Source organism: Pan troglodytes, chromosome 11, assembly GCF_028858775.2.
Source record: "Pan troglodytes isolate AG18354 chromosome 11, NHGRI_mPanTro3-v2.0_pri, whole genome shotgun sequence".
Taxonomy (NCBI): domain Eukaryota; kingdom Metazoa; phylum Chordata; class Mammalia; order Primates; family Hominidae; genus Pan; species Pan troglodytes.
In genome coordinates this window covers 23,943,304-24,227,032 of record NC_072409.2, presented here as the reverse complement: position 1 = coordinate 24,227,032, position 283,729 = coordinate 23,943,304, and the positions used below count along the sequence as shown (strand labels likewise).

Below are 283,729 nucleotides of genomic sequence, written 5' to 3'. Positions count from 1 at the left end.
CAGGTGTGTGAGCTTGGAAAAATCCATTCACCTCCCTGAATCTCAGTTTCCTTGTCTGCAAATTGGGGGGATCAGAATTCCAGCCTGAGGCCGGGCGCAGTGGCTCACGTCTGTAATCCCAGCACTTTGGGACGCCGAGGCGGCTAGATCACTTGAGGCCAGGAGTTCAAGACCACCCTGGCCAACATGGCAAAACCCCGTCTCTACTAAAAATACAAAAAATTAGCTGGGCGTGGTGGCAGGCATCTGTAATCCCAGGTACTTGGGAGGCTGATGGGGGAGAATTGCTTGAACCCGGGAGGTGGAGGTTGCAGTGAGCCAAGATCACGCCACTACACTCCAGCCTGGGCAAGAGAGTGAGACTCTGTCTCAAAAAAAAAAAAAAAAAGCCATTGTGAGAATGACAGGAGGGCAGCCAAGGTGTTGCCTCATCACACAGGTTCAGTGGGTGAGGCTGTGTAAAATACTGGGTAATCCGGGGTACAGTCCTGCCCTTGAGGAGTTCATGGGCCATTGCCCTCCTCTGTCACACAACAGGCAGTGGGATGGGTGGGATCAGAGAGGTCCCAGGTGCCTCTTTGGAGAAGGGAACAGGGAAGTAACATGTGCATTGGGATGAGGAGATAGGTGGGGAGACATTGCAGGTGGAGGAAGGGGCACCAGCAAAGGCATGGGGTGGGGGGAAACCAGAGCCTCTCCCTCAATACAGCATTTGTTAGATTAACTATTAGCGATATGCAGTATCATTCTGCGAGTTTCCTTGGGGAGCGGCAGGGATGTCTTTATGCTGCTGGCATAGAGGAACAGAAAAGACCTGATGTCCATTTCTTCCTCTCATTTGAAGTGAAGGCTGTTGCTTACTTCTCATTGCTAATTACAATGTCTAGAGCCCTGGAGTTTTATTCTCACTTTTCCATTTTGAACTGGACTCAAACCCTTCCACCTGTCATTTCTCATGTGGGTCATGGAAGATCCATGTTTCAGACGAGAAAACTGAAGTATAGGGGGATAAATCACACACACAGCCTCATCTCCTGACTCCCAGGCTAGAACTCTTTCCAGTCTCTGGGGGCCCCTGGAAGAAGGAAATGTGAGGGTGTGGGGTGCTGGGGAGGATTCTCCAAGGGCCACATCACCTCCCGGTTGAGAAAGGGAAGGAGGCCGGCTTAGAGGCTCTCAGCTTGGAGCCCTCATGGCTTTGTCGTTTCCTTGCACCTGGCCTTGGGTGAATCACTTAACCTCTGGAGCTTCAGTTTTCCTGTCTGTAAAATGAGCGTGAAATGTGAAGCACCATGCACGTCTGTATGACCTTGATCGCGATTCCGCTCATTCCTTTATGCTTCCAATGGGAAGATACTGGATTTGGAAGTCCGACCTCCCCATTTGACAGATGTGGAAAGCTGATGACAGAGAGGGGATGGCTGTGGTCCAAACTCCAGGCCAGGCTCAGGAAAGTCGCTGGAGCCTGTGGTCAGGAATAAGGAGTGTTCAGCTCTGAAAGACCCCACCAGGTGCCTGTGTGGAGGATGACATGGAGGGAGGGGCCCTGGAGGGAGATGGGACAAGTAACCACCTTGGTCTCTCTCTATCTGCAGGGAGAACTGGGCCTGCCAGGCCCCCCTGGAGTCCCCGGCCTCATTGTAAGTACATTGATGCCTGGGGCAGCAGGTGGGTGTTGAGGAGACTCAGGGTGGAGCCAGCGTGTGGGGAGCCAGGAGCAGGCCCTGCAGGGGAGGTTGAAAAGACCCTTCTCTCATCAAACCCCCAGAGGGGCTGGGGGGCCAGGAGAGACCAACCTGGGTGAGGAAGGTGGATAGGGGAAGGTGGGTAGGGGAGGGCAGGCGGCTGAGGGAGGAGAGCCCTGCTGTGTGGCCTCAGGTGGATCACCTTCTCTGAGCCTGTTTCCTTATTGGTTAAATGAGATGAGCACTTGGAACACAAGATTGCCAAAGCACTTTCACACCTGCTGCGTGCATGGCCGTTGCTCTGCAAGGAGGTGTGGGCAAGTGGTGATGGCATACTTATTTCACAAGCGAGGTGTTCCAGGTCCAGAGGGAGAAGGTAGCTGGCAGGGTGGTCTTTTGCACTCTTTTCCTCCAAGCAGACTTTGGAGCCAGACCACCTAGGTTCAAGTCACAGGCCCACCACATCCTGGCTGTGTGACCTGGGCCAAGCCACTTACCTTCTCTGGGCCTAGTTTCCTCATCTGTGAAATAGAGGTGATAGCAGAATCATCCTGGAGTGGCCATGAGGATTAAAGGAGGCATCATATGTGTAGTCCTTGGCACAGGATCTGGCACCCAGTAAGTGCTAGTGGAAAATATTGTTATAATAATTCTTGTTATTACCTCCTGAAATGCCCAGGACTGAGAGAGGCCTATACACGAGGAGGTGGGAGGCGATCTGACCTGACTCCATCCAGGTGGTGTAGGCCTCGAGGAGTGGTTCTAGCCAAAGCCAGGGCCCCTGCTGCGCTTTCAGTGGAATGAGTGTTAACCTTGGGCCCAGCCGCAGGGGCCAGTGAGCGGTCAGAGCCTGGGAAATGACACTCCAAGTGTCCCCATAATCTGATGCCCCCTCTGCCCTGTCCATTGGGTCATTCCTCATGGGGTTTGAGTCTGGGGGCCCGTGGAGGGACACAAGTAAACTATCTGCTAGCTTGACAAATGAGCTTCCAGCTTTACCACTCCAGCAACTGTACTGAGAAATTCTGCTCAGAGGGAGGCTGGAGGAGGTCCCTGAGGGAGGCAGGGGACCCCATCGCTCAGGGAAGGCCAGTCCTGGGAAGAAGGCCCAGATGTCCCCGTGGCCATCTGTGCCTGCTCAGGTGAGTGGGAGCAGAACCTGGGTGGGGTGGGCAGGAGGTGAGAGCTCTCTGTGTCTGAATCCTGACTTTGCTACCTCCTGACTGAACTTCACCTTGGCCTCACTTCCCTGAGCCTCAGGGATCCCCTCTGTGAAATGGGATCATTGTATCCACTCTTATTAGAACCACAGAAACACACAGTCCATTCCAGTCCAGTGGCTAAGAGAACAGTTTCTGGAACCAGACCACCTAGGTTCAAATCCTAGCTCTACCACTCATGTAATCACAATCCTGAGCAAAATTTTTAACCACCCTATGCCTCGGTTTCTTCATCTGTAAAATGGGAACAATAGTGGTACCTAACTTGGAGGATTGTTGTGAGTGAGGATGTAGATAAATTAATATGTGAAGTGCCTAGTATGTAGTAAGCACTCAAGAAGTACTAGTTATGATAATAATAGCTATTGTTGGTGTTATTATATTACACACATGTGATATTTTACACCTGGTAGCAGCTATCCGGGTTACTGAATTGACAAAAATTTCACAGTCACATTGGAACTTGGTGGGAGAGAGTGCTGCAATTGATAAGTGATGTCTGCCTTGGCTGGGGTTGAGGAAGTGTCAACACATGAGTCATAAATTTGTCATCCCTGATGTCCATTCAGTAGGACTTTGCTGAGCACCTTCTTTGGCACAAGGCATTGACCTAAATGCTTTGGAAAAAGAAATATCTGCTATGGGAATTCGAGAACTCTCTAGAAGTCTTCTAATCTGACCCTCTCTAAGCCCAACAGGAATCCCTTCTGGAGCATCTTGGTCATATGGTGATTAAACTCCAAATTGAACACCTCCAGTGCAAAAAGTCCCTCCCTCTGTGGGAGCCTAGTCCGTTCTACAGAGCTGTCTTTGTTTGGAGTTTTCCTGTGGATGGAGCCCGAGTCGTCCTCACTGTCCCTGAGTGAGGCTGTTTGAGGTGTAAAATGGTCTTTTTCTGTGCTTCCCAGGGCTCCTTCTTCAGGCTAAACAATTCCAGTCCCAAAGCCTTTCTGAAGGGATGTTTACATATCCTGTCTGTCACCCTTGGCACATGTTCCTATTTGTCATCATCCCAGCGTTCACTAGGTTGGGTCCTGAGAGGAGCAAGAATATTGCTTAGTGGAATAAACACAGATTGTGGGGTTTTGGACTACAGCATCATAGCCCTCCTGGTTCTTTTTTTTTTTTTTTTTTGAGACAGGGTCTCACTGGGTCTCCCAGGCTGGAGTTCAGTGGTGCAGTCTTGGCTCACTGCAGCCTCTGCCTCTTGGGCTCAAGTGATCCTCCCACCTCAGCCTCCCAAGTAGCTGGGACAACAGGTGTGTACCATGATGCCCAGCTAATTTTAGTATTTTCTTTTTGTAGAGACAGGATTTCGCCACATTGCCCAGGCTGGTCTCCAACTCCTGGGCTCAAGCGATCTGCCTGCCTCGACCTCCCAAAGTGCTGGTACCTCCTGGTTCTTTAAAAGGTCATTCTTACCTGCGCTGTCTGCTGCACTCCACTGTTAGGGTTGCCAGATAAAATATGACACCTAGTTAAATTTGAATGTCAGATGCAATATTTAGAACACAATTATACTAAAATGTCACTCATTGTTTATCTGGTATTCAAATTTAACTGGGCATCCTGTCTTTTTAATTGTCCAGTCTGGCAACGCTATTTGCAGTGTCTCTTAGGAGAAACCCTTTTGGCAAATGGGAAAACTGAGGCCCTTGGTCAAGGTCACATACCTGGCAGGTGAGGATGGGGGCCATGAATCTCAAGTCCTAGTCCAGGGCACTCCTCTTTTTGCTTCTGAGCAGCCTGCACTGGGGGCAGAGCCCTGGGCCTTTCTGCATTTCGTGGTACCCCCTTTTCCCAGAGCTGATTTGTTCTGCCTTGTGGTTCCTTCATGCTGTGTCTTTTTTTGGCCACTTTCAGCCTCATTCCTCAGTTTTTAGATTCTTTTCACTGCCAAGATGAAGTGTCCTCTCTCCTGTAACTGTGGGATCACAGGGCTGGGCCTGAGCCCATCAAATCACCTCTGCTCCCTGAGCAAATGCCTCCTTCCACCCTGGATTTTTGGGAACAGCAGCTTCTGTGCCTGGGGAAAAAAACTGTCTCCCCAAAGAGCTGGAAAGGAAAGGAATTTTCTAACCAGAAGTTAAAGAGGAAGAGGGATTGTGAGTCACCTACGGTTTTCCAGAGGATGTGGGTTTTTAGCTGAGCAAATGGGAATTCCATGTATTGATAATCATTTTAGTGGAAATTCAAATTTATTCAATGCCTCTGTCTAGTCAGTTGAAGCAATTTGCATGCAGACTGAAGCCAAACCTTCCTTCCGTCCTCCGGGTCCCTGCAGCCGGGAGGAAGGGCGTGAGAGGACAAAGTAACATCTACTGAGCGTCTGTCTGCTCTGTGTGCAACGCATGCACTGGGCTGGGGAGGCCTTGCGAAGCCGAGGTCACCAGTTAGAGAGTGGAAGTGTCGGGCTTGTCACCTGGGTCCATATGCCTCAATTCCAGTGAGCCACCGGTGGCTCCCTGCAGCCTCAGAGGTGAGAGGGCCTCCACACAGCCCTCTTTGAGTAACTGAAACCCTTTGGCAGGCCCTCAAGAAAACTGTGCCTGATTCCAGAATCTGCTCAACAAAGACGATTTCTGTCCTTTTTATTCAGAGTGACACAGAGGAAATTTTGGCTCCTCCACAATTTAATGAGACCCAAAGAACATGTGATCTGGCCACAAACCCAGCATGTGAGTGGCAATGGATTTGTCCACCTTATTCTGCCACTAAATGATCACCTGCCTTTGTTTCCTTGTCTGTAAAGCAAAGTTAGATACCCCACCACCTGGCATGCGCCAAACCCTCTTGTGCCCAACGCTGTGCCAAGTTTTTAGTTGTCACAACAGCCCTCTGAGGGTAGGAAGTGGGGCCACCAATTTACACTTAAGGAAACTGAGCCTCAGAGAGGGTGAAGCACCTGCCCAAGGTCACACAGCCAATCAGCTGGACCTGGCCTGTCACAGCTCACACTCTCCACTGTTGTACTATATCCCCAGCTCCTCAAGACTTCTGTGCTGAACAGAGATAGCGTGTATGTGACAGCATGGACTGGGCAGTGCCAGGGCTGTTCTGGTGTGACAGATGGTGCTTAGTAAGACCACACAGCAGCCAGAACTGACCACAGCTCCAGGTCCCTGTCCCTAACCCGCCTGGCATTGTTGGCCTTCAAAGGCAGTCCTCAGAGGGATTATAAGTGAGCGTGTTTAGCTTTCTTTTTCACCATCATTAAGCCACTTTTACCAAGCACCTCCTCAGAGCTGTGCCCTGTGCTAGGCACTGGGATCACAGAGGTGAGGTCCTCAGAGCAGGCACCTGCCTTTGGTCTGGGGGCAGCACAGGTGGTGGCCCCATAGGCACACGCAGAAAGGATGGTCAGTGTCAGAAGGGCCCTGAGCGAGAGGCATGGGGCTCTGAGGCCTGACAGCAGGGGCATGACCTGGTCTTGGGGTCAGGGAAGTGATGTTAGTGCTGGAGGCCGAAGGACAAATGGGCATTAACAATGCCAGTGGTGGGCATGGCACTCCGGGTATAGGAAACAGCTTGAGCCAGGGTCGGGGAGATATGTCAGTGGCTAAGTATGTCACAGCTAAGGAGGAAGAGCAGGGCAGGAAGGTGAGATGTGTGAGCAACCATCATGAAGGATGGGCACCAGCCGTTCCCCACATTAGCCTCCGGGGGTCCACTGGCTGGCAGTCGGGAGCACAACTCAATTTTTCTGAGTCTCCAACCTGACCTGATGCCCTGTCTCATGTGAGACATAGCAATAGGAAAGGCAACCTTGAGTGTTTTTTTTTTTTTTTTTTTTGGTCAACAGCCAACTCAGGCCTTGTGAGCATGGACTGTGGGGTCAGACAGACAGACAGATGGATGGACAGACCTGGGTTCTGGTCCTGCCTCTGCCCCCTGTTTATTGCTCGATCTCAGGCAGGTTACATCACCTGTCCCTAAGCCTCAGTTTTCCCATCTGTAAAATGGAGTGGGACTGACAATGGTGCTTACCTCCTGGGGTTACTGTGAGCAGCTGGTGAGCGTCCAAGCCACCAGCATCATCCCTGGCATGGCAAAGCTGCCCGGAGTGACATTTACCTATTGCTAAGGAGGGTTCAAAGTGGATAGCGTGCATCTGGCACACAGTGGGCGTTCCTTAAATGGTGACAGACAGGACCGATTGTGTTCTTGGTGGGAGTCAGTGAGATGAAGGGCACAGCGTGTCGTGCGGTGTCTGGGAGCTTAGAGAAAAGTGGAAACAGGGTCCAAATTAAGGGACTTACTCATTATTCTTTTTCATGGGGACATGACATTCTGAGTGGCTCCGGCCAAGCTGGCCTCGAGGGCGTCTGGTACACAGTAGACAGCTGCTCTGCAAGCTGCCCTCGGGGGATGCTGGCCTGGAGTTTTCTTTGTTCCTCCCGGAAATGCTTTTGTAGCCCAATGTGGGGGTCCCACCAACACAGGGGGACCTGCCCTATGCGAGCTGGCACCTTCTCCGGGTGTGGCCTGCAGGCAGGGGTCTCTCTTCCAGATTCCTTCTCCCCTGGGGTTGGATGCCCATGCCAGGTCCCTGCCCCCACCACACACAGACCAGTTTGGAGAGCCCTGCTGAGGCAGCAAGTGGGACCTGGGGAGTGGGGTGCTGTGCCGTGACTCCCCGAGGCCCCACAAAGGTGACCATCCTGCCTGCACTGAATTCAGTCCCACACAACAAGCCACTTCAGGCCTGGAGGGAGGAAGAAAGAGCCTGTGTTCCCGAGCTGCTGGCGGCCCCTCTGCCTGCCGCCCTGCCTGGCCCCCGGCAGAGAAAGACTCCTCCAGCAGAGCCCGCTCTGTTTATTTGTGCATCAGGGGGAACTCTGGGCGGGCCACCCTGGCTGCCTTCGTCCAGGAAAGGAGAGAAGCAGCAGCCAGAGGGGCCTGTGGACATGCAGCTCTCTGCAGAGAGCTGGCCTCCCTTCCAATCCGGCTTCTCTCCCTCCTCTCCAGAGACCACCTCAGAATGGCCTAGAAGCTCTGGAGACAGGCTGCCTAGTGTGAATCCCAGCGGTGCCCCGACTCTGTGATATCGCTGGAGCCCTAACCTCTCAGAGCCTCAGTTTCCTCATCTATGAAACGGGGACAGTAGTAGACTGATCTTCATGGGCTGTGGTGAGGAATTACTGGGTTAAAGCAGGTCAAGTGCTCAGCACAGTGCTGGCAACTGGCATTTGCTTATTATTATCACCTGTTAAACTGAGCCCTCACTTTCTCAGTGATATTATTTGATGGGACCTGAAAGCAGAATTTCTTTTTCTCTCTTTTTTTTTCAAAGATAGGATCTCTTTCTGTCACCCAGGCTGGAGTTCAATGACGCTATCATAGCTCACTGTAACCTTGAACTCCTGGGCTCAAGGGATCCACCTGCTTCAGCCTCCCGAGTAGCTGGTACCACAGGCATGCATCACCATGTCCAGCTAATTTTTAAATATTTTCTGTAGAGATTGAGTCTCCCTATGTTGCCCAGGCTGGTCTTGAACTCCTGTCCTCAAGCAATCCTCCTACCTAGGCTTCCCAAAGTGCTGGGATTATAGGCGTAAGCCATGACGCCACGCTGGGCCTGAAAGCAGAATTTCTTAGCAAAGGCTTAGCTGGGAGGTTTTGTTTAATCCAATCAAATGGGAATCCTAAAGTCCAGAAAGGGGAAGCATTTGCCCAAGATCACACAGGTCAGGATGGGCCAAGGCCAGACTCCAGTTGTTCTGGGGTTGGGAGAGTGAGAATCGGCATATCTCAGGCAGGCTGAGCTGCCATCTGCAAACTCCACACCGTCTGTCTGTCTGTCTGTCTCTCTCCTCGGGGGCATTCCATCATATAGTCCCCTTGGCCCTTCCTGCAGGAGCCAGGGAGGAATGTGCTTTTTCATTCTCTGCCTGGCCTCCCTCCGAGACGTCTCCAGGCAGCTCCGACAAGAACTCCAGTTCCCATTCTTGAGCCTGGCTACTGGGGCAGCCTTTGTTCCTCCAATGCTTCAGAGCTGTGCCCCCACCTCAGAGCACTTGCCAGGGGCCTCCGTAGAGCCTGATCGGGTAGCAGGAAACAGAGGCCCAGAGAGGTCAGGCATGTTGAAACCACACAGCAGCCAGACACTCAGATCAGTCACGGAGGTTGGACAAGGGAGAGAGGAGGGTATTTTCAGGGTCTCCCTTTCTCTGAGTGCAGACTTAATGTTATGGTTGTGGCTAAGGGAGTGATGGAGCGGGCAGAAGTGGGATTTGAGGGAAAAAGCGTAGGCTGGTTAAGAGAAAAGTCAGCTGCTTCTTCACTCTGTACCAGGGTTCCTGGACCTTGGCACTACTGACATTTGGGCTGGATGGTTATTCGTGGCGGGGGCTGTTCTGTGCACTGCAGGATGCTCAGCCACATCCCTGGCCTCTGCCTACCAGATGCCAATAGCACCTCTTATGTTGTGACAACTAAAAATGCCTCCAGACATTGCTAAGTATTTACATGTGAAATCAGTTTCTCCTGGAAACAAGGCTGGCAGGTACACAGTATTGTACATCCTCACTTGTCACATGAAGAAACCGAGGCATGGAGACATCAAGTTCCCCCAGTTCACACAATGAGTGAGTCCCAGAGGAGAGTGGGATCCAGTGGTCTGCTGTCCACTGGGTGGACAGAGAATGAAAAATCACATTCCTGCCTGGCTCCTGCTGGAAGGGCCACGGGGCCTGTGCGGTGGAATGCCCCTGGGGAGAGAGACAGAGGGACGGTGTGGAGTTTGCAGACGGCAGCTCAGCCTGGCTGAGTGCTTCCCAGAGCCTTCCCTGCAGAGGAAGGAAGGCTCTGGAAAGGACAGGAGGGGCGTCATGGGGACAGCACTCAGCCAGGCTGAGCTATCATCTGCAAACTGCACACCCGCGAAGAGAACTTGGCTTTCTAGGTCGGGAACTCCATTTTTCTCACCTTGGACTGGCTGATCTGATCTGAAGCTGGGTCTCCAACCTGTGGTCCAGGATCTGCCAGCTGATTATAGTGTCCCACAGGGTCCACCATCAACCCTGGGATTTCTGGGATCAACAGCCTCACTCCTTACTTGCTGCCCTCCTCAGAGAGAGCCAAGCCTCTGGGAAGCAGGAGGTGCCTCCCCTCATGTAGCCGGAGGAGTCAGAACTTCCATTTATGCTGAATTTAACTCTTACAGCAGCTCCGGGGGGACAGATAGAGAGAAAGCCTGAGGGTCCAAAATAGTCAAATGAAAAGCCCTTTATCCCTGATACAGGGTAAAGAATCAGATATAGGAGAGAAATATTGAATATGGAAAGGAATGGGGATAGGGAAGGGGCAGCAGTCTAGAAATGAGCTTGGGCAAGGATCTTTATGAAGTTTATTCCAGCACTTTAGTGAAGGTCTCTGGATGAAGAACATTCCAGATGCCAAGATCAATCCTACAGAGTTGCGTCTTTGGAAGCCCAGGCCCAGGGACCTTGGGGATTGTCCCCACCACCCAGGCCAGCCTCCTGTGGGCCACTGCTCACAGCACCCTCTTCTCTTTCTCTCCCCACAGGGTGACTTAGGAGTGTTGGGTCCGATTGGCTACCCAGGACCCAAGGGCATGAAGGTAAGCAAGGGATGTTCCCCCGATTCAGGCCTTGTCCAAGCTGGGCACCCCCGACCCATTTCAGCCCAGAAGGAAGGGTGACCTTAGATGATGCTGGGGGAAGGGAGGATGGCAGGATGCTCAGAGGGGTGCTAGGAGGAAGCTGGGCAGGTCAGGAGCTGTCAGCTCTGGCCTCAGAGCCAGGCATCATCTGTATGTCATTTAGGCCAGACATCCTCCTGTAGCTGAGCATGAGTCTGACAGGGTTCCCAGCCTCGGGGCACCGGAAGTCCAGTGGGGGACATCACCAGGGCCATAGAAACTACCATGGCAAACCAGTGAACTCAGCCCATCCCTGAGTGGGAAGGGCGTGCAGCAGGAAGGCAGGCCAAGACTGCTAGACCACATCCCAGGGACGACCCAATTTAACCAACGTGCGTGTGACACGGCTCATTAAGCCCTTCCCTCCCCACCAGTTCCTTCTTCCTCTGGATTTGCCTGCAGTGCTGTGGTGCACTGCCTCTTCTCATAGCTCCTTCAGTCCACACCCTTGCCCTGTGAGATTGGAGTCATTTGCCCCCTTTTACAGATGTGAACACTGAGGTTGGGGGATCTAGCACGGGGTCTTGCAGCAAGTCGTGTTTAAGCCAGGGCTCCTGACTTCTGTGGCCTAGAGTCCCATCACAGCTGGCCTTGGGCTTTGTCTTGCAGGGACTGATGGGCAGCGTGGGGGAGCCCGGACTGAAAGGTGATAAGGTGATCTGAATACTCCCTTATTGCACTGTGGTTTCTCTGCATGCCACCCCCCTCTCCGCCCGGAGGCTGCTGCTGATTTCTCGCCAGGTCCACTCCCCTGCACTCTTCCTGCCTCTCCTCTGGCCTCCCCTAAATCTGTGCTCCCTAGCTTCTTCCTGGTCACTCTGGGTGGGGCTCAGGCAGATGGTTCTGGGAGCCCGAAAACCTCAGCAGATAGTGCAGGAGCAGCTGTTGCAGCAAGGAGGGCAGGTATGTCAAGACAGGGCTCTGAATCCAGAGAGCAGAGCTGAGGCCAGCATCTGGGATTTGAAGGCAAAGCCACAGAGCAAGGAGGGTGGCAGTGAGGGCACAGGAGGAAACAAATCTACATAGATCACCCTGGCATGACATTGGAAACCCCAGACAGCGTGCCGACTGGAAATGCGACTCTGAGCCCCTGACCCGCTTCTCCTCCTGCTGCCATGGGGGTGGCTACCCTTGCCATGTATCCTCTGTACAGCCCTGCTGCTGAGCTCTCCCTATCTCACCCTGTGCCAAACCAGAGTTGGAAGTGGGAAGACAGGCCCTGGGGGCCCAGAGCAAAGCAGCATCTGAATACCAGAGACACAGGGCCCAGCACTTGTGCCCTGCTCTGTGGCCATCTTCCTGCCTAGCCTCTTCAGACCCTTGGCAAACCAGGACCCCCGAAGGAGGTGCAGGAGGGGTTCAGGGCAACATTCCAAGTATCCATGAGACATCCGAAGGACTGACTGCTGCTCAGCCCCTCATGTGGTCAGGTGACACCGCACCTGTCTCTAGGTGCCTCTGCTTCCTCCTACACCTGAGTCATAGGGTCAGGTGCCATGCTGGGCACCATCTGAGTGTACCACATGGATCCACCCGTTAATCCTCCTACCCACTATGAAATAAGAAGCTTGCTTGGGCCGGACACAGTGGCTCATGCCTATAATCCCAGCACTTTGGGAGGCCAAGGCGGGTGGATCATAAGGTCAGGAGTTCGAGACCAGTCTGGCCAATATGGTGAAACCCCGTCTCTACTAAAAATACAAAAATTAGCTGGGCGTGGTGGTGGGTGCCTGTAATCCCAGCTACTTGGGAGGCTGAGGCAGGAGAATCGCTTGAACCTGGGAGGCAGAAGTTGCAGTGAGCCAAGATCGTGCCACTGCACTCCAGCCTAGGCAACAGAGCAAGACTCCCTCTCAAAAAAGAAGCTTGCCTGAGGCCACGCAGCTGGTAAGTAGAAAGTTACCTGGCTTCAGAGACCTCAACTGTGAAGCAGAACTAAGGTCAGAAGGTCAGAGCTGGTGAGACTCTGGGAGGTCACATTTCACAGTGCCTACGTCTCACAGATGGAGAAACCAAGACCCAGGGAGAGAAAGAGATTTGCAGGCCCCTGGACTCTTAGAACATTAGAATTGCTGGGTGAAAATGGACATCTCCAGATTGTTTTACACAAGCCTGTCCCTGGGTAGCCAGCTGGGTGCCATGCCAACCCCAGTCCTTTCTCTACCTGTTTCTACCTCTTCCATCTCCTCCTGTCATGCCCAAGCCTCCAGCCACAACCCACCTCTGCCCCCCTTGCCCTGCTGTCTGCTACACCCCTCTGCCAGAGCCCTCCCTCTTTGAAGGGGCTTTCTGATGGAGGCAGGGGATTCCCCACACCTACCTGTTTATCCCAAGGTTTGAGACATCAGCGCTCTGGAAATGTTGAAGTCATGGACGAGAGAGAAAGGAAGCTGGGGAAAATGAGAGTGTAGGCAGTGAGCTTTTTATAGGCCCCTTTGCGGAGCTGGTCTCAGCTCAGCGTTGCTTCAGGAACATGGAAATAAATGTGTTACATGGAACTCGGCTGGCTTGCTGATGGGAGTTGCCTGGGACATTTAGAGATGTGAAAACTCTGGAAAAAAAAAAGGAGGAGGAAATTATTTTCATGCCCATAGTTTTTAGGAAAATCAAATGTCTTTAGGGGAAAAAAGAGAGAGAGGGGGAGAAAGAAACCCCTTTTCCTTTGGTGGGGAGGAGCCTTAAGGCTGTGTTCCGATCAGCCACGCACACATCCGTGTCCCCTGGCCCTACCCTGGGATGACAGAGCCATCCCTTCATGTTCCAAGGTTGCTCCTGCCTCAAATCCCAGATTTTCCATGACCCAGCCTGGACTCAGTCCCACTTACAACCGCTTGGCTCCCTCTCTCAGCCTGGAGAAGCATTCTGGAAGCAAAGCTCCTGCTCCGAGCCCAGCTCCCTTCAAATTCATGGTCCCGATTTCCTAGGTGCCTTTTAAACTTTCCTTGTTTTTCTATTTTCACTCCTTTTTTTCACCCCTTCACTCCTCTCTTGGACATTTAAAAAAAAAAAAAAAAAAGTCCTGTGGTTCCCCAAACACCAGGATGTTGTACAGGATTTTCCAAATTGGAAAAACCAAAGTAAGTTAAAAAAATTTTTTTTTTTAATTCTGACTTTTGTTCTACTAGGGAAGTTCTTTTGTTAGGTCATGGCCTTAGCCATGTGTGGGTTTTCTAAGGTTTTCCATTTTTCCTGGGTTTTTCTCCCTATTCTTCCTCCTGCTCCCAGGGATGTAAATGTTTTCTGAATCCTGGGGCCGACAGAGTGTCAGTAATGTCCAACGTGGAGGGCTGGATAGGGTGAGGCCAGGGCTGTGTGAGGTGGTTTCGGCCCTAAGGGGAAGCAGCTCCCAATCTGGACTGCCTTTTCAGAACATGGCTAAAAACAGGGAGGGAGCAGAAGAGGCCTCCAGCAGCCAGAATCAGTGTCACGAAGCCTGTGCAGTACATCGTGTTAGAAGACAAACACCCAGACTTAAGTCAAGACCAATTTACTCGCTGTTTACACGTAGTCTCAACAAGCCAGGAAATCTGATTTCCCATGCTATAGCTGATTAAAATAGTTAATTAGAAGTAGACCGGCCAGGCACAGTGGTTCACGCCTGTAATCCCAGCACGAGGCGGGCAGATCATCTGAGTCCAGGAGTTCAAGACCAGCTTGGGCAACATGGCGAAACCCCATCTTTACTAAAAATACAAAAAAAAAAAAAAATTAGCTGGGCATGGTGGCACGCGCCTGTAGTCCCAGCTACTGGGAAGGCTGAGGTGAGAGAATCACCTGAGTCCGGGAGGTCAAAGCTGCACGGAGCCAAGATTGCACCACCGCTCTCCAACCTGAGCAACTAGAGGGAGACTCCATCTCAAAAAAAAAAAAAAAAAAAAATAGACCAAAGCTGCTTGCTGGCACAGAAACTCCCACATGAGGAGGAAGTGACAGCTCAGTCTGATGGTGAAAAATTGAGCAGACACAAACGCTCCGAAACCACGTTGGTGTGGGGCCCTTGCACACGCTACCTTCACCCCTGTGTGACAACACCCGTTAATGATGAAGAGGTTGAAGGATCAAACACTTGATTTGCTCTGCATCAGTTCTCCAGGCAAGGCCAGTTGACACTGGGCAGTGGGTAGCTTAGCTTCTGTTAGTGGCGTTTTCAGCCATCCGAGCAGCCCCAGGCAAGTCTGCACATTGGCCAGCTCACCCCCCGCCACCGCCTGCTTTCCTCGCCAGGGGCCCGTCCTTTCCTCTCACAAGGCTGCTGCTGGCCGGATCCGACTTGGGAAACAGCCTCGGCACAGCTGTACCTCGCCAGGGGGTCTGTGGGGGAGGCTTCCAGAGCCCACGTGGCCTCCATTGTAACCTTCTTTGCTGGTGTGTACTTAGGGTGAACAAGGGGTTCCAGGTGTGTCAGGAGATCCCGGATTCCAAGGAGACAAGGTAATTGCATGAGATTTTCCCCTCCCCCTGCCCCTGCCCCTGCCCTGCTGTTCCCCTGGTCCTGGCTTCCTTCCTAGGGCCCATCATGAGCAAGGACCCACCTGTGAGACGGCTGCCCTTGAAATAATCCAGTCTTCTCCATCCTTGATCCACTTGTCATCTCTTCCTTGGACTTTACAGTGTGACCTTTTAACTTATTTCTGGGCCCCAGCCTCTTGCTTTCTCTCTTTCTTCTTTACTGCTACCCAGTTGTTCTTCTGAGGGCAAAGCTCTGCTCTCCGCTCACACACCATCCATGGCTCCCTATTGCTCTCAGAATGACACCCTGGCTCCCTAACCAGACATCAGGACCCCAGTGAGTGCGTCTCTCTGATACTCTCCTGCTCCCCGCCTTACAGCTCTGCACTTCAGCCCCACTGAACCGCCTGCCGTGGGCCTCTGTACACACACACACACACACACTGACTGCTACCCGCCCGGGACCCCCTCCACCCAGCCTCTCCACACCACCCTGCTCAGAGCCCGTTTTCCCCACCTGCTCAGAAAGTGGCCATTTCCCTCTCTAGGTGCTCTGAGAGGCATGTCCTCCCCTCACTGGTGGTGCCACCTTTCTCCTCTGATTTTGGGGGACTTGTACTGTGTCCCCTGCCAGACAGTGAGTTCCCTAAGAACAAGGCTCCAGACTGCCCTGATGGAGCTCGGCTCAGGGTCCTGTCCTTGATCATAAATATTTAGGATAAGGTTGAGGGAGTAACTGGCCTTACAAAATGACATATTGACTATGGGATCAAACTGAGGTGGCCTTGACTTCCAGAGCCCAGCTGTGGGCCTGCTGAGACTGGCTCCCCTTTGCCTGTGTCCGGCATCATGTGGCCACATCTGGAACTCTCCCGGCCAGTCAACGAGGCCCAGATGTTGGCCAGCTCTCCCTCTTCCTCTTCCCTGCCTCCTCGCTGGCCTGTCCTGACCCAGCCTTGGTATCTCCGGGTTGTGAACCACAGCAGGCCTGGCTCTTCCCTACTGGACCCCGTCTCCAGAGCTCCCCGGGAGTCAGAGGCACCACAGAACCTGCGTGCAGCCCCAGGGTCCCTGATTCTTCCTGGTGAGGACAGGGGCTGCTGTTTCATGTTAGCATTTCCTGGGGCCCAGCCTATAGGGGTGTCAGGCAGGTGTGATCCAAGCCAGAGCCCACAGCAGGGAAAGGAAGGAAGGAGCTCATCTTCCTCCAAGGCGGGCGTTCTCGGGGCCTGGGACAAGCAGGAGGACTGGGCGGCTGTTCACCTGGCCATTTCTCTTCCTCACTAACCCCAGCCTGCTCTGGATCTCTTCCAGGGGAGCCAGGGGTTGCCAGGGTTCCCCGGTGCACGGGGGAAGCCAGGGCCTCTGGTAAGTACCTGCTCCTCCAGCACCCCCAAACCTCACACTCTCCAGCTGATCATGGAATGTGGCTGGGGACACCTTCACCTCCAAGACTTCATTTCCTCCTGCAGCAGAGCTCCTGGGGGCAAGCAGGGCAGGGCAGGAATGGGATGTGCTCATTTCACAGATGAGGATACTGTGAGAGGCTCAGTAACTCAGCCAGCTTCAGAGGCAGGCCTCATTTGCCGACAAAGCTCTGATGAGGATCTGGGGTTCCTGATGCCTTGTAAACAATAGTGATGTTATCAATAACAGCAGTGGCTGTCATTTATTGAGTGTCGCTGTGCATCAGACCCTTTCTGAACTGTTTCTTTGAAGGCTGCCAACTACCCCAGGAGTGAGGGAATTAATATTGCTCCCATTTTACAGATGGGCAAACTAAGATTCCGAAAGTTGAAGTGACTTGCCCAGGGTCCCATGGTTAGCAAGTGCAGGAGGCAGAGTTTGAATGGTAGCTCCTTCTAGTTCTCCAGGCGGATTTTATGCACATGCTTCTGAACTTTCCAACCATCCACAACCAGTGGGGGAATGCAGGGGGTTCATGGAAGGTGGGGCCCTCACCCCTGCCTCCCTGCAACCTCTTCTCTTCCACAGGGCAAAGTCGGAGACAAAGGATCCATTGGGTTTCCCGGGCCCCCTGGACCCGAGGTATGTGATGCCCCATTTCTCCATGTCTGGCTGCTGCTGGGACTCGGTCTTGTCCTTGGGAAACTGAGGCCCAGGGATGGGGAAAGACTTGCTTTAGGTCACACAGGATATGAGAGATGAGGCTGAGAGGAGAAACTCCTAGATCAGCAATCACTTATTTTCCCCTTCTGCTCTTCTGCTCTTACTCAGGGGCTCTCAAAAGTCAACAGGGACAAAAAGCTGGCCTCAGAGTCCTCTGCCAACTTTGTGGCCACCGCAGCTTTGTGATTCATGAAAGCCCTCTGTGCGCCACTGTCTGGTCCCTCACAGGAGCTTCCCACATTCTCCACTCAGAGTTCCCTCTCCAAGCCCTGGAACTTTCCTAGCCACCCACAGCCACTCTGGAACGGTTCAGGGCTCAGAGCTTCTGGGTATGGGGAGCAAGAGGTAAATGCAAAATTCGGGCTTTTGAATGAAGAATGAGAAATAAGGATAGATTTAGCAATTAATATAATAACTCTAGTTGAGTAAGGAGAGAGCCTGAGGGTTTCTGATGTGTGTGATCTTTGGCATAGGTAGGCTACACCTGAATGATCAACTCGGAATTCACATGTAATGTTGCGAAGCAAGCTGGCTGGGTTCTCTTTGACCCCCCTCTCTTTAACATGGATCTCGTGTCTAGAGAGCTGGGCTGAGCAGGAGCCAGGGCTGCCGTCCCTCTCAGGATCATTGGCACCCAGGCCAACCTCAGTTGGAGCCCCCCACCCACAACTCCCTGGCCTCTAGGTCTTGCTCACCCATGAGGTCTCTGCATCCAAGACAAAAGTGTGGCTCTGCGGATAGGCCGGACCCTGCCAAAGATCACTTCTGCTATCACTCGGATGGATGAGGAAATGTTTCCTAAAAGCTACAAGTTCTGACTTTCCACTCTGTTGACTTTGGCCATGACACAGTCCTATCTTTAGACAAATGGACTTGGCCTCTCCTCCATGGCCCCAATTCCCTCCTCTGGTCACTGGAAAAAGGCTTTTCTGAGAGTCCAGCTTTCCCAGCATTCTGGCCCGTGAGGGTGGAAGGCATGCTCCCTCACATTTATTAGGCACCTCCTGGTGCCAGGAGGCTGTGCAGTGTCCTCGAGATGAGAACTTGCTGAATCGCCACGACAGCCGCATGAGGGAGATATTACCACCACCAGTTTACAGTTGAAGAAACTGAGTCACAGAGCAGGAAAGTGGCTTCCTCAGGGTTGCTCCGCTATGTAGGAACAAATAAGGTCTGCTTTGGCCCTTTCCTGGGTCCCTGGACAATTTAGCCATCAGCCTCTCCCGTCTTTGTGTTCTGTTTTGATTGGCTGACTCTGTAGCCGAGAGATAGCTCTGCTCAGCTGAAGGCGGAAGCTGATAAGCACAGAAGCTGATAAGCGCGGAAGCTGATAAGCGCGTCAGCACCCTGCCTGCTTCTTTCCCTGAGACCATGGGAGGGAGCTCCAGCTCTCCAGCACCCGGGTGAATTATCTCTCACTCATCAGTGGGTTATATGCAAGTGAGCATCAGGATTTGCTCAGCATCCCGACTGCTAAGTTCTCACTTAGAGATGGGCCCACCCCAGGCTGACTTCTTTTCCCAGAGTACAGGACCCAAAATCATTTTGGATGCAGATTTTTACTGAGCACTTGCAACTTTGCTGGTTCCATTTAAACTTAAGACTAGCCCTGTAAGGGAGGTGTTACGGGCACCATTTTACAGATGAGGAAGCTGAGGCCCAGAGAGGCTAAGGAACTTGCCCAGGGTCACACAGGAGGAGGGCAGGGCTCTGGGAACTGCGTAACAGGTCTCCAAATTGTGCAAAGACCACTGTGGGGAGAGGGAGTCCCTGTGCTCTGTGGGGCCCTAAGGAGGAGCACGAGGATATTGCAGGGAAGGGAGGTGATTCCGCTCCATGTGGGAAGAACCTTCTATTGTACAGTCATCCCAGGGGAATGGCCCTCATTGGGAAGCAGGGAGCCCCCATGGGTGGAGTGGGGCGGAGTCCAACACATGTGGCCAAGATGTAGGAAGGACTTAAGCTTACGATGACTGGAGCTGAGGTTAATTAAATCAGTGCTTTTAAATGCTTTCAAAGTCACAGCAAACCCAGAAAATCACCCTCTTTGCAGGATTACTGCAGTCAAAAGACAAGACTTCTCAGGGCAAGGCGTGGCTGGCTCTGGGGAGCAATGTCCCCAGACACCCATAATTCTGACCCAGTAGCAGCACCGGATTTGAGAAATAACGACCTTGAGTGTGACCTTCCATGTTACAACCTTAATGCTTTCCTGCACCGTCCGGTGTATTGTCTCAGCAACTCTCTGAGGTGTCAGGGCTAGAACCATGCACCCTGTTTTAGAACTGAGGACTGTGGGATCAAGGTGGTTAACTGACCTGCCTGGGGTCCCATCCCAGCAGGATGAGATGGAAACCCGGTCAGTCTCCCTGCAAGACGCATACCCGTAGCACTCCCTTCACAGCCCCCGTGGGTGACCCTGCTCTCTGCTTCCCCTCAGGGATTCCCAGGAGACATCGGCCCCCCTGGCGACAATGGCCCAGAAGGCATGAAGGTGAGTACCTGCCCAGGGCAGCTCCAGTTGGAGGAGCAGACAGCTCTGCAGAAACCACAGGGGCTGGCTGCCTGGCTTGGAAGCAGGGGTTGCCTTGCCAGCCTGCGATGGAGATGGAGGTACCGCCTCTGAGACTCCCTTTTTGTTCCCTTCTCCCCAGGGTAAGCCTGGAGCCCGAGGCCTGCCGGGACCCCGTGGGCAGCTGGGGCCCGAGGTGAGACTGTCTGGCCCCCTCCACTGCCCATCCTGGCCTGATTGCAGCCCCCAGCCTGCCCTGTCCTGGGTACTGAAGGCCTTAGCTTGGGCTGGAGCCCCCTCAGCCAGGACACCACCCAGGGCTGCCCCACAATTACCCACCAGCTCATCCTATAGAGCCCTGCCCCGTGCCCCTTCCAGGGACCTTCTCTGCCCTGCTGTCACCTGGCAGGGTGGCTTCTCCGCACCCTCCCTCCTCTGCACCCTCGTCACCCTGGGGTTTTCTTTCCCAGAGCTACTGCCAATGCCATGCTCGTGGTAGCAGTTTATCAGGGCATTAATGAGGGAGTAGGAAGTGTCAGCCCCATTTTACAGATGAGGCCACTGAGGCCCAGAGAGGAAAAGAGACTCAGTCAGGTCTTATGGTTAGTAGCAGGCAGGGCTGCAATGGGAACCCAGGTCTGCTTGAGCCCAAAGCCCATGACATACGTCCTATGCTGTCAACTCTGTGCTTCCTGGGAGTGGCCTTGCTGTCAACTCTGTGCTTCCTGGGAGTGGCCTAGGGGCACCTCCAGAATATTACAATGACTTGCACAATTAGTTAGTGGCACAGCATCGATTTGCTTATTTATGTGCGCTGGATGAAGTGGGTTGGGAGGGGTCTCTATGGGGCTGTTGGAGCACCAGGTGGGCACTTAATGGGTGGGCCCCTGATTTTGCCCTGTGCACGAGGCCATTCTTAGCCTTCCCATGCCCCACCTACCTTAGCTCAGGCGCCAGGCCCCCGTGACACACAGCCCTGGGCTGAGGGTGCGGGAAGCCCAGATTCACCGCGACCGCAGGCGGGCATCCAGCTGACATGGATCCCTTCTCGGGCTGGCTCTGGGTCTGGCGGGGTCCCAGCACTGGCTCTGGGAGCCACCACGTGGAGCTGCTTTCCTGGAAGCTGGGGGAAAGGAGTTGGGGGGTGGCTCTGGAGGGAGCCCCTTGGTCAGGCCTGGCATGCCAGAAGGAGCCAATTAGGAGGCTGCCTGAGCCTGTGGGGGTGGGGAGCACCTGGAGAGTCTCATGGGCCGGAAGCGGGAAGGAAGGGGAGAGGAGGGAACGGCACCAGCCACATGCTTCTGTCTACACTCACATTACCACTCAAGAAAGCCCTATGTATGCCTGCCACTTGTTCACATCTTCATTCATTCATTCATTCATTCATTCACCAAACACCCCTTAGACACGGCACCATCCCGAGTGATGTTTGGGGGTGGCTGCAAGAAAGAATAAGGCATCACTGCTGACCTCCAGGAACTCAGCTGAAGCCACTTATTATATTTGAGGATGATCTTCTCCAATCTGGGAAACTGAGACACAGTGAGGCTGAGGTCTGCCAGTGAGCAAATGGCAGAACTCAGAGCCTACATCTTTGAGCTGCAGTTTGAGGCTCTGTTCCTCACAGCACACAACGGGGTTTAACTCTCATGCCCAGGGCTTCCATGAAGCCTGGAGTCTCCATTCACTGGAAGTCACTGTGTAGCCTGGCCTCTAGGCCATGGCCAGTGGAGCCTCTGCCCTGGGTGGGGCCAGGCAGGTGGGCCAGGCATGCTGTTTCCCTTTGTCCAGGAGGGCTCTCCTCTGTCCATCCCTTTCCCTCCGTACAGGACAAGATCTCTGCAAGTCCAACTGGATTAACTTTCTCCTTTTTTCCTCTCTCGTGTCTCCCAATTCTAGGGAGATGAGGGACCCATGGGGCCGCCAGGGGCCCCTGGCTTGGAGGTGAGTGTCACTGGCCTGGGGTAGGTGGCATTCATGGGAGCTGAGCCAGCTGTGCACAGGCAGGGCAACATCTGGCCAGTGCTCCAGAGGGAAGTCACCAGTGAGGGCCTTGGACCAGCCAGAGAGAGAACTAGGACAGACCCCAAAGGAGAGAGACAAGAGCCAAGAAACTGACTGTCACTGCCCACCTCCTATGTTCCAGGTGCTTCATGTCAGTATTTATTCTCCTTGATTCTCCCATGACACATGATTGCTTTCCTTGGTTTCATTAGAGAGGAGGCAAACGAGAGTGAAGGCTTTAGCTCAACATCTCACAGCCAGGCAGTGGGGACGCCCTGCCTGGGCCCTCAGCCCGAGCCCTCTGCACTCTTCCAAGCTGCCTTCCCAAAGTCACTTGTCCTACACCCCTTCTTGGTCCCAGCCATTGCATAAACCAGCAGCTCATGAAATTTCTGGTATCCAGAGCTTTTTACACTCTTGAAAATGATGGAGGACCCAAAGGCTTTTGTTTGTGTGGGTTACGCCTACTGAGATTAGTAATTAAAACCAAGAGACTTTAAATGTATTTATTCATTCATTGAAGATTAATCATAAACTCATTTCCTGTTGATAAAAATTATATTTTTAGGAGAATTCATGCTATGTTCCATAGCAAAATAATTGAGTGGAAAGAGTGGCATTGTGTTACCATTTTTGCAGATCTCTTTAATGTCTGGCTTAATAGAAGTCAGCTGGCTTCTCAACTCTGCTTCTGCATTCAATCCACTGACAATATTGCACGCCATGCAGCCTCGGGAAGATGCCACTTAACATTCACCAGAGTGAGAGTGACAAAGGCGAATGACATCTTAGTGTTATCGTGAAAATCATTTTGACCTCCTGAACCTTCTGAAAGGGCCTCCGGGACCCCTGTAGTCCTCAGGCCACACTTTGAGGACCACTTGCATAAACTGTTCCTTCCCTGCACCCCCTGATCATCTGCCAAGTTCCTTCCTTTCCCTCACTCCCTGAAGGCAGGTGTCATCTTCCTCATGTACAACAAGAAGACCAACCCAGGGATGGGGGAGGCTTCCCTGAGTTCACGCAGCTGGAAACCCTGCCTGTATTCCAGGACAGCTGGCCACCTGGTAGACTCAGGGTTATATGCCCCTGTCCACCAGGGTACGTGGCTCTCTACAGCTGTGGATACCCTGTGCCAGGTCCTTGGAGCCCCTGGACCCCAGCCATGTTGCCCCTGTCCGGCTTCTCCCACTTACCTGTCTCTCTGTTGCAGGGTCAGCCTGGCAGGAAGGGGTTTCCTGGGAGGCCCGGCCTGGATGGCGTGAAGGTGAGGGGACCTGGAGATCCCTGGGGACAAGGGGAAAGAGGGGATCCTACATATTTGGGCCCCAAGTCAAGCCCCAAATCCCATGGCCAGTTGTGAAAAGGGAGAAAAAAATTGGTTCCCGTTTAGAACAAAGTATTGGTAAGGGAGAAAAAAAATGGACACAACCTAAGTGTCCAACTGTGGGGGATTGTTCAAGTAGTGGGATATAGTCCAGCCACCCTAGATGGTGTTTCGGGCTATTTTACAAGATGGGAAGATGCCTGAATGTGGGGTGGGGGTGGTGGAGGAAACAGGTTATAAAAGGGAATGCTCAAGTGTGAGCCTGTGGCAGGGGCTGGGTTGCACCGTTTCTGCTTTTTTCTTTCTTTCTTTTTTTTTTTTTTTTTTGAGATGGAGTCTCCCTCTGTTGCCAGGCTGGAGTGCAGTGGTGCGATCTCACCTCACTGCAACCTCTGCCTCCCAGGTTCAACTGGTCCTCCTGCCTCAGCCTCCCGAGTAGCTGGGACTACAGGTGTGCAGCACCACGCCCAGCTAATTTTTTTGTATTTTTAGTAGAGATGGAGTTTCAGCATGTTGACTGGGTGCAATGGCTCACACCTGTAATCGCAGCACTTTGGGAAGCTAAGGCAGGCGGATCAAGAGGTCAAGAGATCGAAACTATCCTGGCCAACATGGCACCCTGTTTCTTTACGCACAGAGCAGAGGCTAGAAAGTGGACAGGGATTATCTCTGGGTGGTGGGACAATAGGAGATTTTCATTTTCTTCTGTGGGCCTCTATATTTTCCCTATTCTGCATAATAAATAGGTAGTACATATATTAACAGGGTTTTTTTTAAAATGTTATCAAAAAAGACCTGGCCCAAGATAGGAGAGTAATGGTCCTCAGCCCATGGGCAGCCTCACTTAATAGTTTCCCAAGGACTCCCTTAAGTTGGAATTTTCCCAGCCATTCTGGGCAAAAGATTGTCGGGTCAAGTTTACAGATGGGCAAACCCACAGGAGGTTAGGACAGAGCCAGGGGGAGCGCAGGTCATCCATATCTCCCTCCCTTCTGGGGAAATGGCCCACTTATCTGTCCTGGCCCCTCTAGTTTTCATGAGGTCCAGGGAGGAGCCGAAGGGGGAGGAGGCTCCACCCAGGCTTGCAGTAAGCCACATCCATGTATGCGCCAAACTACTGGCTAGCCCGAGCCCATGTCCTGCCGTCTGAGGTTTCGGCCTCTCTCCCTCAGATACCAGTTGGGTTTCTGTGGTGGGAGCGGTGACATCGTCTGTGTGGATTTGTCCCACAGATCTGCTGTGGGCCTGAGGAGCAGGAGCCATCTCAGCATGGGACAAAACAGACAGACAAGGCCGAGATAGGCCACCCAATGTGAAAGTGGGACAGAGCCTTGAAGACAAATGAGTCTCATTTCCCTTTTTTATAGCTGGGGAGGCTGAGCCCAGAGCAGAGATGGGACTCACCCCAGCCACCCGTGAGCTGGTGGCAGAGCTCTAGTGTGTTGAGGTCTAGGACCCTGGTGCCCTGACGTCCCATTTCCCTGCTCTTCCTGAGATAGGGCAGCCTGATGCAGTGGGAATGTGCATTCTTTTTTTTTTTTTTTTTTTTTTTTTGACAGTCTCGCTCTTGTCACCCAGACTGGAGTACAGTGGTGCAATCTCAGCTCACTGCAACCTCCACCTCCTGGGTTCAAGCAATTCTCCTGCCTCAGCCTCCCCAGTAGCTGGGATTACAGGCATGCAGCACCACACCCAGCTAATTTTTGTATTTTTAGTAGAGATGGGGTTTCTCCATGTTGGCCAGGCTGGTCTCGAACTCCTGACCTCAGGTGATTCGCCTGCCTTGGGTTCCCAAAGTGCTGGGATTACAGGCGTGAGCCACCGCACCTGGCCCAGAATGTGCGTTTCAACCGGGCAGACCAAGGTTTCGGTTCTAGCCCTACCTCTGTCTCACTGTGTGACCGCAGGCAGGTCACTTCACCTCTCTGGGCCTCATTTTCCACCTCCACAAAATGCAATGGGCTTCTGAAGGACCTAGATGAGACATACACATCCGGGTGCTGAGTAAGCCAAGGCCCCCTCAGAGGGAATGGGTGACTAGAGTCATGTCTGCCTGAGGTTCTGTCCAAGTACCCCTTTGACTCTGCCCATTTGTTGGGGGTCTCCAAGGCCACACACTGGAGATAAGATCCCTGGTTCATCCCCACTAATGGCAACTAAGGCCAGCAGGCCTGGGACTTCCCCAGGAGGTCTAGACTTTCATCTCCCATCCCAATCCATCCTCCTCTTTGTCTCTTTGCAGGGGGAACCAGGGGATCCTGGTCGGCCGGGGCCTGTGGGAGAGCAGGTTAGTTAGCAACGGTCTCTGAATGAGTGGCTCCATTTATTGGGCCCTTACTCTGTGCCAAGCCCTTTGCCCAGCACCCTCCATGCACCACCTCGTGTAATTCTCAGAACAATTCCAGAGGTAGGTTTAGTCCTCTACCCCTTTCACGAATGTGGACGGTGACCCTCAGAACGGGGAAGTCTGTAAATGAGAAAGCTGTGGATCATAGTCACGACAGCTTTCCCCCACAGCCTGACTCTACACACAGGTTTTTGGTGCATTTGCCCAAAGAGGTTATGTGACTGCTCCCCCAGGACATTAAAACTGGAGGAGCCCTTGGCAGTCGTTGCTCGTGTTCCCATCAGCTTATAGATCAGGAAGCCAAAGGCCAGAGAAGTGTTACCACTTGCCAAGGTCCCTTGGTCTAGGCATCCCTAAATTATATAGAAGATGAAATCCAAACCAGTGGCTCTGGCTGGTTGAGAAGCTGGGTCAAGGTCTGAAGAAGAGAAGAGGTTGCAACTAGTCATTAAAATGGAGGTTTGAGGATCACGACCTTCAATTAAAGTCCAGAGAAACAGCTCTGAGGGATGGGCAGAGGGACAGCTTCAATCCTTCCTGCCCAGCCCTGGGGCCTCCTGAAAGCTTAACCTCTGGGCTCCAAGGTGGAGAGGTGTTCATCTCCTCTACTCCTTTAAATATGGAGCTCATTCCTGGAAGGGGCTTCCTCAATCCGGAAGGACTGATGCTGGGGATGGCCATAGAGGAATTTGGCCGCACCACGAAACCCCGTCAGTGGCGTGAGAGTCACACACGATGGGCTTCCTCACCAGGCCTGCAACATCTGTTGGGGGAAGAAAGGAATTAAAACAGGGGGAGGCCTGGATTTTTGAAATCTTTCCAGTGTCATTCAAGCGCATTCTGTGGGAAGCCCGGGAGTTTGGAAAGGCTGCCGCGGCCTGGATATATTTCCTGATTGGAAAAAAAAAAAAAAAAAAAAGGCAATTTGATCAGCAAATTCAGTTTCATAGTTATGCTAATGGTAGGGCCCTCGGGAAATAGATATGCAGGGTCTTGGAAGTCAGAGCACAAACATCCTTGGAAATCACTGTATCTAAAAGCCCTAACCATATTTTGTGCCTTGGATTTCTTTGCCAGGCTGGAAAAGCCCAGGGATCCCCTTCTCAGAATAGAGTTTATAAATGCATAAAATTAAAAACAAAGGAAACTGATTATATAGAAATTCAATTATGAAAATACGTTAAAATATAATATATTCATATATATGCTTCTTTGGCAATGCATTAAATAATGAGTTCTAGTAGCAGGTGTAACAGCGGCCTCAATTTTGAAGTAATGCCAAGCCTTAGTGATGTATTTTGAGATCTCTGCAGCAATGATTGTAATGTGCCATGTCACTTTCTGGGACAGTCCCAGGTCCTGGTAGTACTACTGTGGTTTGTTGCCTACACTCATATTCGAGGCAAATGCTAAATTTCAATTAGAGGTTCATGAAAATAAAAGAGTTTTAATTTTTTTCCATTCAAGTTGATATACCCTCTGAGTTCCATTCATAGAGCCTGACAGAGACCCCGGGTTTAGAACCCTCAGATTCTAGTCCATGTTGGCAATCTGGGATTTATGGAGGAGAAGCACGTTTGACCAAGATCACCAAATGGGATAGTAGTAGAACTAGGCCCAGGAGGGGTGGGAACCTTGCCTGGAGCAGCCCAGTCTCATTTGGTCAGCAGAACACCCGGCTTGCTGCCCAGGCAGCTTGGACAGTAGCAGGAAGGAGGCAGAGCTGGAACCCTGTGGCTGCTATAAGGCACATGGAGGTACCATGCCAGCCGTTCCCTTGGCCCCCACCCCATGTGGTCACAGTGAAAGGGGAGGCATTTTCTGTTCACTGCAGGATCAGAGGATCCCTGGGAAAGTTCTGAAGCTCACACCACAGGACCTCCTTGTAATCATAGTACTGGGTTGGTGCAAAAGTAATCACAGTTTTTATCATTATAATGGCAAAAACTGCGATTACTTTTGCAACAACCCAATAACAGTGACATTTATTAGTCACCTGTTAGGTTCCAGACTCTGTGCCAAATGCTATCTACACAATCGTCTATGGCAGTAGGTATTACTATCCTCATTTTGCAAATGAGGAAACTGAGGCTCTGGGAAGTTAAGTAACTTGTCCGAGATCTCACAGGCAGTAACATCACTGTCAGAGGCAAGATTGACACTGAGGTCTGCTGGGTTCCCAATGCCTGCCTCGAGGGCTGAAAACTCTCCGACCTCCTGAGCCCTGGCCTGTCTCTAACAGAGCACAGACTGGCTGCCAGGCCCTGGCCGAGGTGCTGGGAACAGGGCATGGGTCTTGCCTTCAAGACACCCTGTCCAGGGGCAGCCACGCATATAAACACGTCACACTGAGCTGTCTAGTCCAGCTCAGGGTCCATAGCCCTTTCATTCTCAGTTGCATCCCCAGTGCCTAGCATATGAGAGGAGGAAGAAAACTTCCCGTAGCAGACAATGGCCCTTTATCTGTAGGCAATGTGAGGACCAGGCTAGCCTCCTCCCCAAAACTGGGAACTCGGATCCTGCCTGTGCAGTGCCCGCTGTGGGTAACAATGCTGCCTCCTCCCATGCCCGCCTTGCCAGCCCTAGAGGAGCCAGCCATGCCCGCAGCTTTCCAAGCTGCTTCTCTGTTGACCTGCCTGGACTTCTGGGCCTGGCCTCTCTGGACCAGCCTCAAGAACAGGCCTGCCAGGATGTTCTGGGACAGTACCCCGGGGGGGGCTCCCAGGGGTGCGGGTCAGGGGATGGGGCACTTGCTGTATGGCTCTTATTCATTAGGATCTTGTTTGGTTTCTTGTTAGAGGTTTATGACCCGCTTGCCTTCCAGGACCCAACATCTCATAAATTTAAAGTAGCTATGAAATTTCTGTTTCTCTGGGCCAGTCAGGCAGGGGCCTTTTAACAGAGCAGTTTTTATTCCCTTCATTCGGCATCTTCTAAATGTCTGACTGCTCCCTTGTGGGAAGCCCAGGCCTCTGTCTTACCCCTGTGCCCTTGTAAAATAAATTAAGAGGGGATGGGAAAGAGCGAACATGTATGAAGTACCTCTACGCATCATGCACCATCTCCCGTATTCGGAACAGTGCCAGGAAGTAGGGAGGTACCTTTATTGTCTCCCATTCTGCAGATGAGGCTCTGAGAGACTGATTTGCCCAGAACCCACACACCTGAAGACTGAATGACAGTGACATAGATAAAGTGCCAGGTACAGGGCTTGGCACACAGGAAGTGCTCAATACGTTGAAGCCGTTGTTATAATATTGCTATCACTTAGAAAATGCTCTAATTAATTTTTAAAAATAAGTTGTTGCAAAAATCAAGTATTTGGTTATTTTCTGTGAAATGTTAGCTATGACCTTATACCTAGTGCCTCATCCCTCTTACCTTATACTTCAGAAAGTTCTCTGAACCCAGGGAACCAGGGGCAGGTGCAGGATCCACCATGCGTAGTGCCAGCGTGGTGCTGGGATGTACGGGAGATCCGGGCCCTGTTCACAGCCACATGCTTTGGAGGCCTTGGGCTGGAGGGGAAGGTGTGTGGTCTTTGGAGCCACACAACCAGAGCGGACATCCCAGGCTGCAGCAGCAAGACACGTGTGGCCCTCGCTGAAGTGACCACTTTAAAACTGTCTTTAGATAAGAAAGTGTGGATCCCAGAGGTAACCCTCTCATGGTAGTTAACTGACAGCTGGGCCGGCCTTATTGCCTGAGTACACAACCTCTGGCCTATTCCTGGCCCAAGGTCTCATTTTACTCTGGCCAGGGTTTGGGGGACAGGGAGCGGATTTTATGGACAAAATCCACTCATCCCTCCATCTTTCCTAATTCACCCAGAACCTCTTGGCTGCAAATCTGGGTTCTTCCAAAGCCACTTCTGCACTCCTGAACCACACAAGGCCCTCCCCGCTCAGTTTGCATTTTCCTTAGCAGGGAAGAAGGTGGGGCCTGAATAAGAAATTGATGGGCCTTCCTAGGTGACCCCTCTAGGCTGTCCACCCTCGCTGCGCGTGTGCGTGTTTGCTTGCTCAGGGAGATGGCAAGGACTGGGGCCACCTAGAAGAACCCCCTGGAACCCAGAGGCAAGTTGTCACCCAGCGGAGTTCAGCAGAGCAGCGGGAGCTGCAGCATGTGTCTGTGTGTGCACCCTTTCAGAAAAAGGCAAGGAGGCCTTTCAGAAGACAGTGAAGAGGCCTCCGCCTCCCCGATTCCAATCAGTTCTCTTGGCGGAGGCTGTTACGGTATTTCTGTCCCAGCCAGCGGGTTTGTTTCACTCTTTGAAACAGCCCCAGAGCCCCGAAAGATGGGCACAGATGGCCTCTTCCCAGCTCAGCTTAAGGGCCACCCCCCGCCCAACCCCAGCTCTCCAAACGTGGCAGCCTCCCAGCCTGCTTCTGGCGCGGGAAGAATGTGTGGCGCTCCCAGGGATGTTGGCAGCGGCCCCGCTGCTTGGCTTCAAAATCAGAACCATCTGGTGGAGTGAGGGAAGTCAGAACGGTGCCCAGAGAGAGGCAGCGCTCTCCCGGCACACCCTATGCTGGCTGGGTGACCAGGCACGGGTGGGAGACACCTGGGAGATGAGCTTCAGGGGAAGGAGCGGGAGGGCTGGGTCCCCGGATTCACGTTGTTTCTCTTGCTTTCGTGAATGTGTCTCATAGGGATTTATGGGATTCATTGGTCTGGTCGGGGAGCCAGGAATCGTGGGAGAAAAGGTAAGTGGTGTTGAGGGGAAAAGATAAACAATTAGAGCTTGTGTTTTGAAATTGTAAAAAGGTGAAGAGGCCCTTTGACCTGGGGATTTCAGAATACCCTCCCCTAGCCTCTCTCCTGACCTGGCATTCTGAGTCTGCCAAGAGACATTGTTCCCTTTCCTGGCATCCCTTGGGGTTCCATCCCTGCCCTACTGTCATCAGCCTCAAGCACAGTTAGACTTTTGTGTGACAACCAGCGGATGTATGTGACCTGGGCTCCTCACAGCTGCCTACTGGCCCTGCACAGGGGTCGGCGAGAGCAGGGAGGAAAAGACTCACCTTTACAAAGAGGAAAGATGAGGTTGCCTTGCTAAGCCTCTGTTTTAGATGAGATAACAGAGGCTCAAATAGGGGAGGTGACTTACTCAAGGTCACCCAGATAATAAGCGGCAGTGCTGAGATTTGAACCAGGTTCATTGCCAAAGGTTAGCTACACTTTGCTCACTAAGACACTCTGCCTCATGTTGGCTCCCAGCTTCCACCAAGGGCCTTGGAGGCACTTGTCTTCCTTTGTATGGGTTTATCCGATCCCCAGAGCAGGCCCTCTGGGAGAACCAATATTATTCCCATTGAATAGATGGAGGAACTGGGGTCCAGAGGGAGGAAGTATCCCCCCCAAGTCTGGCCCTGCCTAACTCTCCAGGATCCTCTTGTGCCACACTCTATCACTCTATGTGGCCCAGACCCTCGGGCCTCTGCCTTCCTCCTCCTCCTCCTCCCTCGCTTCCCCCTCCTCCTCCTTCCCCTTCTGCTCCTCCTCCTTTTAAATTCAGCTTTTTATCTTGAAATTTTAAATTTAACTTTTTATTTTGAAATAATGACAGATTCACAAGAAGTTGCAAAAAATAGTACCCTTCACCCTGTTTCTTCCAGTGGTAGCATCTTACGTAATGATAGCACAACATCAAAGCCAACTCTGGCCTTCTGCTGTTGCTCAAATGTCCCATGTCCCTTCTCACCTACAAACCATTGACTGCGCCATTCCCTTAGCCAAATGCTTTCTTCCCATTGCCATCTGCCTCCACCCTTTCTGCCCAGATGCTCTTCATTATCCTTCAGCTCTTGGGTCAAGAGGGACTTCCCGAGGGAAGCTTTCCCTGACCGGCTCTGCCCCCAAGTGGGTCAAGTCCTCCAATAATAACACCTTAGCACCATGACCCCCACCCTCACTGCACTGTGTCTCTTACAACCCTCTGAGTGCCTTGCTCCATGGGAGCAGGGCTGCTCACCATTGTATATTCAGAGTCTCGCAGATAGTGTCAGACACATAGTAGGTGCTCAATAAATATTTGCTGGCTGGGTGGATACAAGAAACAGAGCCTCACGAAAACAGAGCCAAGATTCGAACCCAGAGCACCTACCTTCTGGCTGGAGCTGTCTGCTACACTGCCAACTCTGCCCAGTGTGTCTGGATTGGTCGAGAGGGAATGAGTTATGTCTCTGATTCTCTAGCATCTCATCTAGGTTTGGACAGAGAGTTTGGAGAGTGAAAGACATGCCTTCTCTTGCTGTTTCTGCCTCAGCAAGCCTAGCCCAGGGGATGCCAGGCCTAATGAGGACCAACATGATGTGGGCCAGGATCAAAGGGGACAGTGTAATTAGTGCTTCCTTAATCAGGACCATCCTTGGAGGGAAATTCACTGCGTGGCCCACTACAGGGGATGCTGAGGCCTTCCGGGGCTTGCCAGAGGTCTTGGCTTCCTCTGAGTGAAATCCCAGATCCCCACCTGGGTGATGTGGCCATGAACTAGGCAGGGACCCTCTAGGGACCTTGAGCAAACCCCTACCTCTCTTTGAGCCTCTGGATGGCCCTCTGCACCTGCCTCCCACAGAGCCACCCCACAGCCATAGCCGTGACCTGCCTGCATTGCTGTCTCCATCACAGGGTGATCGTGGCATGATGGGACCCCCAGGCGTGCCTGGACCCAAGGGGTCGATGGTAAGGAGTAAGTCTGCATCCTCTTGCCCTCTCCTGTTGCAGCCTTGAGTGACAGCTCTGCTCTCCTCCATGAACTGCTTACCCCAGACGTTCAGAATGACCAGCTCCCTCTTTGTCCAGGGGGCCTAGCTGCTGTCCTCCTGGCTTTGCACTGGGGCTGAGCCGACCGAGGTGGGACTGAAGGAGGAAGGGGCACCTTCCATAGCTGATTCCTCCTTTGTCTTCTCTGTCTTGGCAGGGTCATCCTGGAATGCCAGGTGGTATGGGGACCCCTGGAGAGCCTGGACCCCAGGTAAGCAAAGCCCTCGTGATCCCTAAGCTCAAACCACTGTCAGATAAGGGTTAGGTGGCTGGGTGTGGCGGCTCACACCTGTAATCTCAGCACTTCGGGAGGCCGATCACTTGAGGCCAGAGTTCAAGACCAGCCTGACAAACATACCGAAACCTTGTCTCTACTGAAAATACAAAAATTCGCTGGGCGTGGTGACACGCATTTGTAATCCCAGATACTCAGTAGGCTGAGGCATGAGAATCGCTTGAACCCAGAAGGCAGAGGTTGCAGTGAGCCAAGATCGTGCCACTGCACTCTGCCTGGATGATAGAGCTAGACCCTGTCTCAAAAAAAAGAAAGGAAAAGAAAGAAAGAGACAGAGAAAAACAAAGAAAGAAAGAAAGAAAAAGAAAGAAAGAAAGAAAGAAAGAAAGAAAGAAAGAAAGAAAGAAAGAAAGAAAAGAAAGAGGAAAAAAGACAGAAAGAAGAGGAGAAAAAAGAAAGGAGGGAGGGAGGGTGGGAGGGGAGGAAGAAAGGAAAGAAAGGAAAAGAAAAGAAAGGAAGGAAGGAAGGAAGGAAGAACAGAAGAGTAGAGAAGAGGAGAAAAAGAATAAGGGTTAGGAGTTCAAGCCTCAGAATCAGAGAGACCTGGGGAGAATCCCAGCTACACCACTCTCTGACTATAATCCTGGGGCAGATCTGACTGTATTCCTGGGGCAGATCATTTAACTTCTCTGAGCCTGAATTTTGCTCATTTGAAAAACAGAAAAAAGAATCCTGGTCAGGATAGTGTGATCGTGTGGGTTAAATGGAAGCGTGGGGCTAATGTTCATTACAGAATGGTGTTTGTTCCCTGGAAGCATTTTGGTTATTAGCAGCATTATTGCTTTTGTCCATTCACTCATTCACTCTGTAGTTACTGAGCGATAAGTGCTTGTGGGCAGTTTCAGGAGCTGGGTGAAGGGGCCCAATCTCCACTCACTGCAACCTCCACCTCCTGGGTTCAAGAGATTCTCGTGCCTCAGCCTCCCTAGTAGCTGGGATCACAAGCGTGTGCCACCACACCCAGCTAATTCTTGTATTTTTAGTAGAGATGGGGTTTTGGCAGTTCCAGGAGCTGGGGATGTCGCAGCAAGAAAGGTAGAAAGTGGTCCCTTCCTTTGGAGCGTGTAGTCTGGTATGGGAGGCAGGGTAGATAGAACCCAGTAAGTGATATCTGTTCTGGAAGAGCAGGCACAAAGATGGGAAATGCTGGACAAACAGGGCTGAGGGTCCTCAGGGGCCTGGGCTTCTCATGATGACTGAGGAAGCAGGGTTGGTGGGAGGCTCTCAAGGCAGAGTGGTGGGAGAGGCTGGGAGAGCTGGGGGAAGGGTGCGGCCAGGAGTACTCAAGTTCAAGAGCCCCTTCTCCTTCCCAGGGGTGATGATGTGCAGGGGGTGGGGGTGGGCTTGCTCTCATTTGGAGCAGGTAGAACTTGCTTCAGATCCCTGTTTCTGCCAATGGAGGATGGAAACTAGGAAAGGGCACTAGCTTCAGCCAAAGCCAGGGGTCAGGGCTGGGAGCCCAGTCCGAGGTGGGCTTGGGGAAGGTGGGGAGGGTGTGGGGGTAGAGGGACCAGCCCAGGCACAGATCCGGAGGTAGGGCTGAGGGGCGATGAGCTCAGGTTGCCTGGGTGTCTCCAAAGTCCAGACTGAGGAGTTCCCTGGGGTCTGATGAGGAAGGGCCCTGAATCCTTTCATGGTTTGAACCCAGGGGAAGCTCGCATAAACCTGTTCTCTACTGTGATTAGGGAAGCAAGGCCAACTCAGCTCCTACACTTTTTCATGCACCTGCTGTGTGCTAGCATAAGCTCCTCCCTGGAGGTACAAAAATGGTAAGAAAGAGTTCCAGCTCTTAAGACTCTCACTGTCTGGTGGGGCTGTCAAGTATAAACATTCTCTCCATCATTAACAGACTTTTATCGAGCACCTACTCTGTGCCAGGCCACGCCAGGGACCGAGGAGGGACAGGGGTGGACTAGTCCAAGGGTGAGAGGCCTGGATATAGGTGACCGTCACCCAGAGGAGAAGGCATCAGCACCAGGGCACTCTGTCCATCCTCATGATTCTTTGGACAAGTTGGAACGTTCTTGAGGAGCACAGTTGGAAGCAGAAGCCAGCACTCTGGGCTCCCAGTGACATATTTTTGCCCTGTTCTTGAGAAGGAGGAAAAGTCACATCTGGCCCAGGGCTGGAGGAGCTGGCAGTGTGGAAGTAGGACTGTTGGGGTAGAAGCAGGGGGTCAGAGGACCAGCATTCTGGTCAGGGGGCTAGCACGGCTGGCCGAGGCACCCAGCTTGGAATGCAAGGGCCCGGCCTCCCTCCCAGTGGTCAGAGATAGAGTGATTGGAGCCCTCAGCATGGGGGGTGCCCAGAGTAGGGCCGAAGCCTGAGTACAAGGATGCTGGGGGTACATCATCGAGTTCTATCCCCGGCACCCCTGCACCTCAGCCGTCCTGGGCCTGTCTCCCCATCTGTCTAGTGGGAGGAGGAAAGCCAGGAAAGGAGTCACTGGGACACAATGGAAGGCCAGTGGGAGATGGGGAAAGAGTGGGGATATTCAGGCCAATACAGAGAAGAAGGGGCAAGCCTCCTCTGAATCCCTCGCCTCCCTGGCTCCACTCACCTCCCCACCCCGCCCCGTCTCCTCAGTGCTTCCCCCTGTTCAGTGGGTTGGCTCAGGCTTGGTGAAATCAGACGGTCACTTACTGCTGTTTCTGATCCCAAGGTTGCCATGGTCCCCCACTGCTACGGTACAGGGCTGGTCCCTTGGATCTCTTGGGGTTCCTCCTGGCCAGCGACACTGGGGAAGCCAGCTAGCACGGAGGCCCAGAAAACCACCTTCAGAATCAGATACATGGGGGTGAAATTCTGGCTCCCCGACTTGCCAGCTGCGGGATTGTTGGCAACATTCATAGCTTCTCTGACCCTCAGTTTCCCCATCTGTAAGTCAGCATGATGCCACCTGGAGTATGAGATTGTCATCAGAAATGGTGCAGTGCATGATGTGGTGTCTCACAGCCCTCCTGCATAACTGTGTGCTTCATGAATGGTGATAACTATTTGTTAGAGATGATCATTGCCACTATTATGAGTAAGGCTACTACGATTAAAAGTGACATTTCTGGTGATATTGTTCACACCTGATTAGCATTTTCCCACTTTATCCATCACTTTCACCTCCATGTTGTCCGATAGCACATTGAGATCTATCAAGATTATTATCCCCAGGCCAGGCGTGATGGCTCATGCCTGTAATCCCAGCACTTTGGGAGGCCGAGGTTGGCGGATCACGAGGTCAGGAGATCAAGACCAGCCTGGCTAACACAGTGAAACCCCGTCTCTACTAAAAAACAGAAAAAAATTAGCCGGGCATGGCGGCGGGCGCCTGTAGTCCCAGCTACTCGGGAGGCTGAGGCAGGAGAATGGTGTGAACCTGGGAGGCGGAGCTTGCAGTGAGCCAAGATAGCACCACTGCACTCCAGCCTGGGCGACAGAGCAAGACTCCATCTCAAAAAACAAAAAGATTATTATCCCCATTATTGGGGGTGGGAGTGAGGCCCTGGGACCTGCCTAGGGTCGCCCTGGGACCTGCCTAGGGTCACCCAGTGACCAGAGTTGGGTCTAGCATTCAATTCTGACCTCCTCCTGCCTTGCGAGAGCAGGCAGCTACCTTTTCCTGAGGACTTTGTCACTTCACCTTCTAGAAACTCTAGGGGGTAAGGACTCTTCTATCCCCATTTTATAGATGACAAAACTGAGGCCCAGTGAGTTGAAGTAACGTGCCTAAGATGGCACAATTAGTAAGTGGCCGAACTGGCATGTGAGCCCAGGTTCTCCAGTGCTACAGCCTGCTCTTTTCAGCACTCTATGCCTTGATGTAGAGACTTGGCTCCCAAAATTTCCCAGTGGTGCATTGCATGCCTTCTGAGCTCTGAGATCACTCTATAAAATGGCCCATTCTCACCCAGTCTTTCTGTTCTCCACCATCCGGGAGTCAGAACTGCCTTTTATGGGGCCAAGCCCGGGTCCACACCCTGCTTGCTCTGCTGACGAAGGGTCAGCCTGGGACCCAGCCCCTCACATCAGCCCCTCCACAGCAGCTGTTGGAGGGTCTGCCGGGTGATAGCGGCTGGGTTCACACCCCTCAAAGCCATGGGGAAAGGGAAATGGGAAAGTCAAGAGTTCGTTCTGAGGCACCAGATGGGGCTGGGCCTCTCCCTGGTATTCAGAGGAGGGATGAGACTGGCTCTGCCTTGCAAAAGGAGCACGCCCAGTCTGAGAATTGCTGCAGGAGCTGGGAGGCTCCTGGAGCTGGCAGAGGGTCCTGGCTGGCCGGTGGATGAAGTTGCTGCTTGAGGTCTCTCAAGCTGGGCCTGGAATCGGGGTGGGGGTGGGGGAGACATTAGGCAGAGGGGTGGCCTGCTTCCCATCTTCTGCTGTGTTCCCTCCCTTCCCACCCTCTGCCCTCTTCAGTTCATGTGCTCCTTTTTCATTCAGCAGATTCCTGAGTGTCTGTCGTGCACCTGTGCCAGGCCAGGTGCTGAGAATTCCAAGAACTAAACTGGCCCTCTCACCCTGTCTCTCTTGCCCCTCTTGTCGTCTCTTCATCAAAACCAAGATGGCTGCCCATTTGCCCGGGGCTGGGCCTTGCTCCCTTCTCATGCCACCCCACCCACTTTTCTGCCTCTGCCTCCCCTCTCCTTCTCTCTTTCTTGATCCTCTCCCACTCTGCCCTCTCTGCCTCCCAAGCTCACCCCAGGCCTGTGTTCTCAGTTCTTCCTCCTCCTCTTTTCCCTGGGAGAAAATATTCAGGAAAATATTGGGTGTCAGGGTGGAGGTGAGGGACAGAACTTGGGTCACCAGATTCTCCTTTCTGGTGGGGGAGAGAAAGGGAGATGAGGATTTGAGGAGACCTTTTGTTATACATGTCATTGTAGTCTGGATGCAGTGGCTCACACCTGTAATCCCAGCAATTTGGGAGGCTGAGGCAGGAGGATCACTTGAGCCTAGGAGTTTAAGATCAGGCTGGTCAAGATAGTGAGACCCTGTCTCCACAAAAATAAGAAAATTAGCTGGGCATGATGTTGCATGCCTGCAATCCTAGCTACTCAGGAGGCTGAGGCGGGGGGATCACTTGAGCCCGGAGCTCAAGGCTGCACTGCACTCCAGCCCAGGCCACAGAGCAAGATCCTCTCTCAATAAATACATAAATGAATGAATGAATGGCATCGTATCTTCTCATTGTTGATTTTGAGGAAAAGGAGAAGAAAATGTCATGCAGGGGGCCTTATCCCCACTCCCCAGACTCCCAGGAAAGGTCGAGGCCCATCCCCCTATAGCCCAGGGCATTGGCTGTGTTCGAGGCTGTGGCTCGCCTGCTGCTTTCCCCAGTGAGCCAGGTGCCCAGTCCTTCCATGTGGAGGCTGCTGGGGCCCCGGCAGCTTCTGAACATGCCCGTCTGAGGGCTGCAGGCCTTCAAGCTTTGCCCCACACTCCCAGCCCCCCGTGTTGCTCTCACTTCCTAAAAAGGGGCCTCTCCAAACTCTTTCTCCTCTTCCCAGGGTCCTCCAGGATCTCGAGGCCCACCAGGCATGAGGGGAGCAAAGGGACGTCGGGTAAGTCGAGCCCAGCTCCTGGGGGCTGATGCTGGTGGGGGGGGCACACTTGGAACAGGGTCATCTGCCAGAGACGGCCTGGTCTTTGCCCCTAGCCCAGCTCTGGGATCTGTGACTTTCATAGCACAAGGCAAGGTTCTAGGCTCACCCTGGACCTGTCTCTAGGGGTGGGACCCCACCCCTCTTTCCAACTCATTTCTCAGCCTTGCTATCCACCAGGCACAGTCGGGCTCTCTGGTACCAGTTCTTTGTTCATTCATTTATTCAACCAGCACTTATTTAGCACCTACTGTCTGGCGGACACTGTTGGAGGCTCTACAGGTATTGTGGTGAACAGGACAGACATAACCCCTGCCTGCCCTTGTGAGCCAGTCAACAAGTGAATCAAACCACTTGGCAGATGCAGGTGATAAAATACAGGGTCATCAGCACATGGACTGAGGAAGTATTAGCAGCCTGGAAGCCCAGAGGAGGACCCTACCTGGGCAGGGTACTAAGGAAGGACTTTAGGAGAGGGCAGTGCTTGAGCTGATGCCAGCTTCCTGGCAGGGGACTGGTAGGGGAAGACCTGAAGGTGATACAGGAGGTGGATGCTTAGGTATCCTCAGGGTCAAAAGAGGGACGAGGGAGAGGGATGGGGCTGGGACTTAGCAGGCACCAAGCGAGGCAGGGCCTCAAAAGCCACAGCTATACTCCAAGGGCATTGGGAGGCTGCAGGGGGTTTTAAACAAGGCTTCCCTGAGCAGTCACCGGAAGTAATCGCCAGCACTTAATCTATGCCAGATACTGCCTGTCGCACACATTAACTCATTTAATCCTCAACACTACCCTGTCATGTAGGTGCTATTCTCATTCCCATTTTATTATTATTTTATTATTGGATTACTTAACCTTTCTCCCAGAAAGCCTTTGATTCCTGGGATAAACTAGGTGCTATGTGATTCAGCCCAAGCCCTGAACACCTCTGAGCCTCCACTCCACTCCCAGAGAGGCACAGAGAGGTTGAGTCACTTACCTCAAGTTGCACAGCTAAAAAGTGGCAGAGCTGGGATTTGAACCCAGGGAATCTGGCTCATTTGCATACTGAATTCAGCCTTATTTTCAATCACACAGGGAGGGTTGACAGGATGGTCTGCCAGCAATAGGTATACAGGCGTGGGGCCGTGCAGCCTTATTGTAAAGAGAAAGTGAGATGGTGCAGGTGGTGCCGGCAGCCCAGGCCTGATATCCAAGCTCCATACGGGGGGATCTGTGATTATTATTCTCCTCTTGGCTGGATTTCAAGTGGTTTTACAATTTCCCCCAAACCAGATGGCCTGAGCAGCCGGCCTGGAAGAGGGAAGATTAAAAGGCATTCCTGTGGCCCGGCAGGGTCCCTCCGGTGCCCATGTCCTCTGGGTCGGGGGGGGGGTCTCTTCAAACGGGCCTTGGGCCAAGGGCAGCCAGGCTCCATCCGGATCCTCTGTACCTCCCCTCCTGCCCCAGGAAGCTGGATTTCCTGGAGGGTGAGCTGCATGGGCCCAGGCCCCCTGCCCTGCCTCAGGCGCGGGGCTCAGGCCCCCTTCAACTCACTGGGCTCCCTTCAACCATCTCCACCACCCCTTCCCAGCAGTGGCTTGAAGAACATATTCCTGCTTAAGGAAGCACAGGCTTCCAACCTCGTCAGTGTCTCCCGGGCTGGGAGGGGAGCATCAGGAACATGAGCCCCTCTCCCCACTGGGTTTGTCAGGAATGCACAACCTATGAGATCGGCCCCCTGGGTCTCCTGCCAAACAGGCTGCCCTTCGCCACCTCCTAGAGGAGGTGACTGAAGGTGGGGAACCTACAGAGGCACCCACCGTGCCTGTGAAAGAGCTTGATTCTGGGCAAGTCCTGATCAGCTCCTGGTTTGCCCTGTGCCCTTAGCAAGGCCTTGTGGTGCTCTGTGCCTCAGTTTCCCCATATGTGCCACGGGGAATGGGCCTGGAGGTCTGCAAGGCCTTGCCTGCTTTCCTGCCTATGTGTAGGACGGGCCCTGCTCCCCACCCCACCGCCCACCCGAGGAAGAATGAGCACTGAGAGTTCATGGCCAGGGGCAAGGGAGGCTCTCACCCTCTGTTCTTGGTGAGGATGCTGACTAGAACCTGGGCCCACCAGCCCCAGTGAAAAGAATGAGGACTCTGGGGTCAGATGGGCCTACGGCAAGTCTCAGCACCCCCGGTTCCCAGCTGTGGAACCCCAGGCCGGTTTCTTAACCTCTCAGAGCCTTTCTCCCACCTGCTCAGGTGAGAGACTTTAATTCCTCCTTCCGAGGGGGTCGTAAGGACCCCAAGATTCCAGTGCCTCGGGCCAACTCTTCCCCTGCCTGTGGGTGTTAGAGCTTAGCCGACCTTGCCCAAATCCAGGCTCTTCCTCTTGGATCTTAGACCTTGGGCCACTGATTTCCCCTCCCTGAGCCTTCACTTCTCCCTCCGTAAAATGGGTCGGCAACAGAACAAAGCTGGTGGGCTGGCTGTGGGGACTCAGTCACTTCCTGAGCACCTTGAACTTGCTGCAGGGTGGCAGCACGTGATGGTGTGTGCTCATTCCCGCTTGTTCATCGGCCCCTTTTTCACAAGAGCTGTGGTTGGCCAGATTTTCTGTCCCAGGCAGGAGCTCCTCCCCACCAAGCCTGACCCCAGGCCTGGCTGGAGGGCGGTCTCCAGCGTGCCTGCAGACATCTTCCTCGAGGAGCGGATACAAGAGAGCAGACAGGTAGCTCTGATAGAAACCCAAGCTTCCCTCCAGCAGGCGGGGCGGGGGTGGGCCTGCCCAGGTTCATTTAGGGAAGGAGGCAGCAGGACTGGGGAACCTGCGGGATGAACTGTTGAGTGGCCCAGAGCAAGGGTTAGAGTGTGCGGCTGTTCTCGCCCCTCTCCCTGCCCTGTGGAGCTGGGGAGACAGGGTGGCTGGTGGCCCCACTACTGCCTCCTCCTCTCTCTTAAGCCAAGCCAGCTTCTCCCGGGTTCTCTGGTGCTCTGCTGGGATAGTGAGTTCTCTCAGATAAGAGGGATTTTAGACATTGTCTTCTCCAACACCAGGCCCCAGTGTGCAGCCTTCCTGGCAGGATCCTCTGGGCCCTGACCTGTATACCCCCGGTGACGGGGAGCTCACTCCATTTCTGAAAAACAGTGACAGGTAGTGGTGAAAGAAATGGATGTCCAGCTGACTTGGTCTCAAATTCTGGCTCCTCCATTTCCTAGCTGTGTGACCATAGGCAAGTTCACCACCATCCTGAGCCTGTTTCTTTCCCTGTGAAAGGAGGATAACAGCTTTCACTGCTCCTGCGGTGGCTGCTACTGCTCTATTATTATTTGATGACTTAACCTTTCTCCCAGAAAGCCTTTGATTCCTGGGATAAACAAGGTGCTGTGGGCTTCAGGCCAAGCCCTCAACACCTCTGAGCCTCCACTCCCTCCCAGAGCTATCCCTTTCTAGGGAGGTGTATGTCTCAGCGAGAGACAGAGCTCAGAGCCAGAGATCATCCCTCAGGACGGTTCAGTTGTCTGCCATCAGCTCAGCCCCTGTCCCAGCTCCCATGACCTGACATGGCCCCACCCCATGTGGCTCCAGCTCCGCCAGGCCTGTGCCCATGAATCACGGGTGTTAAGCCTAATGACATGGTGTGACAGTGTCCACGTGAGCCTGAGACTGAGGCCCGGAGAGGAGATGGGGTTTTTCGGGGTCACACAGCAAACCAGCAACAGGCTACGGCTAGCACCTGAGCCCCGTAATGCCCCCTAGAGATGGCTTGTTTAGGAGTTCATCAAACCGCAGCTTGAATCTGTGAAAATTCTCAACTGGTTTTACACAGCATAGTGTGAACTGCCTGAGGAAGGGACTGAGCCCAGATTCCCCAAGCCACTCCTGTGTCCCTGCCTCTGGGGAGGCTGCCCCCTCCCCTGGCAGAGCCTGGCAGGGATGGAACTAGCCATTCTTAAGCACTTTCTGCGTGCCAGGCACTGAGCTGCCTGTGGGCATCGCCTCCTGTCTTGAGGGAGAGATTTCTTGTGCCCATTTCAGAAAAAAGAAATGGAGTCTCAGTGAGGAGCAGTCACTTGTCCCCAGACACATTTCCTGAGCAGCCCGGTGCCTAGGGCTGGACCCCACAATGGGCACCAGGCCCTGGGCTTGGAGATGCTGAGGACAGCATCTCCCAGCTGAGCCTTGGCCTTGCCCGGTGGCTCCCTGTTCCAGGATTATTTGATCAGTGGGGTGCTCTTTAAGGCTGCGGTGTGGGATTGAAGCATAGGGAGCTCCAGGCAGCTGAGAAGTGGAATTTTCACTTTGTTGGCCCAATTATTCATTGAAAATTTCCTTGTTTGATTTTTTTTTTTTTTTTGAGATGGAGTCTCGCTCTGTCGCCCAGGCTGGAGTGCAGTGGTGCGATCTCCACTCACTGCAAGCTCCGCCTCCTGGGTTCAAGCAATTCTCCTACTTCAGCCTCCTGAGTAGCTGGGACTACAGGCACACACCACCACGCCTAGCTAATTTTTGTATTTATAGTAGAGATGGGGTTTCACCATGTTGGTCAGGCTGGTCTTGAACTCCTGACCTCATGATCCACCCACCTCAGCCTCCCAAAGTGCTGGGATTACAGGCGTGAGCCACTGTGCCCAGCCTTCCTTGTTTGATTTTTAAATGATTTATCTTCATTTAGTTTTCTCATTCCCCATCCTCCCCCACCTAGACACTTCCCCAGTTCCTTTTATCTGGGGGAGTATTGTGGGCTGGTCCCCTGGGCTCCCGGGCCAGGATGGGCTGGCCTCCTCCACAGGACACTCCTGTCCTCCCAACACAGACCGCTTGAGACCCCCTAGAGAACACAGCCTGCTCTGTTTTCCACGGGTTTTTCCAGGAGACCCCAGCCCATCTGCGTCTCTGTGGGAGCGGCCCTGGAGGGGACACACGTGGGGCAGTGGGTGGAGCCCACATGGGGGATGAGAGCGGCCAATGTGTTAGGGACCTTAGCTAAGTCACTTCCCTTGGCTGGGCCTTAGTATTCCCATCTGTGCAGGGGGGATGGGGGTGGACTCCACCTGCCCCTGGGGTCTCCCAGCAATCAGGGACCAAGACTCCTGTGTCAGGGGTCAGGCCTGAGCCCAGGGCTCCAGGGAGCAGTAGCCTGACTCCCACTCCCTCATGCAAAATCCTGCCCTGTTCCTGCCCCCAACTCATGGGCTCTTCCTCTGTGAGCTGGGCTGTATTCGTTGTATGTCTGGCTAGAGATGGGGCTGCTCCACACATCTGGGAAGGACATGCAGGTTCTTCCCAGGTCCTGCTCTGTCAGTTTCCCCTGAGGGCTGTGGCCCACACACCTGTTTCTGCCCCGTGTGTGCTCTGGGAATGGCACATGGCAGCAGAGTCTGAAGAGTTGGCCGTGTGGACGTGACCACGTGTAACTCAATTGCGGCCCTCAGTCTCCACGTCTGTGAAATGGATTGGCTGGGTGACCCCCAAGGTCTCTCTGAACAGGGCCATTAGTGCCCCAGCCCCCTTCTGGAAGCGTCAGCCTCTAGCTGAGTCTACTCATGCTGCGGCCTCTGCAGAGCTGTCTCGAAGGCGCTGCACAAGGGTGACCACCTCAGTGGGGAGTGTGTGGGAAGTGGGAGGAGGAGGGGGCCGGGGCTTGTGCAGGGGAAGGCCCCAGGCTCGGAGCAGCCCCGCCCTCCTGGTTCTCGGCCCGAGGGAGACCCCTGCTGTCTGGTGTGCTAGTCCCTTTTTCCTATTCCAGGGCCCCCGAGGACCGGACGGACCAGCTGGGGAGCAAGGGTCCAGGGGCCTGAAGGTACCGACCCCTAGGGCCTGCCCTTCCTCACTCCTCCGACACTGGGTCAGGAATCATGAACAAGGCTCACACCTCCTCAGAACAACGCCCCTTAGGGACAACAAAGGGAGCCCCATGGAGGCTGCAGGGCTCTTTCTGAGAGCTCAGCCCTTCCACTCCTCCTGACCCCTCACTGCAAGCCCAATAAAGAGAAAGCAAGAAAGGAGGAGGGAGATCATACACATCCTCAGACCCTTTCCCTGGACCCCAAACCCCACCAGGCTCCTGACAGCCGAGACTGCTTCTGGCAGCCCCATCCCTTAGGAAGGGGTCCTTGGTTCTCCACCTGGAGCAGCTGGTGACGGTGGCGAGCCACTCCCCTTGTCAGGCCTTAGTTTTCCCATCTGCACCATGGAAAGGGGGCAGACTCTGTGGCCTCAAACGGGTTCCTTTTATCTCCCATGTGGAGGGGTCCCTTTTTGGGGAACAGTCCTCCCAAGCACCCTCTCCCACCTTCACGTGCTCTGCTTCCCACAGGGCCCTCCAGGACCCCAGGGCAGACCAGGCCGGCCTGGACAGCAGGTACGTCAGGCCAAGGCCAAGCAGGCCAGCCGCAGGCCCCCTCCCTGCTCCCTGCTTTGTGATCTGAGCCTGTAATGACCCCCACATGTGCTTCCAGGGTGTGGCTGGTGAGCGAGGCCACTTGGGCTCGAGAGGCTTTCCTGTAAGTAGCACCAGTTCTTGAAATTCTCTACATGGGGCTTTTGATGGGGGTGGGGGGCGGGTGCGGTGCTGATAATAACCACTTTTACCAAGGTCCTGTCCTTCTGTGGAAACCCCGAAGGTTCTGGTTGCCCACCTGCCCTGCACTGAAGCTCCTCCAGCACATCCCCTCTTCTCTGGGTCTCAGCCTTTCCATCTGTCACCCGGTGTGGGAGGAGGGGACCCAAATACACTAGGATGGCTTGCTTGAAGTCAAGACAGGGCAGAGAAGGCCATGGAGGGCCTAAGGTCACCTTTGCCTTGTCTCTGCAGGGCATCCCGGGTCCCTCAGGTCCCCCAGGCACCAAGGGCCTCCCAGGAGAACCGGTAAGAGCCCTTTCCTTCCCTCTTCTGCTTCTTTGCCACTGGCACCTGGGGGTGTGGGCCAGGTGGTCAGATAAGGAGAAGGGTTGGAAAGGGACCATGCCTGGCCTCTAACCCCCTGTGGGCCAGGCCTTGGGGTTGGTGGCGAGCACTAAGCCAGGAGCTCTGGGTTTGAGGCTCAGCTCACTTGGCCTCCAGCCTGTTTTCTTGCCAGGAAAATGGGGGTGATTGTCTCTGCCTTGCCATTCTGTTGTGAAGATGAAATGCGAAAATGTATAGGGAGTGCTTGGCACAGGGAAAGGCAGGAGGGAGGGAGGTGAAGATAAGAGTAAACGAACAAGCTGACCGGGAACTGCAGAGTCCAGCATGGCTGAAGTGGAAAGCGGGACCTCAGAAAGGGCAGGAGGAGGCAGCAGGCTCCAGTCGCCCAAGGCCACGGGACACTGTACTTTTTGTCCCAAGGGCAACAGGGAACCATGGAAGGGCTTGAAGCAGAAAGGGCGATCTGCTTGCCTTCCAGAAGATGTCCCTGGGAGGACAGGTGTGGGGGGACAGTCCAGGAGCCCCATGAGGAGGCTGGAGAGTGGTGCTACAAGAGATAGCAGAGAGAGGACAGAATCTCCAGGGGGCTAGAAGGATGACTCCTGCACAGGGCAGGGGAGGACAGGAGGCTCCCATCCTCAAGGCCGCTGCTGCATTCCCACATCTTGAGGCCCAAGGAGTCACCCTTTTGAACGGTGGGTTGGCTGGGGGTGGGGGTTTCCAGACATGGATCCGAGGTGGAAGAGCGTTCCAGGCAGGGGCAACAGATGAGCAAGACTCAAGAGCTAGGAGGTTTCTGATCAGGGAGGGCCCCCTGGGCTTTAGGTGGGTGGATAGGAGAGTGTGCAGCTGTGTTGGAGGGAGTATGACAGATACCAGTGGTGAAGAGGGGCTGCAGACACCAGGACCCTCGGTGTGGCTGGGGCGGACTAGGGGTGTGCTTCAGAGTCCCCGGTTCTGGGAGTCAGCTCCCTCATTCACCCCTCCAGATCCCAAAGAGGGCCCAGTCTGGCCTCTCCCAACTGTCTGTGTGTCTGTCTGTCTTCCAGGGCCCTCAGGGACCCCAGGGGCCAGTTGGGCCTCCAGGAGAGATGGGACCCAAGGTGAGTGTGAGAGACCCTTATTCATCCCATGATGCTGCTAGGGATGTATCAGCCCTTCCCTTCCCTCCTCCCCAGGAGCCTCTTTCTGCCATTCCCTGTCCTGGCCCAGGGAGATGGTCATGTACCGTGTAGTTCAGAGAAGGGTGGACGCCCTGGCAGAGAGGGTAGATCCATCCTGGTGGCATAGGTTGAGGAGCTGGCTCCTAGTCCAGGGGCATTGGGTGGGACACAGAGGTACCAGGACCCTTGTGGGGGTTGGCATCGCCTCTTTGGGCATCACTGGAAGCATGGATGCTTCCCAACCTTGACCTTGCTGGGACTTTGCCCCAGCAGAGGTTTGACTGTCCATCCAGCCCCCAAGGGTCATGCAGCAAGGAACTTGGAAGGAGCCTCGGACACCCCTGCCTTATCCAGAGGGAAAAACCAAGCCCCAGGGTTTATGCAAGGGCTGCAGCCATGCCCACGGTGATAACTCAGGGCTGCTTCCCATCCGCCTCACGCTGGCTAAGCTGTAGAGAGAAGGGTTAGAATCACTTGGCCCTAAACACAGCATCCAATGGCTTCCTCCCCCGTCTTTTTGTGAATCATGAAATTTTCTTCCCTCTGCTTGCCAAAGGGCTCCTAGTGTGGTAAACCACACTTGTGGGGCGGGAGAAGGCTCTAGAAGCCTCTGGGTAGTCCCAAAGCTCAGCCAGCCTGGGCCCACCCCCAGCCCCCTAGTTCCAGCTCCAAGCTCCAAGAAGCTACAGGCTGCTCCCACCTCTGCATCTCTTGTACTGTGTGACCCTGGGTGTTCTCTTGCCCTCTTGGAGCCTCAGTTACCCCCTTGCTTACAACCAGGGGGCAGCTCTTGCTCTAGGAGGGACCAATGGCGTTTTCTTTCAGGGGCCGCCGGGTGCAGTGGGAGAACCGGGCCTTCCTGGGGAAGCCGGGATGAAGGTGAGGTGGGATGAAAGAAGAGAAAAATGACTTGTTGAAACCAGCTCCCAGATGGTGGCCACATCCTCTCCTTGGAAGAGAAATGGGCCTTTCTTGTGGCTGGGATAATGGGTTCTCTGTGCTCCTGGCTGGGGAGTGGGGCCTGGTTAGGGCCAGAGTGGAATGTGGAGCCCCCACCAGTGCCCTCTGCGAGGTAATGTTTTTTCGGGCACCTGCCCCTGCCTCTATGCGGGGGTGGCTGTACCTCCTGGCCTCATGCGATACCATCTGCAGCTCGGTGCCAGTGCCCCTCATTACCTGCTGAGAAACAGGTGCCCATTGATACATGGACTCTGGGGAGAGCCCCCTCCCCATTCTGCTGTTGGAAGAGGACGCTGTTCCCCTTGGAGGCCCCAGAGCTGATGAGTGATGCTGGCTAGCCCGTGGACATTGTTGAGGCAGGGCCCAGGGGAGCCCACAGAGGGGCTGTGAGACTTGAGTCCAGTCACCCCCTTCCATGCCTAAGTCTCCCTGTCATTCAAAGAGGGAGTTGGACCAGGCCGGGGGCTGCCAGACTTGGCCTAGTCCCAAAATCCCTTGCTCAAACACCAATGAAGAAAACCACCCCACGTAGAAAACTGATAGAAGTGGGATTGTTTCCACTGGAGCAGGGCTGGGGGCTCAGAGCTCTGCCCTCCTCCTGTGCCCCTAGACACCAGCAGGGAGCATAGCTTGAAAATTCTCCAATGAGAAAGACCCTTTTAGGGCCTTTATGCAGGGGGCAGGTGACATTTATTCCGGCTCATTTAGGGCTTCCTCCTCGTTTGGGTTTCTCTTCAAGTCTCTCAAGGAAGAATAAAGTCACATAATTGCCATTGCTGCATCCAAGGCTCCTGGAACCAGACTGCCCAGGTTCGGATCATGAATCTGTCACTGAATAGTCTCACGAGAGCTTGGGCTCCTTACCGAACTCCCCCAATGCCTCTGATGCTTCACCTCTAAAATAATGCCCTTCCTTGCAGGGCTGTCTTGAAAGTCAAATATGTTAATATAAAAACTGATGTCCTCAGCCTGGGCAACGTAGCGAGACCCCATCTCTACAAAAAATTTAAAAATCTGCTGGGCATGGTGGCGCATGCCTGTGGTCCCAGCTACTTGAGAAGCTAAGGTGGGAGGATCACTTGAGCCTGGGAGATCAAGGCTGCAGTGAGCTGTGATTACCCCACTGCACTCCAGTCTGGGCGACAGAATGAGACCCTGTTTCAAAAAACAAACAAAAAAAGTCCTTAGAACAGTACAGAACAGTACAGTTAGTTATTAATAGGATGATGGTGTTGGTGTTGGTGCTAATTGTCCTCCTGTCCTGGCGTGGGAGAAGAAGTCCGTGGACAAGGCTTACTTGGAACAGGAGCTCTGGTTGGTGTTTTACGGTTTCTCTGTGGTCCCTGGGAAGAAGGACCTTCCCCAGCTCCTCCTCCCACACCCCAAAGTCAGAGCTGGTGGAAACAGGAAGGGGTGTCGAGAGCTGGGGCTGGCCCTACCCACCCGCAAGGACTTTTGTTCGGCTTCTCCTAGGGTGACCTTGGACCCCTGGGCACTCCTGGGGAGCAGGGCCTCATTGGGCAACGGGTAAGTTGAAGCAATTTATTCTTCCTGAAAGCCCCCAGGGTGTGTGGGTGCCGCAGGGGAAGGGACCGGCTTTTCTCAATCTCCCTAAGCCTCAGTTTCCTCAGTTACAGAAATAGACTATGAATGTCTACAGCCTCGCCCAGTCTCTCTTGGTAGGCCAGCATTTCCACAGTGTAGAGAAAGGCATTTTGTGGTCTGTAGTCCCAGCTACTCGGGGGGCTGAGGCAGGAGAATCGCTTGGACCCAGGAGTTGGAGGTTGTGGTGAGCCAAGATCATGCCACTGCACTCCAGCCCGGGTGACAGAGGAAGACTCCATCTCAAAAAAAAAAAAGAAGAAGAAGGATGTTGAGGTTCAGTCGAGTCTTGGCAGTAAAGAGAAAGATGAGCACGCATCCTATGCCCGCTGTGTGTCGAGCACTTTTCTCGAGGCACAAGGAGCACAGCAGTGAGTAACGGAGGCCTGTCTCTGGAGCTTGCATTCCAGCGGGTTGATAAGTGATACCTGCCATGGGTACAAGAGGAGCACGGACCACCCAACTGGCACATCGTTGCCATCCTGCACCTGACGGCCCCTGAGGCCCTTTCCAGCTCAGACTCTGAACAGCGATGAATTCTAAAAGCAGAGAGAGACCCAAACTTAATTTGATGGCCATTTCAAGAACTGTTGTCCAGGGGCGTCTCTAGAGCTGGAAGGGCAAGCCTGGTTGAGGTTCAGCCAGGGACTCTGTTCTTGCTGTCATTCCCGAGCTTGCTGGGAAGAAAAGTCGAAAGACTGGCCTCCCTTTCCTCATCTGAGAAGTAGGATTCCACCAAGGAGTTCCATGCAGGCTTACTCCAGCTCCAGTAATAGTATCTCACATGGCTGCCAGGTATGGGGCGCTTACACCATGCCTTACAGCAACCCTTGAAGAAGGTGGTGTCAGCCCCATTTTTCAGATGAAAAAACAGATGCCCATGAGACCTAAGTAGTTTGCTTGCGGTCAAACAGCCAGTGAATGAGAAACCAAGAAGTAGCATTGACGTCTGGCTGATGTCAAAGCCTGTCTTTAACTACTAGGCCACTCCGCAGCCCAGCCAACCAGCCTAGAGATGATGTTCAGGACAAATCCATGACAAGCACCTTCTAAATTCGTGACCTCATGTAGCCCCCACCCCACGTCACCCTGCAGAGGGAGCTGTCGGTAGCTTGGGGGTCTGCTCCCCTTTTCTGGAGAGCCGAGGGTGGGCACCTCAACCTTCCTGTTCATTTGCTAATTCAGCCCCTGGCTACCATGCACCCACTGTGTGCCAGGGCCCCCAGGGTCCCACTGCCTGGAGATCCATGGGTCAGGGTCCTGCCCCAGGGAGGGGGAAGAAAGGAAAAGCACACCGGGGCCTCCTCCCCAGTAACATCTCCTCCTCTTTCTCCATCACCTTTTCCAGGGAGAGCCAGGCCTCGAGGGTGACAGTGGCCCCATGGGACCTGATGGGCTGAAGGTAAGTGCCCTTTTAGGGCAGGGCCTGGGGACCCTGGCAGGGCATTGCTTTCCCATCCAAGACCTAAGTCTCCTCCCAGAAACACTGTGTTCCCATAGAGATCTGAGATGACAGCTCCAGCTCCCATTGACAGCAGCGTGGGGAAGGGTCAGCAGTGTCCAGCAGCCACCTCCCACCCTGCCCTCTGCACTACCTGCTCAGGTGGGACCAGGGCCATCACCACCTTCCAGTCTTTCCTGCTACCCTTCTTAAAATATCAGCTTCTCTTGGCTAAGGGTGATTCCTGAGCACCGGCACTACGCCAGGCCCAGAGCCAGGGTCTTTGGTCTCTGTTATCTTCCAAATATCCTAGAAGGTCAGGAAAATAATAATTACCACCAATGACTTATAAGCCACAATTTAGGGAGGACTAGTCACACACATACCAGGTACAACGCTAAGCCCTTTACCAGCTGGATCCATAGGACAACGGAAGTTCTGTCTTTAGATGAGGAAACTGAGACTCAGAGCGGTGAAGCAACTTGCCCAAGGACACACCGCTAGCAACTGGCACATCCAGGACCCAAATCTGGGCCCGTTTGGCTCCAAAGCCTCTGCTCACTCTGCTGTGCCATGCACCCATTCTAAAGGCGAAGAGGCTGAGGCTCAGAGGAAGGCATAGATATATTCAGGACCTATGGCTATGAGTGAGGATCCAAAATTCAAACACACGGCTCACAGGTGCCAAAGCCTGCTGGCCCAACTTGACCCTGCTGCTCCCCGAGAGCCTCCTGTCAGCCACAAATGTCAGGACTCTGAAGAGACACCTTAGCTCACCTGAATTGCAGGTGGGCAGGCAGGCACCTCCCTCTGACTCTCCAGACCCATCTCCAGGCCAGTCCCTGGCTTCCGTCTTGGGCCCCGCTCTGACCCCACAGGTGGGCTTTCCCTGAGGCTGGCCGGTCACCCTGCGCAAGTCAGCTCCCCAGCCCAGGTTCCTAAGGGCCATGCCCTCTCACCCACCTACTCTCCAGGTGACCTCGGAGAAGCAGACCCCTTCTCTGAACCTCAGTTTCCCCATCCACAGGCCTCAGCCCACCCTCGTTACCCCCTCCCCACAGTCTCCCAGGGTGCCTTGGCGACCGGCCCCTGCTGACTCTTCACATTTTCTTGCAAGAGCGAGAGCGCCCCCTGTCTGTCATCTGCCTGACTCCTCTCCCCCAACCCTGCTGCATCCAAGCGTACAGCCGAGTCCCAAGACCCGGAGCATTTGACAGCTGCTCTGCACCCTTTGCCAGTGCCTGCTACACTGGGTGGTGATGCTGATGAAGGTCATGGCTAAAATGCTTTGGGCACTTGCCATGTGCCCAGTGCCACCCACCCAAAGGGCTTTATGTGAATTAACCCATTTAATAATTAATGTTCCCAGCAACTCTCCCAAGCTTGATACATTACCATCCTCACTAGACGGATGAGGAAGCTGAGGCACGAAGCAGCAGCCTTCTCACTCCACTCTGGGCGGCCACCTTTCTTCTTGGAATGTCCACTGAGGCGGGTGGGAGGGGGTCTTCCAGCCTGGGTGCCTCGTGCAGTCTTCTGCCTCCAGCTTGCATGGCTTTTTGGCCCTAACTTCGTCCTCTTTCCCTCCCTTCAAAGCCAATTCTACCTGAGTCCTTGTGCTCAAATGCACAGCATCTTCCCTGGTCTTTACATGAATCCCAGGAGAGACCCATTTCCTTAAGGTGTTTGTCCAGGAATCACCCCTCATGGGGAAAACTGCGTCTCGAATATGCACAGCACTTCATAGTTTATAGAGTGCTTTTACACCCGTTATCTCTTTGCTGATGTCCAGCTGACAGTGGCGATGGTGGTGGTGACCAATAATAGTTAGCTTTTATCCAGCATTCACATGCGAGACATGCTGCTAAGCTATTTACATGGTTTATCTCTTTCAGTCCTTGCAGTAATCCTTTGATCCTGATTTTACAAACGAGGAAACTTGCCCAGGGTCACACAACTATTCAGTAGCGGTAGCAAGATTTGAACTTAGGCAGCATAACCCGAGGAGGGTTGAGGGAGACATCATCCCCTGAGCAGAGAATCTTGGAATTAGAAGGAGCCAGAACCCCAGGTTCACACAGCACTGACTCACTTGGTGGTATTAGGGAGTCTCCACCTGTCTGCACTTCAGTTGTCCCATCTGTAACTGAAGAGGGTTAAGGAAGGTGACTTGCAAGGCTCCTCTGAGCACTGGCAGATGTCTGAGGATTTGGGGCATCTCTAGGAACCCCCAGAGACTGTTCTGCATGAGATTCACAAGGACGCCCACCCCAGGGGTCCAGTTAGCCCCTGGAGTGTGGTCTTAGGCAGAGCCCAGGTGACGGCCCTTTGTTGAAAACCCGACTAGCCACCTGGAACAGGCTGTCTGCCTCTGAGAGTTAGGAGAACAGGTGGCCAGGACGACAAGCCAGAAATGGAATCCCAGAGCCAGAGGAGTCTGCAGGAGAGTTATTCAGGCCAGCCCCCTGTCTTCATGCCAGGCTGTGCTTAGAAGCTGAGGCTCCCAGCAGGAAGGGATCCGGGCACAACTTTGTGCCCAGATCTGCTCTACATTGGCCCACGCCTCAGCTCGGAGTCTTCTGCCTTTATCTGTGCCATCTCTGGACCGCTCCATTGGAAAATCTTCCCAACTGAACTAGAAACTGCCCCAGCAACTCCCTCACACCCACCTCCTGCCCCAGAGCTCAGGCCTCAGCAGGCCCAGCTTGAAGCAATGAGAAATCATGAGTTGCTTTCTTGAGCCTCTCTTCTGGGCAGGGCCAAGCCCCAGGCTCCAGCTTCATGCCCTCCGCTTCCTGTGCTCTCTCTCCTCTGGATGCACACCAGTTTATCAGTGTCCCTCGTAAACCTTGGCACTGGGGGACAGAACTGGTAAAGACACACTATGCTTTTCCAAGCCTGCTCTTCTCGCCCATCCCTTCCTGATGGATGCCGCCCCTCAGCAGCCATGCCCGTGCTGCACTCCACACCTGCTCTGCTCACGGTGATGAGGGTGACAGCCCATGCCCCATCCTGGAATCCTGCATGCCCCATCCTGGAACCCCACCTGCCCCCAATCTCTCTCAGAGTACGCAAAGATTACCGTGATGAGATAAGGCAAGCTTAGAGTGACACTGATTGCTTCAAAACCATAAAAAGCCCATGCCAGCCTGGTGCAGTGGCTCATACCTGTAATCCCAGCACTTTGGAAGTCCAAAGTGAGTGGATCATCTGAGGTCAGGAGTTCAAGACCAGCCTAGCCAACATGGTGAAACCCTGTCTCTACTAAAAACACAAAAATTAGCCAGGCATGGTGGCGCGTGCCTGCAGTCCCAGCTAGTTGGGAGGCGGGGGTACTTGAACCTGGGAGGTGGAGGTTGCAGTGAGTTGAGATCATGCCACTGCACTCCAGCCTGGGCAACAGAATGAGATCCGTCTAAAAAAAAAAAAAAAAGCCCATGCCAAGGGTTGCCTTTCCAAGGAAATAACCTCAGGTGCCCCAAAGGTCTGAAGCCCCAAGAAGACCTTGGTTACAGCCCTATCACTGTAAAGAGGATATGCTCAGGATCCTGCTTCAAAGTCCAGCTCCACCGTTAGCCAGTTGTGGGCCTCTGGGCCAGACCACTTGATTTAGCTCTGCCTCAGTTTCCTCTTCTGTAAAATGGGACTAAAAGTGGACCAGCCTTGGAAAGCTTTTGTGGGGATTAAGTCAGTTAATAGATGTTAAAGGACTCAGACTATGGTCCTGACATGGTTAGTGCTATATAAATGTTAGCTCCATCCACTCCCCAGAGAAAGTATTCTGCAGCCAATAAGAATGATCGCCATGCAGAGCCCAGAGCGATAGGAGGGCACGTTCACCATAGAGCAAAGCAGTAACTATAACAAACAAAGATGGAGACCAGCAGTCCAGTGGGATTGTGCCTTTAGAGCTTAGTTTACTGCTGTCCGATTCATTGCCTTGGGAGAGTTGCTTCACTGCCCTGAGCCTGGTACATACCATCCAAACTGTTACCTACCATTTATTATTATTATTATTATTATTATTATTATTCACTTTTTTTTGTCATCGAGGATTGAAAATACAACTCAGAAAAATGGAAAGAGTGGTTCTGAGAAGGAGAATTGGGTGAATTTTCTTTCTTGATGAAAATTTCTTTCAGCTAGTTGCAGCAGCTCATACCTGTAATCCCAGCACTTTGGGAAGCTGAGGTGGGAGAATTGCTTGAGCCCAGCAGTTGGAGACCAGCCTGGTCAATGGTCTCCAACTCCTGGGCTCAAGCTCTCTTGTAGCAAGACCCCATTTCTACAAAGAAAGAAATTTTTTTTCAATTAGCTGGGCATGGTGGCATGTGCCTGTAGTCCCAGCTACTTGGGAGGCTGAGGCAGGAGGATTGCTTGAGCCCAGGAGGTCGAGGCTGCGGTGACCTATAATTGTGCCTCTGCACTCCAGCCTGGGAGAGAGTGAGACTCTGTCTAAAAAATAAAAAAAAAAAATCTGCTTCATAAGACTCTTGTTCTCCCAATGTGTCTAAGTTGGAGAGAAATTGCCCTTGTCTCCTGTGAACTCCATGGGGTGGGTGCAGTCAGGACCCCGGCTTATCTCTGAGTCACTCTGCCCTTCGCAGCCCAGGCCCAGGCAGGGACACATGGGAGCCTCTACGTCTGGGATGCATCCTTGTGCAAGCTTAGAGCTACACTGGGCTTGGCAGCCGAGTCACAGCACCCTGCCTTTTTGGCTGCAGAGGGAACTATCGGGAATCTAGGGACCAGTTGGCTGTGGATGCCTGAATGGAGCCCTGAGATTTGGGGCCTCTGATGTACTTGGCAACTAACTTATTCTCTCTCTCTCTCTCCCCTCTTCATGCCCTGCCACCCAGGGGGACAGGGGAGACCCAGGGCCTGATGGAGAACATGGCGAGAAAGGCCAGGAAGGGCTGATGGGTGAGGACGGGCCCCCCGGCCCCCCTGGCGTCACTGGTGTCCGGGTGAGTGTGCAGGCCCCTTGCAGCGCCTGGAGCTCTGGGGTACCCTGAACTCTCATGCCTGTGCAGGCGGCTGGGCGGGAGGTCTTTTGGTCGTGCCACTGAAGGATCTTCTGCTGTGGTCCTTTCTCCACCTGGCAGTTTGCCAGAGAACCAATCTGTTCAACGCTCCATGGCTCTGGAGAACAACCTCGGTTACTCATCCTCCTGGCTGCCCTGCCCTGTGCAAACCTGGCCCCTGCCGACCTCATCTCATCCATCCCCCATATCCAGACACACTAAACTTTTTTCAGTTTCTTGGACAAGCTGTGGCCCTTACCCCTGGGCCTTTGCATGTGCTCTGTCTAGGACACTCTCCCTTCCTCACTCCCCTGTCACCTGCTTAAGTTCTATTTAGCCTTCAGGTATCACCATAGACATCACCTGCTCCAAAAAGCCATTCCTGCCCCCAGGCTGGGCCATGAGCCCTCAGGGACATGCATAACCTTCAGTGTATGTCTTGGCACCATGAAGACCAAGACCTTCTCTGGCCTTCATTTACGTCTTTAACAGTGCCTTGGCCAGGTGCGGTGGCTCACGCCTGTAATCCCAGCACTTCGGGTGGCCGAGGCGGGTGGATCACTTGAGGTCAGGAGTTGGAGACCAGCCTGGCCAACATGGTGAAACCCCGTCTCTACTAAAAATGTAAAAATTAGTCAGGCATGGTGGCGCATGCCTATAGTCTCAGTTACTCAGGAGGCTGAGGCAGGAGAATCACTTGAACCTGGGAGGCGGGGGTTGCAATGAGCTGAGATTGTACCACTGCACTCCAGCCTGGGCAACAGAACAAGACTTTGTCACAAAAAAACAAACAAACAACAACAACAAAAAAAGCAGTACCTGACACATAAGAGGTGACCAAAGTCTGTTTGTTGATTGAGAAGACGGAGGAACTCTGCTCTTCCACCCTAACAGAAATGTACTTAGTCAGTCTACAGACCCTCACGAGCATCTTCCCTGGGCCAGGTCCCCTGAGATTGAAGAGGTAAATCAGAAAGCATCCCTGACTTTGAGGGACATAGAAGCCGGTAGGGAAGGGAGCAGAATTCTCCTGTTTCAACATGTACAGACAAGTTGCCCAATGCTTTCTCGAAGGTTCCCTCTTTGATACCGATAGCAACCCCTGAGGATTGGGAAAATCGGAGAGGTAAAGGAAACTTCCCAGGCTCACACAGTGAGAAATGACAAAGCTGGAATTTGAACTTAGGCCTGCATGACTCTATGCATACTGCCCCTGTGCTCTGGCAGAGTTGGAATCCAGGGCTTGGCTGTGGGGCTGTGAGGATGAGCTGGAGGCAGGTGGAAGCTTGATTTTTGAGAGTCGCAAATACTGGACTGATGACTCGGAACTTGACTTGGTAGTGGGGGGCAGTGGTAGTCTTGTACAGTTGAGCAGGGTTTGTGTGACCCAGGAGTGCTGGGTCGGTTCAGTTGAACTCCTTGGGACCCGTGGATTAGGTGGCCTCGTAGACAAAATGCCCAAATGCACAGGCCTGCTGGCATCTACCTTGAGCCAACCAGGTGGTGAGAATTCACGCCTCTGCTGCCATCCCAGTCTCCCTGGGGTGTCATTTTCACTCTTCATCCCTCAAGCGGAGAGACTGACGTTGTTACCTAGGCAAAGCAGCCCAGTTTGATTCAGGCCTGCTCTTGACACTGTTTTTCCCCCCTGAAGTATTTACATGACTAACCTAGGACAGATCCAAGTTAGCCTGCAACAAACTATGGTTGTGGGAAAATATTTGTTTCCTAAAAATAGCACTGAAGTGCCAATCCCCCTAAACAGCTGCAACAGAATGAACTCACCAAACTAGAGAAGAATACGAGGGCGCTGAGTCAGCCAGGAGGCTTCCCCCGGGCTTGACTCAGCGGCGGGGAAGTAGGCCAAGGGGAATTTAGCAGGAGGGTCCCGGGCCAGGATTCTGCATTAGGAACTTGGTCTGCGACCTTTCACCCGCTCCCTGACCTCTCTGGTTTTGCCCTTGGAGGGTTTGGAAGGAATCTGTGCTAAGATTACTTTGAGCTCCAGCGTTCTAGGGACCCTTTTTTAGTGAGTGTTGAGTATCATGGCTGTGGAATGGGCAGGAACACATGGCAGAAATAGCCTTAGAACCAGAGTCCTGAGGTTGAACTTGAGTTTCTGGCTCTAGTAACCCATTCTCTGTGTGACTTTGGGCAAATCACTGCCCCTCTCTGAGCCTTGGTTTTCTTATCTATAAAGAATAAATAAAACTTAGGGTAGGAAAGCACTTTATAAAATGCACCAGAAATATAGAAGATTGTCTTTATAAATTTAGAGGAGAAAGTGACTAGAGGCTGGTGGTGGCTGGTGGTGATGGCGAGTGGATGGTGTGGGTGGGGGCAGCAGCAATGGTAGTGGTGGTAATGACGATAATGATGGTGATGGTGGTAGTACTGATGATGGTGTTGGTGGTGGTGATGATGATGAAGATGATGGGGGTGTTGATGGTGGTAGTGGTGGTAGTGGTGACTGTGATGAGGTGGTGATGGTGGTGCTGGTGCTGGTGGCGATGGTGATAGTGGAGTGGAGGTGAGGGTGATGATGGTGCTGGTGGTGATGGTGATAGTGGGGATGGGAGTGGAGTGGAGGTGAGGGTGATGATGGTGCTGGTGGCGATGGTGATAGTGGGGGTGGGAGTGGAGTGGAGGTGAGGGTGGTGGTGGTGGTGATGGTAGTGGTGGTGATGGTGATGGTGGTGGTGATGATGATGGTGGTGGTGGTGGTGGTGGTTGGTGGTGGTGATGATGATGGCGGGGGTGATGGTGGTGGTGATGATGGCGGGGGTGGTGGTGGTGATGATGGCGGGGGTGGTGGTGGTGATGTTGATGGCAGGGGTGGTGGTGGTGATGATGATGGCAGGGGTGGTGGTGGTGGTGATGATGGCGGGGGTGGTGGTGGTGGTGATAGTGATAGTGGTGATGATGATGATGATGGGGCAGTGATGATGGTGGTGGTGATGGTGGTGGTGATAATGGTGGTACTAATGATAGTGGTAGTGGTGGTGATGATGGGTAGTAGTGATGGTGGTAGTGATGGCGGGGGAGTGATGATGGTGGTCATGGCAGTGGTGGGGGTGGGAGTGGTGATGATGATGATATGGTGGTATGGTGTAGGTAGTGGTGATGATGATGGTAGTAGTGGTGTGGTGGTGGTAGCTGTGTTAATGTCAATATTTTGCCATCACTCCCATTTCTCATATGCCGGGATTGGAAGGAGAGTCACTTGGGCCAGACGAAGTGTGTGCCAAGTGATAAGGCAGTGAGGGGCCTTACTTGAGTCTCTTTGGCATCAGGATAAATACCTCCCACTCTATGGCCTGGAAACAGTTGAGTATTTAAAAACAGAATTTTATGAGCCATCGGGGCCTTTCCAGAAATGCATCTATATGGATGGGGCCCAGCAGAAATCTTCATTCCGGGCCCACAGCCTCACCCACTGTATGTATGCTCTCGGCTGGAGAGGGCACGTCCCAGCAAGTGGCGCCCTGTCCCAGGGGAGACGCAGCCTCCCGTCTCCCTGCCTCTGTACCGGATGCTTCAGCACTGACTCATCTCGCCTTCTGCAAGGGATCAGTCAGCCATTGCCGCCACCTCAGTGCACTGGAAAATGCCACCAATCACTGTGACATGGCTTCCCCATTGCCTGACCAAGACCAGCCTGGAAGGAGAGGTGCCCCAGAAGTGGAGGAGCTGCTTGTCACTTCTGACCTGGCTGGGAGGCCCACAGAGGGCTTCCTCTCACTGAGCCTCAGTTCCTTTAGCTCCAAAACGGGATAAATAATCCCTTCCTCCAAACACTGGCGAGAATTGAACAAACATTTATGTAGAATGAGAACACAGCACATGGCCCGTGGTGAGGGTTGTAGGGATTGTTGGTGTTTTATTACCGGAGGAGCTGGAGACTTTGAGATTGCCTAGTGCAGTCCGATAGAAATGAAATACAAGCCATATACAAGCCACTCCTTTTAAATTTTCTAGTAGCCACCTTTAAAAACAGCAAAAAGAAACAGGTAACTTCAATTTTAAGGGCCAGTGCAGTGACTCATGCTGGTAGTCCCAGCACCTTAGGCAGCCAAGGTGGGAGGATTGTTTGAGCCTAAAAGTGCAAGACCAGCCTGGGCAACATAGTGAGAACTTGTTTCTATAACAATTAAATTAAATTAAATTAAAAAGTTAGCTGGGCGCGGTGGTGCATGCCTGTAGTCTTGGCTACTCGGGAGGCTGAGGTGGGAGGATCACTTGAGTCCCAGAGGTTGAGGCTTCAGTGAGCTGAGATTGAGCCACTGTGTTCCAGCCTGGGCAACAGAGAGAGACCTTGTCTCAAATTTAAAAAGGAATTAATTTTAATAATATAGTTTATTTAGCCCAATATATCCAAATATTATCATTTCAAAATATAATCAATATAAAAATCATTAATAAGATATTTAGCACTCTTTTTGTAGTAAGTCTTTGAAATCCAGTGTATAGTATATTTTCATAGCATACTCAATTCAGATGTGAATTTTCATTGGAAATACCTGATCCGTGTTTAGATTTTCATTGTATATAAAATTTCATTGGAAATACTTGATCTGTATTTAGATTTCATAAAATTTACAGTTGACAATGTAGGTTCATATACCCAAGTTACTCCAAACAAGTTTTGTAGCAACCTAATTGGGTGTGTCAACTTTTAATTTTTTTTTTTCTTTTGAGACACAGTCTCACTCTGTCGCCCAGGCTGGAGTGCGGTGGTGCTCACTGCAATCTCCACCTCCCAGGTTCAAGAAATTCTCATGCCTCGGCACTCCTAGGTAGCTGGATTACAGGCGTGCACTACCACACCTGGCTAATTTTTGTATTTTTAGTAGAGACAGCGTTTTGCCATGTTGGCCAGGCTGGTCCTGAGCTCCTGGCCTCAAGTGATCCACCCACCTCAGCCTCCCAAAGTGCTGGGATTACAGGCGTGAGCCACCGTGCCCAGCCTTAAATTTAATTTTAAATTAATTAAAGTTAAATAATATTAAGAATTCAGTTCCTCAGTCATAGTAGCCACATTTCAAGTGTTCGGTAGCTGTATGTGGCTGGAGGCCACGGGGCTAGTCCCATACTAGAGGTGGGGAAACTAAGGTTCAGCGAAAGAGCAGGATTTGTCCAGGGGTACATGTAGACTCAGGCACCGGGTTGCAGGCAGTCTGTGCTGAGGTCCTTCCCGGGCCACTGTTCCTGCCTTTCTGAGGACCGCAGGGTGGTCTGACTGGTGCATCTCTTTGGGATAGCGTCATCTTTTCTGGCATCATAGTTGATGCCGCGTTAGTCTTTAGAGCAGACATTTCTCCCTTGTGCTGAATCAAAGCCAGCCGCCCCATAATTTTCATGCGCTGGCCACCCTAGAGAACATGGCTGGCCCTGCCTCCAGAACAGCTGCAGAAATCTGCAGACAGGAACCAAGTCCTCTGGGTTGGTCCAGATGTTTCCTTGTTCCTCTAGGACCTCCTCTTCCTGTCCCTCTTCTATCACAATTAGTCAGTGCCTCTTCTTAAAGTACAATACCTATTCCCAAATGGGACATCACCTCCTTCATTCTACATCTGGTGCCTCTGTTAATGCAACCAGAGGGATTACATCAAAGCAGCTCCTTAGTGCTTACCAAGAGCATAGACATTCTTTCTAGATCCTTTGAGGCTTGCAGTCAAGAAGTCCTTTCCAGGCCAGAAACGCTGCCTGCCCCACTCCCTCCATCCTGACCTAGTATGGCCCAGGATTGATTCTCTCTCTTCTCTTTCTCTCTGTGTCTGTCTCTTACTGTCACATTCACACTTGCACACACTCACTCACCCTTGCTGTGCAGTTTCTCTGACAACTGTGGACACAAAGCTGGATTTGCCCTCCCAGGGCAGGGCAGGGCAGATCAGGCCGGAGGATCTCTTTGGGAAGCCCTGTGGGGCAGGGGCAGAGTGGCCTGTCAGAGGGAATGGCCTGGGGACTCCAAGGAAAGTGGGAGAAGGCAGCTGACCTTTCCAGCACAATTCCCTACTGTGAGGAGGCTCCTCCAGCCCAGTCCCTGAGAGAGGAGGGGCCCGTTCAAGGGACATGCCCACAGGAATTGCTCGCAAGTGACGCACAACATCTCAGAGATAGGGAAGAACCTATAAATCCTCTCCTGCCACCTCATGTCATCAGTGGGGACCATGAGCCAAGGGGTGGTAAGAGCCCTGGGCATGGAGCCAGAACAGCTGGGATTGATTCAGGGCCTGCAAGGCGCAGCTGGGACCCTGGGCAAAAGTCACTGTATCTTTGGGAACTTGGCTGCCTCAACTGGAAGCGGGTCTCATTGGGGCCTAATGTTCAAGGTCGTTGGGAGGGTGGAACAGCACTTGGCGCTGGAGAGAGCTCAGTGCAGAGAGTTGCTCCCTGTAGGACACCCCTGGATGCCTAACAGTAACCATGACAACAGCAAAGCCAGCAATTGCAGAAGCCACACCCGCCATCCACCCCTGCACCCAGGCCTCACTGTCAGCACGTTCTTACATCGCCAGGTCGAATCCCTAAGTTCTGTGACACTGTCCCCACTTCACAGCAGAGGATGCTGAGCCTGGGAAATTAGGTCAGGCTCAAGGTCATGTGGGTACTGGGTGGCAGAATCAGTTTCGAACCTGGCCATCTGCCTCCAGAGCCGACAGTGTGACCGCCTTGCGGATCCGCCTCAGTTTCCTCTCTTCTCTCATCTTTCTCTTGCTCTTTCCCTCCTCTCTCTTCAGGGTCCTGAAGGAAAATCAGGGAAGCAAGGCGAGAAGGGCCGCACTGGAGCCAAGGTAGGTGTCCCCTTCTGACTTGATAGGCCTGCGTCCCTCCCCCGCATCCCTTCCCCACATCCCTCCCCTCCCTGGCCCCTCCGTCCTGTTGGAGCCTGGTGACAGCTTGTCTTTCCTCCTGTTGCAGGGCGCCAAGGGCTACCAAGGACAGCTGGGTGAGATGGGCGTCCCTGGAGACCCTGGACCCCCTGGCACTCCAGGCCCTAAAGGGTCCCGGGGCAGCCTGGGACCAACGGTGAGGACTCTCTGGCTGGGGTGGGGGAGTCAGATGTGGAATAGAGGGAACCAAGGTCAGGAAAGGAGACACCAGGCTTCTCTGTGCTGTTATCACCCACCCCAGCTATTAGCTGAACACCTGGTGCTCATTGTCCCAGCCACCTCTCTGAATCATGAATCGCTTTGGTAACCTGCAGAAAGCTGCAGCCCCGCCTCCGGAACAGTACACACCACACAGAATATTTCCTGCAATTTGAAGGGGTGTGTGGGTCCCCTGAAGCCCTCTATGGACCCAAATTAATAAGCCTTGTTATTAGCATCGGGGGAGAAAGGACCAGATTCTTAGAACTGTTTTTATCAAACAAGGAGATTTCCCACTGGAAATAGATTCGGGAGGAATGGAGCGATGCTGCTGCAGGTCCCTGGATGACTCTGAGGGTGTCCCAGCATTGCTGGGCTGCTCTGAAGGAAGGGGCCCAGAGGGCTTTGATACCTCCAGGAGATGAAGACCCCAGGGGGAAGCCAGGGAAGGAGGCTGAAGAGGGTGACACAGCAGCTCCGATCTGGTTGTGTGTAAGGTTAAGCAACCAGGCTGGTTTGTGGTATTTGCCAGTTTCTGCGGTGTAAATGCTCCCTCCATGTCTGGTTTCAAGCCACTGACATGACGTCACTGAATGCAGAGTGGGGAGGAGTTACACAGCAGCCCTCCCTTAGGCAGTATTTCCACCAACAGGCACAGATGCAATAGACCAAAATAACCTCATGAGTGTAGGTAGGAGGAAAATGTAGTAAAATGGCTAGGAGGAGATGAGTTTTGAGTATCCTCTATCTTTGTTTTTAATAACATTAATTTAACTGTAAGTCCATAAAATTGAATTGTTAATAACGGCTCTGTTTCACTGGCTTGTAAAAGTCCTGAAAATTTAGCAATCAGCTGTCTTGAACCCCTGGAGCCAGGAGAAGGAGGGCTGGGGCGGGGGTGGGGAACTCCAGGGAGGAGGGATAATGTTACTGGCTTTCCGCCTTGTTCACACACTTTGGTTATGGGCGGCATGGATGTGCCAGGCTGCTGGGCGGAGCGGGGCTGGAGCCTGCAGGGAGACTGCTGTGTCCCCGCTGTGAGAGCCACACTCCATACCAACGAGGGTCTCCTCCTCTTGTAGGGTGTTCCGGGACGCATGGGGGCCCAAGGAGAACCGGGACTGGCTGGTTATGATGTAAGCAGATATCACCTCACCCCACCCCCGACTCTGTCCTGCAGGCCTGGAAACACAGGCCCATGCCAGCCTCTGCCCCACCACCTCCCAGCTGAAGGCTGACCCCTGGAATACTGAAGATGTGGGGTCTCACCTGCCCCAGGGAGCGCTGGGCCCAGAGCCGTGGTTGGGGTGGAGGATCATGGATGGGACAGGTGTGGTTGGGGCTGCCAGAGCGAAATGTGCCACCCCAAGCCTTCTTGGGTATTTCCTGCCCAGGGTGGGCGCTCTGCATGCCTTGTCTGCTGTCTGGGGAAGGGACAATTTCTGCATCCATGTTGGCACCTTCTTAGACATGGCTGAGCCAAACCCATGTTACACATCTGGAGAAACCAGGGCTCAGAGGGATATGGTGCCTACTCAGAAGGGGAAACCAGGGCTCAGGAGGATAAAGAGCATGCACGAGGCCTGACCACTTCAGTTTGGAGGTGGGATCCTAGCCCTAGTCCTCGTGGCTCTAGATCCAGTGTCTGGAAGAAATACAGCAGGGAAGGGAGGAGAAGGAGAGGAAAAGAGGCGAGACAAGACCTGGAGGGGTGTTGCGAGGAGCCCACAGTGGGTGTCCACACCTGCAGGCCTAGCCAAAGCCTGGGAAGGTCTGTTGAGGCAAGCATTTTGCCCCTGTCCCTGGTTCTGGCTGGGAGAACAAAGCTGGTTCTCCCGAGTCACCCTTCCAGCTCTGCTCCAGGGTGGGGCCCCCAACCATCCAAGCTGGAACACCCCTTTGGGGTGTGTCTGGGACCAGCACGGCACATCTGGAAGGCCAGGGCCCAGACAGGCACAGACTTACTCAGAGCCACACAGCCAGCTGGGGCAGAGCTGGGACCCAGTTTTGCAGCCCAGTATCCCCATCTTGGAGTCCATGTCCTTTGTCCTTCCTGAGTCCTCATTCTCACTTCCCTCCTTCTTGTTTGCCTGCAGGGACACAAAGGCATTGTGGGACCCCTTGGACCTCCTGGACCAAAAGGCGAAAAGGTGGGTGTTTGCTCTGGGGAAAGCAGCTGCACCCTCGTGTCTGAGGCTGAGGTCAGCTTCAGGGCCAGCAGGAGAAAGCCCCTGGGGTACCCATGGCTGGAGAAGCCTGTGGGGGCTCACCCCCTGCAGCAGCCGAGGCTGGTGTCACTGCCACTGTGCCCAGCCCGCAGGAGCTGTCAGATCCACATTCAGCACTATGTGCTGGGTATCATCTTTGTATCCAGCGCTGGAACGAAAACATGCAATCCCTGCCCTCACGGGGCTTATAGTCAAGAAGCAGAAATGGACATCAATCTTGTAATGACTAAAACTGCGACTCCATCATCTGTGTGGACATGGGAATTGAAGTATTGCCCATGAATAAGATCACCCAGTGAAGAGTGGGGAGAGGATGCTGAGCAGGAGAGGCTTAGGACAGAGAGCAAGGAACCCCAGTGGTTAGTGGTCAAGGAAGGAGCCACCAAGGCAGAGGGGAAGGCATGTTCATTCCCCACGCCTTGGCTCAAGATTCAGTAGAGGAGAGGAATTGCTGGAAGGATCCTCGCTGATCCCTGGACCCTGCCCCCCCATGCCAGTGGGGATGTGGAGGGCCAGGAGTGCCAGAAGGTCCAAGGTGTTGGTGTGGTGTCACGTCCAAGGCAATCCCAAACTGGCCCCAGAACCCATGTGTCTAAGTCCTACCTTCGTCGCCTGAGTCCCTCCTGTCTTTCCTCCTCCTCCCCTCCCCTGCTGGCTCAGCTGGAACGCTTCGCTTGCCCCCTGCCTCCCCAGCACGCCTTTCTTTTGCTGAGTCAGCTCCCCACTAACTAAATCCTGCTGTTGGTGACTCACGCTGGCCCGGCGTGCTGCCCAGCCGACCCCTTCCTCCTGCTGGAGGAGGACAGCTCAGCCATGGTAGAGGGCCACCCGCCCCAGCCGATTCCACAGGAAGCCACAGAAGGTGCCACTCAGTACCCCGGGTCCCTCCTGGGCCCTCGCAGCCTGCCAGGGCTGGCACAGAAGGGGTTAACACAGACTCTGAAACAAGGAGGCCCTGGTGTGCCCCAAGGCCTCTGCTCCGGAGCATCTGCAGCTCTAGAAGCAGTCTCTGTGGCTGCTGAGAATGGGACCCTAACACCAAATCTGCCCTAAGGCTGCAGGGGCCTTGCGGGGGTCCCCAGGATTCCCTGAGCCTTGAGTGCCTCATCAAGTGGTGGGGTCCTTGGGAATGAGAGGTCAAGGTGGGGGCAGAACATGTACATCAGCCAGATGCCTTTTCTCACTTGGAAGGCATTATTAGATTCGTTCATTCCTCCAGCTCTCCAATAGGTACTTATGGAGGATTTAGTGTGTTCCAGGCCCTGAGCTAGAGGATGGAAATGATGCCCTTAGAGGTCTCAAAAATAGGGCGAGTCCCATGAGTGAACAGCCACCCTGCAAGCTGGACGGTGCTAGGGAGGAGACTGCAGCTTCCTGGGGTGACCCATTGAGCACACGCCCACGTGCAGAGTTCTTTCCCTGCCATTCCTCCTGTAATCTTCACCACAGCCCCAGTGCAGAGGTACCATTGTTCTACAAGACAGGCGGGGAAACTGAGTCCCCATAAGGCTCAGAGACTAGCCCAGGATCTGTAGTAAGAGGGTGGCAGGGCCAGGATTTAGACCCCATCTGTCCGATGCCAGACCCTGCTTCCCTAACCAAAAGCAGACCCAAGATAAGGAAGCCATATGCAATTTAACTTGAACCGCCCATCCCTGCTCACCGTGGGGGTGAGCTCACTACAAAGCTGGTGGCCAGAGAGAGGGGATGAGACTCTGGGACTTGGACAGGGCAGGGAAGTATCCTACCAGATTTCTGGTGCTAAAAAATGATATACCTAATGCTAAATGACGAGTTAATGGGTGCAGCGCACCAACATGGCACATGTATACATATGTAACAAACCTGCAAGTTGTGCACATGTACCCTAAAACTTAAAGTATAATAATAATAGAATTTAAAAAAAATGCATCCCCAGACTACACTCACATTGCGCGGGATCAGTATAGCTGGCTTTGGGCGGAGATTGCCCCCTGATTCCTGAGTGGCCTTGGCTAAGACCTTCCTTCCTCTCAGTTTCCCATCTTTAAGTGTGGACAGTAGTCCCAGCGGCATAGTTACTGTGCAGATTGGATGAAACAAACCTCACAGAGTGCCTGGCACATGGAACACGCTAGGTAGACACAGGCAGGCCCCTTCCCCAAAGCCCTTAAGTCCAGCTGCCTCTATCCACAGTGGGACTTGAGCACTGGATCCAAGAACCATAGAGAGTGGGCAGGGTCAAGAAGGAATCCCCGCTCCTTGGGCCACCCCTCTAGACCTCAGGCCAAGTCCCTGCCAGCCTTCAGCCTCCACCCACCAGAACCACAGAGGCCCCAGGCTGGTGGCTGATCACCACCAGCCTTTAGAACTGCCTCCCACCAGGGATGTGTCCCAGCCCCAGGGATGCTTTGCCTCTGTCCAGCCTCTTCCGGCCCCCTTTCAATCCCTGTGAACAAAGGGGCTCAGGGGTGCCTGGCTTGAGCCCTGTGCCCGGGGGAGTGACACCAGTTTCTGGGGCTGGAGTCTTCTGAGCCCTGAGATTCTGCCATTTGCCGTTCCGCTTACACCTTCCTTGTAGTTGAAAGGTGGCGTCTACACCTGTCCTGTGGGTGGACCAGGGCCTGGGGTGGCCATGGCATAAGGACCTCACCTCTAAAATCTGTTCCGCCCCCCCCAACCCCCATCTCTGGCCATGTCTATATGATACAGTCTCACTGCTGCTATTGTTACCGGCTACGGCAATTTTAACGCCATCTGCTGAGCCCCTGCCACATGGGCAGCAGCCTGCTGAGTGCTTCCTGTGCCTTTCCTCACTGAGTCCTCTGAACAGCACCGGGAGGCACTCCAGTCCCGCTCTGCACATAGGAACCTGTCTTATGGACACAGCCCCCGTGCTGACTGCTGCCAAGTGCCACCTGGGGCTACCATGGAGGGTAGGAGGTTCATCCTAAAGCTGGTTCCTCCCAGCAAGGATCGGAGACAGGGACTCTCAGATTGAGGGTGAAGAACTCTGAGCAGGTCCCATCATCTCTCCGAGCCTCATCTGTGAATTGGGATAATAATCGCATCTGCTTCACAGCGCTGCGCTGCGGATGTCATGAGTCTGCCTGTGTCTGGCCCAGAGCAGTGCCCATGCATGCCAGCTGCTGGAGTTGGTGTTACTCCCTGCCGGGCGTCGCGCATCATTCCACGGAGTCCTCACCACTCCTTGATGGGCATCACATGCTGTCCCCTTCACCCCACCCCACTCCGCTCTGTTCTCCTCTTCCCCAGCAGAGGAGAGAGCTCCGAGACAGGAAGGGAAGTGTTGCAGGCCACACGGCTGGTCCTTTGCAAGCCGGGATGTGAACCCAGCTGTCTGAGCTCCCTGACTTCCTGCAGGATCCTACAGCTCAAGGGCGTCTGGAGGGCACAAAGCACTGTTCTGTGTTCCACAGTCCTGGTTCCACACCAGCCTGAGTCTGGCTCAGACACACCTACCCTTCCCTCTCTAGTTTGTGTCCCCATCTGTAACCCTAAGCAGGCTAGAATTCATCTCTGACGAAGCGCTTTCCATCTGGAATTCCCCACATTCCCCAGGAGCAGGCGGTTTGCCCTAAAGCTGGTTCTGTGTCCACAGGGGGAGCAGGGCGAGGACGGCAAGGCTGAGGGGCCCCCTGGGCCACCTGGAGATCGGGTAAGCCCCCTCCCTCCCCTGGACCATGTGGCGTCCTAGGTGGAATCTGAGCCTCCCACTGCATGGAGAGGGGTGGGCCGATCAGGGGCCAGGTCTCTGAGAGCTCCGCAGAGGTCGTGGCCAACAGGGCCCAGGGCTGGCATCCTCGGCACCTGGTGGCCCAAATTTTGCTGTTGTCTTTGTCATTCAGGGCCCTGTGGGTGATCGAGGAGACCGCGGGGAACCAGGGGACCCTGGGTACCCTGTAAGTATCAGAGCTCCTACCTGCTGGCAGGATCTGGCATGTCAGAGAGAGGGGGGATGACACATGTCTAGAAAGAACAAGAACTTCCCAGGCTTCTGTGCTGCCTCCCAGCCCTCTGCAGGATGGGACCCCCTCACCTGTCTCTCTTTGGTTTCCAGGGACAGGAGGGTGTGCAAGGCCTCCGTGGAAAGCCAGGCCAGCAGGGCCAACCCGTGAGTGGTGCTTCGTGTCCCATCCCTGCCTCCCACCCTGAGTGGGGCGGAGCAGTGGGAATTAAAGAACTAGGCCCTTTAAAGCTTAAAGAGACCCTCCCTGCAGGAGGGTCTGGGGCAGCCATTTCTGTTTCTCCTGCCCTGACCCTGGGGATGCCCCGAGAACCTGCACCCCCAAACCCCTCCCCACCCCTCCCCCTCCAGGCGGAGACTGGCCACCCTCCCCGGGAGAGAATCCTGGGGCTGCCTTGCGTCATCTCACCTTGGTTTGCAGGGGCATCCGGGACCCCGGGGGCGGCCGGGACCCAAAGGATCGAAAGGCTCAGAGGTAAGAGGGCCGGGGGTTCAGCAGGGAGACTGAGTCCCGGGAAGGGGGAAGCCTGACCCACAGTCACACAGCAAACCAAACGCAGGCTGCAGAGGCTGCGAGGCAGGGTAGGGAGGGGCGGCCCACCAGGAGCCCGGCAGGCTCCTTCTGGCCATGACCCCATCTCCCTTCAAATAGCCTGAGTGAGGAGGGACAATCAGCCCCATTTCACTGGGGCTCCAGGAGGGGAGCCAACTGCCTGAGGCCAACCAGAGTGACTTGAACCCAGGGCACACCACACTGTAGAGAGAAAACTGCGAGAAGTCAGTTGAGGGGGTCTGGAGGAAGAGGAGGCAGAGACAGGGTGCTTGAGCAGGAGCCACTTCCTGCCTCTGCCCCAGGGCCCCTGCCTTCCCCCAGCCCCCATACTGGGCCAGTGCTCTCTTAATGCTCTTTCCCTCCCCCGGGTGTGCCCCCCTCACCTGCCTGCCTCGGTGATACCTAGTCTCTAAAAGATCCAGTGGAACTGTGGCCTCTGGCTCCTCCCAGGAAATTGTCAATGCCAGTGAGGGGACACCAAGGCCCAGAGCAGGCTCAGTGACAGCCCCAGGAGGTTCCAAGGCCAGCTCTGGCCCCAGGCTTCCAGGCCAGAGTGCTTGGGTACATCTGTGGCATCAGATGTTCACCCAGGGGCCCACAATCCTCTCAATCCCTCCTTCCAGAGCCCCTAGGGTCCCACACCTCCACCAGGCAGCCTCCATCATGTGGCCCTTGATTTTTCAGGGACCAAAGGGAAAGCAAGGCAAGGCGGGGGCCCCAGGCCGGAGGGGGGTCCAGGTGAGTGACTACAGCTGCTGTTTCCAGCCAGCCTCCCTGTCCGCCCCCCACACCCGCCCTCCTCCCACTCCCCGCACCAAATGCCCTCACCAGCTTTTTATGTACCCCCCAGGGCCTGCAGGGGCTGCCAGGGCCCCGGGGCGTGGTGGGGAGACAGGGCCTCGAGGGCATCGCTGGACCAGATGGGCTTCCTGGCAGGGACGGGCAAGCAGGACAGCAGGTGAGCGGGAATTGGCATTAACAGATGGTGGCTCCATTTGGGACCAGGTGTAGGGGAACTTCCCCAGGCCATGGGCCAGAGGAGCCCATTTGGAAACTTGGATGGGCAGAACCAACACATCCAGAAGTTTCCCTGGGGTGGGCAACCATCTCATCCCCTGGCACCTGGGGGTGTGGACCTTCTGACTGTCTCTCCTGGATGCCAGCACCCAGAAAGACCTTCCTTTCCTCCCCTGCCTGGTGGATAGGGTTCCTATCCCGCCCCTTCCTCACTCAGAATCCCACCCTTCCCCATTCACAATCCTCAGCTCCTCCTGTCCTCCTGGTCCAGCCACATCACACACAGGCCGTCTGACCTCCATCCTGGAGTGTGACCCCTTCCTCCAGCTTCACCCAGGGTTTGCTCAGGCGTTGAGCCATCTGCTTCCTTGGCCGTATCGTGAAACACAAGAGACCCTCCTCTGCCTGCTTTCTTAACAGGGGGAGCAGGGAGACGATGGGGACCCTGGCCCCATGGGCCCTGCTGGGAAGAGAGGAAATCCAGGTGTGGCCGGCTTACCTGGAGCACAGGGACCCCCAGGATTCAAGGTCAGATACCTCTTAATGCACTTACCCACCCTCTGCCCTTTCTGCCTTGATGCAGACTCTAGTGGTTCCGACCCTTTGGGCACCCATGTCCCAGGGCCTGTGTGAAAATGGAGTCCACATTGTTGACCTTTCTCCGTCAACAATGCTTGGGGGTCCTGCCCCAAGCTTGAACCAGAATGATAGTTCATCTGGGGAGCTATAAATACCGCCCCTACCAGGCCCTTGAAACCTTCAACTGGTTTTTGAGTTGTCCACGGGCGCCCTCTCGTGGACATTTATGGAACAACAGATGTTGCTTGCAGCCGGGATCCCCAAGGCATCCTTAGAAAGCTTCCCAGTGCCGCGTGGGAGGAGGGGGCCGCCATGAATCCATCAGAGCCAAGGGCTGGACACTGAAGGGGAGATGTAGATGAATGACTCAGATGTGGTTCTTGCCGTCTCTGAGCTCGAGGTTTAATTGGGGGAAAGATTGGAACCCTCTGAGACACAGGAGGCGGAGGGAGCGATGGCCTTGACCCAGGGAAGATGTGAATGAGAATAGAAGGGGAAAAGGTGGCCACACAGTGGCTCACACCTGTAATCCCAGCATTTTGGAGGCTGAGGCTGGCGAATCACTTGAGGTCAGGAGTTCGAGACCAGCCCGGCCAACATGGGGAAACCCCGTCTCTACTAAAAATACAAAAATTAGCTGGGCATGGTGGCAGGCGCCTGTAGTCCCAGCCACTCGGGAGGCCGAGGCAGGAGAATCGCTTGAATTGGGGAGACGGAGGTTGCAGTGAGTTGAGATCGCACCACTGCACTCCAGCCTGGGCGGCAGAGCGAGACTCTGTCTAAAAAAATAAAAATAAATAAATAAATGGGGAGGAGGCATTCTACGGGTGTGAGCTGAGGTTTGAAGGAGGGAACTGCATGCTGTTGGGGAAAAGCAATAAGGAGGAGAGGAATTGTGGGAGAGGAGAGGGGAAGGCAGGGCCCGGAATGCGAGAGGAGGGACAGAGACCTTCCTCTTTGGGAGGTGAAAGTCTTGTCACCCCTACCCCACCAGGCCTCCATTTGTTGCCCCAGCATTCTGCAATCTTGGGTACCCTGTGGAATCACTGTTCTGGCTCTCCCAGGCCCCCTCCGCCTCCTCCTGCCTTAGAACCCCTTCCCACTTTTACTGGTAGTTTTTTGTGTGTTTCTTTAAGGGTGAGAGTGGGTTACCCGGACAGCTGGGTCCCCCTGGCAAGCGAGGAACAGAGGGCAGAACGGGGCTCCCTGGAAACCAGGGGGAGCCTGGGTCCAAAGGCCAGCCGGTGAGTGAGCGCCAAAGAATACACATGCCCACGCACTCACACATGCACACACTCACATACACCTACATGTACAAACACATGCACACTCATACACACACACAAACACACTGACCCAGAAGCCACCTCCTTGCTCTGTGACAAGGTATAAAATCTGGGTACCAGATACCATTCTGCCACCCCTCAACCAGGTGATGGGGGAGGCTGAGGAAAGAGACCTGAGTGGTCCCTTCAGAATGAGGAGAGGGTGATCACAACCAGAAGGTGGGCGCTCCTGACTCCCAGTCCAGTGCTCATTCTGTGCCTCACTGCCTTCATCCCCCTGTCCCAGAGGCTGCATTCAACTCACCCTTGCCTGGAAAAAGAAGGAAGAATGAACAGAGAACAAACAGGGCAAATAGAAAACACACAACAAACAGTTTCAATACCCCAATTAAAGCTGAGATTGTCAGAGTGGATGAAAAAGCAAGACCCAACTACATCTACTGCTACAAGAAATCCATTTCAAATATAAAGATATAAGTAGGTTAAAGATAGATATAGAAAAAGACATACTGTGCTAACATTCATCCCAAACAGCTGGAGTAGCTATTTTAATATCAGATGAAATGGATTTCAGAGCAAAGACTACTAACAGTCATAAAGAAGGTATTTTCATAATGACAAAGAAGCCAACTTTTCAAAATAGCATAAGAATCATAAATGTTTATGCACCTAATAATAGATCTTCAAAATAATCAGGCAAAGACTGATAAAACTACAAGGAGAAATAGACAAATTCACAATTATACTCAAGGATTTCAATATATTTCTCTCCTAATGGGTAGAACAGAAGCAAACAGAAGATCAGTAAGGATGTCTTGAACTGCATTATCAACCAACATGACCTAATTGACATTTATAGAACACCACATCCAATATCAGCAAGATACACATTCGTTATAAGTTCATTCAGAACATTTACCAAGACAGACACTATTTTGAACCTTAAAATCAATAAATAAATTAAATTATAAATCAATAACAGACAGATCTGAAAGATCTCCAAACATCTGGAAACTAAGTAACAAATGTCTAAATGACCCATGGGTCAAAGAAGAGACCAAAAGAGATGTTAGTATTTTGAATTGAATGAAAGTAAAAAACAGCATATAAAAATTGGTGAAATGCTGTTGATATATAGGGAGATCTTTATAGTAATAACTTCTGTGTTAGAAAAGAAGAAAGGTCTCAAATAAATGGTCTCGGATTCTGTCTTAAGAAACTGGGGGTTGGGGCTGGAGAAGGCAAATTTAAAACAAAGTGAGCAGAGGGAAGGAAATAATGAAAATCAAAAATAAACCAAAAAAAAAAAAAAAGGAAAATCAAAAGTTAGGTTTTTGAGATCTGTAAAACTGATAAACCTCTTGCCAGACTAATCAGGAAACAACAACAACAACAACAACAACAACAAAAAAGAATACAGAAGTTACTAGTATCAGGGATAGGGGAGCAATGTCACTACAGATATGACAGAAATTAAAAGGATAATAAGGGAATATTATAAATGATTTTATGACAATAAATTTAAAGACTTAGATGAAATGGACAAATTCCTCGAAAGACAAAACTACCAAAGGTCATCAAGAAGAGACTGATAACCTAAATAGCCTTATATCTATTAAAGAAATTGAATCTGTAGTTAGAGCTTCCCACAGAGGAAACTCTGGGCCCAGATGGCTTCACTGGTAAATGCTACTAAACATTTACAAAAGAAATAATAACAGCTGGGCGCGGTGGCTTACGCCTGTAATCCCAACACTTTGGGAGGCCGAGGTGGGTGGATCACAAGGTCAAGAGTTTGAGACCAGCCTGGCCAAAATGGTGAAACCCCATCTCTACTAACAATACAAAAAAAAAAATTAGCCGGGCGTGGTGGCGCACACCTGTAATCCCAGCTACTCAGGAGGCTGAGGCAGGAGAATCACTTGAACCTGGGAGGCGGAGGTTGCAGTGAGCCAAGATCGTGCCATTGCACTCCAGCCTGGGTGACAGGGAGAGACTCTGTCTCAAAAAAAAAAAAAAAAAAAGAAAGAAAGAAAGAATACCAATTCTACATAACTTTTCCAGAACATTGAAGAGGAGAAGAATAATTCCCAACTCTTTCCTTGAGGCTGATACTACCCTGATGTCAAAGCCACACAAAGATATTACAAGAAAAGGAAACAATAGACCAATATGCTTCATAAATATAGCTACCACAGTTCTCAAAAAAATTTTAGTTAGAGGAACCTAAGAATATATAATAAGGATAATACATCAAGACCAAGTGGAGTTTATCTTAGGAGCACAAGGATGGTATAACATTTGAAAATAAATCAGTATAATTCACTATATTAACAGACTCAAAAAAGAAAACCCATTTGATCATCTCAGTAGTTGCAGGAAAAGCATTTGAGAAAAATCTAACTCCACTTCTGATAAACTCTCAACAAACTAGGTATAGAAGTTCCTCAACTTGATAAAGGACATCCATGAAAAACCTAGTCAACATCATACTTAGTAGTGATTGACTGAATGCTTTTTTCCAAGGAGCAGAGCAGAAACAAGTCAAGGATATCTGTTCTCACCACTTCTATTCAACATTGTACTGGCAATTCTAGCCAGTGCAATAAGGCAAGAAAAACAAATAGGAGGCATTCATATCAAAAAGGAAGAATTAAAACTTTTCATTTGTAGAGGAAATAATGTCTATGTAGAAGATCCATTGGCATCCACAAGAAAGCTACTAGAGTAAGTGAGTTTAACAAGGTCACAAGACACCATATCAATATGCACAAATGAATCGTGATTGTATATACTAGGCAATATGCATAAATGAATTGCATTTCTATACACTAATCAATGAGCACAAATGAATTGCATTTCTATACACTAATCAATGTGCACAAATGAATTGCATTTATATACACTAGCAACAAACAATTAGAAATGGAAATCTAAAAAGCAATACTACTTATAATAGCATAAAAACATGAAATACTTAGAGATACATCTGACATTAAGTGTGCAACATATGTACACTGAACTACAGAACACTGGTAAGAGAAATTGAGGAAGACTTAAATAAATGGAGATATATACTGTGTGCATATTTCAAAAGACTCAATATTAAGATGTCAAATTTCTTCAAATTGGTGTATTGATTCAACACAATTCCAATCTAAAGCTTATCGGGTTTTCATGTAGAAAATGACAAGTTGGTCCTAATATACATATGAAATATAAAGGACTTAGAATAACTAAAACAACATTGAAAGAGAAGAGCAAAGTTGGCAGACTAATGGCACTTGATTTCAAGACTTATTACAAATCTGCAGTCATCACGAAACTGTGGTATTGCCATAAATAACTAACAGATCAAAGGAACAGAATGAAAGGTCCAGACATATACCATACATATACGGACAACTGGTTTTTGTTTTTGTTTTTGTTTTTGTTTTTTTGAGATGGAGTTTCACTCTTGTTGTCCAGACTGGAGTGCGATGGTGCAATCTCAGCTCACCACAACCTCTGCCTCCAGGATTCAAGTGATTCTCCTGCTTCAGCCTCCCCAGTAGCTGGGATGCACCACGATGCCCGGCTAATTTTGTATTTTTAGTAGAGACGGGGTTTCTTTATGTTGGTCAGGCTGGTCTTGAATTCCCAACCTCAGGTGATCCACCACCTCGGCCTCCCAAAGTGCTGGGATTACAGGCATCAGGCACCACACCCGGCCTGGACAACTGATTTTTAACAAAAGTGCAAAGACGATTCAGCAAATACAAAATAGTCTTTCCTAACAAATGGTGCCAGACAAGTGATGCCTCATAACATGTACAAAAATTAGCTCAACCTGGATCATACACCTAAATGTAAAACCGAAAATTAAAACACTTCTAGAACATAGAAGGACATCTTCAAGAACTTGGATAAGACAAAGATTTCTTAGATATGATACCAAAAGCATGACCCAGAAAAGAAAATGTGATAAATCAGACTTCATCAACATTTAAAACTTTTGCTCTTCAAAGGACACTATTAAGAGAATGAAAAGACAAGCCACATACTGGAAGAAAATATTTCTAAATCATATATCTGATTAAGGATTTGTATCCAGAACCTATAAAGAACTTGCAAAACTCAATAATAAAAATAAGCAGCCCCCAATTTTTTAAATGGGCAGAAGATTTGAATAGACACTTCAAAGAAAGTATACTGATAGCAAATAAGCACATGAGAAAAAGATTAATATCATTAGTCATTAGACAAATGCTCATTCAAACCACAATAAGATGCTATGACATACCTATTAAAATAGTGAAGAGTTTTAAAAGACTAACCATACCAAGTGTTGGCAAAGACATGGGGCAACTGAAACTTTCAAATGCTGATAATGGGAATTTAAAGTGGTACAATCACTATGGAATCAGTTGGGCAGCTTCTTTGAAAGTTAAGCATATCCCTATTGTATAATCAAATCATTCCACTCATAGATATTTACCCTACATAAATAAGGACATTCAGCCACATGAAGACTATACTTGAAGGTGCTTAGCAGCTTTATTTATAATAGCCCCAAATTGAAAAAAACCTCAAATGTGTATCAGCCGGTGAATAGATAAAGTGTGGTATATTTTGCAATGAAATACAATTCATCAGTAAATGGATTGAACTATTAATATATGCAACAACATAAGATGATTCTCAAAATAATTAGGCTGAGTGAAAGAACTCAGATAAAAAATAGTATAGACTGTGTGATTTCATTTATATAAAATTATAGAAAATGCAAACTAATCTGCATTGAAAGAAGATAGATCAATGGCTCCTGGAGATGGGAGGGTAGGCAGGAAAGAAAGATTACAAAAGGGTGTGAGGAAAGTTTCTGGGGCTATGGGATGTTATTGTCTTGGTTGTTGTGACAATTACAAGGGTGTATACAGACAGATATGTCAAAACAAATCAGATTATACAATTCAAATAGTATAGTTATTATCTTCAGTTTTACTTTAGTAAGACTGTTTTTAAAATTACCCCTTCTTTGCACCTGATGGGTGTATAGGAGACAGCCATCAGAGTGCAAAAATGAACAGTTAGGACATCACGCAACTGGTTCTGTGAAGCCAGTATTATCCTGATACCCCAACCAGAAAAAGATGTCACAAGAAAGAAATCAACAGACAAATATGCCTTATGAATACAGATACAAAAATCTTTAATAAAATATTAGAAAACCAAATTCAGCAATATGCCTAAAGGATTCTACACCATGACAAAGTGAGATTTATCCTAGAAATGCAAAGCTGGTTCAACTGTTGGAAATCAATCAATGTAATACACCATATTAATAAAATAAAGGACAAATATTATAGAGTCATCTCAATAGATGCAGAAAAAGCATTTGACGAAATCCAACACCCTTTCGTGATAAAAACACAACAAACTAGGAACAGAAGGGAACATCCTCAACCTGATAGAGAATATCTGTGAAAATCCCACAGGTATCATCATATTTAATGGTAGAGGACTGAACACTTCCCCCAAGATCAGGAGCAAGCCAAGGATGTCCACTGTTACCACTTCTATTCAATATTATACTGAACAAAATTAGTAGAACTAATAAACCAAAGTTGCAGGATATAAGATCAATATACAAAAAATATCATTTCTATATATAACATACAAACATCAATTATATGTCTATACACTAGCAATGAACAATTCAAAAATGAAATTAATAAGACATTTCCATTTATAATAGCATCAAAGAGAATAAAATAGGAAGAAATCTAACAAAAGAAGTGCAAGAAGCTGGGCATGGTAGCATGTGCCTATAGTCCCAGGTACTCAGGAGGCTGAAATGGGAGAATCTCTTGAGCCCAGGAGTTCAAGCCTAGCCTGGGCAACATCTCAAAACCCCATCTTAAAAAAAAAAAAAGTGCAAGACATGTTCAGTGAAAATTTCAAAATGTTGATGAAATAAAAGAAAACCTAAATAAATGGAAAGACATCTCATATTCATAGGTCAGAAGACTTTGTGTGGTTAAGATGGCTATACTTACCACAAACAGAGCTACAGATTAAATATAATCCCTATCAAAATCCAAGCTGACTTTTTAACGAAATCTGACAAATTGATCCTAAAATTCATATGGAAATGCAAGTGGCCCAGAATAGCCAAAATTTTGATCTTTAAAGAAGATCAAAGTTGGACAACTCACACTTCCCAATTTCAAAACTTATTACAAAAGTATAGTAATCAAGACAGAAATAAAACCTTACATTTATGTCCGTTGTTTTTAGCAAGAGTGCTAGGGCAATTGAATGGGAAAGGAATTTTTTTTCAATAAACAGTGCTGAGACAATCACACAATCACATATCACGTACCAAAGAAGTAAGTTGGACCTCTGCTTCACACCACAGGCAAAAATTAGCTAAAAATGAAATATAGACCAATGTAAAGGCTAAAACTGTACAACTGTTAGAAAACATAAAAACACATTTTTATAACCTTGTGTTAGGTAATAGTTTCTTAGATATGACACCAACAAAAGCGAAGCACATAGATTGGACTCCATCAAAATCAAACACTTTTGTGCTTCAAAAGGCACCATCAAGAAAGTGAAAAAACTCACAGTAGGGGAGAAAGTAGTTACAAATCATATCTCTGATAAGGAACCTGTATCTCTAATATATAAAGAATGCTTACAACTCAAGAATAAAAAGACAATCCAAATTTAAAATGGACAAAGTATTCAAGTAGACATTTTTTCCAAAGGAGATACACAAATATCCAATAAGCATTGATAAGACAAATGAAAACCACCAAGAGAACCACCAATAGCTCAATAAAGCTATTATCTTTTAAAAATGAACAGGTAGAATTTAGATTAAATGGGACCCTCCCGAAGCCTGACCCCTCAGCCTACCTCCATCAGCACTGGGTCTTGACCTGCCTGGTCTCATTGCATCCTTCCAGCCCCTTGGGAGGGAGATGACGTCTTATCCTATTTTACAGATGAGGAAACTGAGGCTCAGTAAAGGGAGGTGACTTGCTCCTGGTCTTATAATATAAGGCTAGGAGATTCTAATACATGGCTTTCTGCTCATGAGCTTGAAGGCCAAGCCCCAAGAATGTGTAATAATGGCAGGCTCTTCTGCCCCCAGGGGCCCCAGCCCTCCCTTCTTGGCTCAGACCCCAGCATGCCCCCTTGCCAATTGCTCTCCTAACCCTTTACAAGATTGGCAGCAGAGGTCAGGAAAGGAGGCCAAAGGTTCCTGGAATCGTTCACACTGGGTTTGAATCTAGCACAGTCCACACATGGTGTCTGTGTGACTTTTAGCAAGTTCCTGCCCTCTCTGAGCCTGTTTCCTCATCTGTAAACAGGGGATATGGTGTGTCCCTGGGTTGATGTGGGAGCATGGAAGTGTGGCGGTACAGGCAAAACATCTGGCACCTAACAGGCCCTCAGTGAACTGGGTTATTTTTAGTTTTTAGGGAAATCCTTCCTTAACAGAGCTTTTCAGAGCTGTGGGAGGAGGCTGCAGGCCCTTTTATTCTGTCCCTTGAAGACCTGGGACAGGAGCTCCTGAGTGTGGCAGAGCCTCCTCTGTGGAATCCCTGAGCCGGGCTCCTCTTTCTCATCTGACGGAGAGCACAGGCTCCCCTCAGAGCCCAGGTGGACTGGCATCTAGTTTGTGAGCTGTTCACACTCACTTGGTCGCTTCACAGAGGAGTCACTGATATCCCTGGAAAGGCTGGGAGGGAAAAGGCAGGCTCTGAGGTCCCAGGTGGCTGGCGGGACACGCTGGCCATGAGCTCACTCACTCCATCACTTCCTGTTCTTCCTGCAGGGCGACTCTGGCGAGATGGGCTTCCCAGGAATGGCAGGTCTCTTCGGACCCAAGGTACGGACTCCCACTGCTCACTGTTCCTGTGGGGTCCCATCCATTCACCCCATTCATTCATTTATTCATTCAACAAATATTTATGGAGCACTGAAAACATTGGCTGGAAAACAGCCAGAATCAGGCATGAACACCCTCATCCCCCAGTACTCCAGAAGATCTAGGTTCCAAGCCCAGCTACACAATTACCTGCTCTGTGCCTTGCAAAGTCACTTAGTCTCTCTAAGCCTTGGTTTCCTCATCTGTAAAATGGGAGCAATGACAGTAGAAGACTGTTGCAAAAATAAAGACCAGGGGCATATGCCACACAGCAATGAGCCAACACACTGCTGGTACCTGCTAAATAATTGTAGGTGTTTCTTACTCCTTCTGGGGCCTCTCAGGTAAGGCCTCTCTTGACAAGAAGGGCAAAGGTCGACAGACCCCAGGGGTGAGGGAGCTGTGGGGGCCCTTTACCCAGTGGCTGCCAAGTACAGACAGCCCTTTCTCTGCCTCCCACAGGGCCCGCCTGGAGACATTGGCTTCAAAGGCATCCAGGGCCCTCGGGGGCCACCTGGCTTGATGGTGAGTTCCCTCCCTGCTGTCGGAGCAGAGATGATTGTCCTAGGCCCAAGGTTGGCCAGCCATCAGCTGGCCTGTCTTCATCCTCTTCTTGCTCCTTGACTCATGAGCCCTTTCTGCCCACAGGCCTGGTTCCCACCTTCACTCCTGCCATTCCCACCAGCTCAGCCCCCATCCTTCCCCCCTTTCACTCTTGCCCCCATCGCCCCACTCTTGAAGCCCACCCCTAGGCACAAAGGAGGGGCTCAGGAGATGCATGGCCTGGGCCTGCTTCAGATGGTCTCCCTTCCACTCCCTTGCGACGCTCGGGCTGCCCTCCACCCCGCTCCCCGTGTCTGTTCCCCAGGCCCTAGAACAAGGACACATGAGCCTTTCTGTCTCCTTTAGGGAAAGGAAGGCATCGTCGGGCCCCTGGGAATCCTGGGACCTTCGGGACTCCCGGTATGTGTGGGGATTCGACAGGAAGACTCCGGGGTCCCCTTGCCTTCCTGGCTCCAGATTGTCTCTGTGACTCAGTGCCAGTCTGAGCCTCAGTTTCCCCATCTGGAAATGGGGCTTCCCCTCTGGGCCCTGTCTCACTGGGCCGTGGTTTGTTGCAGGGTCCGAAGGGTGACAAAGGCAGCCGTGGGGACTGGGTAAGTGGATGGGCTGGGGCTGAGGGACGCAGCGCTGCAGGGGCGGGGGAGGGGTGGGCTCCCAGAGTTGGGCCATGGCTCAGCCAGGTTCCCTAACTCTCTCCCCTGCTTCTGTCTCCCTCCAGGGATTGCAAGGTCCGAGGGTGAGTGGGCTGGGCATGAGGGCTGTGGGGCGGGGCGTGGGGCGGGCACCCTGCATTCTCCTCCCGGTGGTACATTCTCTCCCTCCGGACCTCCGTCATCCCGTCTGTGCCAGAGGAACCATTGTCCCTGGGTCCCAGGTCTGCTTGAGGAGGGACTGGGTTGGGGAGAGATGAAGACCCTGTGGACCAGGGCTCACTCTTCTTCTCTTGTTCCCCCAGGGTCCTCCCGGCCCCAGAGGGCGGCCCGGCCCCCCGGTAGGTAACTGAGTGCTGGGTGCATCTTGGACTCCTGGGGGGTTCCTTTGAAGGAGACTCAAGGCTTCACCGGCAGACTAAGCCTTGACCCTGAACCCCACAGGGGTTCTTGTAGCCCACAGACTCCTAGGAGAGTATAGGGCATCCCCCGAACATTCACTTTTGCCTACGTGGGGTAACACCTAGGGGCCAGGCCTCCAGAAAAGCATAAACCAGTCCAGTGGGGCCCACCAAGCCTCCGGGAAAGCAGAAGCCAGCTTGGCAGGTCCTGCATGCTTTGATGGCCTCCCCGGTCTCCTGACACCCTCCCAGATTCCAGCACACTGTCCCTGTCATTTGACTGACCCGCTGTCTTCTTTTGCAGGGTCCTCCAGGGGGTCCTATCCAATTGGTAAGTTGGAAACATTCTCTTTTGCCTACTTGGGGTAAGGCCTGAGGGGTTTGGCGGAAGAGGCTGCTGGCCCTCTCTGGCCCTGGTGGCTAGAGCCCTAAGCTGAGTCTAGGGACGCCCATGTCCTTTTGTCACTTCATACTGGAGACTTGGACCCGGAAGCAACAGAAAGAGCCCTGGGCCAGGAGGCAGGAAACCTAAGTTTTTGATGTGTCCCTGACTGAATCCGGGAAGATGCTCCAGCCACCGGGTTCGTGGCCCTATCTGTGTACTCCATACACGTGGGCTGATTGCAAGGGTCTGTACATCTCAGATTCTGAATCCAAAGAGAGTTGGGGCCGGGCGCAGTGGCTCATGCCTGTAATCCCAGCACTTTGGAAGTTCGAGGCGAGCAGATCACCTGAGGTCAGGAGTTCGAGACCAACCTGACCAACATGGTGAAACCCTGTCTCTACTAAAAATACGTAAGTAGTTGGGTGTGGTGGGTGGCACCTGTAATCCCAGCTACAGGAGAGGTTGAACCCGGGAGGAGGAGGCTGCAGTGAGCCAAGATTGAGCCACTGCACTCCAGCCTGGGAAACAGACCAAGACTCTGTCTCAAAAAGAAACAAAAAAAACAAAAACAAAAAAAAACAAAGAGAGTCGGGCCAGGGGGCAGATTGGGGCCCCTGCATTCTTCCCTATTGGCCACTGTGGCCCTATCCGAGAGCATGACTCCTCCCAAGCCCTGTGACGAGTCCATCCACATTTTACTATTGCACGGTGGCTACACGACTATTACCATCAGGCCCCAACAGCATCCCAGGGCACAGCCGCAAGGAAAGACTGAATGGGCCAGGAGCCCTTGAGCCATGCGTCATTCAGAACCTCTGCTCTCCTCATGCCTGCTCTCACTGCCACTCCCTCTGCACCATCCTCAAAGACAGAGTGACAGCCCTGGCCTCTCCTCTGCAGCCTTCCCTTGTCCTTCTCATCAGTAAGAAAGGCAGGGAAAGGAAAGTGAAAAGATCCAGGAAAAACAGAAAATTAGAGGATTCTGCATTTTTTTGAATAATCACTACTAATGCTAATTGAGTGCTTGCTCAATGCCAGACACCATTACAAGTGCTTTTCTTTTTTTTTTTTTTTTTTTTTCTTTTTTTTTTTGAGACGCAGTCTTGCTCTGTCTCCCAGGCTGGAGTGCAGTGGCACGATCTCATCTCACTGCAACCTCCTCCTCCCAGGTTCAAGCAATTCTCCTGCCTCAGCCTCCTGAATAGCTGGGATTATAGGCGCGAACCACCACGCACAGCTAATTTTTGTATTTTTAGTAGAGACGGGTTTTCACCATGTTGGCCAGGCTGGTTTTGAACTCCTGACCTCAAGCCATACACCCGCCTCGGCCTCCCAAAGTGCTAGGATTACAGGCGTGAGCCACCATGCCCGGGCTACAGGTGCTTTTCATGTATTCACTCATGTGTTCCTTTCAGCAGTTCTTGTGAGGAAGTTTTATTATCAGGTCCATTTTCAAGACGAAAGAACTGAGAAAGAGTTAAGCAGCTTTCCCCAGATTATGCAGTTAGTAAGTGGCAGGTCTGGAATTTGACCCTGAGGAGTAGCCCCAGAGTCCCCGGTTCTGGACCCCAGGCCTCAGCTTTTGCTGTTTTCATGGCAAGACCACAGCTCTGTCTCTGCCAAGCCCAGTGGTAGGGTTGGGGGTGCAAAGTTATATTAGACCATTAAAGTGCGAGCCAAAGGAGAAACACGGGGACTGGGGGCATAGAGAAAGGGGGCCTCCCTCATCTTAGCCTGGAGTCAGAAGCTTCGGGAGAGGCTTCCAATCACAACTGACATCTATAAGATGAGTCTAGGGCAGGTTTTCTGAGACACAGTGCAACTGACATTTGCATAATTCTTTGCTGTGAGTGACTGTCCTGGAGGATGTTTAGCAGAATTCCTGGCCTCTAACCATGAGATACAAGTAGTACCCCCTCCCCCGGCTTGGACAACCAAACTGTCTCCAGATATTGCCAAATATCCCCTGGGGGGCATTGTCGCCTCTCCCTGAGAAGCACTGGTATAGGAGATAGCCAGATGGTGCATTGAAGGGAGGGAGAGGTCCTCCAGGCAATGAGAACAGCATGTGCAAAGGCCCCATGGCCAGATGGATCATGGCGTTTAGGAACTTAGAAGTACTATAGTGCGGCTGGTGCCACAGCACATATGAGGGAGAGGAAAGAGACATGGCTCAAGACCACAGTGTTCAAACTGGGTCTTATAACCATGTTGAGGAGTCTGAACTTAATCCTGAGGGCAATGGGGAGCTATTAGTACCTGGGGAAAGGGAATGGCAGGGTCAGCTTTGACTGTCTGCAAAGAGAGGAAGGACCGAGAGTTCTGCAGAGGGCATATGACTTGGCCAAGATCCTGCCAGGGAATGTGGCCCTGGGGCTCCCACTTGATGGGTGTGGAGAACACTGGGGGACCACGATACATACCCTGTCTTTTCCTTGCCCAGCAACAAGATGATCTTGGGGCAGCTTTCCAGACGTGGATGGACACCAGTGGAGCACTCAGGCCAGAGGTATCTCCAGGGGCTCTCCCCATGTGGGATCCCTTCCTGGGAGAAACGCAAATAGATAATGGCCCACATGTGGTCAGTGCCTTCCATGTGGCCTGCATGGAGCATTTCAGAGTCCTGGTCTTGGTGGCATCTCGCATCCACAAATGGGGGTTTGTACTGAGGCTCAGAATGGGCAGTGAGTCCAAGGTCCCATGGCCAGTGCAGGCAGAGCAAGGCCAGAAACAGGCCCTGAACCCTTGAGCTTTCTCCGGAGGCCTCTCAGAGTCTCCAAGCTCTTGCTGGCTGGAGTCAGGGGGAGAAGCTTGCCTGGGCCCAGAGCCCGCAACAGCTTCCCAGGGCTCATCCCCACGTTTCTTCAGCAGTAAGAAGCTCATGGTTAGCTCGTGGGGCTGTGCTGAGAACCTGGCCTGTAGTCAACTCAGCTGTAAGACTCCAGGCTGAGAAGGGAGTCCCATGTCCTCTAGTCCAGCCTCGGTCAGGAGCCTCCTTTGCAGCCTTGCCTCCTTCACATGACAGGGAACTTACTGCCCCCAGCTCAAACCTCCTATGAACATTTCTGTTTGTTCCCTGTGCTGGATGCTGAGACAGATGGATGGCCAGTCACAGCCTTGACTTTCAGAGGGCTCACAGTCTAGGGTGGAGGACAGCATGGATGAGCCCCTTACCATCTGTCCGGGGAGGTCAGTGGAAAGAGAGGGGAACACTCAGGATCCAGTGCGGCTGGAGAAGGGAAGCGTTTCCTTCCATTCCTAGAAGCCAGTGATGCCACACAGGAGAGCGCTGACCTGCAACATCCTTAACATGATGAAGGAAAGTGGCTCCGTTTATCAAGCACCTCCTACCCACTCTGCATTGGCGGTAGAATAGAGGCTTATTTCTCGTGCACGTAAAAGTTAATTTGGCTTGTTGAGGAGAGACCTTGGCTACCTGCCAGGGGCTCTGCCTTCTTCCTCTCCCACACGTGGCTCCCAAGGTCACTCCACACCAGGGGGAGGCACCACCGGGGAAAGAGAGTGTAGAGAATTGTGCAGGAGGGTCTCTGGGCCAGGCCTCTATGGGGCTAGCATCACTCCACTTCCATCCCGTTGGCTAGAGCACAAATAAGGCTGAAGATGTAGTCTGTCCAGGCAGAAGAAATGGATTGGGTGAGCGGCTGCTGGTCTCTGACACACGTTCACACATGCGTGCACACACATGCACACACACACGTGACCTCCGCCACCCCCAGTGGAAGGAGGGTTTATTTAGCTCTGATTTGTAGCTCTGGAAGCTGAGGCTTAAGGGAGAATTCTGGCCAGGGTAACCCTGAATGGCCGGCTGTTTAGCATCTGTGGTCCCCTCCTGCCCCCTAGTGGAGATCTGCTCCTCTCAGCTGAACTCCTCCTCCCAGCACTTGTGCCTGCTGGCCCCAGTCCCGTCTCCTGGTGCCTCACAGAGACCCTGGCTCCCACCCTAGGGGAGCCCAGTGGGGGCTGTGTGACCCCCAAGTCAGCTCCCCCCAGCACCTCCCCTTCCTCCACAGGCTCTTTGCAGATAGAGATTGGGGGCCGCTGCCGAGTGTCCCACGCACCCTCGCCTACCTCATTCACGGGGCTCTGCCTGTCCCATATCAGAGAACATGGTCTGACCCTGAGCTCTTTTCAAGCCTCTGAGCCATTGTGATAGCCTCTCCTCCTGCACTTTGTCCCTGGCCCGTTTTCTTATCTGCAAAATAAAGAGAAACCCAACCTGTGCTCTAGCCATGACCGTGGAACCGAGATACCTCCCAGGTTGTGAGAACCAGGGGCTGTGGAGGCTTGAACCCCAGGCTGGACCAGGACCCTAAGATCCCAATGACCACCCTCTCCTTGTGACAGAGTTACAGCTATCCGGACCGGCTGGTGCTGGACCAGGGAGGAGAGATCTTTAAAACCTTACACTACCTCAGCAACCTCATCCAGAGCATTAAGACGCCCCTGGGCACCAAAGAGAACCCCGCCCGGGTCTGCAGGGACCTCATGGACTGTGAGCAGAAGATGGTGGATGGTGAGAAGGCTTCCTGCTGGGGGTGGGTGCGCCTGGCGGTGGGGAGCTGGGGCAGGTGGAGTATTTGATTTCCGCCGCATTTTGGCTGAGTTTTTGTCCTCAGCAAGACAGATACACTGGCAGTCATTTATTCACTCAGCAGTCACAGAGCCTCACAATATACCAAGATCCGCATGCTGGGGATGACCATTTCAGTGCAAAGAGACAAGAGCTCTGGCAGAAAAAGCTCCTGAGGCTGTAAGAGTCCCCACCCCCGGGGCCCATCCTGTCACAGGCTCCCGGATGAGCCAGGATTTTCCCCCTTTCTGAGCATGAGGACTCTGCTCTCTCATCTGTGAGCTGATGTGGTGCTGTGAAGGACAAGCTGCAGAGCCAGACAGACCTGAGTTCCAATGTCAGTCCTGCCTCAGACTTGGTCTGTGAGCTGGGGCAAGCCACGGCCCCATCCCGAGCTGCCCTTGCCTCCTCTGCACAAGTGGCTGGGACTAGATGGCCGGTTGTTCCACTCTTGAGCTGCAAAGGTTTTGGCTTCCTGAGAAGCCCAGTGGGGAAGCTAGATGTAAGCAGCAGTGCTGGCTGATGGGGTGGGAGACCTGACTCCTACCCTCCCCCGGCAGGCCCTAGGAGGAGCCCTAGGCCTCGAAGAATCCATTCAACTAGGTGATCCCCCAATCCCTTGTGCAAGTGGCCCAGCCTCTCTCAATGTCAGTTATCTTCTCTGTAAAATGGATACATCCCAGTAGCAACATAGGCAAGTACTTAGCCATGTGACCCCTCCTCTGGGGGCTCTGCCCATTGTGAGCTCTGCCCAGAAGGTTTCCTTCCATCTTGGTTGGAGGAATCCCTTTTCTGCTCACCCACCCTGACTTCATGCTCACCTGGGGCTCGGCAGGTCACAAGATGCAGGGTCCATCTGCAGAACCAAGGTATGGGCTCATCCCCCAGATACATACATCACCTCCATCCCACGCTGCCTGCAGGTACCTACTGGGTGGATCCAAACCTTGGCTGCTCCTCTGACACCATCGAGGTCTCCTGCAACTTCACTCATGGTGGACAGACGTGTCTCAAGCCCATCACGGCCTCCAAGGTACCCATCAGCTCCCACACTGCCCCCCAGGCTGTCTGCCTCTATCCCCAGCCTGCCCTGGGCCACAACCAACCCAGGTTCTGTTCTGAGCTGTGCCTGTCTTACTGCATGCCCTTGGGAAAATTATCGCCTCCTTCCGAGACTCAGTTTCCTTATCTATAAATTGGGAGTGAGTAGGACTAATTTGTAACCACAAACCCTTTCGAGTCATATGATGCTGATGATTCTTTCTTCAAATAGAATCTTCTGCCTAATATCTAAAGCAGAGCAGTTGGCCAAGCTGGCCTGGCTTGTGGAACTATGAATCATCAGCATGAAATAAAAGAGAAAACTAGCGTGATGCTCATCTGAAGCATGTTGCGTGAATTATGTATGCAAATACTTAACTCATGTTCAATGCCTGCGTACCACGTGCCTGTTTCTGGGTTGAGCATTTTAGGTGGTACAGGGCCACTCAGCAACAAACCAAGGCAGGTGGCAGCATGAGACCTGACAGCTCCCTCGCCCAGGGATCCTCAGTGGATTGTGGGTCTGTAGTTCCACTAAGCCTTCCGAATTTGGGGGCAATTTATGCCACAGTGAGAAGCTGCTCCAACTGCGGGGGAAAGGAACCCTCCCATTTCATCAGCCACATACCCTGGGAGATGCCTTGTGCTGACTGGGTCAGACTGGCAGTTTGAGAATCTCTAGGAGAGGCAGCCAGCCAGTCGCCAGGTCTTTGTTGGGTCCCTATCATGTGCCAGGCCCTGAGCCAGGACAGGGAAGTCAGACTCGAAACTCCCCTGCGGCCAGAGCTCACAGTCCAGCAGGGACTTGGTGACCTCCACAGGCTCTCTTCCCTGGTGACTCAAAGGTTTTGGGATCACGCAGCAAACCTGCCTAGCAGAGGGGTGAGGCTGGATTTGGCGCCTGGGTTGGCGGCATGAATGCCCAACTGGGTCACCTTCTCCATCAGAAACAATGGCAGGGAGAGGCCCTGGCTCTGTGTGGGAAAGCGCTGAAGCCACAAATCCTGCCCTGTTGTTTGCTCTCAGGTCTGCCATTTCCGGCAGCACCCCATCGCACCTCACAGGGATCTTGGGACTTAGGAAGGGTCTCGAAAACACCTCTCATTTCCTCTGCATTCCATGAGCCTCTTAGTCTTGGGCAAAACCCTCTCCCTCGCTGAGCCCCTGGATCCTAGCTCAGCCCAAAGACCCCCCATACAGTAAGGGAGTGGATCAGATGGCACCAAGATCTTTGAAGCTCTGGCTCTGGAGTCAGGCAGGCCCTTCCCACTTACGCAGCCAAGAACCTGTAAGACCAGCTCACGCAGACCTCAGTTTCCCCGTCTATCAAGTGGGCACATGTCTGGGAGCATATCAGGAAATGCTTGCCAGGAAGGGGCCTATCCCTGTTCCCTCCATAGAGAGGCAGGGAACCCTCGGTGTGGGGGGTGTGGGGGGTGTGGGGGGCAGCCTGAGCCGCTCACTGCCGTTGCCTCTCTATAGGTCGAGTTTGCCATCAGCCGGGTCCAGATGAATTTCCTGCACCTGCTAAGTTCCGAGGTGACCCAGCACATCACCATCCACTGCCTTAACATGACCGTGTGGCAGGAGGGCACTGGGCAGACCCCAGCCAAGCAGGCCGTACGCTTCCGGGCCTGGAATGGACAGATTTTTGAAGCTGGGGGTCAGTTCCGGCCCGAGGTGTCCATGGATGGCTGCAAGGTAACTCTCAGAGCCCCTCCTAGGCCCTTCATGTGGGGACAACTGGAAAAACACTTGTTTGGAAAAATGTGTTTCTATTATAAGATTATATCTAACATTTTAATACTATACTATATTAATGTGATAGATATGATTTCATCTTTGTGTAATATAACAGTTTTCTAAAATCGTTTTTTACTCACTTTCCTCTCTGGGAAGCTCTGAGGGGAGGTCTGGGCTGGTAAAAATTCTTGGGGCTAGTAGATGTTGTACTTACTTGCAAGGCTCTTTCAAAGAAGATATAGTTCTTCCTGCTCCCACCCTAGTCAGGCTAATTTCTTCTCATTATATTTTTTGGTCATTTTCAAATGCCCTGAACAGGGTGGGTTGTCAGGGTAGGGGAAGACAGAAAGTTGAGAAAAGGCAAAAATCAGTTTTATAAGACTAAACAAAACTAATAATACTACACAGTGTTCACGAGGATGTGGGGAAACCAACAATCTCGCATGAAGCTGTTGGAAGAAAATAAATTGGTAGAGGCTTTCTGGATAGCAGCTCTAATATATATCCAAAACCTTAGAAATGTACTTATTTTGGGGGGAGCTAAGCTATGAAGACACAAAGGCATAAGAATAGTACAACGGAATTTGAGGACTTGGGGAAAAGGGTGGGAGAGGGGTGAGGGGTAAAAGACTACACATTGGGTACCGTGTACACTAAAGAACTTATTCATGTAACCAAACCCCACCTGTTCCCCAAAAACTTATTGAAAAAATAAATTAAAAAAAAAAAAAATATATATATATATATATATATGAGATGTACTTGTTTTTTGGTCTAGCAATCTAGAACAATCCTTCTAGAATTAGTTCTAGGGAAATAATTAAGAATGCACACAAAGGTTTAGTTACAGTGATGTTCATGACAGCATTACTTACAAGAATAAAAAGAGTGGAAGCAATCTAAATGTGCCATATAGGTCATTGCTACAATGAAATACAGTATAGCCATTAAAAATTGTGAGGAAAGATGGAAGGGAAAATGCTCATGATGTATGATAAGAATCACGATGGATGTACGTGTGCACTTTTCCTTCTGCCTTCAGGTCCAAGATGGCCGCTGGCATCAGACACTCTTCACCTTCCGGACCCAAGACCCCCAACAGCTGCCCATCATCAGTGTGGACAATCTCCCTCCTGCCTCATCAGGGAAGCAGTACCGCCTGGAAGTTGGACCTGCGTGCTTCCTCTGACCTCTGACCTCTTGGCCACTCTAGGCCTCATGGAGGAGGGAAGAGGAAGAGGCAAGGGGAGGGTACTGAGGGGCAGATGGCTCCAGGAGAGGCAGCTCCCCTGCCCAAGGGTCCTTGGGCAGACCCCAGCTGTTGTCTGCCCAGTAGAAGTGGGTGGGGGTAGGAGGGGATAGGGTGTCCTTGGGAACAATGGATCCCAGCTTAGCCCCAAAGACCAACCAAAGAGCCAGCCAGAGTAAGCTGGACCTGCAACCTGCCTGAGCCCCATGGCCTCTCAGCTCTGCGGCCACCCCGTTCCCTCCCCAGCTTCCTGCCCAAAGAGCCCCACATTCAAGCCAACTTGAGGGAAGGGGGCGTCTCGTCAGCTGGTCCCTGCTAGGGAGCTATTGATGTGCAATATTAGAAAGGAGACATGAAAAAAGGAGAAAAGGAAAGACAGAAGTATATATATATATTATTTAAACAAACAAAAAGAAGGTGCGTTACTATTTTTTTTTCACCCGGGAAAGAGGTGAGAGGATGGGAAGGAGCAGCCAGGCGTGGGAAGCGGCGAGATCCTCGGGCTGGGGGTGCCCACGTTTGCTACCTCCCACTGTGAAATCGCTGGTGCTCGCAATTGTCTCTCATAGTGTATGTGATTTTTTTAAGGAAAAAAAAAAAAACAACCCTATTTAAGATTCTGAAGGTGCTACCATTATTTTGCCACAGACTTTGAAGAAACTTTTGGATGTGGGGCATCATCCGCATCTTTCTCTCTCCTCCAAATGACAAAGTTTGGGGAATTTTTGAATTTTCCTAGCATCGCCCTTGTGCTCATCAGGTAATCTGCTAAGGAGGAAAAAAGAAAAGAAAAAAGGAAAAAAAAAAAAAGCAAAACAAAAACAAAAACAAAAACAAAACCCTACCGGAAACCAGAAGTAGAGAGATTTACCGTATAACTTATGGACTTTGAAATGTCTGTCCTTTTAAGGCAGCAGGGAGGCCTGGGTGCGAAGCATGTTGGCTTGGCCCTTCACGGTCCTGGAGGGAGGTGAGGCTGGCCTTGGAAGGCGTGCCCTGGAGAGGTCTTGGGTGAAAACTTGACCTTGAAGAAACCAATCACAAAAGCGGCGTTGGGTCAGGGCTAGCCTTAGAGGTGAAGCATCAACATGGAACCATCTCAGGAAGCCGCATCGCCTCTTCCGAGGTCCTCAGTTCCAGGAGCCTGTCCTTGCAAGATGCAATCATCGTTCCTGCTTTTTCATTGTCATTAAATTCTGTAGAAACCCATTGTCATTAGCTCCAAGTGTAAATTTGGGTCAAGGAGACAGAATAATAATGGGAATCTCGGAGTTCGACACCATAGTGACATTCAGCGTCCTCTGAATTGTGCTACATCAGCGAACAAGTTGGCGCTTGAATTGGATTTTGAGGTTATTTTAACCATGGAATTATTTTTATAGAAGGGGAAAATGTATGTGAAAGTCTCTATTGTGTATTTCTCTCCTAAAGTTGTGTCTCTTTGGGAATTGGATTTGATTTTTATTATTTAATACCTCACTTTGGCCCGTCCCCCCTCCCGACACTTCTGTATCCTCGCCCTGCCGCCCCAGCCTGGACGCTCTGCGTGGAAGTGCATGTTTGTAGCAGCTGGGGCCTCATCTCAGCGCTCGGATCCCTCCTGCCGCCAGAATCCGCTGGCCTCTGTCTCATTCTTGGGTTTTCCTGCTGTCTTCGTTTACGTCTCTGTCCACATGTCAATGTATTAAAACCCCAATGGGTTCCGTTTCTCCTTTTCCCCTCTGGATTTTAAATAAATATTTAAAACTGAGGCAATGGAATGACATGCCTGTGGTCCCGTGCTGCTTCTCAAAGCTCAGGGGGGCAGTTTCTGGCTGGGCTGGGACAAGGAGTGGGAGGAGATGCTCAGAGGGTGTCCTCCTTACGCTGTAACAAATACCACAAACTCGGTGGCTGCAAACAACACAGAACCGTCTCTCTCGCAGTTCTGGAGGCCAGAAGTTCACACAGGCAAAGTGTTGGCAGGGCCACACTCCCTCCAAAGCCTCAAGGGGAGGATCTTTCCTTGCCTCTTCCCGCTCCTGGTAGCCCCAGTCATTCCTTGGCTTGCAGCTGCAGCACTTCGGTCTGTGTCCCTGTGGTGACACGTGTTCTGATGTGTCTCTCTGCTCCATCTTCTCTTTATGAGGACCCCAGTCATATTGGATTAGAGCCCACACTCATGACCCCACCTTAAGTTACTTTCATCTGCAAAGGCCTTATCTCCAAATGAGGTCACATTCACTGGTGCAGGGGGTTAGGACATACCTTTTGGGGGGACACGATTCAACTCCTAACACACAGGGAGGAGGTACACTGAGGTTAACATGAGCAATTTGTTTGTATTATGATTGTGGTTAATTACACATAACATAAAGTTTGCCACTGGTGATAGTACATTCAGAATGGTGTGCAACGTCACCATGATCTAATTTCGTATTATTTTCATCACCCCTTAAGGAAACCTGTACCCATTTTAGCAGTCCCACCCTCCCCCAACCCCTGGAAAATCACCAGCCTGCTTTCTGTGTCCACGGCTCTGCCTACACCAGACATTTTATATTACATTGGTGCCAAAGTAATTGCGGTTTTTGTCATTACTTCTAAATGGCAAAAACCGCAATTACTTTGGCACCGACCTAATACAAGTGGAATCATACAGTATGTGGCCTTTTGTGACCCCGGCCTCTTTCACTCAGCGTGATGTTTTCAAGATTCATCTGTGTCGTAAGGTGTATCAGTACTTCATTCTTTTTATGGTTGAATGTACTCCATTGCATGGATAAACCACATTTTGTTTACCTGCTCATAAGCTGATGGATATTTGAGCCAAACTGGTGGACATTTGGGCTGTTTCTACCTTTGGCTATTGTGAATAATGCTTCAAAAGGAGTGATCCCTGCCTGTCACATTCTTGAGAGAAGTCACAATAGTACCTGCCATGGAAGAAGTGAGTGGGTGTGAGTCTGGGAGATGGGGTTGCCAGACTTAAAAAATAAAAATATAGGATGCCCAGATGAATTTGAATTTCAGATAAACCATAGCTATTTTTTAGTACAAGTATGCTCCATGCAATTTTGAGGATATGCTTATGCTAAAAATCTTTTTATTTGTTATTTATCTGAAATTTATACGTATCTGAGTATCCTGGCCTGGAGCCCACATTTCCTGACCCTTGTTTCAGATCTCTTTCTTCCTCAGCTTATTCCTCCTTCCCTGGGACAATGAATAATCAGAACTTTTCTGCCATTCTCATTGAGGAGAAAGAACACATCACTAACAGTTGAGTTTATACCCAGGATTTTATATTTTAAAAACTTGCAGCCGGGCGCGGTGGCTCACGCCTGTAATCCCAACACTTTGGGAGGCCGAGGTGGGCGGATCACGAGGTCAGGAGATCGAGACCATCCTGGCTAACACAGTGAAACCCTGTCTCTACTAAAAACAAAAAAAAAATTAGCTGGGTGTGGTGGCGGGTGCCTGTAGTCCCCGCTACCCAGGAGGCTGAGGCAGGAGAATGGTGTGAACCTGGGAGGCGGAGCTTGCAGTGAGGTGAGATGGCGCCACTGCACTCCACATTAAGGGATTTATTATATGAAATTGGCTCATGCAATGATGGAAGCTGACAAATCTTAAGATTGGCTGCTGGCAGCTTTGAGACCCAGGAAAACCCAATGGTTCAGTTCAAGTCCAAAGGCAGGGAAAAAACCTGTCCCAGCTTGAAGGCAGTCAGGCAGAAGGAATTCGCTCGTACTCAGCCTGTTTGTTCTATTCAGGCCTTCAACTGATTGGATGAAGCCCAGCCACATTGGGGAGGGCCATCTGCTTTACTCAGTCTCCCATGGGATTACCCAAATGTTAATCCCATCCAAAAACACCTTCACAGACACACCCAGAATAGTGTTTGGCCAAATATCTGGGCACCCTGTGGCCCAGTCAAGGTGATACATAAAATTAACCATCACACTCCTCAGGCTGAGGTTGAAAGAGAAGGAATAGAAGTGAGCCAGATGGGGAAGGGCACTTGGGGGAGAGGGAACAGTGCCTGCCAAGGCCCAGAGGTAAAGGTAGCACTGTGCATTTGGGAATGGTAAGTGGTCCCATGTGGGGCTACAGGAAAGGGTGAGGAGGTCTGTGGTATGGAGCTGGGAACATGACAAGTCACAGGTTTGCACAGATGAGCAGAGGTCTGAGTTGGCAAGTTGGGTTTGACTGCCATGGGGCCCTGGAGCAGAGCCATCCAGGAGGCAGCTGCCCGCGCTGCGAGGAAAGGAGAGAGGTCTGCACTGCACTCAGAGCTCTGGAGGCATCAGCAGCGTCTGCTAGGCCTGGAAGACATGGGTAGAGATTGAAAAAGCCAGCCAGAAGGGCCAGAGGGGGAAAGCAAGAAGAGCCGTGTTAGAACTGTGACACTCACGACTCTCGGCCTGGTCTCCAATCCCAGGTGGGCCAGTGAGGATGCTGGAGCTGGGCCAGCTCATTCCCAGCAGGGGCAGATAGGAGGTTGTTGGGGACAGAAGGAAACTTTTCCTAAACTGGCAGTACCCACAGTTCCCAATCTCCTGTTGCACAACTGAGTGTCAGGAAACAGCCAGGTGGACTTCCCAGGCTGGGCCAACTCCAGGGGAAAGCCCAGGCCAGCCTGTGTTTGCCCTGTTCACAATGAATCAAACCCTAGCTATGGTCACAACCCATAATGGCCGGCAGCCCAGGATTGGAAAAATGAGGAAAAGAAGAGCGAGAAAAAGAGAGACTGGCAGTCAGATTCCAGTTCCTGACTGGGACATGGCCCTGGGTAGGTCATTCTTTCTCTCTAGGCCTCAGTTTCTCTCTCTGCAAAATGGGGCCGATATGCTCTGCCTTTCTTGCCAGCCACAGAAAGGACTATTGTTCAATAATAGTAGAGTGAACGGTACGAAATAGAATAATATCCAATGCTTTTGGACCTGCAAAACCCAGTTTCATATGGTTCAACCCAAGAATAGCACCATTCAGAAGAATAATGGCTACAATTTCTTGTGCATGGACGGCACACCAGGTGGCATGCTCGGTGCGATCTCATGCGTATGTGCATGTGATCCCACATTTTCATCTCATACACAATCTCGTGGGACACATGTTGTAACCCTGGCTTTTCAGATGAGGAAACTGAAGTTCAAAGAGGTTACTTAAGTTGCCCAAGATCACAAAACAGGATTTGAACTTGAGAAAATCTTTTTGGGTCTTTCCTCAGCCCAGACACAGAGTTCCCCATGAGGACAATTTGCTCGGCCTATGTATTCTCATGTGGAAGCAGGTCACAAGTTGGTCTTACACAGACCTTGGCTCTGGCCTTGATGAAGAAGGGTGGAATGTGACTTTTTCAGGAAACGAAGTGTTTCAAACAGGTGCATTTCCCTGATGACTTCCAGCTCACCTGCTGTGTGACGTTTCCCACGCTGCCTCGCCTCTCTGGGCCACTTTTTTCCTCATCTATATAATGGGGGGAATGTCTTATTTTCTTGAGCCTAGGATAGACACGTTTTCATGTTTTGATATCTTTAAAAGTGAGATGTAGCTTGCAATCACTGAAGTACATATGCAATGCAGGAGTTTTTCTTCCCTCCCCACCCCAGCTTGTCTAGGGGATGGTTAAACTGACAGCGATAGTTATTATAATCAGAAGACCCTTAGGAGCAAATTTATTTTATTTAACAAGCATTTTATGGGTGTGGTAGCTCATGCCTGTAAACCCAGCACTTTGGGAGGCTGAAGTGGGAGGATCACTTGAGCCCGGGAGTTCGAGACCAGCCTGGGCAACATAGTGAGACCTCCCATCCCTACCAAAAAATTTTAAAAACTTTAAAAAACCAAGCATTACAACTATGTACCAATTTAATCTTCATAACAACCCAATGAAGTAGGTACCACTATTATTCTCATTTTACAGGTAGAGATACTGAGGCACAGAGAAGTTCAGCACCTTGTGCTTCACCACCAGCCTGTACTGCCTGCCCTGAGGCCTTTTCTCTCTCTTTTGTTCCTGCCTAACTTCTTTTGACATCCTGCCAGGGCCAGATGGAGGATAGGGCCAGACGAGCTAGAAGGACTACTTAAAGCCTCAGTCTTTAGAGGCATTCATGCATACCTGAAATGTTAGGAGACAGAGAAAATTGTACTGTGGTAGGGTAGGTGCCAGATGAGCTTGGAGGAATTACTTGGATAGTCTAAGGTGGAGAGTGAGACCCCCAAGCAGCAGCCTGAGGCACAGTGAGGACACTGAAGACCACTTACTCCTGCCGAGGAGAGGCACTCAGAAGCGCCTCTGTACTGCATTCACAGTGCACAGCTCCGCTTTGAATGGCGGTAGCTCTCCTTATTCACCCTTCCCCTACACAGGCTGCGCCTGGGATCTCTACACTCGAGCAGACGGAGACCCCAGATCCCATTGGCCTAAGTGCCTGAACGTTATAAATCAAAAGTATTTTAAATGAAGCTGACATGTTTACATTTAAGTTTTAGAAATTTAATTAATTATCCCAGCACTTTGGGTGGCTGAGGCGGGTGGATCACAAGGTCAGGAGATCGAGACCATCCTGGCTAACCCGGTGAAACCCTGTCTCTACTAAAAAAATACAAAAAAATATTAGCCGGGCGTGGTGGCGGGCGCCTGTATTCCCAGCTACTCAGGAGGCTGAGGCAGGAGAATGGCGTGAACCCAGGAGGTGGAGCTTGCAGTGAGCTGAGATTGTGCCACTGCACTCCAGCCTGGGCAACAGAGCGAGACTCCGTCTCGAAAAAAAAAAAAAAGAAAGAAATTAATTAATTAAATCGTGCCCAAAAGATTTGTACAATTAAAAATTATTCACGAGGCTAGCATGCAGCCTCTACATGCCCATGTCAAGAACCAGATTCAATTGTCCTGACGCAGTGACTCACAACCGTAATCCCAGCACTTTGGGAGGTCGAGGCAGGCGGATCATTTGAGGTCAGGAGTTTGAGACGAGCCTGGCCAACATGATGAAACCCCGTCCGTACTAAAAATACAAAAATTAGCCAGGTGTGGTGGCAGGCGCCTGTAATCCCAGTTATTCGGGAGGCTGAGGCAGGAGAATTGCTTGAACCTGGGAGATGGAGGTTGTAGTAAGCCAAGATTGTGCCACTGCACTCCAACCTGGGTGACAGAGCCAGACTCTGTCTCAAAAAAATAAAGAGAAAAAGAACTAGATTCAGGCTGTATGTGGGCACCATCTACCGACATCAGACACACACATTTAGGAGTAATAATGATGCAATATTGCCAAATGTTTCTCAGCAACCATGTGCAACTGTTGCATGTACTGTTTATTTCTAAATCAGGAGGATCTCTCTAACCACACATTGCAAGAAAATAGACTTTCAGTGTTTCTGGCAAAACAAGAGTTTTTTTGTTGGCATTTATGCTGAAAGGGAAGAGTTAAAATGTTAATTTGTCTTTTTTCTTACCTCCAAGTTCACTCAAATCCTCTCTTGAAGCAGTGTCTGTCTCCTATGTCTGCGGTGGCATCATCCACGAAGTATCAGGACACTTGACCTGTTGTTTTCAGAGTCGAGTGCCACATGTAGAGATTGTTTCCTGGGGCCTGAACAGTGCTGGTTGTGAAAGAGAATAATCAGTGATGTGGGTGCCACTGTGCCAGTACCAGGCACCAGATCCCAAAGGACAGAGGTGCTTATCTGTTATTTAATAAACTGTTGTGTGTGTGTGGGTGTGTGGGTGGGTGTGATATGTGGGGCTCTCTAAATCCCTGGGCCCCAATAGTCCAGGTCTAATGGTGGTGCTGTCCCCACACAATGCTCAGCTTCTCCTCAAAATACATGGTATCTGGGCTGGGCACGGTGGCTTACACCTGAAATCCCAGCACTTTGGAAGGCCGAGGCGGGTGGATCACTTGAGGTCAGGAGTTCAAGATCAGCCTGGCCAACATGGCGAAACCCTGTCCCTACCAAAAATACAAAAGAAATTAGCCAGGTGCGGTAGTGACACCTGTAATCCCAGCTACTAGGGAGGCTGGATAGGAGAATTGCTGGAACTCGGGAAGCGGAGGCTGCAGTGAACTGAGATGGTGCCACTGCACTCCAGCCTGGGCGACAGAGTGAAACCTTGTCTCAGATAGATAGATGATAGATAGATAGATAGATAGATAGATAGATAGATAGATGATAGATAGATGTAGATAGATAGATAGATAGAGATAGATAGAGATAGGTGATAGATGATAGGTAGATGATAGATAGATAGATAGATAGATAGATAGATAGATAGATAGAGATAGATGATAGGTAGGTAGATAGATAGATGATAGATAGATAGATAGATAGATAGATGATAGATAGATGTTAGATAGATGAATGGTATCTGGAGTCTGTCCCCATCATCTCACCCCTGGACCACTGCATCAGCTCCAGCTGGTTTCTCAGGTTTAATCTCCTACCCTAGCCCTCCCCATTCTTCCCATTCAGACAGAGCGATCTTTCTGAAGAACCAATCTGGTTATGCCTTTCCAACCCCTTTGAAAACCTTTCCATTTCTCTCCTACACCTCCTAAGTCTAGCGAACCCCTCAGCCTGGCTTCCATGCCCTGCAGGCTCCATCTCCTGCCAACCTCTTCAACATAAAGTCTGGCCACTCCCACTTATCATGTGCTCCAGCTGCACAGACTTTCCAGCTCCCTGATACACCCACTCTCTCACCTGCGCTCTTCCCTCTTGATAACTCCAATCATTGTTTCAAGCCTCAAATTAGAGCAATGTAAATTCAAGAAACAAACCAAGCTGGCAAAAACACAAAAAAGAAAGGAAAAAAAAGGGTCATTTCTGTTCTGACAAGGATGGGGATAAGGAGACTCACTTGTACACTGCCAAACTGACATTCAAAATCCTTAGTGCTTTTGGATTTGTCATGTTTGGGAGGAGGGTTTTTAAATCATCGGCTTTCTTGAGGTTGAATAAATAAAAGAAAATGCACACATTTTAGGTTTACTGTTCAATTAGTTTTTACAACTATACGCGTGTGTATAATGGCCACCACGATGACAACCTGGATCGTTGTCATCCACTTCAGTGTTCTCTCATATGCTTTTGCAGTCAAATTGCCCTCTTTTGCCCTTGGCAACCACTGATCTGATTTCTAAAATTATAGATTTGTTTGAGCTGTTCTAGAACAGAACCATACAGTATATAAGCTCCTTTGTATCTGGCTTCTTTTGTTCAGCATAGCGTTTTTGAGATTCATCCATGGTGTTATATGTATCAATAGTTTAACTATTTTTATTGTTAAGTAATATTCCTTTGTAAGAAAATGCCACATTTTTATTTACCATTTTCCTGTTGATGGGCATTTGGATTGTTTCTTTTTTTTTGGTTTTTGTTTTTGCTTTTGTTTTTGTTTTTGTTTTTTAGACAGAGTCTTACTCTGTCACCAGGCTGGAGTGCAGTGGCATGATCTCGGCTCACTGCAAGCTCCACCTCCCAGGTTCGAGCGATTCTCCTGCCTCAGCCTCCCGAGTAGCTGGTACTACAGGCGCATGCCACCACACTCAGCTAATTTTTGTATTTTTAGTAGAGATGGAGTTTCTCCATGTTGGCCAGGCTTGTCTCGATCTCTTGACCTTGTGATCCGCCCACCTCGGCCTCCCAAAGTGCTGGGATTACAGGCGTGAGCCGTGGTGCCCCGCCCTTGGATTATTTCTAATTTTGGCTATTTTGAGCAATGCTGTTATGAACATTAATATGTAAGACTTTGTGCATAGCACGTGGTTTCCTTTCCCTTGGATACTATGGTAATTTTAAAAGGGAAATTGGCTGCTCTCTGACACTTATCATCCGAGGAAAAATCACAATATGAAATGCTGTTAGATAGGCTGGGAGTGGTGGCTTACGCCTATAATCCAGCACTTTGGGAGGCTGAGGCAGGAGGATCACTTGAGGCCAGAAGTTCAAGACCAGTCTGGGCAACATAGTGAGACTCTGTCTCTACAATTTTTTGTCTTTTAAATTTAATTAGCCAAGTGTGGTGGTGCATGCCTGTAGTCCTAGCTACTCCAGAGGCTGAGGTGGGAGGATTGCTTGAGCCCAGGAGTTTGAGGCTGCAGTTGAGCTATGATTCATACCACTGCACTCCAACTTGAAGAGCCTGAAAAAAAAAAAAGTTCCGTAGACATAAAGGACATGACTAAGTAGGTTAGAATATAGTAAGCGGGCCAGGCACAGTGGCTCATGCCTGTAATCCCAGTACTCTGGGAGGCCGAGGTGGGCAGATTGCTTAAGCTCAGAAGTTCGAGACCAACCTGAGCAACATGATGAGAACCCTATCTCTACAAAATTACAAAAAGTTAGCCAGGTGTGGTGGCACGCACCTGTGGTCCTAGCTACTCGGGAGGCTGAGCTGGGAGGATCTCTTGAGCCTGGGTGGCAGAGGTTGGAGTGAGCCAAGATCCCCACCACTACACTCCAGCCTGGGCGACAGAGTGAGATGCCATTTCAGAACAAAAACAAAAACAAAAAAAGAATAGAGTAAGTGAATGAAAAGTTGTGCATCCATTACACTTTTATTTATTTATTTTTGAGACAGGGTCTCTTGCTCCATCATACAGGCTGGAGTGTAGTGGCAAAATCACAGCTTACTGCAGCTTTGAACTCCTGGGCTCAAGCAATCTTCCAGCCTCAGACTCCAGAGTAGCTAGGCTTTCAGGCACATGGCACCAGACCTGGCTAATTTTTTTTTTGTTTTTTTTTTCCCTTCAGATGGAGTCTCACTCTGTCACCCAGGCTGGAGTGCAGTGGCGCCATCTCGGCTCACTGCAAGCTCTGCCTCCTAGGTTCACGCCATTCTCCCGTCTCAGCCTCCCGAGTAGCTGGGACTACAGGCGCCCACCACCACTCCCAGCTAATTTTGTTTTTGTATTTTTAGTAGAGATGGGGTTTCACCATGTTAGCCAGGATGGTCTCAATCTCCTGACCTCATGATCCCCCCGCCTCAGCCTCCCAAAGTGCTGGGATTACAGGCGTGAGCCACCGCGCCCGGCTGACCTGGCTAATTTTTAAATATTTTTATGTAAAGATGATAGGGTCTCACTATGTTGCCCAGGCTAGTCTTGAACTCCAGGCCTCAGGTGACTCTCCCATCTTGGCTCCATTAAGCTTTTAACTACAAACTACACTGAAATATGAAAAAGTATTCAGAATGAAATGAATAAGAATGCAAAATTATAATCATACCGTAAGAATACTTTCTGAGTAATCCCAGCACTTTGGGAGGCTGAGACGGGTGAATCACCTGAGGTCGGGAGTTCCAGACCAGCCTGGCGAACATGGAGAAACCCCATCTCTACTGAAAATAACAACAACAAAAAAAATTAGCTGGGCGTTGTGGAGGGCACCAGTAATCCCAGCGACTCAGGAGGCTGAGGCAGGAGAATCGCTTGAACCCAGGAGGCACAGGTTGCAGTGAGCCCAGATCGAGCCATTGCACTCCAGCCTGGAGGACGGGAGTGAAACTCCGTATCAAAAAAAAAAAAAAAAAAATGAATACTTTCTGAAAGTATTTATTCATACAAATAAAGACTTGACCTGTGAGGTAGGAACACAAATGGGCCATGGAATCACTCATTCCACAGTATATACCGAGTGCCCTTGAAGTGCTGGGCACTGCTCCAGGATTGGGGGCGTATTGGTGAAAGAGAAGCAAGCTGCCTGCTCAGATGGCAGGGAATGGGGGACAACAGGGAGACAGTTTCCTGTTTGAGATGCTGGGAGATGCTTCGAGTAGTATATTTACTGGAAATAGACATTCGACTTGGATGTCCCTTTTTGGAAATGTGCCTGCGTCCAGGGCTGGGTTGGGGCCCCATTGAACTTTGGCTCTGACATAGCTGTTGCCACACTCAGTGGAACTGAATCCATGTTTGTCTTCCCCGGCATCCCTCACCCCAACTCTCCCCGCCACAACATACATCCCATGCCCGCCTGGGGACCCTCAAAGGTGCTTCATCATTAGGTTTGTGGCTGGGTCCCACTGAAGTAAGTCTTGGCACTCAGAGGGATAGGAATTGAATGAAGACATGAGATTACTGAGCGGGAGGCCTCTCTACGGAAATCTGTGGACTCACACGTTTACTAATGTTGCTGCAGCCCCGCACCCACCTTGGCCTTGGGCAGCCATACTCTAGGGCTTTTGTAACCTCTCCATGTGAGGAACTCAAACTAGACCTGGGTTTGGAGGCGGTGCTCCGAGCTGGCCTTTGGGGGAGGTTTTGTGCGAGGCATTTCCCAAGTGCTGGCAGGATTGTGTCACAGACACAGAATAAACTTTTGCTGGGCTCCAAGTGACCGCCCACAGTTTATTATAAAGGTGACTGCACCCTGCAGCCACCAGCACTGCCTGGCTCCACGTGCCTCCTGGTCTCAGTATGGCGCTGTCCTGGGTTCTTACAGTCCTGAGCCTCCTACCTCTGCTGGAAGCCCAGATCCCATTGTGTGCCAACCTAGTACCGGTGCCCATCACCAACGCCACCCTGGACCGGGTGAGTGCGTGGGCTAGCCCTGTCCTGAGCACATGGGCAGCTGCCGCCCTTCTCTGGGCTTCCCTTTCCCTGCTGGCTGTGGTCGGACCCCCACTCCCGGCTCTGCCCTTTTCTCTTCTGGGTCCCCAGGGTGAAATTCTCACCAGCCCAGGGGACTCTGGAGGCACCCCTTGCCTCCAAACTCAGAAGCTTCACTGCAGAGTCCTTCACGGAGGACGGTTCTGTGCTGGGCCTGGAGGGGCTGCCTGGGGGGCAATGACTGATCCTCAGGGTGAGCTCCTGCATGTACACTGCCCACCAGGGGCCTCATCTCCCCATATGCAAAATCAGGGAGAGATCTGCCTGAGTCTCCTCCCAGCTGACAGTCAAAGATTCAGCATCAAGCCCCCATCACTACCTCCGACCTTCTCCCCAGATCACTGGCAAGTGGTTTTATATCGCATCAGCCTTTCGAAACGAGGAGTACAATAAGTCAGTTCAGGAGATCCAAGCAACCTTCTTTTACTTTACCCCCAACAAGACAGAGGACACGATCTTTCTCAGAGAGTACCAGACCCGGTGAGAGCCCCCATTCCAACGCACCCCCATCTCAGCTTCTGGCCAGAAGACCCTCTTCCTGGCCTTGGCCTTCCCATGGGTGGAACCGGGAGGGCTGGCTTTAATCTCCACCGGACTCTTGCCCCTGGACTGTGATGGGCGATTGGCCCACTTCTCAATAATCTTCCTGTTTTCCTTCCGCCTTCTGTTTGGCTTTAGACAGGACCAGTGCTTCTATAACACCACCTACCTGAATGTCCAGCGGGAAAATGGGACCGTCTCCAGATATGGTGAGGGCCAGCCCTCAGGCAGGAGGGTTCACCGTGGGAACAGGGCAGGCCAGCATAAGGTGGGGGCTGGATGTAGAGCCCTGGAGGCTTTGGGCACAGAGAAATAACCACTAACATTTTTGAGCTCTAACGACGTGCTCAGAAACAACTCTAAGAGGACACTGCGAGAATTAGATGAGGAAACAGAAGAACAGAGACCTCAAATAGTTTCCCCAAGGTCACACAGCTTATAATTAGAACTAGAATTGGAACTCCAGGCTGGCTTCAGATCTGCCTCTCTCTCATGCCCTCTTTAAGATCCTTTGCAAACCAATGGTAGAAGCCTGTATGTTGGAGAGGTGGTACCTTCAACTATGTCCCCCATCACCGCAGAGGTGGCACATAGCAGGGAGCTGATGGAGCTGAACTGACACCATTTAGCATCCCGAGCCTCCTCTCTGGGCCTCATTTTCCTCATCTGTAAAACGGAGAAAGGCCCTGACAGCCACGGTCTGTGTGAGGCTCCTGAGATCCCATGTACAGAAAGTGCTTGGTGTGGAGCCGGGCACACAGCAGGGGCTGGGCACACGGTGGCCCAAAGGAGCCCCGGGCCTTCACTGATGGGCTGTGTGGCCACGGACACACCTAGGCCTCCTCACCTGTAAGACGGGCACCATTGTGCCATCTCATGTTCTCACCCAGAGGCTCTTTTTCTCTTCCAGTGGGAGGCCAAGAGCATTTCGCTCACTTGCTGATCCTCAGGGACACCAAGACCTACATGCTTGCTTTTGATGTGAACGATGAGAAGAACTGGGGGCTGTCTGTCTATGGTAGGCATGCTTAGCAGCCCCAAACTCATCCCCCACTCAGGCCTCACCCCCCATTCACCCACCCCTGGGCTGGCCCCTAGAACCCCAGCCCTCCCTGGCCTCCCGCCAGGCCCCACCATGTCCCCAGTCAGTCTCCTTGCTCCCCCTGCAGCTGACAAGCCAGAGACGACCAAGGAGCAACTGGGAGAGTTCTACGAAGCTCTCGACTGCTTGCGCATTCCCAGGTCAGAAGTCATGTACACCGATTGGAAAAAGGTAAACACAAGGGATTGGGCAGTGCCCACCTTGTCCATGGCCCAACTCGGGCAGCCCCAGAGGCCCAGAGCAGGAGAGCTGCCAGGCAAGGCTGCACAGCTAGGCAGATCTTCTGCTTTTAGGCACCTGCCTCACTGTAGGGACAGCTGAGCTCTACAGAGGCCCAGGGGTGGTGGATGAGAGCCCAGGAGGGAGAAGTCCCTGTGAAACCAGGGAGGACCTCAAAGCTAACAGGAGGGAACAGCGTGAGCCACGGGGTTGGGGGATTGGCAATTGGAGGGGACGTAATGCGGGGAGTTACCACCTACAGACGCGTCCCAAACCCCAGGCTTTCACCCCACCTCCACTCCCCGCTCATTTTTAATACCCGTGCAGTGGGGAATGGATACTCTGGTTTTCAGTGTCACCCACACTGCAGCACGGCCACAGTCACCATCCCGATTTTTGCTACAAATGAGAATTACTTTATAATGAGCTCCTTAACACTTTTCTGTAAACCTGTGTTTGGAAGACTTGCGTTGGTGTGGCCCTGTGCCCAATACCTGTGAAATCACAGCACCGATGAGCTGGTTCCAATTTTTAAAATATATACATGCAGTACTTCCATGACTATTCAAAGAAAAACAATTCCATCCATTTGCCACCTGAGATGACCACCAGGGATGTGAACTACCTCCTGCCCCCATCCCCAGCCCCAGGATCCTGGGACAGGGCTTATGAACGCAACCACTGTAGTCAGCTCACCTGATCCACAGCCTGGCACCCCCACTGTCTGGCTAGGGAGCCTCGAATGGGTCCCAAGGCCACCCTGCTCCTCAGTTACATCATCTGCATAGTAGTGGTGGTTGTGAGGAATTCAGGAGCTGCAGCATAAGGGCTTGGCAGGTCCTAAGTGCACAGTAAATGCCAGTGATTCTTAAGAGTCTGAGCTCCCATTGTAGAGGCAAGTAAGCTGAGGTTCAGAGACAGAAAATGACTTGCCCAAGATCACCCAGCTGGGAAGTGACAGTGCCAGGGTTGGAGCCCTGGTTGAGCTGGTTCCACAGGCCAGAGCTCATTCTGCCCTCTCCCCGGAAGACCTCCCACCCTGTCCCCATGCCTCTGCTTCTCCCTCACCCCAATTCCCTGCTGCCTTCTAGGATAAGTGTGAGCCACTGGAGAAGCAGCACGAGAAGGAGAGGAAACAGGAGGAGGGGGAATCCTAGCAGGACACAGCCTTGGATCAGGACAGAGATTTGGGGGCCATCCTGCCCCTCCAACCCGACATGTGTACCTCAGCTTTTTCCCTCACTTGCATCAATAAAGCTTCTGTGTTTGGAACAGCTAAGCTGTTAGTCATTTGTTCATTCATTCATTCTGGAGCCTGCCCTGAGTTCAACCCTGGCTGGGCACTGGATAAGACGCTGTCCCTGGTGGGAAGAGCCCCACACGTGCCAGGATGGAGGATGACAGGCACCGAGTACTGTGGGAGCCCAGTACTGTGGGAAAACACTTTCTTCTGCAGGGCAAAAATCTGGGAAGGCTTCCTGGAAGGGGCATCTGAACCAATCTACAAAGATGAGGAGCATAATACAACCTGCTGTTCTGTGTACAATGTGTGATGATCAAATCGGGGTCATTTCCACCACCTCAAACATTTACCATTTCTTTGTGTTGGGAACATTATCACACAGTTCCCCATAAATATGTACATTATGTGTCCATTTAAAACAATACAAGCAAACAAATGTGAATTTCTAAACTGAGACTACTGTAAGGCCTTTCTCCTAATAGCAAGATTGTAATAAAACTTCAACTAGTCATAAAAAAAAAAATCCTTTTCTGTTTCTGCTGCAAGCAAGGAAATGAGAGGATGCATTTGAGTAAACTTGAGGCAGAAGACTCTAAACAGGAGTGGAGGTGTGATATTGTTTGGCTCTGTGTCCCCACCCAAATCTCACATGGAATTTTCAGCCCCATGTGTTGGAGGCGGGTCCTGGTGGGAGGTGATTGTATCATGGGGGTGGTTTCTAATGGTTTAGCACCACCTCCCGAGTGCTGTTTCTCACAAGATCTCATTGTTTAAAAATGTGTAGCACCTCCCCCTTTGCTCTGTCTCTCCTGCTGTCTTGTGAAGAAGGGACTTGCTTCCTCTTTGCCTTCCACCATGATTGTAAGTTTCCTGAGGCCTCCCAGCCATGCTTCCTCTGAAGCCTGTGGAACTGTGAGTCAATTAAATCTCTTTTTTTCATAAACTACCCAGTCTCAGGTAGTTCTTTATAGCAATGTGAGAACAGACAAATACAAGGTGGATGGGGTGGGGAGACTTCAGGCATGTGGTGCCAATCACAAGGACCTTATTCCAGTATTACCATGGCCATCGGGGGAGGCACGTTGGGGGGACCAGGCTGGAGGCAGGAAGGCCCGAGTGAAGGCTGCTGTGGGCAACTAGGCAAGAGGCGGTTGCCTGGGCCAGGGCAGGGCAGGGCAGGGAAGGGCTGGGGTGATGCAGAGGGCTTGGGGCCCAGGCCAGAGGGGCTGGGTGTCTCCATGGACGTGCTCTTAGGGTGCTCACCTGGGAGACCCAGAAGAAGGAGACAACACGTAAAGGTGAGGCTGGTCCCTGGAAATCAGATGACATCCTGCAAATGTGGAGCCCTGAGGTGGAGCCAAGCCCGAGGCACAGCCCACTCAGTGGCACAAGCCACAAAGGGCCGGCCTCACTCCAACCTGGGTGCTCGTGATTGACAGCCTCTTGTTACGTGAGGGAAGCAGCACCCCTTCCGTGGCAGAAAAGTTGGGCCTGAATTGTTTGAGCAATTCCACGTGTGCAGCTGCGTACACCATCCAGGGTGATAGGACCATGAGCCCGAGGCCCTGATGTCCTGGGGTCTAGTCCTGTGTCCACAGGCACCACTCCCCTTTGTACCTCCTGTCCCAACAGCCAAGCTCCACAGGGCCAAGACTACAGCATCCTTTGCTCAGCACCCAAACCACTGCTGTGCCCACAGCACGGAGGCTGGGGACACCGAGCTGATGTCCTCAGAAGGCAAGTGGACAGGACAGCCTCTGGGGTCCCACAATGTCCTGGAACTGAAGGCTCAGAACCTACAAGAAGTTTCTCCATTTCAGTGTTACTTTCAGTGAGACACCATTTTCAACCATACTCAGGAGGATCCGCTGAAAAATGAAACAGAAATGAGTCATGATGGGCAGAGCAGGGAGAAGCAAGGGAGACGAGAAGTGGGGAACATGGAAGAAAAAGCCACGTGAAGAAGAAACCAGAGGTCAAGAGAAAAAGAATCATGGAGGTAGAGGAAGCAAACACACATAACAAAGAATGTGGACTTTGGGTCAGACCAATGTGAGTTTAAACCCAGGTTCTCTCCCAAACCAGTTTGGGCAGATGGCCCATTGGAACCCCACTCTCCTCATCAGTAAAAGGGGGGCAGAGTGAGGGTCCTGAGGGTTAGCACATGGACTGTGTGAAGCAGACAATGCCCAGTGCTTAGCACCGGAATCAGGGTCTACCAGGTGCTCCCTAAATGGCAGGTGCTGTTTGCTATTGAAAGTACTGGAAGGCTGGGCGCCATGGCTCACGCCTGTAATCCCAGCAATTTGGGAGGCTGAGGTGGGTGGATCACCTGAGGCTGGGAGTGCAAGATCAGCCCAACCAACATGGAGAAACCCTGTCTCTACTAGAAATACAAAATTAGCCAGACGTGGTGGCGCATGCCTGTAATCCCAGCTACTCGAGAGGCTGAGGCAAGAGAATCACTTGAACCCGGGAGGCGGAGGTTGCAGTGAGCCGAGATTCCACCACTGTACTCCAGCCTGGGCAACCAGAGCGAAACTCAGTCTCAAAAAAAAAAAAAAAAAGAAAAAAGAAGAAAGAAAAAAAAAAAGAAAGAAAGGAGCACTGGAGAGTCCAGGTGCATACTCTTGTAGACAGCAACTTGCTGTGTGCCTCATTTACATCTCTGGCCTCAGTCAAAAGGGACTTGGCTAGGCAGCCCCACCTCAAAGCCCTCCGCAGTTGAAAGATTTATGGTTCTGAGATAGGCAAAGGGGGAAAACTGGAGAAACAGAAGCCACCAGAGGGAGGCAGGCAGAGCACCCAACAGGTCCCCTGGGAAAGGGCTTGGCTGGGCATCAAACCTACCACCCCATAAACTTGACATTGAAGGCAAAAGTTAATGACATACAGCAGAGACACGGATGGCTTTGGGTATTTTTTTTGTCTTCTTTTCTTTTTTTAAGATCAATATTCATTCTTCATTTGCCCTCGTAACGAAAATAGATTTTTAAATGCCTCAAATATACAAACATCATTGATGCACACACATTCCAGAAATGCAGAGGTATGCTGCTGCCACGGGGTAGGGGTGCGGGAGGCAGCCTGGCTTCATGGCCGCAGACCGTGCCCCAGCCCGGGCCTGGCAGGTAGCTGGCCACTGATAAATGCCACTGGGATCCTAGGAGAAGCTGGGGACCATGCGTGAGGTACTGAAGGGGACCATGGTGGATGGCATCCTGGGCACTTTGTAGCTTGTCTGAGGGAAAGGCCTCTGCTGCCATAGAAAAGCTGGACACATGTCACCCTGGGGCCCTGACATCCTAAAATGCCCCACTGACTACCAGTCACTAGGAGAAAGGTCTCCGGCTATGCCCTTCCCAGTGATGCTTGCCCCAGAGTGACTGGTCACAGGTGGGGGACAGGTTTGCTCCAGAAACCATAGGCCTTTCCTTTCTTGTCTGGCCCCCTAAGGAGGACCCAAGATCAGGAAAACTCCCCAGTTTAAAAAAATATCTGTCCATCTGTATATAAAATACCTATTATTAGCTGGAGTTGCGCACATGCAGGACCAGGAGAGACTGCCTGAGGTTCTGCCTGGATCGAAGGAGGCCTCGCTCACAGCACCTCTGTGAGGGGACTGGTGCTCCTGGGAAGTCACTTCTCTTGGTGACAGAGCTGACACCCCCTCCACTTGGAAAGCACAGGGACTGAGCAGGCAGGGCCTGTGCTGGAGGGAGACCCTCCTGGTGAGGAACTATGCAGGCCTTCTGGGCCTCAGCAGCTCCACCCCACTCCTGGCCTGGCAGGCCACCTGCCCACCCACCCACTCATCTGCCTCTGGGTCCCCAGTGAAGTCAGAAGAGGCAGGAGCCCCGCAGGCTGTGAGCCTGGCGCAGGTCGGCCGACAGCGAGCTTCTCATCTGCCTGGTGGTGGAGCGGACGCTCTCGGCAGCCTGCACGGCCCGGCTCAGGGCCTTGTTGAGCTCCTCTAGGTCGCCCAGGTCGAGCTGGATGGAGTGCCGGTGTCTCCGGGCTGGTGGGGGAGAGGCTGTGGGCGGCCACTTGGTGGCTGGTTGGGCTGAGGTAGGTCCTGCGGGCGCATAGTACCTGAGGAGAGAAGTGAGTGGGCTCGTTACACATGGGGAGGGCTGGGGACAAGCCGAGGAGCACCGTGTGTGGGGTCGACCCACTTCTAAATCCCAGCTGGGCCACTGGCTCCTACTCTCTGGGTCTCAGTTTCTTTACCTCTAAAATGGGAATAATGGGCACACATCCAGGGATTTCTCAGAAAGATGAAGGAAGATAACATGAGTGCCTGACCCAGAACAGGTGTTCAAGGACAGGAAGTTCAATCTACCTGTTCATCTGATTTACTGCCCATCTAGTACATGCCAGCCAGCGTGCCAGGCTCTGGGGTTACAGTGGGACAAGAAAACATGGACTCCTGCAACCTTCTTGGAGCCGGATCTTGGGAAGGCCAGGATCACCCTAGGCTTGATAGCAAAACCCCCTCATTGAAGAATATCTGGGGGTTCCATTTGCCAAGCAAGGGGTGCTGGAGAAAGGCAATAATTAATAATTAATAATAGTAATAATAATAATAATAATAGGGATTCTGCAGGAGTGGGAGGGTCTGGCCCCATGTCCTGGGAAGTGGGTAGAAGAGCATCCTTCCTAGCCCAGTCCTATAGGAATGTGAGCTGTTGTTTTAAAGTGCTCTGGGAATGGGCTGACAAGCCCATTGAGATGAAGCACGGATTTCCCTAAGAGGTGACAATGGCATCCATCAGGGCCACTAAGTTTAGGGTTCAAGGAAACCAGCAGTGGGCAAGAGGGGGTGTGGCCTCAGCACTGTTAAATAAAGGGTGTGTGTGGTGGAGGAGGGAGATAAAGAAGCATGGACCTAAATCAGGAATAAGTTTAGGAGGACGCAGCAGAGTCATTCATTGGCATCTTGCTTGGCACACTGTAAACTCTGACTTTATTCCTGAGCCCCCCCTGTCTAACTTGCATTGTTATACAGTGTGTAGAAACAGATGATCCAAACAGACATTTCTCCAAAGGAGCTATTCAAATGGACAATACGTACATGAAAAGATGCATATCCTTAGCCATCAGGAAATGCAAAGTGAAACCACTGCACACCCCCAACATCAAAAAGGACAGATAGCAACAAGTGTTGAGAAGAATGTGGAGAAATTGGAATCCTCAGCACTGCTGGTGGGAATGTAAATGGTGGAGCCACTGTGGAAAACAGTCTGACAGTTCCTCCAACAGTTAAACCCAGTGCCTAGCCCAGGGCTGGCATCCTCATCTTTGGTACCCATGTACCAGTTGGTGCCTTTATCTTTATTTTACAGATGAGCAAAGCGGAGCTCAGAGAAGCTAAGTGATTCAGGAGGCAGTAGAATGCACCAGCCTTAGCAGCTCAGGCCCTGGAGCCCTGCCCCAAATCCCAGTCATTCTGCTGGGCTACTCATGGGACTCTGGACAAGCTAAGTCACTTTGCAAGGCCTCTGTTTTCCCACCTAAAACGACCACAGTTAGCAACCTCTCAGCTTAGAGCTGATGGAAAATTCAGGTAAAAAGCTGGCACTGCCTGGCTCCGGTAAGTGCTCCATAAACGTGAGCTCCTAAGACCCAGAGTCAGACAGCTGGAAGGGGCAGCCATGGGTTCACACCTGGGCCCGACTCTCCCCACATATCTAATGTGTGCTAATTGGCAAGCAGCAGATGCTGATAAAATAATCTGAACTGTATGAACGGGCTTCTTGCATCCCAAAAACAGCAGCCTGCACTCCCTCCTCTAGGGACTGTCTGGTGTAAGTAACTACAGAGGCTCCTCAAATTACAATGGGGTTATGCCCCTATAAACCCGCTGTAAAGTCGAAAAATCATAAATCGAACCATTGTAAAAGTAGAGACTGTCTGGGCTGGGTTTTCATACACCCCCATCTTCTGTTAATTTGATGACCAACTTGGCCTGAAAGTTACCCAAAACTCTCCCTAGGGCCAACACTGAAAAAGTCCCTCTGGGCTGGAAAGTCTCGGCTGCAGGGGCTATGGGGCGGCTGCCCAGCAGGGGGCAGCACAGGCCCACTCCGCTTTCCAAACTACACTGGTCTCAACCACTGGGCCTGTTCAGTCCTGCTGACCAGCAGCTGGAGAAACTTCAGGGTGTCACCAGCGCAAATTCTAGCAGCATTAGAAGCACCATCATTATTGGCCAACTTCTATGTACTATGGGCTTTCCATGCATTAATTCATTCAATCCTCAGCACAACTCACTTCGCAGAGAAGGAAACTGAGGCATAGGTATAACCCGCCCATCCTGACTTGGAAACAGCAACCTGGTGAGTTCTGCCCACAGGCCTGAGCCTGGAAGAATGTGAAATGGGGCCTCAGGAGAAGTAAAGACTCCATGGCTACCGTGGGGTCACCAAATTCTGGGCAAAAGCTTTCCCGATCAATGAGTTGGAACACTGGCAGGCGCTTTCCCCCGTGTCTGCTGGAGGTCTGAGCATGCAGCATTGGTTCTCATCTCTGCTGGAGTGGAAGATTCCTTAACGACTTGCTTAGACTCAGCTGAGAGGGCAGCAAGAAAGCAAATTTACATACCGGGCGCGGTGGCTACACCTTGTAATGCCAGTGCTTTGGGAGGCCAAGGCAGGCAGATCACCTGAGGCCAGGAGGTCAAGACCAGCCTGGCCAAAATGGCGAAACCCATCTCTACCAAAAATACCAAAAAAATTAGCCGGGTGTGGTGGCACACTATTGTATTCCCAGCTACTTGAGAGAAGGAGGCATGAGAATAGCTTGAATCTCAGAGATGGGGGTTGCAGTGAGCCAAGATGGCGCCACTGCACTCCAGCCTGGGCGACAAAGCCAGGCCCTGTCTCAGAAAACACATATACATAAAAAATTTTTAAAAGCACATTTATAGGCCTGGTACCCGAATAGAGGACCAGGGCTGCATGGCGCCTTGGGTCCCTGCTCCACCAAGCACCAGCCCTCACAGTGACGCAGGTCCTCACTGCCTACACACCCAGGCTTCTGGCAACACAGCCACTGAAGACATCCAGTCCCAATCGACTCATTTCACAGCAGGGGAAGCAGGCAGAGAAGTAGCTGCTGACAGCTGAGACAAGAAGACAGGTTTCCTACTTCTGGGGACTGGGCTTTTGTCCCTGCACAATCCTATCATGTTGAACCCACTTTTACTCCTTCTTCTTCCTATTAGTGACAACACTGAGCAACAGCAACATTCTCTGTGATGGCGAAGCTACTGTTTGCTCAGCAATGAGCACGTGACCACATGGCACCACAAACTCCACACACTTCTCATTTGGTTCCTGCCACGTGCCACACTTAATCCTCACACACAGGATTAAGTACGTGGTTGAGACTCTTCCCTCATTTAACAGACGGGGAAGTGGAGGCTCTGAGAGGAAGTTAGTTTGCCAAGGCCACAGTGCTACTAGGGGGCAGATGGGACTCCACGGTAGCTCTGGCCAACTCCAAACCCAAGCCACTTCTGTCTCGGCTGCCCTGCCTCTCCTGGCTTGACTGATGTTACGTCCAGAATCTGTGCAAAAAGTCCTACAATATTCCCGACCAGGACTCCCCAAAGATGTCCAGGTCATCAAAAACAAGGAAGGTCTGAGGATCTGTCACAGCCGAGGGGAGCCTAAGGAGGCATGACAATCGCATACCACATGGGATCGTGGATGGGATCCTGGAATAGAGACAGGACTTTGGAAGAAAACGGCCTGAAGGAACTACGAACTTCAGTTACCAATAATGTATGGATATTGCTTCATTAACGTGGCCAATGTGCCACATTAATGTAAGATATTAATAATAGGGGAAACTGTTTGTGCAGGAGTGAGGAGGATTGTGGGAATCTCTCTGGACTATCTGCTCAATTTCTCTATAAATCTAAAACTGTCCTAAAAAATAAAGTCTATTAAAAAAAACCCAGTGCTCATCACTTACTTGCTGAGAAAACCCATAAGGAAAATGGAAGATGGCTAGGATTCTCAGTCTCCACAAAGTTATAAGCTCCAGAGGGCAGGGCCCTCTTGCTAGTCCCCTTCACTGCTGGATCCCAGGGCTGAGCACTCTCCTTGGTATATGGGTTTGTTGAGTGACTATATGAGTGTTGGCCTTGTTGAGTGACTATATGAGTGTTGGGCTCCTACTGCATGTTATCTACTCAGGGATAAAACACAGGAGGAGTATACTGCATCTCAGCTGCCCCACCCAGGTCTGAATGCTAACATATTCAGTGATCTACAGAAAGAGGCTGGGAAGGTCAGAATGAAGGCTCTTACACAGCGGCAGGTGGATAAGGCATGATGGGAACCGAGGAGATGTAGGCACCAGCTGGAGGGGCTGGTGCTGGGGGCGCTGTTGCCAGATACCACAGTCCGGGGGGCGGGCGTGGCGACGACCCCGCCTGCTTGCTCCTCTGCTTGGGGCTGGGAGTTGAAGGTGCTTTTCTCCTCGTGGTGGCCTTCTCTGCCCCTATCAGGGAGGGAACAGCACAGAGAGACAGAGTCTGACCACTTGGCAGATCCAGCCAAAGATGGAGGGTCCACCCAGCCCTTCCCCTATGAGAGCTGGACAGGCCCTACCCTGTGAGACTCCATGTTGGGGAGGTCTCTCTTTGGGGACCAAATCCTCTGCCCCAGTTGCTCTGTCCCAGACTGGAACAACAGCTGCCCCAGTTAAACTCACCCAGGTCTAATAACCCTGGTCAAGGAGTGCTGAGGGTCTGGCTAAGAGAAGAAACAGTATTTGTCCCTACCAGAGGTGGCTGAGCCTGGACCATCTGCCTCTGGGGGAGAGCCAACTTGACCACACAGGGGACACTGAAGGGTATCAGCGGGAGGCGGTCCCAGTGGGTCCCCTGTGACAGCACCACCTAGAAGAGGAGGAAGAGATGTCAGGGGAGGATTACAGCTAAATCATCAGATCAGGAGCCCCCATGCAGGCCTTCTGCAGCACTGAGCTCTCCTCGGGACCCACTGCGGAGGGGACAAGCTGCCTCCATCTGGGTGATGACATTGACAACAACCATAACAGTGAGAGCAAGCATTTAGTGAGCCAGGCCCTCTGCTAAGGGCCTTCCTGCATTATTTTATCAAATCCAACAAGCCACTGGGCTAGCCACTGTCCTCACTCCCCCACTTTACAGATGGGGAAATTAAGGCTCCAAGACGTCAAGTAATTTGCCAAGGGTCTCAGAGCTGGGAAGCAGTGGTCCTTGGATCCTAAGCCCGGGCTCTCCCAAATGCAGCCCACCACCACCCCCCAACCACAGTGAGACAGAGCCATTCTCCATGTGGGAGTGGCCCACAACAGTCCCCTGGGGAACCAGGGGGGTCAGTAGGGGCAAAAGGGAACAGGAGGAGAGTGGGTGCCATTGTTCTCTTCCCACATACATCCCCAATGCCACACCTGGGTGAGTTCCAGGGCTGGTCTGTTTCTCTTTCAGGCCTTGGCTCAACCACCACTCCCTCTGGGAAGCCCTCCCACCCACCCCGGCAGAGTCAGGCACCCCCCAGCCCCACTCGTGCTCCCCTACCCCAGCTTTGGCCACTCTGCTTTGTTGTGTGTTCCTTGGGGACGGGGCCCAGGGCCCCATAGGGGTAAGTGATGAATGAATGAATGAATGAATAAATGAATGCATGCAGGCATGAACGGAGAGGCCTGTCAGGACTCTAACACTAGCACAGGAAGAGCATAGTGGTGAAAAGGTGGGACTCTGGAGTCACAAAGACCTGGGTTCAAATCCTGCTTCTACCACTTGTAAGCTGTGTGCCCTTGGGCAAGTTACTTAATCTCTCTGAGCCTTGGTGTCCTTGTCTATAAAATGGACGTAATAGTACTGCAGTACTTAGTTCATAGAACTGTGGGGATTAATTTATGCAAAACCCTTAACATGACACCCTCTATAGAGAGGGACTTAATAAATAGCAGCTCATTATCATCAGTCATTATCATCACTATTGCTTGAAAAGTCCTAGAGACCATCTCTTCCAATCCTTTCATTATAGATGTGGTGACTGAGGTACAGAGAAGTCAAGGAACTGGCCTAAGGTCACACAGCAAGTCAGTGGCAAAACTGGGACTAGAACCCATTGCCTGGATTATCGGGCCACTGCTCTCTCTGCCACTCCTGTGGACTTGGGGGAAAGTATGAGGGGCGAAGGGAGGATGGAGGGGAGAATAAGACATAATCACTGATGCCAGGTCCCCTGCTGCCTGGAGCCCACCTATCAGGACCCTTCAGGAACTTCTTAAATCAAGGAGGGTGGCTTCAGGCAGCAGCACCTGAAGCAACAGATGTGACGGCAGGACACCCAGAAAAATCCTCTTCCCTGGTCTGTCCCTATAACCCACTGCTAAGTTCAGGGCAGGCCAGATCTTGTCAAGTACACACTCCCCTGAGGGCAAGAAGCTGCAGCCATAGCTGCCTGGGCCAGTTTTCCAGGTGCCATTCCTTACCCGCATCCTGGGTCCTAATGGGCCGGCAGTGGGGACAGGAGACTGTGCCATTGCCTTTTGGGACCGCCTTAGGGGACAGAACATGGTATTCGTGGCCTGGGGAAAGAAACCAGAACTGTCAGTATCAGCCCTGTGGATGGATGCAAAATAGAGGAGGATTCTGGAATAATGATCCCCTCTTCCTCCAAATGGTTTTAATAGTCTCTGTCTCTCTCTCACGTGTGCACACGGTGAGTGTGCATACACACATCATGTGTAAAATATGTACATATTTAAGTATGACACACATACACACATATACGTCACCGAACATCTTTGTGTCTGTTTATTGTAAGCTTTTTCCAGACTCCTATTCTGTTTCATCTCAGATCCTAGAACCAGCTGAATCCAGTAGCAACCAACACACCCAGGCTAAGTCAGGATTTGAAAGCAGGCCAGGAAGAAACGATAAGCAAAGCAACAATAAGAAATGAACAAGTGATGCTATTCCCCACACCCCGACTTGCTGGTTTGGATCTGAATGGCTCGGGCACGGGGTCAGTGGTATTTTCTCCCCATGTTCTGAGTGGCTGTAACATGGGGATAAACATAGCGCCCATTTCACAGGCTTGTTGGGAGAACTGAACGGGGCCGTATCTGTATCGTGCTCCGCCCAGTGCCTGGTAGATGGAAAGCAGTTGATGTTATGAGAAAGCTGGGCAGACTGTGGCCTCCTCACCCAGCCCCACCACCTCCTGCCTTACCCACCCCTGAGTTTCAAATAAGGCCTTCTGGGTGACACCTGAAGCCACTGTGGAGCGGTCTCATCATCTCATTTCCCTCCTGTGCTGTTCTGGCTTTGTGTATGTGGAGCTGAATGTAATTGCTCTTATTTTCCCGACGCGACAGATGAGGAATCTGAGGGTCAGAGAGGCTCAGAGCCATTTTCTGTGAGACTGACTTCAGAGTCTTTGGTTTTGACTTCTATATTCTCTTCCTCTCATTGTGTTGGAAGCATTTCTCCAGGTTAAGCTCACTTTTAAGGGTCGAGATCACCTTTAAAGGCTACATAAAACCTCATCCAATGATATCATCTCTTTCCTTTTGCTAGTAAGTCCACAGAGAGATTGTCCGGTGAGCTTGGAGGTGTTCCTGCTACTGTCGTTTCTAACTCCTTGGCCTCTGTCCACTCCCTCGTTATGCTCCATGGAGCAGAATGTGCCTCTGGCCTCTTGCCTTGTCCCCAGAATCTGAGGTCAGCAGCCCTCCCTCTTCTGCAAGGTGTCTGTGAGAGATGATGCCTTTACTATAATTACCTATTGGTTATCATCTTCTCTGCTACAGGCAGATTCATGAAGGTGAGAACCATATCCATATATATATATTTATGTATTTTTGAGACAGAGTCTCACTGTCACCCAGGCTGGAGTGCAATGGCATGATCTTGGCTCACTGCAACCTCTGCCTCCTGGGTTCAAGAGATTCTTGTGCCTCAGCCTCCCAAATAGCCGGGATTACAGGCACCCGCCACCACACCCAGCTAATTTTTTTTGCATGTTTAGTAGAAACGGGGTTTTGTCACATTGGCCAGGCTGGTCTTGAACTACTAATCTCAGGTGATTCTCCCACCTCGGCCTCCCAAAGTGCTGGGATTAGAGGTGTGAGCCACCACACCCAACCCATATTTTTGTGTTAATGTTATAAGCACTTGAAATGCTACCATGTGTCATCTCAAGTCTTTACTCTGTGCCAGGTCCTGTTTCCTGAGACACAGGGGCCCTCTGGAAATGAGAACCTGAAGGAAGCCAGGTGCAAATGGCACATCCAATTCAGTGTCCACCCTGTATGCTCCGAGCCGGAAAAGCGCAGGTGATCAGAACTTCTTTAGGATCGACCAGCTGAACAGACTTCCCAGAACCAAGCATGGGCCCTGGCAAAGGGGAGGCGTCAGAAAGTGTTTGCTGAATGAATGAATGAATGAATGAATGAACAAGTGCACTGAGATTCATGGAGGCAATGCTCCCTGCTGGTTTTCGTATCACAGAACTGATAGAAAATGATATTTGAATGGCCCACTGGGTATATGGAAAGGGCTTCTCATAACAGAGGAGCCCCCGCTGACGCCAGGAGCTGCACCCATCCCGGCCCTCCCTCCTGACCTACCTGTGTATTGGCCCCGGAAGGTGACCCTGTCTGGCCATCCAGCACTGCCCACCCCTCTCTTTCCATCCCGAGCTGCCTGTGGACTGTCCTTGGTGGTCTTGCTCTTCTCAGAGAACAGTGGTAGGGAGGGCAGCTCAGATTCTGAACCTGGGGTAGAAAAAGTGGGGCATCAGAAGGGGCAAGGGGTGGGGGTCACATTTCTCAAGGAGTGGGTATACCATGAGTTTAGGCTCTGGGGTGGATGCCTGGGTTTTAATCCCCAGTCTCCCCCTTAGGAGTAACAGCTGGCATTTCCAGAACCCTGCCCCCGTGCCAAGCGCTAGTCTAGACGCTCTGTGTGTGCCGTGTTGGGCACCTTCACAGCAATCCCATGATGTGGACACTGTTATAACTACATGGTGAGCTGTCCCTTTAACTGCTCAGAGCAGGTAAACAACTCAGCCAAGGACAAGTGGAGGGGAGCTTGCTGATCCCGGCTACTGACTCCAGAGCCCTGATCCTTTAGCACATCCCCTGCGCTCACTGGGCTTCAGCGCCCTTATCTGTGAAATGTGGATAATATGACCATCTTGCAGTGGAGGTTAAGCAAGACGGCAGCTACAAAGCCCTTACAGACACCCTACACGCAGTAGGTGTGCAGGACGTTAGAAGTGCTCTGTGCTTCACAGCACTATAATATCCTAAAACAGATGCACAAAAACCCTTCTCCAAGTTTCCTTGAATACTGTTGCTGTGGTCCCTGACCACTGAGCCAACATGCTCAGACTGTGGCCTCTGGAAATCAGCCTTTGCTGGTGGTCACTTACTCAGGGACAGTCGGAGCACCTCCCGAGGCACTGAGGAAGACCTGGCTCGCTGCCTTCCTGGAGGGACAATCTGCTCTTCACCTCTAGGCTCACCAGGCAATCTCTCTGTGGATTTACTAGCAAAAGGAAAGAGAGATGATGTCATTGGATGAGGTTTTGTGTGGCCTTTAAAGGTTATTTGTGAGAAGTTCAACCTGGAGAAATGCTTCTAACACGATGGAAGGAAGAGAGTATAGAAGTCAAAGCCAGACTCTGAAGTCAGTTTCACAGAAAATGGCTCTGTGCCTCTCTGACCCTCAGTTTCCTCATCTGTCAAGTGGGGATAATAACAGCAATTACCTCAGAGGGTTATAAAAAGATTAATGAGAAAATGTTCATAAAACCCTTCATCAAGTACCCTCCCATAGAAAGACTCAAAAGAAGCCAGCTGATTTTATGTCATTGTCATAAATGAACAAACACCGAATTAATGGGTGAGAGTGAAGGCATCCTGGCAATGTTCTAACTCTTTGGTTGGGTGGTGGGTCCAGGGATATTCATTGTATTATTCTTTATTATTATTATTATTATTTTGAGACAGAGCCTCTCTCTGTTGCCCAGGCTGGAGTGCAGTGGCACAATCTCAGCTCACTGCAACCTCCGCCTCCCGGGTTCAAGCAATTCTCCTGCCTCAGCCTCCTGAGTAGCTGGGATTACAGGCGCACACCACCACGCCCAGCTAATTTTTGTGTTTTTAGTAGAGACAGGGTTTCACCATGTTGGTCAGGCTGGTTTCGAACTCCTGAACTCGTGATCTGCCCGCCTCAGCCTCCCAAAGTGCTGGATTACAGGCATGAGTCACTGCGCCCGGCCTATTCTTTATTATTAACATAGAGGTTTATATATTCTTTTGTGCATCAAATACTGCATAGTGAACAAATTCAACAGTGAATGAATGAATGAGTGAGAGAGGGATGTGGCAGTGCCTGAGTCCATATGTCTGGGGAGAGCCAGAGGCCAGCCAAGACTATCTTCTGTAGCTGCCACCAGGACAGAGGTGGGAGTTTTGAGGTCACCCACCTGCCATAATGGGAGGCCCAAGTGGCTGGGGAGTCTGCTGGCCGGCCGCGGGTCCGGGCGGGGCGGTCAAAGGCAGATGCTGGGTGTGTCGGGCTGCCCTGGAGTGGCCGGTGCAGGCTGTCCTCCAGCCGCAGACGGAGCCGGGACACCTCTTCTTGCAGCTCACAGATGGCCTGGCTGGGGTTGGAGTGGAGACAGAAACAAAGAACAGAGGCATGAGGAACAGAGCTGCAGCCACCCGAGTATGCCAGGATGCGGCAGCCTTTGTCCCTTCACAGCAGGCACAGGGTCTATCTCTGCTGTCAAATGATTCTAGAACTTTCCTGTGTGACACTTTTCTTGCTATACAACTTGACACATTTCTGAGTTCATGTCCCTGTGCATTCAGTGAACAAAACAGAACCTTTCTTTGAAGTTTTCTCTTCCTAACACACGGGGTCTGAGTGGCTGTTCAGGAACACCAGTGACAAATTCTCGAGATGGAGACAAGGATGCAGCATAGAGAGGGCCCTAGCTACAGTTCTGCCATAAAATACCAACCTTCACTCTCTGTCCAGGCCCAGCTCCTCTCCCTACCACTGTGCAAGCCCATCTCTCCAGACCTGGCAGAAGATGCTTGTCCACCATCTCCCCACACAGACAGTGAGCCGCCAGCGGACAAGAAAGAAGCGGGCTTCCTGTCTCATAACCCCTGAGGCCCTGCACCTTGTGGATGCTCAGGAAACAGTACTGCAGTGGATCTGGGTTCTGACACAGAGCAGAATAAAGCGCTGTGAGTGGAGAGCGGACAGGGAGACAGCTCGATGCTTCCTAGCACCACCTGAACCGGGAGGGCTGACTAAGAGCAGGCTGGAAGCTGTCTGCAAGACTGTAGTAAATCCTAGTGAAACCCCCAACATGGTCCAACCTCCAGCCACCAGCACTGAGGGAGTAAATCCTGTCTGTGTTTCTCTCCAATCAGTCCCTGCATCTTCAGGGTCTCGTTTTGTGGGCATTGCTGGCACTGCAGCAGACAATCCTACCCAGATACCCCTCCCCACAAGACCCCCTCAACCACGGAGCAGCATTAGAGCCAGGCTCAGCAAAGCCACCCTCCAGGCGGATGCAGGCTCCACATCTACTCCTTGGTCTGGCTTCTGGGGTGGGAATTCCCACTGGGGCCATTCTTGCCTGGTGGCCCCTGGACTCCTGGGTGAGTATCCCCTGGTGCCGCCTCCAGCAGACATGAGCGCTCAGATGACTGTGTCAGAAGGAGTGGAGGCCTCTTCCTGGCTGTGCCCCAGCACTGAGTGTGTGTGTCTGAGGGCAGCGGGTTCCCTTGGTAATCCCCAGGGAGACGCTTGCTGGTGTTTCTGAGGCAAAGCCACGAGGGCAAGGGTGGGCGGTGACTACTGGAGAGTGACATCTCCCCGCCCCCAGTTAACTCCTGCAAGGGAGAGCTCTGCCTCCTAGTCAGAAGGCACTAAAAAAAAAGACTTACCAGGCCGGGGGCATGAGTCAGCCACTTGGGTATCTCAGTCTCTCTGATGTAACTCTTTAGTTTCTTACCGAGTGCCAGCAGGCACTTAACATTCATCTTTCTCTGCAAACTTACTCCCCTGTCTCTGCACATGGCAGCAGCATCTACCTGACTAGCCAGACAGAAATCTGAGTCACTCTAGATCCTCTCCTTCCCTGAACATCCCTGAAGTTAATTAGTTACCAAGTCTCATGGGCCCAACTTCCAAAATACCTCTTCCCAAATGAATCCCTTCTTCCCCTCTGTAGGGGCCCTCCCTGAGAACCCAGTTCCCATCATCTCTCTCCTGGATGTGGCAGCCTTCTCAGCAGTCTCTTGGTCTCCGTTCTCACCCTGCCGGTGGCCAGAGAACTCTAAAACATAAACCTGCCTACGCTACGTCCCTGCTTAAAATCCCCTTCCCTGTCCTCTCAGCCTTTGTGCACTCATGGAATATGCAGTGAATGTCTCCCCTTACCCATGGCCTTCAGGCCCTGTAGGATCTCCCATAGGTCTCTCCTCTCTACCCCTCTCTTCCTTTACTGCTCAACACTCCACCCCCTCACACTAGAGGATCTGGCTGACCGTTTAGCTCCCCCAAGGTGATGGGCACTCTCTCACCTCTAGGCCTTTGCACATGCCATTCCCTCCACTGAAGATACTCTTCTACCTCTCTTCCTTCTGATGTCTGCTGAGATACCACTTCCTCCAGGAAGCCCTCCCTGAAGCCTCTAACCGGACCAGATGCTCCTTCGCTGTGCTCCCACAGTCCTTTAGTCCTCTGCCATCATGGTATTTATCACAATGGAGGGCACTACTGCCTGTTTCTTTGTCTGTTCATCCTACAAGATGGTAAGCTTTACGAGGCCTAAGATAGAGTCTTGTCCACTATTGTATTCCCAAGGCCTGGCATACCCTAGACAAACAAGCCTCTAATTCCTCCACTGATGTCAGGGGAGGCTGCAGGGGTAGACTTACTAAACTCAGACAAGGAAGCCAAACACCAGCAGCTGGACACAACTTTGCACGTAGGCAACATGACAGCCTCATGCCTGTTCGAGCCAAAGAAACCTTGGCTGGGCCACCATCGAGCAGTCTCCCCAGCGCATCCCGGGACAGACACCCACTCCAGCAAGGGCGTGTGAGTGATCACTGGCCAAAAGCAACTAAGAGGAGGTGTGAGAGAACTGACCAAGCAATTTTACCATTTCCGTTCAACCAAGGAAGTGGAACTTTCTTAGTAGAAAAAATGCACACGAACCAAAAAAAGAAAAGAAAAACTCAGAAGGCAGTAGCTTCTTGGTCCATACAATCAATGGGCAAATTGCAGAAAAGATAGCCCTAGAAAGGACAGGCTTGTCTCGGAAAGGAGATGATGGAGAGAGAGGGGAGAAGTGTCAGCACCAGAAAGGTGAATCTTTAGGTCATATTCCACTGGCTGGAGAAGTGTGTCCTCGATGTCTAGATCAATGAGGTCCCACAGAAACACTGGGAGCTGGGAGGCAGGACACCTGGGTCCGTCTGCTCCTACCACCACCATCTGTGTGAGCTGGGCAGGTCTCCACCTCCACCTGCTAACACGTCGCATCACGCTCCCGTCTGTATGATGAGCTTGAATCCCCAGGATCCAAGTGTCTAACTTACTCTCGCCCTGCCCTGGTGAGCAGGAAGCTGGGGATGGTCTCTGTTGGTCCACGGGGTAGAGGCGCAGCGGCAGGGGCGGGGGCTGGGGGTGGGCTGATTGTCTTCTTGGGAAGGAGCTGTTCAGAAATCCGTTTGTGCCCCTCAAACTCTGAGCCAGGAACCGCTAGGGAGGCAGAGAGAGAACCCAAAGTGAGTTTAAGCAGAGAGAACTTCCAAGCTCACACTTGTGCAGGTGGAATGATGGGGGAAGTGAAGAGACAGTGCCTAGTTCAAGGTCACAAAGGAAGTTCCTGATGAGGCCAATGACCCACACTGACCTCCAAACCAGAAGATCTAGATTTTGCTGGGAGTGTGGGGTGCTGAGCTGGGCCTGCCCCGCTGTTTCTAACCAGAAGCCCTCCTCCCACCCACCATGACACCATCCGAGTCTTCAGGAACTTCCCCTGCAAAGAATTAATCACTTCTTCACTTGGGTTCCCCAAGACTTGATCACCTTCTCACCATGTTGTTGTGGGGCTGGCTTCAGAGCCTCCTCTGAAATTATAGTCACCTCTTTCCATGTATGCATGTTTCTGGGGAGAGCATTAATAACTTTTAACGAATCTCCCAAAGGGATGGGTGACTAAAGGTTAAAAACCACTAATCCGGCCCCTGCATTAAAAGCAATGAACTGGCCAGACATGGTGGCTCACGCCTGTAATCCCAGCACTCTGGGAGGCTGAGACGGGAGGATTGCTTGAGCCCAGAAGTTTGAGTCTAGCCTAGGTAATATAGAAAGACACCATCTTTGCAAAAAAAAAAAAATTATATATATAAAAAAATTAGCTGGATGTGGAGGTATGCCCCTTTGGTCCCGGCTACTTGGGAGGCTGAAGCAGGAGGATCGCTTGGGCCAGGGAGGGCAAGGCTGCAGTGAGCCATAATGGCGACACTGCACTGCAGCCCGGGTGACAGAGCAAGACCCTGTCTCAAAAACAATAAAGAAATAAATAAAAAATAAAAGCAATGAAACCCTTGGAATACTACTCAGCAATATAAAGGAGCTAACTATTAATACACAGAATAATCTAGATAAATCTCCAGAGAATTATGCTGAGTGAAAAGCCAATCCCAAAAGGTTACATAGTATATGATTCTATTTATAGAACATTCTTGAAATGATAAAGTTATAGAAATGGAGAACAGATTAGTGCTTACCAGGGGTTAAGGACAGGCTGGGGGCAGGAGGGAAGTGGGTGTGCCTATGAAAGTGTAGCATGAGGCTTCTTGTGGTGATGGAACGTTCTGTATCTTGACTGCATCAATGTCAACATCTGGCTGTGACATTGTACTACAGTTTTGCAAGATAGTCTCACTGGGGAAAACTGAGTAAAGGCACATGGGATCTCTGTGTATTATTTCTTATAACTGCATGTGGATCTACAATTATCTCCAAATAAAAAGTTTAATTAAAGGCTGGGCGTGGTGGCTCACACCTATAATCCCAGCACTTTGGGAGGCTGAGGCGGGTGGATCACTTGAGGTCAGGAGTTTGAGACTAGCCTGGCCAACATGGTGAAACCCATTTCTACTAAAAATACAAAAATTAGCTGGACGCAGTGGTGCACACCTGTAGTCCCAGCTACTCGGGAGGCTGAGGCTGGAGAATCACTTGAACCTGAGTGGTGGAGGTTGCAGTGAGCTGAGATTGTACCACTACATACCAGCCTGGGGGACAGAGTGAGACTCCATCTCAAAAAAAAAAAAGTTTAATTAAAAACGTTTTTAAAATAATGAACCAGCTGGGCGTGGTGGCTCATGCTGGTAATCCCAGCACTTTGGGAGGCGGAGGCGGGCGGGTCACAAGGTCAGGAGTTCGAGACCAGCCTGACCAACATGGTGAAACCCCATCTCCACTAAAAATACAAAAATTAGCCAGGCGTGGTGGCGCGTGCCTATAATCCCAGCTTCTCAGGAGGCTGCGGCAGGAGAATCTCTTGAACCCGGGAGGTGGATGTTGCAGTGAGCAGAGAGTGCACCATTGCACTCCAGCCTGGACAACAGAGCGACACTCCATCTCAAAAAAAAAAAAAAGAGGAAACTTTTAGGCAAAGCTAATCTGAGGTGTCAGAAGTCAGAACAGTGGTTATGTTTGGGAAGCAGGTAGTGACTGAAGGGGACTTCAGTGAGGTTCTGGGGTTCAGATCATACTGAGTTTCTTGGTGTCTGTTCACCTTATAAAAACTCATCAATTTAAGTTCTTTTTGGTGGTTTTTAATTTCAATAAATAATTCATGTGTATTTCTAAAGGTCAAAAACTGAATCACATATAGATTTCATAGACATGGAAAGTGTTTATAGTACAATTTAGTGAAAAAAGGAGGTCGCCAAATATTCACATATAAAATGATCTCATTTTTTGTTTTTTTTTATGTTTTTTGAGATGGAGTTTTGCTCTTTCGCCCAGGCTGAAGTGAAGTGGTGCAATCTCAGCTCACTGCAACCTCCACCCCTGGGTTCAAGCCATTCTCCTGCCTCAGCCTCCTGAGTAGCTGGGATTTTAGGTGCCCACCACCACGTCTGGCTAATTTTTGTATTTTTAGTGGAGATGGGGTTTTGCCATGTTGGCCAGGCTGGTCTTGAGCTTCTGACCTCAGGTGATCCACCCGCCTCAGCCTCCCAAAGTGTTAGGATTACAGGCGTGAGCCACCGTGCCCAGCCTCATTTCTGTTTTAAGTATAGTCACGCATCACTTAATATTGGGTATAAGCTCCCAGAAACACATTGTTATTCTGTTTCCCCATGTCACAAACATCATAGATTACCCACACCTATTACATATGTGAGGTAGATGGAATAGCCCATTATTGTAGGCTACAAACCTCTACAACATTGCCTGCTGAATACTGTAGGTATCTGTAACACAATGGTAAGTATTTGTGTATCTAAACATAGAAAACAGACCATAAAAATATGGTATAAAAGATTTTTAAAATGGTACACCTGTAAAGGGTCCTTACCATGAATGGAGCTCGCAGGACTGGAAGTTGCTCTGGGTGAGTCAGTGAGTGAGTGGTGAGTGAATGTGAAGGCCTAGGACATTACTGTACACTGCTGTAGACTTTATAAACACCATACACTTAGGCTAAATTTACAACATTTATAAAAAAGTTTTTTCTTCAATAATTAATCAAGTTTAACTTACAGTAACATTTTTACTTTATAAGCTTTTTAAATGGTTTTTAACCTTTTGACTCTTTTGTAATAACATTTAACTTAAAAATACATTGTAAAGTAAAAAATATTTTCTTTCTTGATATCCTTATAAGCTTTTTTCTATTTTTAACTTTATTTTAAAAAACTTTAAAAACTTTTCTGTTAGAAACTAAGACAAACACACACACACACACACACACAGACACACACATCACAGACACACACACACATTAGCCTAGGCCTGTATAGGGTCAGGGTCATCAATATCCCTGTCTTCTACCTCCACATCTTGTTCTTCCGGGGCAATAACAGCACTGTCATCTGTGATAACAACACCTTCTTCTGGAATACCTCTCGAAGGACTACCTGAGGCTATTTAATAGTTAACATTTTTAGGCCGGGAGCGGTGGCTCATGCCTGTAATCCCAGCACTTTGGGAGGCTGAGGAGGGCGGATCATGAGGTCAGGAGATCGAGACCATCTTGGCTAACACGGTGAAACCCCGTCTCTACTAAAAATACAAAAAATTAGCCGGGCATGGTGGCGGGCGCCTGTAGTCCCAGCTGCTTGGGAGGCTGAGGCAGGAGAACGGCGTGAACCTGGGAGGCGGAGCTTGCAGTGAGCCGAGATTGTGCCACTGCAGTCTGGCCTGGGTGAAAGAGCGAGACTCTGTCTCAAAAAAAAAAAAAATAGTTAACATTTTTAAAATAAGTAGAAGAAATACACTCTAAAATAATGATAAAAAGTATAGTAAATACATAAACCAGTAACAGAGTCATTAGTTATCAAGTATTATGTACTGTACATAATCGTAGGTGCTATATGGTACTTTTTTTTTTTTTTTTTTGAGACAGAGTCTTGCTCTGTCACCCAGGCTGGTGTGCAGTGGTGCGATCTTGGCTCACTGAAACCTCTGCCTCCGCCTCCTGGGTTCAAGCAATTCTCATGCCTCAGCCTCCTGAGTAGCTGGGATTACAGTCGTAAGCCACCACACCTGGCTAATTTTTGTATTTTTAATAGAGATGGGGTTTTGTCATGTTGGCCACAGGTGATCCTGGCCTTAAGTGATCCTCCCACCTTGGCCTCCCAAAGTGCTGAGATTACAGGCATGAGCCACCATGCCCGGCCTGTACTGTACTTTTTTTTTTTTTTTTGATACAGAGTCTTGCTCTGTCACCCAGGCTGGAGTGCAATGGCACGATCGCAGCTCACTGCAACTTCCACCTCCTGGGTTCAAGCAATTCTCCTGCCTCAGCCTCCCGAGTAGCTAGGATTACAGGCACCTGCCACCATGCCTGGCTAATTTTTTGTATTTTTAGTAGAGACGCGGTTTCACCATGTTGGCCAGGCTCGTCTCGAACTCCTGACCTCAGGTGATCCACCCGCCTCGGCCTCCCAAAGTGCTGGGATTACAGGCAGGAGCCGCCGCACCAGGCCGGGACTGTACTTTCATGTGACCGGCAGCGCAGTAGGTTTGTTTCCACCAGCATCACCACAAACGTGTGAGTGAAGTGTTGCTCTGCACTGACTGCAACATCGCAACCAAAGGAATTTTCAGCTCCATGAAAATCTTATGGGACCACCGCCGTGCACGCTGTCTGTCGTTGAACAAAACGTTGCTATGCAGTGCATGACAGTACGTGTAAACAAACACACATTTACATCGGCACAGAGAACAGCTCACAGGTTCTACACCAAAACGTCAGCACTGATGGTTTCCAGAGTATTTTTTTTCCTTTTGTTCCCTTTTGTCCACGTTATCTGTAATTTCAAATTTCAGTACAATGAACCTGGCTAATATGTCATATCCTAAAGGGTTCTGCAAGTTTTTCTATTTGATTTTTCAATCCATGCAGTTCTGTCCAAGTCAGACTCCTGCACTCACCCATCTCGGCTGCCAGTGTCCGCTCCAGGCTGAAGTTGGGTGCCCTCTGCCGGAGAGGCCCACTTGGGCTGGAGAGGTGCCTCTGTGCTCGGCTCCGGGGTGTGCTGGACTCTGTGGCTCTTCTGGGAATCAGAGAACCCCTGGCCTTGGGGTAGGAAGCTCCATCCCTGGGCACAGATGCAGCAAAGGGCTGGGCTAATGTTCCTGCTGTGCTGGGGGACCGTGGAGGAAGGGACACACAGGGGTCACACAGAGTGAGACACTCAGGTGGCAGCATCTGAGCCCCTCCACATGCTAACCCAATAAGCTCCCATCCTTTGTAACTTTGCATCTCGGGTGGTACAATATTTCCAAGGACACACACACATTAGATGCCCAATTCTTTGTAAACTGTACACTGGCCAACCCAATATGCAAAATAATAAAGCTCAGTTTATGTGTAGAATACATAAAGAGAAATAGGATTTCTAATCCTTCCTTTGCATGCACCCTTGGGTTGCCATGTGGGCCTCCTGAAGGGCCTGCACCCAGCTTTGGAGGCTCCATCCCTCCACTCTTCACCCCTGTCCCCTCCGCCTTCTCCCTTCCCTTTGGGTTCCATGTAGCCACCCTGAGTGCCCTTTGTCCTTGTCTTCTGTTCACCTCACAGTGCCCTCCCTGTAGTTTTTAATTCATTCACCCATTCATTTGCTCAACAAAAATGAATTTCCCAGTCTGTCGCTAATTAGCTATGTGAGGCTGGACTAGTTACTCCCCTCTCTGAAGCTCTGTTTCCTCTGTCCATAACACGGGAACAAGAAATCACGGTTAGGGGATGAAATGAGGCCCTACGAATGGACAGACCATCCTCTCTTATTCTGGGCCATCGCAGGCACTGTGATTCCCAGGCTGTCCCAGGAATGTGGCACTGACGGGACAATGGCGGGATCCCGGGATACCTGATGTGGGAGAGCCGGTGCTCTGGAGTCTGGGTGAGGGGTGAAACTCTGCTTGTTTCTGAGCCCACAAAGCCACTGTCTGTCTCTGGGGACGCCATCCAGGTCTCCTGAAAGAGGCAGTATCCCTTTATGTCTGAGGAATGTGTCCAAGGCACACTGGGAAGCCCTTCCCAAATCATGGCCTGGCCTCACCTCCCAGAGGCTCACACCCCAGGGATGCTGGCCCAGCTCCCAACAGCCAGGCCCAGGAGTGAGGGCTCTCAGGCTCTCAGGCCTCAGCACAAGAATCTGGCTACCAGCAGGGACTCTGCACCCCAGGAGGACGCTCAGCAAGTGCTGCCTCCCTGAGGGGTGGCAGCCAGAGCCCTTGGGAGAGACAAGGCCATGGACAAGGACTAGCAAGGGGAGAGGGAGAAAGCCTTATTTCCAGTGTCTCCTGGCTTAGGCCTAGAATACTATGGTCTTATCTGACAGTGGAAATGCTCAGGCCCAAGGCTTTGGAAAAACGAGACCATCAAATATGTACAGGTCCTACCCGCTGGGTTTAACACACGGCACAGAGAACATAAACAGAGCAACACAGGTGCCTGCCCTCGCTGAGTTCATGTCTAGTGCAGAGAATCCTGACCATGGGCTCATTAGGACTACGGAAGAGTGTATGTGTGTGTGTGTGTGTGTGTGTGTGTGTGTGTGCATAAGTGCACATGCATGCATATATATGCATTATTCTATGACAGTCACATTTCCATAGTGGCCTGTGACTTTGCAGCAGTGATGTCTGCTCTAAAGAGCGTAGAACTAGTCTCTCCAGCTGTGATGGGCAGGCTCAGAGAAGTATAAGCAATGGGTTGCAAGCTCTAAGAGGAGGAACAAGAGCTCCGGAAGAGGGACAGGTTTGGGGGGTGACACTGAGCATAAGTCCTGCATGTCAGGTGGGATTGTGGCTGGCAGGGACAGGAGCAGCAAGTATTCCAAGAAGGAATAGCACAAGGAAAGACCCAGAAGCAGAAAGTTGAGAAGACCCAGGAATGACCCTGAGGTTCTGGGCCCATTCCCCCATGTGGAGACTTACCTCCAGGTGGGGCCCACCGCCTCGGTGCAAAGGCTTCTGTGGAAGGCGCTCAGAGATGCCGCTTCCCTCCAGGCTGGTCATACTACTTTGGTGGGATGCTGCAGACTTGGTGCCTGGAGGGTGGGGTGGCACGCCAGGGCCTGGAGGGGCTGCCTCAGCCTTGCCCAGGCCTGACATGTGCCCGTCTCTAGCCAGGGATGCCTGGAAACATGGTGGCTTCACAGATACCATCTTCTCCATGGCCTCCCTGGCATGGGAAGAGAAGACCATCCTTGAGTTCTGCCAGGCAGCCCTGACGCAGGGGTTGGCCTGTCCTGGGAGCCAAGCAGCCCAGGGCACAAGCTCTGGAGTCAGACATCCCTGGCTGCCCAGCCTGGTTCTGCCACCTTCTAGCTGTGTGACCTAGGGCAAGGCACTTCCCCTCTCTCAACCTCACTTTTCTCAACTATAAAATATGGATGCCAACAAAACCCACCCAACACCAAACAGGAAATGTTAAAGCAGCATTTCCCAGACTTAAGGAGTTTGCATACCACCTTCCCTATTTCAGGCATTTCCATAAACTTCCATCTACTCCAAAGATTTTAGATCACTATTCAAAACAGAAGATCAGTGTGTCATGTGACAAACAGAAACTAACTTTGAGGATAAATATAAGAAACCTGAATATTATCATATACTAGATAGATCCACTTGCCTGCTAAATGCTCTAGGCCTTCTGTGCTCTCATACTGTCTCTCTCTCTCTTTTTCCACAGAAGTTCAAGAGAGGCATTAAAGACACCACAGCTCTCAGTAAACTATCACAAGGACAAAAAACCAAACACCGCATGTTCTCACTCATAGGTGGGAATTGAACAATGAAAACAAATGGACACAGGAAGGGGAACATCACACACCGGGGGCTGTTGTGCGGTGGGGGGAGAGGGGAGGGATAGCATTAGGAGATATACCTAATGTTAAATGACGAGTTAATGGGTGCAGCACACCAACATGGCACATGTATACATATGTAACAAACCTGCATGTTGTGCACGTGTACCCTAAAACTTAAAGTACAAAAAAAGAAAAATAAAAAAGACACCACAGCACTAACTGAGACTTTCTCCTTGGCATCATTAGAAGGTCAGAGACAGAAAAAGAGAATGATATTCTTTTTTCTTTTTTTTTTTTTGAGACAGGGTCTCACACTATCACCCAGGCTGGAGTGCAGTGGCCCGATCTCAGCTCACTGCAACCTCCGCCTTCTAGGCTCAAAAGATTCACCTGCTTCATTCAGCCTCCCAAATAGCTAGGGCTATAGGCGTGTACCACCATGCCTGGCTAATTTTTGTATTTTTTGTTGAGATGGGGCTTTGCCATTTTGCTCAGGCTAGTCTTGAACTCCTGGACTCAAGTGATCCACCTGCCTTGGCCTCCCTCAATGCTGGGATTAAAAGCATGAGCCACTGTGCCCAGCTGAGAATAATGTTCTTTAATACTGCATGTGTCCTACTGAAAATCATGTCCCACACTACCCAAAATCATTTCGAGGGCTATCAGTGGTATACATTTCACACTTGAAGAGGCAGGACAGGTAAGCCATGTCTAAACTGTGAAGCGCTGTCTTATTCACTCTGACAGTGATCACCCCTGTGGTTTTAGGGTGGAACCAAACATTCTGCAGGAAAGGCTCAGTGACTTACTCCAGGGGAGCCCCATGACTTTTCTCAGCCTGCACCGGGCACTGCCTTGGGAGGACCCTGGTGGCCTCTGCTTTCCCTGGAGTTGCAGCCACCCCATCAACTTCCAGGGAGTCACCTCCCCCCTCTTCCTCCTCCTCCTCCTCCTCTCCTTCTTCCTCCTCCTCCATTCTCATGGCTTCTGGGAGAGACTTCACACTGAGGTACCTGCAGAAGAACACACAGAGGGGCATGACCTCTGCCCAGTGGGGGACAGCCAAGATCCAGCTGCTGGCCAGACACCCTGGTCAGGTCCAGGTGGCACTCACCGCTCCATGAGGCCATGGTAAACTTGCTCCATCTGCAGCTCCTTGTGCCTGAGTCGGGCCAGGGGGTCCTGTGGCCTGTCCTCCACCTCACTGTTGCCAGAGCTCACCTCCACATTTACGTGCAATGGGCAGGGGCCAGTGCTGGCGGCGGCAGTGGTGGTAGCAGGCTGGGGTCAGAAAGAGGGACAGACAGAGATTCAGCAGACAGTTAAACACCACTTTTAAGCACTTACCTCCTGCCAGGCTCGAGCTGTGGGCTGAGGGGAAAGAAGCACATTAGACTCACTAAGCCCACCACCCTTTTATGCATGTGTAAACTATGGAGACTGGGCTGTGTGGTCTTCGATACTGGCTGCCATGAATTGAGCACCTGCTATGTGCCAGGCACCATACAGATATCATGTCACAACAATCCCACCAGTATCTACGATTATTACAACCCATTTTATAGACAGGTAACTCACGCTCAAATGATTTGCCCAAAGTCAACAGAAACAAGGAGCAGAGTTGAGATTTAAACCTAGATTTCCTGCCAGAGTTAACTCTCCTGACCCCCATCCATTCCAGCATGGCCACCCCAGCCCCCTGCAATACCTTCACTGCAGGAGCATGAGGGTCCCTCAAGATATTGTACTCAGGTTTTCTCCCCATTCAAGCGTGTAGTGGCACCTGGTAGAGTTTTCCTACCCTCTAGGCCAGAGCACAGCACAAGATTTTCCCCAAACCATAGGGCCAGCATGACCTCAGCTGTCAGGGATGTCCTACCAGTGTCCCACCCTACCCAGCATGCCAGGCTCTCTTTCCTGCTCCCATCCTCAACAGACAAGTCTTTGCAGCACAGGCAACAGGAGTTGGGAGGCATAGAGACCCCACCACTGTCATCTGTGTGAATGCACTACACTCAATTTGCTCGCCTGTAAAACGGAGATAGTGATTGTCTCTCAAGGGGTCGTGGTGTGGGCCAGACAGCCTTCTACAAAGCCCCTTTCGTGTAGGGCTCTTGTCTAGGTTTCACCCCATTATCCGTGCAGTACTACAAGCTAGAAACCTGGAGCCATCCGTGTCTCCCTTCCCTCTCACGGCCACTCCAAGTCCACTCAAACATACCTTCCCAACCTCTCTTAAGTCCACACATGCTTCTCCATTTGCCCTGCCACCTCCCCAGCCTCAGACTGGCCTACCCACAAGTCATCTTATGTCATCCCCTGCCAGAAAATCCAGCAGAGTTTAAGGCCATGCTCTCTATGTGACCCACAAGCCCCTACATCATGGGGCCCCTGCCTGCCTCTCCAGCCACATCTCAGACTATTTTTCCCTTCTCTTCCCATACTCTAGCCACAGGGCCTTTGCACAAGCTGTTTTCCCTGCTGGATGGGTTTTCTCTTTCTGTCTCTAGTAATTCCTACTTAGTCTCAGGTCTCATTTAAACATGACTTCTTTAGGGAAAGCTTCTCTGACCTCCTCCTCAAACTCAGTCATGTTACTCCTGCTACTCTCACAGAACCCCATAATTCTCCTTCAGTGCACTGACCAAAATTATAACTAAATCACTGTAACCAGTTCAACTCTACAGAAAACTCTGTGAAGGTAGACGCCACCTTCCCTGCCACCTCCCATCCCACTGAATCCCTACCATGTGTCATGGTACATGGCACACACTTCATAAATATGTAATATTTACATATTTGGCACACACTGGCGTATGGCACACACTTCATAAATATGTAATATGTACTGAAGAAATGAATTAACAAAGAAATGAATGCACGAGGGAACAGCCCAATATGGTTGAGCCAAGAGGTACCTCAGGGCAGGAGGTCTTGATGGCTGGCATGGGGGCTTGTCCAGAAGGAGCAGGCAGGTGGGTTGGCTGATGGAGGCAGGGCAGGGCTGGGGTGCGGTCCAGAGCTGAGTCTGACCCGGGCGGCTCAGGCTCTTGCTGGGTCTGGTCTATGTGTTCCTTCAGCTCTTCCAGACAGCTTCCCAGACGGTATATCTCTGCCTCCAGCTCCCTGGAATGCAGAAACATCAGCACCAGGAGCCCAAGATGGCAGCCACATCAGGCAGGTCCAGGAACAGAGTATCAGAGCAGAGACTCCAGGGGATGCCCCCTTAGGGTCCATTTAATATCAGCCTTTAGATGATGGTGAGAACTCAAAATAAGCAAGATGAAAGAAGGTTCCATTGGGAATCAGGAGGTCTCAGCCCAAGTCCCCTCTGCCATCCACAGGCTGTGGGACATTAGAGAAATCCCACCCCCATCTAGCCTCAGTTTCCCCATCATCTAATAAGGGTTTCAAGGCATCTTCTCAGCACGTGGGTCCAAAGGGACTCAAATCTCAGCTTTTGATCGTGCCACCATTTGGATATGTATACTAATTAGGATAAGATTTCTCTCTATTCCCCGTGTACAAATTATAAGGACAAAGTGCCTCCCTCCTGGAGACTGAGGGACCCCAGGGGCCCATCCCATCTGTCCTTCCAGGCCTTCCACCCCAGCAGGTACCTGCGAGGATCAAATCTTCCAGGCGTCCCCTTGGAGCCGGCAAGCGGCTGGGCAGGGTGTTGCTCCCGACAAGCCTTCAGGTACTCCTCCTCTAGGGCCGCGTGGGCAGCCTTCAGCCGCTGGAAGCCCTGAAACCAGACCAGGCCAGGAAGACTTGAGTGCTCAGCCCCTGCGGGGCCTGTCCCTGCAGACACAGTGGATGAGACAGCTTGCGGGAGGCCATGGGATGCACCTGGGCCCCTGGGTTCATGCAAGATACAGGCTGAGGTTGAGATCTCTGGAGGCTGCCTGCCCTGGAGAGCTGCTGTGGTCAAGCTCTCTGCCATCAGGCTGGCACAACAGAGACACAACTTAGAGACTTGGCACCAGCTCCAGAGGGCACCAGCCCTTCCTGCATAGACTTACAAGGACCCCTATGTACCACAAACTGTCATAGCTGTCACAGTGTCAAATATACTCTCACTATTATCTCCATAAGGACCCTTTACATGAGAGACTCTGGATCCTCATTCTTGATTTGCAAAACTGTGGGCTTCAGAAAATTAGCCACTCTTTCCCCAAATCCTTATAGACTATCGACACCGATAATGTTATCATCACCATCACATTATTGAGAATGTTTACTGAGCATTGAGGCTCTGGGCTAAAGCACTTTGCATTTATTTAATCTTCAATATAATCATAATGAGAGGGGTGATTTATCATCTTCATTTAAAAAGGATGAAACTGAGGCACAGGGAGGTCACTTAAGTTGATGAAGGTCATGGAGTGAGTGAGTTGTAGAGACAGGATGTGGGCCCAGGCCCTCTGGCCCCAGAGCTCATGGTCCTAGCAATTCTGCTAGGCTCCCATAGGAGGATCACAGGTAATACATGGCTAAAGCTGCAGGAATTGGGGTTGGTATCACTGTCTTACTACCATCCACATCCCACTCAACTCTGAGGAGAGACAGAGGCCAAGCACAACCTAAAACCCATTCCCTGGTCACATCTAATCTTCTGACAGCTCTCAACTTCCCTGTATATGGGGGGATTAGAACAGAGAGCAAAAAAATGAATGTTTTAGTTTACAAGGTCCTTGGTCATCCACTGGATGATATTACATGATACATATGACACATTTTGTGATTGGAAAATGTACATGACATCTATGTAACCACACAGGAAATATCCTGCCATAACATTTTTTTAGAAACTAGGTGTTTTGAATTTGCCTCTCCAGACCTTCTCTCAGCTCCTCTCCCACCCTGCTCTGTGCTTTGAGCATCAGGGCTGTCTACCTGCTGGCTTCTGGTTGGGTCTGTCTAGTGGGAGGGACCTATGAGAGATCACAGGGTGGGAAGAGAGAGACTTGAGAGTGGGCACAGCTCCCGGCTAATGCTACTACCTGGGGATTCCTCAGTCTTTGTTGGGTCCCCTGATGCTGCCCACACCTTTGCTGACAGTTCTCTCCTTTGACGCCTACACTCCCAGACTTGAGAGCCCCACCTGTCCCTTACTGGGACCCTGGCTGATGCAGCAGGAATCTAAATTGTATTTATGACCACCGTTATCTAAAACTCCAAATTCCAAAGGATATACACCAATAGGATTCTATAAAGGGTCTCCCCTCCAGCCCCCACTTTTTTTTAACAGGGTTTCCAAACTTTTGGCAACTATTTTGTAATTTTGTTTAAAGGCGATAAAAAAGAAAAGGCCTTTTTCTGCTTGCTGAGAGGCAGGATAATTTGTGGAAAGTAGTGCAGGGCAGTGATTATGACCCTGGATTTGAAAGAGAGACAGACCTGGCTCCAGGTTCTCCTGCCTACTAGCTGTGGGGCCTTTGAGTCACCCCTCTGAGCTTCAGTTCCATCCTGGTTAAATGAGGGTGATAACTGTAACTGCTTCACTGGGTTTTGATGATGACCAAATAAAATAACATACTCTAGGGTTTACCACAGTCCCTGTACACAACCATCCTTGCTTAATAATGGGTAACTATTGTGAAATAATGATCGTTATCATGGGAAGCTACTCAGGAGCTGTTTGCTCTAAAAGAGACCCTGTGTCTGGGATTCTCTTTTCTGTCTTGCAGCAAAGAAGGCTTCAGAGACAGAGTCATGGGAGACAGTGGTTGTCTGGCAGTTCCACAGGTGGCTCCTGAATTGGGCAGTACCTTGAGTTGGTCCTGGGGCATGAGACGTCCTGCCTGTATCAGTCTTTCAAAGGACTCCACCTGGACATTGGGAGGGGAAGGAAATATGTTCCATTAATCCAGTCCTGTAGACTCCCACACCCAGCCACATCTATGCCTTGGTAAGAGGAGCTGGGTCCGTCCTCAGGATGTGGGGTTTCTGCCAAGCATGGAGAGGTGGGTGCTGGGAACAGCTTCTACCACCAGCCCCAGGCATGGTAGCCTTGAGAAAAATTGAAGTGAAACCTGCAGGAATTTACTGACAACAAAGCAAGTCACTCATGTGCATCAAGACTAATGAGTCAGGATATTTACTGCAGCATGAACAGTAGGGAGGGGACAAGAAATTGCCTAAATGCCTGTCGGTGGAATAGTATTCAGCCATCAACAAGAGGAAGGCACATGTGTATGTTCTGAGCTATTAATGCCTCCAAGACCTATTTTTCAGTGTCAAATCAAGGTACAGGGCAATGTTTACGGTATGCTACCATCTGTATAGAATATGTGGAGAGTAAAAAGGAAAACGATAAATACATTGCTTATATACGATATACTATCTCTAGAGGAATTCAAGAAACTAAAATATGAATTGCTTCTGGGAAGGAGAACTGGGTGGCTGGAAGACAGGAATGAGAAGTAGATTTTTCTACTACATGTCCTTTGCATCCTTTGAAATCTGAACAATGTGAATTCGTTGCCTACCCAAAAATAAATATTCAAATTTAGGACTTCAAAAAGTCAAGGTACAGTAGCTTATGCAGCCATTTCTATAAATGCAAGTGTGTGCATTGAACATTTTTGCATGGGTTGGAGGAAAGATTTAGTTTTTGCTCAATACGCCCTCTGTACTGTGCAAAGGTCCTTATCATGGGCATCTATTACCTGCTCAAAAAAGTTTAATTACAAAAAAAGGCAAGGGATGATGTAAGGTTCGGTTTTAAGAAAGCTCTAGATCAGTGTGAAATATAGAAATGTATATTATATAATCATATTATATAATTTTATAATATATAAAATAGAAATATAATGTGAGCTACACCATTTAATTTATAATTTTCTCATAGCCACATTGAGAATGTAAAAAGAAACAGGTAAAATTAATTTTTATATTTTATTTAGCCCCAAATATCATTTCAACATGTAATCAATACTAAAAAAATAGGGAGACACTTTATATTTCTAAGTCTCTGAAATCTGGTATGTGTTTCATACCCACAGCACGTCTCAATTCACAGCAGCCCATGTCAAGTACTCAACAGTCACATGCGGCCAGCAGCTTCTGAATTGGACCGTGCAGCACTAGACATGAGGGGTCAGCTAAGGCCCCAGCTCCTGCTCAGTGTGATGATTTGACATTGCTTTATTTTGTGGACAACACATAGGATGAAGAAGAAATGTGTCTCTGGCTACGGAACCAAGAATGGTGGTGGCAAAAGGAAACGAAGCCTGTAATCCCAGCACTTTGGGAGGCCGAGGCAGGCATATCACCTGAGGTCAGGAGCTCGAGACCAGCCTGGCCAACATGGTGAAACCCCATCTCTACTAAAAATACAAAAATTAGCCGGGCATGGTGGCGCGTGCCTGTAATCTCAGCTTCTAGGGAGGCTTGAGGCAGGAGAATTGCTTGAACCCGGGAAGCGGAGGTTGCAGTGAGCCAAGACTGCACCACTGCACTCCAGCCTGGGCGACAGAGCGAGACTCTGTCTCAAAAAAAAAAAAAAAAGAAGAAAAGAAATGAAGTACTTGTATGTGCTACTCCAACAAGGATTAACTTTGAAAACATCATGGTAAGTGACAGATGTCAGACACAGGACAAATATTGCGTGAATCTACTGCTATGAGACATCCACAATAGGCAAGCCTATAAAGACAGGAAGCAGAAGAGCAGCTGACGGAGGCTGGGGAAAGAGGGGATGGGGAGTGACTGCCTAATACAGATGAGGTTTCTTAGTGCATGATGAAAATGTTCTAAAACTGACTGTGGTGATAGTGGCAGAACTGCGAATATACTAAAAACCGCTGAAGCAAGCATACACTTTAAATGAGTCAACTGCATGGTATGTGAATTATATTTCAGTAAAGCAAGGGAAAGAAGGAGAGATGGGAGGGGAGGGAAGAGGAGGGGAGGGGAGGAGAGAAGAGGAGAGGGGAAGGGAGAGGAGAGGAGAGGAGGGAAGGGAAGGGAAGAATAAAATGGTGGTGCTTCTCTGAAAGAATTTGTTTTATGGGCATGGTGGTGCATGTAACTATTGCATTTCTCTTTTGGCATTGGCAACTAGGAAGCTCAAAGCTAAATGTGTGACTCTAATGTGCTTAGGGTCCAACAGAACATTTTATTTACTCACTCCACGTATTTTATTTTTTTCTACCCTTACTTCCTCTCTGCCCCAGTTTTCTCACTTCTGTTTTCAGAATGTGGCTAAAACGTATGTATTTTCATAAGGTACTTTAAACCACTTCTGGAATAAAGCCAATGTACAGTTATAAACAGACCTGCAAACAATTCACGGTTACTTGGACTGTTTGATGAAGATACGAAGACCCTTGAGAAGTAACTAGGAATTGATTTATTTAATAAAATGAACTAAGAAAGTGAGGCAACTTATCCTGAAGAGGAAAAGGTAGAGTGGAGATTCTGTTACCCTTCCAGAATCCTGAAAGAGCTCAGAGTTTCCCGGGAGCCAGCCTAGAGACACTTCCAAGCACAAGTGGAGGGATTTGGATGAGATGCATTGCCAAAAAGGGGGGTGAGACCTAGCACTGGTGACAAGGAGGAGGCTGGAGCTGTGTGGCCTCTAAAACCAGGGAGGGGCTCATGTTTTGGGGATGGCTGAGTTAACTCAGTGCAGAGGCAGGGGAATGACAAGTGAGACTCCCAGAGTGCCTCTCACCCAAGCAGGCAGAGGTTCTGTGTTCTCCAGGTGAGTTAAGTCTCTCGGGGGCAAAGCTGGGAGTCCACTCACCTTGGCCAGGAACTGGCTGGCCTGAGAAGCCAGTGCCTGGGTCTGCTCTGCTGAGGACTGGTCCTCAGAGATGTCCCGGTTCTCTGGAAGCCACCCCAGGGTGGGCATGCTGGTAAGCGAGGAGGGGCTCAAGTCTCCTCGAGCTGATGGCCACCCTGGAATACACAACTGCTGAAAGCTGGGGCCAAGAACAGTCCTTTCAGGAGCTGAAGGACTGAGGCTGAACGTCAAAGCCACCACCTCCATCATCAAGTTATAGCTCAGTCACCATGTGCGATCTTCACATCAGCCCCAGGAAGTGGGCTGGGTAGAGCATTGTCCCCCATTTACAAGGGAGAAGAAGGTCCAGATCTGCCCCAGGCCACATGGTTGGCTGGAGCAGAGCTACGCTAGGCCTCTGGGTTCCCAGTCAACAGCGTGGGCTCTCACACAGGGAGACGTGAGTTCCAATCCAGACACTTCCCCTCCATAGCTGTATGAACTTCAGTGTGTCCTCACCTCTCCAATTGGTCCCCTTGGCTGTCATGGGTGTGACAACAATGCACACCTCAGCGGGTTATTGTGGGGATTAAGTGAGGTCACATGTGTCAAGGCTTAGCACAGGGCCTGGCTGAGATATGGGCTCCCCAGGGACAATGCTCTATGTTTTCAACTCACCCAGGGTCACCAAGATGCCAAGTGGCAGGGCCAGGGCTGCCCCCAGGCTGCTGTGGATCAAAGCAGGACACTTTCCACATCTCTGACCCTTTTGAGTCAAAGTGCCCAGGGTGGGGCCTTGCCTCCCTCCTTCCCCTGGCCTGAGGCCAGCGCCATCCCCAGGGTGAACCAAGTCAGTCCCACAGAGCAGAATCCCAGGCAGAAGGAGCCTCCAGCTGCAGCTCTTCTCCCGGACTCACCTGAGGCCGCAGAGGCCTGGGGGTCCTCGGCCAGGCCCGGCCACCACTCTGCAGAGCGGGGCTGTGGGATGGTGAAGGACAAGACCTTGGTCTCCTGGGGCACCATTCCCGTGTGGATGCTGTGGTTGGGCTGGGGTGGGTCAGAGAACAGGTTCACCTGTGGAAGCAGGGAGGCACAGCAGAGCCAAGTCAGGGTAGGGGCAAACCCACCTGAAACGCCTCATCTTCATTCAGGAGCTCAACACACATGCCCTGTAGTAATAAATACCATCTTTCAGTGCAGCCCTTGGCTAGGCCAAACACAGGTGAAGAAATGCATGCCTTTTCATTTACTCTTAATGGAAGTCCTGAAAGGAAGACAGGGTGGGGACCCCAACAGCCCATTATATAGAAGAAAAAACTGAGACACAGAGAGGTTATTAAGTCAGCTACTCAAAATCCCCAGCTGATAAGTCCTTGGATGAGGATCACAACACTGCTCTATCTTACCCCAACACCTATGGTTCTCCTATTAACAGTAATTTTTTATTAATAATGTGTGTTATAATTATATCATAATTAATATACCATATAACATATAATTATTCCTTAACAAATATAAGCATTTCTAATAATTATTATACTGATAATAATAGCAACTAATAGCTGTTCGAATGAATGAGTGAACCAGCAAGTAAACAAACTAATCTGCCATTGGTAGCAGATCTCTATCATTTGAGGATGGATTTAACATGGCAGCCAGCCCAGTTGGTGAGGGAGCAGTCTGGAGTCAGGCAGGTGACCAAGGAAGGCCTCTTGAAGCTGGAAAGCAGAGGGAAACCACAGGCTGTTCAACAGCTTAAAGCAGAGTTGAGAGAACTATGTTCTGTTTTTGTAAAGGTTTTATTGAACACAGCCATGCCTGTTTGTTTATGTGTTGTCTATGGCTGCTTTCACACTCTGGTGGCAGAGTTGAGTAGTTGTGACAGAGACTATATGCTCCACAAAGCCAAACATTGTCACAATCTGGCCCTTTACAGAGAAAGTTTGCCAACTCTGGCTTAGCATGTGGGCTCTGCAGCTAGAGCCCAGGTTCCTGTCTAGGCTCTACCACAGCACACCTCTGAGTCCTAGTTGGTTTAATAACCTCTCTGCGCACAAAGTAAGTGCTCAATAAATAGCGGCCACCACCCTGACATTCATCACCATTATTTCACCACCACCGTCATCACCACTACCATCATTAGCATCACCATCAGCATCACCATCAGCATCATCACCATCAGCATCATCACCACCACTGTCATTACCACCACCATCATCACCGTCAGCACCATAACAATCACTATTACCATCACCATCATTCACCATCATTATCATCACCATCACTATCACCATTATCACCAACACCATCACTATTACCACCACCATCATCACCATTTTTACCATTACCGTCATCATCATAACCATCACCATTATCACCATCACCGTTATCGTCATCACCATCATTATCTGCACAGCCACCATGGAGACAGGCCCGTGGAAAAGCAACACCCCTTAGTGGGACTTGCTCATCATGATGTTGGGGGGTTATCTTAACTGCCCCCACTGCACCAAGGTCAGGAATGAGCAGTTTAGGGTGGGCCTGGTGGAAGGGGCTCCCTGGCCCCCAGGCAAGCAGCCTCTCTTGCTTAAGCTGTATAGGTCCCGGCTGTAGCTGAAAAATCAACTCCAAGTGTGGCATGGTCCCCGCCGCCTCCCCCTCTTTCAGGCCCAGCCTCCCCAGATGAGAACAAAGCTGGATTTTAATAATCCCCTCAGCCATCTGCTCAGACTCCCCTGTGGGGGCCTTTCCTATCAGCACCCCTCTCCTGAGGTGACCCAAATCCCAGGGGAGGCCCAGCCCTCTGACATGTTTCCCTCCCCAGACCCCTCTCTCAGCCTCAGGCCCCACCTAGGGAGTGACAGGGAATGGGGATGGGCCAGGGAAGCCAGGAAGCCCTTTTGTTTCAGGGACCAAAAAGGAGTTTGAAGCAGAGAAGCCCAAAACCTGAGCAGATGCCCAGGCAGAGCGATGAGGTGGGGAGTGGCGGTGGGGGTGGGGGTGGCAGCTGCAGCTGCTCAGGCCGGGCCCTCCCAGGGCCAGTCTCTCTGGACACAGCCAGGGTGTCCCAGGTGCTCCCCAAGGCTGGATTCACTCCCTCGGGGGATTCTGTGAAAGGTGAATCAGGATTCTGTGAAGGGAGGACTAGTGAATTTGGGAAACATTGGGTTAAACAAATGAATATTCTCTGCACAGATGGATTTCTCTCAGCCTTTAAAATGCTAATGGGCTTTATGAATGGGGAGGGAGGGGAGGAGGAAGAGAGAGGAAGATGTTTCCCCAACTCATCTGCATACAGAAGCCTCCCCCTCCCCCCATCCCCACCCAGGGGCTTCTAGACCAACTTGCAGCCATCAGAACACACTGAAAAGAGGTGGTTTTACATCATCTCCGTAATTCCTTCTTGGGTAATTTCTGGTCACCTCAGCTCTTCCAGATCCCTCTTCAGCTGAGATGGAGGAACAGGGGCTGGGGGGGAGGTGGCAACATGGCAGCAAATGCAGTGAGATCACTATAAACCCTGGCCAGAGGCCAGTGTAGAGAACAGAGCCCACCAGTGACTCCTGACCAGTCCTGGCTCCCTGCCCCACAGCTGGGCTCCCTGGTCCTGCCCCAACCCCAAGGCTCCAGACCCATCGGTGTTCCTGGGCCAGGCCTCCCCAGCTGCAGATCCAGCAACTACCGAGTCTAGTTCTGCTAGAGCGTGGTGTCACTTGTGGGCTTCAGAGCTAGGCTGCCGAGTTCCAACTCCTGCTCTGGCACCTACTTGTTGAGTGATCTTGGTCAAGTTACTTAACCTCTCTGTGCCTCAGCTTCCCCAACTGCAAATTATTTCAGAGAGTGGCCCATAAACATCACCTATGACCATTCTTATTACTGTAACAGTCATCAATCTGCCTCATCCCTATGCCTGTCTCCACACCCAGTGCCAGGGCCTGAGTGCCAGGGCTTACCCAGGCATGAGGAAAAAAACACCTGTTCTGGAATCAGGGAGATGTAGGTTTCAGTCCCAGCTTTGCCTGTTGCACCAGCTGTGGGATGTTGAGCAAACCATTCCACCTGGCTGCACCTTGGTGTGTGTGTGTGGAGGGGCTCAAATATGACCCTGAAGCTGGGGTGGGATACCTGTTGCTGCTCAGTGAATGTCAATCTCCTTCCTATGGGTCCCCATCCATTGCTGTCCACCTACCCACCATGCCTAGCCCGGGTGTCCAGCGCAACATCCCCAGCGCGGCTCCCTCCCAGGTGGGTCCAGCCCTCCCCCGTGGGCTCTGAGCAGAGTGAAATGGCTCGGTGGGTTCTGAGGACTGCCTCTGAACTCGTGGGTTCTGAGCCGAAGACCATCCTGGGGTCTCTCCAGCCTTTGGGGTAGAGTGCACAGAGGTCCAGATGGAGTGAGGCACTGGCCAGCTGGAATCTCAGCTCCCCTCAAGCCCCATGGACCCAGAGTGAATCCCCTCCCTGCTCCAGGGCTCTGTGTTCTCTTCTGCACATAGGAGCTGCAAGCCTGCCGTGTACTGTTCCCTCAGGGCAGCTGTGAGATGGGGTTGGGCAGGAAGTGATAGTATCATCCTGCTTCCTTCCGGTAGAGCCCTGAACGGTGCTCACACTTCTTGAGGCTGAGAGAGGGGTTGGGGGAGGGAGCAGAGCCCTCAGGCCAAGCAATCATTTTTCCAGAAAGCGGGAGTGAGTGAGCTGGCACAGAACCATTTCCGGCCTCTCCTGTGACACCCTCACACACGAGCCAGGGGTCTGGGTGCCAGCCAGGGCAGGGTGACTACACATGGGGGGGACCCTGAGTCCTACTGGGTCAAGGGAGCACCCACGAGAGGAGGCACCCCAGCTGTGCTCCCCCGTGTCCACCCCCGCCTGTCACTGTGGCTGGCACACAAGAGGCCTGGCAGTAAACACCTTTATAATAATAATATTCCCTAACTCTTACGAAGTGCCTGCCTAGTGCCAGGTAAATGCTTTCTGTATACTGACTCATGCCCTTAAATGAGTGCAGGAGGAAGGAAGGGAGGAGGGAGGGTGGAGACGCTCCACGCCTCCAGCCCCCGCCACTCCATGACCTTCAGCGGCCCCTACCCCAAAGGGAGCCCCAGTTTCCCAATCTGCCAAATGGGGAAGCCCAAGTGTTCGGGTCTGATGACCAGTTCCTTTCTCCTTGGACCTACTTGGAGTCTGCAGCCATGGGAATGTGGTTTCCCCAGAGAGGATGACCTAACAAGCCCCTTCCCTCCCTTTCCCAACTCCCCCGTCTCTTCCAACCCTGGATCTGGCTCAGCGGTTCAGAAAGCTGGAAGGAGCCTGCTTGGCTCCCAGGAGGAAGTCTGATTAGTCCCTCTTTTACAGATGTGCCCGATGAGGCCAAGAGGGAAGGGTCCTGCCTGTGCCAGGCAGCAGGTGTGGGGACGCAGCGGGGGGGTCCCGGTCCTAGAACAGGCCCCCTTCCATTTCCTCACCACAGTGGCCTCCGCCCACCCGCCCCGGAAGTGCCTCTCGACATTGAGAGCAGCAGCTGTGGCAGGGGCAGGGTCCTGGAGCATGACAGGGGGAGGCACTGGGGCATCTGCATCTCTGCACCTCAGCTCCCACATCCTCCTCTACTGCTGCCTGATGAGGCAAGAGGAGGGCACAGCAAAAGCAGGAAGCCACGAGGGGCCGCACAGGTCCCACTTCCTGCCTCACTCAGAAAAGAGGAAGGTGCAGAATTCACAGCCTCCTCCGAAGACGGGGTGGGGGCTGGGGTGGTGGGTTCCCCCTCTGCTCTCCTCCTGCCCCATACTGCTGTTCAGGGGAGGGGAGAGGCTGTGGTGAGGTGGTGGGGAGGGAGAAAGGCAAAGGTGTGATCCAGGAAGATTCAGGCCCAAAAAACAAGCACCAGGGGCTGAGCAGAAATTCTGTGTTACTCTTTTGAGGCTCACAGAGCCCAAGTAACGTCCTTAAGGTCACACAGCTGGTTAGCAATGGAGCCAGGAGTCGAACCCAGGTGGTCTTACTCCAGAACCCATCTAGAAGGAGAGAGAGTCTCATGAAATTCCTGGGCTCATGGTAGCTCAGGCCTGTAATCCCAGCAGCACTTTGGGAGGCTGAGGCAGGAGGATCACTTGAGCCCAGGAGTTCAAGACCAGCTTGGGCAACAAAGTAAGACCCCGTCTCTACAAAACATTGAAAAAAAAAAATTAGCAGGGAACAGTGATGACTGCCTGCATTCCCAGCTACCAAGGAGGCTGAAGCGAGAGGATCCCTTGAGCCCAGGAGGTTGAGATTGCAGTGAGTTACGACCATGCCACTGCACTCCAGCCTAGGTGACAGAGCAAGACCCTGACTCAAAAAAAAAAAAAAAAAAAAAAAAAAAAAGCCCAGGGAGGGCAAGGTCACTGCCCAAGGTCACAGAGGGACCTTGGGGTAGAAGAAAACTGGCGTTCCACTATCTCCAGGGCCTCAGTAGATGGAGGAGGCAGCGGCCTTTCTCTAGGACTATGGAAAAGTGTCACCTCCTCGGGGACTTGGGCCCATGCCTCCACCCCATCCCGGCCTGGTACCTTGGCCCCGAGGCGTAGCTGGTCAATGGTGTTCTCGGCCTCAGCGTACTTGGTGAGGAGCCTGTGGTAGTCTTCCTGCAGAAAGGGGGAGCAACACGGTCACATGAGCAGGCACACAATGAACCCCTCCTTGCTGGGAGACCCTGATAGCAAACCCCCCTCCATAAGGGCTTCTGGGTTCCTGAGAGGAAAGCATTCCATGGTGGGATCCGAGCTGAGCAATCTTCAGGCTTGTGTGCAACACACAGACCCACCACGTTCAAGTTCTGGAGCATGAGAGGGCAGTGGGACAACTCTTCTACCCCCATGACAACGGGTCTAGACTGAGGGCCTCTGGCTGGTTTACCTTGATACATAACCCATGTCGCAGATGGCTGCCACTATTTTATTTCTCCAAATGCCCTGCCCACCGGTTGGCTCTGTGGGGTGAGGCCCATATCTTTCTTTCCCCCTGCTGCACTGTTGGTGTTTAAGAAGCATGTGCTTAAGAAGTACTTGATTTTCAATGGCTAATTGAATGAATCACCCAAGAGTCCCATGGCAGATAAATAGAAGACTTAAAATCACTGTTCCACCTACTCAGAGTCACTTATCTTAAGCCCAAAGAACTTTATAAAAACAAGTCATTGCAGGAAAAAAGGAAAAGCCTGTCACCTTTGAAGGATGTGAGGAACTGACTCCTTCTGAAAACGGGTCGGTAACTAAGTAAGTACCATGATGGGTCAGTAACGGTAACAGTAAAAGGACAGAACGGAACATCTCGCTGGCCCTTCCCATAGGAACAAGAACTTGGTAACCAAGTAGTTGATGAGGGACACTTTTACTTTTTAGCATATTTCCAGCAATTGATGCAGGAATGAGAGCATTAGCATACTACCACTTTGTCACCTCAAATGAAAGACTAGCCCAAGACAATGACCATCAGAGGCTGTCAAAATCACCAACAAGAGAGCAGCAGGCATCCTGTGCTTGCTGAAGGAGGCACACAGGACACCTATCATGTGCTCTTGCCAAAACTCCCCATGCCCGTGGAGCTCATGGTCTGGAGGGGAAATAGTCATGTTTCTCCTCCAGACCACCAAAGCCTCTAGCTCGAAACCTAACAATATTCAAGAAAAAGAGGACAATGGGACGCATGAAGAGAGACCACAGCACATCAGCAAAGCCCAGACTGCGGACGACTCTGCAGGACAGACTGATTTCTGCAACAAATGAATTGCACGGTAGAAGTAAGAAGGAGGACGGACTAAGAGAGTAAAAGAGATCTGAAAAAGTAAATGCAAGAAAGAAAGAAAGAAAAAGACAAAGGGAGAGGACAGACTTGAAAGGCACCAAATGCAATATACAAGCCATGTTTGGATCCTGGGGCCCATGGACAGGAACGAATAAGCCATTTATGAGACACAGAGAGATCTGAACGCGGGTGCGATATTTGTTCATATTTAAGGACCTGGTGTTAACATTTAGGTGACCATGGTATGTGGTTATGTTTAAAATAAGGTCTTTATCTTTAGACATACACACACTAACATATTTTTAGATAAAAGGATTGGATGCCTGAAATTTTGCTTCAAAATAATCTAGTGGGGGTGAATAGGGGAGAGGTAAGGCCACAGGCGAGAAAGGTTTTCGGGGCTGCTAATTGTGGATGCGGGGGGTAGGTACATGGGAGTGTATTCTATGATCTTCTCTCTTGTATATGTTTTAATTTTTTCATAGCAGAAGTTGAAAAGAAGCAAACAGATGATCCTTGAAACATGAGTACAATCACTGGTCTTTTTGAGCAAAGGGCTTGGGTCTATCTCAGGGCTCCAGGTACACCCTCCCTCCACCAGCAGGGAGTTCCTGGCCCAGACCCCAGGCCTCCCTACCCCAGCCAGCCTCTACCCCAGGGCTTCTCACCCCAGCCAGCCTTCACCTCAGGCCTCCCCACCCCACCAGCCTTTACCCCAGGGCTTCCCACCCAAGCCAGCCTCCACCCCAGGCCTCTCCACCCCACCAGCCCCTATCCCAGGACTCCCCACCCCAGCCAGCCTCCACCCCAGGCCTCCCCACCCCACCAGCCTCTACCCCAGGGCTCCCCACCCCAGGCCTCCTCACCCCACTGGCCTCCATCTCAGGGCTTCCCACCCTAGCCAGCCTCCACCCCAGGCCTCCCCACCCCACCGACCTCCATCCCAGGGCTTCCCACCCCAGCCAGGCTCTATCCCAGGCATCTCCACCCCAGCCAGCCTCTACTCCAGGCCTCCCCACCCCAATTAGCCTCCACCCCAAGCCAACAGGGACCTTGGTGACACATCCACAGCCATGAGTCCCACTAACCTGGAGCTGATGGACCAGCTCAGTGGCTTGCTCAGGCGTCTGAAATTCTTGGGGTACCCTGGTGATAGGGTGGGCAGGAGGCGTGTCCTTTGCCAGGGCTGCTTCTCCACTGCTCAACAGCACCTCCTGCACAATCTCAGCTGGTGACTTGAAGATGAGGGGCCTGGCAGGGGCCTGAGGCTTCCTGTTGTGGCTTCTGGACTTGGGGGGACGGTAGCTCTCATCTTTGGGGAATCTCACCCGGGGCCCTACCTTGGAGAAATCAGGGAGTGGATAGTTCAACTGCCCCCGGCCATACTTGGGGGCATCAGAAGAGGAGCGGCCAGCCAGAGTGGCTCCCTGTCTGGGCAGCGGCCTGCCCTGCCGGGTTGGCCTGGGCTGGGGATTCAGGGGGCTGATGGAGCCAATGAATCGGGAAGGGAGTGGCTTAGGTGACGTCTTTGTCTGCTTCCAGATGTGTTCCTCGGGCTGAGGGCAGGAGAATCTGGTTGTTTCTCTCCTCCATCTATCTGTGGCACGCTGCGGACACTGGGCTGGGGGAGCTGAGGAGTCCTGGAATTCCATGGGGGTTGCCCGAGCAACACTGCCTCCAGTTCTGCCATCTGGGCTTAGGAGGTGGTGGCTGGGGCCCTCTGGCAAGGTTTCTGCCAGGGCAGTGGGCTGGGGGCCATCGGTCTCTCCTTCCCAGGTAGAATCAAGGCTGTCACTAGGGTGGTCGAGGCTCACTGTCCCACTGCTCCAGGACCTTGCCGGGCTGAGTTCAACGGATGGGTTGACCTCGGAATGTTCAGAAAGTTTGTCCCCACTGGCTTGTTCGCCAGAAGCCACCCAGCCCCTGGCCTGACCATGCCCAAGAGCCATGGGACTGGTGTTTCCATGGCCTTCCAAGCTGAGACCAGCCTCATACCCCAACCTTGGGGAGCTCTCTCCAGCCTCCTCAACCTCCAGACTTCCAAGGGTCCCATCTGGCTCCTCTTCAGTCATGTCCAGCTGACGGCCCTGCTGGGGGAGCCAGGCAAGAGGCTCGTGGGAACTTGCTGGGCTGTCCACATCCTCTGCTTCAGCCTCTGGAAAGACAGGCCATTCACTTCTTAGCATATACCAGCTCTACACCCACCTTGTAACTTACCCTAAGTCACTTCAACTCTCTGGCTTCCATTTCCTCATCACGTGGGGATGGAAAGAATCCCAAGGTGGTGGTAGACTTAGCCAAGTGCTTGTCTGATACCTGATCTGGTTATCTCAGAGGTCCTTCAAACTCAAACCCAAACCCGGTGGATGGTCCCTCCAGTGTCTCCCATCTCAGCAGACGGCAACACCATCCCCTCTACGCATACAGGCCAGAAGGCTGGGAGGCATCTTTGCCATCTCTCTCCCTCTAACCCCCTGAATCCAATCTGTCACTTGGTCCTGTCCAGTGGGACCTCCTATAAAGATCGCAAACTCATCTACTGCTCTGAAGTCTACCACCACTACCTTAGCTTGCATCCCATCCTCTCGTCTGGCTAACTGCAGTCAGTAGCCACCTAACCATCTCCTCTATCCTCACCCACATCCCACATCTGAAAACTCATCCATGTCTTCCTGTGGAAGAAAAGCAGAACCTTCACTATGGTCCTAAGGTCGCTGCCACCCCGGCCCCATTAGCTCTCCTGATCCATCTCTCTCCATGGCCCCTCAAGCTCCCCCTGCTCCTGCTATGTTCACACAACGCTCCTCCCACCATGGGGGCTACGCATGTGCGCATCCCTCTGCCGAGGGATTCTCTCCCCTCCTTGGCCTAGTTAACTCCTATCTGTCCTTCAGGCGTTCGCTCAACCTCTGCCTCCTCAAGGAAGACTTAGCTCTCCCTGACTAGGTCAAGTTCTCCCTTTTACAGGCCCTCATAGGACTGGCTCCCTCTACTTTGTAACACTTATCATAGCAGCAGTTTTCCATTTATTTGTGCAGTTGTTTCATTGACATTTGTCTCGCCCACTACACTGCAAGCTCTATGAAGCCAAGGATGCTCTCTGTTTTGTTCACGATTATATTTGCAGTGCCGGTACCTGACACTATTTGTTGACTGAACAGAAGGAAGGAGAAAAGGGAGGTGAGTGAGGAAGAGAGGGAAGGAAGGAGGGAGAGAGGAAGATAAGGTATATAAAGCCCCCAGGAAATAGATAGTTATTGTAATTATTACATAGTGGGTACTCAAGAAATATTTATCCATCTACCCACCCATCTATCCCGCCATCCTTCCTCCCAACATCCATCCATCTACCCACCCATGCACCCATTCATCACCCACCCGTCCATTCATCCATGCATCTAACCACCATCCATGCAGTCATTGTTTATGGAGCACCCACTCTGCTCTAGACCCCGTGTTGACCTCAGGGATAGGTCCAAAGTTTCATGAGACGTAGTTTGGGTACCACCAGGCATAGACTCTCTGTTCAGGCAGATGCACCTTTGTCGCACTCTCTGTTCCTCCAGGCTCTTTCCCCTACCCTTGACGCCTCTACGTCTCTTAACCACTTAACATGTCCTTCAGCAAGTTACTCTTGCTTACAGCAGCATACTTGAAGCCCAGGGAGGTTACGTAAGTTGCCAAAGATCACCCAGTGGTTCCCTGGACCTAGGACCCAGGCCCCAGCCATGCAGGTGAGTTTGCTTCCACCACTAGGGGTCACGTACTAGGGGTGAAGGGGCCTGGGCTTTGGAGCTAGGGAGCCCTGGGTTCAATCCTGGCTCCTATCACCCCTCACTGGGGCCATGGGCAAGCTGCTGACCTCTCTGGCAATCCATAGTCAAACTTGAGGATAGTTCCTCCTACCTGACAGAGGGTGGTGAGGAGGGAACAAGAGAGGGCCAGACCCTGCCCAGCCCTGTGCCTGGCACACAGTAAAGGCACAGGACAAGGTAGCAGCTGTTACATCATAGCAGGGGGTTACCATGTGACCCCAGGAAGAGATGCCTCTGCCCTGTCGACCCAGTGCATCTCAGTCACCATCCCCTGCTGGAGAGAGAGCTCAGAAATGGCTCCTCAGTGGGCAGTGCCCACTTTGAGCAGATCAGGTGTGTGAAACTTTGAGTAATGGCACAATCCACTACCAGAGGAGGCTTCTCTACCAACCACACCAGCCTGCGGGAGTCACAGGACCCTAAAACAGGGGCATCTTGCTCATAATCTAAGTGCAATAGTTACCATATATCCAGCTCTTACTATTCTCCACGATATGATTCCTCTCATTTTATAGATGGAAAAAGCAAGATTCAGGCAGAAGGAACTTGCTAAGCAAAGCTAGGAATTCAGTCTAAGTTGGTCTGGATGCAACCAGAACACAGCTATTGTAGAAAACAAGAAATGCTAACATTCCCATTGCTAATTGGGATTTTAAAAAACCTTAAAAATGTCCAGGCATGACGGCTCGCATCTGTAATCCCAGCATTTTGGGAGGCCAAGGTGAGAGGCTCACTTCAGGCCAGGAGTTTGAGACCAGCCTGGGCAACACTGTGAGACCCTGTCTCTATAAAAAATACAAAAATTAGCTGGGTGTGGTGGCATGCACCTGTAGTCCCAGCTCCTTGGGAGGCTGAGTTCTGAGGATTGATTGAGCCAGAAAGGTCGAGGCTGCAGTGAGCCATGATCATGCCACTGCACTCCAGCCTGGGCAACAGAGCAAGACTCTGCCTCACTAAAAAAAAAACAATAAAGTCAAAAATGGACATAACCCCGGGACTAAGTAATTCAAATTACCAAAGATATGATCAAATCAAGTGTGCAAAGATATATTAATGACATTCATCACTGCATTATTTATAACAGCAAAATCTAGAAACTACTAAAACGCCCAGCAGTAGGAGACTGGCCAATTAACCATGGAATATCCATGGAAGTCTAGGAATCACTTGTGGGAGAGGATTTGATGAACTACGAAAATGTTCACATCTATTAAGTTAACCAAAAAGCAGGTTACAAGGAAGCATGTAGAATACTGTTCCTTATTCACATTACATTTGCATATCTACACATATGGAAAACAGTGGTTATCAGGGGATGGAGTGGGACAATGAGTAATTTTAAATTTTACCTAATTTTGTGCTTATGCTTTCCGGTTGTTCTGCAATGAATGGTATTATGTATACAATTTAAATCTTTAAAAATTTTTAATTACAGACTTTGTAGAATTTAATTGAAAATGTTGAAGCAGCGTCCACTCCCTTCCTCCCTGGAAGAACGTGTGATGGCCGGGCTTATGCCTGTAATCCCAGCACTTTGGGAGGCCGAGGCGGGAGGATCACGAGGTCAAGAGATTGAGACCATCCTGGCCAACACTGTGAAACCCCGTCTGTACTAAAAAAAAAAAAAAAAAAAAAAACAACCGGGCATGGTGGCGCATGCCTGTAATCCCAGCTACTCGGGAGGCTGAGGCAAGAGAATCGCTTGAACCCAGGAGGCGGAGGTTGTAGTGAGCCGAGATCGTGCCACGGCACTCCAGCCTAGCAATGGAGCAAGACTCTGTCTCAAAAAAAAAAAAAAAAAAAAAAAGAACGTGTGATGTTTTGGGGACAGGACACTACTGTAGGGGGAGGGGTGTCAGTCTTACCTTCTCCCGAAGTCTCTCCTGACTCGGAATCCTGATGCCCATCGGGCTGCGGGTGCGGGTCCCACTCCAGGGGCGGCAGGTGCTGCTGGGCCAGGCGGAAGTCCTCTAGGAGCTCGGGGCTGGTGGCATTGGGAAAGAGTCTCTCTTCTTCCCAGCTTTGTGAACTACTTCTATCCACATCCCTCTTGTCCTCGGCCCAGGCCCAGCGCCGCCGCCGGGGGCCCTTCCCCAGGCCAGGCTCAGCCCAGCGGATCTCAGTCTCCGAGCTGGCCATTGGGGCTGGCCTGGGCTTCACCTGGGCCACTTCATCTTCAGGAGACAGAGCTGCTGCCAGGGGCCCCAGAGTCACCGCTGGTTCCTGTCAGCATCGGCCATCCTGCCTGTGCCCTGTCAGGGACACATTCAAGAGATAACATTAATCAATCCTGACCCCCTCTTTTATTCGGAACAAGAAGTTACCAGCAGGGACTCTGGAATTAGCCCCAGTTCAACTCCTGGCTGCGTCCTCCCGAAGCTGTGTCACCTTGGGCAAGTCACTCTGCCTTCATTTTCTTCATCAATAAAGCTGGGATAATAATTCCTCTCTCTCTCCAGGGTTTTTTTTTTTTGAGACACAGTCTTACTCTGTTGCCCAGGCTGGAGTGCAGTGGCACGATCTCGGCTCACTGCAACCTCTGTCTCCCAGGTTCAAGCAATTCTCCTGCCTCAGCCTCCTGAGTAGCTGGGACTACAGGTGCACGCCACCACACCCGGCTAATTTTTGTATTTTTTAGTTTCACCATATTGGCGAGGCTGGTCTCGAACTCCTGACCTTGTGATCCACCCGCCTTGGCCTCCCAAAGTGCTGGGATTACAGGCGTGAGCCACCATGCCCGGCCCCCTCCAGGGTTTTATAAACTAGATGAGACACAGGATGAGGAGCCCAGTGGCCAGTGCGCCAACGAACAGGTGTTGAATGCATGCTAGCTAGTGTTACTGTGTACTGGCTCTTCCTGTGGGCATGGGGCACAGGCCCTGCTCACGGGAGAACTGATGGCCCAGGAGGAAGCAGACGATCACCAGGCAACTACAAATCCAGGTGAGATGTGCTGGAGGAGGCACGGGGGCTGCCCTGACACAGGCCAGGGAAGTCTGGTGATCCCAGTTTAGAAGCCGGTTCCTCCGAGAATCCTCTCTGACCTCACTGGGGTAAGATTTCAGATTGAGAGGTGGGGGAGGATGATGAAAAAAGCATTCCAGGCCAGGTAGGATAGCTCACGCCTATAATCCCAGCACTTTGGGAGGCTGAGGCGAGTGGATCACTTGAGTCTAGGAGTTCGAGACCAGCCTGGGCAACATGGCAAAACCTTGTCTCTACGAAAAATTAGCCAGGTGTGATTGTGCACACCTGTAGTCCCAGCTACTCCAGAGGTCGAGGTGGGAGGATCACTTAAGCCTGGGAGGTTGAGGCTGCAGTGAGCCATGACAGCGCCACTGCACTCCAGCCTGGGCAACAAAGTGAGACCCTGTCTCAAAAGGAAAAAAAAACAAAAAAAAGGTAGCATTCCAGTACCCAACATAATTGAAAAACAGGTGCTCAAACGAAAAGGCATGAAGTCCCAACACATGCTACAGTATAGATGAACCTCAAAAACATTATGCTAAGTGAAAGATGCGAGACACAAAGGCCACATATAGTGTGATTCTATGGATAGGAAATATCCAGGCAAGGTAACTCCTTGGAGAGTGAAAGCAGACTGGTATTTGCCAGGGGCTGGGGGAGAGGAGAGCGGGCACTAAATGCTTGCTGGGTATGGGATTTCCTTCTGAAGTGATGAAAATGTTTTGCAACTAGATGGAGGTGGCAGTTACACAGCACTGTGAATATACTAAATGTCACTGAACTGTTTACCTAAAAATGGTTAGTTTTATGTTATGTGAATTTCACCTCAATTTAAAGAAAACGCCTTCCGAGTGAGGAGTGAGGCGACCTCGGGGCAGGGAGCAAGCCTACCAGGGGCTTTCCTGGACCTGGGAGTGGTTTCGCCGCCGATGGCTGGGGTATTGAACACAGGGAAAGCCCGTCAGAGGTGTGGTTTAAAAGTTCCCCTTGGGCTGCTCTGGGAGAATGAACCAGGGAGGCTGGCCACACGGGGGACTCGTCAGGCGGCTGCTGCAGGAACAGGGTAGCCAGAGAAGGGCTCCTCCGCTGCCTTCCCTCAACCCTCTCCTTCTTTCCCTCTTTCCTTCTCCCTCTCGTCTCCTTTTGCCTCTTCCTTCTGATGCTCCTGCTATTTCCCTAAGCGCTTCCTCTATGCCAGCACTGAGCCAGGCCCAGGAAGTGCAAAGCTGACCCAGAGTGGGCACGGTCCCCCAGAGAGCTCCCTGCCATGGAGGGTTCAGAGAACTGCAGCCCATCAGCGCAGCGGCCCCCAGGGCAGCTCACACAAAGGCCTTCTTCCACAGATGGGGAAACTGGCATCCAGAGAGGGGAGAGGCCTTGCCTAAAGCCACACAGGGGTCAGGACAAGGCAGGGGCGAAAGTCAGCCTCCTGGCCCACAGTCTGGGCTTTCTCCCCTGCATGCTGTGTCAAAGGCAGTATGACTCCAGGCCTCCCAGGACAGAAGGTCTGTGTTTGTCCCTTTATCCTCATGAACACTTGGATCCTGCTTGATTTGTGTGGCTGAGAAAAGTCAGCAGGCAACTATTTTTGGACACAAAGTTCCCCAGGGAACAGTGCAGCCCGGGAAAGGCTGATTCTCAAGGGCTGGAGGAGGGAGGTGCAGGGAATACCATTCTTCCCTCCTTGGCTGCGACTCCTGCTCTGTGGATGGGTGTTCGGGGCTTCTATCCTCTGTCCCCGCCCAGTCTTCCTCTCTACCCCCAAATGCAGAGCCCTACAATTTCCTCCAGATCACCCTGTGTATTGTCCTCCAGCCCCACAGTCCCCACCACATGTGAAGAGCCCACTCGGTGCCAGCCTGGGTTGAAGCTTTACTTTTAAATTCTCAATCTGCCCTCCCTACAAACATGAGGGTAGAATTTGGCTAAGATCACCCAGCTACTTCCTGCCACAGCAAGATTTGCAACTGTCAATTTTGGCCTAGTGGTACCCCAATATTTTTTTAATCACACAACCCATCAGTAAAAATATATTTGCTCGAACACATCACGCTAATATATTACATGTATTGGAAAGAGTATTTTCAAAAGTGATTTTCTAAAAAGATGCAATCGAAAATTGGCCAGGTACAGTGGCTCACACCTGTAATCCCAGCACTTTGGGAGGCCGAGGTGGGCAGATCACTTGAGCTCAGGAGTTTGAGACCAGCTTGGGCAACGTGGCAAAAGCCTGTCTCTACTAAAAATAAAAAGGAAAAAGAAAATATATACAGGTGACCCTTAATGACACAGTTTGAACCGCACAGGTCTACCTATATGTGAATTTTCTTCTGCCTCTGCCACCCCTAAGACAGTAGATCAATCTCCCCCTTAACTCCTCCTCCTCAATGTGAAGATGACAAGGATGTAGGCCTTTATGATGATCCACTTCCACTTAATGAAAGTAAGTAGATTTTCTCTTCCTTATGATTTCCTTAAACATTTTCTTTTCTCTGGCTTACTTTATTGTAAGAAAACAGTACATAATACATATAAGACAGAAAATATGCATTAACCAACTGTTTATGTTATCAGCAAAGCTTCCAGTCAATAGCAGGCTATTGATAAAGTTTTGGGGGAGTTAAAAGTTATAAGCAGATTTTTGACTGCATGAGGCACTCCTAACCCCTGTATTATTCAAGGATCAACTGTATTTTATTTTATTGAGACAGGATCTCACTGTTACCCAGGCTGGAGTACAATGGCAATCAGAGCTCACTGTAGCCTTGACCACCTGGGCTCAAGCGATCCTCCCACCTCGGCCTCCTGAGTAGCTAAGACCACAGGTATGCGCCACCATGCCTGGCTAATTAAAAAAAATTTTTTTTGTTGAGATGGGGTTTTGCCATGTTGCCCAGGCTGGTTTTGAACTCCTTGTTTCAAATGATCCTCCTGCCTCGGCATCCCTATGTGCTGGGATTACAGGCATGAGCCACCCACCAAGCTGGTCAACTATATTTTAAATAGAAGCTCTAATCCTTGCTTCTCATACCTTCTGCAGGGCCTGTACCCTTCTTGGAAATCCCTGCCAGGGATCTTAAGCTTCAGTGTGCTTAAGAATTCTCTAAGCATGCAGTTTCCTGAAACAACCTGCAGAGAGCCTGACTCAGTGGCCCTGGGATAGGGCCCAGGAATCTGCATTTTAAACCAGGGCCTCAGGCAGGGCCTGCCCTTTGAAGTTCACTAGGCCTCCTGGCTCCTGCTGTTATGGCAGGTGGAGAAGAGGCTACAATTTAGCTGTTGCTTTTCTGGTTCTGAAGCCTCTGCTGAGGAAGGGGCCGGGGGAGGTATGCGGTTTTTTGACTTTTTAAAGGGCTTTTTTTCTAGCTCTGCCACAGAGCAGCCTGCCCAATCACAGAGCCCTCTGGGTGCACAAAGAGGAACATCCTGTCTTCTGGGATGACTCAGTCGTGGCAGAAATCTCACTGTAACCAGGGGAAGGTGCACGTCAGAGGCAGCTGCAGTGACTGACTAGAGTTTCGCACTTGCCCCCAGGCGCCTAAACCAGTGAGCCTTTCCTGAGCCAGGCCTCTGCCTTCCATGCGAGCCATGGCCCTCCTCACCACAAAGCCCCAGAACTGGCCAGTCAGCTAGTCAGTCAACAAACACACATTAGTGCCAACTACCTGCCAACCTCAGGCTGGGACGATGCTGTGATAGAGAAGCAGGCTGGGCATCAGGAGACAGGTGCTAGTCCTGGCTGCTGTTACTCACTGTGTATAGCTGGGCTTGCATTTTCCTCACTGTAAAATAGAGAAAGTACCACCTGCTCTTGATATCGCAAGGGGATATCACCCTGCTAGGGTGGGTTGGGAGGCAGGGGATGGGACTCAAAGAGCTTTGAAGTCCCCGATTGACTCAGCTTCTAAGGGCAACAGCCTCAGAACTGTTAACCTCTCTCCTCCTCCCTGAGGTCACATTTCAAAGTACAAAGATACATACTGAGCACCCAGTGGGCGCAAATTAACTTTTTAAAAAAGCCCTATGACTTCCTACTATATACCAGGCGCTACGTAAGATGCAAAGAATATAGAAAAGAGTAAAATTCCAAGATTTTAAACGGTGGGGGGTAGTACAATACAGAAGTGTTACCAAAGGAAGCTTTAAGGTGGGCTTGAGAAACAATGAGGATTTGGGGGAGAAGACTGGGGAAGGCATTCCAGGCAGCGGGAACAGCACGGAGGCAAAGGCACGGAGGTCTGAAAGTATGGCCTGACCTTGAAGGAGAGCTATGGGCAGGTGTCCCTGCATGCCAGATAAAGGCAGAGTTGTTCCAGCCAGCCCTCGTTAGGGCAGCAGGTCTGCTCCTAAAAGGCAGTGAGTGGGGTTTGGTGAAGACTCCAGCAGTGTGAGCTGGGGAGGGCTATGGAGTTCAGGGTCCCCGCCATCCCTGGAGAAACTGGCCCCACAAGGAAGTAGCAGCCACTGCACCCTCCTTCTGTACATCTCCTTCTTACACCCAAGCCCCCACTGCCCCTGCTCTCTAAGGGTCTAACAGACCCCTGAGGTGTCTATCTTCAGTTCCTGGGTGGGATGGACTCTTCTTCCCCACCACCCACACAGGGCTTCTCCACCCGCTCAGTCATTCCACAGCCAGGGACCCTTCCCTTTATGGCTCAATCCCTCAGAACTGCCCAGACTCCCAGGCTCTCCTTTGCCAGCACAGCTACGCAGCCCGCACAGCCTCCCCGTGCCCTCTGCAGCCCCTTCCCATCCAGCCAGAGCTGTCCAGGGTGCCACCCTGCTTCTACCCCCACCCACACCCTGACACCTCCCAGATGAAGAAACTGAGGCACAGAGACATGGCCTGCTCTCACAAGACCTCACAGCCAGGAAGCGCAGACAGAGGATTCAAAGCTGGGGTGCCGCAACTCTGAAACCAAGGCTGTCAGATGTGTCAGGGAGATGGGGAAGGAAGACCACCCCCCAAATCAGTAACCAGACCTTCCAAAAAGGCTCAACCATACCCCCACCCACCGGCTGGCAGGGCACAGACTTGCTGTTCTCAAGGGGTTCCCACCAGCTGTGTGGACTCTAGTCCCACAAGGAAGCACCAGCCACTCCCCCTCTGTGTCCTCCCTGCCCCCAGCCCGCTCCAGCAGCAGAGGCCGAGGAGAAAGAGAAACGGTGCCCTGGCTGTTGCCAGCTCTGGTCTTGCCATCCTCAAGAGCTGAGCTGGGTCTGCTGGTCCTCGGACCGTCCTTGGCTCCTCTCCTTGCTCTTACGCAGCTGGCATAAGGGGCCACTCCTTCAATAGGGACCACCCCCCGGCGCCGTTGCTGCCTCCTGGCCTGCTGCCCATCCCTGCATCGTCTCTGAGACCCCTTAGCAACCAAGGACACTAACTCTCCAGGTGCAGACGACGACACCCCAGGCACAGAGATGGACCCGCCTATCCAAGTTCACAAGAGATCAGAATCAGAGCTGGGACTGGAATCTAGCATCCTGAGGCTTGACAAAATCCTCCTTAAATCCACCCTTGCCCTGGAGGCCGGGCTCCCCTGAGCCAAGAGAAAAGCGGTGCAGCTCCAGCAGCTGCAACTTCCTGGCTGGGCTGGTCCGGCTGCCTGGACTGTCCCGGAGAGTCTGTGACTGGCCTGTCCAGAAGGAAGGCGGCCTCCTGGGCCCTCCTCCGTTCCGATCCCTTACCTCTCTCGGGCTCCACCACCGTCCTGCCGACCCAGTTTCAGGGGACCTGCCTGTGAATTCTTTGTTCCAAACCCAGGGAGCCCCCTGTCTCCATTGCGCCCTGGCCCACCTCCAGGCTGTTCTGCCAGCCCAAGCTGCTGCTCACAGACCAGCATCGCTCCCCACCTCTCCCCGCCCCTGCCGCGGCTGAGGCCGCCTCGCCTCGGCAGGAAGCGCCCAGCCTGATTTCCTACAAGTGTTTGTCAGAAGGAGGGGGTTTGTCTGCGTGCAGAGCAAGAGCTGGAGGAGCTTAACCCCTTGCAAGCCCTCCACAGTCAGCGCTGCCCAGGAAAGGACTCAGGGAACAAACTCCTGACGTCCTGGGCTTGGGATCATCTCAGCCCAGGCCCTGCAGGTACAGATGGGGAGACTAAAGCACAGAGGTCAGAGGCTTGGCCAAGGTCACACAGCATGCTGTAGCTCCTACCCTCTAGGCCCTCTTCAACCACGGCCTGACCTTAGCCGAGGCTCCTTCCCTCACTAGGCCTCAGGGCCCATGTGCACGGTGAGAGCTCAGACTCAACACCACTCCTGCTCTTCCAGCTCTGACTCTGCCAATGTGCAACCTGAATCTCAGGGAGACCGTGGTGATTCCTGCCATCTCAACCCACTGTCCTCACCCCGAGGTGGTCCTGCAGCCAGAGTGGGATGTTCGGGGCAGCATGGAGGTGTGAACCTGGCAGATCAGGTAAACTTTCCCTTGTTGTAAGAACCCTCCAAGGGTTCACCAGATGTTGGGAACAGATCGATCCTGATGGTCAGTCGAGCTGTCTTTTCTCAAGCCCCACCATCCCATTCCTTCATTCGTAGGTACTCACTGAGCTCCTACCGTGTGGCAGGTGCTTTTAAAGCACCTGGGAATATGGCAGGGCCCAAGACAGGCCAGTCCCCTGCTCTCCACTCTAGCAGAGACATGGACAATTAGCAATCACATGTATAATTTCAAGGAGAGAGCTGTGAACAATGAGACTGGGTGACGATCCGTATCCCAGGCCAGGTGGCACTGAAGCCTGGGGCTCACCCCAGGCCAACAGAGTCAGTCTCTGGGCATCAGACATTTTAAGTGTCCCAGGTGACTGGCCCTGGTAGAGAACCCATGGGGCCAAGAGTAATGGGTTGGAGGAGAAGGGTTATAGGATGGTCAGGAAGGTCTCTATGAGGAGGTGACATTCAAATAAGGCACTGGAAGGAAGAGGGGGTCAAAAGCAAGCCACAAGAAGGTTTGGGGCAGAGTGTTCTGGGAGGGCAAGTGGAAAGGCCAAGGTGGGGGAGCCAGCGGGCTTTCCCTGAGAACAGCAAGGCCTGTGTACCCGGGGCAGAGCGAGTCAAGCGGGAGAAGCAGGAGCTTCACAGAAAAGGGGGCACAGGAGCACAAGAGGCTCCCAACACTGGCCCCACCCAGGACCCATAGACTCTGAGTCAGGAAACAAAAAGAAAGAGGAAAAAAACCAGGCCTCTGTATTGTCCAAAAAGCCCTCCAGGTAATTCTGATAAGCAGCCAGATTTGGGAACCACCCATATAGGAGAGAAAAAAATCTCAGAGTCACTGTGGACCTGGGTTCAAATCCCAGCCCCATCTCCTGCTGGCCCTGACCTTTGAAGCTTCACCTCTCTAAGCCTCAGTTTCTTCATCTGTAAAACAGGGATAAGAAGAGTAGCCACCCCACAGGGGCTGCTATAAAGATTCAATGACATGATGCCTACCAAGGGTAGAGCGGGGGAGCCAGAACACAGTCATGTATTGAGCTATTTTATTATTGCTACTACAACTATTGCTGCTACTTAGGTATAAGTCTCTGGTCACCTCTAAAGGCTAGATCTTAATACCTTTCCTGAAGCCTGGCACACTGTTTATGGCTGATGAATGCGTTCTGTGAATGAATGAATGAATGAATGAGTGGACGTTCCCAAGGTCAGCTTGTGAATATCTGGCGCAGCCAGGGCTAGAACCAGGAGCCCTCATCCTGGTAATCGCCCACCCCTCTATCCCCTTTCCTGCCTTTTACCCACATCTGGGTGGCAGGGCTCTCCCTGTAGCCCCCAGCCCCACATGGAGCAGAGCCAAACCCTAATGAGGCCCCTCCCTATCAGCTCTGGAGGCCATGTGTGCCATTGTGCAAGGGGCGGGCTCCCCTGACACCCTGTCACTCACTCACCCTCCCTCCCTGGTCATTAACCCAGGCAGCACTGCTATCAACGCCAGGTGGCTGCCATTGCTGGGCATAGCCTGTGGCCCCTGGATAACCCCAAACCCATCTCAGGGGCAGCCACCTAACACCAAGGAGAACCGCCTGCAGTGCAGTCTGTTCCATTTCCTTGCACCCCCAAGCATGACCAACCCTCCTCCCTGCCTTTGCTCATGCACTGCCCCCTCTTGGATCACTGTCCCCACCCACAGGCCAAATTCTACCCAACCGAAGCAGCATGTCTAAGACTGAGCTCCTAGTATTGCCACCCTCCAAACCCACCCCTCCTTAGTTTGGCCCATCTTTCACCCAGGTACACACTGAGAATCAACTGTGACCCTGGACACTTCCTTTTCCCTTACATCCCATAACCAATCCATCGTCAACTCCCAGTGATTTCATTTCCTAAATTTCACCAGAATCTGTCCCCGTTTCTGCATCCCCACGTGGGTCCCTGGATCGGCCTTGCCTGGAAAGCTCTAGGGTCCACTAATCTGTTCCCCACACTGCACCGATGTGGTCTTCCAAGATAAAAGTTCCAAACAAGACCCTTCCATGCTTCAGACGCACAGCTAGCTACCATGGCTCTGAGACAGAAGATGAAACTCCACAAGCTGGCCGCTGCTGCAGCCTCTTCTCCCGCCACCCTCTCTGCCCTTGCTCAGCATGCTCCTGCCATACAGGCCTCCTTGCTCTTCCTGGGACAGATGTGTCCTGCTCCTCCCCTCACCCAGTCCCACTTCTTTTCCCTGTTAACTTCTAGGCAACCTCCAGATGTCAGCTCCAGCGTGCCCTCCTTGGGGACTCCCCATTTGGAACTATATTTCATATGTGATTATTTGATTAACATCTGTCTCTTGACTCAGTTGGGAGCTCTGTGAGGCTCTCATCATCATATCCCCAGGACCCAGCACACAGGCCCTGATATACAATAGAAATACAATAAATATATCCTGGATGATCCACTCAACCTAGCTACTTGCCCAAGCCTGACTCATAGCCCTCATAACAACCCAATGAGGCTGATGTGACAACCCCATTTCACAGTTGGGTAAACAGAGGCCCCTAGAGCCCAAGCAGCTTGCCCAAGGTCACAAAGGTGATGACCTGCAGTAGAGTTTCAAACACACAAAGACCTGGCTTCTAATAACCAAGCTTGGTGCTCACAGCATTGCAGCCCGCAGAGATAATTAATACCTGTGCACAATAAAATCGAGAGTGGAGCTTCTTACCAACTAATTGCAATTCACAAAGCCAATGTTCCAATTTTATAGTGAGGCCCTGGTTCCACACAGAGCCTTTTGGTTTCCCAAAATGCTTTCTTCTCCTTTATAGCACTAGATGCTCAAGAACAGAACGTCTAAGTGGGGAGAACACGAGTATTATTCCATTGTATAGGTGAGGACACTGAGGCCCAGAGAAGAGAAGAGATTCGTTCCCGGTCACCCAGAAAAGAAACAACAACAAAAACCTCTGACTCCTGGCCAGGTGTAGTGGCTCACGCCTGTAATCCCAGCACTTTGGGAGGCTGAGGTGGGTGGATCACCTGAGGTCAGGAGTTCGACACCAGCCTGGGCAACATGATGAAACCCCACCTCTACTAAAAATACAAAAATTAGCCAGGTGTGGTGGCAGGTGCCTGTAATCCCAGCTACTTGGGAGGCTGAGGCAGGACAATCACTTGAACCTGGGAGGCGGAGGTTCCAGTGAGTCGAGATTGCACCATTGCACTCCAGCCTGGGCAACAGAGCAAGACTCTGTCTCAAAAAAAAAAAAAAAAACACCAAAAACAAAAACAACAAAAAAAACCTCTTACTCCTGCTGCCAGGGCTTGATGACTTTCACCCTTTTACCAGCAACAGTCGTGTGCATGGCTGTGTCTGCAGAACCCTGCCAGCCCTTCCCACGAGCCTGAGGCACAAGAATCACTTGAACCTGGGAGGCGGAGGTTGCAGTGAACCGAGATCATGTCACTGCGCTCCAGCCTGGGCAACAGAGTAAGACGCTTGTCAAAAAAAAAAAAAAAAAAAAAAAAAAAAAAAAATCCACAGGGAGTCTGAGGGAAAGAGGAGGCAGGTGAGGATTTCCAGAGTGAACCAAGAAGAAATGATGAAGCCTGGCTAGGGAAGTAGAGAACCAAGTTCCAGCCTGAGTGAGCAGGAATAAGCACCTTCCTTTCTCTGAGCTTTGGAACCTGCGGCTTAATGAGATTGTCTCTGAGGTTATCAGAGATTATCTTCTAATGCTAAACCTCCTGGATTCTTTATTCCATTTGCCCACCCAGGCAGAAATGCCATGCAGACAGGAGGCTGCAGGGCACAGGTGTTAAGGCACATGGGCTTTGTGGGCAAACAGAGAACTCCATGTTCTCCCTTGGAAGCTGTGTGGCCTTGGGCAAGCTGCTTAACCTCTCTGAATCCCAGATTCCACATCTGTAACATGGACCAATAATTATTTTACAGGGTTCTTGGGATGACGGATGAGACTATGTGCCTAAAGTTCTTGGCCCCAGTGCCCAGCTGGCACAGAATGACTGTTCACAAATAAATGGCCTTGCCTTTTCCGTGAAACGCCCTACAACCTGCTCCCTGCAGGACTGAGTTTAATTTGCCTCATCCACAGCTTCCACAATATCAACCCCAGGTCTAGCGATGAGTCCTGGACACAAAAAGGGAGAAGCAGTTTTCCCAAGTGGAGGGAGGTGCTGACATTTCCCTGTGACCCTCTTCCCTGCGACCCTTAAACCAGTTCCAGGGCTCACTGACCCAGCTAGAAACTCTGTCCTCACTCTGAGTAGTTAAGGAGCAGAGCAAACAGCCCCTTCTCAGCCAACTGAGATAAGGGTTATGAGGAGGGTGCGGCCATATTGAGGAAAACACATACATAAATTCAAATTCATGCTCTTTTCAAAGAGTCAAACAAACCGTGCACGTGCCAGGAAGGGACTGCTAACAGCAAAACTATACTGAACACCTATTATGTGTCAAATACCTTATAAAAGCCTTTCCATGGACTCAGATCTCATGATTTAATCCTCATACTAATCCAAGGAGGGAAAAATTATGATGCCCATTTTATTTTATAGGTGAGGAAGCTGGTTTGAACCAAGCTGTTTGAATCTGGACAGTATAATCTTTTTTTTTTTTTTTTTTTTTTTTTTTTTTTTTTTTTGAGATGGAGTCTCGCTCTGTTGCCCAGGCTGGAGGGCAGTGGCGCGATCTCAGCTCACTGCAAGCTCTGCCTCCCGGGTTCACGCCATTCTCCTGCCTCAGCCTCCTGAGTAGCTGCAATTACAGGCAGTGGCCACCACACCCAGCTAATTTTTTTTTTTTTTTTTTTTTTGTATTTTTAGTAGAGACGGGGTTTCACCGTGTTAGCCAGGATGGTCTCGATCTCCTGACCTCGTGATCCACCTGCCTCGGCCTCCCAAAGTGCTGGGATTACAGGCGTGAGCCACCGTGCCCGGCCCTGGACAGTGTGATCTTAATCACTTTGCAACTGAAACTTGCAATAGGTAAAATGGTTGGAAACAATTGCAGTGTCCCGTAACAGGTGATCATTGAAAGAAATTGTGATAGTTCCACTCAAAGGAATAATATTAGCTGCCATTAACAGTCATGCTATTGAAGAATATCAAATAATGTAAAAATTTTGTTAAGTGGACAAGCCAGTTATAAAATAATATATATCTAGTTTGAGTCCACTTAAAAAAAAAACACAGTAAAATATGGAGGAAGAGGAGGAGGAAGAAAGGAAGGAGACAGGATAGGAAAAAAGAAAGGGAGAGAAAGCAAAAGAAAGAGAAGGACATGCTTTAAAATGTTTACAACAGGCCATGCGCCGTGGCTCACACCTGTAATCCCAGCATTTTGGGAGGCTGAGGCGGGAGGATCACCTGAGGTCAGGAGTTCGAGACCAGCCTGGCCAACATGGCGAAACCCCGTCTCTACTAAAAATACAAAAATTAGCTGGGTGTGGTGACGTGCACCTGTAATCCCAGCTACTCGGGAGACTGAGGCAGGAGAATCGCCTGAACCTGGGAGGCAGAGGTTGCAGTGAGCCAAGATCGTGCCACCCCACTCCAGCCTAGGCGATGACAGTGAAACTGTCTCAATTAAAAAAAAAAAAAGTTTACAATCATTATCACTAGGTAGTAGAATTATAGGCAAGTTTTTTTGATAGGCAAGTTTACCATTTTTCCTTTTGGGTATTTTTCAAATATAACAGTTGCTTTAAAAATAAGAATGGAATGAACATGTACTATTCTTAAAAACAAAACAAACGAATACCACCTCACATCTGTGTGGTGCTTCCTTCTGACCTTGGGCACCTCCATCTTCAGTTGCCCCTCCTGTGAAAGGTGAAATGTATCGTTGGGTTCTTTGAGGCCCTTTACAGCTCTGACATCCTATAACATTCTGTAACCCCCACACCTTCTCCTCCTCTGTTTAAACTCTAATACAATATGTTGTTTTCTGTAATACAGCCATTATGCAACATGTGGGAACACATGAAAATCACTAAAAGGAAAGGAAGCAATCAGCGCCCAGCCTCAGCCACTTTTTGCATTTGGAGGCATGGCATGTGTTGCTGGATTGGATCCTCATAAATAATTAGGCATTTAACAGATGAAGAAAGGTTCAGAGAGGTTACACAACTTGCCCCAAGTCACACAGCATGTTAAGGCACAGTTGGGTCTGTACCCACAAATAAAGCATTATCCTCCAGATGAATCCTTAGTGGGGGACTGAGTGTGCCTCTTAGACCCTGAGACCTCCCCTCCTCACTCCTGGTCCTTGGCTGTGGTCCCAAGACCCCGAGGAGACTGACAGCTGGACATCCCACTCTGGCCCTGATCCCAGGCTCCTTCCCCAGAAAAAGCTGAGCTGGCAGTGGGGGGGCTGGGGGGAGAATGCTGGCAAGGACCTAGGGGCTGGTGTGGGAGCGGCACTGGGCGCAGAAGGTCTCACTCGGCAATGGAGCCGGAGTTCGCCTGACATTTGGCAAGGAAGCCCAGAGCCAAGATGGAACAGCAAGCTGGGGTGCAGGAGGGAGGGAGGAGTGAGAATGTGAGACTTTGGGGGCAGGAAGCCTGGGTAGATCAGCCCTTTGCTGTTTTGTTTCAGAACTTCTCTGATATCCTCATCTACAGACAGAGGCTTCTCCTTCCCTCAGGCATGCATGTGTAAAGTAACAAGATAATGTGTTTGTACGCAGGACACACTCAGAAAATGAGGAGCTTCTGTTAGCCTCCTGGCTCCCCTGGCCAACTGCCGCACCTCTTCCCTATCACCCACCCTGACTTACCCCCCAATCCCTTGGCACAATGACAAATCTTAGAGCACCATCCTGTCAGGTTTTTCCCCTGCTTAACGACCATCCGTGGCTCCTGTCACTTTCAGGTTAAAGGCCAGACATTTTGGCCTGGAATTCAGGCTCATACCAACCTGTTCCCAAGTCAGGGGCTGCTGCACTGCATAACTCACACCGTACACTACAAAAGCCATCTCATAAAGGGTTTCTTCCCAAATCCCATACTTTAGGGGAGCTGCAGTGGGGCGCAGGCCTTCTGGCCTGGCTCCACTTGGCTCTGCCAAAAAGCCCCCAACTCCAGGCTGCCAAGCAGAAGCAAGGCTGGTCTTCCATCCCCCAACACCCTTCACCTGCAGCTGTCTTAAAAAAAAAAAAAAAAAAAAAAAGTAAGAAAAAGCCCTGATTTGTGGTGGTTACTAATTTTGATGGTGTTAAATACCCTTACTGAAATTGGCCATGCCAATTTCAAGCTATTGATATCACTGAATGCTGCACTGGGAAGAGATGGGCACAATCCACTCTCCCGAGCTGACACCAGCACACCCTGCACACCCCAAAGTAAGGATGCTCTAACACCAGTGAGAAGCTGTGTGACTCTCGTCAAGTGGCTTAACCTCTCTGAACCTCAGGCTTTCTATCTGTATAAGAGGGACAACAATAACACCCACTTCGACAACATCACGTAACTGATATAATCTAGATGATCAACAACAATGTTTTGAGCCCTACACTAGGTAGACACTAGGGAATAACAATGGTGACAAAACAGATAAGAGCTCCTGCCCTCCCAAACCTCACTTCTTGCAGTAAAAGCCCTGGCACAGTGGCTAGAATGTCGCACTCAATAAATATTACCTATGATATTAGCTAATAATACCAATGGTATTATTGTTGTCATTATTCCTTCCTTTCTTTGAGCCTCAGTTTCCTCATTTATTTAGAATGTGGACTGAGCAAAAGTTTCTTATGATGCCACCTCACTCAAGCCTTAAAATGGTGGTAAAGTAGATGGGCGCGGTGGCTCACGCCTGTAATCCCAGCACTTCAGGAGGCCGAGGTGGGAGGATCATGAGGTCAGGAAATCGAGACCATCCCGGCCAACATGGTGAAACCCCATCTCTACTAAAAATACAAAAATTAGCCAGGTGTAGTGGCACACGCCTGTGATCCCAGCTACTCAGGAGGCTGAGGCAGGAGAATCACTTGAATCCGGGCGGCAGATGTTCCCGTGAGCCGAGATCGCGCCACTGCACTCCAGCCTGGAGACAGAGCTAGACTCCATCTCAAAAAAAAAAGAAAAAAAAAATGGTGGTAAAGTGGGCATTACCAACCTCATTTTGTGGAAGGGAAAACTGAGGCACTCTGAACTGAATCCAGGCTGGGGATCTAAACTCAGGTCTTCTTACTCCTTGTCTCCAGATCATTCCCACCTTCCAGGACTGAGGAAACATAAAAAGGACCAGGAATTCGACTGGGGATGTGAATGCTTTAAAAATACTTTTCCTTCTCCACGCCCCCACGGGGGGAAACTGAAGTGTCCATGTTGTGCACCAATTTCCAAAACACCCTCTCAGTATGACGGCCCTGTAGCTGGGACCATTCCCAGTCTCTCTGGAAACCCCTATCCTAGCGCCTCTGGCAGAGTCTGCAGGACGGTGGGAGCTGATGAAATCCCCTTGCAACAAACAGCCCCAATCACATGTTTTAAATGCAAACCGGCTGGACTTTAGGAGGCAAAGGCCCCACGTGGACATCGTCTCCCTCCTGCAGAAGAACTGTGAGACGACTGCCCCAGGAATAAACCCAGAGTCCCAAAACACCATAGGTTCCGCTCCCCTGTTTGTTAGTAAGTAAACCAGACTTAGGCCCTAACAGATGGGCAGCCATTGTTTTATTAACAAAACAGCCCCCAAATAAAACCCACCAATTCCAGAGGAGGCGCCTGGAAAAGTCGTTTGGGAAGTCCCTGTATGTATCTAACTTTAGTCTTTCATGCTTCAGTTCCAGCCCATTTCTTCTCCTTCTGTTCTAGAGGACAGGAACAATGTCTCTTTTCACTGCAGCCTGTCTCAGCTTCTCTCTGCTCCAACATAGCCCAGGTTTGTTATCAGCAATTTTCCCTTCGACTATCTCAGAAGCAGGTCTTTAAACATAGGTAATGATGGACTCCAGTCCGTCATTTCTTTCAACAAAAGCCCGGGAAAGGAGCTTTGGAAGTGTCGTCTAAGGTCACGCAGCAAGCAGACTCTGGTTCTGCCTGTGCCAGCCCCATCACACTGGGGAGAGCCCAGCTCTGCGCCTCCCTGCTGTGCACCCTTGGGCCAGTCGCGCCCCCTCTCTGGACCTCATTCTCCTCCGCAGGTGTACCAAGAGGGAACTGGACTTATTTTTGCAGCCCGTTCAGTTCCTACCATTGTCAGGGCTGCCTACCCGACACTGGCCCTTGTTCTACCTTCCCCCCCGCGACAAAAAGAGGAAAAGAAACTTGCGTTAGGCGTCCGGGAAGCGCGCGCGGCTCCGAGGGCCGCCAGGCTGCGCGGATTGTTGCTGGGTGAACGAATCTCACACAAATCCCAGACAGAAAGCCTCACCTCCCCAGTAACCACAGCAACCCGGGCCACGCCTCCAGCCCAAACACAGCCCGAGGCCCAGCCAAGGCCCACCCCCGAGCTCCCCCGGGACCCCTCCCCTCCCTGCCACCAGCCCCAGCTGGAAAGAGAAAAAGCCAACGCCCCCATTGTGCAGAGGTGGAGACTGAGGCCGGAGGGTGGAGACTGTGGAACCCCGCGGCCGGCACGGTTTGGACTGGGGCCCATACCGCCCGTCCAGGGCTCCCTCCCATTCCCGGAGCGGTGATGCGTCTCCTTCCCTGTGCGCGTGGGGTTTCCACGTGGAAAAGATCGAAAGCAGCGCCGTCCCAGTGGAACGGAGCCCACCGGCACTGTCCACTCGCCCTCCCCATTCTCCCGACGGAGAAACTGAGTCCCAACGAGGGACAGGGACCACCCCGGACGCCCCGCGAGCCCCTCCCCGAGTCTCACCTGCTGGCGGCCGCCGAGCGCGGGTGGTTTCCTGGAGTTGAGCGGCAAACAAAGGCCTCCAATCCGGGCGCGGGGCGGGGCGGTGGCTCCTTTGCATAATCCCTGAGGCCCGCCCGCGACAGCAGGGGGCGGCCCGGGGGGGGCGGGGCCTCTGGGAGCGCACCAATCACCGAAAGGCCGCCGCCACGGCCCGCCCCCAGGGACTCGGACATAGGGATCGCAAACCCTGCTGCAGGATGAAAATCTCAGACCTGGGAGGCTGTGTGTGCCTACTGCAATCAGCCCCACCGCAGACCCGGAGATCGAGGCCCGGTCTGCGGAGGGTAAGGCATTTATGCAAGATCGCACAGAGTGGCTCACGCCTGTAATCCCAGCACTTTGGGAGGCCGGGCAGATCACCTGAGGTCAGGAGTTCGAGACTAGCCTGGCCAACATGGTGACCGTCCCCCCACCCCCACCAGTCTCTACTAAAACTACAAAAATTAGCTGGGCGTGGTGGCGCATATCTGTAATCCCAGCTACTTGGGAGGCTGAGGCACGAGAATCGCTTGAACTTGGGAGGCGGAGGTTGCAGTGAGCCAAGATTGCGTCACTGCACTCCAGCCTGGGCGACAGAGCAAGGCGCCATCAAAAAAAAAAAAAAAAAAAAAAGAAGATCGCACAGAGCCACAGTGAGGAGGAAATCACAAACTTCCATGGCTGAAACGGCCTGCTTAGTAACAGTAATAATAAACTTTTCTTGATCACTAATTATGGGTCAGACCTGTTGGAAGCTCTTCTGCTGTTCAGTCGTCTCCTATGAGGTAGGTAGGTATTATCACCACCGCCCCCAAGTATATTCTTGTCCAACTCCCCATCAGGCAAGCATGGAAACCCAGCCCGAAGACGGACAAGAACTTTTCCAAGGTCCCGCTGTGAGTGCAGCACAGACATCATACCTTGTCCACCACACACACACCTTGAAGGATGCACGGTGTCCAACTCACCTGGGCTCTTTGCCCCAGCTCTGCCACTTGCTGCCAGTGAGCCTCAGGCAAATGGGATTCATACCCACATCTTATGCGGTTGTTGAGAGTAAATAAATAAACATAATGGCAGGCCCGTCAGAAATAAATCAGTGGTACTAATTTAAAGAGCACCTTGACCGACCCTATTAACACAAGAGGGTTAATAAGTCCTGATGCAAGAAGAGACTTGCCCAAGGTCCCTCATCCAGCTGCATCCAAAGTTGAATGCTTTGGAGTTTTTCCTCCAGGTAGAAAGCACTTGCCAGTTCCCCAGGTTGCCTGCTACTCCCTAGACACATATTTAGTAGTAAGTTTAGCAGCAGCTTCTACCCACTAAGGGCCTGCTCTGTGAAAGGGGCAAACATTTTAGCTAATCCTTCTGGGCTCTGGCCCTGGAATGTCAGTGTAGGAAGGGCCCAAGGTGTTTTTCCACACAGGTCATGGAAGTGAAGTGTTTTTCTGGGTTTGAGCAGCATGGCGGTCCTGACTCTTGAACAGAATGGGGAAACTGAGGCTTGGTGCATTGTGTAACCTGCCCAGCATTCTCCAGCAAGGGAGAAGCAGACCCTGAGACTCCATTCCCCCCAACCCCCACTTTGGCATCATGAGTAAAAATGTCAGGGTCACAGGTACATGTGGCCAGGATGGACCTCTGACAACCCTCCCCCCACTCTCCCAGTACTTGAAGCTGCCTTAGCCCACCACATTGGGCCCTTCAAAAGACACCAGGACAGGTGCAGGAAAGAGCAGACCCAGGCTTAAGGCAGCTGTGGGTCCAAACTTGTCCTCCTTAGCTGTGTGACTTTGGACAACTAACTGGACCTTTCTAAGACCACTTGCAAAGGAATGTTTTTAGGTTAAAAGTTCTACTGGGAGGGGAACCCACACACTTAATGGGCTACAGCCTCAGAGTCAGGCCCAGGAATTCCAGAAGCAACAAGTCCAGAAACTCATTCCTGTCCTACTCCTTCCAAGTACAGACATGGGGCTGTGACTAACAGCTGCTGGGGGTGGCAGCTCCATTGTTAGTTTCCTATGGCTACTGTAACAAATTAAAACGGCACAAATACCTTCTCTTACAGAGGGCAGAAGTCTGAAATGAGTCTCTCTGGGCTTCAGGTCCAGGTGACAGTAGGGCAGCTTTCTTCTGGAGGCTCTTGAGGGGAGAACCCACTGCCTTGCCTTTCTCTGCTTCTAGTGGCTGTCTACATTCCTCAGCTCGTGGTCCCTTCCTTCATCGTCAAAGCACATCACTGCAGCAACCTGTTTCCATCATCACACCTTGTCCTCTTCTGTTACATCTTTCTCTGCTTCCCATTTATAAGAGCCTGGTGATTATACTAGGTCCACCCCATGTCAAGACTATAATCATGTCCGCAAAATCCCATTTGCCATATAAAGTAACATTCCAAAGTTCCAGGGATTTGAATCTGGGTATCTTTGGGGGCCATTATTTAGCCCACCAAACCCATTTTACAGATGGGAAACTTGAGGCTCAGAGAGGTAAAATTACTTGCCCATGACCACACAAGCTTTGGAGTTGAATGCCAGGAGATCTGAGGCCTAACGAAGCCCTCCTGCTGCTAGGTGGGGGGGTCATTCCCTGCAAAGGGTCAACAGCACCCTGTCAGGGGATGGCAGGGGTGCCTTCTGAAACACCAGCTGCCTCAGGGGAATCCATGGCTCAGGTCTCAGGTGGTCTGCCCAGGCTGGAAAGAGAACAAGGACAGCCAAGAACAGGATCTGGGACAAGAGCATGGAACCAACTGTCCCTAACCCACCTCTGGCAGAACTCTGGACACAGGACTGGACAAAGCAGGATTTCTCAAACTCTTCCATCTTCCAGACAAATATTGAGGACAGAAGGAATGAGCACTGGGGCCGGGACTGAGGCCGTACAGTAGACCATGTTTGCAACCTTTTCCTCCGAGCCCATCCCATATGTTTTGCTCTGACACCCGCTGTCCTAGGCTACTGGAACAGCTTGACCCACATAGGTAGAGAGCAGGAAGTGATTGGGAATTTATGGCCTCTCTCTGTAGGCTTTGTCTAAAGACTGACAGGCATCAAAGTCCAGCCCTCTGGCCTTGAGTGGAGACAACTCTAGGCCTAGTGTACGCCCTGGGATCCTCCTGGGATCAGGCTGAAGCTGCCTTCTGCAGACTTTGCCTGAAATCTCACCTTCGCTTGGCTTCCTCCCCTTCCCTGTCCTGCTTCCCCACTTCCTTGCTGGTCTGCCCTGAGGGCACTTCTTGACGATTGATTGGGTACAAATCCTTATCTCCAAGGCAGCTTCTGGAAAGGAATGGGCTGCATATGAGATTTAAAACATTCATGCACATTGTGCATTCTGCCTCATAATATACTTGTGGGTTTTAATCTAAAAATATTACCTGTAAATACTCAAGTTTTGCCTTCAAGCCTTCAATTAAGAGGCTCCAAGATGTGAGTGTGGCTCAAGCACCCCTGCATGCCCCACCGTGTATCCCAATTGGAGCCATGCGGGCAGTCAGGGTGGTGGTCTGTGGTGCTCTGACTGCCCCCACCTGTCCTGCCCACCCCTCCCCACATGGAAACCCCAGCCACACAGGTAAACCACACAGCACGCTGGCCTCTAACCTTGTTCAGATTTCTTTATTGAAAAATTAAAGTCATAAGCTCTGTATATAAATACAATGACACTGCTGGTCACCTGCAAGGCCTCTGGGATAGGCTGGGGGTACAGAGGGAAGCTGGGGCCTTGGGGTCCCCAGGGGCATGGGGAGGGAAATAAATAATAAACACCATGGGGGATAAGGAGCCAGGAGGAATGGGGGTGTGAATGGGGAGGTGCTCGATGCTTATTTGTGGCACTAAAGGTCTTGCAAGATGCCCCCGACTGGGGGCCGTGTCCATGAATTCTCAAGTGACCTCACTTTGGACAAAGGCTCAGGCATCTGGGGATGGGCTGGGTCCTAGCTGGAGGGGGGACAGCAGTGCCCCCAACCCAACCTGGAGAAACCAGCACTCTGCCCTTCCTTTTCCTTTCTTCCTGTCTTGCAACCCACTTGTCCTGGGCACCTACTGTGTACCCAGTACAGCACCAGTTCCTGACCTGACCTTCTGTCTGCCTTGTCCTGCTCTCTTCCTCTCCCAGTTCTGTCCAGTGGGCTGGGATGGAGGGGGGATGTCTTCCTGCTACCCTGGCCATGCAGCCCCAACCCCGCAAGGAGCTTGATGAAGCCAACAGTGGGAAGGGACTGGGACCAGGGGCTGGGCAGTGGTGGGAGGCCCTCAGGCCTTGGCCTCTAGAGCATCACATTGAACTCAGTGACCAGAAAGTCAATGTAGTCACGGTCCTTAGTCTTGAAGGCCTCGGCGATAATGCGGGCGGCCTCCCGGTGCTCCTTGCCCCGAAGCGTCAGCCCATTCACTTCCAGGATCACGTGGCCCACCTTGAGCTGCCCACAGTTGTGAGCTGAGCCGCCTCTCTGCAGGGAGGAGACACAGGGCATGGGGTGCCCAAGGGTTAGACGGGCCTGGCTTTGACCACCAACTGGGTCAGTCCCAACACTGCCAAGCAGGCAGCTACAATCTGAGTGTCCACTTCTCGGATTAGGAAAGCTGAGGCCCGGAAGAGCAAAGGTGACATAAGCCTAGGTCTGCCCCTGAGTGCCGTGTTACCCATGGGAGTCACAAAACCCTGGAGATGCTGAGAAAGGGCCTTTCGGGGGTAGGGAGAGATGGCAAGTGGGGCCCCTGGGGACATACCTGAATAGTGACAATCCTAGGCAGGGGCTGGCGGGTGTTGGCGCCACCCTCGATGGCGATGCCCAGGGTGGCCGCACTTTTCTTCACACGGACCAGAGTGGACGTGGGCTCCAGAAGTCCAGGCTGTGGGTATTAGGAAGGACACCACTGAGGCCTTCGCAGTTGGCAGGCCTGGCCAGGGGGCTGGGCCGGGCCGTGACACCACCCTGGGTCAGCAGAGCTCAGGCTCCAGCCCTGTGTCGGGAGCCTCAGGTGTGCCACGCACTAAGCCAAGCACTTGTGTTCTTGGCTCTTTAATCCTCACCAAAATCCCCGAGGCTCAGGAGGTTAAGGAGCTTGCCTAAGGCTGTCTGGTGGTGGCATCAGGACTTGAATCGAAGCCTGACTCCGAAGACTGTCTCAGCCACCTGGCCATGTCAAAACTGAGAGGAGCTTAAAGATTCCCAAGACCAATCTAAGCCTCAGCCCCTAGTGTCAGTGCAAAGGCAGAGCTGAAACTGGGCCTCCAGATTCCTAATCCAGTGCTCCTCCAGGACGTCCAAATCCCTCCAGTTATAGGGAGCTCACTACCTCCCTTTGTGGTCACTTGCCAAGCTGAGCCCTGGTCCCGGGACCTCCCATTCTGTACCTGGGGCCCGTGTTCCTCTCAGCCCTCTGCATCCTCCTCCTCCTGGCTCACCGGTTTGTTGGCCCCATCTGTGGGCCTCTCGTTCCGAGGCAGCTCCTTGCTACTCCTGCTCTTGGTGGACGCCGACTGCCTTCCTCGGCCTGGGGCGCTGGCCTCTGCCTCGCCAGCATCCACACCACTGTCCTCGCTTAGAGTCTGCCCGCTGTCCGAGAGCTGGGAGAGCGTAGAGGCTGCTGGAGAGGGGAAAAGGAAGAGAGAAGCAGCTTATATAGCTGGGGTCAGGGAGGGCTGCCTGGAGGCAGTGATGGAGATGGAGGCTGGAAGGCTGGGGGAATTCCCCAGGCAAAGATGGGGGAAGGAATGAAGAGATCGTGGGGCCAGAGGGCAGGTCCACTCCCTGCCACCCTCTCCACCTACTCAAGACCTGTCCTTTCAACCAGACCTGGTCTGAAGGCTGTGACTTCCAGGACATCTCCCTGGATCTCCCAGTTCCCAGCCACTGGCATAATGATAAAACAGAGGACAAGAGGCAAACCTAGCCCACAGATGTGGGTGTTTTCTTTGTTTTAAAACTCACATAATGCTATCAATTTTTAATGATGAACCAACACATTCAAATTAGAAGATTTCATATAAGTAATTTCTAGTTTCCCAAGAATAAAAGAGAAATTCCACCACACCTGGCCTGAATCCCTGCACGGCCCCTGCCTGAGCCGAGTGGTGGGCACATGCCCTCCAGCCACCAGTCAACTTCACTATGTGTGTAACAGCCTGGCCCCTGAGTTTGAGACCCTAACTTAAGAACACACACTCTGGAGTCTGGCAGGTCAGGTTTGAATTCCCACTGACCAGCTGTGCAAGCCTGGGCAAGTAACAGAGCCTCTTTAAGCCTCCTATGTTCTCCTTCTAATACAGAAATGATGGTGCCTAACCACTGGGGTGATTGTAAAAACTCAGATCTGATGTATAGAATGGAGCAGTCCAGGGAATAGACTTGTGCTAGACTGCCTGGCTCCAGGGTGTGGGTTCTTAACCTAGGGTTTCAAACTCAGGGGCCCGGCTGTTATACACATAGTGAAGCAGCGTGGGTTGACTGGTGGGCTGGAGGGCATGTGCCCACCACTCAGCTCAGGCAGGGGCCATGCAGAGGTTCAGACCAGGTGTGGTGGAATTTCTCTTTTTCTCTTGGTAAGCTAGAAATTACTACTTTCTCTCTCTCTCTCTTTTTTTTTTTTTTTTTTTTTTTGAGACAGGTTCTCACTCTGTCATCTAGGCTGGAGTGCAGTGGTGCAATCTTGGCTCACTGCAACCTCTGCCTCCTGGGTTCAAGTGGTCCTCCCACCTCAGCCTTCTGAGTAGCTGGGACTACAGGTGCCCACCACACCTGGCTAATTATCGTATCTTTAGTAGAAATGGGGCTTTTAGCAAGTTACCCAGGCTCCTGAGGTTGAAATCCTGACCTCAAATGACCTGCCCATCTCCGCCTCCCAAAGTGCTTGGATTACAGGCATGAGCCACTGCACCCAGCCAGAAATTACTACTTTGTATGTCTCAGTTTGTTCATTTGTAAAATGGAGATAATAATAGTACCAACCTCATAGGGCTATTGGGAGGATTAAACGAGTTAATACTATAGGCAAGGCCCTTTGAACACTGGCACAAAGTGCTTATTGTTAGTATGGCTGTTAGCTCTTATTATCCCTGCATGTCCAGCTCAGCGCCAGCTCTAGAGACAGCAGTGATCCATCTGTGACAGCCCTGGGTCTTCTCACCACGTCTGCCTGCTCTCCCTCAGCTGCCTCCCCTCACTAGGCTGTGAGCACCAGAGCCCTGCATTTTGCATCTTGGTCTGTGCAGGCGCTCAGGGAATGTCCTACGGGGCCTATGTATCACTGTAGCCGCAAGATGGCAGCAGAATCCAACAAAATGCTCCCAACTCACTCACAGGCGGGAGCTCCACAGCTTTCAGGGTGGGGAGGCAGGCTCTGCCCTTCCCTCTACCCCACAGCCCATGTCCTCTAGCAAACCGGGGCACAGCGTCAGCTGGCCTCCCCAAGATCCTTTCTGCACCCTGACCCTAGACCTGCCAGGGGTCCAGAGACTGCCACTTCAGTTTCCACCTTTCCCCCCAGCATCTACTCCAGGCCAGGCCGTGGGGGACAGGAAGGGAAGCCACCCCTGCCCTCCACGAGTTCAGTCCTCCTGGTGAACACAGGGTGGCCAGGGTAGGGGGAGCTGGAGAAGGCACCCCGACGCTCGCAGCAACCTGGCAGGACTGTCACTGTTATCTCCATTTTATGATGGGGAAAGCAAGGTGTAGACGGCAGCTTGTCCACAGTCACACAGCCAGTCAGTGGCAGAGCCGGGATTCAAACTGGGGTCTCCAACTCCCTTCGCCACTCTGGCCCTGAGCCCCCTCAACAAGTAGCTGGTCCCACCCTTCACTGTGTCATCAGGTAGACTGACCTGGAGAGGACAGGGACCCCCAAGGACCACAGAGCCTGGCCTTGCTGTACTCACTGCGCGTCTGGGGCAGCGCCCTCACTTCATTGACGTCTGGCTCGCTGTCGGGGCGGTGGACCTCCACCATGACAAAGTGCTGGTTTGTGCCTGTCTGGTCTGGGTGGCCAGAGGGTGATGGGGGCGGAAGGCAGCCCCCAGCCACTGTGGCCTCTGCAGAGGGGCTTTTCAGGTGCGGGGGTGACTGGACCCGCGGGAAGGGGCCGATGGGGTGTTGGTTGACCAGGGCCAGATGGGCGTCCAGCGGCCTCTTGGAGCTGGGGTTGGCAGGGGAGACGGAGGCATAGATGGGGGAAGAGGGCAAGTCCTGTGCAGAGGAGGTCCCTGGGGTGGGTGCGGTGCCCGCTGGCGGGCTGCGGTTCTGTGGAGCCGAGAAGACAGTGCCCGAGCAGGAAGGCGTGGAGGAAGGTGGCTGGAGGTCCTCTCTCCCCAGCTTCCTTGGCTGGCCTAGTGGGCGGTCGTTGCCTTGGGCCAGAGGTGGTGGGGGAGGCAGTGGCTTGAAGCTTGACAGCCCCTGGGAGGTGGATCTGACATCATCCTGCCAAAAGACCCAACAGGCGGAGAAGGAGTCAGACCCCATCACGCCTGGAAGAGGGGAGGCCGAGCAGCTGAGTGGTGCCAGGCCCAGCTGGAATTCTGTCCCCACTCTAACTGCTCTTGGCCACGCTGCTCTGAATAATGCAACACCTGAGTGGAAAACTTCTCCCCTGCATCTCGGCAGCTGATAAGCGTTGGGATCTTGGCGGGTGTCTCTGGGGACAGCATCATTACCTTTGGGAACTGAAGTTCTTGGCATCGGCCAGAGCTTGTCACAGGGAACAAGACTTCATTAGAGACACGATGAAGAGGATGGAAATACAAAAAATGCATTTATTTGGCTTTTCTTTTTAGGGGGTGATCTTGAGTACTAGAGGCAAGAGGTATGAAAGGACTGGAGAGAGAATGGACAGGAGGAGATGGATACATGGGCTGGGGTGCTATGTGGCCCCAGGCAAGGCACAACACCTCTCTGAGTGCACCTCTGGGCAATGGGGAAAAGCACACCTACCCAGCAGAGGTGGCGTGGTGATGTCAAAAGCCACGTGAATACTGTTAGCACAGTGTCCGCGCCACAGCAGGTGCACAGTGAGGGGCAGCTATGGACACTGTGACTACCATTCCCCTCTGCCTAGGCCAACACTGGACACCTGCACAGCTCCAACAACCTTCCAGTCACCATCCTAAAGGCTTTACTTAATTAATTTACTCCGTGCCACGAACTTATGGGGTAGGTATGCTATGATCATCATCCCCACTTTACCGACGGGGAAACTGAGGCACAGAGAGGCTAAGAAACTTGGTCAAAGTCATACTGTGGCCAGCCAGCCTGAAGGCCCCGCCTGAAGTCACCAGAGGCAAGTGATCCCTGGTGCCTGCTAGAGATACTAGAATGGTGAGCTTGTGCACAGACCTGTAGCTGGGTGTGAGAGCTCATGGCAGAGGCCTCTGTCTCCTTCGCCACCCTGTGCCCTTTCTCCGTGGCTGTCATGGAGAGGAGAGAGCCACCAGGACCTGAGCACACCAGGGAGAGCAGAACCAAAGGGCCAGCCAGGGCCTTACCACGGACACATCTGGGAGGGCGTTGATATTGCCCTGGACAGCCTCGCCAGTTTCCTCCAGGTCCAGAGTGTTCTAGAAATGGACGAGAAAGCAAAGTGAGCAAACAGAAGCTGACAAGGGAACACTGGTTTGTTCTCCAGCACACCAAAATTGAGGAAGTCTTAGGACACCTCCACGTGGTTCATGTGAGCCCTGACATACCTCACTTCATCGAAATTCACTTTACCCATTAAAATGAAGGTCAATTTGCCTGCTGGTCACTTTGAAGTTAAGTTTTCTTTGGGACTTTCTGATCATTTTCAGGCATCCCCTGAACTGCCAGAGATGCTGGGGCATCTCTAGCCTGGGCTGGGAATTCCTGGGTTTGGCCACGAGCGCTGTGCTCCACAGTCATGCCTCCAAAAGCCAAGGCCTCTCTCCACCACTTGCTGATGAATCCCAGGAAGGTGTGAAAATGGCAAGAGAGAAGTGGATGGGGAAAGTCTCTCCCTTTTTAAAATTCTAATGGTTTTAATCCCAAGGTGGTGGTTTAAGGTTTAAATGGGCCTTATTTTGCAAAAAACGTCTATTTCTTTCTTCCCTTCCCAATTCACAAGAAGAAACCCAATGCCTCCTTAAGTGACACTGGGCTGCCAAAAGGCCATTTGTGGGCCGTCTATGGGGGGCCCATCGGAGCTCCTCTCTGAGCTGGGCTCTCTTGAGGGCTAAGGGAGCCAGTTCTCTCGGCCCTAGAGCCCAGAATGGAAAAGAGCTTCCACCACTGTGATGATTAGCTTCGCGTGTCAACTTGACTGGGCTAAGGGATGCTGAGATAGCTGGTAAAACATTATTTCTGGGTGTGTCTGTGAGGGTGTTTCCAGGAGAGATCAGCATCTGCATGGGTGGACTGGGCAAAACTCACCCTCCCCAATGTGGGTGGGCCTCATCCAATCCACTAAGCGCCTGAACAGAACAGAAAGGCAGAGGAAGGGCAAATTTGCGCGCTCTTCTAGAGCGGAGACATCCATCTCCTCCTCCCTCAGACACCGGAGCTCATGGTTATTGGGCCTTTGGACTTGGACTAAAACAAAACCACCAGCTTCCCTGGGCCTCCGACTTGCAGATGGCAGATCAGGGGACTTCTCAACCTCCATCATTGCGTGGGCCAATCCCACACAATATAGTATATCTGATTGCTTCTCTTTCTCTGGAGAACCCTGCTGGCTACATCAACACTTGGCTGAGGTCTCAACTGCAGTGCTCATCAGTACTGAGCAGTCTCTGAAGCTCCAGGCTGATAAGGGGCTGGGGACACAGAGGAGGTGGGACACCAACCCTGCCATTGGTAGCTCAGAGACAATGGGGTCAGTCGACAAGCAAACAAGCAACAGGGAGACTGCAGAGAGAGCATCCAATGGGCAAACACAGGCATATAATGCAATCGGGGGAGGGGTTACCACGGAAGGCTTCCTGGAGGACGGGGCACAACTCAAAGCTAGGTCTTATGAGTGAGCAGAGCAAAGAAGGGAACGATAGGTGTTTCAGACAGAGGAAAGGGTGTAAAGCAGGAATGGAGATAGGATGTTTGAGAATCCCCGAGCAGCTCCACAGAAGTCAAGCATGGAGCTCTTGCACTTAAGCCTGAGGGCAGTGGGTTGCCATGGAGATGTGGTCAAGTTTGCCTTCTACGAAGATCCCCTTTGCTCACATCCTCTCCAGCCAGGCTGGAACACCACGGATGTGTCAGCCTTCACACTGGCTGTTGTCTCTGTCTGCGACTCTTCTGCTTGGCTATCCATCCACAAGGCATGCTGTCGCTCACCTCCAAAACCTAACCCACCTGTCACCTGCTCGACAAGGTGTACCCTCACCACCTCAGCTAAAATCGTAACCTTCCCCTCACCCCACTCCACCTTGCTTTATTTTTCTCCTTCTCATTGATCACCATCTCCACCCAGCAGCTAGGGAGTCATGCCAGAAACACATGTCAGGTCTCTCTGCAGCTCAGGACCCCCAAGGGCCTCTTCATCTCAGTTGGAGGAAGTTCCAAACCCTACTCATTGTGCCTACATGACCGGGCCCTTTCCTGCTACTCCAACATCACAAGCTCATTATTGCCCCAGGGCCTTTGCACCTGCCGCTCTCACTCTGCACCACACTGTGGTTCATTCCCTCACTTTGTTTAGTTCAGACCTCAGCGAGGCCCTCCCAGAGAAGCCCTGTCTAAAACAGTACTGCCCCACCCCCATCCCTGTCTATCCCGTTCCTGCTTTGGTTTTCTGTGTAACACCTATCACCATCTGACTTTATACTCTTTGCATACTGTCTGTCTCTCCCAATAGGATATAAACTCTGAGAACGCAGGACATGCAACTGCTCGGTCCTCACTCTCTCCTCACTGTTCAGAACAGTGGCTGCTGGATAAATGTTTATGAAGCAAACTGATGAATCCATGAATGAATGGCAGGATGGATGAATGAATGAATCAATCACTCTAGCCATCATTGGAGGAGGCCAGAGCAGGCAGGGAGTTGAGGGGGGTGGTGCTGCAGGTCACTGCAGTGAGCAGTAATGAATGTCTGAGTGTGAAGGCAGCAGGTGGGGACAGAAGGCACTCCTGACGCCATACCCCTAAGACAGCGAGAGGCCAGTCATGCCACACATATCCCCATCTCGACCCACAAGATGCTGGCTCGGGCATTCCGGGTCAGAGCCCTGCAAACCCAGAGCTCCTCATCTGGTCCCATGATGCTTCAGGGGCATAGTCAGGCAGGGGCAACTGCCCCCATTTCCCCACAAAGTTGAGGTTTACATGCAAACCTTGGTCCTGACCTGTTAACTGCACAACTGCCTCACAGGAATCTGCTGCTGACAGTCCCTGTGATGCAAGCGCGGTATGTGGTGGTTGGGGGGATTTTTTCAAAAGGGGGAGGGTGATTGGGCTGCTCTCTCACTCACTGATTAGTGACACTGGTTCTGGCTCTGCCAACTCTGAGGCTTCTTTGAGCTCACACCCAGTTCTGCCGCTTGCAGCTGAGTGATGGTAGGTAAATCCTTCCTCTGTAAAATAGGTTAACAGCAATACCTGCCTTAGGCAGTGGACATGTTAACACTTACAAAGCACTCAGAATAGGGCCTGGCACAATGTACGAGGAAGGTGACTGTTACGTGCATTGGGAGACTGGGAGGCCTTGCAATCTGCCCCAGCAAGAGAATGAACCGCGAGACGTGTCCTGGCCCATATGACAACTAGGATGGAAAGGAATGGCAGCCCTCTCACACCACCTCCCTCCTCCAAGACCATAATGAGTCCAATGCTCCCTGGAAGTAGTCCAGCCAGGCGCGTTAAGGTGAACAGTGAGGCAGTGATTGACATGCATTCACTTCCTCAGGCTCAACATTCATAGTCCTGGTGTCAGCAGGAGGCACAGAGACGGGTCAGAGCCTCAGAGGTATCTACAGCAAAGACAAGGGGAGCCTCTGCCACATTCAGGTGGAGCCACTGCCCCCTACCCCAGGAATTCGACCTGCAGCTGATCCTGGGGGAAGCTGGGGTTGGACTCAGATGACAGTACATGGTAGGACCAATGCCGTGGGATCCTGCCCTGCTCTGGCGCATCAGGGGCTTTGCACATTCAGCTGTGCAGGAAGCTCTTATCAGGCAGCCATGACTTTCCAGGGAAGCTCAGGGAGGGTGTGACTTTTTCCCAGAAAGGGTATTAGAGAACTACAAAGGACCTACTGTGTGCCAGGCCCCGTGCTGGGTGTTTTACTTATATTATCTCATTTGATCCTCCCAATGACCCTGTGAGGCAGGCACTAGGACTGTCCCTTGTCACATCGATTACACCTGAAGTTCAGAGAGGGAAGAGACTTGTCCAAGGTCATCTGACCGTTCTACAGAAGGTGAGGTTTCTAACCCGGGTCTGGGTCACCCCAACGCCCATACTACACTGTCCCAACCCCAGAAATGAACAGGGCCTTGATGTCATAGGAACCTGAGGCCCCCATGACCAACCCTCTTGGAAATGAGAGAGAAGGCAGCCATAGCTGGCCCTGTCCTCAGCCTCATTCCCTGCTACTAACTGCATCCTGGGGACATGGCAGGTGGAGGTGGAGGGTTGGGAGGGTGAGGGGTAGACGAGGGATGAATATCCAGCCCTGTCGGGGAGGCCTGAAGTGGAGCAAATGGCAGACGGGTCGGAGCCCAGCCCTCTGAGCCCAGCCCTGCCAGACTCCATCTGCTGAATCCAGACGCTCAGGAGTCCCAAGTCCCCAAGCCATGTTCCTTATGCATCTGAAATAGCTGCAGACAGCCGGCTAAGAACCCGGGGGATGCGTCAGCAGAAACGCCTGCGGAACGGGCTTCCAGAGGAGGCTCAAGGTCAGAGCTCATGCAGGAGCTGGGCCTGTTCACTTTCACCACCACCCACACACAATCACAGCCACCTGGGCCCCCTCCCCCTGTACCCACTGAGGCCAGAGCCTCAGTGAGGGCATAGACCTGGCGGCTCCATTAATCCTGCCAGATGGGACCCTTCACCCACTCTACAGCTGAGGTGACTGAAGATCAGAGAGGGAAGGTCATCTGTCCAAGGTCACACAGCAAGGACAGGGCAGAAAGCTGAACTCTATTCAAGGCCCGACTCCATATCCCCGACAAAAACCTGCTTCCCATAAGAGCCAAGATGACCTGCTGCCATTGTTCTTCCACCTCCTTCCTCAAACCTGTGGCAGTTCAGCAAATTCCCTTTTTTTCAGAGAAAAGAACCCCTTATTTCCTGAGTTGGCCCAATCAGGGCCCAGGTATCACAGAAGTGTGGTCTTGGGGAACTGTAAGGGGATGAAATGAAGAGGGGCAACCTTTGCGGGGTGGACTCAGGGGCAGGTAAGGCTCCCCTGCATGATGTCAAAGCCTGAGGCTGCCTGGGCACCGCGGGGCCACCTCAGCAAAATGCAGCTTCTCCCTCCTAGCCCTTCTCCTCCCCTCAGCCCAATTCCGGGTTTCTAGGCCTCCTTCCCCTCATTACAATGGGAGGGCTGTTACATAAAGGTGCTATTTCCAGCTCTTTGTTCGTCGGGCTTCTGTACTTCTGTCAAGCCAACAGGGTCCCCCAACTCCCATCCCAAAATGCACCAGAGGCCTAAGGCTGAGTGGTTCTTTCTTCATTCTGTATGTGGGGAAACTGAGGCACTGAGTCACAAAGGCCTCTGGATATTCGCCAGTGGGGGCCTAGATTTTGCCTGAAGGGGCTGCTGACAGGAAGGGAGATAAAGGCAGAGGGAGAAAGAGATTAGAGGGAGAATAACAGAAAAGAGAGAGAACAGAAGATTCAGCAGAAAAGGCACAGGCGGAGAGCAATGTAGAGAAACTGAAGAAGCAAAGAAAAAAGCAGGGCAAGGCCGGTGGCACGGCCAGAGCTGGGCTGGGAAGAGGAGCTTGTAATCCCAGGAAAGGCTACGGGGGTAGGGAGATGGAGGGACAGGGATGTGAGCCAGGGAGAGCCAGGAAGTCCTGGCATTCCTGGGGGGCAGCGGGGCTCCCCAGAGTGAAGGGTCAGGGGCCAGGGAGCCAGAGATTTGTGGGACAAGACCCTGGAAGTGTCAGTCATGCAGGTGGCGACGGGGAATCATTGGACCCGCAATCTCTCCAAGCACAGGGTAGGGGTGTAAGTCTGTGGGCCAAAGGGAAAGGTCAGAGGTGCAGAATGGGAGAGAAATAATCCTGAAAGCAGCTAACTGGGCCCCGCACTGGCTGGTGTGGCTGAGATCACAAGAACAACCTCAACACTGGGCCAGCACTGTGCTTTTCTACCAGCCTGTCTATTCTGGCTATCATATTTGACCGCCAAATCACAACATTAGGGAGCTCTCTGGGAAGCTTCTGCATGAAGCCTTCCTGAGATGGGGCAGAAGTCACTGCCTCCTTGTAACCAGGCCTGTGCCCTGCTGAACAGACCAGGCTTCCTCCTGCTAAGCTGAAACCTGCTCCACGCCTCCCTCCCTGTGGTCTTAAGAAAAGGACGTCAGTGGAAAGAGAGAGTGACCCAGAATCTCTAGAAGGTTAAGGCAAGCAGAGCCCTCAGGATAAGGCTGGAAACCAGCGCTCCTGGGAGGGAATGCAGGCACCCGAGAACTTGGCTGGGGGAACTGTTACATCTTCATTTCCATTAACCTCTAACTGAAAGGCCACGTTTCCTTTCATTGCTAACAGAAGCAACAAAGCCTCAGAGGAACTGGTCATGGTCACCCACAGAGAGCACTGATCTTTCACGTCACATTCCAGCTGCTGCAGATGTCACAAAATCCCATTTATGCACTTCTTGGCTTCACAGTTACAGCAGTTACTGACTCACTGCTCAACCCTGTTATTGCTGTCCTAAAGTAGCATGTTTTACGTTGTGTTTTCATATTCTGAAAATTATATCAGGTATTTCCTGATGTAATTTGTCATCCTATGTATTGTGTTTTATTTTAAACATTTAAAGCTTTATTCTAAGAAGGGATCCCAGCACTTCACCAGCCTGCCAGAGGGGTCTATGGCACAGAAATGAGGAAGACCCCCAGTCCTAAGTCAGTGCTTTGTCCAAGTTCCCCTTTGATAGCTTGGGAAGTCCTCACTCAGAGGGCAGCTGGGGCCAGCCCATGTTCAAACAGGCTCTGACCTCCATGGGCTTGGCTCTGTTTGGTGGAAAGAGCTTCCAGCAATCCCAAGTTGTCACAGGGGAAGGCAGGTGTTCCATAAACCGCTACAGAGACAGCAAAGCACTGGCTGAGAGGAATGGTCCTATTCAGGCTCCAGGTAAAGCTGTGGCCGGCCTGAGAGGCTTTAATGCCTCTGGGCAAACTGATGATTCTGGAAGGTGCAGGGGGCACATGCTGAGGCCTCCCTGGGATGGAGTGGGCTCTTCTACTTAAGGAGAAGACACCTATCATCCTCGATATGCCCTCTCTGGGCACTCAGCAGCTTCCTGGGGTGGGGGATAGGAGGTCATCTGGACAGGAGCAACAGCCTCTCCTGGTCACCCGCATCCACCTTGCACCTCTGGGCTCTCTCCACACAGAAGAGGCAGCTTAAAAAAATGTAAACAGAGGGCTGGGTGCTGTGGCTCACACCTGTAATCCTAGCACTTTGAGAGGCCAAGGCGGGAGGATCCCTTGAGGCCAGAAGTTTGAGACCAGCTTGGGCAACATAATGAGACCCCCATCACTACAAAAAAATGTAAAAATTAGCTGTGCATGGCAGCATGTGCGCCTGTGGCCCCAGCTACTCAGGAGGCTGAGGTGGGAGGACCACTTAAGCCCAGGAGTTCAAGGCTGTAGTGAGCTACCCCAACAGAGACCCTATCTCTTAAAAAAAAAAAACACACAAACAGGATCACATCACATCCCTACTCAAGATTCTCCAGAGTATCCCATGGTTTTAGGGTTAAACACAAACACCTCCCGCTCCTGACCCTCGCCCCTCTACCCCTCACTCCTGACACTCCAGCCCTACTGGTCTCCTTCCATTCTTCTGAGTGGCCATGTGCCAACCTGCTCAGGGCCCTCAGACATGCCCGGCCAGCTCCTCAGCTGTCTCACCTCATCTATTGCCTGGCTGTAGCCAACAACTTCAGATCTTAGCTTCAACCTCTCTCTCCAAGTACCCCAGACTGGTCGGGGCCCATGTATGTTCTCACACCACCCTTCAGCCCGCTTTATCAGAGTGTGAGTTATGGAGATGATTTGAGTTGAGGTAGCCTCCTCCACTGGACTTGATCAGCTTCAAGAGCACAGGCTCAGCCCCTGGCAGGCAGGAGATGCTCCACAAAGGCTGCTGCATAGAAGAAGGAGTGGCTGAACGCATGACTGAAGGAATACATGGAGTTCCTCTCTTACCCCGCTCATGGATGGAGAAGGATTCTCTAAACCATCCAGGCTGGACCAAAGTCAGGATGCAGGAGGAAAAATAAGGCCCTTTGACAGTTTTCTACTTGTTTCTGAAAAAAAAAGCTGGTTTGACAGTGAGGGGTCCCTGCAGCTGGAGGGGCCTGAGACAGGCCTGAGCTTCTCCCAGTTCACTGTGCTGCAGACAAGGAGGGAGGCACAGAGGCCATGGAAGGAGGCCAATGCAGAGAAGCACTGACAGCCACATCTACTGCCCCCTATTCACCTTCTTTTTGGGGGACAAGAGGAGGGAAGAAGGACAGTAAGGCCTTCAGGGGCAGGGATCCTGTCCCCAGCATCCTTGGGCAGGGGCTGGGAGCCTCCTTCCAGGCATATGACAGGGCTGGAGCACAAACTCTCTCAAATCCAGGTGGAAAAAGCCTGAGGTCAAGTCCAGGGCAAATTCCAGCTGCTGCCACCTGACCTCAAGGGCATTTGCTCCTTGAGTACAAGGCTGGCCTTGACCTCTCCAATCTCCTTTTCTCTACAATGCTCTGCAGTGCCTGAAATGCTTTGGCTATGTATCCTCATCCAAATCTCATGTTGAATTGTAATCCCCAGTGTTGGGGGAGGAGCCTGGTGGGAGGTGATTGGATCATGCGGGCAGATTTCCCTTTTGCTGTTCTCGTGATAGTGAGTAAGTTCTCATGTGATCTGCTTGCTTAAAAGTGTACAGGACTTCCCCCTTCTCTTCCTCCTCCTCCAGCCATGTAAGATGTGCCTGCTTCCCCTTCACCTTCCACCATAATTTTAAGTTTCCCGAGGTCTCCCCAGCCATGCTTCCTGTACAGCCTACAGAACTGTGGGTCAATTAAACCTCTTTTCTTCATAAATTTCCCAGTCTCAGGCGGTTTCTTACAGTAGTGTGAGAACGGATTAATACAGGGCCCTTTTCCAACCTTTGGAGTAGAAACAGAATGGGCTCCTCCACACTCCACACCTGCATATCCACTCCTGATCTCACTGAATCTTCAGAACCACCCAGACAGCTGGTCTTATCAGCCCACCGTACAGATGCAGAAATGGAGGCCCAGAAGACACAAGTCATCTGCCCAAGGTGACAAAGCTACTACTCTGGAAAGCAGAACCCGGCTGGTAGGATCCCAGAATCTGTGCAATTAAGCCCCTCTGCCACAGGCATGCTGGCACTAGATGAAGAATTCAAGAAATAACAGGCAGGCCTTTCTTCTTTCACTCTGCTCTCCCGGCCAACATCTTTATGGGGGAAATGATATTGTGTGAAGGCAGCATAAAATGCTCAGGGCTGGCTCTCTGTTAGACAAATGGAAAATCAACACAGTTTGTGAATGGGGGAAAGCTGGATCTGATTTCCTTTGATTGACTGTGTCTGCTTTGAGGGCAAATGGCTGCAGAGTGAGCCACATTTCACCTGGGATCAATAACCACACAGCATGATCCGAGGAATTCAGGCTAAATGGAAACTGGCTCCATTTGGGGCCAGTGTCTGGGGCATCTCGGTCATCGATAGCCAGCCACTTGATGTCATCTTGCCCAACTGAACACTAGAACAAAGAACATTTTCCTACCATGTGGGAGGCGAATGTTTAGAAGGCCGCATAGTAGAAGATAATCCTGCAAGTGGCCGGGGAGTGTGTGCTTTCCTTCCAGTTTCTGTTCCACACTTTCTGGGCCTCCATTTTGTACCAGCTCTCGCTGTTTATTGGGGAAGGGAAACCCACGAAGAGGTTAAAGCAATGTGACAAGTGATTTAGCAGAGGTATGAGGAGTGTGTGAGCTCCATGCAGGAAGGGATTTTGGCCATGTTATGTTTTGGGTTGTTGTCCACATTTTAGGGTTATTACTCAGCATTACTGCAGCAAAAGCTTACTAATATGTGGTGTTGTACACCACATAGTGGCACTTAGTGGTGAATAAAGGTGATTATTTCAAGCTCTTTCTCTCTCTGGAGGAATGCTGCAGTCCTTGTTCAAATATACACAGAAGAGGTGGGAATATAGAGCTGTCATTCCTTGCTGTGCCTCCCCCAAATATTTTCCAGCACCTCCTGATGCAGAGAAGACTCTCAGAACTGGAGGAGCCATGGGGGTCTTCCGTGGTTGTACAGATGGGGAGACTGAGGCCAAGAGTGAGTGAGGGGCTTTCTTGAGAGCACACTGCCTGGGAGAGACAGAGTGGAGTACCGGTGTGGGGGTCCAGACTCCTAGGATGGGTCCCGGTGCCCTGTGTACTCTGCAGGAGGGCTTCCACGTGGAGGAGGTTTGTCCTGTGGCCACACATGCAGCCAACATGGGTGTGCATGGCTAAGGGACTCCCACAGTCCCCACCGGCAGGAAGGGTGGTACCTCCATCAGGTCTATAAACCACAGCAGTCACTCCTGAGGAAGGGTGAGCAAAAGGCAGTCGCTCCTGAGGAAGGGTGAGCAAAAGGGCCTCCAACGTGAGACCTGCTGTGTGTGGGGGTGGGGAGAAGAGGGGTTCCCAGGAGACAACAGGGCAGGGGCTGACCCAGCCACAGGAGGAGCTGGTGCCTGCAGAACCCATCATCACATCTTTAGCAACTCAGGCTGCATGACCTTCCCAGGCCCTTCGTGGCCCACAGACCTCTGGGTGTGGCTGGTTCCTAGGAATTAACCAGTTCACCTTGGTACAAACCCACTCTTACCTATTCTCAATAATCAGGGGGATCCTGTTAAATCGAAGTCAGACCACATCAGTTCCCTGCTCTTACCTGCCAAGGACTCCCATCTCACTCAGAGTCAAAGTCCTCAGCACGTCTGCCCCCGTACTCCCTCTGCTCTGGCCTTATTGGCCGCCTGGAATTCTCTGACACTCCAGGTACACTCTTACCTCAGGGCCTTTGCACATGCAGCTGCTTCTGTTGGAAATGCTCTTCTCCCAGATGTTGGCATGGCTCTCTCCCTCACCACCTGCAGGTCTTGACTCAAGGGTCACTCCCTAACCACCCCACCCCTCTCCAGTCTCCCTTGCCTGCTTTATTTTTCTCCCTAGCACTTGTCATCATTTAACTTACTGTGTATTTCAGTTATCTATATCCTGTGTTATTGCCTGGCATTCCTGCTGTCTGCTCAACTCCATCGTGGAAAGGATTTCTTTGGTGTTCACCACTGTATCCCCAGAACCTCAAAATGTACATAGCACACAGTAAATGCTCAATATTTGTTAACAGAAAGGAAGGACAAGAAGAAGGAAGGGAGGAGAGAGGCAGATAGATGACGAAATGATGCTTAACAGGGAGCTGGTGAGATCCTTCAGGGAAGAATCACAGCCAGATGGCAGGGGTAACAACAGAGCTCAGAGTCAAGCAGGCCTGGGTTTGAATCCTGGCTCCATCACTCACTAGCCGTGCAACCTTGGGCAAGTTGCTTCTCCTCTCTGAGCTTTGGTTTTCTTCTTTGTAAAATGGGGATCACAGCAGTACTCACAACTCCTAGCTCCTGGGATGGTCAAAGAAGATACGAATGGAAAGCACTACCACAGTGCCATAGAGAACATTCAACAAATCTCAGCCACTATTGTTATTAATAAAGGCCCAAATTATGGGCTAGGGTCTGTGCTGAGCACTAGGGATAGGGACTCAATGGTAACCGCACGTGCGATCGCTGCCCTCAAGCAGTCAGCAGTCACATTGGGTAACTAGGAAACCTGTACAGGCTTTTATAATAGGACATATGAGGCAAGAGCTGTGACCAAAGGAAGCCCGGGGGCAAGAGGAGCCGTGGCCTGAAAGTCACTCCCCTTGGGAGGATCAGGGAAGTCTTCTTGGAAGAGGCAGCTTCTGAGCTGAGGGCTGAAGCACACATAGGAGACAGTCAGGTCATATGAAGTGGGGAGAAGAACATTCCAGACAGAAAGCACATGGCATATGCAAAGGCCAAGGGGTCTCTCAACATCACGGCACAGAAATTACCATCCTCATTTTACAGATCCTAAAACTGAGCTCAGAGAGGTGAAACCACTTCCTGAGGTCTCACAGCAAGAAAGTGGCAGAGCTGGGATTTGAATGGACAGGATTCTCACTGCAGAGCTCAGGAAACCTGATGACCTGGAAAGACAGTCAGCACCAATAAGAACCCCTGGTCCCCACCAGGACTGGGTGCAGACATACGGGGGTGGCAGAAAAGGCCACAGCCCCCTACCCCGGCCCCTGGTTAAGGGACTCCCACAGTCCCCACCGGCAGGAAGGACGGTACCTCCATCAGGTCTATAAGCCACAGCAGCCGCTCCTGGGGAGGAAGGATGAGCAAAAGGCAAAAAGAAAAGATACATCAAATAAATATTTAGGGAATGGGTGGGTGCAGCAACAACCCCTTCCCCAAATGCACACGCGCACACACATGCAAAATCCACACATTCTCCAAACCCCTTTTCTATTTACCTTGAATGCTTTGGGCAGGAATAATGGAGAGAGGGGAGGGAAAGACCCCACTGCCATGACCAGCATCCCTTCATTCTGCCTGCCTCCTTGAAGGAAACAGGGGAGTCCCCACTGCTCTAAAGAAAAGACATTTGTCCCTGCTAAAGGGCCTTCAGGAGACAGTCATTTACTTTGGGGCGAGGCTGGGATCCGTATTCCCAGAGAGAGAAACAAGCTCAGAGAAGGGAAGTGAATTGTCTGAGGTCACACCTGCTAATGAAATGCAGAGCTTCAAGGAGGGCCCTGTTTGGAAGCCTCGGTTGGAGAAGGCCTGGACTTCAGGGAGGCCCAAGCCCTGTGATGTCAGAGAAGCTGAATCTGTGGAAGGGAGCTCTGGACTGTGCATGTGGAGGGTACCTGGGTGGGATGAAGGTCAGGGGGGCGGTGGCAGTCCTTCAGCCTAGCACTTTCCAGACCCTCCACGAGTCCCCAAGGCCCTGGGTACAATCTCCAGGTAGTTTTCCCCAGCCAGGTGGGGCTGGGTCCAAAAGAACCGAGGCTTCACCTGCCCTCAGGGTGTGGCCAGCATTTCTGGGATGCTGGTACTAGCAGGTTACTCACCCTGGGCCCACAGGCATCCTCTCATTTAATCCTCCCAACAAGCTGGGGGAAGTAGTATCACTGCCCCTCTGCAAAAGAGGAAATCAAGGCACCGCGAGCTCAAGTGCCCCTTCCACGCTGCCTTTCCTGCTTGCACAATTTTCTCTTAGAATCACTTCCAGGAGCTCACCCTGGTCTAGGTGACTCCTAATCCTGACATGCATGTGCCACCTGGTGGGCCATGGACTTTCACAGTCACAAATTCTGAGTCCTTCCCACCTCAGAAACTTGGGGAAAACCTTTAGGACCACTCTTTTCATCTGTCCCAAAAAACTCCCTGTATAAAACCACCCTATGGCCTTTCTGAGGCTTGCTTTCCCCAGGGTGCCCCAATTTGCAGTGAGAGCCCCTCTGGCAGAGCAGGGCCAACTTCCACAGCTGGGATCTGGACTGGCCCCAGATGGTGCTTCTCAGGTAGGGGAGAGCCCCCTGAGCTGGGACAAGGTTGCTGTGGGCCAGTGCCGAGCTGGGGGCTCCTGACCCCCGCCCCAGAGCCCTTGCCAGGCAAGATAGTCACCTGACTCCTGGCACTCCAGTCTGATTTGCCCTCAGGGCTTCGGGCTGCTGAAGTCAGAGCCAGCAAGGACCCCAGGCCATTTTATCCAGAAACTGAAGACCAGAAAGGCTGGGGCTCAAACCTAGACCTCCTGCCTCCCAGACCAAAACACATCCCACCCCATTCACTGAATATTTCATCTCTGATTCTAAAGGGACCATTGTAGAAGCACAGTCTGCAGTTTCCCAGGTTTTAGAGCAGTGGCTCATGGCTGCTGAGGCCTGAACATTATCAAGGCCAATCTCAGTGGAGCCTATCTTAGAGAGAAACAGTCATCAGGCCAAGGACCTGCACCCTTAAACCAGATCCTCACCTAAATGCCATATCAAAGTATGTGCTCAGAGCCTGGGGTGAAGGACAGCCTCTTCCCTGCCCCAGAAGTGATCTGCTTGTCCCAGAACATGGAACTGCCTCTGCTGCAGCCATGTCCAGCCCTAGAGGAATGCAGGGCGACTTGTGGGGACATCCCAGGAAGGGGATGAGCACCCTTGGAAATGATGGCAACTCAGGATGGGAGGGATAGGGGTAAAGAGTATAAAGGAATCACCCCCAGAAACCCAGAATCCCAGGGCTAAAGAAAAGCCACACTAGGAGTTGGAGCTTGCAAAAGAGAAGGGTGCATGCTCCTGGGCCATTTTCTGGTGGCTGCAAGCTCATCCTCACTCATTAACCATCTGTGTTTGTAACCATGGCCATCACTGCACACCTCTGAGCTCCTGCTCTCCCACTTAACAAGACAGCTAATACCGTATCTACCTCCAGTCTGAGATTCCTCCAGAAAGAGCTCTCAGTTCAGCATCTGGGAGCAACCGCCTGCTTAAGAAACATTACTCTCCCCACTCCCTTTCCATAGAAGACCGGTGATGAATGACCTAACGGTGAGAAACAAGGGCATAGAGGAGAGCATGGGGCCAAGGCAGCTCTCCTGACCTCCAGCCCTGACTTTTCCACTGCATGGACCTTAATAACCAGTTGTTTCCCAAGACAGGTAACAATGCATATGCTCCTGCTCCTTCCTTGCAAACGTCTCCTGGGATTCATTTGCCTCCAAGCATCCAGGGGGCAGAACCATACCTTGAGATGGCCAGATGCTTTGCTGGGGGGCTGGTGAGTCTGCAAGAGAGTCACGCTGGGGCCAGGCATGGTGATTCACACCTGTAATCCCAGCACTTTGGGAGGCTGAGGTGGGTGGATCTCCTGATGTCAGGAGTTCGAGACCAGCCTGGCCAACATGGCAAAACCCCGTCTCTACCAAAAAATACAAAAATTAGCTGGTTGTGGTGGTAGGCACCTGTAATCCCAGCTACTCAAGAGGCTGAAGCAGGAGAACTGCTTGAACTGGGGAGGTGGAGGTTGCAGTGAGCCAAGATTGCACCCCTGCACTCCAGCTTGGGTGACAGAGCAAGACGCCATCTCGAAAAACAAAAAGAAAGTCAAACTGGGCTTGGGCTCCAGAGACAAAAGGGTGGCCTCTTGGGGAAAATAAAAATCACAGTCCAAGTTACCATGCCCACTACCATCTACTGAGTGCCCAGCGGGAGTGGGCACCATGCCAGAGGCATTCCCAAGGATTCTAATGATCTTTTTCTATTTGCCTAATTACCTACTTTTTTTTTTTTAACCTTTCTCCCCCAGCTTACCAGACTGCAAGCCCCAGGAGGCAGGGCCACATCTCTCCTATTCACCTGTTGTCCCCGAGAGCCCATGCCTAGCATGCAGTAGACATTCAACAACTATTAGGTTTTTACAGAGGAAGAAACTGAGGCTCAGAGAGGCAAGGCACACAGCTGGTAAGTGGTGGTGCTGGGATTCGAACTCAGGCTGGTCTCACTCCAAAGCCAGCATCTTAACTCTGCCCTGGCTACTAAGCCAGGGACAAGGCAGAAGAAGCTCACCCTGGCCGAGCTGACGGTGGTGGAGGTGCCGTGGCTGCCTGTGGATGAACCCGTGTCACTGTAGGAGACCATGGAGTAGGTGTCCCCAGCCCCGGGGCCTGGGGGCTGCCGCGCCTTCATGGACTCAATCTCACGCCTCAGCACCAGGTGGTCGAAGCGTTCTAGGTCTTGCGGGGAAATGGTGCCTCTCACCTCAGAGAGGAGTGAGAACTGGAGGCGGGGACAAAAGGGGCACTCAGCAGGGAGCGCTACTAGAAGGTGGAACAGGGGCCCTGCTACCCCCAAAGGACTGGCATGCAAACTTGACCCTGCCTCCCCTCCTTAACTGTCTGGCTCCCCAGTGCTCTCAAGAGAAAGGCCAAACACCGTCACCTGGACACCAGGCCCAGCATCATCTCACTCCTGCTTCCCTGTCACCTCCTCAGCAAGCACACGTGGCTGTGACTCCCTGGACACACTGCAACATTTCATGCCACAAAGACTCTGGCTGTCTGAAGCTTCCACCCAGAATACCCTTTCCAATACTCATCTCCAAATCCTATTTCCTCTGTTAAGTCTTCCGAAACATAACCCCTCCCAGTGGATTTCACCACCTCTTCCTTTGTACAGTTTCTGGACCTCAAACAGTTTGGAGCAGAGTTCTCAAAGCTGGTGGCACAGCACAGTCACCTGGAGGGCTTGTGAAGATGACTGACAGCTGGCTCCCATCCCCAGATATAAGGCGTTAACCAGCCTGGAACGGGGCCCGAGCACTGCTTTTAAGAGCAAACCAGGTGATTCTGTGCACTCAGCGTTGGAAGCCACTGCGACAGGGACCCAATCACAGGGCGCTTTAAATGTCTGTTTCCCCCAGGAGTCTGTGAGCATCCCGGGGGCGGGAGGCTGCCTCAGTCCCAGGTCTCTGCCCAGTGTTCAGTTCAGGCCTGACCCCTTGTAGGTTCTCAGCAAAGGAGCGGGGGCAGGGCAGGATGCAGAGCCCTGGAAATGCTGAAGCCAGTTGGGAGGCAGGGTGCGGGTCACCTTGGCGTGGGTGTTGAGCAGCTCGAACAGGGCCATGACGAGGGCCTCCACAGAGACGCTGCCGCCACGGTACTCATCCAGGTAGTAGGCCATGGTGGTGCGTTCCTGCTCGTTCAGCAGGTGCCGAGCCTGCTCCTCCAGCAGCACTCGTGTCTGGTTCCCCAGGCTGCTCAGGGTCACCTGGGAGCCGGCTGGGCCCTTGTAAAATCCTGGCTGCAAGACAGAAAGATAGAAGCCCAGGAATTCTGAGCTGCTCTAGAGCTGAGTGGCCATGCCACTCCCCCTCTGCCCTTCCATCCTGTCTAAGTGTGGTGTTTCATCTGTTATTCTCGCTCATAACCCCCAGCACCTTGCCTTGATAGTACTATCTTTCTTAATTAGAATTTGTTTTGTCTTTACATCTCCTTCACTGAGTAAAACCCGCACGAGGGCAGGGACCTGGTCTGCTCTGTTTATTGCCATCAACCCTGGTGCCAGAGGTAGTGCCCAGAACCTAGCAGTCAGTCACAGATAAGTGGGCTGGGGGGTGGGCAGATAAGGGGCTGCCCAGTTGGAATGAGGTAGTGTAAGTCACTCGGCACCCTCTGGCTGGCCAGACCTCCTCACTCAGGGAGCTGTGAGGAAGCAGAGAATACCCCTTAGAGGATGTCTTACCTTGTTTATTCCTTCTGTTGTGAGATCGCCAAGAAACCTGTGGGGAAAGACACACATCTCCAGTTGTGCATTTGAGCAGATCAAATGGGCGTGGGCAAGGGACAGGCTGACTTGGGGCAGGAAGAGCAAAGCTTCAAGAGAACCATGCATCGTGGCCTCCACTCGCTGCCAGTTCAGTCTGGGGGCTACTCAGGGGTAAATGAAACTCCGGACAGACTGGCAGCATCCAGCCTCTCAATCAGCAGTGTGCACGGCACCTCCAAAACCACCCGAGGTGGGCTCCTGAGTTGTTGCCAACCCCGCAGGACCAGGCAGGTAACACAAGGAGTGGAGGGAAGAAATGGTGATTGACAGGCAACCTCAGGGTCAGGCCAACCCTCAGGAGCTTAGGGGCCGGTGAACTGGAGATCCCAGATGCAACTCGCAGGTGCGGCTCAGCTCCAGCCGATGTGGGCTCAGGCTGCCAGACTTCCTGATTTTTAAGAAGCATCCAGAAATCCATTTTTTTTTTTTATAGAAAACCTGGTATCTTTCTAGATGTTGGCAAGTAACTTTGAAAATGTTTAATACTAAGCAGGTGAAAGGAAGGGAAGGGGGAGACACACACACACACAGAGACACAGACAGACAGACAGACAGACAGACATGCTCTGCAGTGTATTTGGCCAGGTGGCCACCAGGCTGAGATTTCTGATGAAGATCAAAAGGTGACACATTACACTGTTGGCAACTATGCAGCCACCTGGCAACTGGATCTCAGTTTATGACTTTAAGACCCTCTCACCCAGATTTCTTCATGGGATCCAGCCTGGTGGCCTCTGGCCAAATACACCCCAAAGCATCTCTCTCTTTCCCTCTCCCTCCCTCTCTTTCATCTGCACAGATCTGGGATGAGGGCAGGGTTATGGTCCCCACTTTTTGGATGAAGCAACTAAGATCTATAGAATGAGTTAAGTAATTTGGGGACAAATAAAGAATGAGACAGTTGGATGGTGTATTTCAGCTTTCCATGGGGAAACTGAGGCCAAGAGAGGAGAGGGATGTGTCCAGGTCATGTCCTGCCAATGGAAGGCCCTGGTGTGGGGACTGCAGGCTGAGAGGAGAGCCAGGGAGGTGGAGGGATGGGAGGCGGCTATCACTGGCTTTCAGAAATGGCCCTGGGGTCTGGAGATTGGAGCGAGCAGAGTGGCCAGACCCTGCCGAGTTCGCCATGGTCTCCCCAATCCGGGAACTGGCGATCCACTTGGTCTCGTCCACAGTGGTGCGGGCATGGGGCAGCCTCCCGACGTCCTTCACTGTCAGGATGAGGTGCCGAGATGACTTAAGCAGCCTGACCGCCTCGTCGTGTAGGATGTTGAGAAAGCTCCGCCCATTCACTTCTAGAATCTGGTCCCCAACCTGCCAAGATCACCACACAACACAGTCACCTGGGCTGTTTGCAGGATTCACACTAGGGACTTCACAGCCCAGATCCCAATTCTCCTCTGGGCCAGCCTGTCAAGGAGGTCATCCAGGATCAGAGAGGATGTGAGGATGCCTGAGGGTCACACAGCAAGTCAATAGCAGTGCCAGCCTTCTGATCCTGACCCAGAGTCCATGCTCTTGTCATCAAAAGGGGGCATGTCCCCATGACTCAGCAATGGCTTTGAGGGGTGGGTCTACGATGACATTCCCAAGCGTCCCCTTATCTAGAAACAACAGTCATCTCAGGGCCAAGGTGGGCGTGAAGCTGGGGTAGGATGAGGCAAGCCATGAAGGTGGACATCCGTAATTTTCCTCCTACACTTTTACTTTGTTGAGGTTTTTACCTCAACCATGCATTCTTATATTACCTTAAAATGTAAACAACACTTTAATCTACTAAAAGAAACAGCAATAAATGAGAAAATTAGTTTTCCGTTAAAGCAGTACATATGGCTTAGATTCTTACAAGGAGGCAGCTTTATTTTGTAATTAAAAAAATATTTCTGGCAGGTACAGTGGCTCATGCCTGTAATCCCAGAGCTTTGGAGGAATGAGGTGGGAGGACTACTTAAGCCCAGTAGTTGCAGACCAGCCTGGGCAATAGTGAGATTCCATTTCTAAAAATAATAATAATAGCCGGACACAGTCGTGTGTGCCTGTAGTCCTTAGCTACTTGGGAGTCCGAGGCAGGAGGATTGCTTGAGCCAAAGAGTTTGAGGCTGCTGTGAACTGTGATTGCACCACCATACTCCAGCCTGGACAACTGAGCAAGATCCTCTCTTTTTACAAAAATACTTTTAATGAAGGAATGTAAAAATAGAGGCAAAAAATAAAACTAGCCTTCCAATAAAAACAAATATGTGACAGAAATAGAAGGGGTTGAAAGGGAAGATGCTGCAGGGTATGATGGGACCGCACCTTTAAACTCGGGGTTCCTTTCACAAATGGGTCAACTGAGGTCCAAGGACGGGAAAGGGCTGCCCAGGGTCACGTGCCACTGAGGCCTTGAAGGGCAGCCTCATAATGCTGGTTATTCTTGGCTGTTTTTCCTTTTCCCCAGTTTCCCAGCCTGCTGAGAGCACATGATCAACTCCTGTAGGTTTACCCAGCATTTTTCAAAGATTTGGAAAAGGTAAGACAAATGGGAGCTTGGGAGAAAAGAAGATGGGATTACAAGGCTGAGAACCAAAACCCTGCTCCCCAGTTCCCCGGCTTTTCTTGAATGCCTCACCCCAGTTGGGAGTTTCCAGTATAGAAAGTGGTTACAAAGACAGACTTTACCTCTCCCCTCTGCACCGGCTTTGACACACTCAGGGGAGGCTTGCTGCCTCTGCCTCCATGACCCTAACAGAGTGGGGTCTGTGCTGCATTTCAAGCATTCACCACCATTTACTGCAATGCCTACTGTGTGCTGGGATGTGGCGCTGAGCAGGATAATCTGCTCTTGTTCCATTTAGCTCACGATCAAGGGTGAGCTCAGCTTTGCGTGATGACTGAGTTTCCCCATCAGCCTCTCCACACTGTATCCCCAGGGCCCAGCACACAGTAGGAATTAAAAAAATCATCAGATGAGGCTGGGCATCGTGGCTCACGCCTGTAACCCCAGCACTTTGGGAGGCTGAGGTGGGCGGATCACTTGGCGTCAGGAGTTCAAGACCAGCCTCGCCAACATGGCAAAACGCCGTCTCTACTAAAAGTACAAAAACTAGCCCGGCGAGGTGGTGCGCCTGTAGTCCCAGCTACTCGGGAGGCTGAGGCGGGAGGATTGCTTGAACCCTGGAGGCAGAGATTGCAGTGACCCGACATTGTGCCACTGCACTCCAGCCTGGCTGGGTGACAGAGCAAGACTCTGCTTAAAAAAAAAAAATCAGATTAATAAAAAGACACGCATTTCCATCCATTCCAACTCCAGGACCATCTCTGCTGCAGCTCAGAGATGCACATTACACCAGCCTTCTTTGTCCCTTTATATGTTTTCTCCTTAATATCACCAACATCCTATAAAGTAGGTATCATGGCTCTCCATCTCACTAGAGAGGAAACTGAGGCTCAGAAAGGTTAAGCACATAGTTTGTGGTCACAGTGCTAGTGAAAAGGAGTGCTGATTTGCACACCCAAGTCAGGCCAGCACCAAGGCCCCTCTGCTTTCTACTGCTGGGCTGCTGCCCGGAGCGCTGTTTGGGGACCACGTGATATCGCTTCAAATCCAGCGTGTCCAAAGCTACTGTGCTGCCATCCTTTCCCTGACCCTGCCTGCAGCAGCCAGATCTGAAAACTTCATCCCATCATCAACTCTGCCTTTACCCCCCGAGCAGATCCTTCAGCAAATCCCGTCCTCCACCCCCATCAGCCCCCTGACCTCGGTTCCTACCTGCTCCCTCCCACGTTAGTGAGCTAGCATCCTCATCACTGTGCATTTACATCTAAACTGGCCAGACATAGTACCAGATTAATTTCTTTTTTTTTTTTTTTTCTTGGAGACTGAGTCTCCCTCTGTTGCCCAGGCTAGAGTGTAGTGGCGCAATCTCAGCTCACTGCAACCTCCACCTCCTGGGTTCAAGCAATTCTCATGCCTCAGCTTCCTGAGTAGCTGGGACTACAGGTGCACACCACCACGCCCAGCTAACTTTTTGTATTTTAGTAGAGGTGGGGTTTTGCCATGTTGCCTAGACTGGTCTCAAACTCCTGAGCTCAGGCGATCCACGCGGGTTGGCCTCCCAAAGTGCTGGGATTACAGGCGGGAGCCACCGCGCCCCGCCAGTGTCAGATTAATTTCATCAACTTTTTGCTTTGATGACATCTCTCCCTGCTTAAACACCTCCCATGACCCCTCATAATCTAGGAGGAAGCAAAGCACTATGCCTAATGGTTTCAAAGACAATCAGATCTGGGTTCAAATGCTAACTCTATCACTTCCGTGCCACACGGCCCCTTTACAAAACCCACAATAGCTTTTGTGCCTCACTTTCGTTGGGAGTAAAAAGGGAGTCCTAGCCCAGGATTGTCCTTCTCCAAATATCTATAGTCAGCAGCATCTCAATGCCACATGCTTTCACCATGCCCCCAGCAATATCTGCAATTCTCTTTCTCCCTTTCTATGTCTCTGAGCTCCCCGGTTGAGAAGCCAGGGCCCCTGAGAACTTCGGCATCTCCCTGTAAAGAGCGCGAGACAAGACCCAACACCTGGCTCAGGGCTTGGTACTCAGCAAGCACTCAATCAGTGCTTATGCATGCAGGTGTGGATACTGCCCTTCCCTATCTCGCCTCTGCAGCTCCCTCCTCCCTTCTCTCTCCCAGCTGGCTTTCTCTGATGTTAAGAGGCAGAGCTGTGCAGCTCTCCCAGGTACTCAGGCCTTACTGAGAGTGGAGGAGAAACTCATTCCTGCTGGGCTCACTGGCACCCAACTTGCTAAACCACCTCCCCACGTGGCAGCTCCACCTCTCATCTCTGCTGGGCAGGAATCTTCTCCGTTTCCACCTGCTGCTCTGAGCTGGAGCTGGCTGCACTCTTCATCGCGGAAGTGCTTTGTTTCCTTAAGTATGCCCCTCAATAGCTTTCGCTTTCATTGCGCTAAGGGCATCAATTTTAATCTTCCCTTTAACACACTTTATTTCATCCCTGCAGTTTAGTTAAAGGAACTGGCATCCAAGAGACCAGCTACGGAAGGGCATCCTTCTGTATGCAAGCCTCTTCCTATGGGTCCAGGCCAGGAGGGCAGTGAGGGGAGGGAACAACTCAATTCTATGAGCATCGACGTGGCCTTCTATGAGGCTGGGGGAAGGTTGCCAGATAAAATATAGGATGCCCAGTTAAACTTGAATTTCAGATAAACAAATGCTTTAAAAATATACGTATGTCCCATATATTGCATAGGGCATATACATACTAAAAAACGTATTCATTGTTTATCTGCACTCAAATTTAAATGAGCATCCTGTGTTTTTATTACTGAAAATCTAGCCACCCTGGGGTGGAGGTATCAGTCACCTCTGGGACCAGTGGCTCTTGTGGGGGCTGATTTAGTGTTGTGGCTTCCAAACCTAGGTCACTTCCCTCACCCTGAGCCTGGCACCTGGCACTAATGCAACCTGAGTCGCAGGAATTACCCAGCATCCCACTTACTTCAGCCTCATCCTAGGCATTAATATGCGTGAAATCCCAGGTTGGCTGTGCTAGTCACATTGTCCTCATGCCTGTTAAGTAAATATATCCCTACCAGATTTGAAGAGGCAGCATAGATGCCTGTGCAATCTGCCTGGGGAATGGCTGTGAAATGGGAGTCACACTTGGGAAACCCTGACTTACTGGGGACGTGTAAGCCCATCTTCCCAATCTCTTTTCAATCCTCTCCTGTCTCTTCTTCCTCCAGAGCCTGTGTTCAAACCAAAGTGCTAGGTAGGACTGGCTTCAGGGTCTCCACAGGGCCCTCTGCAGCATGTGAGTTGGTTTTGAGTGGTTCCCATTTTTCTGTGTCCAGCTCTCTCCCTTTTCCTCTACTTGTTGGAAAGCTTCCCCAGGTCTAGGAGCCCTGTCAGAAGAGCTGTCTACACGATCACTGCGATGTAGAGTCCACAAACCACTTTCAACCAAGTCTGGTGTCTTCCCTGCTGCTAGTGTCCTAGTGCCACCCCGTGTGGCCAGTGGAGTGTGGAGTCCCATCCCTACATTGCAGCCTCTAGTTTTAAAGCCAGGCAACCGTGACATAGTAGCTGAGTGGCCCCACACAGCTCTCAAGTACAACCTGAGTCTCAGTTTTGTCATCTATAAGATGGGCATGATACTACCACTAGTTCCCAGGTAGCTGTGAGAATCAAATGGAACCACCCTGCACAGAGCCTGAAACACATCAGGCTTTCCATGGCTTCTCATGTGCTTCTCTTCCAGATACAGGAGACAGGTTCAGAGATGTTGAGGGACTTGCTCAAGGTCACTGGTCGTACTGGAAGTAAACAAATGAACCAGCCTTTGAGCCCAATCTTCTCATCTTCTTCCTACCAGCCTATGCCACCTTCACCCCAGCACAGCACTGGCATGCAGGAGATGCTTAGGAAATAGCGAATGGATGGGGGGACCCGGCCTTCCTCCTCTCTTGGTCTCACTTCTGTTTGTTTCCCCTTTCCCGTCAGTTGGTGTGAGTGAATTTGGAGGCAGCATGTTTAAAGACCTTACTCTCACTCTTTCCCAAAGGAAACTAAGAGCTCTGTTTGTTTGTTCATTGCAATGTGGCTTTTTCCTACCCACTGAAACCAACTCAGAGTTAGACGGCACAGGAAAATAAAGCAGAAAATAGAGGCAAAGATGCTGTATCCATCGGGGCCTTCCAAGGCGTCTCTTATAGATGCAGAATCCAAGGCCCAGAAAGGACAGGAACGTGTCTAGGGCCACAGAGCAAGGCAACAGCAAAGCCCAGACCCACAGCTAACCGTGGAAACACTCACATCCCTCCACCAGAGCTCACTGGGACAGGACGTGCTGGAGATAGGAGAGACAGGTGCCAAGTGTGATCGAGTGTCTAATATTGCTCAGCTTGCTTGCAGGGCACTGATGGGGAGGACAAGGAAGGATAAATGAATAAAGGCAGCTTTATTTTATTTGTCACCATGGGAATCCTATTTGTCACCACTGATGGAGGAGTGGAGGGTGGACCATGGAATGCCCTTCATTTTAAGGCAGAGGAAAGACTCCTCCATCATCCACAGCCCACTGAGTGACTGGCTCATGTTCAGACACTCTGAGAAGAGCACGGCGGGGCTTCAATAAGGACAGGATACCGATTTCCCTGAAATTGGCCAACCACCAGTAAGCAGAGAATTCAATTCCCTTAGGTCTGGGGCAGGCGCAGGAGCCCCAGGAGGAGAGGGGACCCTCGTAACAGCGGAAACACTCAGTGGACCTCGCTGGGTTAACGGAGCCCTCTTACTCTCCAAGAGACCTGAGGAAAATAATTTCATTGTTCTAAGCCTTCCTTCCCAAAATGGGAACAAGACCACTAACAGCTAGTGTGTTGTGCAAAGTACACCAGTGGCCATCTGGTGTGTGTTTCTGAGCACAGACCCAGGAGTCTCTGACTAATTCTACACTCTGCCACTTACTTGCTGTGTGACCTTGGGTAATTGACTTCACTTCTCTGTGCCTGTTACCTCCTCTGGAAAATAGAGATCATATCAGTACCTGGTTGACAAATGAGTTAATACATTCCCCAGTGTATCACCAACACTTAAAACAGGGTCTGGCACATAGTAGGTGCTCAATAAATATTTACTGAATGAACAAGTATAAAGCACATAAATGAGTAGCTAACATACAGTAACCGCATGGGTCTCCATGGGGCCATAAATGCAATAAATGCATTTTTGAAAGCCATGCTTATCCCTGAATTCACCTGTTGATCACTCACCAACCAAATCTAGCAATTCTACCTCCAGGGTGTCTCTCAGCGCCACCCCCTACCTTTCCACCTACCTTCCCCAGGGCCCTGCCTCTGGCTTCCACTGACCTACACACGTTGACCACACCCATGAAACTCATATTTTAACCCCATTTTACAGATGAGGAAGCCGAGGACGGGAAGTAGAGTCATTAAGAGCTGGGATCTGGCCTTCATTCTACCAGCCAGCAAGGCCCCTGCACGAACCAATACCACCCTCTCCTTTAAGAAAAGCCAGCCTGCCCTTCCTCTACTTCTTACCCCTCCCAGCCCTGGGCTTTAGGCCATGCACTCAGTAGGTGCTGTATTCGTGCCCGATGAAGGGAACTGGCAGGAAGAACCTGTGGCGGAATGGCAGTAGCTTCGAGCTCCCTCGCCAGAAGTTGTTAGGAGAGAAGGCTGCCAACAACCTGATCCCGAGGCTGAGCTGGGAGACGGGAATCCATCCTCTCAGGCCGCGCGTGCACCTGTACCAGCCACGCTGGGAAGGGCCCGAAAGAAGCCGATTTCAGAGTTGCCTTCAGCACCCTCCCAAGCCTGTGTTAAAATGGATCTTGCGGCTTCAAGGGAGGACCCTGTTGGCTGCAGCATTATCACAAGGAAAATTCAAATTCTATTAAAGAGTTTTATTGCAATTATGAATCTTTAATAGTTTTCTATGTCAGGTATAAAACTTTAATGGGCTGGGTTTTTTTCTTTCATTACAAGTAAGCAATACAGTTTTAATGAGACATTAGTTTTTCCCAACAGTTCAAAAGTCAGTAAACCTTGTCCATATTTTGAAAAAGAAAATAAAAAGATGCAGGTAATTGCTAAGACGGTTCCTGGAGCAAGCTCAGGGTATGGGCTGGGTCTGGGTGAGCTCTTCACCCAACCCTCTCTGGTTTAGAGCTCTCACAAGGCAGAACCTAACCAGAAATGCTGTGGATGGACCCGGCAAGGCTAATGCACACTGACTCCCAATATGGTCCATGCTTCCTTCCGGTTCCCTCTTCTGACACTGGCAGATCCGTTGTTAGTACCTGCTTACTCTATTCACCACACAGGAAGCCTCAATGAAGGCCTGCTCTAACCCAGCCATCAATCAAAACTGAGGCCAGAAAGGGGAAAGAACTTGCCCAAGGTCGTACTCTGAGTCAAGGTCAAACCTGAGTTCTTCCCACAGGAAAATCTGGCTTCCAAAGTAAACAGAGAAATTACAGAGGTCAAACACAGAAAGAATAACAACTACCAACCCCCAAGTGCCTTGCTTAGGCCAGCTACCTTGTACAGTTTAGCTCTAAACTTAATAGGCACCGCCTGAGACATGGAAGGGTCCATGTTTCATAGATGACAGCAGTGAGGCTCAGAGAGGTGAAGCTACTTGCCCAAGGACACCCAGCAAGCAAGTAGCAGAGTGGGATTTGAAGCCAAACCAATTGCTATTCTGAGACCCAGACCTGCAATAATGGAAATGTTCTATAACTAGGCTGTCCAACAACTATTATTTACATTTAAATTATAATAAAATTAAAAATTCACTCCCCCAGTCACACAAGTTCCATTTCACTAGCCACATGTGACTAATGGCCACCATCCTAAACAAGCCTAAACACAGCCCCAGATCAAACCCCTGACCTTCTCCGATTCTTTCCTCCAAGCCTGGTCCTTCTCCGGGGCTCCTCATCTCATTGCTCAATCCTAAAATTCCAAACCCACTGGATCCATCATCAAGCCCAATGCATTTTCCTTTCCCTTCCAAAAGGACCCTCCATCTTCTCTAACTCCACTCGGATCCCAGCTGTTCTTGTCTCTCACCTGGACCATTACGACAGCCTCCTAAGTGGCCTCCCTGCTTCTACTTTCACCACCCTGCCCGATACTTTCCTTATGTAGAAGACAGATTCATTTAAACTGCAAACCTGATCTCGTCACACCCTCCTTTAAAATCCCCCAGTAGCTTCCAAGCTCCTCTGCCTAGCCTGAGAGGGGCCTTAGCGTCCGAACCCATCTCGCACCTTCCTCCCCTACTGCTTTTTTTCCGATCCAACCATACTTGCCATCTCTCAGTTCACTCAACAGATGGAGCCCTTTCCCCACTCCAGACCTTGGAGACCAGACCATTGTTCCTCTGCCCAAAACATTTCCCTTCATTCCTCACCTGGATAACACCTACTGAATGTCCAGGTCTTGGCTCCAATGACACCTCCTCCAAGAAGCCTTCTCCAGCTCCAAGGCAGATATCACTAATCCCCCTCGCCCAGGGCACCCTGCAGCACTCACTCCCCACAGTTTGAGATCTTACTAGACTACAGGCAGAGAGTTCAAAGTCAGTGCGCTGCACCCCCTTGAATGGCACTGGGAAACACCTGACAAATGCCTGACAGAATCCATGAATGAATGAATAAACAATTAAATAAATGGATGAGCAGGCATACAAACAAGCTAGTCCCCTCCCCATTCTGGTTCCTGCAGACAGGCCGGAGACATTTTCCATTTATGTAAAGGTTGCATTTGACAAGGCCAGGGCATGTAGGGAGGCTGGGTACATGCAGCCCAGCTCTACAGGCTGCAGCAGGGAAGGAGCATTTGATTTTTACAATTAAAGGGAAGACAAAGAGGTAAAAACACAAATCAGTTTTGTTTTTGCAGGAATCACACTCTGGGAAATGGTGTACATTTAATCCAGCCCCTCATTCTGAAAGAAAGAAAACTAGGGTGAGAGGTAGAGGAGGGGTGTCACAGGTCCAAGGCTTCCTAGGCAGTTGGGGCAAAGCTGGACCAGAACCCAGTCTACCACCTGCTTCAAGATGCTCTGTAGACCTGCAAGAATCAAGTTCTCAAGCTCAAGTCCACAGCCTTCACAGACACAAACAGTGACCAGCTGGAAGATAAGATGGAAGGAAGGGGAAACCTCATTTATAGTAGCAACAGAAGAGAAAAAACTACCAAGGAATAAACTTAACAAGAAATGTTAACAACACCTATATGAAGAAAACTTCACACACTTCTAAAATACTCAAAATTACTCAACAAATAAAATATCCCCTTTTCTTGGAAAGGGTTCAGCATTATCCAGACATTGGCTCTCTCTCAGCTCACTTACGTATTTAACATTATCCCAACAAAAACATCAACAAGCTTTTGTTAGAAAAGTCAGCAAAAATTCATGGGGAAAAATAAAAATGCACAGGGAAGAGCCTTAAATGCATACTGCTAAGGGGAGGAAGCCAGTCTGAAAAGGCTACACACTGCATAGTTCCAACTATGTGATATTCTGAAACAGGCAAACTGATAGAGACACTGTAAAGATCAGTGGTTGCCTGAGGCTCAGGGAAGGATGAGAAGTAGAGCACAGAGGATTTTTAGAGGGGTGATACTCTTCTGTATTACACTATAATTTTTGATACATGACATTATGTATTGATCAAAATCCAATGAACTGTGAACCCTTATATAAAGTATGGACTAATAAAAATATTATCAATATTTGCTCATCAACTGTAACAAATGTACCTCTTGTACACTAACACGAAATGTTAATAATAGGGGAAAATGTGTTGGGGATGGGTTGGGGCAGAGGAGGTATAATGGGAACTCTGTAGTTCCCACTCAATTTTTCTGTAAACCTAAAGCTGCTCTAAAAAAATAAATCTATTGGCCCGGCACAGTGGCTCACGCCTGTAATCCCAGCACCTTGGGGGGCCGAGGTGGGTGGATCACCTGAGATCAGGTGTTCGAGACCAGCCTGGCCAACATGGTGAAACCCCGTCTCTACCAAAAATACAAAAATTAGCCGGGCATGGTGGTAGGCACCTGTAATCCCAGCTACTTGGGAGGCTGAGGCAGGAGAATGGCTTGAACCTGGGAGGCAGAGGCTGTAGTGAGCCGAGATTGCGCCACTGCACTCGTGTCAGCCTGGGTGACAGAGCAAGACTCCATCTCAAAAAACCAAATAAATAAAATAAATAAATCTATTAATTTTAAAACATAAAATAATTTTATTATTTAAATATAAAAAATAAAAAACTTTTTGCTATTTAAAAATAAAAACAATTTTTAAAATCTAAAAGTATAAAATACAAGAACGGTTATGAGAAACCCTGATAAAGAAAAGCTACTAGAGAAGCTACCAGACACTAAAGCCTGCTCTAAATCCTCCGTAATTACACCAGTGTAGCACTGACTCAGGAGTAGACAGATAGGCGGTGAAACAGACTAGAAATAGGCCCAAGGACACACAACATTTTAGTGTATGATAAAGGTGGCACTACAAATCACTGTGACAAAGACAGACTTTTTAATATGCAGTAGTAGGATAAATGAGCAGCTATTTAGAAAAAGATAAAATAAATCATGCCCTCTATAAGACTAAATGCCAAACAGATCAGAGGTCTAAAGGAAAAATGTATTTATAGGCATTAAGAGAAAAAATAGATAAGTTCATCTATACCCTGGGCATAAGGAAACATGTAACCTGACTCAAATTCAACAAAAGAAAGGATTAATAATTAAATTAGATTTAAAATGTATAAAATTTTTGTATTAAAAAAACTCTATAAGCAAAGTCAAAAGAAAATGACAACCAGCATGTTATGGGCTGAATGTTTGTGTCCCCCCCTAAATTCCTACCCTAACCCTGAATCTGATTGTATTTGAAGATAGGGCCTGTGAGGAGGTAAATACAGTTACCTTCTAATCCAATGGTGGGGTCCTAATCCAAAAGGGTTGGTGCCCTTTATAAGAAGAAGAAGAGACACCTGAGTCCTCTCTTGGCCATGTGACAACACGGTAAGAAGGCAAGCCATGAAGATAGCCCCTATCAGGAACTGAACTGGCCAACACGTTGACCCTGGCCTTCCCAGCCTACAGAAATGTGAGAAAACAGAGTCCTATTGTTTTTTTTGGTTTTTTTTGTTTTTTTTTTTTTTTTTTTTTTGAGACGGAGTCTCGCTCTGTCGCCCAGGCTGGAGTGCAGTGGCGCGATCTCGGCTCACTGCAAGCTCCGCCTCCCGGGTTCACGCCATTCTCCTGCCTCAGCCTCCCGAGTAGCTGGGACTACAGGCGCCCGCTACCACGCCCGGCTAATTTTTTGTATTTTTAGTAGAGACGGGGTTTCACCGTGTTAGCCAGGATGGTCTCGATCTCCTGACCTCGTGATCCGCCCGCCTCGGCCTCCCAAAGTGCTGGGATTACAGGCGTGAGCCACCGCGCCCGGCCCAGAGTCCTATTGTTTAAGCCACCTTGTCTTTGGTATTTTAGTCAGCCTAAGCTGACTAAGACACATGGAGAGAACACTTGCAATATATACCACAGATAAAGGGCCAGTTAGCTCTAATATTTAAGGAATTCTTAAGTTTTAGGGGAAAAAAGATCCAAAATCCTGAGAGCAAAAGGATAATAAAAGACATGAACAAGTTACAAAAAAGACATTATAAATGGCCATTAAATATATGAGAAGATGTTCAACTTCACCCATAATAAGAAAATTGCCCAGCCTGGGGAATATGGTGAAACCCCATCTCTACAAAAAATACAAAAAATTAGCCAGGTGTGATGCTGCATGCCTGTAGTCCCAGTTACTTGGGAGGCTGAAATGGGAGGATCACTTTAGCCTGGGAGGCGAAGGTTGCAGTGAGTCGAGACTGTGCCACAGCACTCCAGCCTGGGTGAGTGAGTGAGACAGATTGGGTGCTGGGTGAGTGAGACAGATTGAGATCCTGTCTCAAAAAAGAAAAAAATTGCAAAATAAAGCTACATCAAGATACCATTTCTCATCTATCAGATTGAGAAAAAAATTTAAAACTTTACAGTGACCGTCAGCTATGGAGAAACAGGCACACTTTTACACAGCTGGTGGGAATTCAGGATGGTCCAACACTTAACGGAATCCCACTTTCTTTTTTTTCTTTTTCTTTTTTTTTTTTGAGACAGAGTCTCACTCTGTCACCCAGGTTGGAGTGCAGTGGCGCGATCTTGGCTCACTGCAAGCTCTCCCTCCCGGGTTCACGCCATTCTCCTGCCTCAGCCTCCTGAGTAGCTGGGACTACAGGCGTCCGCCACCACGCCCGGCTAATTTTTTGTATTTTTAGTAGAGATGGGGTTTCACCTGTTAGCCAGGATGGTCGCTATCTCCTGACCTTATGATCCGCCCGCCTTGGCCTCCCAAAGTGCTGGGATTACAGGCATGAGCCACCGCGCCTGGCTAACGGAATCCCACTTTCAAAAATTTACCCTGAAGATATATTTCCCAAAGTGATAAAATACATATGCACACAGTTACTCACTGAAGCACTGTTTGTGACTGTAAAACACTGAAAATAACCTAAATGTCCATACAGATGAGAACGGTTGGATAACGTATGGTACAGCCACACAGCAGAGTACACACGGCTGTCGAAAAGAATGACAAAGACCTCTGTGCACTGACATAACAGGATTTCCAGGATACAGTGAAGAAAATTAAGTGCAAAAGAGTATCTACAGCATGCTATCTTTTATAGAAGAAAGAAAGCATATAGATATAAATCTGCTTATTTTTACAAAAAGAAACAAAGAGGAATAAACCAAAAACTTATTTGGTTGCCTTTAAGGAGCAGGTGAGAATGGGTAGAAGGGACGTGGGGAGTCGTACTCGGAGTGTACCTTTTTGTATAGTTTTGATGTTTTAGTACTTAGAAAGTAAAATTAAATCAATAAAGATGGGGGGAACCATATTCAATGCCAGCAAAAACAAATGAACCTTGTTCATATGAATAACATAATTCAGCTGAAGTGGGAAACAAAATAACTAACCCAAGTAACAGACTGCTTTGACCATAAACCCTCAGTTTAAGGACAAAATAAACTGCAAACAAATCAGAAGCTCTACTTCACATGGCAATTCTGAAACTACTTTTGTGTCTTGTAAAATTGGGCAAATGGGTAAACACTTAAGGTAGGTTCTTGATTTCTCACTGTTGAAGAAATGGGAGAAGCTAGGAAGAACCATGTAATGTTGGCCTAGAAGAGGAGGTATCAGTATGAGTGAACTCATGTTTTAGACAAATATTGAAATATCTATATTTCATGTATATCTGTATGTACACACACATACAGATATATGTGTGTACACACATGTAAGAAGATGAGTGTGTATTATATGTATACAGTCGACCCTTGAACAATATGGGTTTAAACTGTGTAGGTACACTTATATGCAGATTCTTAAATATACTGGAATTTTTTTGGAGATTTGTGACAATTTGGAAAAACAGATGAGCCATGTAGCCTAGAAATATTGAGAAAATTAAGAAAAAGGTATGTCATGAATGCATAAAATATATGTAGATAGTCTACTTTATAATTTACTATCATAAAACATACACAAATCTATTATATTTATTTATTTATTGAGACGGAGTCTCTCTGTCGCCCAGGCTCCAGTGCAGTGGTGTGATCTCAGCTCATTGCAACCTCCGTCTCCTGGGTTCAAGCGATTCTCCTGCCTCAGCCTCCCAACTAGCTGGGATTACAGGCATGCGCCACCATGCCTAGCTAATTTTTGTATTTTTAGTAGAGACAGGGTTTTACCATGTTGGCCAGGCTGGTCTTGAATTCCTGACCTCAAGTGATCCGCCCACCTTGGTCTCCCAAAGTGCTGGGATTACAGCCGTGAGCCACTGCACCCAGCCACAAATCTATTATTTTTAAAAGTTAAGAAAAAATTTTTTTTTGAGATGGAGTCTCACAGTGTTGCCCAGGCTCAGTGCAGTGATGCAATCTTGGCTTGCTGCAACCTCTGCCTCCTGGTTTCAAGTGATTCTTCTGCCTTAGCGTCTTGAGTAGCTGGGACTACAGGTGTGCACCACCACACCCAGCTAATTTTTTTGTATTTTTAGTGGAGATGGGGTTTCACCATGTTAGCTAGGCTGGTCTCAAACTCCTGACCTCAGCTGATCCGCCCACTTCGGCCTCCCAAAAAGTGCTGAGATTACAGGTGTAAACCATCCTGCCCGACCTAAAAAATTAAGATTTATCAAAACTTACATACACAAACCCTTGCAGATAATACATGGCACCATTCACAGTCAAGAGAAATATAAACAAACATAAAAATGCAGTATTAAATCATAACTGCATAAAATTTACAGAAGTACACACGGTAGTACTGTAATAATTTCATAGCCACTTTCTGTTGCTAGTTCAGTGTGCTCAAGTTTTGAAAGTATCAGCTTAAAACGCCGTGTGCCGCTCATCATCTCTGCATGAGCAGTCTGTCTCTGCAGTAAATTGCATATCATAGTAAAAAGTGGTCTCTCGTGGCTCTCATATATTTTTCAACATATTTTGTGCACTACCATAAAGCTTGAATAACACCATAGGATCCCTATGAAGTGCCACTAGTGATGCTGGAAGTGCTCCCAAGAAGCAGAGAAAGTCATGACATTATAAGAGAAAGTTGCATGGCTTAATATGTGCCACAGATTGAGGTCTGCAGCTACACTCGGGCACCATTTCAGACAGACGATTCATCTGGTAAACAGATGATGTAAACTTACGGAATCAATAAATTCAGTAAGGCACTATAAATGTATTTTCTCTTCCTTATGATTGTCTTCATAACATTCTCTTTTTCTAGCTTTATTGTAAGAATATGGTATATAGATATATAACATACAATATATGTGTTAATTGGCTATTGGTAAGGCTTCAGGTCAATAGTAGGCTATCAATAGTTAAGTTTTTGGAGAATCAAAAGTTATATGTGAATTTCAACTGTGTGGGAAGGTTGGCACCTCTAAGCCCTGCATTGTTTAAGGGGTGACTGTGCGTACAAATGCAGGCATGTATATTTCCTAGCTTTGTTCACTAAAAGCCCTGTTAGTAATGACACCTCAGTAGCAATAAGCCCATCTAGCCCCCAGATCTTGATATCTAAATGCCATTCCCCATTGAGAAATATCATGGCCTAGTGGAGAATGGCTGGTTCCAAGGCTGGGCAGGAAAAGTACAAGATGAGCCTGAACCATCTTCTTGAGTCAGAAAGTAAGGAAATTCTCTAAGAATGACAGATGCATGTCAAATGGACACAGAAGCCAGGCTGAAGGCTCTGCCATATCCAAATCTGGGACACTCTGAGTATCAAAGTAAATAATGCCAATCATAAATAACAAAGTAAGAAGGCATGAATCCATATTTGTACTAAATAAATAAATCACAGGATAAAGCTCCTCTCTACAGTAAAATAGCAAGTGAGTTTTTTAAAATTTTGCAAAACAACTGAATCAGGCAAAACTAGTAGGTAAATTTTGACACAGAACAGAATATTTACAGTCTCAAAATATCACCTGCAAATAAGTTATTATAAAAGGAAAAACAGTACAGAAACCTGGCAGACATTACTTATCCAAGTGATCAGGGTTACCCTCACTAATAACGGGACAAACTAACATCACAGGACCCACCAAGGACCTGACATCAAAGCTAGCATGATCCTGCCAAAATGCATAAACTAATCCAATCATAGCAACCATCAGACATCCCAAATAGAGAAACATTCTACAAAATAATGAGCCAGAATGTTTCAAAAATATCAGTGTCATAGGAAGATAAAGAAAGGCTGAGGAACTGTTCCAAATTAAATGAAACTAAACAATCATAAAAACAAAATGCAACACGTGATCCTGGGTTGGCTCCTGCACTGGGAGCAGAAAGAATTGCTACAAGAGGACATTATTGGGACAAATGGCAAATGCTGGGGCTATGCAGATTGGATAACAGCATTGTACTGATGCTAAATGTCCTGATTGTGACCATTGTTCTGTGATTATGTTAAGTGAATGTCCTTGTTCTTAGAGAAAAAAAATATTGAAGTATTTAGGAATAAAGAGGCATGAGATAGACAACTCCAATGCTTTAGACGGGAGAAGAGAAAAATAGATAAAGCAAATGTGGCGAAACATGAAAAACTAGTGAATCTGGGTGAAGGGCTGATATGGTTTGGATATTCGTCCCCTACAAATCTCATGTGATCCCCAATGTTGCAGGTGGGCCTAGTGGGAGGTGTCTGGGTCATGGGGGTGGATCCCTCATAAACGGCTTGGTGCCCTCCCCACAGTAATGAGTTACCAGGAGATCTAGTTGTCAAAAAGAGTCTGGGACCTCCCTGCTCTCTCTCTTGCTCCCTCTCTTACCATGTGACAAGCCTGCTCTCCTTTGCCTTCTGCCATGAGTGGAAGCTTTCTGAGGTCCTCACCTAAAGCAGTTGCTGGCACAGCCTGCAGAACAGTGAGCCAGACAAAACTCTCTTCTTTATAAATTACCCAGGCTCGGATATTCCTTTAGAGCAACGCAAAACGCATAAATACAAGGGTATATGGGAGTTCTTTGCAGTATTCTTGAAATTATTTCAAAATAAAATGATTTAAACAAAACAAAACAAAACAAAACTTCTAGGTCCAGTCCTTTGTGAGGAGTATCAGACATCAGAATCTAGAGGGTGTTTCCATTTCTGTGCTTCATAGCCATAAAGAAGGAAATTGACCTGCTCTTCCAAATACATGGGAATCCTCCAACTCCTACCAAGAAGAAAGCAGTACTGTTGCGGCCAGCACCAGACAATGGAAGAATATTAGACAAGAGCCAAGTGCCTCCCAAGGGGAAGAGCTATAATAGGTGTTGGCAATATTGTACACATCATATGAGTATTCTACACTGCTGGACCAATCACCACAAACTCAGTGGTTTAAAACAACACGAATTTATTATCTTACAGTTCTGGGGTCAGAAATCTAACATAGATCTCACTGGGCTAAAATCAAGATGTCAGCAGGACAGAGTTCCTTTCTGGAGAGTCTGGGGGACAATCCAATTCCTTGCCCTTTCCAAGCTACCAGAGGCCTCCTACATTCCTACTTTGGTAGCCCCTTCCTCCATCTTCAAAGCCAGCAACCTCGCACCAACAAGGCCTTCTTATATAGCCACCTCTCTGGTTCCCTCCTTCTGATTCCCACCTCTACTTCAACAACCCTTGTGATGACACGCGACCCACCAGGATAATCCAGGATCATCTCCCTACCTCAAGGCCAGCTGAATAGGAGCTTTTATTCCCTCTGCCATATAACCTAACATAGTCACAGGTTCTGAGGATTCGGATGTAGACATTTTGGAGGGTCCATTATTGTGCCTACCATATTTGTGGTAACAAAAACATGGTGGGCATTCATGAATAGCCAAACAGAACAGAATACCAGAAGGTCCCTGTACTAGTCCATTTTCACACTGCTGATAAGGACATACCCAAGACTGCGTAATTTATAAGGAAAGACAGGTTTAATGGACTCACAGTTCCACGTGGCTGGGTAGGCCTCAAATCATGGAGGAAGGTGAAAGGCACGTCTTACATGGCAGCAGGCAAGAGAGAAATGAGAGCCAAGCAAAAGGGGAAACCCCTTATAAAATCATGAGCACTCATGAGACTTACGACCACGAGAGCAGTATGGGGTTTCCCCCCACCACCCGGTTCAATTATCTCCCACTGGGTCCCTCCCACAGCACACAGGAATTATGGGAGTACAATTCAAGACGATATGTGAGTGGGGACACAGCCAATCCATATTAACTCCCCTACCCCAGCTAGATGAGGAAGGGTTAGTGGGGCATCTGGCACTTCACCAGCTGGAGCATAACTTGGTTGAAACTTGCTAAGAAGCATTTGACAAAATGGTGCAAAAACTTTTGCAATTTTACTGCTAGGAATTAACCCCAACCAAATAACCATGGTTATACAGAATTTAAATTTACAAAAAGAATTTGAACCCCCTCCAAAAAGTCTATGAATTAATGTTAGTCAAATACTGCATGGTATATCCATACAGTAATTATTATACTGCCATTAAAAATGATATATAATATTTAATCACATATAATTATTTTTTCCAATTAAACTTAAAAAAAATTACAAAACCAATATAATGACATAGTACAAATAGTCAAACAGTAAAAAGGGGGGTATATACAAACTGTAAAAATCTCCCCTCCGAAACCCCCTTCTCTTAAAAACGCATCTCCATTCCTGAAATCTAAAGCCCCAGGATCAGTTTCTTGGTCATTTTCTCAGGGATTCTCTTCACATATACAAGTATGTACAAATAAATATATTCCTCTTTTTAAAAAAGCAAAAATGGAATTACATAACCATACTCTGTAACTTGCTTTTTTTCACTTAATATTTTGCAAAGGTCTTTCTCACATGAAGGATCTGAATGCTATATATATATAGATATATATGCACACCTCTACTGGCAGGATAAATGCTAAAATGTTATGGAAGGTGGGGGAAAGAAAACAGTCTGATCCCAGTTTTGCTGAAATATTTTATCCACATTATATTCCATGTAGACATAACACACTGAAAGGTTATACAACAAAATTGTGGCACTAGTTTTCCCTAAGTGTAGGGTTTTCTCTGTTTTCTACAGTGAACATACTTTACTTTTGAATTCAGGTTTTCTAATGTTATTATTATTATTATTATTATTATTATTATTATTAGACAGAGTCTCACTCTGTCACCCAGGCTGGAGTGCAGTGGTGTGATCTCGGCTCACTGCAACCTCCACTTCTTGGGTTCAAGCGATTCTTGTGCCTCAGCCTTCCAAGTAGCTGGGATTACAGGCATGCACCACCATGCTCAGCTAATTTTTGTATTTTTAGTAGAGATAGAGTTTCACCATGTTGCCCAGGCTAGTCTCAAACTCTTGACCTCAGGGGATCTGCCCGCCTTGGCCACCCAAAGTTCTGGGATTACAGGCGTAAGCCACCGCACCTGGGCTCTAATGTTATCTTAATATTGCCTATCTAATGTGGTCTTCAACTGTGTTCAAGGGACTGGGAAGAAATATGCCAAACTGTTCATAGGAGTTGCCTCCAAGTGATCAATTCCAGGCAATTTTAATTTCAAGTTCTTTATTCATGTTCTGCACCTCTTCAAATTGTATACAAAGACCAGACTGTCAAGTGTAAAAAGAAAAAATTTCCACAACTAAATGAAAAAATTGTGGGGAGACAAGCCATAGCACAGGCCACCATCATCTCTCCCGCCTTCTCTAACACCTCCCTCTATGTTTGGGGGTCTGGGGTAGAGTGGGTCTAGGCCCTCGGTAGATATGCCGTGCCACGCTGGAGAAGAATCTTCTTTATCTCACCCAGTCTGTTCCATGCCTCTTAGTAATTTGGGATAAATCATTTCTGCCCCACACTGGGCTCTGAAGCCTGCTGGCATAGATAGGCTTGGAGGCGTTTAATCTCCTCTGGAAAGGTCCTCTGAGGTTTCTCTCATTTGTTGCTCCTTTTAAAACCTGATTTCAATTAGAAACAGCTAAATGCCTGACTTCAAGGGAATGGTTAGGTAAATTATAATTTAGCCCCAAGATGGAATATGATTATGCAACTATTACAAGTTGTACCCATAAGTTTTTATTTACATGGGAAAATGCAGATAAGAATGCGAAATGCAAAGCAAGCTATATGATAGAAATCATGTCAAAGAATACAGAGAAGAGAATGACAGAAACTACATCAAGATGCCAACAGATGGAAACAACCCAAACGTCCATCAACTAATGAATGGATAAACAAAATGCGATATCACCATACAACAGAATACTATTGTCATAAGAAGGAATTTCCTGGTAGATGCTACAACATTACGCTAAGTAAAAGAAGGCAGACACAGGGCCGGGCGCGGTGGCTCACGCCTGTAATCCCAGCACTTTGGGAGGCCGAGGCGGGCGGATCACGAGGTCAGGAGATCGAGACCATCCTGGCTAACACGGTGAAACCCCGTCTCTACTAAAAATACAGAAAATTAGCCGGGCGTGGTAGCGGGCGCCTGTAGTCCGAGGCAGGAGAATGGCGTGAACCCGGGAGGCGGAGCTTGCAGTGAGCCGAGATCGCGCCACTGCACTCCAGCCTGGGCGACAGAGCGAGACTCCGTCTCAAAAAAAAAAAAAAAAAAAAAAAAAAGAAGGCAGACACAAAGACCACATATTCTATGATTCATTGATATGAAATGCCCAAAATAGGCATATCTAGAGAGACAGAAAGCAGATTAGTAGCAGTTTTCAGGGAGTGAAGGGAGGGAGGAATGGGGAGTGATGACTTCGTGGGTACAGAGAGTTTTTCAGGGGTGATAAAAATGTTCTGAAATTATATAGCAGTGACAGTTGCACAACCCTGTGAATATCCTAAAAACCACTGATTTGCACACTTTAAAAGGGTGAATTTTATAGCATATGAATTGTATCTCAAAAAACAAATGATGGTAATAAAGGCTGGTTTTAGAAGGTAGGATGTCTGGGTCCTTCTACTTTCTGCATGTGTTTGTGTGTATTATGTATTGAACTTATTACTTTAGTAGCTGGAAAAATAAAACTCAAAACAAACAAAGGGTCTGGCTCAAACCTTTTGAGGTTTTTGGGCCAAAAGCTCTAGTGCAGAGCACCACTCAGTTCCCTGGACATCCCAAACTCTGAAAGCTCTTGCCTCCTTCCATCTGCCTTAACTCATAGCTCCTTGACTTTGGAAGGAATACCCTCACTCACTCCTAGTGCCACGTGCATCCCTAGGTGCGTCTAGCCAGCCAGGAGCTCTTGGAAAAGCTGTTGGAGCATGTCTCCTTCCCTACCCCTTCCCCCTCCCTCCCCAACTCTCCTCTCTGTCAGCCCCTCAGTCCCTCTCAGCCCGCCTGCCCGTCCCTGACCCCCATGCTTCTGTGTCTGTGCTCCTGCCAATTCTTCCTGGAAGAGCTAGCTCTTCCTTCACTTCTCTGCCTGGCATAATCTTCCACATTCAATGCCCCAACCAGACCGCACTCTTCACAAGGGCAAAAATCATGTGTTTTCTGGCTCATGTTTACATGTCAGGCACATAGAGAGGCTCAGCAAGAACCTGCTAACCAAGAGAAGTCCAGCTCAAGATCCACTTCCTCTCTGCAGCCACAACCAGCCCCTCTCACCTGGACTGACTGCTCCCACCTGAGGTCCCAGCACAGGAAGGGCCGTGCAGTGGCCACAGGGACTCGGAAGCAGCCTGCCTGGCTCCACAAGCCCTGGCTGTGTCACCTTGGGTAAATCATTTAACCTCTCTGAGCCTCACATCGGTAAACAAGGGATGAGCACCCTTACCACAGGGTTGCTGTGAGGGTAAAAGGACTGATATATACAAAGTGCCCAGAATACTGCCTGTACATCAGAGATGTTAATTGTTATCCAGTTATCAGGTAGTACTCCTATTAAGAGCATGGTACTTCTTAACAGGTCTGACTTTATTACAGTTTGCCATTTCCTCCTCCCTCTTCCTCACTAGACTGTCAGCAATTTGAAAGCAAGACCCCATGTGTTGTCCATGGATCAACTGTGCTGTGGTTTGAATGTGTGTCCTCCACTAAAACTCATGCGGTATTAAGAGATGGGACCCTTAAAAGGTGATTAGGCCACAAGGACTCCACCTTTCCAACTTTCTGTCTCTCTCTGTCACTCACTCTCTCTCTCATACACTTTCTCTCTCTCTCTTTCTCTCTGTCTCTCTCTCTCCCCCAGCCTTCAGAACTGTGAGCTAATAAATTTATATGCATTTTAAACTGCCCAATCTCAGGCACTCTCTTATAGCTGCTAAAATGACAAAGATGAGTACTATCAGCAAAACCTAGGAGCCTGTGAGAAATGCAAACTCTGAGGCTCCATCCCAAATCTACTGAGGCAGAGTGTACTTTTCCAAAAATGGCCACAGCAATATTTCGAGTTTCATGTGCCCCCCAGGGCCCTGTCACGCCATCATAAAGAGTAGGTCAAATTGTGTTCCCCCAAAAATATGTCCAAGTCCTAGCCCCCAGTACCTGTGAATGTGACCTAATTTGGAAATGGGGTCTTTGCAGGTGTCATTAAGTTAAGGATCTCAAAAAGAGATCATCTTGGATTTAGGGAGGATTCTAAATCCAATGACTTCTGTCCGTATAAGAGAACGGACAGGGAGATTTGAGCCACAGAGAAACATGCAGGGAAGAACACACGCAGACAGGGGCAGAGACTGGAGCGACACTGCCACGAGCCGAAGACCACCAGGAACCAGCAAAAACTGGAAGAGCGGTCGGAGGGATGAGTGTGATCCTGCTGTCACCTTGATTTTGGACTTCTGGCCCCCATAACTGAATACATTTCTGTTGTTTTAAGCCACCCAGTGTGTGGTCATTTGGTATAGCAGCCCTAGGACACTCACATAGAAAGAAGGGCCTAGTCCCCTCTCCCCCTTGAAACTGCCTGGACTTGTGACAGCTTTAAACAAGAAAGCCCAGCTGAGGGATACTCTGTGCCTTCTGAAACTGGGCCATCAAAAGAATACAGCCTCCACTCACCTCTCTCCCAGCACCTATCCCCTGGAAAGCCCCCCTAAGCCACCATTCTTAGAGGCAGCCCAAACTAGCACTGTGGAAAGATGACAGGGAGAGGCCCATGCAGGAAGCACTAGGGCCTCCAGCCCATAGCCAACATCAACTTCCAGGCACAGGAGGAAACAGGCTTCCAGATGATTCCAGCACCCAGATGTTGAGTGTTCCAGCTGCGGCTGCAGACATCATGGAGCAGAGACACGCCACCCCTGCTGTGCCTTGTCACTTCCTCACCCACAGTACCTGGGAGCATAACTTGTGGTTACTGTACATCCCTAAGTCCTGTGGTGGTTATGCGGCCACAAGAACCACATTTGCTGAATCATAACTGGCACTGGAAAAGGTCCCTTGGGAATCTGTGTGCATGGTTAAGTGCCCAAAGCACTGCCCCATATAGTTACCTACCTCTCCCAAAGCCCTTCATGTTTCTATCCCACAGCAGAGGCTGAAGAAATGTTCACTGGTAATCATTTCCCTTATGAAAGAGGGGACCGTGCTGACCTCAGATTCAGTAAACCATATGCACCCACAAGCAGGCATTTAATTTGGCATGACCACATGTAAAGCCAGAAGGGCAACCAATGACATTCCCGGGGCCAGTCAGCTCTTCAAGCCCCTACCCTATTCCAGGACCTTTGTTCAGCCACTTGGGAATGAGATGAGAAGGAAAGCCCACAGCCATCCCCAGCTAGTAGCCTCTCTCTGGTGGACAGAATGGTTCACAGGGACCCTGAGCACACGAACAAATGATCTCACCTTTTCCTGTGGCCAAGCTGCAAGTGAGCTCTGCTCTAATGGGCGTGCCCAGAGAAATTAAGTCTTTTTGGCAGCAGCCTGCCTTGGCGCAATTACCACCCTACCAAGGGCCGCTGTAAAGACCAGGCCAGAGGACTAAGCATCTCGAATTTCTGCAATTGATTAAACACTCATTCAGAGAGGCCATTTCAAAAATCCAACTAAGAGAGTATCATAAGGAAGGACTGAGAAGGTGGCACAGCTGGGGGCGGGTGGGGAGCAGAGGCTACAGCAATCACTCAGCCTGTGGCAGGTTCTTGGGAAATAAATCACCTTCCGGCTCCTTGGGAAAGACGTTCATCATCAATGTCAATTCATCAGCTATCTGAGCATCGCAGATGTAACTGCAGATCAGTCTTGCCACAAGCAAATCGCTTAGACAATTACAGCTACCATTTTTTTTTTGGTTGCTTATCATGTGCCAGGCACTGGGCTAGGGATTTTATATGCATTAGCTCACGTTGTCTTCACAATATAGTACCTAGGATATAGGTGGTACTATTATTATCATTATTATCAAAAACTGGAATCTACAGGAGCTTGGGAAGCACTGCTCCTCTATAGTCTCTATGAAGGAAGCAAGAGCCAACTCTGAGGCTTAGGACTTGTGGACCCGCCCAGGAGTGAGAGGTGGCTACTGCACCTCAGGGATAGGCAGTCCCAAGGGCATGGCTCATTAGAAAAAACCCACTCCAGCAAAAGGTGCTGGTGGGGAGGCAAAGCCCAGATATCTGAGCTGAATCTCAGCAAGGACAAGGAAATTGTCATCCTACCTTCTGCTGAAAAAGCCTGGGGATTTTTGAAGCCCCAAAGCAACCAGGTGCTGGAGAGGTTGCTGCTCTGCCACAAGTCCTCGAAAGCAGGGGCTGTGTGGGGCCAGGGCTGGAGTGCCAAAGAGGGACAGGCAGGATTAGCCTCGAGTTTATTCCATCCCAGAGGGACAATACAAGACTGTCCCCTAGCCTGGGAGGAAGGCCCCACTGTGAAACTGCCCTGACCTGGTGTTAGAGGACAGAGCCAAGCCTGCAACCTTGGCCAGCCCCTTCCTGGCAAGTGGCCATGGGCAAATCACTTCCACCTTCTGAGCCTCAAGCAAGACTCATGCGGTTACCTTACAAGGTTATACTGAAAATCAGGAATAATTTTTAAAGCTAATTAAAAAAATACTTTTATCTGCATCAAGTGCTTGCTAGAGATTCTCTGGCTACATCTTCACCATGTCCCAAGAGGTATTATTACCCCAGCTTTACAAATGAGGAAACCGAGTCTCAGGGTGATAAAGTGACAAGACAGGTTTTACACACCATGCAACACCACCAGGGAACGTCATCACCGCCCCGGCACACAGTAGGTGTCAGAAGTAGCTGCTATTGTTATTATTATTAGTTTCCCCCCCCCCCAAAAAAAATACTTTCTGCTGAGATACAGCTTTAGTCATACATTTTCAATTAAATAATTTTAAAAATTGAGCTAGGCCCATGCTCTCATGTGGGAATGACAGACATTGAATCATCTGGGCCACGGGTCCCCCTTTTCTGCCCCATGGCAGACACAGCGCTAAGTGACTCTTAGCATTAGCTAACTATCCCTTCTTGCAGAGCCCGGCTGCAACCACACAGGTACAAACATGTGTACAGGCGCACTAATGAAATGGCATTGGCATGCAAGAGATCGATGACTTGCTGCCCTTGGGAATGGAAAAAGCACTGGATTTGGGGTCAGAAAAACGTGGGCAAAGCCCATCCAAGGTAAAATAGAAAGTCCTTTGCCAGTCCGAGGCACTATGACTTTGTGCTCAGCTGTCCCTGTTGGCATCAGCACAGAGGTAAGGCACGTGGCCTTGGGGAGCCCTGCCTTTGAATCACAGCTTCTCTGCCAACTAAAAATATGTTTTAGGGCAAGCTGCTTAATCTCATTGAGTCTCGGGTTCTTTATCAGTGAAATAGGCATGATGAAACTCAGGAGATCCTCCTGGGGCTGCCAAGAGGACGGAGCAAGATGATTCCAAGGAATCACCTGGACAGGGCTGGGCCTGCAGCAAATTGTCAATAAATAGTTGCTTTTGTGGCACTGTTATTATGGAGACATCAGAAATATCACTGTGGGGGTGTGTGCGCATGAACACCCACACCACACACACAGGAAAACCCCAAGTGAAGACCATTCGCTCCTCCCTAATTTTCACAAAGCAGTAAATTCAAGCTGCCTACAGGGGAAGGCCCTGCCCTGTGTCCCTCCCCCAGTCTGCCTGAGAACCACTTCACAAAGAGAGGACCCATCTAAGTTCTGTAAGAACCTCTGGGGTTCACCAGAGAAGGTATGAGGAGAGGGAAGAGATGAGAATGGGACTTCTGTGACTAAGTGCTAGACCCACCTGGGTTTGAATCCCAGCTCTTCTTCCTATTAACTGTGTGACCTTGGGCAAGTTACTTAACCTCTCTGGGCTTCAGCTGCCCACCTGTAAAATAGGGATAATACCAGAGCCTCCTTGCAGGGATGCTGGCAGCATTAAATGATTCACTGTAGGCACAGTACTCACTAAGCACCATGGTGGGACAGAGGGCGGACTCCCAAAATGCTGGCAATTGCTGTTGTTATTCCTGCACGTTAGAAATAACTAGAAGACTGCTCGCCCTAATGACTTATTTCTGTTATTACTATTTCCTCAGCAACATAGGAAAGGTAAAGAATAAAAATTAAAATAAAAAAATGTATCATTACTGTTTCCTGTTATCACCACTACCCTCATGCTGCTGTATCTTCTGCCATTTTCACCATGCTTTTACTTAAACACATCCTGAATGGCCAGAAGAATCCTCCGGGTTCCAAATCTAAAAAGCAGAGTGTGCAGAAACATCGGGCAGGTGTCACCAACATGCTGACGGCAGAGAACCAGGCAGAAGTGGGGAGAGCTGGCTGCCCGGCTGCCAAGGGGCGTCAGCCTGAGTTTCCATCACGCAAATTCAGGGTTATAGGGCTAACAAGGGAGGTTCTGGAGCCAGATCCCCATCCCAGCTCCACCACCTCCTTGTTGTGTGACCTTGGGCAAGTGATGCCCTCTCTGAGCTTCAGTTTACTCATCTTTCAGTGAAGGATGGTATGGCACCTACCACGGAGACTGTTCAGGGATTTGTTATGGTGGAACATAAAAAGTGCTTAGCAGGGTGCCCAGCCTAGAATAATCACTCAGTGGATATTGGCTGCCACCATTTCTCTTACCAGCACAACACCTGGGGCACCAGGATTCTTTGCTGCCTTCTGTCTCCCACTCCCACCCTCCCCATTCAACGTAATTTCCATGCAGAGCATGATGCAGACACAAATCTAGGTGCTGGTGCTCGCTCTGTCCATGGGTTGCCAGCACCTGGTGCCCACCAAAGTGCCTGCAGTGCTCCAAAAACGGGAAAGACTCACTGGGCCCTGGGGCACCCAGGGAGGGACAGGGCCACCCCCTCTGCCGCCATCAAACAGCTCTCTCCAAGCCCCGCTGCTCAAGGAAAATGAAAACACAAGCATGCTCAGGAGACATTTTGTAGTTTCTCCTTCCCGCATTTTTTTCTCTGACAGCAGAAGGGACAACATTATAGATTTTGAATCACAATAGGAAAAAATGATAATACGAAGCCCGCAAAAATACACATTTGCTACATTTTTGTGCTTCTACTTTTGAGAAGGCCCATCTCAATACTCTAAAATGGCAACAACTTAGTCAAAATCTTATAAATTAGAGATGTCAGGTTTTGAAGAAGGGAAGCAACTATCTAAGAACTCGATGGTTGAATCATAAAAGGAACAGAATAAACAAGAAGGATCCCAAGCCACTGTGTACAGTAGGTCAGACCAAAAGAGATCTGGAAGGACATGACACCTGCTGACAGCTGTCACATCCCGGTAAATTATTTCTCTTTTCTACAGCTAGCAAGTATGATTTTTGCAATTGGAAAACACAGTAAAGATTTTAAAAAATATGTATTACGCTCTGCTAAGGGTGACGGCCAGAATCCGCCACTGTAAACTTACTATTTTCCCTTTATAATTATGAAGTACACTGATAGAGATATTTTGAAACCACACACAGAAAATCCTTTTTCTGCTTAAACTCATGCCCACATTTTTTTTTTTTTTTTTTTTTTTTTGGACAGAGTCTGGCTCTGTTGCCCAGGCTGGAGTGCAGAGGCACCATCTCGGCTCACTGCAACCTCTGCCTCCTGGGTTCAATTGATCCTCCTGCCTCAGCCTCCCGAGTAGCTGGGATTACTGGTGCCTGCCACCATGCCTCCATGCCTGGCTAATTTCTGTATTTTTAGTAGAGACGGGGTTTCACCATGTTGGCCAGGCTGGTTTCAAACTCCTAACCTCAAGTGATCCACCCGCCTTGGCCTCCCAAACTGTTGGGATTACAGGCGTGAGCCCCCGCGCCTGGCCAACTGATGCCTACTTTTTAGCATCTACTTATGATTCTTGCCCACAGAAATGATTACCAAAATGTAATGTTCTAAGAAGGGTGATTTTCTATTCCCATGTTCCTTCTATGTTTATTAATGGGAAAGGGAAATTCCCATTCTTCCTTAAGGAAGAATTGTCCCTTCTCCCTCATTTATCTATTTATTCAGTTAATTATGTTATGACACTATTATGGCCTCATGGATGCTTATTTTATTCTCCTTTGCCTATAGGAAGTGCTTTTAGGTTGGCTTCTGTGCACATTTGATATGCTTATTTATTTGTTTGTTTACTTTACAGCATGTCTTTACTTTCTGGCACAAGAAATCCCAGGTTCACCTTGTTTGTTTTCCCTGCCCTAGACCTGGAATCCACCACCCCTACAAAGAGCACTGGTTCCTTTTATTTGAAGAACAGTATTTAGAAACCAAGATCCCGGTGCTAGGTGTACCCATTTTTATTGGGGTGTCCCAGCCTACAGTTCCTTCTCAATGGATAGAGGAACAGTAAATATGTATAATGACTCATGCATGCACACATACCCGTATCTGTATGTATTCATCTCTGTGTATATACATACACAGTATTTTTTTCTTTTGGTAAATGAGTCCACACTGATAAGGCTGATTCTAATCCCAGAATCAAAGGGTTTATTCTATCTTTCCCCTTTCCTTACTTATAGCTTTTTCCCAGAGTAAGAATCACCTAAAACATAGTTACATACTTTCTCCACCCTAAGTCATTTCAGAATTCCTAATCCATATACTTTTTTTTTTTTTTTTTTTTTTGAGATAGTCTTGCTCTGTCACCCAGGCTGGAGTGCAGTGACGCGATCTCGGCTCACTGCAACCTCCACCTCCCGGGTTCAAGCGATTCTCCTGCCTCAGCCTCCAAGGAGCTGACACTACAGACATGCATCACCACACCTAGCTAATTTTTTTTCTATTTTTAGTAAAGACTGGGTCTCCTCATGTGGACCAGGCTGGTCTTAAACTCCCCACCTCAAGTGATTCGCCCACCTCAGCCTCCCAAAGTGCTGGGATTACAGACGTGAGCCACCACACCTGGCCCCTAACCCATATACTTTTGAGGAGGGAGAAAAATTCCCAACTGAAGTACAGTGTTTATATACGACTCTTCTTGGTTTCTGTCTTATAAGATCGGTTGAACCAATGTTTCCCAGCTACTTAAGTCGGTTCCTTTCTTCTCTATCCCCTTGCAGTGTGGTTATGGAAATCACTTGTAAGAGTTCTGCTGTCTTCATTCATCTCAGTCTGCATTCTATCTTCCTCCCCGTGCCCGACACGTGCCCCCTCCCATACACATCCTGGTTGAGTTTTACAAATTTATATAAACTCACTCTGTGATGTACAGTTCTACGAATTTGACAAATGCAGAGTTATGCGTCCACCACTGCAATTCCAACACAAAAGTTTCCTGGATCTTTTGCCCATTTGGAGATGGTTTTTTTTTTAGAGTTTTTTTTTTACACATTCTCAATACAGACAGTCTCTGACTTATGATGGGTCAACTTACGATTTTTCAACTTCATGCATTCAATAAAAACCATACTTCAAGTACCCATACAACCATTCTTTCACTTTTAATATAGTATTAAATAAATTATATGAGATATTCAATACTTCACTATGAAACAGGCTTTGTGTTAGATGATTTTGCCCAACTGTAGACTAATGTAAGTGTTCTGATTTAAGGCAGGCTAGGCTCAGCTGTGATGTCTGGTAGATTAGGTGTATTAAATGCATTTTTGATTTACAATATTTTCAACTTACTATAGGTTTATTGAGATATAACACCATCATAAGTTGAGGAGCAACTTTTCAAGTTCTCTGTTAGAAATGTGATTGGAAAACATTTTCCTTTTTTTTTTTTTTTTTTTTGAGACAGGGTCTTGCTCTGTTGCCCCAGCTGGAATGCAGTGGCATGATCATAGCTCACTGGAGCCTTGACCTCCTGAGCTCAAGTGATCCTCTCACCTCCGCCTTCCTAGTAGCCAGGACTACAGGCATGCACCACCATATGTGGCTAATTTTTTTTGTATTTTTTGTACAGAAAGAGTTCTGTCATGTTGCCCAGGCTGGTCTTGAACTCCTGGGCTCAAGCAATCTGCCTCCCAAAGTGCTGGGATTACAGGCATGAGCCACTATGCCTGGCTGGAAAATATCTTCATTCTGTGGCTTGTCTTTGTATTCTCTTAAAAGTATCTTTTCATCTTTTCAGGCATGGTGGTGCATGCCTATAGTCCCGGCTACTTGGGAGGCTGAAGTGGATCACCTGAGCTTTGGAAGTAGAGGCTGCTGTGAGCCGAGATCTAGCTGCTGCACTCCAGCCTGGGCAACGGGAGTGAGACCCTGTCTCAAAACAAACAAACAAACAAACAAAAGTATCTTTTGCAGAGCAAGAATTTTTCATTTTAATAAAGTCTATTTTGTCAATCTTTTATTAGCCATGTTTTGTCTAACCCAAGGTCACATAGATTTTGTATTATATATTCCTCTAACAGTATTATAGTTTTGCATTTTACATTTTAGTCTATGATTTATTTTGAGTTTTCATATAAAGTGTGAGATTGAGGTTCATTTGTTTGCATATAGACAGCCAATTGTTCTAGCACCATCTGCTGAAAGGACTACCCTTTCTCCAGTGAATTGCCTTTGCTCTTTTGCCAAAAATCACTTGGGTATATTTGTGTGGGTTTATTTCTGGACTCTATTCTGTTCCACTGATCTACGCACCCAGCCTTTCATTAACACTGCCCTATCTTGTTTACTGTGGCTTTACAGTAAGTCTGGGAGTCAGGTACAGAGTCCTCCAATTTGTTCTTATTTCAGAATTGTTTTGGCTCCTCTGGTTTCTCTGTATTTCCATAAAAAAAATTAGAATCAGCTTGTAAATACCTAAAAAAAAAAATATAGCTTCCTGGGATTGGAATTGGAATTGTGTTGAATCTAGATCAAATTAGAAGATTTAACATCTTCATACTATTCAGTCTTGCAATCAATGAACACAGATCTCTCCATTTATTTAGGTTTTTTTTTTGTTCTGTAATTGTCAGCCTGCAGAAACTACACATATTTTGTTAGCTATGTATACCTAAGTATTTTCAGCACTATTATAAATGGTACTGTTTTTATTAACTTTGGATTCCAGTTGTTCATTGCTAGAATTGATTTTTATATGTTGGCTTTTGTATCTTTTGACTTTGCTAAACTCATTTATTAGTTCTGGGAGGTTTATTGCAGAGTCTTTGAAATTTTCTAGGCAGATGGTCAGAGTTTTATTTTTTCTTTTTGGATCTGTATGCCTTTTATTTCTTTTTCTTAACTTATTGCACTGACTACAATGTCTAGTATGATACTGAGTAGAACAGTTGAGAGAAAAATTTTGCCTTATTTCTATCTTAAAGGAAAGCGTTAATTTTTCACCATGAAGTATGTTAGCTGTGGGATTTTCTGTGGATACTCTTCATCAGATTTGATTCCTAGTTTGTTTAGAGAGTATCATGAATGTATGATGAATTTTTAAAGTATTTTTCTGATCATATGGCTTTTCTCTTTTAATCTGTTAATTACATTGATTTTCAAATGTTGAAACAGCCTTGCATTCCTTGTATAAACACTCTTGGTTGTGATAAATTATCCCTTATAGAGATTGCTGGATTTGATTTGCCAATGTTTAGTGGAGGATATTTCCATTTGTGTTCATGAAGGATAGTGGTCTGGGTTTTCTTTTCTTATAATGTATCTAGTCTTAGTATTATATAATGCTGGCTTCATAAAATGAGTTGGGAAGTCATTCATGAAAGTGTCTGGGCTTGAGTTTTTTTGGGGGAGATGATTTAACCATAAACTCCATTTTTTGGACATGTAGTATATAGGATATCTATAGGTTATCTATTTTTCTTTCTTGAGTGTTAGTAGTTTGCGTCTCTCAAGAAATTGGTCCATTCATCCAAGTTGTGGAATTTAAAGGCAGAGAGTTGCTTGTAAGGTGCCCTTATTATGTGAGTTTTTTTTAACTGTCAGGAATTATATAAATGTTAAGACATTATTTTTGTCACCTTCGTTAGGACTACCATAAAATCAGCCATAATCACAGAATGAAATACACTTAAAGGATCCTTATTAAACAAATATTATATAGTAACTGATGTAGTTTGGATGTTTGTCCTCTCCGAATCTCATGTTGAAATGTGATCCCCAGTGTTGGAGGGGGCCTACTGGGAGGTGTTTGGGTCACGGGGGTGGACCCTTCATGAAGGGCTTGGTGCCCTCCCAGAGGTAATGAGTGAGTTCTTGCTCTGTTAGTTCATGTGAGAGCTGGTTGTTTAAAAGAGCCTGGGACCTCTCTTACTCCTTCTCTCACCTTGTGACACACCTGCTCCCTTTTCACCACCTGCCATGAGTAAAAGCTTCCTGAGGCCTCACCAGAAGCAGATGCCAGCACCATGCTCTTTGTACAGCCTGCAGAACCATGAGCCAAGATAAACCTCTTTTCTTTATAAATTACCCAGCCTCAGGTATTCCTTTATAGCAATGCAAAACAAACACAGTAACCACACCCCTTCCTCCATGAAGAAACAGGAAGCAGGTGTGGAGAGTCTGTCAGGCTTGCTCTCGCCTCCCAGCAGAAGCATCAGGATGGAATCAGCAGACAAAGCCAAACTGCCTGATGGCAACGGGGCTCTATGCTGGGGGCCCAGAGCTCTGGGCCCTTCTCTCAGCCAGTCCTTTCCTTCCTTCTGGCCCTCAGCATCCCCATGTGTGAAATGGAGGGTTGGCAGCTGAGATCTGTGAGTGTAGACTGATTCCGGCCATCTGCCCTCCATCAGGGAGGAGCTGAAGATGGCACCTAATGTCCAGAGAGCATGTGTGATGAGCAAACCTCACTGTGGGCCAGGCTGCTACCCAGCCTTCTTTAGCCCAAAGGCAAGCATCTCTGAGAGACAGGGTCTGATTGCTCAATTCACAACCTAGGTGAGTGGGAAAACCACTCACACTTCTCAAACAAAAATGCCTGCTCTGTGCTGTGTTCAGGCCAGGATGCAAAGGAGACAGTGCTCAAGATAGGAGCTTTGGAGTCAAAGACACCTGGCTCAGGGCCTGCCTTCTCCACAGTCACTTCTTCAAGACAAGAACAATTTCCCGGATACTTACTATGTGCCAGGTGCTGTCTTGGGCAGGGAATATGATGTGTAAAGAACATTCATTCTTTACCTCATGTAGCCATGATCTGGGAGAAGAGACATTCATTAAACAAGTGCTCCCAATTTATAGATGGGTTAAGAGTTTCAGCCAGGCATGGTGGCTCACATCCGTAATCCCAGCACTTTGGGAGGCCAAGGCGGGCGGATCACTTGAGGTCAGGAGTTTGAGACCAGCCTGGCCAACATGGTTAAATCCTGTTTCTACTAAAAATACAAAAAAAAATTAGCCAGGTGTGGTAGCAGGCACCTGTAATCCCAGCTACTCAGGAGGCTGAGGCAGGAGAATTGCTTGAACCTGGGGGTGGAGATTGCAGTGAGCTGAGATCACGCCACTACACTCCAGCCTGCGCAATAGAGCGAGAGTTCATCTAAAAAAAACAGAGTTCCTACCTCCTAGAGCTGGGTAGAGAGAGATGGCACATATAGATCACCTGCTGCTTGGTGCATACTTAGCACAGGGGTGCTGTCCAGAGACTCAGTCCAGAGAAGGCAGGTGGGGAGAACAGACCCTGGCAGAAGCCAGTACGTGGAGGGGGCAGCCCCAGCTTGGCTGGCTTCACCAATGAAGTCGATATGGTCAGGCTCCTGGCAAAGCCCAGCACCCGTGACAGACCTGTAGAGCAGCAGGTCATCCACACAGTCACTGAAACATTGTTTCTGCACCAGACACTGGATGGGCCTTCATTAGGACTGCCATAAAATCAGCCATAATCACAAAACGAAATACATTTAAAGGATCCTTATTAAACAAATATTATATAGTAACTGATGTAGTTTGGATGTTTGTCCCCTCCGAATCTCATGTTGAAATGTGATCCCCAGTGTTGGAGGTGGTGCTGGGAGGCTACCGTAGCCACAAGCATAGCAGTGACCCCAAGATTGGGACATTCATGAGAACAGAGATCCTGTTTCAAGGAGCCTCAGCCAGGATGGCAGTTGGCCCCCAGGAGCAGAAATGAAATGTGCTCCCACCCCTGGGGAAACTCAGGTGTGGAGGCCGTGGGCCAGGCAAGATCCAGGAACCACACTGGGCTTGGGAAGCTTGGTGATTTCTAAGAAGACTCAATGTCCTTTATTTCCTCTCTCTGCAGCCTTTTGATATTTAATCAAGTTAGGGGTGCTAGGAAGGTGGCAGAGCAAAGCGTATGACCTTTGGAGGGCCTTAAAAGGCCAGGTACTAGATCCCTGTGTAATCCCCGGGAAGCTACTGCACCTCTCTGAGCCTCAGTTGTTCATGTATTAAATGATGTTATTAATGTCCGCCAAAGGGCTACCGGTAGGATGAAATAAAAGTGTACCTAACATGTTGAGTACAGTGCCTGATTCATAATAACTGGTTAATAAATGGCAACTGCTATCATTATGATTAATTTCAAATGCTAGTCTATCTCCGCTGTCCTTAAAGGAACAAAGGAGGTTTTGTGGTCCATTCTTTGGTGGGGTTTGAAGCTGGGGGGCAGGTGCAAAGAAATAAGAGAGATCCGAAGATAAACTCTCAAAGGGCTGTTAGCCCCCACTGGGGGAGTGGGAAGGTGCCAGGTTCCACGGGGCCTTCCCAGGGCAAATGCTGAGAACCTGCCTGACCCCCCAAGTGCTTCTCCACTTAGGGCAGTGCCGTCCTGACATCCCCCGCCCCAGACTCAAACCAGGCCCTTCAGGAGCTAAGTGGGCTGAGCAGCTGGAAGCAAAGCAAAAGGCACATTTTCTCTCCAGGGAAGCTCTGCACAGCAGCAAGGAGCCCTATTTACAAATAAAACCTTTTCTTGGCTCCACTGCCCACATAGCCAAGCCCCTTTATTCCATTTCAATATGCCTAATTCCACTGAAAGTGCATTGGCAATAAACAGAATTAATCAGTCCTGGATGCCCAAGTGAGTGTAGGCAGGTGTTAGCATATCCAAGGGGCCTTGGAGGGGAAAGTACAATAAACGGCAGGAATATAAAATGCTTTACTGCGGAGGGGATTGAAGATAGAAAGGACTTTACTGAAGGCGGGCATTTTATGAGCAAATAAAGCCTTTGATTGCCTGCAACTGAGAGGCAAACTAAAGTGAGTGGAAACTTCTACGGAATATTTTTTCTCTGCCTTGTTTCCGAATGGAAATTGCTTTATTGTTGCTGTTTTTAAGATTATAAAAGGAATATTTACTCCATTCAGACGCCGCCTAAGGACATAAATAAAGTGAAAATCATCCCTCATCTTACCACCTGAGATAACCAGTGTTGACACTGTGGTGTGGGTCTGGCATAGATGTTTCTCTATGCATATTTTTGCATTCATATAGAATACAGATGAAATCCTGTTAGCTATGTGGTTTTGCAGCCCGCGTTTCCCACTTAATAACAGCCCACGGACATCCTTCCACATTAATAACTGCAGATCTTGATCATCGTCTTTTCACAGCTGCACAGTCTTGGGTGAATTACATCTCCTGTGCGATCAGGCTGTTTCCTCAGCAGCATTGCCCAGGCATCTTCTCCCCACCTGGCTTTCCACGTTCAGCCACATGGGCCTTCCTCTGCACACTGGAACACTTCTTTCCACTTCAGGGACTTGGCATTTGCTGTTCTTTCTGCTTGGAATTCTCACTTCCTCTTTCACATAATTAGTTTTGTTCTCTTTTAAATTTCAACCGAAATGCTTCCTCCTCCAGGAAGTCTTCCCAGATATCCAAGACCAGGGTTGGTCTCCCCTGGCGTACACTCAATTGGTTCCATGTGCTTTGCCATCTTGGTATTATTACAATTGTAACTAAATACACAGTTGTGTAATTTGTTTTTGTTTTTCTTACTAGAATATAAGCTGAGGAGGTCAGAGACTGTGTCTGTCTTGCTCAGAAGCTGCAAAGTACAGTGTTAGCTTAAAAGAGTCATGAGTATATATACTCACAGACTAAATGGAAAGAGGAAAAGCAAGGGAGAGCCACAAACACATGCTTACATGGAATGTCCACATCCTTCCACGCAAAAGAGGGATCTATCAGCTGGTTACTGGTTTTGGCATCTCTTTGTAAATATGAAAACTATAGGTGAAACAGAGTGAAGAACATTCCTGGTGTCTGGGCACCCTCTTTGTGCTGGCTGCCAGGAAGCTCAGAGCCAAGTCTGTGTCCCGCCTGTAGCTGGGTCTGTCCCACAGAGCAGGGTGTTCTGGAATATCACTCATCCAGGCTTCATCTCTTTTCCTGTCCCCCATTTTCCTTCGCCCCAATTTCCTCCACTCATTCAAAATTTTTGCTCTACGTAAAGAGAACTCTCTGCAACTTTTCAGGCCAGGAAACTGTACAGATCTAGGAGAAGTTCTCGGAGATCATCTAGCCCAAGTGTCCAAGCAGGGAGACTGAGGCCCAGGGAGAGGAAGGACATGCCCACCTTCACACAGCCGGTCAGTGGAGGCCCCAGGGCTCCTGTCCTTCCCTGCTCAAGGCAACCCCAGGCTCTGTCAGGCCTCGGTTTAAATAACAGCTCTGATAACAGAAAGAATTTGATCTTGGGCAACTCAGTTTAAATCTATAAGTCTTGGTTTCTTCAGCTGTAAACCGAGGACTGACAGGCACTATACCATAGTAGTTAAGAACGTGGACTCGGAGTTTGCTGGAGTGAGTTAAAATCTCAGCTCTAGCACTTAGCTGGGTGGCCTTGGACAAGTTGCTTAACATTGCTCCTAAATCTATCATCTATAAACTGGCGAGAAGAACATTCTTTTTAAAAATATATCATTGCAAAAATTGTGTAATAATGAATAAGAAGTATTTAGCTCAGTATGTGACATAGTAACTGCTCAATAAAAGGGTAAGAGGATAATAAAAGACACCACTCATCAGTAATCAGAGAGAGAGGGCGAGATGCTCAGTGCTCTCAGGCCAAGACCTAATGTGTTGTCTCTCTGGAATGCTCCCTCTCTCCCTTTCTCTTAATGTGGATTTAATCAGAGGGTACTCACCACCAACAACGTTACGTAAGCTGGTCATGCATTTATGTCACCAAGGACACTATGGCACCACACAACACCTCTCAAGGAGGGACCAGAGGAAAACTGTTCTGAGGCCTCAGAAGGAGGAATAACTAGGCTTTTCAAACACAGCTGGTCTGTTTTCCTCTTACAGACATCACTGACTTGCTTCACTCTCTGTGTTGGCTGCCAGGAAGCTCAGAGCCAAGTCTGTGTCCTGCCTGTAGCTGGGTCTGAACCCCCATGCAGCAGGTGTTCTGGGAAATCACTCATCCTGCTTCATCTCTTTTCCTCTGCCCCCATTTTCCTTCTCCCCAGTCTCCTCCACCTATTCAAAATCTTTACTCTGTGTTTAGAAACTGTCTCTAATCTTTACGTTTTTGGGGAAAATAAATGGCATTTAAACTTCATACAGACTAAATGCAATGTGGTATGCTGGATTCACTGGATCCTGGAACAGAAAAAAGACATGAGTGGAGAAACTGTGAATAAGGCCTGTAGTTTGTTTAACAATATTGTACTGATGTTAGTTTCTCGGTCTTGACAAATATACCACGGTTATACATGATGTCAACATTAGAGGAAGCTGGGTGAAGGATAAACAGGAACTCTCGGCAACTTTTCACTAAGTCTAAAATTATTCCAACATAAATTTATTAAATAAAAATTCCATACAGAATATTGTCAGATTATTTCCCCCTGGAGTCCCAACAAAGCGTCACTCCTACCTGCTAAAAGCAAAGCAAGCACCTAGATTCAACACGTTTCAGAATCAACTAGACCTGGCCGACACCGTGGAACATCTCCTACCCATCTGGCTGGCCTGGATATGTGCACAGTTCTAGAACCAGACTCCTCATTCCTGGATGGGAATCCTGACTTTCCCTCTCATTGGCTGTGCAACTCTCCGAGCCTCACCTACTGAGCCTGTAAAATGGTGCTCACCAAAGGGTAAATGCTTGAGGGGATGGATACCCCATTCTCCACAATGTGATTATTACACACTGCATGCCTGTATCTAAACATCTCATGTATCCCACAAATGTACACACCTACTATGCACCCCCAAAAATTAAAAATAAAGACATAAAATGGTGCTCACAACAGAACCTACTTTCACGGGAGTATCATGAGGTCAAACAAGTTAATGACAAAGCACTTGGAAGAGCATCTGGGAAAGAAGACACACGATCCATGTAAATTACCATGTCTATAACAATGATGATAATGATGTTTGTCTGAGTCAATCTGGGCTGCTATAACAAAGTACCATAGACTGGGTGGCTTATAAGCAACAGAAATTTACGTCTCACAGTTTTGGAGGTTGGAAGTCCAAGATCAAGACGCCAGCAGGTTCAGTGTCTGGTGAGGGCCCACTTCCTGGTTCATAGACTGTGCCTTCTTACTGTGTCCTCATGTGGTGGAAGGGGCGAGGCAGTTCTTGGAGCCTCTTTTATAAGGGCACTAATCCCATTCGTGGGGCTCCACCCTCATGACCTAATCATCTCCCAAAGGCCCCACCTCCTAATACTATCAGCTTGTGGGTAAGGATTTCAATGCATGAATTTTGGAGGAACACAATCTGTGGCAATGTTTACTATAATAATAAGAATTCCCCATTTGATCTTTGCAATAACCCTGAGAAAGGAATGTTACCTATTATTATTATATAGTAAAGGGAAGCAAGGTTAAACAAGTTAATGATGTAAAACACTTGGAAGAGTAACTGGGAAAGGGGAGACATGGTAGATGTTATGTCCATAATGATGATGATGATGATGATGTCTGTCTGTCCCTTTGGGCTGCTATAACAAAGTACCATAGACTAGGTAGCTTATAAACAACAGAAATTTATGTCTCACAGTTTTAGAGGCTGGGAAATCAAAGATCAAGATGCCAGCAGGTTCAGTGTTTGGTGAGGGCTTACGTAGTGTTATTATACAGGAAAGGGAAGCCCAGACAGGTGGAGGGACTCTCCAAGATCACACAGCTATGAAAGCAAAAGCAGCAAAACTGGGACTTGAACCTAGTCTTCCCTACTGCAAACCCGGAGCTCTTCCCACAATGCCTGTTTCCTAAGAGAACCTGACAGACGTATCGTCTCTGTACTCCAGCCTGTCTGCCATGACGTGGCTTGGTAGCCACATGTGACCTTTTCTTCTTGTCTGCATGGAAAATGAAATGTCCCGATATTAGGGCATGCAAGGAAGGCCCTTTGTTACAAAGATACAACCTCATCATGTGCTTCATTCCCCTGGCTTTGCACACAGACTAGGCATCCATCTAGTCAGTCACCAACAGTCAGACACGCATGGTCCTTTGGCCAGCCACTCCCATCCTTCCCCTTTACCCATCCCTCTCTCTCACACTCCCCATGGCCTGGCTCAAAGGCCACCTGTGCCATGGTCACCACTCCACATCACTGCTGCTGTGGCATCCCTGGCATCAGGATTTAGCCCAAACACATGGTGCTCTTTAATTTGGTGATTGGTGTCCTGGGTCCAGCGTCCCCGTGAGCAGTCTTGTCTCTCTGAGCAAGTTCCCGGGCTACCCTGCAGCGTGCTAAGTGAGGGCTTTGAAATTCAGACTGCTTAAGTTCAAAGTCTGCTCCGCAACCCACCAGTTGTGTGGCCTGGGACAAGTCAGTTTAACCTCTCTATGTCTCAGTTTCCCCAACTGGAAAATGTGGGTAGTAATACCCTACCCCTCAGGGTCACGTGAGGAGTCAACTAGATGACATGTGAAAAGTGGACCACAGACGCTGGGCACACAGTTAGCCCTCTTTAAAATGGGAGCCAGTAATACCATTTCGATAACTGCTGGTTGTCTGGATTGAATGCCAGGCCTGAAGCTGCCCAGGGCACCCCCAACCCAGCTTATCACTTTCTCTCCTCTTCCCTCTCCACGCATCGTAACAAACCCTGAGGTCAGGGCCACCACAGGCCATCAGCAGTGTTTGCAAAACAGCAGCACGACAAGTTCGCGCTGGCCTGCTGCCCACACTGCGTAGGCGGCCACCCCACTGCTGCTGTGAGCTGTGAATTTAGAGGTACAGCAGCCAGGGAGGGCTCCCCAGCTGGGACCAGTCCTCAAGGTGGGGTGCTGATTGCTCTGCTGGAGGTCTATTTAAAATCAGCAGCAAAGAGCTCCATGCACAGAGTTTTCCCTCCCTCAGGCCCTCCCTCACCTTGAGCCCGCTGCCTTCTGCTTCAGAGCCTGGGTCCACGCCAGTGATGTAAATGCCAAGGCCGTACTCAGCTCCCCCACGGATCGTGAGGCCCAGGGACCGGCCGTCCCCCAGCACCAGGTTCACCTGTCAGAGGGAGAGGATAACATTAGAGGGACTGGAGGAGCCATCCCTTCCGGGGACAGCAGGCTGCAGAGCCCCCTCTCGTACTTTGAAGAGCGCATCTTATCCGGCTGGCAAGGAGGCCCAGGCCAAGGCTTGGAAGATACCCTAGAACATTCCAGTTCCTGCCCCAGCTCTGCCTCTGACTTGATGGGTGACCTTGAGGAAGCCCCTCACCCCCTCTTGGTCACAGTTGCAAGTGTAGTGGGGGGAAGGTGCTGAGGGAGATGGCCTCCGGGATCCCCTCAGGGCCAACACCCGGGACTACTCAGACACTTCGCTCATGTTCTTCACGCCACAGTGGCCACGTTCACCTGAGGCTTCAGTCAGGGGGTGACTGTTCGCGCCCCGGGGTCTCAATTAGGCTCCATCTGCCCTCCTTAGGATCAAGGCTCAGGCCAGGTCAGGGAAGCCACCACCCTGCTTCCCCAGGGGTCTCCTGTCACCTCAGGGGTCTCCCGTCACCTCAGGGGTCTGCGTCCCCAGGGGTCTCCTATCATCTCAGGGGTCTCCTGTCACCCCAGGGGTCTCCTGTCACCTCAGGGGTCTCCTGCCTCCCCAGGGGTCTCCTGCCTCCCCAGGGCTCTCCTGTCACCTCAGGGGTCTCCTGTCACCCCAGGGGTCTCCTGCCTCCCCAGGGGTCTCCTGTCACCCCAGGGATCTCTTATCACCTCAGGGGTCTCCTGTCACCTCAGGGTTTTCCTGTCACCCCAGGGTTCTCCTGTCACCTCAGGGGTCTCCTGTCACCCGAGGGGCCTCCTGTCACCCCAGGGGTCTCCTGTCACCCCAGGGGTCTCCTGTCACCTCAGGGGTCTCCTGTCACCTCAGGGGCCTCCTGTCACCCCAGGGGTCTCCTGTCACCCCAGGGGTCTCCTGTCACCTAAGGGTCTCCTATCACTTCAGGAGTCTCCTATTTCTCCTGGGGTCTCCTGCCTCCCCAGGAGTCTCCTATCACCTGGGGGGGTCTATTTCTCCTGACGTCTGCTGTCTCCCTGGGGGTCTTCTGCTCTGCCATCCATCCTGAGGGACCATGATGGTCCCTGGCTCTACATACATAGGGTGCACGCACTAAATGCAGTCCCAGTGGGGGGCTTGGAGATGAGACAGACACAGTCCTGCTCCTGAGGGGCCCGCAGTCTAGTGGTACGGACAGTCAACATGCCTTCACAGTACAGTGCGAGCAGTGCATGACAAAGTGGCTCGAGGGCCACATGGGTGCAGAGAAGGGGCAGTGGTCCTGACTGGCGTGGGGGGTGCTTCCTGGAGAAAGTGGCATCTCTGATGAGAAGGGAGAGTGAGCGAGAGTCAGCCGGCGGTGGGGAAGGGAAAATGGAACATTCCAGAATGTGGGACGGCTCAAGTCAGTGCTCAGGAGAGTAAGCCCTGCCCGGGAGGAGGTGAGTCGCAGTGGCCACAGCAGGTGCTGGGGGACAGGGTGGGGCTCGCGAGGACAGGCAAGGGGTGGCTGCGGGCAGATTCTAGAACGGTTCCTAATCCATGAGGGAAGCTGCAGGAACATGCAGGTTAAGTGTGTCTCGGGTATGAAAGAGGGATTCCTGGAAAAGAAAGCAGGGGACCAGAATAGCTGAAACCTAGCCCAAAGAGACGAGAAACACCTGGCCACAAGACCCAGTGACAGGTAAGGGATCCAAAGAGAGCAGAGTGTGACTGCCCACGGGACAGGGAGCGGTGGGGGAACCTTCAGGCACCAAGAAAGACACATTTCATTAGGGAAAGCCATCCAACCAGATTTCTATTTCGGAAGTTATTCGTCCAAGAGTTATAAAGTGTTCTGTGCCCTTTAAATGTGTTATCTCATTGAATTCTTCAACCACCTTGGGCAGAGGTGGTGAACAAGAGAGACTCAAGTCCCAGCTTCCCAGGGGAGGGCACAGCTGTGTGACCTTGAGCAAGTTACTTAACCTCTCTGTGCCTCAGCCTCCTCACCTGAAAATGAGGATGACAATAATATCTGCCTGTCTTATAAGGTTACCATGAAGAAGATCAAATTAAGAGACAAGTGAGAGCATGTGGCCACTCTCTGGCCCCCAGCAGATGCTCAATAAGTATTAGCTACTGTTGGTTCTGTTGCACACATGACAAGTCTTCTTGGGAAACCTGACAATGTCACACAGTCGCAGCCAACTCGTGGCCAAGTCAGACCTGGGTTCTGTCCACCTCTGGAACTCCGAACTCTTTAATTTGCTGCTTCTCTCTGGGACCCTATCTGGGACCACTGCTTGGGAACAAAAAGCAGTGGCTTTGCTCCTATTGGTTGCCAAATGATGTCAGGAAAGAGTCCAATAGACAGTGACTCTCCAGGGTTTGGTTCCAAGATGGCAGACTCTGCGGTTTGTCAGGGTGGTCTATCCCATGTGGGACGGTGCCAGGAGGGCACTGCTCTGTGGGATGGGCCCAGCTGCCTTAGTCCAGGACCAGCCCCAGTTTGCTCCTCAGACAGAATGACCACATTAGTAAGGAGGGCCCTGGTGAGGCCCACAGGGCTCTGCAGGGAGCAAGCAGGAGACCCACATGCAGCCACTGGTTAGACAGATGTTCTGGAAACAGCAGGCTCTGCGGACACTTGAGGTCAGACTTGGGAACAGTAACCCAGCCCCCATGATCTGACCCATCCTGCCCCAGTACTGTGCCAGCTCCAAGGCTTGAGCAGATCTGAGGGGACCTGGGTTCAAGGCCCACCCTGGTCCCTTGTCACAGGCAGCTCTGCATATTTGGGAGGAAACCGCATGGTGGTTAATGCATGTTCAGGCTCCGGAGCCAGACTGCCAACTTGCTAGGTGTGTGGCCCCGGCCAAGTTGCTTCACCTCTCTGTGCCTCAGTTTCCTCATCTAGAAAATGGGGAAACCAGTCACGCTCACTTCCTTGGGCTGCTGTGAGGGATGAATGGGTCCATTTGTGTAGAGTGCGTAGGGTCGTGGCTGGCACAGGGAAGCACTAGAAAACAGTGGCTGTCGTTATCCTCACAGTGGCATCTCAGCCAAGCCAGCAGGTGCGACCTGGAAAGCAGGTGTGGCCTTCCTGAGGGGAGATGATGACTGTGGGCTGCTGTGCAGGCCGGGACGACCATGTGGACATGAGCCAGGCTGGAGTTCCATCTAAACGCTTTCGAGCCTGGAGTCTGTGCTAGGCCTTGTGCTGGGTCACTCCAGAAGCTCAGGAGTCACCGGGTGGTAAGAGAATGCTGAGAGGAAAGAACAAGGCCACCCAGGACGGGACACTGCTCCCCCTCCAGGACCAAGGCGCTCCTCCCCAGGGCAGCGAGTCTCTCCTCAAGAACTGCCCTAGGCCAAGGGAGCACCTCACCAGGGTCACAACCCTCCCTGGAGGCAGCTCTGTGGCTAGTGGCTGATGGCGGTGGGTAAAAGCCAGCCCCTGCCTCAATTCTGGACACCTCTGCAGGCCATCCCAGCTCCAGAGCTCCCTGTGGGACCTGCCGAGATCCGTGCTGAGAGGGCACGGCAGCCCTGCCCTGTGTCCCTCACTCCTTTGCCAGTGTTGACCCCAGGGCACTGCCGCCGCTGTAACAAATCACCACAGTCAGAGCCTAAGAGCAACACAGATTTGTTATCTGACAGTTTGGGAGGTTGGAAGTATAAAGTGTGCCAAAAGGACCACACTTCTCCTAGAGGCTCCGGAGGAGAACCCGCTTCCTTGCCTCTTCCAGCTTCTAGGGGCCACCTGCATTCCTTGGTTCATGGCCCCATCCTCCATCTTCAAGGCTGGCAGCACAGCATCTTCCAATCAGTTGCTCTCTGCTTTTTGCATCACGTCTCCCTTTCTCTGACCTCCTGATTACATCTTACAAGGACCCCTGTGATGACACGGGGCCCACCCAGACAATCCCCCATGTCAAGACCATCACATACTCACATCTGCAACATCCCTTTTGCTACATAAGGGTTCCACTCACAGGTTCCAGAGAGGAGGAGGTGGACACCTTCAGACTTGAGGATACACTTATAATCCTTCTTCAGGCAAATCTTTGTCTCAGAGTCTATTCCCAGGAGCCCAGCCAAAGGCAGAGCTCCCCAGAAATATGACCAATGAGACTTGAAGGCTGGGGCGGGGTGGGGAGGCAGCCAGGGACAGAAGAGGGAAGATGCCATTCCAGGAGCAACAGCATGGGCTAAGCCCACACACAGGACAGCGTGCAGCCCCGAAGAGTCACCACACGGGTCCTGTATGGCCAGAGTGTGGCAGGAGAGTGGGGGAAATGGCTGAGATTCACCTCCCTGGTGAGGGTGCCATGAGCCAGGCTAAGAGGCTGGGCTATGAGCAGGACAGTGACAGGCTCCAAAGTGGACTACAGGAAGACTCCTGGAAACGGGAAGCAGGAGAGGGGTGACTTTGTAGAGATCCCCCATGAGAAGTGGTGGTCTTACGATGGTGGTGATGTAGGAGGAAGGTGGGGTTCAGATCAGGGACAGAACAGAGAGGCTGGCTGAGGACACAGTAGGCAGCTCCTGCCTTGATCCCCATTCCTGCCACGCCTGGCAGAGCCCCCCCTCCATGCTGCACCTTAAGGCCTTGGAACAAGCCAGGCCCGGCCTGGGGTCTACACACCCAGGATCTAGCCCAGCTCCTTGGGTGACCTGCAGTCAGTCCCCCGCCCCACCCCACCCCACCGCCGCCCCCACCCCGGGGCCCTTCCAGCTCCAGGACATGAAGATCCCAGCAGGGAGAGAGCCAAGAGAAGCTTGGGCGTCTTTGCAGTCAAGCCCAGGAACACGCAGATGGCAGCCCATGTCTGCAGCAGCCCACTCTGAATACTAAGGATGAAAACAAACCTCCCCACCTCCCCGCCACCTCCCCATAAATTCTTTACATGAGAATAAAATGAGTCTTTATCACAGAACTGTAATAACAGTTCTATCAAGCACAGGGTAATCTGCCTCCATCACTTGCTGAAAATTCAACCACCATTTGGCATGAATCGGAATTCATCTATGGGAAAGCAAATGACACTGTAAGAAGCAGCCTGGCCCAGTGAAAATAACACCACTACTGCTAATAATATTAATAGAATAATAACTCACAAAATTGGTCACCAAATGTACTGTTTCCTATGTCCCAGGCACCGTACTCAGCACTTTATATGCATTACCTCATTGAATCCTCACTCCTCCTCTATGGTTTTGTTGTTCCCCACTTTCCAGATGAGGAAACTGAGGCTCAACTCTCACTGAGGGGTGAAATGATGGGGCTAAGATTCACATACCCAGCCGCTTGGCCTGCCTGCAGTGCCTGGGCATTTAACCAATGCACCACACTGCCTCTCACCGGCCTGAGTTCAAGTCTTGGTTCTGCCCCTCACTCTTGGGCACCCTTGGGAAAAGCCCTGTTGCTTCTCGGATCTTCAGTTGCCCAGTCTATAAAAAGAATTGTGCAACCTGCCGGGGGCCAGCACTGCCTGTGGCCAAGCCAGCAGCCATCTCCCTTCCTGCCTTGCCACGGAGCCTCGACTAGGTCCAAGAGGCAGCCGGAGCAGCTCCAGGAGATGACACCAGCCTAGGTTATCCATTCCCTTATACCAGGAACTGGAATGCATGTAGGTAATTCTGGGCCAGTTTTGGCCAAGAGGCATGGTGGGGGATGTCTGCTAGGGGATTCTGGGTAAGATTCTCCACTCTGAAAAGACAGGAACACAGGAAGAGAAGGGCCTCCTGCTCCCTCCACCCACTCTGCTTTGGGCACAGTTGTGAGAGGCTGTGATGGCAGGAGCAGTGGCTGCCATCTTGCAGCTGTGAAGCAATGAGCCCAAGGCAAGAGCCAACAACAGGAAGGAGAGACTCACTCCCTAGCAAACCAGAGCTCGGGCTGCCCAGCCCTACACCTCTGAAGAGTACAGTGAACACCTGAATGTGTGTGCTCCTAAAATACAGGCTTTCTGTGATCCACAGCCAAAAGCACCCCTAACTGATAGTGCCATCCAGGGCTGCTGTGAGGATGAGGATGCGTGGGCTCCCAACTTCCACCCTTGCTCCTGCCATCTACCCTCCATCCAGTAGCCTGGACAGTCCGGCTGGAACCTCATATGCACCTGGTCCCTCCTCTGCTCAAAGCTCTGCCATGGCAGCCATCTCACTCAGAGGAAAGTCCCCAGACTCGGCCTGGTTGCCCATGCCTGCTGCCTCACTCCTCTGTAATCTCACAGGTCTTGCTGCTGCTCCTCAAGAGGCCCTGCTCACCTGCCTGAGGCCTCCAGACACCTGGAGCACTCTGCCCAGATAGGACAGATCCGTGTATGATCATTTCCTCGTCAGCTTCAGACCCTTTCTTTTGTTACCTTCTTAGTGAGGCCGTCCCTGCCCCTTCTCTTAACACTGCCCCACGCACACACCACCCTCCCATGCCCTTTCCTTGCTTGGTTCCCCCTCGTTTTACAATAGACTGTATATTGTTTCTTTTCATGCCCGTCACGGTCCCCCCACAACACACTAGAGCGTCAGCCCTTGACAGCGGCCAAGGTGTTGTCTGTTCTTTGTCTGTTCACTGCTGTATCCCCAGTACACACAGCAGGCCCATTATAGGTACTTGGTACATATTTTGGGGGAAAATACCAGTACCTAGTCAGCATTTAGTAACTGACGGTTGTTGCTGGAATTCATTACTATGTCCAGGCACTGTGCTCTGTGCTTATAAGCCTTGATTATTAATCCTCGAAACAGCCTCACATGGCTGGCGTGACCATCCTCCAATCATGGATGGGGAAGCTTAAGTGACTCATCCAAGGTTAAGTGGCTTGCCCAAGGTCACACAGTCAGGAAGTTTCAAAAACAAGCTTCAAACCCAGTGCTGCTGAGCCCAAAGCCCCTGCTCCTTGTGTTCCAGGCTTGTAGCAGCCTGAGCCGAAGGGCAAGTCCCATCTTGTTTCTGTGGCTGCTAGAGACACATGAGCTTGGCGGAGCGGCTGCTTCTGCTGCAGCAGGGTCTAACTGCTTACTGCAGAGTAGGGGACCGTGGGACAGGGACACTGCAGTGGAATAAGACTTAGGAGGTTCTCAATAAAGCTCATGGGCAAATGACCGGGGAGGGGTGAAAGGGGCATCTGAGTTCTACAAATAGCTGTTCCTGCCCGCATCATTCCTCCGAGCAGATTCCAGATGCTGACCAAGATGACTGGTGCTGTGTGCAGGCAGGCTCTGCTGTCTCTCCTGGATGGAGCCACCACTCTGGCTGTGCGAGGGCCAGACCCAAAGAGCCAGAGCCAGGGGACACTGAAGGGACCAGGCATAAGCCTGAGATATGAGCCTGACCTGTCCCAGCCACTCTCTAGCTGTATGACCTGGGATAATTCATGCAGGCTCTCCAGGCCTCCATTTTCATCTCTGGAAAATCAGAATAATGACACTATCTGTAAGTATTTTATAGGACTTGCCTGCCAGTCAAATGATTCTACAAAACCACAGTGAAATCTGAAAACTGCAGTGAAGAGATAAGCCCCTGGGAAGCTGTGCTTCTATCACTCTGGATACTGGTTCATCGCCACATTAACAACCCCATCTCCAATAAATATGGGTGATAGAAGTATAAGTGTGGTACGTGGAAGCAATAGAAGCAGGAGACGCAGGCCGCCTTCTGAAAGCCCATCTGTGAGTTTCTGTTGGATGCTCTGCAAGGGCCCCAGGCTGAGCCATGACACCTTCACAGTCAGAACTCAAGAACAGGTGATCAGTCCTGCAGCTCAGACTGGATCCTCTAGCCTGCAGAAGGCACGGAGAAGGGAAGGCGCCTGCCTCAGAGGAGGGTCTGGAAACATCATGCTTATTCCCTCCACCCCAAAGACCCCACGGCAACACACTCGCTCTCCCATCCCGATGCAGCCTCCTCCCCTGGGTCTTCCTTCCTTCTCTCCTGCCACCTCTGGCCCTGTAAGCTGATTCAAGCCATCCTCCATTTCAAGCCATTTCAAAGAAATGAGTTCACCCCACTCAACTTAGGAACAATCTCATCCTGAATATGCAAACAGGAGGGAGTACTGGGACCTTCCCCCAAGGTTCATTTTCCACCTTTGAAGTTCACTGTGACTAAAACAAGAAACATCATTACTGGCTCCAGAAGTTCTTTGTGTTTTTACTTAGCCACTCTCACCCCTCTTGAAAACGAGCTTTGCACACCTTCTTTTTCATGGTCTTGCTAAAGGTCTTTGCATACCTAGAATTGATTTTGCCTTGCCCTCTTCCCTCACCAGCTAAGAGAATGCCCAGCAAGTCTCTGTTGTCTACAGAAAAAAAGTGTCCCCCACCCACACACATTCCCAGCCCAGCATCTCAGCCTACAGGAGCTAACTCCATTCTACTTCTCCAACCTTGTTTCACAGCCAAAGGAATCGCTTAGGAGCTGTCTTGCTCTCTCTAACCTCTGGATATTGTCATGCTGTTCCCTCTGTCTGGGTCACCCTTCCCTTCCACTGCCACATGTCCAAACCTAAAATGCTGCCTCCTCCAGGAAGCCTTCCCCAATTTCTCTAGTGGGCAGGACCTCCCTTCTCTGCACACTACAGCACTCTCCCTGTCCCTTTCAGAGGACATGTATCACATTTATACCTCATAGAATGTGCCAGAACAAGTCCTGTGCCACAAACTTGCCTCCTCACACTGGGGAGGTGAAATAGGGGAATGGTTAGGATCAAGAGCTTAAAAAGACGCAGAATTGACCTTGCCCCTGGACACCGCCACGTCCCTGCTGTGACCTTCAGCACTGTCATCACGTTGCTAAGGCATCACATAAAGGCCCAAAGTGAAGACAGATCAGGAAAAAACTCATACTACCTCACACCCACGAGGACAGCTACTCTCAAAACAACAGAATAACAGGTGCTGGCCAGGATGTGGAGGAAGAGGAACCCTGGTGCACTGTTGGTGGGAATGTAACATGGTGCAGACACTAGGGAAAACAGTATGGTGGTTCCTCCAAAAATTAAAAATACAACCACCATATGCTCCAGCAAGCCCACTTTGGGGTATGTATCCAAAAAAATTAAAAGTAAGCAGAACCAAGGTTTGAACCCAGGCAGCCTGGGACCCAAGGTCTTACCATCCCTGCCACACTGACGCTATCCCACTTAGCCGCCCCCCATGACAAATTGATTCTAGTTTATGAGAGCGATAGAGGCTGCGGGTTAGAACAACATGGGAAGCCATACAGTGAGCACTCTGCACCCTGCCTCGTTCACTTCTGAGGATTTGACAGTGATTTAAGAGCAGCCACGTCTGACTCCCTGAGCACTACATCTGTTCTTCCCTCTGTACTTTGTCTTCAGCCTCACGGGACAGGTCTCATACCACAGCACAGAGAAGGACACTCCTGAAAAGGGCTATAAAACTATAACCAGCTCCAGGGGATGGCATAAGGATTTTCAGGGGTAACTTGGCTACATGTGTGATTTTTATGCCACTATTGCCCTGAGAACCCACTTCCTGAGAGGTATACTTCCTCTGTGGAGGTTATGGTTACGAGTCCAAGAGTCTGGCCGTGGCTTTTTGGACTATCAGAAGATGGGACCAGGCTGCTGGAGAGAAGAGAATCAGACCCCACCAGGCCCCTTACCCAGGATCCAGCAGCCAGGGATCCAGAGACATCAGCCCATGCCCCTTCCCAATAGGGAAATGGGGTTTCCACACTGCGTCAGGAAGAGGAGGAACAGGGAGGAGGGTAGACGCGCCAGTCTGGGGCTGTGGAATCTGGGACGGCCTCTCTCTGGGATGGTTCAGGGTGTCTCCTGCCTCCTTCGGTATCTGGGTCCTCCCTGGAGAATGATTCATGCAGCCTCCACCTCTGCATTATTTTATTCTTGAGACAGGAGCTCACTCTGTTGCTTAGGCTAGGGTACAATGGGGCAATCACAGCTCACTGAAGCCTGAATCTCCTGGGCTCAGGTGATCCTCCCATCTCAGCCTCCCAAGTAGCTGGGACCACAGACACATGCCATCATACCCGGCTAATTTTTTAAAAAATACTTGTAGAGACAAGGTCTCACTACGTTGCCTAGGCTGATCTCAAACTCCTGCGCTCAAGCAACCCTCCTGCCTCAGCCTCCCAAAGAGCTGGGATTACAGGTGTGAGCCACTGTGCCCAGCCCCACATTCTTATATGAGTTATTCTGAGAGTCCCAGAGGCACCTTACCTAACCCCCACCCTCCCATCTGCTCAATCCTTGCAGACACTGGCTTCAGTATTACTTCAGGGCCTTTGCACATGCTGTCCTTGCTGCTTGGGATTTTCAGTCCCCGAATGGCACATGGCAGCTCCTTCTCCCTCTCTAGGTCTCAGCTCGGAAGCCATCTCCTCAGAGAAGTCCTCCCTGATCACCTCATCCAAAACAGCCCGTACCTCTTTGGCACTTTCTACCCGGCTCCTGATTTCACTTCCTCCCATCAGTTTGCACTGTCTTAATTATCTTGCCCACTGGTGCTCATTTTGGGATTATTGTCTCACTCTTCCCACCACCTCCAAACTCTGGATGCTTCCCAAGAGCAGGGCCCCAGTGCTCTTGTCCACTCCCATAACATTGTCAGGCACCCAGGTGCTCAGCAAACACTAGGAGACGTGCTGGCTGGGCTGTGGTTGCCACAGCGCTGAGCCTCAGGTTCCTCATCTGCAAAATGGGGAGGACGACACCTACCTCCCAGTGTGGCTGCGAGGAGGACTCAGGAAGACACTGTGAGCACAGGGCTGGGCACACAAGGGCTCTCCATCAATGATAAGCTCAACTCACCCCATGCCCTGCATAGAAAAGGGGCTGAGAAAAAGATAAAACAAGTTCTGTGCCCAACACTAGACAGCTGCCCTTGATCATGACTCAATAACCACTGGCAGCATTCTCTCAAGATTGTCAGAGAACAAGTTCCCTGGTGGGGAGAGGGTACGAGCCCACCCAGCCCTGGCAACCTTGACGCGGCCCGGGCTGCTGTGGTGCATACCAACAAGCTACCTGCTGCCGCTCGCCTCCAATAGAAGCTGCTGTGATCTCTGCCGCGTCCTGCATATTGACGTTTGAGCAAAGAACACAAAACACATTAAATAAATGTTACAGTCTTATCGACAGGAAAAGGAGAGCTGAGAAAGAGTTTCCAGAGGCATGGCACTTGGCTCGGAGCCCCAAGCCATGTGGCCTCCTGGCAGTCAATGTTAATGTCCTACACACCAGGGAGCTGCCTGCAGGAGCTACGTTCTTGGTTCCAGGAGTAACCAAGGGGTGCAATGCAAACAGCACCCAGAGAGAAGGGTAAGACATCAGGGACCATTTCAGCCTTCCTGTGTTTCAAGAAACAGTCCAGGTCTGGGGTCAGGAGGGCTCCATAGGGGACATCTATTGGTGTCCCTGCCCCCTTCTGCAAGTTAGAACACCCCACAGTGCTTTGGGCAACCGCCCCTCTCCCACTGGCTACAGTCTTGGTGGTCTTGTCAATCAAAGTCCCTAGACATCCCTGCCAGCCCGTGAGGTGCTCCCTCGTTGGGAATCTTCAGGGGAAGGACACTGAGAGCAGAATGGTGGACATCCCCCTACTGCAGGCTGCACCCTGAGATTCTCGGCTTCAATTCTGGGACTGCCCCTGTCCTTCCAGTACATCCCTGCTCTGTAAAATGGCCAGGGCTGGTTTCTGTTACTTACGCCCAAGATCCACACTGCACAAGATTCCCTGTGGAGCAGCAATCCTGGCCACATTCCTGGCAGCTATGTGTGGCCATGCATCTGGGTCTAGGCCAGTGGGAAGTTTGGTGATCTTGAAATTAAAGAGATGCCTCTCTTCCCCTTTCCTGGGAGGTAGAAAGGGGACCTGATGTGGCCCAGCTTCAACCACGAGAAGGGGCAACACCCTGGGGGATGGAAGATGGAGGGAATCTGGGTCCCAGGATAAGTCCTGGAGCAGAACTGTCCCCCAGATGAGACTGTCCCTCTATTCTGTTACATGACGGAGAAAAAAAAAAACTCTCATTTAAATCACAGTATTCAGCCGGGCATGGTGGTGCACGCCTGTAATCCCAGCTACTCAGGAGGCTGAGGCACAAGAATTGCTTGAACCCTGGAGGCAGAGGTTGCAGCGAGCCAAGATCTCGTGACCGCATTCCACCCTGGGCGACAGAGTGAGACTCTGTCTCCAAATAGATAAGTAAACCAATCAATAAATAAATCACAGTATTTAAGCTCTTTTATTGTGGCAGCTTAGCCTGTATTATAACATACACTACACAGGTCAAAAAGAAAAGCAAAGAAAAAACACCACCCTTCAGTACAGACTTGAGGGAAGACAGAGCCTGGACAGAACCAGCCTCTTCTTGCAGCCTCCAAGCAGCTTTGCTGTTCTGGGTTTGGAGGGAGAATATGGTGTCTGAGAGGCTGGTCTCCTTTCCCCACCCCACTCACCTTTTTCTCATCCCTTCCTTGCAGGAGGTGCAGGGTGGTCCTCCGGTCACCCTCCTGCTGTCTCAGGACACCACCGTGGGGCTGGGGCAGGCCCGAGGGTGGGGAGATGCTGCGGCCCTGCGGGTCCACCCAGGTGTAGATGTGGTTGGTGACGTAGCCCCCGGGGATGCGCCCTGCTGAGTACACAGACAGCACCAGCTTCTTGGAGCCCTTCAGAGCCTAGGGAGAGAGGGATACACAGGTTAGAGGAAGGGAGGTGCCGGGGGTGTGGAGGAACACCCTCCCCTGGCCCAGACCTTGGTTTTTCTCAGGAGCCCCACGTGGAAGAAGAGGCCAGCCCTGAAGTCCCTTTCCTTCTCTAGCCCTCGATTTTGTCCTGTGAAAACAAGGACATCTGTCCCACCCCTATCCTGAAGTGGTCCAAATACAAGAAATATGATCTTTTAGGATACCTCTGCGGAGGAGTTCGCATTGCAGGCCTGACACTGTTATCCTCAGGAAGGCTCGTTTACAAGGCCGGCCTTTGGCTGGCATCTCGGAACTTGGATTTGGGGAGTGTCCCACCATTCCCTGACTGAGAAATGTGGCTCATGTGCTTAGACTGTCTGTAAACAGTGTGGTTTATGCTCAGCCTGCTTTCCTCCTGGGAGTCTGGAAGGTGGGTACAAGTAGACAGGGTCTATGTCTACCAGCCCCCAATAAAAACTGTGGGTGCTCTCTAATGAGCTCCCCTGATAGACAACATTCCACACCTTTGTCACCATTTGATGCTGGAGGAATTAGTGTGTTCTGTGGAACTCACAGGGAGGGGACCCGTGGAAGCCTGTGCCTGGTCTCCTCTGGACTCTGCCCAATGCACCCTTTCCCCCTGATCATTCTGCTCTGTATCCTTTGGATGTAATAAACCCTAGCCACGGACAACCATATGCTGAATCCTGTTAGCCTTTCTAGAGAATCACTGAACCCAGGTGTCATCTTGGGGACCCTGATAAAATACCAAGCACAGAGTCGACAGATAAAAACAATGGTAATAGCAATCGCTTAACATTTATAAAGGGCTTGTATGTGTCGGCCACTCTGCGCTGCACCTGATATGCATTATCTCATGAAATCCTAATGAAATCCAATGGGGGAGGGGGACTGCAGAGGAGAAGGAGGATCTCATTTGTCAGATGAAGAAATGGAGGGAAACTGCCTGCCCACACAGTGAGTAAGAAGTTCCTTTCTCAGCCGGGTGCGGTGGCTCACGCCTGTAATCCCAGCACTTTGGGAGGCCGAGGCAGGCAGAGCACCTGAGACCAGGAGTTCAAAACCACCCTGGCCAACATGGTGAAATGCTGTCTCTACTAAAAATACAAAAATTAACTGGGCATGGTGGTGGGCACCTGTAATCCCAGCTACTTGGGAGGCTGAGGCAAGAGAATCACTTGAACCCTGGAGGTGGAGGTTGCAGTGAGCCGAGATCGTGCCACTGCACTCCAGCCTGGGCAACAGAATGAGACTCCTTCTCAAAAAAATAGTAATAATTAATTTAAAAAAAAGAAGTTCCTTTTTTATAGCAACTAATTCTGAGTGTGGAACACCATCTTTATTGTACATTTCCCAGTCTTCAGATGGAACCACCGTGAGGAGAGGCAAGCCCAAAACTCTACAGCCTGGGGTGGAAGCTGAGGTCTGCCATATTGCTTCACCACAAGGCGCCTGCAGCTGAGATGAAGACATTGACCCAAGGAGACACTCACTAAGCACTAGGATTAACAATAAACATAGCCTGTGTTAGGGACTGAATGTATTTCCCTCCAGATCCATACGCCGAAGCCCTATCCTCAATGTGATGGTACTTTGGAGATGAGGCCTTTAGGGGGTAACTGGAGTTAGATGAGGCCATGAGGGTAGGAACCTCATGATGGGATCAGTAGCTTTGTAGGAAGAGAGAGAGAGTTCTGGTCTCTCTTCCGTGTAGGGACACAATGAGAAGATGGAAGTTTTCAAGTCTGAAAGTGGGCCCTCACCAGAACCCGAGAACAATGGCACCCTGATCTCAGACTTCTGGACTCCAGAACTGTGAGAAATTAAATGTCTATTGCTAAAGCCACCCAGTCTATGGTATTTTGTTATGGCAGCACCATCTGGCTGTTTGAATAAATTTGAATTCACACACACTGAAATTTTATGCTGCCATTGAAATCCTATTTACAAAGGTTGTAATGCCATGGAAATGTGATATATTTTAATGTTAAGTGGGGTTAAAAGGCTATAAATCATGTCTTATAGTATGAAGTCAGTTATGTTAAGAGAAAAATCATACTGGAAAAACAAAATGAAACAAAACTGAGAAGTAATGTGCCAAGATGCTAGCAGTGCTTCTCTCTGGGTGGTAGGATTATGGGTGATTATTATTTTGCTCTTCCTGTTTCTCAATATTTTCCAAATGTTCCACAATGAGGTCACATTGCTTTCAATATCAGAGAAAAAAAACCAATATGCCTAAGAAGGGGGGTGAACACTTAGCTCTCTGCGTCCCCCAAGCTTGCCCCAATTTGCACATACAGCTCTACCAACTCCCCAACACTCTCAACAGACAAACTAGACCCTGGGCTGAGCTTTCAAAGACAGGAGGGAGCCCTGGCTAGGCAAGGCCTGTGGGAAGAGGCAAGTCCCTGACATTTGAGCCTCTCTCAGCAGAGGAAGGGTGAGCCAGGAGGCACCCAGGCCCTCAATTCTACAGCTAAATCCCAGTCCCCAGTGGAGGGATAACGAGGATGGCGTCTCTCCAAAATTCTGCTTTTAAAAAAGATTTTTGTGAAGATGCGCAGGGTAAGATTTACAGTATTCTTTTAACATTCCCCAGGGCTCCCCTGGCGGAACAGTCGGGAAAATCAAATCCCTGTTAAGGTGAAGAGGCAGGATGGAGAAAGCCTGAGACCAAGTGGGCTTCCCCCAGAGCAAAGTGGAAAGTGGTTCACGGCACAGGAGACGTCAGCAGAAGCCTCTGAGGCCACCACGTCCTCCATGGCCCCTGTCTTCCTGACCTCTCTTTTCCTCTCCCTCTCGTCTCTGCCCCCTGCTCCCTCTTCCATGAGGGCACAGCTCCCTGCTCCAGTGCTGTTCCGCCTGGCCTGCCTCCTTCTCTGCTCCTTCCTAGACAGACTGCAACACTACACCACAGCATTCATTCAACAAGGGCTGACCAAATGCCTACTGTGTGCCAAGCCTAGAGGAAACAAAGTGGGTCTATCCTCATGACAGGCTGCAGCCTGGTGAGAAACAAGGAGGCATCACCCAGCACACATCAGGTCCTCATGACACTTATGCCTGGTGAGGAACAAGGCATTGCCTGGCACACAGTAGGTCCTCATGACACTTGAGCCTCGTGAGAGACAAGGCATTGCCTGGTACACAATAGGTTTTCATGACACACGCCTGGTGAGAGACAAGGCATCGCGTGGCACACAGTAGGTCCTTATGACACTTGAGCCTGGTGAGGGATATAGCATTGTCCTGCGCACAGTAGGTATTTGTGAAACTTGTGCGTAGTGAAGAGCAAAGCATAGCCAGGTCCATAGAAGGTCTTCAGGACACATGCCTGGTGAGAGACAAGGCATCATCTGGTGCACAGTAGGTCCTCAATGATGCTTGCAGCCTGGTGAGAGATAAAGAATCATCCGGCACACAGTAGGTCCTGAAAAAAGACTGCCTGATTGATTAAGAAAGTAAATATTGCCCCCAAAAGAAACCGTTAACATCCACAGGCATTCTCCTGCACCCACATCTAGTCTGGAAGGTTATGCTCAGGTCAGGAACAGAGGAGTGCAAGTGGAAAAATCACACGTGGATTGTGGAGACAGAGAAAATGGGATTCCAGTCGCACTTCCACGGCTTACCAGTGGACAGTCCTTGGGCCAGTTGCTTCCCCTTGCAAAGCAGCATGTGTGAACTGGGGAGAAGGACAATGCTCACCTCCCAGGGCAGCGTGGGTTAAATGAGACAATGTGCATAAAGTTCAGAGCCTTCTTGGCCACACAGGAGGAGCTCAGCAAATGGCAGAGCCCACTCCCCTCCCCCTCAGCATGTCTGCATGGAGATCGAAAACCATGCGGTAGCAAAACGTTGACCAAGGAGTTTAAAAAAAAAAAGTGAAGGAAAGAATAAAGAACAATGCGCAGAGCATCATTTGTATTCTTTATCACCAGCAACAGTAGAATCCTCTTGGTCAGTTCTATAAATAGGCCAGCAGCAACCTTGAGAACGGAGAGGAGGTTAATGCCCTTGATGAGAACACCACGGAGAGCCAGCGCCAGAGAGGGCCTGGGCCAAGTCACTGAGTCTCCCACAGGCTGCCCACCCCCAGTATTTTACAGAAAGGGACCCTGAAGCCCCAAGATGGGAAGGGAAACATAGGGTTCAGGAGTACAAGAGGCACAGCCCAGGACGCAGGAGGCCAGCCCTGGGTCTCCTTCCCCTCTGCGCCTCAGTTTCCCCATCACAGGACTCTGAGATTAGAAACTCAGACAGCCACTCAAGCGTAGACTATTCATCTACCTCTGAAAATGACTATTCTTTAGGGATAAATATGGGCTTTTTCTGGGTCTTGGAGAGCAAGTATATCATCATCCTCTACTGCTTTTTTATATTTCTGGCGAAACTGATGATAAACAAGATTCCTGAGACAGACTTTCAACATCTACGCAGGCTCTTGGGATATGGTCTTGGTGCAGTGGCCATCAGAATCCTGCAGGAACAGCTCCATCCATTGCTGTTTAATGCCACTAAACTGTGTGTGGGTCATGCAGGGAAGGGGAAGAGGACGGTCTCTGCTCCTACTGCCTTCTTGTCTCCATTTCTACAAACCATTGCTTGCTTATTTTAAAGGGCATCATTAAACAGGAGAGTTATTTCCTAAACAAAGCTGGTAATGCTTTCTCCCCTGTAGCCACCCTGCCAGCCTTTCAAACTCACCCACCATTGCTACCTTGATCCCTGAGGCTCAGGCCACCTGGGGGATCGCAAGATCCTCACCCATGGTTACGTGCACCAGACCACTCATTTTACTTCTCTCACCAGAGCAGCCTACAGAGTGAGTAGCCTTAGGCAGCAGAGCTTGAGCCTGTGAGACAGAGACCCAGCAGGTCCCTGTTGTGCCATTAGCTTGATGGGTGTCCTAGGGTTACTTCTCCCCTTGCTAGGTCTTGGTTTTGCCCTCTGGCAATGAGCAGGTTGGACTTGTTTGCTAAGATCCTGTCCCAAGTTAAACTTCTATGTCTTTCTGATTCAGGGCTGTATTTAGAAGGAAAGACTGTATTTGCTCTCATGGTGGTCACAGGTCATTAAAGTAGAGACATTAGGGGCTCTGGGACACTCAGGGATAACTCCAGGCAGGCTGAGGGTTGCACCTATGGGCACCTGACTTCTGGGCCTGGAAAACTGTCCTCAGTTTCTCCCATCCCAGCAGTGAGCACTTGAGCTATGCTGGCTGGTGTTGCTACCAGGTCATTGAACCAGATCCAGAGCCTGGGGGCTCTGAGGTTCCACAGGGTTTAAGAAAACACCAGAAGGACAATTGGAGCATCTCAGTTATGGCGGGATGCACACCCCAACTCGGCACTATCAGCAGCAGCAGGAATTTTGACAGGACTTGAAGGCCAGAGGGCTGCCCCTCCAAGGCCATGGCTGTGTCCTTGCTCTTTGTAGGAAGCTGCCTGCAGGTGGTAAGTCACATCCAACACATCCATCTGCACATTGGTGACTCTCCATCAACCACACCCCTCTCTAGCCATGACAGCTCCACAGGATCCACCAGTCTTCCTGAATCAATGGCATATTAGCTGTGCCACCTCACACAAGTTACCAAACCTCTCTGTTCTTCTGTTTTCTCTCCTACAAAATGAAGATCACCATTCTCCTTTCTCTTTACTTAGAGGAGCCCTATTAGCACAATGCCTATCACTGAGGAATTCAATGAGCTACGGCTGAAAAGGAAAATTGCAAGATCTGGGGAGAGCCCACCGCATGCAGGGATGGTCATTAGAGTGCTGTGTTCCCATACTTGTTATCACGTGTTTACTGGTGAAACTTGACCCTGGGGCATTCCACCAACTCAAATCATAGAGAAATCTCGATCTGACCCAGCAGATGGCACGACTAAGATACTATCCATCACCAGATGACTATTCTGGCAGCACGTTATGATTATGGAAATGTAAATTATATGTGTATGTCTTCAAACTTAATAACTTGCTACTTGGATTAATGCTCTCAGGAGGCAAATTTGCCTCACTCAGCTCTTTGGAGCCAACTCTGAAACCCCAAAATCATAGACCAGGCTGACATGATTCTCTGCTTAGCAGAGGAGTGAGAAATAGACTGGAGAGGGTCACAGTGTAGGGGGACTAACGGGATGTGTTAACACGGCAGACGCACACATGCTTCTGTGTTCAAAACCATACACCAAAGGCAAGCATGGGGTGGACCTCAAGGTCACAAGACTATCAGATCACTGTGCTGAGAAGCACGTGCAACAGAGGTATTCCAAAAAAGTCTCAAGCAAGGACACGTAATGATGAGTCACCCAGCTTATTTCAGGGTGCAGACCTCAAAGGGCAAGGTTTTCTCTTTTCGGAAACAGAGACTCAACAACAGGAAGGAGAACTGGTCTAAGACCCATCTTAGTGACCCAGAAGGGAGGAAAAAATTATGCATGCCTGCTCTTCGCAGCTGCACCTTGCCTAGCTGGGGCTTTGTGTGTTCAGACACACCGGACAATGGTGTTGGCTCTGTAGATGACTTGCTGTGTGACACTGAGCCAATTGCCTAAACTCTCTGTGCCTGTTTCTATATTTAAAAAGCAATTGCTGGTCAGGCGCAGTGGCTCAGGCCTGTAATCCCAGCACTTTGGGAGGCCGAGGCGGGTGGATCACCTGAAGTCAGGAGTTCGAGGCCAGCCTGGCCAACATGGTGAAACCACGTCTCTACTAAAAATACAAAAAATTAGCTGGGCATGGTGGCGGGTGGCTGTAATCCCAGCTACTCAGGAGGCTGAGGCAGAAGAATTGCTTGACCCCAGGAGGCGGAGGTTACCATGAGCCAAGATTGCACCACTGCACTACAGCCTGAGCTACAGAGCGAGACTCCGTCTCTAAATAAATAAGTATATAAATATCAATTGTTGCCTGGGCACAGCAGCTCAGGCCTGCAATCCCAGCACTTTGGGAGACAGAGGCAGGAGGATTACTTGAGGCCAGGAGTTCAAGAGTAGCCTGGACAACATGGTGAGATGCCACAAAATTTTTTTTTTTAATTTAAAATTATCCAGGCATAATGGTGCGCACCTGCAGTCCTAGCTACTCAGGAGGCTGACTTGGGAGGTTTGCTTGAGCCCAAAAGATCGAGACTATGGTGAGCTATGATCGAGCCACTGCACTCCAGCTGGGGCAACACCGCGAGATTCTGTCTCAAAATAATAATAAAATTAAAAGCAACTGTTGAAAAGATTTAAGAAACTGTAAACTGCGTATACAGTACCTAGCACATGGTAGGTACTAAATGCATGCTAATTCCCTTCCTGAGGCTGCCAGTTCCTTCTCCCAAACACAGGTCCCAGAAATTCTCTAAACCTCGAATCTATATGGACACAAACACGTGTCCCTCAACTTTCTTCTTTTTAAGAAACATCCTTCTTTAATCCACATTTCCTCGTATCTGCGCTGCCTTCAACACTCAGCTCCTTTCCCACGACCTCCAGAAAAGCTTCCCAGATTGTGGCTGACTCTGTCCTCCAAGAGCATCCAGCACACTTCTGTGACTGTGCTGCCGTCTATACCACAGGCTGTGAGTCACATTCGTGATCTTGTCTTTAAGACTACAAGACAAGTTCCTTGAGGCACATTACATGTTCTGTTTCCTTTAGAACCTCTCCCTGCTCATTTTCACTCGTTTAGCCAACCATCCATTCATTCATCACTGAACAAGATATTTAATGAGTTTTCTATATGCCAGATAGCCTCAGGAATCTGTTCAAATTAGGACACAGAGCAGTGCTCTTTCAGATCAGTAGTCAGGCAGACCACACTTCTCCACTTTAATGTGAGCACAGACACATTAGATACACATGGAATTTGGAGAGACAAGTGAAGAAAGTGTGGTTAAGAGCCACAGCCCTGGAGGTAGGCTGTAGGAATTCCACCCTAGCTCTGCCACCTGCCAACAGTAACCTTGGGCAAGTTACTTACCCAATCTGTGCCCCAGCTTCCCAGGCAAAAAAAAAAAAAAAAGAGAGAGAGAGAAATAACATAGGTATTATCTCACAGGGTAGTTCTGATGATTAAATTAGTGTGTGTGAGTGTGTAGAGTGTGTGTGTGTGTGTGTGTGTGTGTGTATATATTATATATAGTGTTTAGCACCTGGAACCTAGGTAAGAGATACCAAAAAAAAAAAAAAAAAAAAAAAAAGAGAGAGAGAGAGAGTGAAAGAGGTAACAGAGGTATTATCTCACAGGGTAGTTCTGATTATTAAATTAGTCAATATATATACAAAAAGTTTAGCACCTGAAACCTAGGTAAGAGATACCAAAAAAAAATTTTTTTTTTTTTTTTTGTCTAACAACAAGAAATTCTGGGTACTGTAGAGAACTCAGTACCCAGAACCCAGAGTGGAAGTCTCAACCCACCACCCATGGTAACAACTGATATGTGTTGATGTCTGCCCTTCCTGACTTGCTCTTGTACTTTATAAACACGTATATATACATATACAAGCTTATCATCTGATTACATAAATCAACTCACAACTGAACATTTTCTGCTCCATCTTTTTTTCCACTAAAAATGTATTTTGAAGATCTTTTCTTACCAGTTCAATGACATAAAGCTCAACTCTTCCAATACTCCATCCCATTCCCTGGAAGGGACTCACCACTACCGAATTCTCATTCTCCTATCAATGGACATTTAGGGTGTTTCTCATTTTTTGCTAGCACCATCACCTGCGATGAACATCCTTGTATGTGCCATCTTGGGGCATACATGCATCTAATTCCCTAAACTAGAGAAAAATGGAATTCCTGAAGCCACAGGCAGTGAGTCTTTATTCACAGACAATCACATTTCTTTGCCAGTGTCCCCTGGGGCATGCCTTATCCCTTTTGTAGTTCCTGTATCTACCTGCAGGGGGAAGCACTATGCCATCTGGGCCTACAGAGGACCTGAATTCCCCTGACAATGTGGACAGGGCTGGGTGGAGGCCTCGCAATGTCCTTCTCCCAAAGCAGTGCTCACTCTGGTGGAGAGATCCACACTCCTTCGTGCTTTCTTCCACAGTTTCCAAAAAGCTCCCAGTTTAGGCAAATCTTGGCTCTATCTTCCAATCATCTGGGGGCTAAATCTTGGGCCCTAAAGCACTGCAAAGCACCAAAATGAAAAGGGTAACCTGGTGGTGTCTTAGCGTGGGAACTCCCTCAAAAGGGTTTTCCAGTGGAAGGTACAGTTGCTAGAAAGCCATTCTCAAACAGTGTTCAACCCCTTCCTAGCTATGAGACTTCAGACAAGTTACTTAACTTCTCTGGCCTCAGTGTTCCCACCTATTAAAAGGGGCCATAACGCCTATGCTCATGGAGCTGTCATGTAAACTGAATGAGGGCCAATGAGAAAATGTGCACAAAGCATCTTGCACTGGGCAGGGCGCACAGGAGGTGCTTGGCAAATAGTGGGTAGCATTAGTAACAGCAAAATTACAGCGATGATGTCACATTTTATTCTTCCCACTGCACAGATGAGGAAAGCGATTCTAGGTGGTGAAGTGTCTATGCACGGTCACAGAAGATAAAAGGCAGGGCTTTTATACCTCTCTCCTCGCTTCTCTCCATTGCCCTCTCACCAGCAGTTTAAGGGGATTCACACCCCCTTAAACACCAGGCCAATCCTACACCTTGGCCCAAGACAGACAGGGGAGGGTTTTTAAAAAGGACATGGGCCTCACAGGATGTAAACAAAAGAAAGTCCCTTAGGGTCTTGAACCCCGAGCAGGTGCTGTGTCCAGCCACATGGACTGGAAAGTCCCTTCCCATTTAGCCCTGCTTTGAGGGAGGACAGAAATTGGTGATGCGGACTCTGCCCCAGTAGCATATTTTAATGTCATGAGAAAGTAAAACCCTAATTAGCACTCTGTCTTCCAAGCTCCTTCCATCTGTACCATTTTCATCTGTGTTAATTACCTCTTACAGGGACCACTAACTGCAACAGCTTCCCAGCCTCCTCTCTCAGCCCAGTCACTGCAGAGCAACCAGAGAATCCTTATAAAACATACGTGGATTCTGATCCTTCCCTGCCCCAAACTCTCCCCATTGCTTCTGCTATAAAACTCCCCACAGTGCATCTTGGGCCTGTGCGCCTGGTCCTGACGCCTGGCCAGCCTCATCTCCTGCCCTGGCACCTGAACTTTCTTATAGGATCAAGTACTCCAAGCTCTTTTCCACTTCAGGCCTTTGCACGTGATGCTCTGTCCCTGAAAGTACATATCTCAACATACTTACTTATGCAAATGATTATTTTATTATCTACACTCTTCTCAGTTGACCAGGAAAGCAAGAAATTGTTGTGGCTTGATCAGAGATGTATCAATAAATAGAAAACATAGGAGATGGTAAGAGATTCCACATAAAGAGACAGTGAAGAAATGAAAGGATGCTTTCTTCTTGGAATTGAACACCAATAAGGAAATTTACCTCTCCTGAAGTTACCAATGATTTCTCTAGTAGAATGGAAATAATCCATTAATTTCTCCTTTTGCCTTGGTTGCTAGGGGGCTCAGAATTCAATTTCAATATAAATACTGTTCCTATCAAAGGCACCACACACACATACACACACACGCACACGCACACACGCGCGCGCGCACACACACACACTTTCCAAGATCACTTCTGATTCCTCTACCTTTTTAATGAAGTGCTTTTCAGGTTAACTCACTCAATTACTTTTGACTTAAGTAAGAATCTTAATTATAAATGTATTAGCAAATAAGCAAATGAGATATGTAAAGTTTAAAGAGGGGGTTAAACTACACCATTCACATGGTAGATGCTCAATAAAACCACTGCTGAGTGAATAAACACTAAAATCGAAGCACATTTCTAGAATTAGATACCTTTTCTATGCAGCTGGAGATGGAGATCCTTTTTACAGATGCTTGGGCAATCATTCTGCTTTCTCCTCCTACCTCTCTCCCTCCACTCTATAGAAAGGCTCTGCAGCTACTGAGTTTGGTCTAAGAACACATGTCATTTGTAAACATTCTCTTAAACAAAAGTCCAAAAATTGTTATTCTTACATTATTTTGGAATGATGACATAACTGGGCAATGGTGAGGTAAGAATTCTGTTTCTCAAAGAACTGTGGCTTCACAGTAGCATCCTCAGCATCTGTGTGCTCATCAGGGAGCCAGGACCCGCGACACAGCCATGCCACGACATGGTCCATCTGCTCCGGCTCTGTGCGGCCATCTTGCTTCCTTGAGCTGCTGCATCCCAGGGTAAATCGAGTGGACCACAGAGCATTGGTGTGAACTCATCCAAGACCCCATCCCTGAAATGCAGCTCAACATAAGGATCATTAAATGAAATGACAACATACGTCAAAAAGAAATGCAAGGAAGCAGGTGATTCGACAATTGAGGAAATGTGAATACACAAGGATAAAGGCCAGGGGAGATGGCAGAGAAATGTACGATGTCCAGTTAGAAGGATGGGAACGTGGGTGTCTTCTCCCCTTTTCTGGTTTTCTTTAATGCTATTTAAATATGCCTTTAATTTGGGCCTCACGAAGTAGGTTTTTAAAAACCAACGGCTGGATAGGAGAGTATTTAAGGAAAGAAGAACATTTAAAGAAAAAGTTTTTTTAAAAAAAGATATAAAAACCAACTGTTCATTCCTTCCACCCTCTTTTCTTTAAGAGTTTGACCTTCTCTGAGGGTTCAATGTAAGGATGCAGAAGGAAACCTTTGCTTCCATGCTGGGAATGCCGGGATCTCAGAGGCTGGAAGAAAGACCTGACATTTTAAAGTCCCTGCTCTCCACTGTCATTGCTTCTAAATGTCTGGATGAGTTAAGGCTGTGTGAAAAGAAAAAAACATAAACCTTCAAAGAGAGGGATAAAATCCTGACCTTGGGAAGAATGCTACAAGAAATTTGCAACAAAGTGACAGATAGGCTGTCCACCCCTTTGCAAAACAACTCATAAGGACAGAACAGATTCCAGAAAGATATTGATTCCTCTTTAATGCAATTCTTCAATTATCCTCAAAGCCTGGCTTTTAGTCTGTTATAATTTAAGTAAATTGCTTTATAAATGTTCTTTTAAGTTTTGTCTGTTTATTCTTTTTTTTTTCTTTAAGGAAGAACAAGATTCTCAGAGTCATAAATATATTCACTCAAGATGAGCCCCAATGGGTTTGCAATGGCGCATTTTGTTGTCTGGGATCGATGTCCGAAGCACAGAGATCCATCAGGAATATCTGTTTATATCCATATCGTTTTCTCATTCCATGAATAGATACGTTGATGGGATTTAGTCTCCTCCCAGACTCTTGATAGCCCTGTGCCTCATCACTTTCTGACAATTCTCAGTTGAAAAGGTGATGGGCTTCCAATTTAATTCAAGCTCAGATGAAAAATCTGAATTCAAGGTGGATTAATCAGCCATTTCCTAAAAACCTACTCAGCCGATGTCTGAAAAATAATGATAGATTTGATGACACTGAAATGCAAAACTCTTGTGATAAATGGGCATAGGATATCAGTCAGTTATGCACGAAATATATACGTGTAAATACATGAACACACACACAAACAATAAACATGTAAAAGAGTTTAACTTCACTGCAACATGGGACAGAATGAGGGGATGCAACGGAGGCAGGTCGGAGCCGCTGCCATCACCATGACCTGTGGTAACCAGCAAGAGCTCCCCACCAGAAGAGTATGAAAAAGCAGAGCGCGCCTCGGTTAAGGGAAAGCACCAAGATGACAGGCTTTCTGCCGCCACCCGCAAGCAGAGGGACTCGGAGATCATGCAGCAGAAGGAGAAAAAGGCAAACGAGAAGCAGCAGGAACCCAAGTAGCTTTGTGCTTCGTGTCCAACCCTCCCGCCCTTTGCCTGAGTGCCTGGAGCCAGTCCCACCATGCCCGCGTCTCCTCCTGCAGGGCCCACAAGTCCCAGCCCTGATGGCTTCCCTGTGCCCTGAGTCTGCAGCGGGTCCCTTTTGTGCTTCCTTCCCCCATCAGGTGGCCTCTCTCCTCCTGGCTCACTCCCGGGGTGACAAGGTTACCCCTTCCCAGTGTTTTTTATTCCTGTGGCGCTCACCCCAAAGTATTAAAAGTAGCTTTGTAATTTGAAAAAAAAAAAAAGAGCTTAACTTCACTATTTAAGTTATGTAAATTAAAACAGGATACCTTTTTGTCTAAGAGATTGATAAAAATGGAAAAGAAATATAATACCCAGTGTCGGCATGGCTGGAGAAAAATGAAGAGCATCAACTGCTGTTAAACGCTGCTGGGAGGGAATATACAAAACAAATTCCGTCCCGGGGCAGTCTGGCAACAGTTAATCAGAAGCTTTAAAATTGCGCCTCTCCCCCGAGCCAATGCCACCTTTAGAAAGACAGCCCAAGGAATTATTAGAAATGTGCTTAAAGATGAATGTGCAGGGATGTCTAAAGCAGCAATATGGATAATATTAAAAAACAAACTGTCTAACAAGAAGAAATTAGTTAAATAAATCATGTACCTCTTCACTACGATATATTATGCAATCATTAAAAAATCACAGTGTAGAAACATTTATCAAGGTGGGAACACAGTCATCATACATCGCTTGGTGTAACGAATAGGCTAGATAACGATGCTCAGAATGGCAGCTTTGAGAAGAATTCCCAATATAAATGCATACACAGATGCACACAGGGTATTCTAATTGTCAATAGTGATTATTTCTGGCAGGTGAGTGGGTACAATTATTACTGACTTGGGGAGGGTCTTTTGGCATTTTTCTGAAGTTTTCAAGTTTTAAAAATTAAGTCCAGGCTCAGCGTGGTGACTCACACCTGTAGTCCCAGCAGTTTGGGAGGCGGAGGTGGGTGGATTGCTTGAGCCCAGGAGCTCATGACCAGCCTGCGCAACATGGTGAAACCCCACGTCTACAAAAGAAAAAAAAATAAACACACACACACAAATATATATACACACCACACTGGGCATGGTGGCGCAAGCCTGTAGTCCCAGCTACTCGGGAGGCTGAGGCAGGAGAATTGCTTGAGCTTGGAAAGTTGAGGCTGCAGTGAGCCAGGATCGCACCACAGCACTCCAGCCCGGGTGACTGAGCAAGGCCCTATCTCAAAAAGAGAAAAACAATTAAGTCCATATATGTTAGGTAATTAAAATAAAGAGGCCCGGCACAGTGGCTCACGCCTGTAATCTCAGTGTTTTGAGAGGCCGAGGTAGGAGAATTGTTTGAGCCCAGAAGTTTGAGACCAGCCTGGGCGACACAGTGAGACCTCATCTCTACCAAAAATAAACACAATTAGCCAGGTGTGGTGGTGCACACCTGTAGTCCCAGCTACTTGGGAGGCTGAGGCAAGCAGATCACTTGAGCCCAGGAGTTCAAAGCTGCAGAGAGCTGTTATCGCGCCACTGCACTCCAGCCTGGCCAACAGAATAAGACCCTATCTTTAAAAAAAAAAAAAAAAAAAAAAAAAGTGGGGGTGGGGGGGTGGGGAGAAAAAACGTTTTATTTAACAGCCTAGACAAATTCCTCTATTCCATTTGTTTCCTATGACCAAACAAAATGCCCCTTTAACTTGTCCAGTCTGTGACAGCAGAGTTAATGACCACCAGCCTTTCACATGAGGCCCAGGAGAGAGACCCTCCTCTCATCCTTGAAGTGTGCTGATCAGGCAGTGTAGACAAATTCAGAGACTCCACCATTCAATGAGATAATTTCACAAGTCACCAGTTATCTATCAGGGAATTTCCACAGACAACGTACAAAATGAAAACCTGACAAAGGTCAAGGCACGGTGAGAGAGATAAGAGAGAGGAAAAGGGAAAAAAACAAAAAGGAAAAAGTGCCCAACGCCACCTCTGTCCCTGAAATCTAGTCAATAAAATGCATACAGTGTGCCCAGGGGAGAACAGGGAAGCTGCAGCCTAGGTTTTCTCATCAAATAGCTACAAAGCCATTTCCACAAGGAAAAAACTCAGGGAGGAAACGCACATTTACTGAACTCCTGCTCTTGCCAGCACCACGCTGGGCTGTATGCCGTGCTTCTCTGTTAGCAGCCAGCCGAGAGCCCTGGCAATGAGCATGCACTTTGGAGGCCAGAATACCTGGGTTCAAATCCTAGTCCCACCACCCCTGACTGTGTGCCCCTGACTGTGTGCCCGTGATGGGTCACCTCCTCTTCCAATTCTCAGAGTCCTCTCCCGGGGGGGTATGGTGAAGTGTCAGTGGGGGATTTACATGAAACCCACACAGAGCTTGTGATGTCACAGAAGATTCCCAGTGGTGGTGATATTTTTTAGTGCGCTAAGTACTGTAAACATCTTGTGCGTGTTATCTGTTTTGTACCTTCTACATTGCCAGGAAGAGCAGCATCTGGTAGGAAAACAGATCCCAACACAGGAGTTTGAACATGGTAAATGATCATCAAATGTTCAGACCAATAGATGCACCCAGTGCTTTAACACATTGTCTGCATAATCTTCAGTATCCCCATTTTAGAGATGAGGAAACCTGAACAGAGAAGGTAAGTAACTTGTCTGCTACTTTACTATTATTCCCATCACAATTTCACTGAAGAGGAATCTGAGAATCAGAGAGGTTAGGAAGCTGGTTCAAGGCCCCACAGCTAGAAAGTGGCAGAGCCAGTCTTGGAAACCCAGGGCTTCGGAGCTCAGGCTCGAGCACTGTGGGGCATCCCTTCTCTCTGCTGTTGGGGCAAAGACGCAATCCCTCAAGTCAACAAAACCTAGGTGTAAATCCTGGCTCTGTCACTTTCCACCTTTGGGATGACTGGCAAGTGACAAACTCTTGGCGATTTTGGAAAACAAAGTGATGAAAATGATACCTACTTTAACTTCACAGGGTGATTATGAGGCTTAAGTGAGTTTATACACATACATTGAAAACAGTGTCTGGCTCATTCTAAGCCCTCTATCAAAGGTTATTATCATACAATGAGCAACAAAGAAAAGAAAACACCAAGAAATGCATTATCTGTGTCATGACAGAAGTGAGAAAGGCCATGACACTGGGGGCTGGGGGGGGCGGGTTTCAGGAGAGAAGAGCAGGCTCCTCAGGATGGGGACAGCGGCAGAGGTGAGCAGGCAGGTCCTCTGGAGAGGACGTACTGAGGTTGCACCTAACAGGATAAGTGGTGTCAACAGGTGGAGAGAGTGAAAGCCTTGCTTCAGAGGAGGGTATGTTGCTTGCTTGGCCAAGAGTGGACACAACTTGGGGAACAGGACTGCTGGTAAAGATCAGAGCATGGGCAGCCCAAACACCAGGTTGAGGAGCTTGGCGTCTGCCCTGCAGGCTCCCAGCTCAAGAGCAGGGTTGTAGGCAGGGCACAGCTTGATGAGATATGTATTTAGAGAGTGTACCCGGTCACCAGGATGGACATCAGACCGGTGGGCAGACGAGCAAGACAGGAGACAGAAAGGCTGGCCAGGAGGATGCTACAGTTCGGCAGTGCTGGTGGCGATGGTGGTGACGGGGAAGAGGGAGGTGTGGTCTGAGAAGTGCTGGAAAGAAGTAAAGCCTGGAGAGTCCAGCCTCCCTGGGGCTGGTGCAATACTCAAGTGGGAGAAAGTGGGGAACAAGAGCAGGGGAAATATCCACAATTTAAGAGCGAGAGAAAGCACAACGAGAAGGCAATTAAAAAATAGATAAATACACTAAAAGGAGGCACAGATCCCGTGCAGAGACAACAAGGCTAGAAGATGGGTGGATATGCAGACATTTGGGGAAAGAGGAATTTGAGGGAGAGCTGTACATGTATATGGACCTGAGAAGCAGACTTAAAAATCTCAGGATTGGAAGGACTTGCAGGAGGAGAGGGGCTCAAGAGAGTCAGGGAAAATTTGGGAGAAATGTATGATTCTCTAAAGAGAAAGAGGAGGGAGGCAGAAGGAAAGAGATGAAGAAAAGGAAAAGGGTACACTGGGTCCAAACACTACAAAGGATGCCACCCCTCCGTCCAGGGACAGGAGGATGGACATGGCAGAAGGAAAATCCCTCCCCTGACTTTCAAAGTTTTCCTATCCACATGGGAGGTTAATTTCTGAAAGCTGGACCACGTTTCTTTTCTTAATCAGAAACCTCTTAATGAGACTTTGTACACCTTTTCAGATGTAGCTCAAATAAATTACAGGGTTTTTTTTTTTAAGTGCAAAAGCCCATGTTAACAAATCACCAATTTCACCTACATTAATTGCTTTAATGGGCTCTAAAAACAGCCACCTCCTCTCCCTCCTCATCAGGGTCCCTGGGGAGGCCATCAGGGAAGGTTGCTGGGAAACGAAGTTATGGATGCAGCTGATCCAGGGGACAATGCTGTCACACTGTGGGTCATGCAACTGTCTGGTATGCCACCCACATTGTTATAAGGCCTCACAGATAATCAGAAGGGACGGTGGGGGGACACAAAATTCTATTCAACCACCAGGCTTTATTACTGCTATAAAGCAAAAATGCCGATGCCAAAAGTCAGATAGGAGCAATTACATTTTTAAAGAAACTCTGTCTATGTGGGGATATTGACTACATTCAGTAAATGACTCTGCAATTCAAACAGCTACAGTGGATCACATGGGCCCTGAGTCCAGTATTTTCTTCCAATGCCACCTAAAAAAATCCAATCAACCAAACAAACAAAAAAACTAAGCAGGCATAACAGAAGACTTTCAAAGACAAGCGAAGGCAGTCCATACCATTTTTCATTACAATGCTTGCAGCGGGACCTCCACTGCCATATTTTCCAGACTTTTGATGTTCAACAGCAACAATGACATGTTTGTGAGGACTATGGGCCAGGTTTGGTGGTAGGATATCTGAGTAACAGAAAGGCAAAGGGACCTGCCCAAGGTCACAGCCAAGTTACACTGTCAGATGAACCCAGGTCCATCTCCAAAACCCATCTCTAACCTCTTGGGTACATACCACCCTTCCTCAGATTTTCCAGTATGTCAGTTGACCTTACACAAGTGGAATCTTGCTGCAAGATAGTTAAGGATGGGGACAGGAAAGGTTCACCTCTCTGGTCAAGTCTTTATGGGGATAAACAGTGTTGGGGATGGAGGAATCCTAAAGGAAGACAGTGTTTCCCAAACTTTAGCATGGTTAAGGCCTGGCTGGGGAGTTTGTTAATTCCTAAGCAAGCTAACATTGTAAATTACCACTTCTAAGGCTCTAACACACAGGTATTTGGGAATATCCTTTTTTACATCATTTTACTCTGTTCTTCCCTGCAGCCTACAGCTTTAGAATCCAGGAAAGAGGACATTTGGGGACCTGTTTATGGAAGGCTGATATATTTGCTTTGCATACAGAGTTGAGAGGATGCTGATATTAGGAAACTCAGGTGGAGAGAAAAAAAATCATGACGAAACTGGCTGCTAACTGAAGCAAAGCCACAGCCAATTTAGCAAAAGGAACACAAATTCTCAAACGGGGAAGGAGCCAAAGGTGCTGGGACTGTAAAGGAAGAAAAAATAAATCCATTTATGCATGCTCAGAGAATAAAGCAGCTTTTAAGCCTATGTGTGGTTACTGGAAACTTGGCCTTCACCCAAAATGCTGGGTTTCTAGAAACCTGAACAGTTTTTGTTTTTTGTTTTAAAAAAAAAAAAAGAAAGAAAAAGAAAAAAAAAAAGAAAGAAGCCCAAAAGCCAGAAGATATATCTCACCCAAAATTGGTTCATTGATTGCTTCAGAATGCATACATAATTCTATTTTGGAATCAAAGACACAATCAGGCTGCTGAAATAACTCACTTCTGGGGATGCGGTTTGAAAATTAAGAGCAAAGTGACAAATGAACTAGCTGAAAGGGTCTTGTAGAGTGGCTCTGGGCTTCAGGGGAGGAGAAAAGCCATTGAGTATCCAGGCACAGACCACATTTTTTTTTAAAGGTCTTACACTGAAATAGCAGAGGGTTCCAAATGTTGCCACACCTAGTAGTCATTTGCTCCCCACAGCCACCTGGGAAGGAGGCAGGTGGGAGGTAGTTATGCCCATTTCACAGCTCCAAAGACTGAGGTTCAGAGATGTCACGTGAACTGCCCACGGCCACAAAGCCAGCTTGGTGGTAAAGCACACATTTTTGTCTAGCACCCACAACACTGCCATACACAGACTTCCTTCAGATCTCACTCTCAGGAGCTGGGGAATTCTGAATTCACTAGCGCTGGATTAGGAGCAAGATCATTCCATTCATTCGGCAAATATTTATTTATATATTAAAGCACCTACTGTGTGCCGGGAGCTGGGGATGCGTGAATGAGCAAGGCAGATCAAATCTTGGTTATCCTGGAGCAAACTTGTAATGGGGGAGGCAGACCATAAAAAGACATAAAGAAATTTCCTTTTAGTAGTGACAAATGGGCTGCAGGACACTAAAGCCAGGCAAAAGGATAGAGGAGTGGGCAGGTAGGGGTACTACTTCAGAGAGGGTGGTAGGGATGCAGAAGCATGAGAATGTCACAGCACTGTAAATGCTGGGTGACCTGTGGCCACGGATGGGTCTCTATCCCCCAAGGACAGAGGTCATGTCCTATTCATCTCTGATGTCTAAGTATCAGCCACAGGCCTGTGTGTGGTAAGCACTGCTCAGAGAATGTATGGATGCATGTCTCTACTCGACGATGGAACAGGCTGAAATACACCACTCTCCCTTGATATGTAGGTCTCAGACCGCCCCCCGACCTTAGTAAGGTGAAGTCTCTGGGTGGTTCTTAAAAGGCCCTCAAATGTCAAGTACAAAATGTGACATCTGCCACACTTTCTAGTAAGGGGACTGGCTGGCATTGTCTTCCAGGAGGCTGACTACAAAATCCTTGGGCTGGGGTCCAAGCAGGGAGGCCACTTGGTTCCTAATCCCAATGGGGACCTTGAGCTCCCCAGTTCCATCTCCTTGAGCATGACCCTCCTCGCCTGCCTGCCTCCCCTGGGGAAGGTTAAAGGGAACAGGAGGGACAAAGCACCCAGCACACAGTAGGTAATCGTTAATGTCAGTCTCCCCTGTTCCCAACAGGCTTCCAATAAAGTAAAGTGCAAGTGCAATGTAAATTACATACTCCAGGTGACAATGATGTGTCAATGTAGGTTCATCAATTGTTGATAATGGGGGCGGCTAGCATGTGTCCACTATATGGGAAATCTCTGTATCTTCTGTTCAATTTTGCTGTGAACCGAAAACTGCTTTAATAAATAGTCTATTGAAAAAATAAATAACCACAAGTGCACTTGCCCCATGATGCTGCTTCCTGCAGCTGACATCAGGAACGCACGGAAAAAGAATGGAGAGAGAGTGATTCCTATTCTCTGCACCCTTTCCGCTTGCCAGGCTTTAACAGTAAAAGGCCAATGTCAGCAGCACAAAATCTTAAAAATCACCCCTACCCTGGGGCATGATTAGAAGTCTGCGTGAGTTCAGAGTTAATATCAGATTCTTCCTCAGGAATTTAAAAAAGAAGTCAGTTTTGAAAGATTTGTATTTCAACCTCCAGATACCTCCAGCCATTTAATGTCATTCTTTCCAATCAGATTCGCTGGTCCTGGCTGAGGATTAGTCTGGGGTCCCTGAGAAGGGTAAACCAAAGGCTTCCCTTCCAGGTCATAAAAGAACCTTGCAAGAAATCACCAGTTGGAGCCTAATCCCCTATGGACGCCTGCTTCGGTGCAAAGCCCTTTGCAGGATGGAGGGGGGATTATGACTCTGAGGAGACTGTACATGTGCTTCAAGCTTGAGCAGTCAGGCACATGAGCGAGGGGCTGCAGGCGCTGACAGGTGCAGGCAGGCTGTGTACCGCCGGTGCGGCTGCCGGCAGGCAGAGTTGGAAAGCAGCAACACACGCACAATCCAATTGGTCGGGGGGTTAAAGAATCACACTTATCTTTGCAGCTCCAACCAACTGATGAATTGATGGCAAGTAATAAACAACGCTGGGTTTGTCAGCAGAGGAGAATGACAGGAAAACAAGACACTAGCGCTGGTGTGGTTCTATATCTCTTTCATGTCCAGCTTCAAGTCAGGAGGCAAGAATTTTCTATAAAAATACCGATTTTTTTTAAGGGCATTCTCTTCCATCCTACAAAATGCTTCTTTGATTTAAAGAGTAAATAACCAGATGAAAGAGGATTTTGTCCTACCTAGGCATTAAATTTTCTAAAACCTTGAGCGTCAGCTTGAGCCTACTAAATATACAAGACTAAATTAAAGAAATGGATATGCAGCAGCCACAAATCTACTCAATAATGGGCTTATTAATAAGTGAGCTTTTCTACATGTCATTGCTGGCAGGACTCACAGGACCCAAGAGTGAAAACAGGGCCAGAGGAAGGTCTGTGCACGCCATGGTGCCACGGTTTCCAAACTGGACACAGGAACGAGACCGGGGCAGAAGCTACATTTCAGACATAAAGTTGGAAGAGGTAATAATTCGCAATGGCTTCAGCTAACCATGCACAATGGGAAAAGGACAATTGTGTCATTTAGAACGTGCTGGACTAAATATAATGTCTTATATTAACATGGACAGATTCTTTCCAGGTTATTATGCAAAGGGAGGGAGGGTGCAATCACTCTAATTAAATGAAATTACCGTTTTTAACTTCTGGAATATTTCAATTCTAATACGCTCCTTGAATCCACCCATGGGGGTGCTGAGGCCATAAGGAAGCCGTTTAATTTTTATTGAGATGAAACACACACATATATGCACATATCCCAGCAGTACCCCGCTACCCTGTGTTCTGCTACCCGCATAACCAGGAGATTCAGAAGGCAAGTGAGCAAGTGAATTTGATTTTGAATGCTCCCAGGGCGGTGCTGTTTGTGCCAGAATCCTATTGTTTCCTCATTTGCTCCGAAACAGCACCAGGGTTGGTGTTTGTGGGTCAAGAGACAGCAGTCAAGCTCTCGTCAGTACAGTGTATAACCCATTAATTTCCTGATATAGTAGGATGCTACACAAGAGTGCCAAGATCCTCATCTCCCAATCCTTAGCCAACTTTCCTTATTCTGCCTTAAATGAAAGCAATTTCAAAAGAACAAGAAAACATCAGATTAGACATTCTAAATGCCTCCTGTGTAGCACATACCAAGCAAATCACAGACTGTCCAAGCTGGAAGGGATCTTGGACAGCTCCTGGCCCATCCACCCTGGAACCCAGAGAGGGTCAGTGACTTGCCCAAGGTCACACAGGAAGTATGCAGCAGGGCCTAAGGCAGCATCCCTGGTCTGTGGACTCTCTGGCCAATTTATCAAGCATATTTGGCTAAAAACCTTTGAAAGGTCTACTTTTTTATTATTATTAGTTTGGCTCCTGTTCAAGATATTTTTTCAAAAATCAAACATTTCAACATAATTGCAAATAGTCCATGGCTTACCTTATCTGGACCTGTCACTGCTGATTTTGTAAATGGGTTTCAAGAGAGGGGTGGAAGCCCCAATGGATACAGGATCAAATCCTCACTGAACTGCTTCAGGTAACAATGGATGCTTGATTAATCAGAAAGAGAAGTGGAAAAAACTTTGCTCGACCCACTCTTTAAAAAGCTGCAACATTCCTTTATTCATAAATTATTAGGTAACTTGATTCCTAAAATGTAATTTAATTTTTATTACACACACACACACACACACACACACACACACACACACACACTGAATCTCTCCGTTTGGGAAGCTCAGAGGATCTCCTCCCCCTCACCCCACCTTCCATCGCAGGAAAAAAATATTGTTAAGACTGAAAACACATCTTCTACTAAATGCAATGTGGTATCCTAGAATAAAATAAGGACACACGCAGAAAAACTGGTGAAATTTGAATGAAGTCTGAAGTCCAGTTAACAGTAATGTACTTTTACCATAAAATCCCCGACATGGTGACTCGCAGCACTGCAGTATACAAAGAACGGCTCCCCGTGGAGAAATCCTGGTTAAGGGCAGTCTGTGCCTAGTAGAAAAGCTGGGGCCTCTTTCAGCTTTCAGTTAAGGGGCTTTTCGCTCTTAATTTTGTGGAAATGTGTCAACAGTTCTCCAGGTGTTCTTTTAAACTGTCCCTGAAACTACACGAGGAGTGCCATGGCCTCGGGGAAGAAGTTCCGCCTCCTCCGTTTTAAATTCCACCCACCAAAGAAAAGTCTGTCCTCTTTTCCTCCTGGGGTTAATGTAACACAAAGCAGCCATCATTTTGCCTGTTGCTTCTGAAGGGTCCAAAGGGTCCACGTCAGGCAGGTTATGTGTCCCGCCATGGCTAGAAGTGGGGTGACCCTGGGGCAAGAGCTCATTTTGCCAAAGTAGCCACCTCTGTTGGGAAAATGACAGTCAAGAGACAGAGCTGCTCAGCTCACACAGGCTCCTGCGCCACAGGCTCCCACACTTAAAGGACAGCTCTGCTCCTATCAACCTCTCCCTTGCCGGCAAGGGTTTATTCTCAGGCTTCAAAAACTACGACATGGAGAGTTTAGGTTTTACTCTGGAAGCAGCAAGAGTAAACAAACAAGCTAAAGGCTGGTGCTGCTCTGAGTCACAGTTTAACAGCACCATGGTGTTATTGAGGGAGATTCAGAGAGAAGATCTGGAGCGGGCTCAATGAAATGGTGGTGGGGGAAGGCGGGGGTGGCAGGCGGGGAGCACTGCTGGTAAACTGAAACTCACAGCCAAGCAGCTTGACCTTTATGGCACAGCTGAGTCTGGGGTGCAAATTGAAGGGACAGTCTGCGTTTTGAATGCCCAAGGTAACTGACAGCCTTTCCAAAGCATATCACCTTATCACCTTGTGACCGTTAAGTTACCCAAGTCTTTTTAAATTGCCACTAAAACTGAATCCCCATTTACAAATGATCATTTGCCTCAAGTATCTTTAGTGCATAAATTTATCATCTGGGAACTCCAGACCTTTTAAGGCCAAGGCTAGTGGACTACTTCTTTATAAATATATGGAATGCTAAACAAAGGGAAAAGATTGATAGAGGGGGAAGAGGAATTGTTGCATGGAAACTCACAACGAGCTTTGCCCACTGCACACTGATGCAGTATAAACCGATCGGCCTTTTTCCAGAAGCTGCAAAGAAGTTTCTGAAAGCCTCAAGGGCTTCCTCCAAAGGGGTCGATGGGCTGGGAAGCAAATGAGGGAAGCCACCATCAGGTGCACAGCCAGGGAGACGGCTCAAGACTCACCTGGACACAGGCCACTGAACGGCACTCAGGAGGAAGTAGTCGTGGGCCTCTGCTGCCTAGGAGTTTCCCAGCAGCCAGCAGGCCCTCAGCTGGAGTTCAAAACACCTGCGCTGGCGGGGAGTGGGGGTTTACAGAACAGTCCAACCCCCTGAGAAGCATTTCTCTGCAGAAGCAGAGCATGTGTCCCTTTTCCCCCAAACTCTTCACTTCTTGTACGCAAAAGAGGTCGGGGGAGGGGGGAAGGGGGAAAAATGCCTGCAAAGGATCCATGAATCCACCCTGGACCCAACACTATCCATCATACTCCAACTGGTTTTCAGTAGCCCTGGGCTGTAGATCAGTAAGCACACACACTCCTTTAAAAAGCATGATTAAATCCCTGGAAGCCTGTTGTCATGAGGTTATATTTCTCAATTAACAGATGGCAGAAAGGACAAACACTCTCAGGGGCTAGGGAATTTATTTTTTACATTCAGGCAGGAGTCTCATTTCCAAAAAGGTTAGGGACCGCTTATTTGGTCCAGTGGCCCCATTTTCCAAGTGGAGAACAAGAGGTCCTGAGAGGGCAAGTGACTTGCTTCAGGATACACAACCTGGTCCAAAAACAGCAGCGTCAAGTCAGTGCACTGTGGATCACACAAACGGCCTCCTCAGGCCACTTAAGAGCTAACAAAACTTTGTTTCAGGGAAAAACAAAAAACAAAAAACCACAGAATGGCAGTAGCAAAGGCCACCTAATTATGCCAAGCAGAGATTTTATCTCTTTTAATGCTCATAAGAATCCACAGCCCTATTCACACATTGTAACCACACATTTGCTCAAGTATTTGTTACTATCGCCTGCACTAGCCTTTAAGCCTCACAAAGGCAAGGGCCATGTCTGTGCAGAACTACGTTCCCAGTGCCTGAGAGCTATTTGCTCTGTAAGCTATACATTCCTGTTTTAAAGTATTTAAAAAAAAAAAAAAAAAGCCCAGAAAGGCCAAGTGATTCACCTAAGGACACACAGCATGGAGTTACTGAAAAAGCTGTGCCACTCTGTCCATACTCTGCCCCAGACTCTCTCCAAACCACAGCCTTACCTTGACGGCCTCCGCGTGGGTCACCCGGGCCAGGGATTTGTCGTTGACGCGCAGAATCTGGTCCCCGACCCGCAGTCCTTCCTTCTCAGCTAGAGAGCCTGGTTCCACCAGAGACACGTAGATGCCCACGCCGTGCTCCGAGCCCCCACGGATGCTGAAGCCCAAGCCCTCGTGGGCCTTGGCACGCCGCAAACTCACCAGGCGCACCTCCCCTGGCCCCGCGCCGTCGGGGCCGCCCCAGGCGGGCTGCCTGTAGGGGGTGGTGGCGGGCAGGTAGAGGCCCTCGGCCGTGTATTGGTCGAAGAGCAGCTGGTCGGAGCGCGGGATGACCAGACGAAGCATGGGCAGCAGGCGCCGCTTGACCGGACTATCCAGCAGCACGCGCAAGGTGCGGACCAGGTCGAAGACGTTGCGGCGCGCGTGGTAAGCGTTCAGGCAGTGGGTGAACTGCTCCCGCTCCGCCTCGCTCAGCAGCGCGGTCAGCGCCTGGTGCAGCTGGCGCACGTTGGCAGACAGTAACCGCAGCCCCGCGCCCCCGCCGCCGCCCGCCCCGGCCGCCGAGCCCAGCGAGCCGGTGGAGGACGAGCTCACCGACAGGCCGTCCAGCGGCGCGTTCATCTCCACGCCGAGGCCGGGCCGGGCTCTGAGCGCGCGGGGTGTGGGCGGTGCCGCTGTCCTCGCGGGTACTGGCTTGACAGCTGGATCCCCGGGAGCGCGGAGACGACGGCTGGAGCCTGGGTTTGGGGAGCACGGGTACAGTGGCTGGATCCTAGGGGGTCGCGGAGACCGCTGCTAGAGTCCCGGAGGCGCGAAGACGGCGGGGGTCGCGAACCTGGAATCCGGGGGACGCGGAGACGTCGGCGGGTTCCTGAGAGACACAAGAGTTGGCTGCTGGGGCCCGGAGGTGGCGGAGACTGCTGCTGGAGTCCGGGGGGCGCGGGGTCAGCAGCTACATTCTGGAGGGCACGGAGACGACGGGTGGCTGGAGTTTGGGGGCGCCGCAAAGCTGACCTGACTGCCCCGTCACACCATGCCCGGGGCTCCCCCAGCCGGGCGCCCGTTCCTAGGGCTGGGGGACCCCAAAGTCAGAAGTTGGGGCGGAGGGCGCTCTAGTCCCAGAGCACTCCGGAGAGTGGCAGGCGGTGAAGCGGCGCGGGCGTCCGACAAGGGGTGCGGGGCATGTCCGGGGCAGCCCCGGGATGCAGCCGCCCGGGGAGCCTCCGCGCCTCTGCGCCGCCCGGCCGCAAGCCCGGACTTTGCGAACTGTTGAGCCACCGGGGCCGAGTCTTCCAGCGAGTTCCGACGCCGTCTCGTTGCCAGCCCGGCCCGGGCCCCGCCCCCTCGCCCCTCCTCCTGCCCGCCCCCTCCCCCCCGGACTCCTCAGGAAATGACGTCCCGCCCGGTGCGCCTGGCCGTTGCCTGGAGACGGGGTGAAACAGTCCAGCCCCAGGGAAGAAAGGGGTGAACGCGGCGGTAGGGGTGGGAGGAGCCCCCGCGTCCCCTACCCCGCCGGCAGAGCCGGGAGCGGGGCTCAGAAACAGCGCTCTTCGGCGGTCGCAGCGAGGGCCGGCACCAGGATCGCTTTGGAGTAATTAGCCGGCTAGCTAATTCACAATTCGGGGGGAAATCGTCAAGTTTTTTGTTTGTTTGATTTTTGCTTCCAAAATACTGGGCACTTCAGTCTCGGTTTTCTTCCTTACAATGTGGCGCTCCCCTCCTGCACGCGCCCTGACATGACAAATTCCAGGGTTTATGTGGACGGTCGTTGGCCACCTACTGTGTGCGAGAGACGAATACAAGCATAGACTGCTGTCTGCCGGAGTCAACTCCGTGGCAGGGATGGATCAGGCTGGACCCCTTCCCAGTCTCCATTGCAAGGGAAAAGCCACTTTCAGAAATATTATATAAAGTGTACACCCCACGCTCGCACACACACATACAAATGAGCGCATATAAAACTGGTGAAATCTGAGTAAGGTGGGTGGATTGTATCAATGTCAATGTCCTGGTTGCCATCGTGTCAACATCGGGAGAAACTGGGTGAAGGGTACATGGCATGTCTATGTATTATTTCTTACAACTGCATTTGGATCTACAATCTCAAAATAGAAATTAAAAATATACATATGTGAAGTGGCTTGGAGAAAAATCTCTTCTATGCTCTCCCATCCCTAGGCAAAATGGGAAGATACACCCAGGTGTGCCCTGGAGTCCGTCGTCACCCACCCAATCCCCCAAATAAGATTTAAGTAAAATCCTGTGCTTTTATTCTAATGGGGAGCTTCATAGTGCTACACACACACACACATACACACACACACCCTACCTCACACACATCCCTTCCAACCTGAGCTGCCTCTCCTAAGCTACTCTTCTATGTATTTTTCGTAAAAGTCTTCCAGAATTTCCATTGCAGAGCCAGCTGACATCTATCCAGGGTAGGGCAAGATGGAGGAGTACCTGGAGGATTTGGTTTGTGGTGGACCCAGAAGGATAGATCATTCATTTATTCATTCGTTTATTTATTTATTTATTTGGTCGCTTTTCATTCAACGTTTTTGAAGCATCTGCTCTGTGCTGGGTCATGTGCTGGGTGCTGGAGACCCAGGGGAGAAAGATCAAATAAACAGAGTTAAAAACCAGTGTGATACCTGTTGTAATGGCGAGGGAGCCCAGGTTTAGGAGAGGAGAATATGGTAAGGACTTTACTGAAGAGGCGACACCTGAATGAAGAACCTGTAAGGAAAACGGACTTTCTCCTCTAGACAATGGGGAAGAGTGGAAAGGTTTTCAACACTGCTGACTTAATGCATTGAGGCTAGGAATGGAAGCTGTGTTTTCCCTAAAGATCTTCAATTCTTTACTTCCCTAAAACAGACATAGGTTAAATTAATGCCCAATAAACATATTTAACAGTGTGTCTGAGGAAGATTTTTTAAAAAATAGCCAATTAGGCTACCTTTGGCCATCTGTCTTAAAGCTCTAATCTTAGCAGTTAATGGTGTTTATCCTTATTCCTCCTTTGTAACTGATGTTGAAGCCTTTCATGCAACTAGACCAAGATGTTTAAGGAAAAAAAATCAATCTTCTCCACCCCAAAAATGTATTAATGACATACCTCAAAATGCCACCAAGCAGGGCTTAATTGTATGCAGTTCAGGTTTCCTGCTAATGTGTTTCATGCTCAGCTCTCACTTAGTTTGTTTTAATTATAATTACTGTGATTGGTTTGATAAATGCATCCCAGGAGCTAAGATCCCCAGTCCCAACATTTTATTTCTGTGCAAAGGATGTTTTCAAGAAGGTGTTTTGCTTTAGGCAGCAGAAACCAGGCTGCATGCAGTCTTAGTAGAAAAAGAAACACTTTCTTCTGCAAACATCAGAGACCGTCTGAAATGCTGTGCTGTTGTTTAATTTCATAGAGGACGGTTTGGGAGGGCAGATGATAGAAAAAGAAATCGTTGGAGTTTCTTCCATCCATCTTACATAACCACCTTAGTATCAGTTTGCACTGTGTCCCCTCAGGCAAGAGGCAGTGTGTAACTGTGCTCAAACCTCCAGAATCCTATTTCATGTATGAAGATGTTTGTCATTCAGAAATAAGCTCTTGGAAATAAATGCTTCAGCTTCTGAGGGCTGCACTGCAAGACCTGGGAGAAAAACCTGAGTACACAACTTGGCCTTGGTTGCATACTGCCCTCTTCAGAGGGAAAATATTATTCTCCCATGCATGCAGCAGGCTTCCGTTTGCTTTCTTCACCAAAGCCACTTTTAATTGTTCATTAACGCTCCCCAGCTCTGGCCAGTGAATGCCCTTCCCTTCCCTTAGGAATGTTCCTGGAAACTTGAACACACTGGAGCAGTAGCAAAGACAGAAGGAAGAAGAATAAATTGTGTTGGGCGTTTTTCTTTTTCTTTTTTTTTCTAGACGGTCTCATTCTGTCACCCAGGCTGCAGTACAGTGGCACGATCATGGCTCACTGCAGCCTCCACTACCAGGCACAGTATCCTCCCACCTCAGCCTCCTGGTTAGCTGGCACTGCAAAGCCTGGCTAATTTTTTGTATTTTTCATGAAGACAGGATTTCACCATGTTGCCCAGGCTGGTCTTGAACTCCTGGGGTTAAGCAATCCATCCACCTTGGCCTCCCAGAGTGCTGGAATTACAGATGTAAGTCACCACAGCAGGCCAGTGGTTTAGTTCCTATGTGTTGGTTTTAACCAAGAAGTTGAGCTGCACTCTGGATACCAGGCAGAAAACCATTATTCCAGTCTCAGAGCTTCCCTTTAACTAGTTGTGTGACCCCACAGCAAGTGGCTTCACCTTTCATTTGTAAAATAAGGCTCCCAAACGTCCTGCCTCCCCAACGTCCTGCCTCCCCAGAAGACAACTGCAACCTGTATGTTTCACGTTCTGTGCAGCAAATGAAAACATGTTGCAACTCATAGAGTAACATAGAGTTATTTTCCCTCTTTGTTATGTCAATCTTAAAAAGCCTTTTGCTAATAAATATTTCATAGTCATTGGAAGTGTCTCTCCTTTCCCTTTATCTGCTGGAATGTACCTTTAAAAGCAATGGAGATGAATTTGAGATGCCTTTGCCATGGGACATACAGAAAAATAAAGCTAATGTTTATTGAGTGTCAAACTGTTTTAGACACTTGTATTTTAACTCATTGTGTCCTCCCACTACTCTGTAAGGGAGATACCATCATCATCACCACCATCATCATCATGCTCCTGGTGAAACAGACAGGACATTGAGACAAAGGGAAGTAACCATACCCAAATTTACAGAAGTAGTGAATGGAAGAGTTGGGATTTGAACCCAAACAGTCTGGCCGCAGAGCTCCTACTTTGAACCCCTGTGCTGTGCGATCCCCCCAATGTTTGGCTCAGAAATGCTGAACCGTCTCGTATCTCTGCTGGGGCTGGTATGAGGACCACATTTTCCCATGGATGGGAATGGTATGAGGGTCACTCTTTCTCTAGAAAATTTGGCTGGGAATATCAAAGGTTAAAAACAAGCTACATATGAACGATTCCTGTTTCATAAGCTGACATTTTGTGGTGGAAGGAATGAACAGGGGTTTAGTCAAGAAGATGTCACTGGGAGAGATGGAGAGGATCTGGGGATGCCCCAGGGTTCTTAGCCTGATAGCAGGAGGAAGAAGAGGCTCAAGGTTCTCTAATGCCGAGTGTCATAAGGAACCTTTTCCAGCTCTGGGATCCCTGGAGAAAGGATGTTAGCAACTGGAGTTATCACTTCTGCTCCAGGACCACAACCTTCCTCTTCCTTGCAATGTCAGTGGGAATGATATCAGCAACGAAAAGAGAAGCAGTCGCCTCTATGAGCAGTAGATAATGCAGACAATATTGATGGAAGTGCAGGGAGATAAAAGAAAGGCGAGAAAAAGAGAAAGCACAAAAATATCAGGAAAAGAGGAGAGATACCGGTATTTATCTTGGCCTAAGTGTAATCTCCTGAGTCTGTCTCATCATTATGGAGAATCATATTATGTTTGTGCAAGAAAGGGAGTTAGAGCACAGAGTTGATCTCCAGGTTCAAATCCCATCTCTGCTATTCACAACCTTTGTGACCTTGGGCAAATCACGGAGGGCTTTTTTGTACCTGAGTTCCCTTACCTCTAAAACAAGGACAGTTGTGCTGTCATCAGTGTTATTGCAAATATTGATTTTGCTCTTATATGGAAAGTGTTTTTCAATATGACTTGCACATACCAGGTGCTCCTACAATGCTTGACACACTTCTCAAAGCTCTTACCACACAAGAGCACCTCAAGGGCGAAGCCACAGCTCCTTTATCTCTCTGTGCCCAGTGTTCAGCCCAAGGATGAGCCCACAGTAGACCCTCAGCAAGTATTTGCTGAATGGTTCCTTAGACTCCTCCCTCTCCCACTCTTGTATTACATATGGGACGCTCAGGGGCCAGAGAAGGTTGCTGTCTTGCCCATAGCCCTGCCGGT

The 283,729-nt window shown here is 50.2% G+C and overlaps 4 protein-coding genes, 1 long non-coding RNA gene and 1 pseudogene across 25 annotated transcripts in view; 3 read left to right on the top strand and 3 right to left on the bottom strand.

Annotated features, from left to right (window-relative positions):
- Positions 1–92,084, top strand: part of COL27A1 (collagen type XXVII alpha 1 chain) — a 158,596-nt gene extending 66,512 nt beyond the window's left edge. For 3 of the 7 annotated variants that reach the window (XM_016961506.4, XM_016961507.4, XM_016961505.4), the window contains 48 exons: positions 1,596–1,640; positions 10,434–10,487; positions 11,178–11,222; positions 14,946–14,999; positions 16,332–16,385; positions 17,013–17,066; positions 19,588–19,641; positions 19,802–19,855; positions 21,559–21,603; positions 22,877–22,930; positions 25,233–25,277; positions 29,990–30,043; positions 31,968–32,021; positions 32,260–32,313; positions 37,896–37,949; positions 43,702–43,755; positions 44,272–44,316; positions 44,414–44,458; positions 44,770–44,823; positions 45,912–45,965; positions 46,851–46,904; positions 48,459–48,512; positions 49,936–49,989; positions 54,888–54,995; positions 61,796–61,849; positions 61,977–62,084; positions 63,229–63,282; positions 64,243–64,296; positions 67,976–68,032; positions 68,223–68,276; positions 68,435–68,488; positions 68,763–68,816; positions 69,579–69,632; positions 69,745–69,852; positions 70,332–70,439; positions 71,627–71,734; positions 79,608–79,661; positions 80,163–80,225; positions 80,610–80,663; positions 80,822–80,857; positions 80,983–81,000; positions 81,220–81,255; positions 81,620–81,646; positions 84,144–84,209; positions 86,066–86,234; positions 87,215–87,324; positions 88,815–89,033; positions 90,118–92,084. In XM_016961506.4, coding sequence (XP_016816995.3) covers positions 1,596–1,640; positions 10,434–10,487; positions 11,178–11,222; positions 14,946–14,999; positions 16,332–16,385; positions 17,013–17,066; positions 19,588–19,641; positions 19,802–19,855; positions 21,559–21,603; positions 22,877–22,930; positions 25,233–25,277; positions 29,990–30,043; positions 31,968–32,021; positions 32,260–32,313; positions 37,896–37,949; positions 43,702–43,755; positions 44,272–44,316; positions 44,414–44,458; positions 44,770–44,823; positions 45,912–45,965; positions 46,851–46,904; positions 48,459–48,512; positions 49,936–49,989; positions 54,888–54,995; positions 61,796–61,849; positions 61,977–62,084; positions 63,229–63,282; positions 64,243–64,296; positions 67,976–68,032; positions 68,223–68,276; positions 68,435–68,488; positions 68,763–68,816; positions 69,579–69,632; positions 69,745–69,852; positions 70,332–70,439; positions 71,627–71,734; positions 79,608–79,661; positions 80,163–80,225; positions 80,610–80,663; positions 80,822–80,857; positions 80,983–81,000; positions 81,220–81,255; positions 81,620–81,646; positions 84,144–84,209; positions 86,066–86,234; positions 87,215–87,324; positions 88,815–89,033; positions 90,118–90,264 — 3,162 coding nt within the window. In that variant the 3' untranslated portion in view covers positions 90,265–92,084. Of the gene's footprint in view, positions 1–1,595; positions 1,641–10,433; positions 10,488–11,177; positions 11,223–14,945; positions 15,000–16,331; positions 16,386–17,012; positions 17,067–19,587; positions 19,642–19,801; positions 19,856–21,558; positions 21,604–22,876; positions 22,931–25,232; positions 25,278–29,989; positions 30,044–31,967; positions 32,022–32,259; positions 32,314–37,895; positions 37,950–43,701; positions 43,756–44,271; positions 44,317–44,413; positions 44,459–44,769; positions 44,824–45,911; positions 45,966–46,850; positions 46,905–48,458; positions 48,513–49,935; positions 49,990–54,887; positions 54,996–61,795; positions 61,850–61,976; positions 62,085–63,228; positions 63,283–64,242; positions 64,297–67,975; positions 68,033–68,222; positions 68,277–68,434; positions 68,489–68,692; positions 68,817–69,578; positions 69,633–69,744; positions 69,853–70,331; positions 70,440–71,626; positions 71,736–79,607; positions 79,662–80,162; positions 80,226–80,609; positions 80,664–80,821; positions 80,858–80,982; positions 81,001–81,219; positions 81,256–81,619; positions 81,647–84,143; positions 84,210–86,065; positions 86,235–87,214; positions 87,325–88,814; positions 89,034–90,117 lie in introns of those variants that run through there. The other 4 variants (XM_054659009.2, XM_054659008.2, XM_016961509.4 and 1 more) reach the window with 4 other exon arrangements.
- A 10,594-nt stretch (positions 92,085–102,678) lies between these two features.
- Positions 102,679–106,063, top strand: ORM1 (orosomucoid 1). The gene is made up of 6 exons (XM_024345840.3): positions 102,679–102,845; positions 103,261–103,403; positions 103,602–103,672; positions 104,374–104,481; positions 104,633–104,736; positions 105,876–106,063. Exons 1-6 carry the CDS (start codon positions 102,732–102,734, stop codon positions 105,939–105,941), a joined length of 606 nt encoding a protein of 201 aa, XP_024201608.2. The 5' UTR covers positions 102,679–102,731; the 3' UTR covers positions 105,942–106,063.
- A 2,871-nt stretch (positions 106,064–108,934) lies between these two features.
- AKNA (AT-hook transcription factor) lies at positions 108,935–171,287 on the bottom strand. 8 transcript variants are annotated; one of them, XM_016961514.4, is made up of 22 exons: positions 171,204–171,287; positions 153,835–154,221; positions 149,243–150,309; positions 146,921–146,995; positions 141,290–141,446; positions 140,394–140,548; positions 137,413–137,472; positions 135,259–135,386; positions 134,557–134,764; positions 132,753–132,919; positions 132,448–132,651; positions 130,764–131,010; positions 129,692–129,798; positions 128,754–128,965; positions 123,674–123,836; positions 120,532–120,708; positions 119,473–119,588; positions 118,667–118,813; positions 116,525–116,620; positions 114,822–114,938; positions 114,346–114,538; positions 108,935–110,119 (listed from the first exon to the last, which is right to left on the bottom strand). In XM_016961514.4, exons 2-22 carry the CDS (start codon positions 154,106–154,108, stop codon positions 109,867–109,869), a joined length of 4,323 nt encoding a protein of 1,440 aa, XP_016817003.2. In that variant the 5' UTR covers positions 154,109–154,221; positions 171,204–171,287; the 3' UTR covers positions 108,935–109,866. The 8 variants fall into 8 exon arrangements, with proteins under 8 accessions (XP_016817003.2, XP_016817001.2, XP_016817000.2 ...); XM_016961512.4 differs by lacking the exon at positions 171,204–171,287 and adding an exon at positions 169,494–169,597; XM_016961511.4 differs by lacking the exon at positions 171,204–171,287 and adding an exon at positions 160,625–160,762.
- Positions 171,288–174,823: 3,536 nt separating this feature from the next.
- On the bottom strand, positions 174,824–279,864 carry WHRN (whirlin). Of its 8 annotated transcripts, XM_054659012.2 has the most exons (13): positions 278,754–279,030; positions 277,743–278,610; positions 252,210–252,428; positions 239,659–239,784; positions 198,953–199,155; positions 197,758–197,794; positions 197,104–197,316; positions 196,084–196,293; positions 180,708–180,779; positions 179,109–179,646; positions 176,640–176,821; positions 175,961–176,083; positions 174,824–175,680 (listed from the first exon to the last, which is right to left on the bottom strand). In XM_054659012.2, the coding sequence occupies exons 2-13, from the start codon at positions 278,358–278,360 to the stop codon at positions 175,498–175,500; spliced, it is 2,724 nt and encodes a 907-aa protein (XP_054514987.1). In that variant the 5' UTR covers positions 278,361–278,610; positions 278,754–279,030; the 3' UTR covers positions 174,824–175,497. The 8 variants fall into 8 exon arrangements, with proteins under 8 accessions (XP_054514987.1, XP_063643633.1, XP_016817009.1 ...); XM_063787563.1 differs by having other exon boundaries at positions 277,743–279,864; XM_016961520.4 differs by having other exon boundaries at positions 176,640–176,818; positions 277,743–279,864.
- Positions 192,606–193,663, bottom strand: LOC134807634 (uncharacterized). The gene is made up of 3 exons (XR_010148590.1): positions 193,594–193,663; positions 192,809–192,841; positions 192,606–192,660 (listed from the first exon to the last, which is right to left on the bottom strand). It is a non-coding gene; the product is annotated as an uncharacterized LOC134807634 (long non-coding RNA).
- On the top strand, positions 265,140–265,386 carry LOC107976756 (small EDRK-rich factor 2-like; annotated as a pseudogene).
- Positions 279,865–283,729: the final 3,865 nt, after the last annotated feature.

Bases quoted from the DNA above. Each gene is read 5' to 3' on its own strand.
- ORM1 (XM_024345840.3), top strand. From the start codon at position 102,732: ATGGCGCTGTCCTGGGTTCTTACAGTCCTGAGCCTCCTACCTCTGCTG. The intron at 102,846-103,260 runs GTGAGTGCGTGG...CCTTCTCCCCAG, and splicing joins CCAACGCCACCCTGGACCGG to ATCACTGGCAAGTGGTTTTA. The intron at 103,673-104,373 runs GTGAGGGCCAGC...TTTCTCTTCCAG, and splicing joins TGGGACCGTCTCCAGATATG to TGGGAGGCCAAGAGCATTTC.
- AKNA (XM_016961514.4), bottom strand. From the start codon at position 154,108: ATGGCCAGCTCGGAGACTGAGATCCGCTGGGCTGAGCCTGGCCTGGGG. The intron at 150,310-153,834 runs GTAAGACTGACA...CTGTCTTTCCAG, and splicing joins AGGAGAGACTTCGGGAGAAG to AGGCTGAAGCAGAGGATGTG. The intron at 123,837-128,753 runs GTGAGTGCAGGA...CTGCCTCCCTAG, and splicing joins GACACTGGCAGCCGAGATGG to CGGTTCCTGGCTCAGAGTTT.
- WHRN (XM_063787563.1), bottom strand. From the start codon at position 278,360: ATGAACGCGCCGCTGGACGGCCTGTCGGTGAGCTCGTCCTCCACCGGC. The intron at 239,785-252,209 runs GTGAGTGGGGTG...TCCCTCTGACAG, and splicing joins AAGGAAGGGATGAGAAAAAG to GTGAACCTGGTGCTGGGGGA. The intron at 197,317-197,757 runs GTAAGACATCCT...TCTGTCTTGCAG, and splicing joins CAACAGAAGGAATAAACAAG to CCAGGATTTTACAAGGGCCC.